Source organism: Peromyscus californicus, unplaced genomic scaffold (assembly GCF_007827085.1).
Source record: "Peromyscus californicus insignis strain IS unplaced genomic scaffold, ASM782708v3 Scaffold_4__1_contigs__length_199733344, whole genome shotgun sequence".
Classification (NCBI taxonomy): domain Eukaryota; kingdom Metazoa; phylum Chordata; class Mammalia; order Rodentia; family Cricetidae; genus Peromyscus; species Peromyscus californicus.
In genome coordinates this window covers 1863291-2102790 of record NW_026294562.1, presented here as the reverse complement: position 1 = coordinate 2102790, position 239500 = coordinate 1863291, and the positions used below count along the sequence as shown (strand labels likewise).

The window sequence follows — 239500 nt, the reverse complement described above, 5'->3', positions numbered from 1 at the left end:
ACATGCTGTGGAATGTAATGATTTCCCTTTATGAAAAATGGTATTAAATTACAATGTATAGTCGAAGAAACTCTATACTGGGTCAGAAAGGGGGGATTAATTTGTTTAACAAACATTCATTGTATTTCCACCAGCTCCTCATCCCTGGGCCACATGCTGGAGGCTGTTGTAGTGGGTAATCTGTCATTTAATGCGGTGGCTCTCAAATGTTAGTGTGTGTGAGTAAGAACCTCTTTGGAAACTTGTTTAAAATGCACAACCTGGGGCTGGGGAGATGTCTCAGTGGCAAAGTGCTTGCCATACAAACATAAGGACCTCAGTTTGAATCCCCAGTACCCATATAAAAAGCCTAGTGTGGCAACAAGCACCTGTAATCCTAGCACTTCTGGGACAGAGACAAGAGGATCTCTGGAGCACCCTGGCCTTCTAATCTTGTTGAATTCATAAGTTCCAGGTTCAGTGAGAGGTCCTGTTTTAAGAAGTAGGTGGAAAGTGAGAGAGAAAGACACTCAACATTTTTCTCTGCCCTCCATATGCAACACACACACACACACACACACACACACACACACACACACACACACACACACACCAAACTTCTGATTCCCTAGATAGGGGGAGAGTTAAGGAATTTTCACTGTAAGAGGCGACGTAGGTGACATTGAAGTTGGATCTTGGAAAACTTCAACCTAGTCAAGGGTTTAAGTTCTGATCAGCTGTGTAATCAAGCCCCTCAGATGCAGGATGTCAGGAAGCTAGATTTTCAAGTACAGGCCTTGAAAATCCTTCAGGGAATCTTAGAAAGACTTCTTAGAGTGGGCAGACAACATAGCAATAAGATATAAGGGCTCTTTCCAATCAGGAAAAAACACAGTGTCTGCAAATATCTAAGCAGGAAGAGAGGCAAAGCAAAGGGGTTTCATTGGAACAAGTCAGGAGCGTGTGTGTGTGTGTGTGTGTGTGTGTGTGTGTGTGTGTGTGTGTGTGTTGCTTACAATTCATCCAACTTATATACTCAAGCCTCATGTGGTTTACAGGTGTTTATCATGTGGATTTCGTACTGTAATTTTAAAACATTTTAAAGGGAGATGTAAGACCAATGCTGTTGAAGGCCTTCCATACAGAAATAGAGGAACGAATTGGTTTACTGACATAAACAGAAGGAAGGAAGAAATTCAAATGCTTCATTAAGAGTGCCTCAGCTGCAAAATAGAACTGGAAATGGGAGGACACAGATACCTACAAAATCCAGGTGACAGGAGAGCGGAAGAAGGGATGTGAGTGAGGGAAGGCTAAAACAGGAGGGCCAGGCCCAGGAGGAGCCATTGGTCTGGGGGTTCTGAGCAAGCCATTTGCTCCAACCCTGTATGTGGATCTTTAAAATGGGGCTGAACCTCCAAAAACTAAACTACCCTTAGGAATAAAATAATAGTATGTGTGTGGGTGTGGGTGTGTGGGTATGGGTGTGTGGGTGTGTGGGTGTGTGTGGGTATGGGTGTGTGGGTGTGGGGGTGTGTGGGTATGGGTGTGTGGGTGTGTGGGTGTGTGTGGGTATGGGTGTGTGGGTGTGGGGGTGTGTGGATGTGAGGGTGTGTGGGTGGGGGTGTGGGGGTGTGGGGGTGTGTGGGTATGGGTGTGTGGGCGTGTATATGGGCACATGCATCCCTAACTGCTGCTCAAGAGGAGCAACAGCCCACTGCAAGACTACTGAGTCTGAGTCCCCTGCAACTAACTTCCTAAGTGACTTACCAGACCTGAGCAGCCAAGCCACAGGGGCTGGAGGAAGGCTTTCTTTCCTTTCCTTTCTGCTCAACAACTGTGGATGATGCTTTGTGTAGGCCTGAGAATGACAGTCCTCTTAGCAGCCCCCACCCCAGCTGTTCCTGTACTCCCAGGAGCCCTCCCACCTTCTCCCAAGTGGAGCCAGCTGTTGTCACCAAAGCCACCTGCCTCTTCCCTGGCCTGTGAGTCTCCAGTTCCAGAGGCCTCTAGAAAGTAAGGCTTGAGGCCCTTGCAGAAGAAGGGAAAACAAGACAGGCACTAAAATTAAATGGATTGTCTACAAACGTTTTTTAATTAAAATTGTGATTCATTTTCATGGGAGAAGAGGCCCTTTAAGAATAATTGTGCTCCCTAAGTGGCAGGAGCCCAGCTTAGCAGCTCTGCCCAGAGCCAGAGGGAACTGAGGTGACAGGGAGAGGCATGGTTGGGGGTGCTCCCCTCTAGGGAGAAGAAAGCCACGTGCGAAGTGGGGGGAGCTGGAAAGAGGGAGCCGGGAGGAAACCTCTGCTGCAGAGGGGCCAAGCTTGTTGGGGACCCAAAGCTGGGATTTTGTGCTTTCTTTTGTTCCATAAGATCATGCCACCTTCTCCCTCCCTTTTTTAATCCTAGGAGGGACCCAGCCACCAACTTTGACAGAGAAGACAGAGCCACCCACATCCTTGGCTTTGGGGCAGCCAGCATAGAGAAGAAATGGAACTTGGGAAAGACAGGGAGGGAGGAGGGAGGGAGGGAGGGAGGGAGGGAGGGAGGGAGGGAGGGAGAGAGAGAGAGAGAGAGAGAGAGAGAGAGAGAGAGAGAGAGAACTGAGGATGTGAGAACGACTCTGAAAAGTAAAAAAGTGAACTGTGTGTGGGCTACTTCTCTGACCTGAGCAGAGCGCAGAGCCGGAGACAGCCCCCTACCCCCAACCCCACCCCCGACTCTCCTCGGCACTTCAAGGATCTGCTGTCCACCCTGACACCCGCCCCCCCGCCCCCCTCCCCGTCTTTGGACCTCCCTGCCTTTGGATTCTTCCACTGGGGAGTGTAGGCATAGCATATGAATTGGGGTTCTGGGGCTAGCTTGCACAGCCAGGAAACTGTGGTCCTGCACTTGCAACACCCACTTGTGGGGATGCCACCCTCTGGACCCTCTGCTATGTCCACTGCTTAAGCTTTTGAGGAGGTCATGTCCACTGTTAGCATCTTCCAGGACCACTCTCATTTTCCTCCAACACCAGGATGCAAGGCCTCCATCCTGGGCCACAGCCTATGTCCCGAGGGCAGGATGGAGGAGAGCCCCCGCCCACACACCCCCGTCAGGGATTAATATCTAGTTCGTTTTCTTTCGCCTTCAAAGTTTCTGTTTAACGGCCAAGAGATTTCAAAGTCAAAAGAAATTAATTAAAATCGTGCTTCTCCGGGACCGCGGATTTGCACAAAATCCCAGTGTTGAAGCAGCTGGAAACTCTAGAAACACGGAGAGCGTTAGGAGACAGAAACTTGTGCAGGACAGAAAGGACGGCACTGAGAAACCTGTACTTCGGACAAAGAAGCAGAGACCAAAAAGAACCCAGGACCAGATGCAGGTCTCCTCGGTGACAAAACGGCGCCCCACCCCCACCTCCGCGCTGCAAAGTTCACTTGCCAGAGTGTCAGTTGTGTGTGGGCCCTTCTCCCTGCACTTCCGGGACCAACACCCTAACCCTGAGACTCATCATTTGCTGGATCTTCTCCTTTTGCTCTCTCTCGCGCTCTCTCTCTCTGTCTCTCTGTCTGTCTCTGTCTCTCTGTGTGTTGTGTGTGTGTGTGTGTGTGTGTGTGTGTGTATGTGTGTGTGTTTGCGCGTGTGTGATTTTTTTAATTTTTCAAATATAGACAAAAATACACTTTATCATCATAGATATATATTTTTCACTCTCACCACATAAATACAAAAACATCCAAAGAGCCAAGACATCCATAACACAGTTAGTAGCCAGGATTCAGTGACACCTACCCGCGTTTGAATCGTTCGTTATTTTCTTCACTATTTACCTAAGAGAGAGAGAGAGGAGCAAAAAGAAAAAATGAAACAAGAAAAGAAACGGAAAACAGAAAAGGAAAAAAAACTTCGTATGTAAATAATTTACAATAAAGTTACTATTCTTTTTTTTTTTAATGTTTTGCGCTTGTTTCAGATGGGTGAGTACATTCTAGACACCGAGGCACCTCGTGCTCTGGGCCTGTGGTTTTGGTTACAATGCAGTGGGGTGGCTCTGGGGTTTGCGGTTGCTGCGAGGGCTGAGGCTGCACCCAGGTGGTGGTAAAGGTTCCAACTCCGGATGGCTGACACCCTGCGGTTGAGGTGGAAGAGGTGAAAGTCCTATCTGCCACCCAAAGAACCACTGGCACCGATGAGCTAGGAGCGTTGAAGGCCATACCGATGGGCACCCAGCCTGTCTTCCGAAAGCAAGTGCTCGGAAATTCGGGCGCTTCCTTCGTCCTGAAAAGCCTTTGTAGACACAGAGTTCAGAAGACGAAGCAGCGGGTGTTGATTTTCTTCCAACCCCAGCCATTCGGTGGTAGCTTCGTGTTTGGGAGACTGCCACCAACCACTGCGCTCTCATGGGAGGAGAAGGAAGCTGTGGGCCACGGCCCTGAACAGCCCCTAGAAAAGAAGATTCTGAATCTTCTCTCCTTGGCATCATTGGCTTTTCCTCTTTAAGTTCCTATCTAAAGTCACAGCACTCAGGATTTTAATTTTGCACGGCCCCGTGGTGCATTCTCTAGCCCGAATTTCTTATACTTTGAAAACTCAATTATTTATGACTGTTTAAAACCAGGTAACACTTCATCTGGTTTTGTGTAACAATTACTCTTGCTTTATTGCTGTTAGATCAAATTTATCACCACCTTTGCCTAACAAGACGTTTGATTTATCGTTTCTCGGGGTCGAGGAGCCTGCAATTAGTTTCCCTAAAGGGAATAAAACTCATCAGCTCTTCGGACAGGAGCTGAGTGTGCACCAATTATCCTGAGAGGTCTAAAAATCGGGGCCAGGAACTCCCAAAGCTCTGGTTTCTCTGACAAGAGGGGGTAGGCCCTTTTTGGGGGGTCTAAAGAAACCAAAAAGCCTTTTCAGTCCCTGGAGGCCTGTGAACGTATTTCCTCTTCCAAAAATCCACAGGAGCAGCGCACAGTGCCCCTATCCAGAGCAGGTGTCCGGGGCCTGGACTTGGGCTCAGTCTGTTCCCTGGCTGTCAGGGATTGGGGAACCAGGTTGGCTAATTCGGGTATTCCTCCCCAATTCTTTGGATCATTCCTGGATTCAGAAGGAAGCTGGGGTTGGAGGGAGGGAGGAAAAGCAGAGAGAAGAACAAAAAACAGCTCAAGTGAGATAAAATCAGTAGCCCGCGGGGGAGGGGGGCGGGAAGAGCAGTCAGAGGCCTAGTGGGGGCCAGCAAGGCCAGCGCAGGAGCACTGGGCGCCTAAAGCGCGCGAGTCCATAAATACCACCACAATAGATGTTATAAATATAAATACAGGATAACACTTAAAATCAGTCCAGCGCTTTTTTCTCGCCCCCTTCTTTATTGTTGGTCCGGGAGTAAGGCTCGAAGGCGGAGGAGCTCAGGTACCGGGCTGAAAGTTCTTGCAAATTCCCGGCTAGCGAACCAGCCATCGTCAACGGGGCGGAGGACAGGCGGCTGGCAACAGAGCCCAGGAGCGACGGCACCGGCAGACTGAAGAGACCGTGGCTGGCAGCTGGTGCTCCCGCGTGCAGTCCCCCGGGCCCTGCAGGCCCTGGGCCGGGAGTGCCGCCCACAGCCGGCGGGTGCTGAGACGCAGCGCCGGCGGGACCCGGGGCAGTGGCGGCGGCGGCGGCCGCTGCGGCCGAGCCCGCGGCAGCGCCAGCACTCAGGGCCGGGAGGCTGGGCCCGCGCAACGCCGAGCCAAGAGCGCCGGTGGCACAGGGCGGCAGCAGGGCAGGCAGACCGGGCGGCGACAGCAGGCGGCCCTGCTCCAACAGCCTCAGCACGCTGCACGTGGCGGCGGTCTCCGACACCACCGAGCGCAGCTCGGAGTCCTTGCCCTGGTCCTTCTTCTGCTTGGTTCGCCGATTCTGGAACCAGACCTTCACCTGAGCGCAGATATGCGGGAGGAAAAGTGGGAGAGAGCAGCAGGAAAGAGCAGGGTCAAAGGCAGCAGGGCTTTTTGGGGGGCTGGGGGGCTGGGTTACTGGGACCCTCCCCTAACCCTAGACCTAGCCTCAGCCCCACCCCGCAGCAGAGGATGGATGCTCCGAAGCTGCTAGCGGAGCAAGAGCCACCACGAGGGGGACACCATTCCACTGGGCTGCGCTTCCGGGCCATGCCAGCAGGCCTAGGCCAGAGCGGGTTACAAAAGCAAAGTAATAAAATGTCCACGACGCTGACGAGGAAGGAAGACGGCTATTTTGCTGTGCTGCTGCAATACCCACAGAGGTGTTTTGTGTTCACAAACTGGCCAATGAGCACAGCCTGAGAGCCTAAGGCCTGGGGAAGGTTGTGCTGAAGCTGAGGTGACCGGGGAACAGCGTTTCTCAGCCTTTCTAGATCCAGGTCGCTAGCCCAATGAGTTCAAATTTGGCCCCAGAAAATCTATCGGTGCCTCTTAGAGACTCCAAGGGGTTGTTCTCTGCTCGTTAGACCTAAGACTGACCACGAACCAGCAGCAGACAGAGAAGGTGGGGTGGAAGCAAGGTGGGCTTCCTAGGCCAGCCTTTCTCCACTTTTCAGCACCGGCTGGTTTGAAGGCTTGGAATTACACTCTTAATTTACCACTCCCTCTGCACTCCATCGGGGGCTTTGGCTGATGTAGACTAAGAACATCCCAATGCTCCCTTCCCCGTCTGCCTCTTCTGGCCTAGAATAGAGGGTAGTGGCTACATCGGGGAAAATAAAAACACCCTGTTTAGATTTTGAAAGCTAAAGGGGGGTTACTATGCCAACGCAAACTCAGATTTTTCCCATCTGTTCTGTCCTCAGTTCTCAGTGTTCAGCCCAGATTTTAGGTCTAAAATGCTCTCCACCTGTTTCAGCGCTGGGCCTAGGAAAAGAGACTGGAAAGGGGCCTGTCAGATTGTTAGCACACCTTGGCTAACCCCAAACAGCTCCCAGCCTTGTAGTGTAAATAGTATAAAGCTCATGGCTGTCATGGTCAGCTCCAGAGCAACATGGCACTTTATGGTAAGGAGAGGACCTAAAACCAAAAGACACAGTGTTCGGTGCTGGCACCCAAGTCACCAGATCTACTGCCCATCGGACACTGTCATTGGCACAGAGGACAGTGTCTCTTAGGACCCCAGCGTGGTGCTCAGGGCTGGCTTTTTAAGAGGTGGGAGCTGCCGTATTTGCACAGGTCCATCTCTGAGAGTTGGCACCACTTTCTAACCCTACTCCTTGCAGAATGGATCTTGGTGTTGGGTAAACTTAAAAGTCCCAAAGTGGGTGTTACTGAGAATATGGCCAAGATGATATGTATACAAATGGGGGGGGGCAGCTTTTTATAAATCAGAAGCCACGCAAAAATTCTAAAGTCTGAGAACTAACAGGAATTCCAAAAGGACAGAATAGGAGTCCCCTGGGTCAAATCAAGGTATGCAGCAATTAGAGCTTGGAGGACTTGAGAATGAGTAGAAGAAATGACAGTTTAAGAAAGAGGAGAAAGCCTCAGGCTTTCACCCCCGTCCATCATTCCAACTCCTCCACGTCTCTGGAAGGTTCGGTCCAAAGCAAGGTAGACAGGAAAGGCAGGCTGGAGTGCTGGGAAGAGGAAGCCTGGTGCTGTGAGCATCCTGGCAGCTGGGTACCTGGGTCTCAGAAAGATTGAGCTGCCGAGCCAGCTCGGTTCTCTCCCGGCCCACCACATATTGGCAACGCTGGAACTCCATCTCCAGTCTGTAGAGCTGCTCCGCCGTGAAGGACGTGCGTGTCCTCTTGGGCCGGTCCAGGTCCAAGCCCTTGGGCAGGATGATTTCTCGGATAGACCCCTTGGCATCTAGGGAAGGGTAGATGTCAGCCACCAGAACCCTCCGGTTTTCTCCTCCTCCTTGCCCTGAGCTAGCTAGGGACAAGTCTCCGGCAGGATGCGGCGGGTGTAGGGGTGGCTGCAGTCGTAAAGCCGAGCCCCTGTGGGTGTATGGAGACCAAAAGGGCTAACTTCATAGCATTAATTGGAAGAGTAACCAGACTTTGTGTTGGTAAAGTCCCCCAGACATCAGAGGAGGAAAAAATTGAGTTCCAAATAGGTGGATGTTCCTTCTGGCCTAGGGGGCCTCTGCTGCGTGGTCGAGTCCCCAGTATCCCAGAGGGGCCATTACTGAACACCCCAACCCCAGCATGGCCCCAGACTACAGAGCAACCTGCACTTCTGCGGTCCCCACCCCCCAACCCGGGTCTCTGGCCCGCTCCTACCCAAGCGGCAGAAGGAGGAGGGACCGAAAACCCGCTTGCGGGGCCTGGCTATCTGCTGGCGGGGGCGGCGCCGGCTGAAGCCGGCCTCTGCGCCGCTAATGCCCCGGAGGAGCGCACGCCGCTCCCTGAGCGAGGCCGAGTCAGGCAAGGAGGCGGCATCCGCAGCCCCGCGACCCAGTTCGGCGGTTTCTCTAGGCGGCAGCGGCCAGGCCCGGAGCTCAGCGCTAGGGCCCTCAGCCTAGCGATGCAACTGGCCGGGCGCTGTCCTGCCGCCGAGGGCTGTTCTTCCACGCCCAGTGTTCTTTTGGGTGCGCTCTGCTCTCCAGGGCTCAGAAGCCCGCAGGCCGCCTACCAGCAGGTCCTTATCCCGATGGTCGCGCGCGCATTGCCCCCTGAGGACCCGGGTCCGAAGCCCCAGCTTGGTGACCTGCCCACTCCTCGCAGCGCCTGGGTTCTTTCCGTAGCCGGGCTGGAGGGGCCCCTCAGGGCTGCTAGAGCCGAGGCCCCAGGAGAGCGCGTTCAGAGGAGCCCCAGGCTCGGATCCCCTAGGGCCGGCCAGACCCGACAAAAAGAGAACCAGCAACAACTTTCTCCCAAGTCCTCGCCAGCCCTGGGAGGCGGCGCGCAGCTGCGGCCAGGGAATTACCCCCAAAGAACGCACCCCCAAAGCCCTGCCCATCCCTACCTCGGACTAGGATCCGGCGACAGTAATCCGGGTCTGCAGAGGAATTGGATTTACTTTTGTTACAATCTTCCGAAGCGCCAGACGCCGAAAAGGCGCCCTGCGGCTCCTTGAGGAAGGCGGCCGGAAGGCTCCCCTCGGCGCCCTTGATCTCCCTGCTCTCCTTGTGCGCGTTCTTCGAGACCCTGGCGGCCTCGGTGTCCGAGTGGCACCGGACGTCCATTTTGTCTGGTTTCCCGAACATAGGCAAAACAACACAGAAAAGAAGAAAAGGGGGAGGGGGTAGGAAAAAAGAGGCAGACGGGGACAAAACCCCTACAACGCAGCCCCTAAGCTCCTTCGCCCGAGAGAATGAATGTCCCCGCGGGGTGGCTTCGGCAGCCGCGGAGGGTCAGCGGCGACCGGAGAGTGGCGCGCTAGAAGAGAGGCGGCGGGTCTGGTCCAGGATCCCGGTGGAGCAGTGGCGAGGCCGCCTCGTCAGCGCCCGCGTCCTCAGAGCACGTCCAGTGTCCCCAGCCTGGCGATCAGGTAGCGAACAGCGCGCAACTCCGTCCGAAACGCTGCGGCTCCGCCTGTTACTGAGGCGGCCGAGTTGTGGTTGTCCGACACCCGGGGGGGACGCACACTCGCTGTTGCAATTGATTACGGGTAATTTCGCAGCCCCCACGTTTCAGTTACCTCATGAATACACTAAATTGTTTGGATAATATATCAGATCGTAATGGATGGTTTCTGTCCTTGTCCCCAATCAAGTAGGGGTTTAGCCAGTGAATAAACGGAAATGATTGGTCTTGCTTTCGGGAAACACAATCAAAGACCCACACTTCCAGAAAAACTTTTGACAAGATTCATCCTGAATTGTTAGCACCATTAGCAGGCATTATTAACTTTCTCTTTGCCTTTGACCTTCCTGCTCACATACTGGCTAAAAGGGGTTTCCTCCAGATAGAGCTGAATGGGGGGGGGGGTACCCCCTCAGTCCATGTAGCTGAAGAAAGCAGTTGCCTCTGGGTGGGGAGAGAAGGGAGGAGGAGAAAAGTTTCTCCCTAAAGTCTCCCCCCCACACACTCCAAAAAAGCCAAGCTTCTCCCCAAGCGACTCTTTAACACACCTCGACGCTGACAGCAGCCATCTTAAACTGCCGACCCTCTTCCTGTAGCCTCCGTTGGATTTTTTTTCATGCCTGCACCTCCAGCAGCCCTGAGGCAGCCCATTCAAAGGGCAGCTTTGTACTCAGAGTCCAGCAGGAGGGGGGGAGTGGAGGGAGAGAGAGAGAGAGAGAGAGAGAGAGAGAGAGAGAGAGAGAGAGAGAGAGAGAGAGAGAGTAAAAATCTCAACTGTGAGATCTGCTTCAAAAAAAAAGTTTCCCCCTAGCTATTTCATTGTCTTGCTACAATGTCTTTGAGAAAAGCAACAGCCAGTAATCCAATAACAGCATTGATTAGGCCACAATGATTCAATTCAAGCGCATGGCCTTGTGCAAGGAGCTTGCTCCAGCCCTTCTCGTCACCTTGCCGGGGCAGAAGCCCTCTCCACGCCGCTCTCCCCATTCATTCCTTTATGGGAAATGCGGAGCAAAAGGAGTGAAAGATGGCAATTATCTAATTGGACTATTAACAAACAGTCCTCTGAGTGCGGCGGTCTGGCGTGGCTCCTGGGCGGGGGAAGGGCCGTGTTCCCGGCCCTCATTCACAAAGAGTGCAGGGGCCGCGGAGGAAAGGGGGTTTTTAAAAGGGAGTGGGGGGGGGGGGGGAGAGGAGAGGAGAGGTGGGAGGTTTGGCTGAGAATTTTTCCACACAATTCCAAGAATGGGGAGGAGGCGGGCGGGGGAGGGGCGGGGGTCTTGGCGAGAAGGTGGGAGGCAGGGAGTAAGTGGGGAGGGCAGCGAGTGTGTGTGGCGGCCTCCGAGGGGCTCTGCGCCCGCCCCACCGTCCGGCTGTCACCTCCAGGCCACCGCTGCGGTCCCTCGGCACTGTTGAACGTGGAGGGGGCCGGCCGAGCCGGGTAACCGCACTCCTCTCCACGCCACCTCCGGCCCCTTAAGGGCAACCACGTTTGGTCCGTTCCAAGGCTATCTGTCACACCACAGGCAGACCTGGGGCTTTGACTATATGACTGGGGGTACTTAGGGTGATTGTGTTGAGTGATGTCCACTGGGCGGGGAGTATCCGGGAAAGCAGATTGAGAGCCCAAAGATATCACTGTGGACGCAGCCCTCAGGCCCGGACACCTCCAGGGCGACCCGGTGGCAACCGCCGGTGATGTCCGCTGTCGCTGCCCGCCGGGAGGAACACAAAGCAGAGAGAAGAAAAGGGTCCCTCCTCCGCGAGCCATCCCGCTGTACAGAGATGCACCGCCCGCCTTCTAGGTCCCAATGACAACGTCTGTGAAGAAGGGCTCCTGCGGCCTCGGATGCTCCCAATTGGGTGCCCTATTTGCTTGCTGAGATCGGTCGGGAGCAGTGCTCCGGATAAGGGTCCTGAATTTCAGCCCAAAGACACACACCCACTCACCAAGCAGTGGGTGGCTCCGAATAACCGGCGTGGGGCGCCCAGACTCGTGCTTTGGAGTGAGTGGGAGTCCCCACTCTGGCTTAACCGCCCCCCACCCCGCGAACATCATTGGGATCCCAGCAACAGCCCAGACAGAACTGGGCAGCCTTAGATAGATCCAGGCTCCTAGGCCTTAGGATTCTGCAGCCTCTTAGTTACCAGGACATCAGCAGGCGGACACACCTGCTACCCACGAAGTTAAGGACTGGAGGAAAGTCTTTAAAAAAAAAAAAAATGGTCAGTTCACGACTTTTCTGAGGAGCCGGCCCTACACCTCCACTTTCTTAGAGACAAAGTTTGCATATTTTGTTACAAGTAGGAACGCGAGAGCTTTTGTTTGTTTGTTTGTTTGTTTTGAGCGCTCCCATATTGGGTGTCTAAACACATTTAATATGCTTAAGCCCTTTCTCAGAAAGGTAGCGAGGTTCCAGGTTAGGGCTAACTGAATGGAGTCTCAGAGAAATTCAATAACTTGTCCAAGCCACAGGTCAGTGAATACAAAATTTGAACTCTGTCTGTGACCTCAGAAGTATTCAGGTCTTCACCAATTTCTTGGGGCTCTGGGCTTTGAGTTTCCAGAATCCCCAAGGAATGGAGGTTGCTCAAAGAGACAGAGGGCTATGCCCTTAGTGTTAATGCTAAAACATTCTGAGCGTTCGACGTTCGTTCGTTTTCATTTGTTTTGTCCAAATAACATAAGATGGCAGCCGAAACACGAAGTTTTGCTTTGGTCATGCTATCTATTACTAGCCAGGAGCATTTTGGAGGAGCCTACCATCCTGTACCAACCTGATATGAGGTGAACAAAATCCAGTTCCCCGTGTCTCAAAGTTGTGTGACGACTGTCTGGGATCCAAGTTCAGGAATTCACTTTTCTATCGGCTAGGGGAGGGGGAGAATCTTTCCACAACTTAGTTGGAGAACTGGACCTTTTAAAGTTGGAGGACTCCAAGTTCTGAGGGCAGACCACCATCACTGCTTATTGGATCTGCAAGTGCCACTTGGGAAAGCAAGACAGTGGGACTGTGTGGGATGAAGTAGAGATTTATCCAGTGTCTGGAAATGTCAGAACCAAGGTAGCACTCAGGAGGTCTCCAGCACTCATGCTAGGTTGTCTTCTGCATCATCTAGACAAACCAATTAACTGTGTGAACTCACAAGCTTTCTTCAGAGCTCCGTATTTGCAGTACAAATAATGTGGTTATTAGATGCCCATCTAGGCTTCAAGTACTTGAAATAACCAAATTAAATAAAAAAGTCGATCCATAACTACTAACTACATTTTGTCACCCATAGCGTTCTATGCCCCCACTCCCCTCCTGTCTTTCTCCCCTCTCTTCCCTCTCTCCTCCTCCTCCTTCCCCCCTCCTCTCTCTCTCTCTCTCTCTCTCTCTCTCTCTCTCTCTCTCTCTCTCTCTCTCTCTCTCTCTCTCTCTCTCTCCTGGATTACAATTCTATGGGCATCCATCCAGAAAAAACATGACAGGTTTCCCAGAGGACACAGCAGAGGATGGAAATTTCAGGAAAGCAGCTGCTGTTCCCAGCCAAACGCAAAGCTGTGTGTCCATTGGCAAAAGAAAGGAGGGAATTCACTCAATTATTTGGATAATCTGAGATACTCTTGTGCTGTGCCGCACACATAAGGACATAGGGCTGCTCCAGGTGAAAGTGTTTTATTTCCCCAGCTACATTCCTCCCCCTCCCAGTGCCCCTTTCTGCCCCCACATGTCTATCTGCAGGTGCAGAGAGACCCAGAATAGAACTGTAGAGCTGGAAGGATTTTTAGAGATCATCTATTCCAGAACCTTCATTTGACTTGACAGATGAGGAAAATGAGCCGGGAAAGACAAAGCAACTTATTAAGGATTAGACAACTAGTTAGTGGGGGGTCTCTGGGCTGCGGTCCTGGTCTCCTGACTCAAAGTTGCATTCTGGTCTCTACCCAGGCTTTCTAGACTTGGCTGGAGAAAGCACTCTTTGGGACGGGGTGATGTTGGAGAAACGAAGCTAAAGGTCTCTTTGAGCCCTGGGGATGTTGTTTGTAGTCTGTGCCCCTGAGCCCTGGGGGTGCTGTTTGTAGTCTGTGCCCCTGAGCCCTGGGGGTGCTGTTTGTAGTCTGTGCCCCTGAGCTCTGGGGGTGCCGCTCATAGTCTGCACCTCTGTCCACTTCTCTCATCCAGGACATTATAAATCAGTTTCAAGATGGTACCAAGAACAGTCCTCTGCCATCCTTCCTTTGTCTTTTCAGAAGAAGTAGGAGGTGAAACTTGCTGGGAGAAAGATCCAAGATCCTCTTAGATTATGAGGAAGACAACATAGCTTACTATGATACATCATTTCAAAAATAATTGCACCAGAGAAGATGAGGCAAGCAGAAAGGAAGTCTTTCTGAGAGTGGATCGGGGCACTCAATAATAATTAATTAAAACCCAGGATAACTGGCATTTACAGACTTTCACCTGCAATGTTGCCCACGTTGGGGAGCTCAGTCTTGTCTAGTTGCTAATGCCCCAGTCATGCAGGATAGGGGTTGGGGCAATGGAAAAATAAATGAACCACAGCTTCTGTTGAACATCTAACATGGAGACTGGGGCCATGCATCCAGGCATTTCTGTCTTGCTTCCACTCAAGGACAAGACAATGTGCAGAGAGCCAAACTCTGGATTAGTCTATTTACATGAAAACAATTGATTCTATTTCTTAGCCTGCATGTTGTATCAGGAAAATGATTTTTGTCAGTGAATTATATATTTTGAATATGAAACATTCAATTTTAAAGGAGTCTTAGAATGGCATAGTACAGTTGTTCTATAGGTTCATTCATTTTTTTTAATGGAACAAAACCAAACAAATAAAGAAATATGGCTTCTGGAGTCAACCAGGTCACATAACTCATATGTGCAACTCCTAGATCCATTCCTTACTAGACAATCATCTTTGGATGGGCTACATTCTTTCTCTGTGCCTCAGCATTTTGTCTGCAAGGTAAGTTTAGCTCTAGCACCTATAAGTATTGGATAACCAAAATAATATGCTTAAAATGGTACCTGGCAGATTGTGAGCACTGCCAATAAATATTTGCCATTAGTGTCCTTAATGTTGCATCTCTGTGGGGGTCAGTCTCATGTTGATAGAACATGAGATACCAAGAAAAAACCAGGAGCAGCCAGGATAGCTGATTAGCTCTGGGAATAGGTAGCAAGGGTGTTTGGCTTGAACACCACACAACAATAAGTACCCAGAATTTAAGGACTGCCATGATCTAATTAAACTCCCCTAGCCATAAATTCATTGCCATTCTTCCCATCAAGAGCCATAATCAATTTCTCCTTTGCTAAATTTGGGTAGCTTTGTCATATGCCTTGTTAAACAAAATTATATGGAAGTGTCCTTGTCCTCCTTCAAGGGTCTGAAAGGGATGTGGTCAGCTTCTGTCCTTTGCTTAGATCCCAGCTTTCCTGCTGAGAGGAAGGCAGCCTAGGAGAAAGGAGGCTACAAGAGAAAAGTAGTGCTTGGGGTATGACATAAACATCAGTGCATAGGAAAGTGAGGGAGTGAGGCCATCTGACATCCATGGTAACTTTAGGAGAGATCTTGGTGTGAACCATTGGCTGAGTCCTGTCCAAAGAACAATCTTGAGGAAATATGTGGTGGCTGTTGCTTTAAACTGCTGAACTTTGGGTGTGTTTTTTATGCTTCAGTCAGTAACTGAAAAACCCATATTATAGAGGAGGAACTGAATCTCAGCCATTTGTCCATAGCCACTAAGCCACGAATCACCACAGACCAGGGCCAACTAGAACCGCCCAGCACCAAAATCTGTGGTGGTAATCAACAGACCCTAGCGACCCCCCAGAATTATTCAATTATAATGGATTTCTTTTTGATCTTTTCATATTTCAGAGTTACCTGCTATAAGTTGGGCTAATAAAGGACCTAATTTGTTAGCCTTAAGATGAAAAAGAACAATTGTTTTAGACAGTGGTATCTGACATGACGTCTCTCTTGAAAAGTGAAGGGAGCATCTCCTTGGGACCTGGATTTCTTTAAAACTTTTCTTTTTAACAAAAACTTTTATGTGTATGGGTGTTTTTCTGGCAATACCTGTACGTGTGCCATGTGCCTGCAGAGGCCAGAAGAGGGCATCAGATCCCCTGGGACTGAAATTACAGGTGGTTGTGAGCCACTGTGTAGGTGCTGGGAATGGAGCCTGGGTCCTCTGGAAGAACAGCTGGAGCTCTTGACCACTGAGCCATCGGTCCTGCTCCTTCCTTTCTCTTTTAATAAATAAAGGTGCGAATGAACAGGTTGGGCTCCCACCGTTAAGGAATTAGAGATACGTTAATGCCTGGAAAGTGACAGCAGGCGGCTGTTCTCCTTGAAATTTTCCAGGTGAAGCATTCTGGGAGAAGGAAAAGGAAGCTGGTTTTGTTAAACATTTTCTAGTTCACAAAGAACTAGAAAGTTTTCCAGGAAGCCTGGTTATAAATGTGAATCTTTCTAACAAGGCATGTTTATGTCTCCAAGCATCTTTAAGCCCATAATTTTCTAAAATACCTTACTGCCTGAAAAGCAGCTGGAGCCGTTCATTCAACAAGTAGATAGTAAGGCCTGCTCCATGCAAGGCTCTGAGAGATTCCTGTATCAAAAGTGTGAAGTGTTTTCACATCAAGGGGCTGCTCCTCACCTAGAATCTCTTCTTCTATACAGCTTACCTCACTGAGCTGTAACTGAAAAGGAAGAAGACACCACATGGGTCATGTGCCCAGACAGTACCATCCCAGGCCCCCACTCAATGCCTGCCATGCTTATTGTTCTTGTTTTATTGTTATTTATTTACTTATTTTGAAACAGGGATTCATCTATCTTAGACTAACCTTGAACTCACTATGAAATGGAAGATGCCCTTAAACTTCTAATGTTTGAGTCTCTACCTCGCCTGTGCTGGAATTACAGGTGGGTATCACCACACCTAGGCAAGAACTCTACCAAGCAAGCACCTACTTAACTTTTTAACTTTTGGGGTTTTTGTTGTTGTTTTGTTTTGTTTTGTTTTTGTTTTTGTTTTTTTAAAGAGAGGGTCTGGACATTTAATCTGGATGGGCCTCCAACTCAAGATCCTCCTGCCTCTGTCTTCTGAGTATTGAGATTATGCACATAACCAACCCACCCCTTCCAGAAACCTAATTCCAAGGAGTTTAATCTTCCCATTTCTGAGTCACCGGATGCTTGGAGGCAGTAGAGAGAAATGAGAGTATAGGTTCAGGCAGGAGCATTGATGATGGAGAGTGCCCACTAACAAGAAGCCTTGGAGAAGGAAAGTAAACCTGTGAGCACTGAAACTACAAGTCACTATAACCTCACATGCTTGTGAGGGCTGAAGGCAGTAGGAAGCGGTGTAACAGTCCGAAGTGTGGTGCCGATATCCAGGCAGACAGCCTTTTGGGATTAAGTTGCATTATGTTTGGGAAAACAAAGAAGCCCACACAATATTTGAAATAAACACAGAAAACTGTTCCTATGCCATAGCTCATTCCTCTAAAATAAGGGAGAAGCCATTGTAGTCATAAACGCACAAACTGTACCAGTGTAGAAACAGATCATGTGACTAATGGACTTTTCCTTCCTTTGACACCTAAAGATGACCTGGAGATACAGAATTGAGTGTGAGTAGGGTTTTTGTTTGTTTGTTTGTTTGTTTTCGAGACAAGTTTTCTCTGTGTGGTTTTGGTGCCTGTCCTGGATCTCACGCTGTAGACCAGGATGGCCTCCAACTCACAGAGATCGCCTGCCTCTGCCTCCTGAGTGCTGGGATTGAAGGCGTGCGCCACCGTCGCCCAGTTGTGAGTAAGTTTTTATCCCAGGCAATTTTCTGTGAGCTTTTCTGCAAGACAGACCAAAAGAATGAAGGAAAGCAGAGGGACGAAAGGCACAGCCGAGGCCACTCATCAGCACTCCTGAAGTAAGCAAGGAAAGGAAGCCACAAGGAAGAGCCAGCCTAGTGCATTATGGGTACTCATATTTGCATAGGGAAGAAAAGGACGTGGGATAACTCATAACTATCTGTGAGAGGTGACTGTTTTGAGTTTGCCAAGATGCTCTTCTGTAAGAGAAATAGAGACCTGTGGTCCTAGAACCACCAAGGGCTGTAAGTGACCCTGTGACCCCATGTGACCAAAAGGAGGTAGAACCAGTCTCCACGGAATGAAGGCCCAGTGGATAGAAGGGACAGGACAGGCTGGTGATGTTTTGGTACAATGTGAATCCTAACCCTGCTATTTATCTCTCTCCATCTTCAAAAAAACATGTGCTTTGCAAACATCGACCAATTAAACCAGCGTGACTTCTCAAAGGAACACTGAGTCCCTTTAATCAGTTTGACTTTTGTGAAAAAGCTAATAAAATTAAGGTATAATGTTCCTGAAGAGGAGCACATAGGACCATAAACAGCTTTTGGAAAGGATTAAGTATTCAAATATGGCTGTAGCATTTGAGGTCCTCAGAAACTGAAGAGAGATATTTGCCCACCTCCACAGTATGGATCACTGAAGACCAAGGATGAGCTGCAAATACTTTGGAGATTCTCTCTGCAAGTATCCTGATCTGGTTCCCTGTCCATGGGGCTTGTCTGAACCCTGGAATCAGGAAAGAGGAGTGTGCTGGTTTGAAAGAAAATGGGCCCTGTAGACCCATAGGCAGTGGCACTATTAGAACACGTGGCCTTGTTGAAGTAGATGTGGCTTTGTTGGAGGAGGGGTGTCACTAGGGCATGGGCTTTGAGGTCTCTGAAGCTCAAACCAGTTCACTTCCTGCATGTGGATCAAGATGTAGAACTCTCAGCTCCTTCTCCAGCGCCACGTCTGCCAACACACTGCCATGCTTTCCATCAGGATGACAATGGGCTAAACCTCTGAACTGTAAGCCAGCCCCAATTAAATGTTTTCCTTTATAAGAGTTGCCATGGTCATGCTGTCTCTTCACAGCAATAGAACCCTAAATAAGACACGGAGGAAGGCCACCTCACGAGCCAATCAGATTCTCCCAGCATCTTGACTGTAGAGAGTCACACGGATTAGATGCTTTTCCTAGGGCCATGCACCACCAGATACCAATCACCTGAAACAGAGCAGGACATCCAGTCCCATCTGAAGATTTGCTTGCTGTTGCCTGATATGCAGTGTTTAAAAATTACCCACAGTTCCATTCTGAGCCTCTGCTCTACATCCCTTCAACTTTTTTCGCAGCTGTAGTTCTAGGGCTTGATCCTAGGGCCTCAAGCCTGCTAAGTAAGATGTACATCCCACCCTCTTTTTACTAGTTTACTTTGAGACACCAATTTTCCTTGGCAGGCTTTCAACTTCTAATCCTCCTGCCTCAGTCTCCTGAATAGCTGTGATTTATAGGCTTGTGCCTCCCAGGCTCAGCTTCTGACTACATATTCTTTTTGTGTTTTTGAAAATGTTAATTCATTTTAAAATTTACATTTATTTATTAGGGAGAGGCAGGCAAACCATATGTTCATGTGGAGGTCAGAGGACAAGTTCCCTCTTTCCACTGCGGTTTCAAATGATAAAGCTTGGGTTGTCGGGCTTGGTGCCATGGCCTCTGCCATTGGAGCCATCTCACCAGGCCTATATCTGTGTGTCTGTCTGTCTGTCTGTCTAGAGACATGGTCTCTTGTATCCTAGGCTGGTCTTGAACTTAGCCAAGGATGACTTCCAAATCCAGGTCTTCCTGACTCCACCATTCACACTTGGCATAGTGCTGGAGGTGGCATTCAGGTCCTTGTACACTCAAAGTAAGCTCTATATCAACTGGGCTACACTCCTAGCTCCCTAGTCCCCAATACATCCCCTTTTAGATTATTTATTTTGTTTTATGTGTATGTTTTGTCTGTGTGTATATATGTGCCTGTAGAGGTTAGAAGAAATGGAATGCTGTTTCTCAAAGAAATGTGTTTGGGGTGGAAATAAAGACAATTATTTTATAATTGTAGGTGGACACTCTGGGGGAAGAGGACGAAAATAGAACCAGCCATTGGGAAGTGGTGCTGAGGAACAGCCATAATGGGACATCTGTATTATAACCCTTCTCCAAGGCTCAGGGACCATCTTGGAAGGGAGTGTGGAAAGGGTCGGAGTTCAGGGAGAACTGTGTTTTCTGGCCATGACAGGACCACTGCACTCATGAACCCACAGCAGCTGTGGCTGTGTGCAGAACCGGTCAAAACTGCAGACCCCTAGCTAAGGAGCCGTTCACCATTGATGACTATTGGAGGGCAGAGAGTCAGTGTTCTTTAAGGGTGGGGCCCCTACTAGGTCGACCACCCTCCAGTGAATGGTCATACCCTCATGGGTATACTCCAAGTACCAGCTGGACTCAATAAAAAAATTGAATTAATTAATCTAACCCAATTAAAAAGCAAAACAAAACAGTGAAAGAACATATGAAATTCAGAGGGAATGAAAAGGTAGATGGTGGGTCTGGATGAAGTTAAAGAAGAAATAGGAGGTGGTGAATGGTGAATACAGTCAAAATACCTTGCATATATGTATGGAATTCTCAAAGAATTAATTAAAATATTATACGTATATATTTGCAAAGCTGAGCAAGGGGCTAAAGAGATGCTCAGTGGATAAGAATGCTTGTCGCACAAGCATGAAAACCTGAGTTCAATTCCCCAGCACCCATGTGGAAAGCAGTGCAGCCATGCAAGCACCTGTAACCCCAGAACTGCGATGGCCAGGGACAAGAGGATTGCTGGGGCTTACTAGCTATCAATCTGCCTCCAGACTCAGTCAGAGACTCTGCCTCAAGAGAATAAAGGTAAAAAGTGACAGTAGAAGACACCCCAACATCGATCTCTGGCTTCTACACATATACACACACGTGTAAGCACACACATACACTCTCTGTGAAGCAGCCTTGGCCCATCCAATATGGCCTTCTCTCTTTATTGCTAGAGGATGCCAAGTGATCCTGGGGGTCCTCTATGCTCTCCCAGCCTTACATCCTGTGGCTGAGCCCGGGGGACAAGCTCCTTAGGTGGAGACTACTTCTTTTACATGGAGTCATCAGGTTGTCCTTTCATTCAGACAAATCTGACCAGAAGTGAGGTGATCGATGTTTCCTGCACCGTGTTCGATAGCATCTTCCCTTCTGCCCTCCAGAATGTTTTCTGTGAGCACCGTGCCGAGACCACTAGGCTCCAATAGAGATTCAAGTCAGTTCCGAATAGCGGCAACATCAAGCATCTACCACACTATGTGATGACACATAGCCTTTAAAGCAGAGGCTGGAAACCTGAACCTAAGCAACTCTGTGGCTTTGGATTTTCCTGAGTCCACATTGAATTATTTTCTGCTTAACTACCAATGTCTATTTTGTGTGTATGTGTGTGAGGGAGAGAGTGTGTAGTATATACCACAGGTATATGCTCATGTGTGCAAGCAAAGGGCCAAAGGAGAATTCTGGGTGTCCTGTTTTTTCAGTCTGCCTTACACCCTTCAGACAGGGTCTCTCACTGAACCTTGAGCTAGGTTGGCAGCCAGTGAGGCCCAGAGACCTTCCTGCCTCCTTCCTCACAGTGCTGGGAGATTCCAACTCAGGTTTCAGTGCTTGCCCAGCAAGTGGTCTTACCCACTGAGCCATCTTCCCAGCTACTTACTTTCCAATATTTTAATAATAGATTTTACCTTAAAACCGTGAACTCCAGCTGGGCCGTGGTGGTGCACACAGAGGCTAGTGGATCTCTGTGAGTTCGAGGCCAGCCTGGTTCTTCAGAGCAAGTTCCAGAACAGCCAGTACTGTTACACAGAGAAGCCCTGTCTCAACACACACACACACACACACACACACACACACACACACACACACACACACACACACACACGCGCGCACACACACACACACACACACACACACACACACACACACACACACACGCACAAATCAGAACTTGAACTCCTAGATAACCTGGTTGCCCTGGGCTCATTTTTTCACATCAGCAGGAGGCAAGAACTGACAGATGCCCCTGAAGGGGCTGGTCCTAGAACCTGGCTGTGGTTTGGAGATGGCCCATCCCCCAGAGGTTTTGTACAGGAAACATCCTATGTGTGAATATTAAGAGGCAGTGGGACTTTTAACAAGTGGGGGGTTTCCAGGTGGTGATGGCACACTCCTTGAGTCCCAGCACTCAGGAGACAGAGACAAGCCTGGTCTACAGAGTTTCAGGACAGCTAGGGCTACAAAGAGAAGCCCTGTCTTGAAAAAATAAAATAAAATAAAAATTAAAAAAAGAGGTGGGTGTCTGGCCACTGATAACCAGGTCACTGGAGTGTCTGGCCACTGATAACCAGGTTGCTGGAGTGTCTGGCCACTGATAACCAGGTTGCTGGAGTGGAGTGGTGTTGGCTATTCTGAGGACTTTGGTCCCTCCCTGCTCCGGCTTCCTGTCTCACCTTCATCCCTTTCATTACTGGCTCACCATTCTGACACCATTTGTCACAAACCCTCACCAGAGCAGAGTCTTTATTGGTGTCCTGTTCTTGAGCCTTAGAGTGGTGAGCTAAATAAACCACTTCTCTTTGTAAGGTACCTGGACTCGGGTATTTTATTATAGCAACAGAAAATAGGTGAGTACAGGCCTAGAAAGTATCTGAATATAAGAGAATACTGTGAAGGGCAATCACTCTACATATGCCTGTCAAGTTGGGCAGCGCAGAGAGCTGAAAGTGAAAAGTGCCTTTTCCCTAAGAAGCTAACAAATTGAGGGAGCGTCAACAACAGCCTGGGGTTCTCAGGGCTTGCAACGTGTTCCAGATGAGATATTCTCAGGATTATCCAACTGGGTTTCTACCATCCATGAAGTACTTAAACCCCAAGGTATATCAAGAAAACACTGGACTGGGGAGAAACTTGGAACCAACTAAGACCCAAAGCCTTTCTCTTTGGATCACCATGGGGTCAGGGAGAGGATAGTTGTTATATTGTGGATGTAAGATGTCCCCACAGGCTCACGCATTTGAACACCAGGCTGGTGGTCCTCTTCTGAGAAGGTGTAGAACCTTTAGGAGGTAGAGCCTTGCTGGAGGAAGTGGGTCTCTCGGGGGATGGGCTCTGAGGTTTGTAGTTCAGATCCCCTGGTCTCTGACTCCCAGTCTGTCTAGATGGAACCCCTTGTTCTCTTCAGGTACAGCTGATGGCTGTACCTACCACCACAAAGGACTGTGTCCCTCACACTGTAAGCTAAAATGAACCCTCTTTTTAGTTGCTTTTTATCAGGTGTGTGATCACAAAAACAAGAAAAGTAACTAATAAAACAGATGAAAGACGGTTTGCGGCAATAATGTCAACATCTACTGTCATCTAGGTCAATAAGACCTTTCATGTCAATCTCTCCACTCCCTGGGCCATTTTATGGACAAGGAGATTGGGCCTTCAGGGTCCAGAATGGCTTGGTGACAGCCTATGTCTTGTACCTTAGGATCTGTGTTTCTTTGCCTGCATCCAGGGAGCTTGAGGCAGGCACTATGGACTGGTATTTGCTCTCTCTGGCTGGGGAACAGTCAAAGAATGCAAGAATGTGTCCAGGGAGGTGCATGGACATTCATGTGTGTGCCTGGTACCCACAGAGACCAGAAGAGGGTGTCAGATCCTCTGAAAATGGAGTTAAAAATGGTTGTGAGCCTCCATGTGAGTGATGGGAATCAAACCAGGATCTTCTGGAAGAGCAGTCCATGCTCTTAACCACCTCAGTCCCTAATACTAGTTTTGTTGTTGTTTGTTTGTTTTGTTTTGTTTGGTTTTTGGTGCAGGGGTAAAAATGAGAACCTCTCTTCTCCAAACTCCTTACCCAATCCAGAAGACTGTTTGTAAGCACACTGCATACCCTGCTCCTCCTGTGTGCCTGCCTCTCCAGAATATCCATCCCTTCTCCCTCGTTGCCCCTGAGGTCAGCCTTTCTCCATGCCACTTCCTTCCAGGCGCAGCTTTCTTCTCAGACTTCCTACTCAGGAGTTCTAATCTTCTGCATTGCTCTGACGTTCACTACGTGTGCCTGGGCCTGCTCCATGTATGCTGATGTGAGTAGCTAATATTAGGACGGTATCACAGGGCCTTGTGCATGCTAACTCAGTCTTTGGCTATATTCTATGCGCATGGACTTTTATTAGCTTCAGGCGAAGGAAAGCAGCAGCTCAGTGACCGTTCAAGGCCAGCCAACTGGGCGGTGACGGCACATGCCCCAGTCTTCAGGGCTGTGAAATACCACAGACTTAGAAGTCCGAGATCAAGGTGCCCTCAGGTTGGGAGCTCTCTTCTTAACCTTAAATGGCTGCCTCTGGCTATGTCCTCACCTGACCTTCCTCTTCCTCTGAGCTCACAAAGAAAGCGAGTGACTTTCTCTCTTTCTGTATTTTATTTTAGCCTTTCTATTTTTTTAAATTTTTATTTATTTATTTATTTTGTGGACAGTCTCAAGTAGGCTAGACTGGCCTTGAATGCTCTATATAGCCAAAGGTGATCTTGAACTGCTGATCTTTCAGCCTTAACCACCCAAGTGCTAGATTACAGATGTGTACCACACCTGGTTTTTGCAGTGCTAAGAATGGAGCCCAGAGCTTTGTGGATTCTAGACAAACACTGTACTAACTGAGCCACAGCTCCAGTCCCTACTTTCTCTCCGTATATAAAGATAATAGACAGTCCAACAGGACTAGAGTCCCAACCCTTCAACCCCATTTAACTGTCCTTAACTCCTGACCTTACATTGAGGTTAGGATGTCAACATATGAACGGGGAACACCATTCAAGCCATCTTGGGATGATGCCTTTTTCTATTTATTCACTTATGAACATCTTTTTATTGCCAGCACTATTAGTGGCAAGAGAACATCTCCTAGTAGTGAAATGGCATAATCAGTGGGAGAGAGTGTAAGCAGACAAGGAACACATATGACAATCACATAGATGGCAATGCCCTCTTTGGGCAACAGCTCATAGAGAGATTTGTGGGCTGTGGGAGGAAGTCTGCATTTATTCTAAATGCAATGGGTGGTCAACTGAGGGTTTGAAACCTGTTTATAGCTTTAAAAGTCTTCCTTTAGGGCCAGTGAGATGACTCAGTGTGGGCTTGACCTGAGTTTGATCTTGTGGACCCACTTGGGAGAAGCGAAGTAACTCCCACAAGGTATCCTTTGGCCTCCATACCTGTATCAGGCTTTTTGTTTTGGGCCACCAACCAGCTCCCAAACCATGACACAGAGACTTAGACCTAGAGCTTTGTGGTGTAGGTTGCTGGTGGGGACGGACTTCAGAATAAAGGACAGGCTGACTGGAGTGAGAGCTGGCATATGAAGTGTGGCTTCTTTGAAGACATGGGACTCAATCTGGAAACTCCAGAACCAGACAATGGGGAGCATAGGTGACATTTACCCTTCATCCTGGGGGGATGGAGCACATCCTCTGCCCAGCAGTCCAAGAAGAAAAGTCTGTCTCAGCTTCCATTGTCAAGGGGTTTCCACCCAGCCAGGGGGATCAGGCAGGTGTGTGTGAACCATCACACCACAGAGAATGAGCCTTTCTAGAAGAGATTCACAGCCAACACTGGAGGACCTGAAAGAGGGCATGTATCTGCTATATATAACAATAGCTGTAGGAAGGAATGTGTTCACACATCTCCTGAGCATGCATGCGTGCATGTGTGAAGAACACTTCATACCCTAGAGTACCTTCCTGTAAGTGCCCTGGAAATATCCACGACAGAGGTAAAGCTTTCTTTTGCTTATCTCATAAATAAATATTCCCCCAGGGAAGACCCAACCAGGAAACCTAGCCCATCACTTTGTACAAATCTACACTCATCCTTCTATCCAAGGCCAGGAGCTGCTGAGGAAATGCAGGGCTGCATCAGCCACAGCACAGGGAGAAATGGGCAGACTTGAGACACACTTAGAAGGTATTGCTGTCAGAATCTGCTGTTGAAGAGAGGAGGGTGAAAGGAGAGGAATTGAGGATGGTCAGAGACCTAGAAAACAGAGATTAGGAGGAGTTGGCGCAGTTACTGTTCTGTTTCTATGAGAAGACATCATGACGAAGGTGACTTATAGGATGAAGAGTTTATCTGGAGCTTATGGTTTCAGAGGGTTAGAGTCCATGACCATCATGGTAGGGAGCATGGCAACAGGCAGACAGGCATGGTGCTGGAGCACAGCTGAGAGCTGACATCTTGAGATACAACCAAGAGGGAGAGAGAGGAAAACATCAGGAATGGCATCTGTCTTTTGAAACCTCAAAGCCCACCCTCAGTGACACACCTCCTCTAACAAGGCCACACCTCCTGATCCTTCCCACACAGTTCCACCAACTGGTGACCAAACATTCAAATATGAGCTTATGAGGGCCATTCTCATTCAAATCACCACAGGGATGGGAAGGACATAACAAGGAGAGAACATGAGATTAGTTACTAAGAGGTCATTTGATTCTAAGCATTCCTTTTTTTCTATTGACCTCAGTTTTATTTGTAAAACAATTTAAATAAGCCTCCAAGCTAAAGTCATATGTGTGTTTCATAACATTTAATGAATAATAAACCCATGCTCCTCAAGTGAGACATGAGCAAATATACAGTCACCACAGAGCATCAGGTGTGGAACACACCAGTGTCACAGAAAGACAGGCCCACTGTGTACCTTCTCTTGTGCACCTACCTACCTCTTAACCAAACCACCATGCTGCAGAACCTATCATGGCTGGGGAGTTCTTTCTTTACTTCTTTAGGCCTTTAAAAAAGTTATTTTAAAGCATGTGCAGGTGCCTGCAGAGGCCAGAGGAGTCAGATCTCTCTAGAGCTGGAGTTACAGGCAGTTGTGGGATGCCTGATGTAGGTTCTGGGAATCAAACTCTAGTCCTCTTGAAGAGCAGTATGTGCTCTTAACAACTAAATCATCTCCCTGCCCCTAGCCAGTATATTCCTAAGTTAAATCATCATTCTGCTATTTTTTTGGGCATTTTATGATTTAACAAGGCCTCCTACTTGTGTGTGTGTGTGTGTGTGTGTGTGTGTGTGTGTGTGTGTGTGTGTGTGCGCGCGCGTGCACGAACATGTGGAGGTCAGAAGTTGATGCTGAGTGTTTTCCTTTATGGCTTTCCACCTTATTTTTTAGGACAGTGTCTTGCTGAACCTGGAGCTCATTGATTTGGCAAGACTAGCTGGCCATTGAAACTCAGGGACCCTTCTGTCTCCACTCCCCACCAGCACTAGGACTATAAGACTGCCACAGTGCCTAGCTTTTTTTGTGGGTGGTGAGGATCCACTCGGGTCATCATGTAAGCATTTTCCTGACCAAGCCACTTCCCTAACTTACTATTATTCTTATAATTTTTGGTAGGGTTTGTTTGAGTTGGAGTTGGAAAAGAAATTCCACAAGCTATCTCATTTGATTGTCACAAAGTCCTGAGGCTGGGGACTGACTTTGATGATGAGCCTCAGCTTTGCAGGTGAGCCACATGAGGTCAGGTGGACTATGCCAGAGCTCTTACCCTTCCTATCACCTGACATGCCTGCTTTCTGTCACTGTGCAAGCCATCATGCATGTGTTTTTGCCCCCCTAGCTAGAGCAGCAGTTTTTGAGAATCTACGTTTCATTCTGAAGGCATGATCAGTGTGGTGAGGTCATAGGGCTTGGGCACCAACCCAAGAAATAGATGGGGATAGCAGCCATGTGATGGAGACGCTTCTACAGTCACAGACACCCAGCAAAGGACAGAGGTATGCATCTAAAGAGTGTCTAGAACATGTGATACCTAGTAGAGTAGCCGTGATGTTCCATGGATCAAAACCCCTAACGAAACATGATGAGCACAACTGAATTTTAAAAGCCAGGCTTCTGATGTCTGAAAAGACAGAACTAGGAAGGTTTTTAGAGGAGTTTTAAGCTACCATGAGGGTTGGCATAATCTTGGACTTATCTTCAAGGATAATAAGGATCTAGTGATGTGAAGTGAGATTGTATCACATCTTACCAATGCAGTGTCATTGAAATATGGCTCTTTAAATACTGCCTCCCACTTCAGAGTCAGTAGATATAGAAAGGGGAGTTTTATCGAAAGAAGATTAATTAACCACAACAAAACCAAAAACAAACAAAAAACCAAAACAACAAACCAGAGAACAAACCAGAGGGGCCTCTTCTTAGTACCAGCCCAGTGGTAGCTAGTGAGTCACCAATTACCTCATACTGTGGATTTCCCCAGACCCATGTTTAACAGCTTAAAAAAAAAAAAAAAAAAAAAAAAAAAAAAAAAAAAAAAAAAAAAAAAACCTGCTTTCTTTTAAAGTTGTATTTATTATTTTTTCATTGTTTGGAATTTCATACATGGTGTATATGCGTATTCCCCCATTCTTCCTTCTTCAAACCCTCTCCTATTCCCACCCCCAACTTTTCTCTTCCCACTTCCTGTCCTGGTTTGGTTTGGTTTGGTTTCCCCCACTGAGTTCCTTTAGTGCGGCCCATGTATGCATGGGTGAGCCTCTCAGGGTTTGAATCCATGAAAATGACTGGCTCTCTCCCTCCCCCAGCATCCACCAATTGTCAAAAGATCCTCGGACAAGGGTGGGACCTCTTAAACTCATCCCCCATCTACACAGGGATTTTGGCTGACTTGACCTTTAAGAAAAAATAAAACACGGTGGCCTCCTTGATCTCATCATCTTAGACTTGCTTGGAGCACTTGAACACTTCAAAGCATTTCTCCTAAAAGCCTTGAGCAGATACCTGGGCTTTCTGCAAAACATCTTCGTGGCTGGAGTCACATTATCACTGCAGCATGTATCAACTAAACGAACTTCCCTTGTGCAGAACAATGGTTTTCCCAAGATCTAAGAGTGAATCTGTAACCCACAGCCACAGGGTGGACTTTGCAGTGAGAGGCCAAGGACTGGGGATCTTCCTCAAGAGTTCTGTTCCTGTGTGTACAGATTGTACCCCAAATCAGAGCACTGAGTGGAGGGTGATGTCCATGTACCTAACATTCAGACTTTCTGAAGAAAAAAAAAGCATCATTACTTTTCTTTCCTATATTCTTAGAATGAGGAAATAGAAGCTCAGAGGTGCTGGTCAGTTGCTCAGCTTCACATTGAGGCAGGCTTCAATCTCAGGTCTGTCCACTTCCCCAGATCTTCAGCTTTTTGCTTTCTCATCTCCACCACTGACTCTCTGACTTCCCAGTGGGACCTCAGCTAGGAACTGTTCTCTGCTAGCCAAATAGGGGGCAGGATTGAGCCAGGGCCAATCAGCATAGACCTTGGTCTAATTAGCATAGGGCTTAATCATCTCAGGTAGCCAATTACACTTTTATTATATGCAGCTGTTAGATTTGGACTTCTCAAGATACTCATAGCTAAACAAGTAACAAAGTGGTGGCAGCAACTGGAACGAGGTGGCCAATTTGTTTGCCTCAAATTCAAGGGCAAAACAAAACTGGCCTACTGACTTTTTAACTGTAGGACAAAATCAGCTTTCCGTTGCTAGCTCAGTTTAAATGAGGGAACATTTTCTAGGGGACAGCTCTTAGTGCTGGAGTCTCACGGGAGAGGAATGCTGAGGGGGACCCCCTGAGTCTCCTGCTACTTTTTATTTTATTCTTTTGTTTTTGTTTTTGTTTTTTCGAGACAGGGTTTCTCTGTGTAGCTTTGAGCCTTTCCTGGAACTCGCTTTGGAGACCAGGCTAGCCTCGAACTCACAGAGATCCGCCTGGCTCTGCCTCCCATGCGCTGGGATTAAAGGCGTGCGCCACCACCGCCCGGCGCTACTTTTTATTTTAAACCTTGTGTTTACCAGTACCTGCCAAAATGTTAATAATTTTAACAGGCTATTCTCTATCTGTCTGTCTATCTATCTATCTATCTATCTATCTATCTATCTATCTATCATCTATCTATCATCTATCTATCTATCTATCTATCTATCTATCTATCATCTATCTAACCTATTTACAATCTCTTAATCTAATACAGCTATCTAGTCTATCATCTACTTACCTATCACGTATCTATTAATCTAACCTATCTCCCTCTACCTATCTAGATATCCATTCACCTAATCTATCATATAGCTATCTATTAATCTAGTCTATTATTTATCTAATCTACCACCTATTAATCTAATCCGTCTACTGTAGCAGGAATCTTAGAGAGTCTTGTTAATAAAACAAAACTAGAGCCAAGTATTGGGGTGAAGCTGGAAGATCAGAGAGACAGAACAAGCCACAGCTACCTCACCTCGCCAACTTCCTCAGTTGGTCCTGTTTCCTCAGACTGGAAGCCTCTGAGTCCTCATTCAGAATGGGTCTCAGCTGAACTGCTGCTAGAAGCCTGAAAGCTTAACCAGCCAAATGCCTGCTAGTTTCTGGTTCTCATGCCTTATATACCTTTCTGCCTTCTACCGCCACTCCCTGGGATTAAAGGCTCGCTTTCTGGGATTAAAGGCATGTGTCATCATGCCTGGCCGTTTCCAATGTGGCCTTGAACTCACAGAGATCCAGAGGGATTTCTGTCTCTGGAATGCTAGGATTAAAGGTGTGACTGCCACCATTTTCTGGCCTCTATGTCTATCTAGTGGCTGTTCTGTCTCTGACCCCAGATAAGTTTATTAGGGTGCACAATATTTTGGGGAACACAATACCACCACAGTCTACTTTATTATCTACTTATCATCTATCTAATCTATCACCTATTAATCTATTCTAGTTATCTACTCTATCATCTTACCTATCTAATGTATCTATTAATTTAATTAGCTACTCTATTATCTATCATCTATAATTTATCATTTAATATCTAGCTACCTATTGATTTAATATCAGTATCTAGCTAATCTATTATCTATTAATGTAATCTAATCTATTTATATACTCTAAAATGTCTTCTGGCTTCTCCCATAATCTATCATCTATCAATCTAACCTATCATTTACTTATCTATGTACCTATCTAATTCACATATGTATTTTCAAAGACATATCTATCTGTCATCTATCTATCTATCTATCTATCTATCTATCTATCTATCCATCCATCCATCTATCTATCTGCCTATCTATCTGGGATTAAAGGCATGTGTCATTGACATATATGTTTAAAAAGACAGATGATCTAATGGAACATTCTGAGACCTTAATGTTTCTAACCTCTTTAGAGTCTGTTATTCAGCAACAAAACATTACAGAAACTTTTAGGTTTGTGATTCAATAACACCAAACAAAATAAAAAATACAACTATAAATAAATCCTATCTTGTTGATTTAAAGGGCCCATGCTGTCTGAGTAGACCCTCTCCCCAGCCATGATGAGATTCCTCTTGACTGAGAATTGAGTTTCTGGGCGATTTCTCAGAGAATGAAATAACAAAACAAAGACAGTAGATTTTAAAAAATTGTCACCAGGTATCCCTGTTGGATGTCCAAGTGACAGGGGTCAGAAACTCAGCCAGTAACTCTGCTTAAGCAGCAGCACAACAAATCCCCCTGCCTGGGAGGCCAAACAGAGCATTGTTTTAGTTCTGTGGGAGATAATGACAAAGGAATAGAACGTCGTCCCGGGTAATGGTCTCCTGCTGGTAGGGAAATTCTGAGGGAAAAACAAACAAGGGCTTGAGCACTTCTTTTTCCAAGCAAAAGCTGTTGATCTGGGGGCCTTGCCCCTTCTAGCAGCTTCCATTTCATTACAGGTGTCTTGCCTTAGGAGGTGCTCTGAGCTGGGGTGTCCTGGGACTGGAAGGGTGTAGGGTACAGGCTGCAAGCACAGTGAGCTGCTTTTGAACTGCTGGTTTCAGAGTCAAGCTTAGGGGACCATTTTGGATTTCATCAGCTTTCCACAAAAACACCATCGCAGCCCCTGGCTTTGCTCTTAGCCAGAACTCCCTCTGCCACAACCCACCCATTTTATACCATCAATCAGACTCATCTGCTCCTTCTTTTTTTTTTTTCAGCAAAGTCCCACATTTGTACAACAGAAAGATCTGTATTTTATAGATTCCCGGAGAATGAAACCAGCAAGTCCTTCAAATCAACAAGTTGGAGCCTTTCTATCCTCTCCCCTTTCCCCTGGTATACACCTCAGAACAAAATTTAGATCAGATCAAAAGTAAGAACTGATTTTAAGTCCAAATCTGTGGGGAAATCATAGTACTCTTTTGTTTTAAAAAGCAAAATGAAATAGAACTTCGGGGCCGAAGTCACCGTTCAGTCATCTGCAGCTTTTGGAGATGATCCAGTGTGAGCTACCACACAGACCGAAAACAGGGGCTGGCAGTCTTCTTTAACAGCCCGGTGAAAGGACCAGAACATCCTAAAGTTCAGGTCTAATTCAGCTTTGTAGTTAATGAGACATCCTGCAAGGTTTTTTTCTCCTCTTGGGAAAAAATTCTGAATCGCATAAAACCAATAGGGAGAGGTTTTAATCACCAGCAACATTTCTACTTGGGCTGCTCACTAACTTGCTTAGCATTCTCTGGGTGAGCATTTAGTTTTCTAGTAGTTGCCATTTCCCCTTGCATTCTGGATTCTGTTTCCTTGGGGGCTGCAACGGGACATGGGAACACTAATTTGTGCTCTGTGGAGCTCCCTTCACTACATACTCACCGTGACATTGCTTTTAAGGTCAGTTTGTCTGCAAAGAATGATGCAGGGAGGCTGACACTGAGGCTACCCTTGGATGGTTTATAAGCTTCACGAGCCCCCAGTGGAGCAGCAAGCCTGTCCTGAACCCTTGCTGAGACAATTTATATTTTGATAACAATAATTACTTTGGTATTTTTAATGTAAAAAACATTCACTTGAAAAACAAACAAATGCCCAATTGTCAGACAAAATTATTTTTTTGCTTTTAATACCCTTATGTCATTATTTTCCCCTTTTCTGGATTGAGTTAGTGGTTCTTTTGGCTAAAAGCTGCTCCAGTAGGTGAACGCTTTGGAGATCTGATCAGTAATGGACATTGCTGCCATGGAAATCTTAAGTGGTTGACAGAATACGTGGGGAGGAAAAAAAAAAAAACTAAACGAAGAGCAAGTTGGTGGATAAAGTTAAGGCGGAAAAAGCAATAATTACTTAGGGAGAGAAACCTTAATTGGAAAAGCTAGCTGCTAAATAACGGGATGAAAGTGAAATAAATTGGATTACAGCACTGGTTCAAACTGTTACTAAAAACCTGGGAAGAACTCAAAGCAAGTAAGTAATGCCTTACACAGAATTCCAAATACCGAGGCAGCTGTCGGTAAGACCACAGGTACCCAGAGCCGGCCCATGGAAGAGACCCCGTAGCAACAAATGTGAAGGGGGAGAGACTTCCGGACAATTCTGATCCTAATGCCCATTTTCCTCAGTCTAAGATGATGGACAGCTTTGGATTTTGTCTTCCGTCTTCATGATCCTGGGCAGGAGTTTTTACACGCTTGTCAGTATGCCCAGAGTGTGGGCTGGGGTTTCAGCACTCCAAATCCCAGCCACCCCGTAAAGTAAGAGAAGCCTGAGCCTGTGTTAAGTCAGAATGTGTCATAAAGCAGAGTTCTTCAGGAATGCACGCCCCCCCCCCCCCCCATCTGCCTGCACTAGTGTGAGATCTGGGCACACAGAGAGAAACACGTTCCAAGAACCCGGCGGGGAAATTGAAGTCTGTGGTTCCAACTTCTCCTCTTTTTACTTTCAAAGGGGTCTTAGAAAGAATTACATTTAATGTGAAATTTCTCCAAGAAAAAGTTCAGGGGAGCCACGTCCAAGTTGCAGCAAAGTCTATTTGGAAAGGTTAGGAAGTACACAACTTCAGAGACTTTTTTTTCTTAAAAAAAAAAAAGGGAACAAATTTTCAATCACTTTAATACACACTTTAAAGGAGATTTATGATAACTGTAGCCTGCGGTGACTAAGGCTATACTGAACATTCAGAGCTGAAACATTCAGTCTGTTGTATTCAGGGAAAGTCCTCTCTACAATTTTGAAAAAAAAATATTAAAAAACGCGGAAGCAATTGCCAAATCTCTTTCATCTGTGCAATATCTTTTTTATATATATAAATGTGTCCAATTACATAGCTAGGGTTACAAATGTCCACAAACAGTTTCATTTTTGATGGTTCGGTGGCGGTAATTCCAGGCTGCTATTTCACTGTATTGAAAGGCACGGGGTTATCTTTGCCCCTTTCTTCTTCCTGATGCTTAAACTAGCCAAGAAACACATCAAGAAACCAAATAAGCAGGGAAAACAAGAGGCGGAGATTGTGTTCTAAAGGCAGAAATCCCCCACAAAAGTGAAGAGGAGCTCCTGACGGTTGCGGGGTTACCTCCCAAATTCAGGACTTGCATCTGTGAAATGGGCTCAGAGCTGGGGCCTCCTCTGCAGGACGGTGTCCCCAGGTGTTACCAGCCCGTTGTCTCCCGACTTTCGAGTGTTTGAAAGCTCTCGGGCCTCTCCCAGGAAGCGGGTCCAAATCATTCCCCTTCTAGAAGCCTCAGGAGACGCGCACACACGGTCTGAGGGGTGCTGCCATTTTGGTTTATTGCCTTTATAAGGGTTGTTTGGAGGTCTTCTTAGACTTAACTAAAGGAGGGGGGCAAGGCAGGGGAGTCCGAAAGTGAGACGGGAGCGAGAGGGGAGAGGGGCAGGGTGTACACCAAGGGAGGGAAAGAAAATGACCCAGATAAGAATCAAGCCGCTCGAGAAACCAGGAGCGGAAGAGAGCGAAGGGACTGCGCCTGGAGGGACCCGAGCCGCGGGGCCTGTAGAGGGGCTGAGCCCCTTGGCTGGGCCTGAAATTCGGCTACCTCCTCCGCTCCCGGGTGTCCCAGGTCTGGGGAGGTAGGAGCCGCAGGCACTCAGCCAGGGATCTACCCCGAGGGGACCGAACAGCGGAGGTCGCAGCCCGAGGCTCATCCAGGGTGGGCAGGGTGGGCAAGTTCCTCCTGCCGCAGCGTTTGCAGGAGAGGGAGGGAGACAGCGCCACCCGGAGCCTCTCGGAGACCCCAGGGCCTGGCTGGGGGCTGCGGGTGCGGGTACCGCTCTGCGCTCTGAAGCGGGCAGCGGCAGAGCCAGACGCACACCGATGAGGGTCCCCAGGACCTTCCTTGGAGCTCAGGCTACGTCCTCCTGGAAACAGGCGGAGAGCTGGTGGCTCGTGCATCGACAAGATTCCTGTGTCAGAACCTGGGTTCTGCTAGCCCAGGGACCTTACCTCCGCGACTGCCCCAGCCTCAAGTCTAGACGCGCCTTCAAGCCTTTCTCTCCCTGTACAGGGACCAGAAACTCCCCGAACCCCCGAGGTGGAGCAAAAAGACACCACCCACGCGTTCCTGCCTGTGGCGCCAGAGGAGGGTCCCTGGGGCTCTCCAGTCCAGGCTCTGGGGGGCGGGGGGTTGCCTCCCCAGCACCTTGCGAGGGTGGGTACCAGTCTGGGCCCCTTAACACTGTCTCTGCTACTTGTAATTTCTTCGCTTCGCTTTGCCCCTCCCTTAGGAGAAAGAGGCCGAGTTTCACCCTGGGTGAGCCATGGCGGCTGAGTTAGAGGCTGGTCTGCCTCAGGGGAATTCGGCTGCGCTAAAGAGAATATGGTCTGGGCCTACCTCTATTTAAAAAATAAAATAAAATATTAAAAAAAACCCACAAACTGATTATTTTGAGACTTGGCTCTTCCTTTTTCCTTCCTCCCTCCCCCCCTCTTTTTTTTTTTTTTTTTTTAATATTGATGATTCTTCAGTGGCATCCAGGAGGGAAGGTTTTTCTGGGTTGATGTCTAGTTTGCCTGATCTTTTCCTCAGCTGTCCAGGAGCAGCCAAATAAAATGTGGTTTCTGCAGAACTCTTGCTATAAAACTCAATGCTTCTCTAATAAAAGTCACAGCTTCTACCTGGGCTGTTTGTCCAAGGAGGCAGCAGCTGCGGCCGAGGACTAAAGAGGGACATTCCCTACACACGGCACTGTCCACCACTGCCCACAGGCACCTTGGTGTTTAGCTGTCGTCAGCTACTCTAAGCTTTTTCCTGAGATTATGGAAACAATAGCGTGACAACAAGAACCAGGAACAAACAGCTCTTCACTAGTCATTTGTACCAACCTGTTCTTGGAGGTGAGAAATGCACATACACAACCCTTTCGGCCCCACTTTTTATTTTTGTCAGAGGAGGTTAGAATTGGCCGATTTTTTTAAAAAAAAAAAAATGATCTATTTACAGAGTTACGAATGTCCCCGCAGAAACTCTGTTTATCAGCCCAATAGTTGTGACAGGGTTAGGAAACCAGTTTAAACTGTTAATCGGCCACAAAAAGGGCCCCAGATTGACGCCTTTCACTTACCTTTGAAAGGCTGTAAAAGCTACTCTGTACATCGGGATGAAATTAGACGGCGACAAAATCATTACCTTGACTCCCCACAATAAAGAGAACCTTAAGAGGGGCTATTGATGGTTTCAGATTACATCACGGTGGTTTGTAGACTCTTCCTCTGCGCTCACGGAAAGCAATTTTAAAATGTGGATTCTTCAAAGAGTAGTCGCCAGCATTCACGCACGGACAGGCAGCTACCCTTTGATTTTATTTATTGCAAAGTTGAGGTGGAGAAAGGAAAACAAAGACAAACATCCCAGAATAAGAAGTTTAAAAGAATCATGTCCGGTTTATATTTCCCAGGCTTTCTGTGCACTTTCTTGGAGGGAGAGTCAGGATGGAAGGCCTGGGAATGGAGGTCACAGCCCCTTGGGCGGGAAACCCCTGCGCGTCACCGGGTCAGCGTCTGCCCACTGTTTCTGAAGATTTCATTCTGCACTCAGACTCTTGGGGGAAAAAGAAAGACATTTTCTCAAACACTCATTCCAGGGCAAGGGTCATCCCCCAACTCCATCTGTCCTTTTGGGGGCCAATGGTGGGCCTGAGCCTTCCACAAGTAGATTCCTCCGATGGAGCTCGTAGGTTGGTAAAAGCCATGAAAGCACGTAGCCCACCTCACTCTTCCTCTTTCACTGAAAGGCGGCCTCTGCATTTTCAAGGAGGCTCAAAAAGAGAAAATCCCTCTCAGCTGCCATCCGTGAAGTCACTGTACCCATTCTACACAAAAAAAGACCTACACAAAAACCCGAGACGCAGGTACCCTGTCACCCCGGTTTGCTTTCTCTAAGGGGGTCAAGTTAGTGGTGGAAATCCATACGGTGGCTGCTGCTCTTATCCACCAAAGGCAGCCAGGACATGCTCTCTGAAAGTCAGGAGCAGAGGGAGGGCACCATGGCCCCTTTCGCACGCGTGTGCTGGGGCGAAGGGGCTCTTGGGGTCAGGAGCGCCCTGGGAAGACCTCTGCAGCTTCTTTGGGAGAGTGGCTTGGTGATGGTGAGGGCCCAAGTGGCCACATTTGCTGCACAGCACTGCCCCCTGGCATCCAGCGCCAAAACTGCCCCTCTCGGCCTCAGGGCCTCTTTCCAGCCAACTAGGTGAACCCCTTTTCTCTTTCCAGATCACATCTCTGCCAGCTAAGCCATTTCAAATGCCTGGAGAAGGTCTCCAACTCTTCTTGCTCAAAGCTTCAATCCGTACTCCCCAAAGAGGATTCAGGACTTGGGCTGCTAGCCGCAGAGGCCCATGTGGTGATTGGCACTTATTTAGCAAGTGGACTGGAGATGTGGGGCTTCAGGGAGACCATAACCACAGGCTTGAAGAAGCAAGGGACTCCTTCGGAGCCTTCGTTCTTCAATGAACACCAGCTCCCTGGCATCTTTCATAGGCCATTGAACTTTCTAGAGAAGAAAGCTAGCAAGCGGGGGTGGGGTGGGTGGTGGGTGGGTGGGGTGTCTGCTCTCTCTAGCATCCAGGAGTGGATAGGAGCACAGGTCTCTGGTGACCCTGTCTGAAGGTGCCTGAGGGGTGGGGACAAACTTGGCTGGAGCTCAGATGTTTACTGGGGAACTGCCAAAGAGGCTCTGTTCCCTCCCGGGTCACAACTTACCACATAGTATGCTCACTACTAGCTTTCTGGAGGTACCAGCTAGAAGGGTTTTGTTTTTCTAGCCTCAGGACAAGTTCAGCCCTCCTTGGTAGTTTGTTTGTTCTAAGCTTTGGGCCTGGGCCAGACAGGGAAGAAGGTGCTGAGAACAGGAGAAGCAGGTTGGCTCTGGGTTCACCTCCCTGTGGGCAGGTTTCCTTCTGTGGTTTTCTATGGTCGTGATGAAGATTAATTGATGTAATTCCTTCAGGGTGCAAGTCACCCTGGTGCCTTTCTTCTTTGGTTGAACATCTCTCAGGAGTCATCCTGTAGGGTAGATGTGTGGAGGACTGTCTAGCTAAGGGAGTGCCCTGCCCAACAGCTGTCACTTGTCGAAGGGTTAACCATGCATATAGCCAAGGATTGCCACTGACAATCTCACTTCATCTAATGATGTCCACATAGAAGTGGGGTTGTAGCATTTATTTATTCATATTTATTTTACTTTATATGTATGAGTGTTTTGTCTGCATGTATGTCTGTGTACTACATGCATGCCTGGTGCCTGAGGAAGTGGAGAGCCTCCATGTGGGTGCTGGGAATTGAACCTGGGTCCTTTGCAAAAACAAGTGCTCTTAACCACTGAGCCATCTCTCTAGGCCCCAAGGTTTTTGCTTCTCTCTCTCTCTCTCTCTCTCTCTCTCTCTCTCTCTCTCTCTCTCTCTCTCTCTCTCTCTAAAAAGATCTGTTTTAAAATCGTGTGTGTGTTTGCATGTGTGTGCACACTCAGTGAGTACATGTGCCCAGGAAGCCAAGAAGAGGGCATCAGATCCCCTGAAGCTGGAGTTACATATATAGGCAGTTATATATAGTATATATAATTATATATGCAGTTGTGAGTCCCCTGATGCAGGTCCTGGGAACCAAACGTGGATCCTCTTCAAGAACAGTACATGCTCTCAACCTCTGCACCATCTTTCCAGACTAGAGCTTTTAAAGTTTCATGTTATAAAACAAGCAACAAGCTAGTACATGAGTGGAGTATGGCCTTAAACCAACCCTTTCTCAGAGTCCCAAAGCTCTGAGACACCAAGTTGTGTAGCATTTTAAAGCAGCCAGCACTGTCCACTTTCCACTCCCTCTACTTGGTCAAAACTGCAGTTTATGGTGAAACATACCCTGGAAGTCGCCAGCGGCAGAACTCCAAGAACTCAGTGGTGTTGTGAGGCCCTCGTGTTGAGACTCTCCTCTGCAGAGGCTGCTCCAGGAGCCAGTGGAGGGGGAAGTCCATTGAATCCCTGGAAGACCACAGAAGTGGAGAGGGGACCTGAGGAAGGACACCTCCCGACCCTACCTGGACCCTTACAACACAAGGTCCTATCATCTCCTACTCTAAACCGAGGCCTAGGTCACTGTACTAAGATGCTATCAGCAAGTGGGCTTGGATTTGGGGTTCCCCCGCAGCTGGATCTCTGCAGTAATCCCTGGGTTCCTCAGCAGGGATTTGAGAACCCAGGAGTCAGGCCCTGCACCCATAGCCCTCTCTCCAGACACTATCCATACTCCAGGTAGACTCAGAATCTTGGAACTGTGCTCTTGGCCCCAACTGATCCAAGGCATTTCCTTGCATGGACTCAGAGCTGTCTAGGTTGAGTCGGAAGCACCCGCAAGGGACTCGGCGCCCCCTGGTGGCAGGACGCAGAACTCACATCTGGTATTCTGGTTTTTTTTTTTTTTTTTTTCGTTTTTCGAGACAGGGTTTCTCTGTGTAGCTTTGCGCCTTTCCTGGGACTCGCTTGGTAGCCCAGGCTGGCCTCGAACTCACAGAGATCCACCTGGCTCTGCCTCCCGAGTGCTGGGATTAAAGGCGTGCGCCACCACCGCCCGGCCTGGTATTCTGGTTTTAATCGCCCTTGTCAGGCGCCTGGGTCTCTCAGATTGGAGACCTCACATAACTTCTGTGTTTGTGTGGGAATTCTATCCCAGAGACAAACACCAGTCTGAGAAAAGGAGCATGCGCGCGCACGTGTACAAATACACATGCATGCACGCATGCCACAAGTCAGAAAGGAAGAAGAAATGTTTACATCTATCTGGATTGTTTAAGAGACTGCGCCACCCCACCCGCTGGTCCATCTGCACTCCACAGACCTGATGTCTGAAATGGGGAGGCAACTGTGCTGTGAGCCTCTCTGTCACAGCGTTTTTGGATGCCTCGGGTTACATGCATACCAGCATTTGTGCTTTGAAAACCTCTTTGAGGAGAGAGATAAACCAAAACCACGAGGAAATCCTACTGAGAGTGTCTGCGAATGGGAAACGGTGAGACACCTGCCTTCCTGCTTGGTCTTGCTCAGCCTTGTTCACCTAGCAGGGCTATCTTTCCCTGCACCTCCACTAGGTTGTCACCTCGCCCTTCTCCTTTTTCATTTTACAGGGAGGACAGAGGCGTGGTCACTGTTCCAGCTACAGAGCTGGTACGTCAGGGGCTGGGGTCCACCCCGGTCTTGAGGGGGAAATGACTGATAGGGCTGTTCTGAGAAAACATGGCCTTGGGATTTGATGCAGTGGCCCACCTGGGAAGAACTTACTCAGTGCCTGCTAATCTGGTTACATTTCTCACTTTTCATAATCTCAAAGCAGATTCCCAAATCATCCACTTCTCTGAGAGGTGGAGATGAAGAAATAGATCCTTGGGCCTAGCTCAGTGCTTGTTTCAGAAAGCATAGATAGTTTCAAATGTAAGTAAAAGACAAAGCAAGATTACAATGAGCTCCTGGGAGTCAAATAGCATAATCACAGCCAATCTGTTCCCGAATGACAACGTCATCACCAAAACCTTGGTCCCACCTATTGTATAGCAGTTTCCTGACTAGATCCATACACACTGAAGGGAAACTCATCAAGACGTGGGATGTTCTAAAGGGAGGCTCCTTAATGCTCAGGAAACAAACAACTCAGAAGTCTTAGGAAGCCCCTGAAACTGACCGGCTGCACTCACCCCTCCCTTCCAAGCTTATATATGCAGGGAAGACTGCTGAGAGATATTTCAGACAAGAGAAGTTGCCTGCATGAGACTCAGACCATCTAAGCTGCCTAGAGAAGGCAGAGACTAGTCCAGCTGCCAGGAAGAGACTCTCTAACCTGTTAAGCTGCCTGCATGCTGTGCAGTGTGCTCCAGGTTTCCAGCTCCCATGAGCTGTCACACATGCTGGGGTGGGCTTAGGTGGTAACAGCTGTCTTTGAGTCATTTCTGCTACTACAAGCAACCCCTCACCCATAGTTCTGTTAATAAGCCTGTCTCAGTCAGGGTTTCTGTTGCTGCGAGAAAACGCCATGACCAAAGAGCAAGTCGGGGAGGAAAGGGTTTATTCGGCTTACACTTCAGCATTGCTGTTCATCACTGAAGGAAGTCAGAACAGGAACTCAAAGCAGGGCAGGATCTGAGCTGATGCAGAGGTCATGGAGGGGAGCTGCTTACCGGCTTGCTTCTCCTGGCTTGTTCAGCTCACCTTCTTATAGAGCCCAGGACCAGCAGCCCAGGGATGGCACTACCCACCATGGGCTGGGTCCTCCCCCATTGATCACTAATTGAGAAAATGCCTGGATCTCATGAAGGCATTTCCTAAGCTGAGGCTTCTTCCTCTGATGATTCTAACTTGTGTCAAGTTGACACACAAAACCAGCCAGTAAAAATCCCAATAAAATTCATAGGTTCACCAAGTCTGACCTTGGTGGGATCCTTACTTTAGTCTGTCTTCGGTTCCCTATCTGGGGTGTATAGCTACTTGTTCATGTCCTCCCCAGGGGTAGTTTAAACACCAACAATGCAACCTCAGCACCACGACTGGCATGCCTAAGCATCATGGACATCTACCCAGTCCACTAAAGCTTTATCTACACCTGGTGAAGTGTATCTTGGTTTTTATAGGACTTAAGCTGAAAACCTGAATTCTCCCATTTAGCTGAGTGACCTGGGCATGGTATTCATCTGCCTCTCCGAGTATCAATGTAACTTCATGTGGTTGCTCTAAAGATAAGAAATAATTCCTGCAGAGTTTATTATAGCCAGTGAAGAGGTATCTTGACTGTTCTTCCAGGGCTGGAATTCAGTGAGGTGTTAAATAGTGAAGTCTTGAATACCGAGTCTGAGTTGGGCAGAGCACCAGAGCTTTTAAATTAGTTTCAGGAGCCAAGGAAAGTTTTTGCCCACCTTTCCAGTGCTGGGGGCCAAACCTAGGGCCTCATGTCTCCTTGGCCACCATCTGCCACTGAGATATAGTCCTAGCCCTATGTGCTTAGCTTTTTATATAGACATGACGATGCTTTAGGGTATGGTGGAAGTTTAAGCTAGCCAGAATGAAACAAAGGCACTGTGTTAGGACCCCAGGTTTCTCCAAGGACCTTTCTGGCTCTGTTTTCCTAGCTTGTTGTGGGTCAGGTCTGTATCCCTGCATCCACTGTGGAATCACAAGAATCAGTACTAATGGTGGTTGACATCATCATATCACATGGTCTTTGCATAGTTCAAACCCTCTGTCTGCAACACCTATGACTTTTCACTTAGTTTATCTCCTACCTGTAGCAGGAATCTTAACAGGTCTTATTAATAAAATCAAACCTGAGGCCAGTTATTGGGGTGAATGCTGGAAGATCAGAGAAGCAGAACAAGCCACAGCTACCTCACCTCACCAATTCCTCAGCTGATTCTGTTTCCTCAGACTGGAAGCCTCTGAGCCCTCATCCAGAATGAATCTCAGCTGAACTGCTGCTCGAAAGCCTGAAGCTTAACCAGCCAAATGCTTCTAGTTTCTGGTCTTCACGCCTTATATATCTTTCTGTTTTTGCCATCACTCCCTGGGATTAAAGGCTCGCTTTCTGGGGTTAAAGGCGTGTGTCACCATGCCTGGCTGTTTCCAATGTGGCCTTGAACTCACAGAGATACAGAGGGATTTCTACCTCTGGAATGCTAGGATTAAAGGTGTGAGTGCCACTATTTTCTAGCCTTTGTATCTAGTGGCTGTTCTGTCTCTGACCCCAGATAAGTTTATTAGGGTGCACAATATTTTGGGGAACACAATACCACCACACCTACCCTCTTTGAATAGCTCACATTCCCGAGTCACACACTCTCAGAGACCCCTAGGCCTTCTTCACAGGACTTGCCATTGTTCAAATTTTACATTTTCTGGGGTGTTTTCCCCCACTGCCTTTCTGCCACTGTAAGCTTTGTGAGTGCAAAGGTCATGGCTGCTTTCTCATCCGTGTATCCTTAGCCCGTAATACAACGGGTTATTGTTGAATGACTTATTTTCATTGGAAGCTGGATTTAGAAACTAGTTTAACCCGAACTCCACCCTAACCAGTAGCTCTTGCAGAGAATTCACAATGCATCATTTCAATGTGTTGTATGTGAAATTAACCTCTGAATGCTCCACCAGGCAAGCGGTTCTGGATACAATGGAATAGAAAGGCTAAGATCAACATCACTAGATGCTCGAACTGCACAGTGTACTGAATAAATTTAAACACAATAAGATATAGGAGGAAAGAGATGGTCCCTAAGTTTCAGGTTATACAATATGCCGTTCTCTCTCTCTTCCCCTCTCTCTCCTTCCCTCCCCCTACCTCTCTTACTCTCCCTCCCCCCTTTTGCTCGCCCTCCTGCCCCCATCTCCATCTTGGTCTGTAGCATTGTGATGTGTAGTCTTATCACCTTGATGGATTTAGAGTTGTGGAGGAAACAAGTCTATAGGCATGCCTGTAAGGGATTATCTGTATTAGGTTAACTGAGGTGAGCAGGTTCACCTTAAACGAGGATGGTATCTTTCCTTGGACTGGGGTTACAGACTGAATAAAAGGAGAAAGCAAGGTGAGCACTAGCACTTGCTGCTTCCTGACTGGGTGCAGTGTGACCAGCTGCCTGGAGCTCCTGCCACCATGCCTTCCCACCATGTGGACTGGACCCTCAAACTAGGGGCCGAAATAAACCCTTTTGTAAGCTATGCTTGTCAGAATATTTTTATCACAGCAACAGGACAGGTCTCTATTCTATCTCTCTCCACATCAACTTCGATGTGGTTACTGCAAGGACCATAGCCAAGGGAGAAGGAAGGGACTTGGTAGACAGGCTCCTGAGGCAATGGCACCCACTTCGCTTTAGAATTCTTTCCCCTGCTTTGGTGCAAGCACATGCATCAGGACTGGACATTTGTAGGCTTCCTCTTGCTTTTGGTGTGAAATGTACTTGGGACCACAGTGGGCATGACCAAGCGGGTGCTGATTTAGGGGGTAACACTGCTGTCAGCCTGGGACAGATGTTTGCACCTGACGACATTGTCTCTTTCTCTTCCTGTACATCGGGCTCTGGTTTGTTCTCATATATTCTGTTTATTTTATCATCCTTCCCAGTGAGGTCCACTGTGTTTCCTGAACTCACTCGACACACCCTACACACTTTCCTATGTCTTGTTACCGGCTGTCCTGCTTTCTGTCTGTGCCTGACAATTCTTATGAACCAGGCCTTCTGTTCTTAACTTTGTTGATAATTGACTAGTATCAAATACCACACATATGACACAACACACTAAGTAAGTGCCTACTGTTGTGATAGGCACTGATTGATCGGACATGACTCCTCTGCAGATGTTGTTGGAAGACAATAATCTCTACAGTTCCATACCGTGACTAACTGGGACAATCACAAGGAATGCTATGGGATGCTGCTGTGGCTCCAGCTCTTGAGTGGACAGTCAGAGGGAGCATCCCTGAGAAGGTATCAACTGGTCTGAGATCTGGAAGAGGCTTCCAGAAATCTCTCCTAAATAAACACTAAAATGAGGTAGACTTTTTCTTTGCCCTCTCTCAGTTCTGCATCATGTTTCACCTATTTCCCAACCAACAGGTTAGAGAACACTCACCTGCTCTGCTCCTCCAAATGCGCAAACATTATGTTTTATAAAACAACAACAGCGGAAACACACCTATTGGCAAAGACTCTGCAGAACGGCATTTAGGCTTATAAATGCCTCTAACAGGGACCAACAGCCTATAATTAGAATTTAACAATCCAAGAGAGGAGTAATATGCACCCTGCCAGACAGATTGGAGTCTTTTTCTTTAGTTCTGCAGGTTTGGTGGGTAGATTGGCCCCCAACTCACCTCCTACAATAACCATCCTACTGAGGTAAACATGTCACAAACAAGAACAATGAGATCACCAACAATATAACACTAATACTATAAACAAAAGAAATGCCACCTTTGGCTCCAGTGGAATGAGAGACACAATGCAGACCCCACTCATGGAGCTATTTAAAAAACAAACTGCTCAGGGCCAATGCTCAGAGCTTTCTGCGGGCAATTGTCCAGGAACCTGGATAAGGGGAGAAGTCTTTCCCTGAAATGCACTTGGTTTTGCACTTTTGGATGAAGCTTACACATGTGGGGCCTTGGGAAACAGAGGCAATGAAGGTCAAGGGTAAATTCAGAGTCCTTAGACACAGCCTCATCAAAGATGCTTTCCCATCAAAGATGCTTTCCCAAAACATCAACCTTTTTTTTTTTTTTTTTTGGTTTTTCGAGACAGGGTTTCTCTGTGTAGCTTTGCACATTTCCTGGAACTCACTTGGTAGCCCAGGCTGGCCTCGAACTCACAGAGATCCACCTGGCTCTGCCTCCCGAGTGAGTGCTGGGATTAAAGGCGTGCGCCACCACCGCCCGGCAAAAACATCAACATTTTTTAACTGCTAAGGCTCGGGACCATAGGCCACACCTCCCCCATAACGCCATTTTTCCCCCCTGTATTTTGTTGAAGATGAATGGGTAAGTGGCTGAGAAAATGTTAGGATGTAGATGTTTGGAGATGACATGTTCCAGGCCCTTGGTCTTACAGATGAAGAATGAATGCCCAGACTTAGTTTTACAGATGAGGAGGAATAAGTGCCCAGAAGAATCACCTCAAAGGCACTCGAAAATGCATACATATGTAAACACACAGAGATAGACCTGGGCATCAGCAAGAGACCTGGCTGCTTTCTGATGGGCTTTGTGGTTCTTCACTATCAATTTGGTAAGACATGACTTGGGAGTCACCCAAGAGACATAACAGCTCAGGGTGTGTCTGTGAGGATGCTTCTGAAGAGGTTTAACCAAGACGGGAAGACCTACTCTAAATGTGGGCAACACCACCCCATGGAATGGGATCCTGGACTAAATTAAAGTGAGACAGGGAACTGAGCGCCAGCTTTAGTACCTCGATGTATCCTGACTGGATACAATGTGACCAGCTTCCTCACACGCCTGTCATCAGGCCTTCCGCACCAGGATGAATGGTGCTGTCAGACTGTGGGCAAAAAGAAACCTTGTTTTCTTTTAGCTGTCTTCTGTCAGATACTTTGTTGTAGCAATGAGAAAAGTAACAAATACAGCATTTGTAACTTGTGCAGGGATCAACTTGTCTGGATGAGAGAAAAGACCGAGTCTGGGACCAGAGAGGCAAAAATAAAAAGCAAGCCCTGTAGAAATGGACGAGGGGCTTTATAACAGGATAGCTGGTGTTGACGGAGAAGGGATGCTGCCGTGCTTAGGATCTCTGAGCCACCTAAGAATAGCTCAAGAGAAAAGAAAGCCTCTGTTGGATCATACACTGACTTCAAGCATGGCTGTGTCCAGACACAGATGGTGTCGTCATCCATCTATTCTCTGTCTTTTAACTCTCCCGTGGTGACAATACTGCTGCTCTAGGCTTGTGCTGAAATACAGCACTTGTTTCTGAACATTTCCGGCAGGAGTCTCATGCTTCTGACTGGGTCGTGTAGTTATGTCTTGTGATCATTAATCTTGGTTGTCAACTCCAAAGGACCTAGAAGACAAAACTCTGACTGTTTCTGTGTTTCTAGATTAGGCTGTGAGGAAGACTCACCCTGAATGCAAGTGACACCATTCCATGGGCTTCAGTCCTGGACTGAACGAAAGTGAGAAAAGCCCAACTGTGGGTGGATGCAATGTGGCCAGCTGGTCATGCTCCTCTACCATGACTTCTGTTCCATGATGCCCTGCACCCTGGAACTGTGAACCCAAAGAAGTGCCTCCTTCTTTTAAGTACTTCCATCAGGTATTTTTGTCTCAGCAACAGTAAAGTAACTAATACATGCTTCAACCACTCACCGTGCCCAAGGACAAGACTCAGAATAGCTGCCTCTGAGTGAGTCACCAGGAATAAAGTACAACTGAGCACAAAGGAGAGATTCATCTCAGGAGAGTGAGGGGGTCAGGAAAAGAGGATTGTGTGCTGAATGGAAAATACAATGTTCTCTACTCAGAGTGACCCAGACATTGCTAAGAGCTTCCCCTATCAGAGGCAGCTCCTTGCCATATAGTTCTGGAATGTAGATGCTTCACCAAAGATCCCCAGAGCCAGAGTTCAGTCAGGAGTGCCAGCCCTGCATCATCTTGTGGTGGTGATGTTGGCTCAGGCAGTCACTGGTTTGGTCTCAGGACTGTCAGTACTGTGGATTTGGAATCTGGTTCCCACTTCAGAAGACTCTGAGATGCAGGCAAGACTCTTCCGCATCTGTGTAATGGAGATGATACCTAATCCAAAGTGCTGCACTACACTGCCTGGGACAGAAAGGCTGAGGCTTAAGCCTTGTGTGAGGAGAGAAGAAAGAGGAGCATGCTCTGTGGAGCTGTGAACTGGCTCTCTGGCTGGAACCCAGGGCTCCCCCAGGATCCACTGCCAGACAATGTTTTACTATTGCTTGTACCCTGCAGCCAGTCTGCACACAGAAAAGATACCACAGGCCATAGTCACAAGCTCACCCTCCCTGTGGCCTGTTGGCTGCCTTCAAGTCCAGGGACCCATAGCAGGTGGTCTTTGCTGAACCCCCAAACCTGAAGTCAAGCCCAATTTCCTTTGCCTATCTCAATAGGTCAAGCCTGGAGTTCTGCATGACCAAAGGGCAATGCACTTACGGAAACATCTGGATTTTACAGCTATCCAACAAAAAAGGGGTATTTGGTCTGGGGAGATAGAAAAATGCTTACCATCCAAGAATGAGGATTTGAATTAGATTCCCTGAATCCATCTCTCTCTCTCTCTCTCTCTCTCTCTCTCTCTCTCTCTCTCTCTCTCTCTCTCTCTCACACACACACACACACACACACACACACACACACACACACACACACACCAAACCAACCAACCAAACACCAAATAAAATAAAAATCAGGCACAGCACCGCATGAACCAAAAATCACAGCAGCTCACGTTTGTGATTCCAATGAAAGAACATAAAGACAAAAGGGTCCTTGTGGTTTGCTGGCCAGCCAGTCTCACCAAATGAGCGAGCTTTAGGTTTAGTGTGAGACCCTGTCTCAAACTATAAGATGAAGCTGGGCTTGTTGGTGCATGTCCTTAATCTCAGCACTCAGGAGGCAGAGGCAAGGGGAACTCTGTAAGTTCAGTCTGGCCCACAAAGAGAGTTGCTGGCCAGTTAGGGCTACACACTGAGACCCTGTCTCGGAGAGAGATGGAGGCCCGGGGTAGGGGATGGTAATGCAATTGAGGACAGCACTTGACAGGGACCTCTGGTCTCCATATATGTGCATGCACACACATGAGCAGCTATACACATTTATACAAAAACTTTTTTTAGAGAAGCAAAACAACCCCCCAAATAAAGAAAGATGGTTTCAGCTTCCTTTATGGTAATGAGCATGAAGAACTGCTGAGTCTCAGCTATCCTAATGAGTCGTCCAGGATGGGATTTGTCATGATTTTGCACAGAGCTGATGTGTCACCTTGCAAGACCACACTGTTCCTGGAAGCAGGTCATTTTGATACCCACCCTATCCATGCTAGTTTCATTTCTGTTGCTGTGACAAGAAGAAACACAGGGGAGAAAGGAGGTTTATTCGGCTCACAGTTCCAGGTTACAGTCCATTGCTGAGGGGAAGTTAAGGCAGGAACTTGAGCCAGGTCACATCACAGCCACAGTCAAGAGCAGAGAGAAACAAATGGACCTATCTTTTGCTCAGCTGCTTGCTCACTCTCAGCTAACTTTCTCTTCTCTTGTACTACCCAGGACCCCTTGCCTATGAAATAAATGATGTTGCCCACAATGGGCTGGGTCTTCTTGCATCAATTAGCAATCAAGACAACTCCCACAGACATGCCACCCAGGCCAAACTGGTCTAGGTTCTTCATTAAGACTCTCATCCCAAGTGACTCTAGGTTGTTGTTGGTTTTTTTTTTTTTTTGGTTTTTTGAGACAGGGTTTCTCTGTGTAGCTTTGCGCCTTTCCTGGAACTCGCTTTGGAGACCAGGCTGGCCTCGAACTCACAGAGATCCGCCTGGCTCTGCCTCCCGAGTGCTGGGATTAAAGGCGTGCGCCACCACCGCCCGGCCGTGACTCTAGCTTGTATCAAGCTGATAATTAAAGCCCAGGGTCACACCATTCCACACCCAGATGAGGGTCTTCAGTCAAGGAGGGCGGTGGAACCGAGCAGCTAGAGGTGACTTCTACTTAATTCCACAGCCTGTCTGAGACCACCTTTCCAAATCTGTCACTTGGGGGAAGCTAGAGGGTGGGAGTTGAGGGGGTGGATCCTTTCATTTTTGTGAGTGGAGGCTGGCTTTAGTTCTGGTTGGAAAAGCAGTTCTCAGCCTCTGAGGGAGGTAGAATGATGTAACCCTGGAAATGAGGTGACCCTGGAAAGAACACCCAAGACAGAATATTAATAAAAAAGAAAAACATAGGAAGGCAACTATCCAGTAATTCTGAAGACCCAACATCGTTTCACCACAAACTTCTCACAAACCTGCAGTGACCGTAAAATGCTGGGCATTTTCAATTGAGTTTTGGTTTGCTGGCAGCAGGGAGCAACATGGTTTACCTAGAGGGAGCAAGGCCCAGATCTGTTCTTGGAGCTCCCTCTGGTGGCAAAGTTGGAAATGATCCAGTTCTGGATTTGGGGGAAGCTCATCTTGCTAGGGGCCCTCTGAAGACTCGGAGGGCTAAGAGGAGGAAAGACCCTCTTGACTTTGGAGGGTTTGGTATGAGGCCAGCTCTCCTCTCTGTAAAGCAGCTGCCTGCTCAGGTTCTGAAGAACTTCTAAAGAACTGCAGTCCGCCAATACCCAGCTGCTGATATACGCGCGCGTGTGTGTGTGTGTGTGTGTGTGTGTGTGTGTGTGTGTGTGTGTGTGTGTGTTTCATTCGTGCAGCTGACTTGAGTGTGTCTCTTTAGCTATCTGTCCTGTTTCACCCTTTCTAGATTAGCCTCCACCCTGTAAGCACATCGCCATGACCTGGCACAATGGGATCGTCCTTGGCTATCTTAGGAGGATACTCCTTTTCCTTCGTATGATCGTCCAGCATCTGACCAAGTTTGACAACTCCACACTGATGGCAGGTCACAGGGTGAAGCACAGGTCACCTCTGAGACTGATACCAGGTGACCAGGTGCATTAGCCACTTCTCCTGACCAGCCCTGTGTGTTCTCATAGTCTGATCGCCTGTCAGCCCTGTGTGGGTGCACACTTAACATACTGCTCTCAGGGGTCATCTGTGATTTGAAGCAAACAAGAGGAGTGAACATTCTTGGCTTGGGAGATGGGGGCTGGCAGCAGGGGGGAGGCAGAGAGGGATGGAGCTGCAGGAGCAGCAGCCAGCTGTTCTGCTCAGGTCAGTACCTTCCCTCCAAGGAAGCGAAAGGCTATGCAGGGACAACAGCTGGACAAGCACCAAGCCTAGGTCCCCAGTTGGGCTCTGTGGCTCTGGGCTTGTATAAATCTCTCTAATCCAGTTTCTGTATGTCTACTAGACTGACTGGAAAGATGATTTTCCAAAAATCCTTTTCCACTTTTATTGTCTTTAATACACACACACACACATGCACGCACATGTAGATACATATACCTAAACACATACACAACATAAACATATACACATATAAACATATACACACAAGCACACACATACACAGTAGACACACATACACACAGATGCATATGAATACACATTTATACATACATACAAGCACACATACATACATACACACAGACACACAAGCATTGACACATATTTCAAGTAGCTGATGGTTCCTCTTCATCATCGGCTTGACTAGATTTGGACTCACCATGGAAACACACCTCGGGGTGTGTCTGTGAAAGCATTTCTAAGGAGTCTAACTGAGCATCCCGCCTTTGGGAAACACCTGGTAGAAAAACCCAGGTTCCTTCACTTCTGCCTTCTGAGAAATGTGAATCAGTGCATGGCATCAGTCACTCATCCCAAAGCTCAGGCTCTGCGGTGGGCTGGAGAAATGGCAGCAGCCTGTTCAGCCTGTGCAGGGCTCCTCAATGGCTGGATCTCTCTCACTAATATGAAAACATTAAATATTTAGGTTCCCCCAGGGAACCAGTTTAACTTGTGCAGACACTTCAGCTCAATCCTGTGTTTTCTTTTTTTGACAGGATTAATTGCACAGGGGCCAGAGGAACGATTCCATGCCCACGCCTTCTCGCTCAGCAGGCAGCTGCCTGAGTGGTCCCAGCACTGAGAGAGGAGTCACCCAGCTCTGTCCCGATGCTCAGCCACAGCCCGCACCTGAGACAGGCAGGCAGCAGTAAGCCAGTCAGCCCCAGGTTCACTCCCAGGGACCGTTATTCTTGGTGACCTGTGTGTGTACCCACTTGCTCATGAGTGTACATGGGTGACTGTACATATGCAGTGGAAGCCAGAGGTCAACTTCTGGTGGTGATTCTCAGGAGTTATCTACCTTGTGTGTGTGTGTGTGTGTGTGTGTGTGTGTGTGTGAGAGAGAGAGAGAGAGAGAGAGAGAGAGAGAGAGAGAGAGAGAGAGAGAGAAAGTACATAGAGGCTAGAAGTGATAGAACCCCTGGATCTGGAGTAACAGGCACACACACCACTGTAGCTGGAGTTTTCCTGCCTGGCCCACAGTCAGGATAAATCTCTCTCACCTGCCAGTCCCACAGCCGCTCAAACCCAACCAAGTAAACACAGAGACTTATATTGGTTACAAACTGTGTGGCCATGGCAGGCTTCTTGCTAACTGTTCTTACAGCTTAAATTAATCCATTTCCATTAATCTATACCTTGCCACATGGCTAGTGGCTTACCGGCATCTTCACATGCTGTTTCTCATCGTGGCGGCTGGCAGTGTCTCTGACTCAGCCTTCCACTTCCCAGCTTTATTCTCCTCCTTGTCCCACCTACACTTCCTGCCTAGCCAATGGCCAATCAGTGTTTTATTTATTGACAAACCAGCAACACATTTGCCATACAGAACATCCCACAGCACACCACAGTGCTTGTGTAGGGTTCAAAGGACAACTTGTAGGAATTGGTTCTTTCCTCCCAACACGTGGGTCCCAGAGAACAGATGTAGGCGGTCAGGCATGGCAGCAGGCGACTTTATCCTCTCAGCATCTCACTGGTCCTTGACTTCATTTTAAGATGTATTTTTGGCTCACAGCAGAGCTAAGCAGAAAGCAGGCTGCTGAGTTACACTCCATCACCAACTGTGGGCACACCTGTGACAATCACCAAGCCTGCGCTGACACACCTCTGCCAGGTAGAATCCATGGTGAGGTTCACTTCTCTTCTGCAGAGTCTGTGAGTTTAGAGAAGCAAATCATGGTATGTATCCATCGTACCGTACCACACAAAACAGTCACCATAAAACAGACTTCTGTGCTCCAGGCTAGAGATGGCTCAGTGGTTAAGAGAACATACTGCTCTTCTCAGAGTCCCCTGTAACTAAAGCTCGAGGGAATCCGACACCTTCTCTGGTCCCTCCTCATGGACCATGCACACATGTACATGTCCACACACAGATTCACAGTTAAAAACAGATTTTTAAAACCTCTGTGTGTGGTCATATGTACCCTAATAAACTTGCCTGAGAATCAGAGGACAGAGCCAGCCACTAGATTAGACACAGAGCCAGGCAGTGGTGGCACACACCTTTAATCCCAGCACTTGAGATCTCATGCTTTTGCTTGGGAAGCACACATGCCTTTAATCCCAAGAAGTAATATGGCAGTGCAGAGAAAGGTATATAAGGCGTGAGGAGACAGGAACTCACTCTCTTTAGGCTGAGGATTTCATAGAGGTAAGAACTAGTGGCTGGCTGCTCTGCTTCTCTAATCTTGCAGCTTTCACCCTGATATCTGGCTCTGGGTTTTTTATTAAAAGACCATCTAAGATTTGAACAACATTGGGCAGTGGTTGCCTTTAATACCAGCACTTGGGAGGAAGAGGAAGGCAGATCTCTGTGAGTTCGAGGCCAGTCTGGTCTACAGAGCGAGTTCCAGGACAGGCTCCAAAGCTACACAGAGAAACCCTGTCTTGAAAAAAAAATTGAACAACATCTGTGCTTTAGTTATCTATTCCTGTTTCCCTTTTTCCTCCTAGAAACCAGTTATTTCTTCTCATTTCCACAATGCTGCCTTTTCTAGAGTGGCACCCAGTTGGTATTATACAGTACATAGCCTATCAGATTGGCTTATTTTACCTGATAACATGTCATCGTGTGGCTTGTTAGCATTTTTGGTGTTAAATAATATTCTACTGACCTGGATGTACTAAGATTTATTTATTTATTCCCCCATTGAAGGACTTCCTGGTAACTTTCAAATTTTAGCAATTACGTAATGTTGTCCTTAGCATCTATTTATTTTTTAAAGTATTTGTTTGTTTATGTGTATATGTGTGCACATGTTTAAGTGTGCCTGTGTAAGATGAATTGCTAAATGATCTTATTAATAAAAAAAACCTGGAGCCAGATATTGGGGTGAAAACTGAGAGATCAGAGGAGCAGAAAGAAGCCAGCCACGTTCTTACCACTAGGAAATCCTCAGCCAAAGAGAGCTACTTCCTGTATACTCACACCTATATCCTTTCTGTGCCCTGTCATCTCACTTCCTCTCTCTGCCCAGCTACATCATTTCCTCTTTCTGCCCAGCTCTATCACTACCTGTCTGTCTGTATAGACCTCCAGACCTCTATGGTTAATTAAAGCTGTGTGCCACTGCGTCTGGCTGTGTTCCCAGTGTGGCTTTGAACTCAAAGAGATCAAATGGATCAAATCAGATGGATCTCTGCCTCCAGAATGCTAGGATTAAAGGCGTGTGCTACCACTGCCTGACCTCTATGTTTAATATAGTTGCTAGCTTTTCCCCCTGATCCTCAGATAAGCTTTATTGGGGTCACAAATAAAATATCACCACATGCCTGTGTGCCATAGCATGTGTGGGGTATCAGACTTTTGGGAGTCAGTTCACTCCTTCAATCACGTGGTGGTCCTGGGTATTGAACCCAAGTGGTCAGGCTTGGTGGCATTCTTTTACTGCTGAGCTGTCTTTCAGGCTCCAAAGTAATCTGTTTATGAGATTCTGTGTAGATATGTTTTCAATTTATTTGGATAAATATCAATAGAATATGGTTGCTGAATTGCATGTTTAATTTTTAAAGAAATGGAGTTTCTCTGTTTGTCATTTGTATATAGGAGGGCTACTGATATTTTTAGTTATTCTTATATCCAGCCACTTTGCCAAAAGTGTTTATTAGCTGTAGGAGTTCCCTGGTGGTATTTTTAGGGTTACTTATGTATACTACCATATCATCTGCAAATAACGATACTTGGGGGAGATGGGGTGGAGTGTGGGGAGACAAGACTAGAACTGGAGGACATTTGGAGAGTGATGTGGAAATCTAGTGCAATGGAAACTTCTTAAAATCTATGGAGATGATCCTAATGAGGACGACCTAATGAGGGGATACAGAGTCTCAACTGGCCATCTCTTGTTGCCAGCCAAGGCTTCCAGTGGTGGGACTGGATTGCATTCAATTGAACTGTGGGTCAAGGGATCCCGTAGAAATCTTTAAGCAATCCAGGCTGTTGCTAAGCCAAAAGGTTGCTCTCTGCAAATTGACAGTGGAGTTCCTTTGCCTAGGACAACACCCATACAACTCATTGAACATGGAGTGGTTGAGCTGGTGCCTACATGGAGTCCTCACCCCTACATTTTTCTAGTTTCTTAGGTGCAGGAAGGTACTCTGCAGGCCACCAAAAGAGAAGTGTGGACACCAACCCAGCCACAAAATCTTTGACCTACCATAAGAGTAGGAGAGCTGTCCCTGATCCCCACCAGCTGCAACACTCAGGAGAGCAGACCCTGCACCTCACCAGGGCAGCACAATAGAGCCAACACTGTTAGTGCAGCCTCAAAATTGTGACCATAGGAGAGCTGTCCCCATTTCCCATCTGGTGGACCAACCCTGCAGCTGCCCAGGCCCAGACCCCGGGGTTATGACTTGGCTTGCCCCAGCATCCACTTCATCTATGATCTGCTGGAGCACATGAAGGGACCTGACCCACAGACCCAAAGCTGCAGGCTCTCTACAACACAGGACAGCACCAGGATGTCCAGGAAGAGTTCTAGTACCACTCGCTCCCCAAATTGACTATGTAGTGGAGATCAGGGGCCTCCAATGACTCTTTGCAATTAACACTTGCAAGTAAAGATGTATGGACAAAGAGGTATATGGCATGACTTGTTGGGTCACACTGCAGCTTCCAAGATGAGATTTCCCCCCTTTTTTATTTTTTTCATTTTATTTTCTTCTTTTTTCTCTTGAATTTCATTTTGTTTGAGGGGGTGGGGAGTGGAGAGGTGGGAAGTACAGGGGTGGGGCAGGGTGGGGAGTGCAGGACAGAGGGCAGATGTGAAAGGACAGGGAGTGAATGGAATCAAGATACTTGAGTGAAAGACACAAGGAGTAAATAAAACAAAACACCAAACAACAACAACAAAACTTTTGACCTACCTTCAAAATATGCTGGGGCAATGGTGGCACAGAACTTGTGAGAGTAGCTAATCAATGTCTGATCTGACTTAAGGCCCAGTCCATGAGATGGAAACCATATCTGACACTCTTGAGTGACCAAGAACCCAGGCCCAGATAGTTCAGAGACCTAGGGTAAAACCAAACACTACTGGTCTATTAAAAAATCAGTAAAATGACTACTAATGATATTCTGCTACACTCTACACTCATAGATAGTGCCTTATCCAGTCATCACCAGAGAGAGTTCATCCTGCAGCAGATAGGAACAGATGCAGAAATTCATAGCCAGACATGCAGAGAGAAAGAGGTCTCCATCAAATTCCTCCCCTCAGAGCTCAGGGAATTCCATGGAGGAGGTGGAAAGAGTGTAAGTCCTATCTTTTCCAATGAGAGACAGAAAGGAAGTGGATCCAGAGGGGGAGAGGAGGTGGTGAGGGATTTGGAGGAGTAGGGGGAAGGGAAACTATAATCAGGATATGAGAAAAGAATCTATTTTCTATCTTTTTTTTTTCTTTCTGGAGATAGGGTTTCTCTGTGTAGTCCTGGCTGTCCCGGACCTAACTCTATAGACCAGTGTAGCTAGAGTTTTTCTGCCTGGCACGATATCCACAGTAGACCAGGCTGGCCTCAAACTCAGGGATCTGCCTGCCTCTGCCTCCTGAGTGCTGGGATTAAAGGCGTGCACCACCACTACCTGGCTAGAATTTATTTTCAACAAAGAAAAGACGGTGATGTGCATCTTAGGCAGGCCCCAGGGACTATCACTTCACCTCCCTGGCTTCCTGGTTGCCCCTCTAGACTGCACTGCTTCTCTTGGGAAGGAGGATGCAAACAGCACATCTAGAATGGGCAAATAAAGTCCACACCTTTCTGGGAAAAAAAAGGAGTGAACTCTGGGGAATCAAATCCTAGTCTTTCTGCTCACAAGGCAAGCACTTTATTGACCGGGCTGTCCAAGCCCAGTGATGGTTAATTTTATATGTTAACCTCCCTGGACCATGGGATGCCCAGGGAACTGGTACAATATCATTCCTATGGTGATTGGAGGTCTATCTAGAAGGGATTTATATTTTCATTTTCAGACTGAATAAAACAGATCCACCCTCACCAAAATGGCTGAATATCCTCCAATCCATCCATCGAGGCTCCAAATAGGATAAATGTAGAGGAAGGGAGAATTCGCTCTTTGTTTGTGCTGGGACATCCATGCTCTTTTGCATCAGAACTCTGGGATACCAGAGCTCCAGCCAGCTTTGGAGCCTTCCCTTGTAAGTGACATTCTCTGCTCCCAACCATGTTTCTCTGGGCTTCGGTCTCTGCCACAACGAACATTTCCTGGTTGATCTGTGTGTGCCTGTTAGTTTTTTGTTTTTCTGTTGCTGTGATGGCATACCTTGATGAAAACAACACAGGGGGAAAGGTTTTGTTCTGGCTCACAGTGGCGTCTCTCACCCACCACAGCAGAGAAGGTACAGCAGCAGGAGTAGGAAGCTGGCCGATCACAATGCATCCACACTTAGGAAGCAGAAACTGAATAGGAAGTAAAGTGAGGCTATAAAACCCCAAAGCCTGCCTCAAGTAAGATTCTTCTTTCTGCAGGGAGGCTCCAGCCTTAGGAGGTTGCACCTCTAAAGGTCCCACAACTTTTCCAAATCATACCACAAGCCAGTGACCAAGTGCTCAAACATATAAGCCTATGAGGAACAGCTCATATTCAAACCTCAGCCATGTCCTGCATGGTTATCTAAGTACCACACTGGCGTGTGCATTTTCGGTCTACTTTTCCCATCTAGTGTACTGGTCTAGATGAAGAACTGGTATTCGTGTGCAAAGACTGTCAGTAGCGGCCTTCATCATCCTCTCTGGAAGGTAGCATGTCTGCCCTTTAAGTTTTATTTATTCACCTGTTAATTGAGACAGGGTCACTTGCAGTCTAGGTTGGCCTCAAACTCACTAGGTAACTAGGAGTGATCCCGAACACCTATTCCTTCCTCCACCTCACAAGTGCTGGGATATGAGCATGCGCCAGGCACCAGATTTCTGCAAGGCTGGGAACAGGACCCAGAGCTTGATTAGTGCTAGGCAAGCTCTCGGCCAGCTGAGTTACATCTCCAGCCTTGCATGTGTGTCTTTTATGGAAGAACTGTTCTTATCTTGTTAATCCTGTGGAAGGCCACATGACCTCTCCCCAGGGCAGAGTCAAAGGGCCACAAGCAGAAATTTAAGCAAGAAGTGGTCCTCTGGAGGCTGCACACGTGGGCAGGTAGGGTCAAATAAGCAAGCCTTGGAGGTCTGGCTTTCACGTCCACCCTCGTCCTACCAAGTCTTTTATATTAAGACTTTTCTTCCTTCAGTTCCCACACTCTCCCCTGCAGTGACTAAACCTGTAGGATACAAATATAAAGTTGGCTGTACAACTTGATTGTAACACAGCAATTTGATCTTTAGGAATCAATGCCATGTCTAATGTAGGCGTGTAATTGGTTTCTCATTATTTTTAAAAGAATTGGTGGGTTATTTGTTCTTGAGCAGCTTGGCCCCTGAATGTCTATATGAGGAGGGGGAAAGGAGGAGGAGGAGAGGGGAAGGGAGGGGACAGGAGGAGAGATTGGAGAAGACTATGGTGGCCAGGGTCTTCAGTAGGACTGTACTATTTATCCTGTCTTGGTCCATTTATGTTACTATATCAAAAGCCACACACTGGGTGCTTTATGAAGAACAGAAATTAATTTCTCACAATTCTGGAGCTAGAGGTCTAAGGTGAAGAGGTCAGTGTCTGGTGAGGGCCTATCCCACTGACAGTACCCTCTCACAACAGCATCCATGTGTGGTGGAAGGAAGAGGTTCTTCCCAGCCAAACATGAAGGTGCTAAATCACTTTACTGAGAATTAATAAGCTCTGAAGAATGCTTTCTTTTTACATTTTAAAAAATTATTTTGTGTATGTGGGTGTTTTTCCTGCATGTGAGTCTGTACGTGGTGTACATATAGTTTCTGGGGAGGCCAGAAGACTCACTGGATGCCTTGAAGTCAGGCAGCTTTGTGTTACCATGTGCTTAACTGCTGAGCCGCCATCTCTCTCCAGCCCCAGGATTCTATTTCTTTAAAAGTTTTTAGATGTATTCGTTATTATGTGGGGTGTGTGTGTGTGTGTGTGTGTGTGTGTGTGTGTGTGTGTGTGTGCACCTACCACAGCACACATGTGGAAGTCAGAGGGCAACCTGTAGAAATCAGTTCTCTCATTTCACTGTGATGGTTTAGTGGATTAAACTCAGGTTATCAAGCTTGGTGGTAAGTACCCTTATGTGCTGAGCCATGAGGGAGTCTCTTTCTAGTTACCCCAGATAGACAGGGTAGTGACTCATTATAGAAACAATTCTACCCAAGTCCAGTTTGGTGAATATGAGTCTCTTGTTACTTACAGGTGCATGGGCGGCTCACGGGCAGTTACATCACCCAAGAAGAGTCCCGGTCCCCAGCAACTGACATATTCTCAGAAACGGGAGGGACCTTGTAGAGGTCTCATGTGGATAATCACAGATGTTCTGACTTCCATCCAGCGATGGCCCTGCTGGGCCCAAAAGACAGAATTCCCTAACAGAGAATTTGAGAGGACGATTATATTCAACCAGTAACACCTCTAACCCTGGAGCAGAAAGATTCATTTTGGACTGTGGTAGTGCTGCGGTCTTTCTCCGCATTCTGTCCACACTATGTCTGCCCCGACTGAGGCACTGCACTGGCCTCAGCAGCCCAGGAACTTAGTTTTGTTTTACTGGCACTTTCGTCAACAAAACCCCTCTAGAGGAGGAAAAACCTCAATAAACAGGAAGTTGAGCCTAGGTAGGTGACTCAGTCGGTAAAGAGCTAGCCTTGCAAACATGAGGATCTGAATTCAACCCCCAGATTTATCATTTAAAAAAAAAAAAAAAAAGGCCAGGCGTGCCAGCGCCTGCGTAGAATCCCAGTACTGGAGAGGCAGAGACAGGCGAATCTCTGGGGTTTCCAGACCAGCCAGCCTGGCCTGTTTGGCAAATTCCAGGCTAGTGAGAGAGCCTACAGGTTCCAGCACTTTGGAAACAGTGGGGCTATGTCTGTATTCAATCTTATTTCTGTTGTCCAATATTCCGGGTATGCCAGGGCAAGAGGTGTCCGGACAGCGCTCAGAAAGGACAGGCATTTGACTAAGAACTGAATATCAGATTTGGTACCTGGAAGCCAAAGCTGCAGTTCCAGAACGGGAAAGGCAGAACAAAACACAAAACAATCACCACGAGGTCCTCCAAAGCCCCCACCAGCAGCTCTGGCGCTGGTCAGGTGGATCAATAGCAATTTGGGGCGCTAGCAGGGGCGCCATCCCAGTTATTTGGATGAGCTGAACATGATGGGTTCCGGCTGCTTCCTGGGTCCTCTGGGAAACTCACGCACCATCCACTTAGGGCTGGAGCCTGGCCATTCTCCGGCCACTCCCACCTTTTTCCTCCAGGCCCAGGCTGGATGCCTCCGCCTCTTCCACACAGACCTCCTGTCCTTCCCTGAGCTGTTCCAAGAGGATGGAGGCTGAGGAGCCACTTGAGGCCAGGGCATGCTGCCCCGACGTCCTGGGGAAAGCCAGGAGATGCTGCCCTGAGGCCCTGGGCAAGCTTCTGCCTGGCTTCTGTTTCCTCTGCTGCCTGGTAACCTATGCACTGGTGGGTGCTGCTCTATTCTCTGCAGTAGAGGGCCGCCCTGATCCAGAGGCTGAGGAGAATCCTGAGTTGAAGAAGTTCCTGGACAAGCTGTGTAGCATCCTGAAATGTAATAGAACAGGTAGGTGCCTGAGAGGTTACTGTCTTGCAGCTGTCCTGGCAGGGGGTTGAGAGGAGTTCACCTGTAACCTCCTCCTTCCTGGTTCCTATTTCAAAGTCTATCAGTAGTGGGCTTGTGGGGAGTGGGGTCACTTTTCTTCTCTGGGCAATGGGGAGATGAACAGGCACCCTCCCAGGCGTGTAATGAGAAAAGTAAGCTCTAAGCAGGCGCTCTTAAGGTCCAGCTTTTCCTTCCCGGTGCCTCAGGCTCCCACCAGCCCCACCCATCCCCTCAGGGCTTAGGGGAGGGTAGGTCACTGGAGATTTTGTGGGATGGGCAGGATAAGTGGTGTGACTTCAGTTTTTTGGATTCCCGGGATGAACAAGCTGATTCCTATTTCAAAGTCTGTTTGTAGTGGGCTGGTGAGGGGTGGGGTCCGGGGCTGGGGCAGACAGAGGCCAGGTTGTTGTTTTAGCTTAGCTTATGTGATCCACAGCAGCAGCAGGGCCCTTGTTAGTCTCCTGAAGAGAAGGGGACCTACCATCTGAAATCTGCCAATAGTGAGGACTCCTTGGAAGGCAGAGATGAGAGGTATGAGGCAGAAGATGCTCAACAGGTGTCCTACGGCCTTTTGTTTGTGTTTCATCCTTTGATTTGGTCAGGGTGAGTCTAGATGCCAGGGCCTCAGTTTCTAATTTATAAAAATGGAAACAAGGTCAGGGGCCCTGGGGAGGACTAAGTAAGAAAGTGCATCCTGGGGTTAGACTAACCCTTATCAGCCCTTGACTCCCCAGTTCTCAGAGTCTGCACACTCCGTTCTGTGTCCAGGATCCCTTTACAAATTAGATTTCCAGGCAAGCCTTGGAGCTCCTGACTGTGTGGATCTGAGAGAAAGCTTGGAGATGTGTACTTTAGACAGATTCCCTGGGTGAATCTGAGGTGTGGGCTGGTTCAGGAGGCCCTGAACTTGCTGGAGATGGGGGTCTTATGACAGCCCCAAGTATACCTCAGCATCTCTCTGGCCACTAAGTAGAAATGTCTCTATGACAAAGATGCAAGAAGAGATACCTTCCACAGAGCAGGACTCTGACTTCCCGGGCCACCTCCCAGTCAGTCACAGCTGACAAGACCTGCTCCCAAACCGTGTCCCCACCTGGGGAGCAGCAACATGCAGGGTGCAGGCTCCCAAGCCCTCTTCTTCTCCCTGGTTGTTAGAGACTGCTTTTTTATTTATCTTTTATTTTCTATTTTTCTGTTAACAATATCTTTAAGCTCCTATCTTCTTTTGCCCTGGAAAGTTACATAACTTTCAAAGTTCACATACAAGGAAAGCAAGACAGGAATTCCATTCAGGGCACCGACGACGAATCTGAGCTTCTTACCACCAGGCTGCACTACTTTGCTGATGGAGAAACTGAGGCTCAGAAAGTAGCCTTTTGTTTAGAGCTATAAGAAGTAGTCAGGAAGAGTCTAGATGCCGGATTCTGGATTCCCAGGCTAGTGCCATTCAATTAAAGTGGGTGATGACTTCCCCTGTGGCCAGACTGTGCCATCCTCTTAGCTTAGGACCAAGGCTTCCCATCCCTAGAGACAGCCTCAGCCTGAAGCCCGGAGCTCAGGGTGCTCACCAAGCCTGTGGGCTCAGTGCCTTGCTTCTCACCACAGTCTGGCTTGCTGAAAGCCTTTTGCTTCGAGTTTAGAATTCCACAAGAGAGACGGCAGAGGCTTTTATTCCTCTTTAAAATGAATAAAGAAGGCTGGGCATGGTGGTGCATGACTATAATCTGAACACCCAGCAGGCAAAGATGGGAGAATTGGTATAATCTAGGCCAACCAAGGATTCATAACAAGACCCTGTCTCAAAAAATAACAACAGTATCAAAACCCCAAAGACTCAAACAACAACAAAACAAACAAAATGAAATATGAAAGAAATAGTTCAAACATTAAGAAATCCTTCAAAGGGCTAAGATGTATTTGGCTAGTATGCATAAAACCCTGGCTTCGATCACCAACACCACATAAACCAGCCATGATGGCCCATGCCTGTAATCCCAACATTTGGGTGTTGGAGTAAGGATGATCAGAAATTCAAGGTTATCTTTGGTTATTATAGCATTGGAGTTCAGCCTGGGCCATCTCTCAAAGGAAAAAAAAATCAGTTTAGGACTGTGGGAGAAGTAAGGAATCCTCCAAGGCTGCTGAGCTCAGGTCACACCCAGGCCCCCATGGGACTCTCCAACCTCTTAGACACCGTAGGCACCAGCAGCTGGATCTAAGCTGTGGAAGCATTTCCAAGGAGGGTTTTGATGGACAGGCTGCAGTGTTGCTGGGACAAATGGGCTGGGGCTGGGGGTGCTGCTGGCCCTGGTCCTCTCCCTGGGCAGGACTGTCTGGACAGGCAGAGCCCGTTTTATTACTCTGGTCTCTCCCCAGTGGTGGAAGGCAACAGGAAGGACCTGTGTGAGCATCTGCAGCAGATGAAGCCCCAGTGGTTCAAGGCACCTGAGGACTGGTCCTTCCTGAGTGCTCTCTTTTTCTGCTGTACAGTGTTCAGCACAGTGGGTAAGTGCAAGGGTTTGTGCTGCTGCAAATAACAGCTTGCTGGGGAGAGGCGTGGGGGCACCCGCTGGCAGGTGTGCTGAGACATTCCCTTTATCTAATACAAGGGACAGTGGCGGGGTGCCTACCTTGGGAGCTGGGAGCTGTTTCTAATAAAGGGGTACAGTGGCAAGGAAAGCCGCTACTGGTCCATAGGCCCCAGGGATGAGGGGCAAATCAGAAGACAACATTCTTCCTTCTTCAGGTGGTTGCAGCCCCATGCCTGGGCAAGGGCCCAGGTGAGCAAGGTAGAGGCCATACTGTGATCCTTCTTGCACACTTGACTGAATTTTCATGCATGAAGCTGTTGGCCCACCATGCATGCCTATACCAGTTGGGAACAGGGTAGACACGGCTCTAGCTTAGAGGCTCCTGGGCAACTTAGACATGCTCACAGGTGATCAGATGGGATCTGTGCATGGCAATGATGTACTCAGGGGATCCTGAAAGTAGAGAATGAAGAGCAGCTGTATCAGTCTTGGGTGGGGGCATTGAAGAGTGAGAATGTTTTAAAGGCCTCTCAGGGGTAGCATTCTTCTGAGCCTGCTGGAGTCCTGGGTAGGAAGGCAGAGAGGTGGGGTAGGTGGGAGTGATGAGGTCATTCCAGACCCCACATAGTAAATCAAAGGCCAGAGAACAAAATTTATGCCTGGGGCTGTAAGGAGGTTGCATCAGGAGTGAAGAAGAGAGAGAGTGAGGCCAGATCATGGGGCGGAAAAGGCTTCCTATCCTAAGGACAGGGGCCGTGTCTAAAAGACTGCCAGCAGGAAAGAAATTGGTGGCACCACCCAGAGACCCCTATAGCTTCAGCACAGCTGTACCAAGGAGGAAATGGCCACAGGAAGCTTCTTTAGAAGCCTAGGTGGGCAATAATGACAGCCCAAGTTAGGACAATGGCTGGAGGAAGATCTGAGACATGGGGTGTGAACTCCAGACTGGCACTGGGGTTTCTGGCTTCCATGGATAGGATGGGCAAGCTAAGGAGAGGGAGGATAGGGCTGGAGAGAGAGGATGGGGCTGGAGAGGGAGGATGGGGCTGGAGAGGGAGGATGAGGCTGGAGAGGGAGAGCTGGATTCTTGGCCAATGGTCATGACTTCTGAACAGTGCCTCCAAATGGAGACACCTAGGTCTGCTGAAAACATGGGCTTGGAGCTGGGGTGAGGGCTGGGACTGGAGGAGAGTGGGGTTTAGACTCATGGCATCTAGGTGGCAGGTGACTCACTGGGAATGACCCGAGCTACAGAGGAAGGTGTGGTGTGGTATAGAGATGGAGGGAAGCAAAGTGCCCGGGTACCAGGATCTGAACACTGCAGTGTGCTTTCCATGGCTACAAAAGTTATTACACAATCCATCCATGCCCAGCTGCTGTCCCATGCTCACAGAGGCCCAGGGAGTAGGGTATTCTGAGCCCAGAGAGGTGAGGTCAGAAGCCAAGGGTCACACAGTGAGTAGAATTGGTGCCCACAAATGGACTTCAAGACTTAGTCTAGTTTTGTTCCTTCAAAGGTGGAACCCTGACTTTGTGGGTCTGTGAGGTGCTGCAGACCCTTGTCTTTTGCTCAGGAAGCTGTGCTTGGGAAGCAAGATTGCTCTGATTCCTGAGCCTGCCTATGGGAGCCTGGAGTACATGCGGCCCTGGGAAGGGCAGAATTCCCAGAGAAGATGGAGCTGGCCATATCTTGTTTTTGCACTTGACTTATACATGTCCCAGTCCCCAGGCTAAGGAAAGATTCCTCGTGTAACAGTCATCCAGAGGAGGCTCCCTCTAGAATCCAGGGAAGGGTGAGGGCCTAGGGAGAGACTGCCTCTCCAGCACAAACAGCCACTTATCTGAAGATGGGTTCTGAGAACCCTCCAGGCCATCCACTCTCTTCTCAGAGGCCACACAAAAGCCAGGATCCTGGATGATGGAGGACATGGGAATGGGATGTGGACCTGGGCTTTCCTCTCTTGTGCCTGTTTCTTCCCACTGTCCCACAAATGCAAAGTTGCAATTAAGACACATCCTAGTTTCTGTAGTGTGTGTGTGTGTGTGTGTGTGTGTGTGTGTGTGGTTGGTTGGTCAAGCCCACAACTTACTCAGATGAGGCAAGTACTCTACCACTGAACTCTATCTCCAGCTCTAACTTCATATACATAGTTCTTCTAATACCCAAAGCAGAGAGGTACAGTTGTCATCCCCATACTCCAGATGGAGAAACTGAGACTCAGTCACATAGCTCTGCACACTTGAGCCCACTCTTCTGCCTCTCTGTATACTACTTGTGTCTCTAGCATGTAGGAACAGGTTGGGCGCTCCTCCTCAGGGAAACCTGCGGTCTGAGGGACAAGGAGGGGAGAGAGGGTCCAATAAACAAAAAGCACATAAGCACCCACACTGAAAACATGCAGGAGGAACAGCTGAGAAGGGGGCAGGTGAGACAGATGGGATGGGCCTGGCTTGTCTTGGGAGGAGTGAGGGCGTCCTTGTGGATGTGACCTGTGAGTTGGGGTCTGACAGATCAAAGGGAGGAGGCTTCCAGGCAGGAGAAATGATCCCTGTAAAACCCCAACCTTAGTGTCCCCTTTAGGACTTTAAGACTCTAGGAGAAGAGTCTTGGGAGTCCTTCTAGCCTCCAGGGGGTATGGGGAGACCTGGACTCTATGTCCTAGGCTAGATCAGAGAGGACTTTAGTAATGAGGGCAGGTTTAGGTTACCCTGGTTTCCATCTGGCAGTGCATTAGTAGGCCTGTTGGGAGGGCCAAGCCAGGAGCTCTTGGGTCAGAATTCTCAACAAGAGCATGGCCTCTTGTTTAATCCCTGCCCTTACTGGCCAGCCAGAGGCCTGGGGTCCCTGTCCTTCAAAAGAGCAGGCTCTCATCCTAGGAGGACTGGGCCTAAGACAGCCACAGAGATGCCATTGAGTTCTGTCCCTCACATCCCAGGGTGGTAGATCTTGGTGGCCAGCTGTGTATTTTGGAGGCTGGTCATCAAGACTCAGAGCTGGGTAACTTCTAGAGGGATGTGGCCCTCTGAACCTGACACCTGGACCCATAGCTCCCCCTACCTCTGCCAGTCTTACCTCTAGGGCACTTGGAGACTGGGCTGAGGCCGTATGTGTCAGTGGCAGCCACAGCTCTGACCACCTGACTCAATCCATGGCCAATTGCTGCAAGAAGACTGTGTGGTTCCCCTGCCCGCACACACCAGGAAGAAGCCGGTGGGGGTGCAGGTCAGGGCAGATGTGCAGACCCTGGAGCACCGAATATCAGGTTCCCATCATCCTTTTGCTCAGTGGGTCACAAGAGTCCCGCAAGGTCCACGTAACTTCTAGACATAACCACATGTAATGTCAAAAGCACCGACTGTCCCCTTTCTTCCCTGGGTTCTCTATAGACAGCAGAGATCTTGTTCTAGAAGCTTCCCATTTATCTCCTTCCCTCTTTCAAATGGCCTTAACAAGAGATGGACTCACTGGGTGACCAAGATCCAATGATCTACTCCTAAGTGGGGGGACAGTTTAAGAACCAGGGAGAGGGGCTGGGACACCAGCATCTGTCTCCACATATTCTACACACACCTCACAAGCTCCAAGAGAGCTCTTGCAACCATGGGTATTTCAGAACCAGTCTTAGCTGTTTGACTGGAGACAGGCAGGGTAGGTAATGGGTAGATAATAGGTAGAAAGCATAGGAACCACAGCCACATACTCAAGGACTAAGTGATTTATAACCTCCATTAATTCTCACAAGTCTCATGAGTGAGATGCTGTGACTGTTCCCATCCACAGGCGAGGGATGGCCAGGGCAAGCAGAGCAGGGATCAACCTTTGTATTAATTACTTCTTTTGTGGCTGTAGCAAAATACCAAACAAAACCAACTTAAGGAAGGAAGAGTTGGTTTTGGCTCACAGGTAGAGGGTGCAGTCTATCCTGGTGGGGACACTGTGGCTGCAGAATCATGAAGCAGCAGGTGACATTGCACCCGAGAGCCATGGATGCTGGTGCTCAGCTTGCTCCCTTTTCTCTGTTCAGAAAGGGACCCCACTTCATAGAATGGCACCATCCACACTCAGGGTGGGACTTTCCTCTTCAATTAACCCAGTCTAAGCAATCACTCAGAGGTTCGTTTCCATGGCAACCTTGTCCCATTGACAATTGGGATTAACCATCATCACAAGCCCCAAGCTAAGTCCAGGGACCAGTGAGAAAGAAGTGTGGTTCAGGGGAGAAGCAACCTTGAGTAAGATGCTGGGGAGAAGCTGGGGCCTGAGAGAACAGGCTTAGGTTGTCTTTTCACTGCCCCCCGAAAACTTAGATATAACTTACAGGGTCTCACAGTGGCCCCTTGGCCACCGTAACTGACTAATTCTCTGTCATAGGAACCCAATGCATTCATAGTAGGAAGCTATGTAGCATTTATGTCCTTCACCTACTAGACACAGGAGCATGACTCACACTGTCCCCACCCACGATGGTCACCAAAACTGTCTCCAAACATTTCCAGATACAGTCTGCTGAGAACCATCGACCTAGTACAGCAGATCAAAGTGTGTTGGATCTGTGGAGTCCACACAGCTGAGGAGTCTGTGAGGAATGCAGGTTAATGTTCGGCTCCATCAAGTATGGCCTCTGCAATTTGTCTTAACCCAGTGGTTCTCAATCTTCTTGATGCTGTGACCCTTTAATACAGTCCCTCGTATTGTGGTGACCTCGACCATAAAATTATTTTTGTTACTACTTCATAACTGTAATTTTGCTACTGTTGTGAATCATATAAATATCTGTGTTTTCTGATGACTCTGACGACCCCTGTGAAAGGATCATTCAACACCCAAAGGGGTCAAGACCCACAAGTTGAGAATCACTGCTCTTAACCAGTCCTTCTAGAACTACCTTTGGAAAACCTTTAACTTCCAGTCTTCTTGCCTTCATCTCCCAAGTGCTGTGTCTACAGGCATGTGCCATCATCCCATGTATGAGGACTGATCCAGAGCCTTTGTATGTGCTAGACAAATACTTTAACCAACTAAACCACTTCCCTGCCTCCTCTGATATATGCTGACATTGGAGACATTATCCACACAAGCAGCTGCACTTTATAATCTCCTCCCTATCTTACATAGGGCCCTGTGGGCCCTGCCCCAGGCCTACCAGAATCCAAGCCCAGGTTTCCGTATGAGCCCTTTAGGTGACTCTTATGGGAGTCTAGGCCTCAAATCACTGATGTAGTTGAAATGCATTAGCTTGGTGTAAATCTCAGGAAAGTCCAAACCACTCCCCTTTGTGTGAGGCAAGTAGGGAAGCCTGTGTCCAAAAGTGCCCTGGAGGAGGATGGTGGGGTGTGTCAGTGCTGCCTGTGATCACTGCTGGGTGTGACAGTCCCTCTACAATGCTGCTTCAGCCCTGCCTCTCCAGCTCCCCTGAAAGACACCTGGCCCTGATGCTAAGAAAGTGACACCTGTGTATGAGGCTGGTCAGTTCTCACCTGGCTCAGCTCCTAGAATCAGGAAGGGAAATTCTTGGGCTATTAAATACTTGGCAGGCTAAGTGCTGTGGAGTGATTGTATCGGAATAAGGAATGCATTATAGGAAGTGATAGTTTTCCATTCTGCATTTCAGCATTCGGTAATTGGGGCAATCCATTCCCTCAGTGGGGCTATGTGCCTCTGAGACCTGCTTCCTAGGGTTCTTTTCTGGAATGTAGCATACCTTCTGGACTATAAACATATCTCTCAGAGGGTCTCTGGAAGCCCATCTTGGGTTGGACATATTCCTGGGCAAGGTCTTCGAGTGAGAGGTGCTGGCTCTTGTGGGATACATCTATGTCGCTCTCAACAGGTCACGGCCTTATCTGTTTATTGTCCATTAAATGCAGGCAGTAATGGAGATTGCCATAAGTTCTGCTGTGCAGGGGATTTTGATTCTAAAAAGCACTTTACAGATTGTACAAGCAATATTTGATTTGATTCTTTAAATTGAAATAAATGTAACTCTAGGCCCTGACCCTGGAGGCTGGGTTGGGGAGGCAGTTACTTCTGAGGAGCCTGTGGTGAGCTTCCTGAAGCCCATGAGGATGTGGAGTTTGCAGCATATCTGGAACATGAGGTGTTTTATGTGTGGGGGACTTGCTTATGGCCTGTGACATCCCTAAGGGCTACGGCTCGGTGGGGCCCATGTAAAGCTTGGGCATGGTACTCTACTGATGCTCCAGGCTCAGAGTCAGCTTTGAACTTTCTATCCTCCTGCCTCAGCCTCCCAAGTAGTTGAGATTTCAGGCATGATTTCCAGGCCCTACTCCAGTATCTTGGGAATTCAGTGCCTCCCTTTGCTTATGCACCCAAGGAAACTGAGGCAGCTGTCGATAAAGCCCCTTAACCCAGCTCAGGTCACAGAGCTCATGAATCAGAGTGAGGTGGCCAATTCCCTCCACAGCACTTCCTCTCTTCTGTGTTCCTGAATTCTGCCAAACTCCTCTGAGTGGGAACTCACCCCAAAATCAACCTACACAGTCGGGTTTCATATGACCCAGCTCTGTCTTCCCCAGCACTTTTCTTACACCCCAAGATACTCCTTCCTTCTTTAAGTCCTTAGATCTCTTATTTCCCCGGCCTCACCTCACTGCCCTCCCCTGATCCATGTCCACTGGCCACACTGGTTATCTTAGTTCCTGTTCTGTTGTTGCAGAGACACTAAGGCTAATTTAATTGAGGGTTTGCTTACAATTCAGAGGTTCAGTCCATTATCGTCATGGCAAGGAGCACGGTGGCATGCAGGCAGACACGGTGCTGGAGAAGTAGCTGAGAGTTCTACATCCTGATCCTCAGGCAGCAGGGAGAGAGAATCTGGGCTTGGCATGGGCGTTTGAAACCTCAAAGCCCACCCCTAGTGACACACTTCCTCCAACAAGGCCACACCTCTTAATCCTTCTAATCCTATGGAAGAGTTCCATTCCCTGGTGACTAAGCATTTAAATACATAAGCCCATTGGGGGAGGTATTCTTATTCAACTGCCACACGGGCCTTCCTTTGATTCCTCATATATAGTGGCAGCTTTACTCTGGAGACACTTTGGTTAAAATTTGGAATCCTCTCTAGGGAGACATAGATAGATGAGTCCTGAGCCCACAGCTTGGCGAGTGCACGGCAGGCTGGATTTTAGCTCCCTGTCACGCCCTGGATATACGTGCAGTGCACAAACTACTTAGCTGTGTGCAGCAGCCACGGGAGCTTTGCACATGCTGGTGCTTCCTCACCTGGCCAGTCTCTGGTCCCCGGGTTGGCTAATCTTGGCTGCCAACTTGGCACACCTGGGGAAAGGGTGCCTAATTAAGGCATTGCCTCCATTAGAATTGACTGAGGGCACGTCTGTGGCGCGTTTTCTTGATTGCAAATTGATGTAGGAGGTCCACTGTGGGCAGCGCATCCTCAGGGAGCTGGCTTGGCCTGTGCTGCAGTTAAAGAGGGGAAGAAGCCACTAAGTAGGGCTCCCCCATAATCTCAGCTTCAGTTTCTGCCTCTAGGTCCCCACTTTGAGTTCCTGTTCTGGCTTCCCTCAGCAATGTATCCTGTAAGCCACACAAACCCTTTCCTCCCCAAATAGGTTTTGGTCAGTGTTTTTATCACAGCAACAAAAGTAAATGAGAACAACCCCTGTCTCATCTCTGTTCAAGCCACCTAACCAAGAAATCTGAGCCTAGATCCTGAATGGAAGCCTTTGTTTTAACCACATTTATAACAATCACGTTTATAATATTTTGTTCTCTTCCTTCTTGTGATTAAGCTGCATCTCAAATAATGGTAGTCATATTGGTGGGTATTTGATTGACATCCGCTTCCCCTGAACCAGAAACTCACAGAGGTTGGACATTGTAAATGTGTCTCGAGTGTGTCCTTTGTAAATCACTAAACACTCATAACCACTCACTGAATGAATGAATGAATGAATGAATGAATGCGTGGAGTTAACTAACCCTGCTACCACATGGTCAGCCCTGCCTCAGCCTGCGGGATGTGCAGTGCTCTGAGACAGATGAAAGGGGTCTGATGAGAACTTTGGAGGGTCACAATCCTTCCTGGGCTTCGAGGATGCCTTCTACTTCTGCTTTCTCCCTGGGATTCTGGTGAGGTGGCCATCCCACAGTCTGTCTGCTCTGGGAGGCCAAGTTTCCAACAGGGAGGCACAAGTGGAGAAGACTAGTGCTCAGCTTGCTAAGAATCACCTTCAACTTAATTTACACAATTGATGCATTTTTCTATATTAATCAAAGATTAAACACAAACACACACAGCAAACCTTTTTCCTCTGCTTGTCAACAGCTCTAAAAGTTCCAGTTGCCTATGCTGAGGGCTGCTGGCTCAGCTCCTGGCTCCTGTCTTCTGCAAAGGGAGGTGGCATGGGAGTGGCCGAAAAACAGCCCCCGGTGGGCACTGACCAGCCAGTTCTCACTAGATGAGATTCCTGTCCCGAGACTACAAGCAGTGGTGAGGCCTGAGGAACCCTGTGACCTAGACTCCCAACATCCACTATTTATTATACATATGTGCTGGGCCAAGCTACTTCGTTGCCCCTTGCCTCAGTTTCTCCATTTGTAAGTTATGAGAATATCTCTCCAGGAAGGCTGGCCACTCACCACCCACAGCAGGTGTTCAATACGTGGATATTAGCTCTCAGGGCATCACATTTACTAGCCTATGGAGTCTCAGGTCCCAGCCTGGCAGGATCTTCCCAACTAGTCACTTAAGGGCAGCACCCTCCCCCTCCCCAACCTGAAGTGCAAAGATGTGAGCAGTCAAGTAGAGGTCTGTTCTGTTCAGAGCTGGGCTGTGAACTGAGGCGGCTGTCTGGGAGTGCTCCGTGCTGGTACCCTCCCTGCCACTCAAGAACACACTCTCTCACCTGGAACTTCACAGCTCTGAGGACACAGCTGTACCTGCATCTTCTTTCTATTGCTCCCTAATAAAATACATCCTGCTGTCCACAGCACTGCATGAAATAAATGCTTGTTGTATAAAAACAAATACAACAAGAGGTTCAGGAACCTCAGAAAGGACAAAGGTGGCTTCGCTTCTTAGAAGCAGGCATCTTTGGCAAGAGGAAGAAGGCAGTGGAAATGACTGCCTCACACCTGTGCTTTTACAGGACGGTGGAGCTCAGCCTCGAGGGTGGGGGTGGGCCACAACAAAATGAAGGGCAGTCGCTTCATCCCCAGCATGTCCCTGCCAAAGACATTTTCAGTCTGAATATGAACTGCCTTTCTTCTTTCCCTGTCCCTCTGTCAAGATACATGCCAGACACACATGCAGATGCTTTGAGATGGATATTTACTTATTCATTCATGTGTACATTTATTTTCAGCATGGGGTTTGAACTTGCAGCCTTATGCATTCTAAGCACAAGCTTTACCCCTGAGTTATGCACCTAGTCCAGGATGAATATTTTTACTGTGTAAAGTTGCATGTTCAGGAGAAGAAACAGCAGCTCTCTTTTGAGCCTCTGAGGGATGCGAGAGACTGATACCAACACCAGGCTCTGTCTTGTTTCTCAGGTTATGGCCACATGTACCCTGTCACCAGGCTTGGCAAGTTCCTGTGCATGCTCTATGCTCTCTTTGGAATCCCTTTGATGTTCCTGGTCCTCACAGACATAGGGGACATTCTAGCCACCATCTTATCCAGGGCTTACAATCGGTTCCAGGCTCTCCTTTGCCTCCCCCATGCTCCCTCCAAGTGGTGCTCCAGCTTGCTCTGCAGGAGGCAGCCTGATAGCAAACCTGTGGCTGAAACCATCCCTCAGATTGTCATCAGTGCTGGGGTGGATGAGTTCCTAGACCCCCAGCCATACCGGGAGCCTGCGTCTCCAAGCTGCAATGTGGAGCTGTTTGAGAGATTAGTTGCACAAGAGAAACAGGACAAGCTACAACCACCCATGATGCGTCCTGTAGAGAGAAGCAGCTCATGTCCCGAGCTGGTGCTGGGACGGCTGTCCTGTTCTATCCTTAGCAATCTGGATGAAGTGGGCCAGCAGGTGGAGAGGCTGGACATCCCTCTCCCTGTCATTGCCCTGGTCATCTTCGCCTACATCTCCTGTGCAGCTGCTGTCCTCCCGTTCTGGGAGACGGAGCTGGGCTTCGAGGATGCCTTCTACTTCTGCTTCGTCACACTGACCACCATTGGGTTCGGGGACATCACCCTAGATCACCCCCACTTCTTCCTCTTCTTCTCCATTTATATCATTGTCGGCATGGAGATCGTGTTCATCGCCTTCAAACTGATGCAGAACAGGTTTCTGCATACCTACAAAACCCTCATGCTGTTTTTTTGCAAAAGGGAAGTTTCACTACCTTGCTAAAAAGTGCGGACTCTGGCAGCTTGGGGGTGACAGACACAGGTCCTGCAGGTCCCCTCACCTTGTTTTTGGTACACGAGGATTAGAACCATGATAACTCGCCATCTGAGCTCCCGAGGCTTGGAAAACAGTCTGTGTGAGGACTGAGTTCAGCGTTGAGATCCTTCAGAAGCTGAGCCACACTGGTACATAGGACAAGAGTGAAGGTCATCTCCAATGTTTCCAGTGCAATCAGTGTCCCTGTCTGCACTTTAGAAAGGTGCCATTTTAAGAATATGAAAAAACCTGATGATGTCACTGCTTTCTTGTGACAGGAGGGAAAAAATTAGACCTTTGTTCTTGGCGTTTGTACTTTGAGGGAAGTTAAAATCTTCCCAATTGGCCTCAGCCTCCCCTGAACAGCCAAAGTGTATCCGAGTAACCTGCTTCGCTGAATGACTGCATGGATGCTGGACACCTGCCCAGCATGGTGGAGTTATCATCTGGGAGAAGTCTTCCTGGCCAGATTCTAGTAAAACACCTGTCTCACACTCAGCTCATGGATGATGCCACTTGAGTGAACTAGCTGGTGATGATGTTGTCACCTGCAGGGATGGATTAGTTCCCAGTGGGTGGAGAAACTCTAGAGCTGCCCCCGAGTGGTTGACATGGAGTAGGTGCCCCACCCACATGTCCCTTTGGAATCTGTCTTTGGCCAGCAAGGTGTGAGCATGTGCTAGGTCAGCTAGAGATGCCAAAGAGGGAGCAGCCTTAATCCATGGACGAAGGGGTGGACAGCTGGCACCAGGCTGCCTTGCCCTTCCCATGTGAGAGCTCTGGGCTGTGCTGGACAGCCACTTTTCCCAGGGGGCCTCGGGTGATCATGAGCACACTCTGAAATGGCCCCCTGGTCTCCTTTTCTCGTCATCCACCTCTCCATCAGGCTCTGTGGGGTCTCCCTCCTGTAGAACATACCCCGACTCACATCTGTCTCCAGCCTCTGAGGACCAAGAAGAGGACAATGACAGGTGACCCAGGGACTGGCTGGTAAGGTTAGGGGAGGCACAAGTCCCAGTTTCTCTATTTGAAGGTTATTGGAAATGCCTTCTGACTGCATCTGCAAGTCCTGCGATTAGCCCCCGGGTAAGTGGTGGCTGGTGGTACAGGGCGGAACCCAGGACCTGGGCTTGAAGGGCTCACGGTCGTGTCTGAGATTCCAGCCACTTCTCAGGAGCGTTGGGGTCTCTGGAGCTTTCCCCACTTCCCCCACAAAGTTAAATCCTTAACTCCTCCAGTCCTTGAAGATCTACCTCAGGCCACAGAATCGACAAGTGTAAGCAGGAACCAGTGAGAACACAGGAAACACCAGGGTGAACGATCAGGCCAGTGCTCGGGTTTTGTGGTCTGACATGCCCCAAGCTTTGTTAGTACAGGCGAGGTGTGGCAAAGCCCCTCAAATCCAAGTTCACTGAAGACTGCCCCCTCCAAGGGGCAGGTGATGGGAATGGAGGGTGCCTAGAAGTTCTACAGATATCCCCGGAACATTGGCTATTTACCGGGAGAAGGACATGTGAGCATGAACCAAGTGACTCCTCAGAACAGAGGTAACTTCATGACAGGTGGCATGAACTCCTCAGTGACCCACAGCTCTCTTTTTCTTTTTCTTTTTTAAAAAAATCTATCATCTATGTCTGTCTGTCTGTCTAGTCCTTGTGTGTGCATGTGCACATGTGCCAAGGTGTGTGCAGAGGCAGGTAGCAGAGAACAGTCTGTAGAGTTGGTTCTCTCCTTCTACCATGTGTGTTTTGGGGATCGAGCTCAGATCGTCAAGCTTGGTGGTCATCACTTTGACCCACTGAGCCGTCTCATCAACCCTCCTTTACTTTTGAGATAGGGTCTCATCAAATCCATGCTGGCTTTGGATTTGGCACACAGTCAAGGATGACCTTGAACTTCTGGTCTTTCTGCCTCTACCTGGGATTACGGGACTCAGTCTGCCACTATACCTAGTTTATTCAGTGCTGAGGACTAAACCCAGGGCTTAGTGCATGGGATGTAGCCCTTCACCTACTGAGCTACACCCCACCCTGCCACTTCCTACACCCCACCCTGCCACTTCCTACACCCCACCCTGCCACTTCCTACACCCCACCCTGCCACTTCCTATACCTCCCCCTGCCACTTCCTACACCCCACCCTGCCACTTCCTACACCCCACCCTGACACTTCCTATACCTCCCCCTGCCACTTCCTACACCCCACCCTACCACTTCCTACATCCCAGCTCTGCCACTTCCTATACCCCAGCCCTACCACTTCCTTCCTGAGGCAAAGACAGACATGGAGGCTGTTAGGAAATCACGTTATGCAAACTAAATAGATGAAATACCTTGCTCATTTGTTTACCCCATTTACTAGCAATGGAATTTTCCATGGTTCTGATGACATGGATCCGTGTGTCTTCCTGCCCCTCATTTTTTACCCTGTGTCATGCAGCCCATAGGCAACAGTGCATTTCCACATGTGTATTCCAGAAAACAGACTTCCATGCCCAGGTTCAAGAATATGAATTCATGCCACCAAGCCTTTCCTGATGGCTCCAGACCTTGCCTTAAAGCACTTTCTGTTGCCCCCTGACCTCTACTATCTACTATCAGCTTGGACTATGTATTTATATTTTACATTGCCGTGTTAAATACCTAAGAAAACTTACAGGTGGAAAGACTGTCTTGGGCACATGGCTTCAGAGGGTTTAGTTAGTGGTCTCTTGGCTGTGTATTTTGGGGACTGTGATGAGGCAGAATAATGTGACAGAAAGGAAGGGGGGACAGGGTAGAGGGAGAGAGAGGAGGAAAAGGAGGAGGAAGAAGAGGAGGAGGAAGAGCCGGGGACAGGATATAACCTTCAAAGTCATGCCTCCCAGTGACCCACTTCCTCCCACCAAGCCTTATCTCCTACTAGCACACTTACCTATGAACTCATCAATGAGTTAACTCATTTAGGAACCTTTAGGAACCAATAGCCTCTGCATAGTGTTACCAGCTGGGGATCCAACCTTCAACACATGAACCTTTAGGGAGACAGTTCATCTGCATACCGCAACACCTTCCTATACTACATCACAATTGAATGAGCTAATCACACATTTATTTTTCGTGGGTCTGGAGGCTTGATAGTGTTCTCAGGTTCTGTGTATACAACCTGGTTGATGTATGATGTATGTGTGGCTTTCTCTTTTCGTAAGGGCATTGATCCCATCCTGAGTGTTCTACCCTTGTGACCTCACCTAGCCCTAACAGCTTCATCCACTGGAAGTTAGTTTCAAAACATGGCTCTGAGTGATGCATTCAGCCCATAGCACTCAAGCTCAGGGGCCACTGATTTGGGCAAGGGAGTTTTCAAATATCTCTGATGGGTGCAATTTGCATGCAGCCAGGGTTGAGGATCAGAGTATTTATTAGCTGCTCTCAGCACTTCAAGTGCCCTTTTCCCTGTGGGATGGGTTAAGAGCTGCCCTCTAAGCCCAGTTCCCTGTAGCTTCCTCGGTGTGCCCAGATCACCAGAAGTGGATCGATCCCGTCTCCAGACTATAATGAGGTTATAGTTCTTTGTCTCCTGTCTAAACCTGGAACCTCCTGAGTAAACCAGTGTCCTTTGCACAGTCTGCCACACATTGAACTCAGTGCACCCCTATCAGACTGCTTTGTGGGAGTTGGGGGGTGGGTCTCAACTTACCCATAAACTCCTGGGCCCTGGAGTGGAGGAGCACTTGATGTGTTCCTCACCCAGGGGTACAAAAAAGCCCCATTACCCTGTTACAGTTCATCTCTGACCTGTACCAGGACCAAAGGCCTGAGTGCCATATTAGTGCAGGGGCTGTGACGTCATCCTGCCCAGTTGTCCTGCAGTCTGACACTGGCCATGTTTAAGCAAAGGATTAAAGTTTGGGTGAGTTCAGAGGTGGGTTCAAATGCCACAGCCAATGATGTAGGGTGGGGAAATAGATGGCGATGACTCGGAAGATCCAGTCCTGGGAGTCCCCGGAGACTGCAGAGCTGGCTTGATCACGGCGACTTCCCGGTTGGGTTGCTGAGGTGGGAGTTTTGGGGGAATCTTCTGCCCGACCAGATGCAGAATGCGAGACCTCAAATGGCCACCAGGTGGCGAGCCAGACTGCTCCGACCTCGCGCTCCAGAGCCAGCAGGTGGCGTGTTCGCCTTTTGCTGCCTTTGGCCGCTCCACGAACCTGCAAAGGAAAGGGTTCAGGTGGGAGCTCACTTGAAGAAGAGCAGCCTGCCAGCCTTGGTTTCCGCGGTGGCTTCGTTTTCAACCCTTGTCCCACGCAGCACATCTGCGGTACACTTCCATTTCATGTGGTGCTGATTTTAAGTCCTCAGTTGTCCTAGCACTAGTAATAACTGTTCAAAAAGAATGCCTCTCTTCGCTCCTGGGGAGCCTGGGTGGGGTGGCTGGTCCTGGCAGCACTCCTTCACTGTCTTGCTGGGGAAGAAAAGGAGATGCAAGGTGTGAGTCTGAATTTAGTAGTGGCTCCATGGCTCCCAGGATTCTCCCAGGCCTCGACCTCCACAAGCTGGAGATCTAAATCTCAGCTTTAGCCGCTAGTGCCCCAACACGCTTGTAGCTCCCCACTTACTTGGCTCTCTGACATCAGCTTTGTTGCTCTGGCACACTTCCCTCTGCGTTACACTGGACACTTCAGGTTACCCTGGAACCTCTGCTCCCCAGTGAACCTTCATGACGTGGGAAGGGCTCCATCCTCAGCACCCCCAACAATGCCTCCCGACCCTGCATTCCTCTCATCTCCCATCTGAGTGCAACTCCAGCCTGCCAGCGGCCTCTGCGCCCTGGCTTCAGTTTCTGTCCCCAAAGTCCCAAGCAGCTGGTTCTAAGTACAACTGGCATCTGTCCATTTCAAAAGCTCTGGGTTAGTCTGGTGACATTCACTCACTCAGGACTCAGGGCTCATAGCTCATCTGTGCAATGTGCCAGGCCCTGGAACGCAGTCCTAAAGGAGCGAGCTTGGGGAGTTCGGCACACAGGACCTGTTCTTATGCTTAACTCCTCTTTCCCTAAGGAAACAGAACCCTTGAGATATGCGCCTCGACTTTGGAATGATGCTGGGCCCACTGAGACCCCTATGTCTCCAACCAGCTCTCTGGGATCTGGCATCCAATCAGGCAGGCAGCAGACATACCGAGGGTGGGGTAGCCTGAGTAACACGGTTGTTGCCATGGTGATGGATGCTCACCTCTAGTCAATGAGAACCTGGGAGCTGATTTGAGCGCAGAACAACAAAGAACATCTGTCCTGGATGCAAATTGTGGCTTCTTCTTATCATCCTTCAACTGCCTCGCTGTGAGCCTTGCAATTTAGGCCACAGAATAAAACCCTTTTAAGTGCTATAAATTCAAACGATAGGCCATTAAGGAGTCTCTCTGAGGTTTAAGCCTAGGTTCGTTTCTTCAAAAAGTATTTGTAGAAAAACATAGAGAACAGAGTGAAATAAACAGCGCCCTTGGTACATCACTGAGCCAATGCAGATTTATTAAACAGTTATTACATACTAGGACAACCGAGGACTTACCGTCAGGACTGAACCTCAACTGAGAGAATGCCCACATAATATCAGGCTGCAGGCAAGCCTGTAGGGTATTTTCTCAGTTAGTGATCAATGTGGAGGACCCAGCCCATTGTGGGTGGTGCCATCCCTGGGCTGGTAGCCCTGGGTTCTATAAGATAGCAGCCAGTAAGCAGCACTCCTCCATGGCCTCTGCATTAACTCCTGCCTCCAGGTTCCTGCCCTGACTTTCCTCAGTGACAAACTGTTACCTGAAAGTGTAAACTGAATAAAACCTTTCCTCACCAACTTGCTTTTGGTCATGGTGTTTCATCACAGCAGTACTAACCCTGACTAGGTCACCCAGTATCAGGCTGTTGCAGTGGCCCATGGGATTTTCATGTGTGAAGGGCTTCCTTTCCCATCCCTGTTTTGCTTTGCTCTGTTTTGTATGATCAGCTTCCCTGTAACATCTTAGTTTGTAAAATGGAACACCCACACACAGTGTGCATGCATGCTCGTGTGTGTGCGCATGTGTGTGTGTGTGCATGCCTCTGTGTGCATGCATGTGTGCGCATGTGTGTGTGCGTGTGTGTGCATGCATGCCTCTGTGTGCATGTGTGTGTGCGCATGTGTGTGTGCATGTGTGTGTGTGCGTGTGTGTGTGCATGTGTGTGTGTGCATGCATGCCTGTGTGTGTGTGCGCGCACGTGCACGCGCACGTGTGTGTGTGTGTGTGTGTGTGTGTGTGTGTGTGTGTGTGTGCCTGTGATTACAGGAAAGCAGGGGGCCATCCCCCCTCCCAGCCTCTGTACAACCAGGACCCTCTGGGTTCAAGCTGTCACTTTCCCCTTCCAGCTTAATCTAATCTTCTCATGTTTGTTTATTTGAGGTAAACATCCTTCTTTCCCTGAACACTCAGCTCACAGTCTAACTGAAAACAGCCTGTATCCAAGGTTCTGAACATGGCTGTAAGATATTTTTCTCCTGGCTTTCTGGGTGGTGGTGGCTCCAGGAAACGGAGGCCCTACCTGCTCACCTTTGTGCATGGCAGTCAGTACTCAGACACCCCAGTCTCAGAGGCAAGCAGTCACCACAGGATCCCCACTTGCGGTGATGACAGAGCTGGAAAGACAGGTCAGGCAGGTGTCAGTGACCCTGGCTTATGGTGGCCCTCTGTCTGAGAGCACCAGTCAGTCCTACGGCACTCAAAACTCAAGATCTCTATTCCTCCCTACCTGTCGTCGCATAAGGGGCAGTGGGTATCAGTGTCTCAAACCCTACTCTCTGTTGCTAAGTACCACATAATTCTGTAGACTTGAATGTCGGACTTCCCCAGCCCCAATTCTAATTGTACCTTGTTCAGTGGCCAGGTCTGATGCCTGTCCCCTCCATAGGGTAGTGTGACTGATCCACTCACTGCTGTGTCCTCCAAAGCTGGCACAACTCCTAGCACGTATTATGCACTTGGTAAATTCTAATTAGTCGATATTAGATGGCCTCAGTTAGGAGCCTGATCATGGGACACAGAAATGTCTCCAAGAACTAGATGCACCTTTGTGACTGGGCTGAAAGCTGAGCCAGGGTTGGGGTAGGAAGGACCTGCTCTGTGTCTGAAAGCTGAGTCAGGATTGGGGTTGGAAGGACCCGTTCTATGCCTGGGGAGAGACCTTGGTGAGGACACCTTTGAGGGGAGACCATTCAGAACAGACTTGTTTGGGGACAGACTTTCTCCTAAGTCCCAGAGTTCCTCTAGAGCAGTGGTTTTCAACCTTCCTAATGCTGCGACCCTTTAATACAGTTCCTCATGTTATGGTGACCCCCAACCATAAAGCTATTTTCATTGCTACTTCATAACTGTAATTTTGCCACTGTTATGAATCATAATGCAAATATCTGTATTTTTCCAATGGTCTTAGACGGCCCCTGTGAAAGGGTCATTCGACCCCCACAGGCTGAGAACCACTGCTCTAGAACCATCAAGGCTGAGTTGAGCAGGACTCTGAAACCATGGATAGCTGACCAGGCATAGCCAGAGTGGGGACTGCTTTCCAGCCAGAGGCCCCAGGACCTTCCTCTACATTGGGCAACTGTGACAGGGTCACAGCTACATTTTCTTTTGTTGTTTTGAGACAGATTCTAATGTAGTCCTGGTGGCCCTGGAACTGGTTGAGGCTGAGGATGACACTGAAGAATCCTGATCCTCCAGCTTCCACCTCTAAAGTGGCTGAGGTTACAGACCTATAGAGGGTGCTGTGTATTGAACTAGGGCCTCTGGTACGCTCAGCCTACTCCTTAACCACTGAGCTACATCCCCAGCACCATCACCTTCTTTTTAGAGGACAAAACCCTGAAGCTTAAGGGATGAAGAGAGGTGACTATGTACTGGTCTTGTAGCTAATAGTCAGTGACTCTGGTTACTGGTCAGCCCCTCCCCAAGCCTCGCCAACCATGGTGCTGGGATTCAGAGAAGCTGGCCTTTGGAGTGGGCTCTATCCACTACGGCAGCCTTCTGCTCTTTGATGCAACCATACAACTCCTATTTGTTCACTAATGCTTGATTCTTGGAGAGCATAGATACGGTCACAGGGCCACAGGGCATGGTCACAGGGCTTGCTTCTGTGGCATTGTCTTTGAGGGCCAAACAGTGGCAATGTCTGTCAAGAGAACAAAGTAAATTAATGAGACTAATACATTGCTTCAAATCCCTGAAAGCAAAATTAAATTGTTAATATTGCACGATGTGTATGTGTGCACATGTGCGTGTAGGAGCCACGCAGGTGGAGGCTGGAGAATAACTTTAGGAGCGAGTTCTTTTCTCCTCCTGAGTTCCAGGGACCAAAGTCAGGTGTGCAGCCCTGCAGAGCAGCGTTTTTACCTACGAGCCATTTTGCTGGCCCAAACAATTTCAATTGATTAATTTTGTGGTTCTTAGGATAGAAGCCAGGTCCTCATCAATCTAAAGCAAGTGTTTTATCACAGAGGCACACCCCCTGCCCAGTCCCATGAGAGTGAAACACTTACAATCAACATATACCTTTTTTTTGTAGTGGAAAAAGCACACAAAAAATGTAATTTTAATTGTTGTTATGGTTTGCCACAAAAGGATGGCATTACCAAAATTCAACATCTTGAGTATAAGACATAAGTCACTGTGATGGGGGGAATGCCCTCAGGGCCCTAGGAGGCTTCTGCTGGAAGTTGTGCCTTGAATTGGGTAGGGGTCACCCTGGCACTCACGGCACAGTTATTCTTCACATGGTAAAGATGTATTTGCTGTCTTCACTATGTGCAATCTATCTCACAGTAAAAATGTGAAAAATTCCATATGAATCTGTTGCAGTTAAACCTTTAAGATGACTATTGGGAAGTAGGAGTCTTTATCTTCCCATGGTCTCCCATGAATTCCCTGCTCAGTCCCCCGGATGAGTAGCTGTTGACACCCTACGAGCTGGCGGTGGTCCCTCCACACTCACCCATCTGTGTTTTGTAGTGGCCTGTGAGTCTTTTGAATGAAGTGGTTGTGTTCAATGGAAGTGGGCCATTTGTGGTGTGCTGTCCTGTGAGCTCTGGGCTCGCTCTAGTTCCCAGTCCCTCGTGTCCTGAGTGCAGGTGGCCACCCTGGGCTGGTAAGGTCCTCCCACACAGGTGGCTGGGAAGCTCTCAGGCTGCCCCACTGCAATTTGGAAGTCTCACGTCTGACGTACTGACGTCTTCTGGGATTACCAAGTGATTTCTCATGCCTGACTGCCTTCTCTCATCTGGGGGTTTTGCTGAGACCCTGGAGTCAGAGGAGATGGTGGGTCTCCTGCTCACCTTTAGAGATGCACTTTTGTGAGGATCTGGAGCTGTGGAATCTAGTTCAAGATGAAACCAGGGATAGCGCATATCTGTAATCCTAGTGTGGAGAGGCGGAAGCAAGTAGATTGTCAGGAGTTCAAGGCCTGTGAGGGCTACAAGTGCCAGGCCAGGCTAGGCTATACAAGGAGTACAGTCCACTTAGGGCTATGTAGCGAGATTCTGTCTTGAAACAAAAAAGTACAAGATGAAGACCAGGAAGCCAACCTGCTTATTACAGAATCTCAGTTCACATATGTGAGGAGGGTGACCTGGTACTGTCCCCCAAATGTCCCAGCAAACGAAAGTGTGTTCATGTCTGTGTGCACGTATGCCTGCATGGCCCTGCTGTGTCCGAACAACAGACAGCAGTCAATATAAATCCAATTGGACATAATGACCAGCTTTCTCTCCCCTCTAGAGATGGTGACAGTGATTTCTCAGATGCCTTTTAGTTACAGACAAGTTTCTGAACAACATAATTGGGTTTGGGTCCTGCAGCCTGCCCTGCCGGACTATTGATTGTCTGTGACCATCTCCTGCCCTGCAGATGTCTGGGTGTGCAGTCGGCATCACAAGTGGGTGCAGACAGCTCTGAGAAGGGGATTCTGCACAGGAGTGACCTGAGGCGGAGGTCCCCTCCCTCAGAGTCTTCTGCAGCTGAGGACCACCAGTTGGCACCCACCTGCTGGGCCTTCCTGTAGGTACCACTAGTGTCAGACTTTAGCCACTGTCAAGCCACCAGGGTCCAAGAGGCAGAGCACTGGCTCACACTGGCTCACACTGCCCCATATTAAGCAGGACACAGTACTCTTCCTTTCTGGGTCTGCATTTTTGGGGTCAAAAATAGTCATGAGATCTTATAACTTTGTAACAGAAGTATAATGTGAATTACAAACACAAGCCATGTAGAACTTTCTAGAAACCACATTTAAAAAAAATTAAAAAAGAGCAGAGCATGCAGTTCAGCTGTAGAGCATTTACCTAACACGGGCAAGATGCTGAGTTCATGTCTGATCACCGTGGGGAAAGCAGCAAAAGGGAACTGGTGAGATTAGTTTTAATAATATTTTGCTTAACTCAACTCTGTTATTTAAGAGTGGGTGATATAGCCGGGCGGTGGTGGCGCACGCCTTCAATCCCAGCACTTGGGAGGCAGAGCCAGGCGGATCTCTGAGTTCGAGGCCAGCCTGGGCTACAGAGTGAGTTCCAGGAAAAGGCACAGAGCTACACAGAGAAACCCTGCCTTGAAAAACCAAAAAGAAAAAGAAAAAAAAAGAATGAGTGATATAAAAATGAATTATTTTACAGTTTTTTACTAAGTCATTGAAGTCTAACATGTTATTTTTATTTCCGGTGCAACTCAAGCTGCCCTCTTGTTATATCAAGGCTTTCTTGGCCACAGGGGCAAGTTGCTCTGTTCTGGCCTATGCAGGTGTGCCACATCTGTGGGCAGGCTTGCACTGTCCCAGGGCTTCCCAGCCTGTCCCACGCTGAGTCTGTCTGTGGATGTATGTGTCTGCTCTGTGGGCAGCACAGCCTGAAGTCTCAGGAGAGAGAGACTCAGCAGGTAGGCACCATTTCCTCTGCCTTCAGGGAACAAGGCTGGTCTGTTGGGGGTTGGGAAAGATAGGCAAAAGTGTGTCCAGATGGCACTGGTGAGCTGTGCCGGCTGCCAGATGCTTTAGTGCAACCCGTCCAGGCAGAGCTGTGTTATCTGGTTTGACTTTTGAGGCTGAGTTGGGCTCTAGAGTCAGGAAAGGATTTGTAAAGGGGGAGGGGAGAGGAAAATGGCAGGAATGATGATGGTTTCTGGACATCAGAAGGCCGGTCTGGTAGAGCCGAGGTTAGGTATTAGGAGTGGGTACACCACAGGTAACACTGAAAGCCAGCTGGAAGAACTTACATGAGGTATTAGGGAGTCATATTAGGCTCTAACTGGAGTTCACTGCAGGAAAGCAGGGTTCCTGCAGAGGGACTGTATCTCTGTTGGGTTAGAGACGGCAGCTGGGTAGGAGGCCAGTGGTACGGGAGGAGGTGACCAGATGGAGGGAAAGGAGGGGCCATTCAACATGGCAGACACCAGAGTGGCAGCTGTGACCCTTTGCTTTGACAAGGAAACTATGAGCAGGAGATGGCACCCAGAGGGCAGGAAGACGTTCTTGGAAGGCAGTCAGCTCATCCCTGACCCAGAGTCAGGAAGGACAGGGTAAGCAGAGCAAGGATGCCGGGATCTGCAGGAAGGAGGCATGCTGGCTATTCCGCTGTGCAAGGCTTTAGCAAACACAGTTGGCAACTCGCGGGGCCTCTGTCACTGAGGGCACTTCTGGTCTCTAGCAGCAGGTAGGTGAAGTTTTCTAAGGCCAGACAAAGCAGGAGGGGTGAGGGCTGAAAGCAGAAGGAAGGAGATGGGTACTCTCGGTTGGGGGAGTCCTGGACACATGGAGAGGGAGCTGGAGTGGATATGGCAAGGACCCATGAGGCCAGTGGTCCAGTGAGTCACCTTCAAATGGCAAATGCCTTGCCTAAGTGACCAGGGAACTTGAGTCATTAGTGACATTTAGAACTCTTATTCTGTTCATGGTAGCCTAAGGCTCTGGGAACAAAGCTGTGAACAGAACACAGGAGGCCATGCCCTCACCGAGGTGGAAGAAGGGGTGCAGGAGTCAAACATTAGCAGTCACTTTAGTAGTCTAGGGGACGGTCAACACAGCCCAGGTCACATGCATAAAGGTCAAGAAAGACTTTATACGTGTCCATTGTTTTATTTCAACGCATTTGTGTTTTAATCTAAGACAAAAATGATAAGGGTGGATCGTTTTGGTAAGGAGGAAATGAGACAGACACCGCAGAAAGTCCCAGTGGTGTGGAACATGGTTCTGGGGTGGCCAGAGGAGCGGATGCAGGGGTGGAGAGAAGCCTGGGAGTGAGAACACAGCAGGCAGAGGAGAACAAGAGCCTGCAAGGCAAAGGCAGAGTGGGGAGGCACAGAGGCGACGACGGGGAGGCTGGTAAGCCCGAGCTCCTCCTGCTGGCGTGTTGGGGTTTGTAGAGACCCCAGAAGTCACGTGAGAGCCCGAAGAGCCGATCTTAGAGCTGAGACAGTGACAGGTGGTAGATTAGGATGGACGGCAGTGAGGCCTGGAATTCTGACCTTGTCCCAAGTGAAGCCACTGAAAGAGTAGACAGTGGCATGGCTACCAGAGGTCATGATGCCCTTTTGACTGGGTGAGGAGATACACTCGGGAAGCCTGGGTGGCTGTTGTGGCAGACACGGGGGTGACTGTGACAGCTTCTGGGAGGGTGGAGGAGGGAGCAAACAGCCCAAGGGATGTTCTGTGGCTCCTTGCAGACCTCAATTCCAGCAAATAGCCTCAGACAGGTTAGTGATGCTGTTAAAGTCACCAACCTAGAGACCCGAGTTTGCAGATAATGCTGCACCAAACGGGTGGATTCGGTGATTGGATTATTATGTTACAGCACCTGTGACTTAATTTCATTGGCCATCAGTGAGGCATCCTTCAACAAATTGACATTTGCTTTGTTTGTCCCTCTTCAAGTCAGAACAATTGATTTGGTTACATTTTATACACAAGATTTCTTTCCTGGTGTAAAGGCCTCAGAAAAGTGGAAGGATAAGAAACACACTCTTTAAAGTTGTAGTGTCTTTGTTTACACTAAACAACTGTTAGTGTTGGTATCATAAAACAAAATAGAACAAAACGCCCTCTAGTTAAATGGGACTGAGAATGGCTGAGACCTTCTGGTACCTTGGAAGGAAAGTGAAGTTGGCTACTGTTTGGAGTAAATAAACTCCTCCAAGCCAAGGAAGCTGATGCCATTTCCATCTACACCTGTAGATCTTTTGCTCAGCTATTGTCTTTGTTGAGAACCAACTCCGGAAAGCTGTTCTCTGATCTCCACACATGCTTTGTGGCACACTGACCACCCCCTGAAATAAATAGAATATAAAGCAATTATAAAAAAATGTCTCCTAGAGATGGCATAGTGTTGAAATCATTTAAAAACATTTTTGTTGTTGTACTATTGTTTCATTACACTAGTGAGTTGTTACATAAGTTATGAGGACGCAATGTCCTTTGAGCACATGCTCCCATAGTGCACTACCCTCTCCTTTCCCATACGTTTCTTCTCTCTTTAGTGTCCTTTGTTCTCCAAGACAGTTTGGCTTCTACCTGGGCCCAGGTAGTTTCTGTACTCTGTGTGAGATGGTCTCTCATGAACTATGAATGCATGGAGAAGTTCTGAGGCCGGAGACTACAATCCCTAGAGCAACTAGCATAGCCAGATTGTACAAGGGAGCCTGATGTGTGTTCAGGGAAGCACTTCCCGGGCGTGAGTGCCTGAATTGGGATCTTCAGAACCTGCATAACAAGCCGGGCACAATGGCTCACACCTGTAATCTCAGCACGTGAGATGGGAGGCAAGAGACAGCTGGATCCCGGAAGCTTGTGGACCAGCAAAGGCTGGTGAGACACTCTGTTCCAAATGAAGGTAGAAGGTCCCTGAAGACTGGCTGAAACTTTAGGTTGTTTTCCTGTCTTCTCAAATGCACCACACATGTACCCATACCCACACATGTACCCATACCCACACATGTACCCATACCTACATGTGTACCTATACCCACACATGTACCCATACCCACACATGTACCCATACCTACATGTGTACCCATACCCACACATGCACATATACCCACATGTGTACCCATACCTACATGTGTACCCATACCCACACATGCACGTATACCCACACATGTAAACATACCCACAATGCACCTATATATGCACCCATACTTGCATGTGCACCCGCACATGTACCCACACTTACATGCACCCATACTCAACACATAAACCTACACCCACACATACACATGCAAGAGAAACATGACCACCTGCCAGTCCATAGCATTCTTAAGTTGTAGTTCATCTGTTCAGTTACATAGTGTAGAACTTTCCAGATAATTACAGAATCTCAATTTTAGATAGGTAAACGTTTATAACAGAAACAAAGAACAAACTCTACCCAAGAGTCTTTTGCCTTTGGCCAGATACTGGCCTTCTTCTCTGAGGGTCTGTTTTGTTCACTATCGTTCCCATTAGCCTGACTTGACCCAGCAAGGCCTGCCCACCCCCTGGAGATTTTTCCCGTGTGGCCTGTGCTCAGCACTGCCCACTCTGCACATAATGCCCTTGCTGGGTATCCAGGGTCAACAGCCCTTTTGGTGGAAGCATCGTGGGACTGTCTTCACAGACAACAGCTGAGTGGACCAACCGCCTTGGCTTCAAGCCCACTGTGACCAAGGTTTGCCTCTTGTGTCTGCTCCCTTCCACTTTCAAACCTCCCTCCATGTGCCCATCTTGCCGCCCTTCCTCCACAAAGGTAGGGTCCCCTGTACTTGACCCAACTGTTCAGCGATGTCTAGTGTGCCTTACAGATACCTGCCTGGAGACTTTGGGGAGGCACCCACTGGACCCCTGTCTTTCATATGTTAGAACATGCTCCTTCCTCTTCCCTCCATACTCAAGATTTTCTAAACTGCCAGCAAAGATGTGTGACTCTAGCACATCATTTCTCCTGGTCCCCTGGTGCTTCTTAGTGAGTACCCCATTTCATCCCCAAGAGTTCCCTCTTACTGCAGAGGTTACATCCCCAAATCCATGCCTTCCCCTCAAGCTGTGAACCAAAATAATTCTTCCTCCCTAAACTGTCAGTACAGTGATAAGAAAAGAAACTAATAGAAAAATAATATGCTCTATTTACTGTCTTTTCCTGTCCATGTGTGCCTCTGATAAAGTTCAATTTTATAAATTAAGCATAGTAAGATATTAACAATATTAACTCATGACAAAATAGAAACATCAAGACAAATAATCATCATACATCATCTAAAAATATCTTATTGCAGGTGCACATCCTTCTTATGATAAAAGGAGATGCTGTCACTGGGAAGGGCCCGGTGGCGTCTCTGTGTCGTATTGAAATCCATGGCACCTCTGCTCTTGGACCCTGGGGCCATCCAACACACACACTACAAGGCTGCCTCTGACCATCTGACGACAGAGCTGTCTATTAGGTGACTGACCATCAGGTGGACAGTGTGCGCACATAAACATGCTGGATAAAGGGATGACTCATGCCCCTGTCTAGATGGAGTAACTTAGCATAAGACTTCATCAAACTGCTCAAAATGGTGGACAATTGAAAACTTACGAGTTGCTTATTTATGGAACTTTCCATTGAACCTTTTCAGACCAAAGTTGGCCACTGACAACTAAAATCCTGCAAGGGAAGACTTGCATTTGGAGGGACCCCTGTATGTATTGTCATGGAAACTAAAATTAGCTCAGCTCTCCATTTCCACAGAAAATGTCCCCTGTGGAAATGTGGCTTGAACATGAAAGGCTCCCCTGCCCCTAGGCTCCTGTGTGTGAACCCTTGGTCTCTAGGTGGTGGCTCTGCTTTTGGAGGTTGTGGAACTTTTAGGAGATATAGCTCTTCTGGTATACGCTGGGTCCCTGGGGAGTGGCCGAGGTTTTGTAGCTTGGCTTCACTTCCTGTCTGAACTCTACTTTCTGAGTTGTGCACACATAAGCAAGCAGCTAGACAAGCTCCCACCACCACAGAGCTGGCACTGCCACGATGGACTGTATTCCTTCAAACTGTGAGCTGGCATAAGCATCTCATCCTCCAAGTTGCTTCTTTTCATTTATTAGTCACAATGTGAGGAAAGTGACTAGGACACTCCCACGGGAGCTTGCAAGGATTTTCTGGGACATAGGTGGGAGATCACTCATGCTTAGGTCTCCATGTCAGTTCTGAGCAGGAACAGATGAGAAACTGAGGCACATAAGATTGGTAGCACATGCAAGTTCACTCATATATATTGAAAAAATACCCTAGCCAGGCTGCTCTCTGCAGCTTTAACTCAGGTCAGTAGATCTCAAATGACGTCTGATTTAAAAACCACTCTGACCCAGTTGGCAATGTGCTTTACCATCCCTCAGTCTTGAAATGTAATGGAAAAGCCAACCCTGGCAAGACTTTTGTGTCCTCTTAGTCTCTAATACCTGACAAGATGAGAGAGTAGAGAGAGGGTGGGTGGAAGTGGGGTGCTGAGCCAGCCTCTTTGTGGGTGCTTAGTAAGCAAGGACTGTGCTCATCAGTGGTGAAAAGGCAAACAGTGTCCCCTGGCATGACACCTGAGGAGACAGAGGTAGTTAATCATGACAAGTAACTATGGGCAGAAGTGCTTGAGAGGAAGTGGCAGTACGGTAAGGGTTTCCCTCAAAGGGACCTTTCTGGAGTAGTGTCTGGAAAACAGCTTCCCAAAGAGGTAACATTAGGGCTGGTAGCAGAGAACTAGATGATGACTAGGAAAAGACCTCAGAAAAGGGAAGGAATGTACAAAGGTCCTGAGGCAGAGAAGCACAGAGAAGAACCAGTGTGGGTGGGAGGGTATGTTAGTCACATTTCCCATTGTTTGACAAAATGTCTGACAAAAGGAATTTAAGGATGAAAATGTTTATTTTGGCTCTCTGTCCAGAAGAATGAACTCCATCATGATAGGCAAGGCAAGGTGGCAAGAACATGAAGTATCCATCGCTTCCACAGACAGGAAGAAGAGCGAGACGAATGCTGACACTTCACTTCCCTTCTACTTATTCAGGCTAGGATGCCATTCCATATGACAATGCCATCCACATTCAGGGTAGGTCGTCTGGTAGTGAAATGCTCTAGACATGCCCTCACAGACTCACACAGGGTGTGCTTCCCCGGGGGACAGCAAAGATCTGCCATCATAACTCTACTTCTTGTCAATGAAGGGAACTAAGATGTCTAGAGCCTTATGGCCATAAGAAAAAAATAAAAGTCAATGCATTATTCATATATTTCAGTTCACATAGTAGATGAGGTGATGAGCAAAGGAATTAAATTTCAGAAACATCAAAGGAGGATACAATTTTGTTGGAAAGGAAGCAAGAACACATTGAAGCTGTGAAGCATATGCTCTCTTAGTCCCCTTTGTCACTGTGATAAGCCACCCTGACAAAGGCACCTTAAGGGTCTATAGTTTTTTTTTTTTTAATACTTTGGGGCCCTACCACCTGGCTCCCAAGTAAATACACATGGAAGCTTATTCTTTCTTATAAATGCTTGGCATTAGCTTGGCTTGTTTCTAGCTAGCTTTTCTTAGTTTAAATTATCCAATCTACCTTTTGCCTCTGGGTTTTAACCTTTCTCTATTTCTGTATATCTTTTCTTTCCTTCTTATTCCATGTCTGACTGTGTAGCTGGGTGACTGACCCCTCCTTTTCTTGCTCCTTGATCTTGCTCCTCCCAGATTTTTTCCTCCTATTTATTCTCTCTGCCTGCCAGCCCCGCCTATCCTTTCTCCTGCCTTGCTATTGGCCATTCAGCTCTTTATTAGACCAATCAGGTGTTTTAAACAGGCAAAGTAACACAGCTTCACATAGTTAAACAAATGCAACATAAAGGAATGAAACACATCTTTGCATCATTAAACAAAAACTCCACAGCATAAACAAATGTAACACATCTTCAACTAATATTCTACATCAAGTATCTGTTTGGCTCACCATTGCAAGATATAGTCCACACTGTGGGGAAGTCAAGGCAGCAGGAACGTGAATCAGCTGTCACATGACATCTTCAGTTAAGAGTAAAGAGCTATGAATCTAGGATCCCCTGCATACGGCATGGTGACACCCACATTGGGTGAGTCTTCCCACCTCAGGTAACAACATAACCAAGATAATCCTCATATACATGCCCACAATGCCAATCTAATTAAGATAATTTTTTATTGAGATTCCCTTCTGGAGTGACTTTACATTGTCTCAAGCTTACAAAAGTAACCAGCACAGGACACAACGTAAATTTTTTAACTATTAAAGAGAAATATGTTTGCCTTTTTAAGCCAGTGGGGTGGTTTTACATTTTCATAATATTTATATTCCAATGGATACATTTAAAAAAGCAGTACTGTAGCTGGAAGTTTTCCTATGTCCCACCTGGTCCTGCAGCTGCAGGAACACAATTAAACGCACAGAGGCTTATATTACTTACCAACTGTATGGTCTATGGCAGGCCTCTTGCTAGCTAGCTCTTATATCTTAAATTAACCCATTTCTATAAATCTATACTTTGCCACATGGCTTGTGGCTTACCAAAGCTTTACATCTTGCTTCTTCTGGTGGTGGCTCGCAGTGTCTTGCCTTGCCTCTCCTTTCTCTTCCTGTCTATCTGTTTGGATTTCCCGCCTGCCTCTAAGCTGCCTTGCCATAGACCAAATGGCTTTATTTATCAACCAATCAGAGCAACACATTCACAGCATACAGAGCAACATCACCCATCACAGTATGATAGCTTTATATATAATGGTAATATTTATAATATATCCCAAAATATTTTAATTTGTGATTAAAGAGATCATTTTAGATACCAATTTAAAAATGGGTAAAGCAACTTTATTTTTTTAAAGGATTTTCTTGGGGCACTTTGGATAGAGCTCAGCAGTTAAGAGCACATGGTTTGGTTCCCAGGACCCACATGATGGATCACTAACTATAATTCCAAGGAGATCTGATGTTCTCTTCTAGCCACCTATGGTACCACAGGTGTGTGTGTGTGTGTGTGTGTGTGTGTGTGTGTGTGTGTGTGTGTTGTAAAATCTTACATGTAGGCAAAATACTTATACATGGGAAAAACATTTTTAAATCTTAAAAAAGGGATTTTGAGGGGTATCAAAAAGTTTGAAACCCTATGTAGGTTGAGTCCTGTGGGTCTGGCATACTCCCTGGAACCACATTTCTCCAGCTTTTTGGGCTGGAGTTTTGTATTGTTTCCTGCATGCCCCCCCCCCCAAATAAAGTTACTTCATAAATACCTGAATGGGAAGACTTGGTCTCCTCTGCTCACTAATGTCTCTCCAGAATCCACCATAGTGCTGTTCTTGGCAGCTCTCAACTGGCTGAATGGATGGCTGGGTTCTCTGTGCCTCGCACTGCGCTGGGGGCTATTATTCAGACATCCATGGCACTAATTGTCACTACCACCAAGCAGGGGGTTCAGAGGATATCCTCATTTCAGAGCTGGGAGAAACAAGGCGGGGCAAATCTATATAACCTGCCACAGTTTAATAATCCAGGAAATACCAGATTGGGGTCCCAGCATCTGGTGAGAGTGCTTACATGCCACTCATCACTGACCCTGTGGCCCAGGTCAGAGCCCCTGGGTTCTGAATTTCCAGAGCCAACACACTGGGGTGCTCCATAAATTCCATGACTCCACAGTTTAGTTTTCTGCCATCTGCTTTCTCCTCCTGAGTGTGTCTGCATCTCCCTCCCTGTTTAATATTTAAGTTTCACACATTCTGAGATTTTTCAGAGACCCGTGTCACTGACCTACTTTTCCCATCCACACATCTTTTATCATGGGGGGAGGGTAACTGTGGGAAGCGCAGGGGGTCTCTCTCCAAAGGAACGAGAAGTGGAGAGAGTGAGGAGGACCACACATCACAAGGTTGCTCCAAGCAGGCTCCTGCTGACAACAGACGAACATTAATAAAACAAGGCCAGACTCCTCTTCTGAGAGCCCGCGACAGTAGCAGGGATGCTAAGTGGCTAAAAACACATCTCTCACCCTCTGACCTCACAAAGGGCCTCAGAAGCCACCCTGACCCGTGTGTGTGTGTGTGTGTGTGTGTGTGTGTGTGTGTGTGTGTGTGTGTAACAAAGGGCCTCAGAAGCCACCCTGACCCGTGTGTGTGTGTGTGTGTGTGTGTGTGTGTGTGTGTGTGTGTGTGTGTGTGTAGGCGTTTCCTTACTGTCTACCACAGGTACATTCCTAACCAAAGATACCTCGCAGAGCAGGTCAGTCGTTCAGGGGCTCTGCCACTCTTAACCGTGGAAACCACGCCCCAGGCACAGCATAGAAGGCAGAAAGCTCCCTTGTCAAGGTGTCATGTACATTTTGCCACACTCTAGCCTAGTTCCAGGCGCTCCTGCCCACTCACAGGTGCTTTTGGTGGCCTCGGAGTCCCAAACCGGCTGTCCCACTCACTCTGGGGGTCTTCGCTTGCCTCCATCCCTTCTTTGTCTTCCTTTCTTTTGTTTCCAGCTCACCTGGAAGGTGAGCCCCGAGCTCTAGCCTCCCAGCTGCACTCTGACCCTGGGGCACACCCCACAGCCTTCATTCATGTCATCTGGTCCACTTTATGGACATTGTGGCTCAAAGATCCACACAATTCCTCCTGGCCTCTCCTGGGGATAAAAGAAAGCCCGAGTACCTGCACACCCTTGGCCCTGACTCCCTGTTCTAGGCTCCTGACGCTGTCCTCTGGAGCCCCTGCAACTGCCGTCTTGACTCCCCTCCCCACTCCTTTCCTGCACAGGCCCCCAGGGTCCGCCAGGGTGGGCGCGTGACAGAAGTCCAGACCGGGGACAAGAGGCGGCTCTGGGTGGGCGGAGGCCAGCGTCTCAGCCCCCCGCCCCCGCTCCGCGCTGTCCGTGACGTCAGAGCTGGACTGGGTAAACTGAGCAGGGCTCTGGGGCGCTGGGGCGGAGAAGGCGACCTGGAGCCGGGGGTACGCACGGACGGAGGCCAGGGCAGTGTGGCGCAAGAACCCAGCAGGCATTCGCAGGCGACCGGGAGGTACGCGGGGCCGGGGAGGACAGAGACCCCTCGGGGATCCTCCAAGGCAGTGGGCGGGGTCCGGGAATCCCGGACTCGGGCTGAGCGGGGACCTTGGGTGCAGCTGGGAGGGGCAGCGTCCCCGGGCCCCAGGTCTGGTCCCCGACGGCTGGGGAGGCGCTCCTAAGGACGTTATCCGGACGCGTGAGCGAAACCGAGCGCTCCCTGTCGTCCCGGGCCACCGCTGGTGGACGCGACTCCTCGTGCTTCGTGTGGCGCGGGACTCCTGGCTGCCCCAGCCGCTGACCGCACCCGCACCTGCAGCACAGCAGAGCCATGGCCCTGAGCGAGCTGGCTCTGCTCCGATGGCTGCGGGACAGCCGCCACTCGCGCAAGCTGATCCTGTTCATCGTGTTCCTCGCGCTGCTGCTGGACAACATGCTGCTCACCGTCGTGGGTACGTATGGACCTTGCGTCCCCGCCATCCGATCCCCGGCATCCATCCGATCCCCAGCATCCCCGTCCGTGACACTGGGTCACGAGCACCTCGTCCTCGGTACCTAGCACCAGTCCTCAGCAACCCTGTCCCTGGCACTGGGTCCCCAACACCTTGTCCTCATCATCTAGCCCCCGGGCCCAGGCACCTCATCCCCCGGCAGCCTGTCCTCCGCACCCCACACACCCCAGTTTATCTGAGTAGCTCTGCGGGCCCAAAAAAGTTGAAGAAAGCGCTGTGGGAAAAAAAAAAAAATCCTTGAATACCAGCCAGCCTCGCCCCTGCTTCTGGGATCTGCACTTGTGGCTTCGCTTTCCTGGAGGTCAGGTCGAAACCCGTGACCATCCGATAAGCACCAGAAGTTGTGTTTCCTCGTGATAATTGCCTACTTCCCTTTGCCCACTTCACTGCGATGAAAAAGATTTCTGTCAAAGTGGAGCAATGCGCTGCCGCCCTCTAGGACAGTTACTAGGCTACTGAAAGGTGGGTTAATAGTTGGTGGACGACTGAATGAGCAAGTCGCCATCTAGCTCTGAAGTAAAGCAAGTGACATTTAAGTGCGTTTAATCTCAGGGTTCCTTGTAATGGAAGCAGGACTCAGTGAGAGAGCAACTGTGACCGTGCTGGTCTGATACTTTCTCCTAACATGACAAGTTCAGACCAAATGACTCAAAACCAAGCCGCTTAGTCCCTCAAATAGACTAAGGCCAGCCTGGGCTACATGTGACCCTATCTTAACAGAACAAAACAAAAAAGCAAAAACAAACACACAACAAACCAAGAAAAGAAAGCAGAAAGACAAGGTGCTTTACTTTAGGGTTAACATGGTGAAAGACCTAATGCTCTTTTTGAAAACCAGTTTTCAATGAAACAGAAAAATTTGGTTTTCATTCAGACTCTCAGGTGGTGAGTCATTTCCTCCCTCTCCACTTGCAGAGTATGAGAGGATCTCCATGATATTTTCAGCTCAAGAGAGTCAGCTGTGGGATTCACAGGGAGCCAGGGGCTCCGCTGGCCAGGGGCTCCGCTGGCCTTTGTCTTCAATGCCCCGTGTTCATGGAGTGCACAGAGCTTCTATAACACTGAGCAGCTTTGTTTTTCCATGATAGAAGTCTAAGGGATCTGCAAATCTCACGTGGGACAGGTGGTCTGCTGAGAATGTCCAGTTTATCACTGCCTGCAGGGGCTGGTTCCCCAACCCCACCCCCAAAGTACAAATGGAATTTAGATGTCCGTTTGCTTGCTTTGTCCATTTCAAAGTCTGTTGAACCTCTCTGATGCCGGGTCAGCACTGACTTACTTCAGACAGTGTTTTGCCTTTCCAGCATATTCCTCTGAAGGAATGCTGTAATGAGAAACCCTATAAATGACAGACATCTCTGTGGCCAGTCATGTGGGCACAGCTGCTGCCCAGTGGGCATGGTGGGACCCTCAGCGTTTCTATCTATCTATCTATCTATCTATCTATCTATCTATCTATCTATCTATCTATCTCAGCAATATGAAACTGTTCCAGCATGTCCTCTGTGGTTTCCTATTCTGGGGTACATGGCCCAGTTTTCTGGGTTTCATTTGGCTTTTCACACAACCTTAATTTTGATGGCTTTTGTCTCAGAAAAGGTTCTGATGTGATCATTAATTCTCTCTCCAACATTGTCTCCAGTTCCTATCATTCCCAGTTACCTGTACAGCATTAAGCATGAGAAAAATACTACAGAAATCCAGACCACTAAGCCAGCACTCACAGCCTCCACCTCCGGAAGCTTCCAGGGCATATTCTCATACTATGACAACTCTACTATTCCCATCACTGGGAATGTCACCGGGAATGCTACCGGGGGCCTCCCAGGGGAGCAGCCATACAAGGCTACCACCACACAGCACATGGTGACCAACACATCCATTGTCCCTTCTGACTGTCCAAGAGAAGACAAAGACCTCCTGAATGAAAATGTGCAAGTTGGGTTGCTGTTTGCCTCCAAAGCCACTGTCCAGCTCCTTACCAACCCATTCATAGGACTGCTGACCAACAGGTAAGCTGTGTGCCTCAGATGAAGAGTGTGAGATCATGCTGTTCCCAGTTCACTTCCCTGCGTCTGCTGCTTGTTCATCTGTAGTAATGTAGAGAATTGGTGGATGGTGGGCCAGGGAAACCAAATACCTGAGCCTGGTGTCTTGATCCTCAGTAACCAGAATTCCATATTCACTCCACCTAGCCTTCCCTCTGCTGCCTTAAAGGTACTAATATAGGAAGCCTGACAGTAGAAGGAAGAAAACATGGGTTCTTCTAAATGCACTTTACATCTGTCATGGCTGCTCTTGAGGAGCTTTTCAGTGGTCATAGCCATCGTGGTCAGGTGGCTTCCCACCTCTGTGATTGATTAAAGAAAATTAGGGTTAGGGCTGGGGCTGTAGCTCAGCAAGCAGAGTGCCAGCTTAGTGTATATAAAGCCCTGGGTTCAATCTCCAGTACTGCATAAATAGGCATGGTAACCCATGACTGTAATCCCAGCATTCAAGAGAGGGAGGCAGGAGGATAACAAGCCCCAGGTCATCCTTAGCTACATAGCAAGTTTAAGGCCAGCCTGGGCTACATGTGACCCTATCTCAAAACAAAAAACAAAAACAAACAAACAAAAAACAAAAAACCAAACACACAACAAACAAGAAAAGAAAACTGAAAGCCAAGGTGTTTTACTTTAGGGTTAACACGGTGAGAGACCTAATAGCTGTCCAGAGAGGTGGGAGAGGTCAATGGTCCTGCTCCACACAGTAAACCTGAGCTGATGTGGAGATCCCAGGCTAGGTTCTTTCCCTGCTGTTGGTCACTCCATTTTGTCCTCACACCCCAAGGGAAGAAAATGGAGACTATTGTCTGAGAATCCAAGCTGTTGAAGTTGGTTTTGAGTTAACCTAGAAGTTATAAATTCTTTGGCATCTTCATTTCCATTGTTGGCAGCCATCCCGCAAATGTCCTTCTACAGCCAAGGTGGCCTGGGTCTATCTTGTACTTGGAGACTCAAAGCCCAGGATAGCTGTGAGGATCGAGAGCTAGTGGAATTAGGTTGTAATTATATCATTTAGGAGATTGATCCAGGAGGACTGCCTTGAGATAGAGGCCAGTTGAGATTACATAGTAAGTAGTAGTCTAGCCTGAGCTATATAAACAAGATTCTGTCTCTTTTTTACAATGGCAGAGAAGGGAGTGACCATCATTTCAAGCCCATGGCTGTAAAGCAGACTAGAAAAGACAAGGACAAGAGCTTGGAGGATGGGGTAATGCTTAGAGGGAGGGGCTGGGGAGTGGTTAGGGAGGGGTCCCTAGGCAAAGTTACAAGGCCCCAAGTGCTAGACTAGAGACATGGGGTTTTATTATGGGGGCAGTGAGTTATTTCAGATCCCAGAGCCACACAATGAAGAATCTGTGAGCCCAGGAGTAGGGAGCAAGAGTGGCCAGATAGTTTGTGGGGCACAGTGCAAAGTGAAAATGGGGGTCCCATGCTCAAATGTTACAAAGCATTGAAGATATCAACTATAGCAGAGAACTAAACAAAGGCCCAATAAGAGTAGAACCCTGTGCTTCTCTGGGGTTCAAGGTCTGTGAGCTAAGAAGGCCTGGGGTGACCTCAGAGGGACCAGAGGGAGTGTGCCAGGTCTTGCTGTCCTCCGGCACTAGCTGTGCTTAGACACGTAGGCTGCTACTGATGTGCTCACAGAGAGCTCGCTTCCTGTTGCAGTGTGATCTCGTGGACTGGATACTGCCACTGAGCCCGTGTTAACCACCCAGGCTCCAGCCAGCCCTCCCATCTTCTGGGCAGGACTGTGAGGCTTCCATACAAAGCATGCTAAGCAAATGAACCCAGGCATGGCTGAGTGTGCACCCACTGAGAAGCCCCATTATGGAAGTGACATTCTGCCCCTCCTCTGTTCTCCAGGACAAAACCAAACAGAGACTGGGAGTCACAAGCTTGTTTCTTTTCTTTTTCAAGACTAAGAGCACTTCTTTAAATGCATCTGGTATAATTACAGAAAAACAGCTCAGGGTTTTGTGTTCTGACAGAGCAAACAGCTCGAATACTATATGGGAAAATTGAGGACATTATCGTAATAATGCCCTGCCAATCACTTAGGCAGGAACATGACGAGGCACTGGGTAATACTTAGCCAACTTGCTGAAATGAGGTGAATATTCCAATCTTCCAAATGGGAGTCACAAACAAACAGCTTTCAAAATCCCAATCTTGTTTTTGATGTTTTACTTATGTATTTGAGAAGCAGCTTGTTTAAAGTCAGTGAGACTTTCCCCTCTTAAACATCCCCTAAAGCTGAGGTTCTTATCCTGTGAGTCGTGACCCCAAGGTCAAACAACCCTTTCACAGGGGTCGACTAAGAACATCTGAAAACCCAGATATTTAGATTACAATTCATAACAGTAGCAAAATTATAGCTATGAAGTAGCAACAAAATAATTTTATGGTTGAGGTCACCCAACCATATTGTGGCATTAGGATGATTGAGAACCACTGCCCTAAAGCTTTAAGGTTGAAGCTACAAGCTTCTTAGGTTTGTGTCTCAGACGGTCTTCCAAGAAAATCCCAACTTTGCTTTCGGTTTGTGAGCTGCAGTCTAATCTCATGGTGAGCAATTCAGCTTGGAAATGAGATGGAGCAAACCCCTAACTGTTTGCCCTGGCAATGCATTAAATTTAAAATATGATTTTTATTTTATTTATTTATTTAGTTAGTTAGTTAGTTTCTCGTGCTGCCTGGGAACATGGAAATACAAACATTTTAATATTGACTGATGCAGAGCAATCAGGTGAACTCTGTCATCCTTTCAAAATTATTGTAGTTTGTAAATTTTTTTGGAATACTTTCCCAGCCCAGGAGATGCAGATTTAGAGACTTGGCTCCTCTAGTCACTCACAGTCTGCTCCCTGCTATTGTTCTGATGGCGATTAACAAAGAAGGGCTAGTTCATTGGGTAGCTCTCCCAGTCTCCCTGGGAGGCACTGCAAACAGTCTTGATGTAATTTGTTCCAATCCCATTTTAGTTACCAACAAGAGGTATGACTCACATTTTCAGAGTTGTAAACAAATGTGTTTAAAACAGCGTTTTAACATTGACAGACATGTTTCTGGTTGAAGAACTAAAAATGTTGTGTATAACTCACATTTTGTGTTGTAAACATACATACCGAATGGTGGTGCCCAGATTCCTGGTTACAAAGCCATAAAAACACCTTGTCAGCTTTACCAGAAGCCGCTACTCCAGTCCTAGAATTTTAGAGGTAAAGGAGTTTATGGCACAGGAGAAAAAACTACTCACACACAACCATGGTGTTTCTAAGCCATCTTAGCTTAGCATCCACTTTAAATAGTAGTTGCATCTTTAGAATCGAGTGCTGTTTCTAAGCCCTCCAGTTCTTTCCCGCTCCCATATGATACAGTTTGTAGTTTTAGCTACTAAAAAGAAAAAAACACTGGTCTAAAATTGTTACTCTTAACATCTCCTTGGGCCCTTTCTGGGCCAAGCTGAATGGGTAAAGGAATACTTTTAAATCATTGTATGGGGAACTTAAATACTAAGAAAGCCCGGGTCTTTCTCACCTGGACCTCCCCAGCTCTGGAAAAGTAGTCTCTTTTCAGCTCCCAAAGTGAGCTGTCTCAGACATCCCTAAAGATGTGTGGCGGAATCTGTCTAGAGGCTCTTCTCTAATACTTACCTTGGGTTAGCTTAAGGCGACCCCCCTGTGAGCCCAGATACCCCACATCACACAGTCTCCACTTCCACTTTGGCATTCATGACCAAGGCGGCATCTGCACGGTGGCTTTCATGGGGTGACTCACAATAACAGGCTGCTTGTCTGTTGTTTGAAATTTTGGGATACTGTCTCACACAGAATAGGAACACAAAGTGACCATTTTGGGCTAGCCTTGGCTACATATTTTCTTGTTTTATTTATCCTTGGGCTACTGTATATTCACAGCCCCTGTGTGGCAGGACAGAAAGAGGGACACTTGACTTTTGGAACATGTACTTACTTTCACTACCCAGTAACATTTCCTAATGTCTCGGGGTTTGATCCATTTCCCTAATGGAGGCTCACGGGATTGTTTTATAGTTCTAGTTGAACTGTTCATTCCATAATGGTAACTGTGTATCAAAGGAGACAGCAGTATTCTACTGGTGACCCCGTCATCGTTTGTACATAAAAGGCATATATGTGCATAAAAGGAATGCTCTAGAGAGACAAACGATATGAAAACGTCATTACCTTTCTCTCTCATAAATCAGGTAAAAGTATGTTCTGTCTGCCCCTCTCTCCTTCCCTCTTGTCTACTCGCCTCTCCTCTCCTTTTTTAGTGAAAAGGTTAAAGTTCAGATGCTAAGCATGAGCGACCTTTTGGCTACATCTCCAGTCCAGGACGTAGTTGCTCTGTCTTCTTCATGTGTTCAGCATCCACTTTAAATAGTAGTTGCATCTTTCGACCTGAGTGCTGTTTCAAGCTAGCAGATGGCCTGGGAACAGTCACTCCATCACTGGGAGCCAGCTCCCTTCACTTCCTTCTTAGCCTGTCATTGTCTGGGTGGTCTGCTTTTTATCAAGCTAGTGTCAGTGGCTTAATTTATTTCCATAGTTACCTAGTATATTTGAAAGCAGTTATTTTTCCTTGCAGACCTTAGCTAACATCTGAATGACAAGCAGGAAGCCACAGGGCATGAAAGCTTTCTGAAATCTTCTGGGGTTATTTTTTTTTTCCTCCAGCTTCAGCCGCTCAGTCTGAAGTAGGCTTTGTAGAAAGAAGCAGTGACCTTTTCAGATCATCTGCAGACAGGGAAACCAGCTGTTTGGGAAAGGGATCTCCCATCCTAAACATCACTGGGATGGCGAGGGAGGAGACGATGGGCTCACAATGGGCTTTTCACACTGAAGCCAGAAGGAACCAGGAATAGAATTAGAGCATTCTCCTGCAAGCACAGGGACCCAGGCAGGTCTGTGGGCCACACAGGTCTCTGCACACATCTAGCCCAAACTCCAGAAGACCCAAGGGCTGGGCTTAAGAATTTCATTTCCTAAACGCTGAACTAACTTCCTGTTATAGCTGAGTGAATTTAAGATATTCCTGTTTCTTGACATTCATTTCCTGTTGTACCTTTTAGGAGTGTGCAGAGAATATTGAAAGGGAGATCATACTTCCGCTGGTGACAGGTCACACTCTATGGGGTTCTTATTTATATCCTTCTCCTCCGTCATTTACAGTGATTGACGGGACTATACTGTGGTCTCAGTGATCTGAGAAGAAGTCTGTGTTAGTTTTTCTGGTAAAAAGGAACAATTAGCATTACAGAAGTATCAGTTGTCAGAGGGCATGCTGAGTAGTTTTTGTCAATTTGACACAAACTTGGGTTGCCTTGGAAAAGGGAACCTCTGTTAAATTGTATCCATCAGACTGGCCTGTAGACAAGTCATTGGGGGCATTTCCTTGGTAAATTATTGATGTGGGAGCACCTGGGGTCATGCCGCCTCTGGTCCTGGGTTGTATGAGAAAGCAGGCTGAGCACACCATGGACAGCAAGTCAGTAAGCATCATTCCTTTGTGGTCCCTGCCTCTGCTCCTGCTTGAGTTCTTGTCCTGACTTCCCTTATTGATTGAGACTTGTGAGACAAATGAACCCTTTCCTCCCCAAGTTGCTTTTGATTATGGTGTTCATCACAGGGCTAGAAAGCAAACCAGGGCATTGGGCTTCTCCACGCATTGGTTTTTGCAACCAGTATACCATCTATTGTTCTAGATGTTTTCTGAGGGAGTCAATATATGATTTTTAGTCATATTCAGATTGGACCAGTTGTTCCCTGGTATTGTGTAGAGAATGACTGTGGTCCAGCATGACTCACAAGGGGTTGATAACAGGCCATTTGGATATAGGCTTGCTGAATCAGATCTAGCTTTGCTAGCAATACTTTGAGATGGCATTGAGTTGAGACACATTGAGCGAAAACTCAGCCAGTGATGACTAATGTCACTTGAGTCCCTGTCCATTTCAGAGACGTTGTGGAGAAGGAGAAAGGTTGTGTCCCCTTCAGTGCTCAGTGCCCCGAGCACAGGACAGCTCTTCTTCGAGGGGGATGTACAGAGAACTAAGAGAGTCTGAGGGTGGAGTCCCACGAGGTGCTCCTTCAATCTTCTTTAACTTGGGGCCGAGCACCAGGAAAGGGTGTTGCCACAGTAACCACTTGGCCATTCTACCAGCAGCTTGGCCAGTGTAGAGTGTGGAGCACATGTATGTTGGGCAAAGAATAGAGAACGCCCTGGGCCCAGGTGTGTGCACAGCTTTTGAAGTGGACAACTGGCTTTTGTGGTTCCCTCCAGCTTGGCTATTCTGCCATCCATTACTTATTTTGCTAGAATCCCCAAGAAATTTTTAGAGACAGTAGATGCCGTGTTGCTAAAAACAAACAAACAAACGAAAAAAACCAACACAAAAGCTCCAAGCTTGGTGAGAAGACCCAGGTCTAGGCACACAACCCTAGGTTTGCAATGAGACCCTGTACCCTCCATCCCAGCAGGCATTGAGGCTCACAGGAGTGGGGCTGTCCACAGCGGATGTGTGCTGGAGGCACCTCTCCATGTTGCTGCCTCAACATCCTGAGGAGTCCTTTTCCGGAATTTACTCAGGTGGAGTTGGGGTTCTTACTTTGATGCAAAAAGGAATTTCAGGATGAGCTGGTATGAAGTGGAATTAGAATTTACTAAGAAGAATTTGTAACGTAGATTTAAGCTTAATAGAGAGGTGGTCAAGAAAAAGATGAGATACACCTACGTGGGGGTGAGTGAGGAGTCCTCGAGAGACAGTTGCACTCAGCTGTCTTTACAATAGCCTTATGTACAATTTTGATAGGTTCTTAAATCATCAGGAGGTTGCTTAGGAGCTTGTGTGATAGCATAGTTTCCTCAGGAACCCTGGCTAGGGTAACGGCTGACAGGGCAGAACCCTAGCTCAGTGGTGTTGCACAGGAAGGTAAGGTGTTTTCCTGGAAACAAGTTTGTGGGTTTTTTTGTTTTTTGTTTTTTGTTTTTTTTTGTATGTGAGGTCCCAGACAATGTCAGGCTCATGTCTGGAAAAAGAGAGTAAGACCACTGCTACTTTTACATTCTTGTTTGGGATTCCTGTATATAAAAAGAACATTTTCTCTATGATAGCAACCTTCAGGGCAAATGTTAATTGTGCTGGAATTGACTCTCAGCCGGTGAGAGACCTCAACTGGACTCTGCAATTAAGGACCCTTTCCCCTTCTCATGTCTCATGTCTTCCTACCCTGCCTCAGTAAACCCACCACCTCAATGTAGTCCTGTTTCCTATCTCAGCTTTCCGGAGCTCTAAGGTTGGTCACCTGAAGAGCAGGTATATAAATCAGTTACCTCGAGGAATGAAGTGAGAACCTCAGGTCATCGGATTGCTGGTCCCTGGCTGCAGTCACCAGAAGAAGGGTCCCATCCCTCTGCAGATGTTCCCTAAAAGGTGACCTGGGCAACTGGCTAGTCTGTAGACTAGGTGTGGTATCACTAGTGGTCTAAGGACCACATGCAAGGGCTGTTGTGTTTTCTCAAGCTTTGTCCTGAAACTACCAAGAGCTTCTACCTGTAGTTGGCAGAGGGGTCACAGACATCTTAAGTGGCTGCAGGGATGCTTTTGGGGCCCAGGGGCTCCGTGAAAGAGACAAGTATCTCCTAGGAGCTCACTGGCAGGCCACCTTAGCAGAGACTGTGAGCATTAAGTTTTGTGAGAGACTCTGTCTCAAGGGACTACAGCAGAAAATGATATAACAGGACATCTGGCACCTTCCTCTGGGTCTTCTGTAGGCATGCATGCATGCGCGTACACACACACACACACACACACACACACACACATGCACGCACGCACGCACGCACGCACGCGCACGCACGCGCGCACACACACAATCTATGACAAAAGAACTCAAAACCACATCTATGAACTCTGCCTGTTTAATGAGGTTGTCAAATTTACAACCTGGTCTGGTGGCACAGCCCAAGAGCAGCTAGCCCAAATGGCATCTGACAAGTCACTTTTTCATGTCTTGGTTTCCCCATCTGTGAAATGAGGAGGTTGTTGGCCACTCGTAGCAATGAGCTAGCTGTGTGACTGCTCATGGGGCTGGGTATAAAACCTTCAAAGGCAGGTGCAGATAGGGCACTTTGCCCGATGGTCTGGACTAGAAGAGCCCTTCTCCACAGGCCCGGATGTGGCATGCTTGGCTTTCTTCTTTCTGAGGTTCATTTGGTCCCTCTCCAGGTCCCCAGTCAGTGAAGCTCTTGCCTCGCAATTGTGCAGACTTGAGTTTGGCCCCCAGAACCTACATAGAAATGCTTGGCCTGGTGACGTACAGCTGTAATTCCAGTGCTGGGAAGCAGGTCCAGGAGGGTCCCTGGGGCTTGCTGGTCAGCAAGTCTAGCCTACGTGGGGAGCTCCTGAGCAACAGGAGATATTTCAAAGGAGGTAGATGGCATTCTCATGGATGACACTAGAGGTTGACTTCTGACCGACACCACACACACATACACACACACACACACACACACACACACACACACACACACACAAATGAAGTTTCTGAACAATCTTTTCTGTTTCAGGTACTCTGGTAGACAGTTGCATATGGACACCTTTCTTTATTTGGGTTCAAGGTGATAGATAGCCTTTTTCTCTCTGTGGAGACCAAAGGAGACTTGCTTTGAAGGGGAGAATGGGTATCTAACGAGACATATGCCTTCCTGATACAACGTGGCCTGGTGCCAGGATCCTCAGTGGACATCAGTCCTACCAAGCAACTTGGTAGACTTTTGCATGAGACACACGGCTTTTCTAGGCTCGCTTCAGTGTGCTTAGCAGGAAGGCAGATCTTAACATCTTGATTTCTAGTGCCTCTTAGACATGGTGCTGCTGTTTCTCTTGCCAGGTGACTCACCTGATGGGCTTTTAACCAAGTGGAGTGGCCTTACCTCCAGGCAGAGGTGCCTGGAAGCTGCTTTGACTGACCACAGTTGTCCCTTTGGGGAAGTTCTTTGAAAAACTATACTCATGATAATAATAAGAATAATGACAGAAACAGGCTCTTTGTCTTTTAGATGTATTTGGGGTTACTCGCCAATATTGTGTTAACATTTATTCCAAAGAAATTTCCATTCGGAGTGGCAGCCCATAAGTGTATTCATATTCTCAGACAGTCAAACACAAAAAGGTCACGTAGGAAACACTGAGTATATGAATTTTCAGACAAGTTGACAGACCACTTATCCAGCTGATCCCAAACGGATAATGGCTGGAAAAATCAATATAAAGCCTTACAAAAACAGCCAGCCATCATCAGACTCATCACGTCTGTGTCTTTCAGAATCGGCTATCCAATTCCCATGTTTGCTGGATTCTGCATTATGTTTATCTCAACAGTTAGTAAGTATCTGCTGTTTGCCTTCTGCATTCGGGTCTTGGAAGGAGCTCTGTCTCCTGTGAGCTGGGAATTGGACTAGACCTGGGGGAGGAGGGGCTGTTGTACTGGCAACAGTACAGAAAGGGGGGGCTTCATGGAGCAGCCCACAGCCTCAAGTATGGATATTCTCATAGCTTGAGGGTGGGTTCCAGAATCACACAATGTTGTCACATCCCTGTCTTGTGGGCAGGGGCATGACCTTGACATAAGGGCCTGGGCTCTTCTCTTGGCAGTGTTTGCCTTCTCCAGCAGCTATGCCTTCCTGCTAATCGCCAGGTCCCTGCAGGGAATCGGCTCCTCTTGCTCATCCGTGGCTGGTGGGTATGAAAATGCCAGTGGGTGGGGAGCCTGGCTGGGCACTTGAGAGGACTAATGTTGGAACTGGAGGTAGAGAGGGATGGAGGAAGATTCTTGGGGAAGGTGCCCACCTTCCTGTTGGATTCTGCCCAGCCTTATATATCAGTTAGTCTCGTTGGTTCAGGAAGATGGTGAACCTGCGGGGAGGAAGGATGTCATGGAGGATGTTTTTGGTGCTCCCCAGAGCATGGACACTGCTAACTGGATCTTCTTCTGTTTAGGAATGGGCATGCTGGCCAGCGTGTATACAGATGATGAAGAGAGGGGTAACGCCATGGGAATTGCTTTGGGGGGCCTGGCCATTGGGGTCTTAGGTATGTAATAGTCACTTGCAGGTGGGACCTGCTTGGCATTGGGTTACAGTTGTGCTTGCCCATTAGTCCTGGCCATACTGAGCTCACATCCACATTCCTGTGAACAAACACCCAGCCCTCCTATTTCTGTTTTTTACCTCCATAGAGCCTTTGGGGAGTGGTGGGCAGAGTCTCTTGCAGGAAGAATCTGGGCTTCCCTGGCCTCTCTCTCCAAACCTCGTCAGCTCCAGTATATAACACAGGATTGAGTAGGATGGTCTGTCAGATCCATTCTTCTAAAAAATTTTGAGTTTTAATCTGAGAGAAACTTTCAGTCTTCTGTATCTGCCATTACACCTGCCCTGGCTGACATCCTAGGCCAGGGGACAGACGCTTTCTCTGAAGGAGAGTTGGATTTTTTTCCGTCTTTGGCATTACCCTTCTTGTTGGAGCCAGTGGTCCCCTTGTCTGCTGGTAGCAATGAAGTGAATCTGTAGACCCTTCTGTGCTACAGAACCAACACAGCTCTTGACTTGCCTCTTTTGCTTCAGGCCCTTGGTCTTTGAGGATGCTTTTGTGTGCTCGTCCCATTTCTTAGGTGAAAATGTACCCTGGGAGAAGTTCAACATTATACTAAGTTGAATGTAGAGTGTGCACCCCAGATCTTTTATGGAACAAAACGTAATAATCAAATGGGTGTTTATCCTATGGAGAGAGGTACCCACTTACCATTGCTGTCTTGTGGATCTCTCTCTTTCTGTAGTGGGACCTCCTTTTGGGAGTGTGCTCTATGAGTTTGTGGGGAAGACAGTTCCTTTCCTGGTTCTCGCTGCCCTGGTGCTCTTAGATGGAGGTGAGTGGCTTTGGCCTCTGTAATGGCATGTGCTTGGGCCGTATCTGCTTTCCAAGAGGATCATCTGTGGTTTTCCTTTGTAGCTATTCAACTCTTTGTGCTCCAGCCATCCCGAGTGCAGCCAGAGGTAAGCAGCTGGGAGTAAAGGCCAAAGGGTAGTTCAGGTACCCCTTTCTAACCCTGTTTTTGCCTTACAGAGTCAGAAGGGGACACCCCTAACCACCCTGCTGAAGGATCCATACATCCTCATCGCTGCAGGTGGGGCTCTTGAGTTCTTAAAGTTAAGGATAGTTCTAAGAGGGTGGGTGAGCAGTAGGGGATGATTTCCACTTGCCTGCTGGAAATATGTTCAGGGATGTGGGATATCCTGCATTATCCTCGCTTGTTTCTTGTCTTTGTGTTAAAGGCTCACTACTTGCCCTTGAACTTTCTGGAAGGGCTTGCTTGCCTCACCTCAGGTGTCTCAGGTGGGTCTTTGGCCTGAGAACTGAGCCCTAGAGGGCACCTCTCTGCTGCAGAGTGAGAAGTCATACTTTTGGATGTGAGGCCTAGATGGACTAACCACCCCCCCCCCCAAAAAAAAACAAAAACAAACAACAACAACAGAAAAAAAAAACCACAAAAAAACAGTACTCTGGGGTTCTGTGGCTCTGTCCCAGGGGAGACAGTTCACTTTTCTGTTGGGCCTGGGCCTCCCTTCCCAGTGCCCAGATACAAGGCTGAGACCAGCAAGTAGCCCTCTGGCAACCGTGTGGCTCAACCGGAGAGGGGACGATTTGTCTAAGCAGGGCTCCCACATTACAGAAAAACTGAAAATGTTTGAGACAACCGGGTCTTGCCTTCTATAGGAGAATTATAGTTAGCCTTTTAAGTTGGGGGCTGCTGATGTAGCTCAGTTGATAGAGCTTGCCTATCATGCACAAAACCTGGGTTCATTCCCCAGCACTGCATAAACCTGGCTTGGTAATGCCTACCTGTAATCTAATACAAGGTCCTCCTCAACTGTGCAGGCAAGACCAGCCTAGGAGAGAGAGAGAAAGAGAGAGAGAGAGAGAGAGAGAGAGAGAGAGAGAGAGAGAATCAATCAAGCTTTTTTTTTTTTTTTTATTTGAGACAGGGTTTCTCTGTGTAGTTTTGATGCCTGTCCTGGATCTAGCTCTGTAAACCAGGCTGGCCTCAAACTCACAGAGATCCGCCTGCCTCTGCCTCCCGAGTGCTGGGGTTAAAGGTGTGCACCACCACCGCCCAGGTCTGCACTGTTTTTTTTATTGAACTCTTCTGCTGTGGGATTTAACCAAGGCAGCACATAGGCTAAGGACTGGGAAGCCAGTGCCCCAAGCTCTTCATGCCTTGGACTCTACAGGGTGCAGGAGACACTCTAGAGCCAAGAAGAGGTGGAAAAGGGTTTGGGAGGGTAGAGTCCTAGAGATGTAAACTCCCTGAATTGAGCACTTATGGGCCACGCAGTGCAGTCTAGGCCCTCATTGCTTCTTGGAACCTCAGTGATGAAAGGAAAATCAAAGATGTACCTAACACTATTAAACTAGTCACAGTTGTTGTGTTACATGTGGTTGTGGTGGTGGTGGTGGAGGGAATTAGGGGTGAGGTCAATGGAGAGAGAGTACAATTGTTCCTATGTTCTGCTGTTAAATGTCACCAGGAATGAAATGCACACACTGTCATCATGATTGCACAACTTTCTTTGAATTTGTTCTAGCAAATTACAGGTTCCACAGAGCACAACACAGGAAGCTTCTAGAATGATGGAGGGCCATTCTGTGCATCTTTTTCCAGATGGCTCTATATTTACAAAGAGCTTGGTTAACAGATGAATGAAGAATATGTGTATGGATATGCTCTGTTATATGGCTAGAAAAACACTTGTCCCTAGCACACTTGTACCCAGTGCACCATGGGATCATAGACTGACCTAGGCCCTCTGCATATGGGTGACAGTTGTGTAGTTTGGTCTGTCTGTGGGCCCTAGGAGTAGGACCAGGATCTGTCCCTGGCCCATGAGGTGGCTTTTTGGAAACTTTTCCCTATGGTGGGATGCCTCGCTCAGCCTTGCTGCAGAGAGGAGGAGCTTGGTCCTGCCTCAACTTGATATGCCATGCTTTGCTGACTCCCATGGGAGGCCTGTCCCTTTCTGAGGAGTGCATGAGGGGGTAGTAAGGAAGTGGGCAGAGGGAACGGGATGAGAAACGGGAGGGGAAACTGGTTGGTGTGTAAAATAAATTTAAAAAATTTAATAATAAAAAATCCAAACTTAAAAAAAAAATAAAAGAAAAAAATCCAAGCCCATTGCACAGCAAAACCCAGTCACAAGAGCCTCAGGATGCCCATGTTGCCGGTGGTCTGCCGGCTGCCGCACGCAGCTCTCTTCCTTAATGAATTGGAACACTTTTCCTTCATTTGTAAGATGGATGGGATAAGCCAAAAGAGCTTGATGGTTCCCTCCAGTTACAGACTTTATAACTCTGGGATTGGACTTGCTCAAAATTAAAGTTAATACTCCTTGTTAACCCTCGGCTCGCGGTTTAGCTTTTGTCTTACGGAAGTAGGGTGTCTGAGCGGAGGCACACGGGGTCTGCGTTTGGAGTGATCACAGACACTCATGTGAAGGCAGAAGCTCACGAACACTCTTCCTCCTACGCAGGCTCCATCTGCTTTGCCAACATGGGGATAGCCATGCTGGAGCCCGCCCTGCCCATCTGGATGATGGAGACCATGTGCTCCCGAAAGTGGCAGCTGGGTAAGGACTGGGGTGGACCCTGTCTGTATGCCTGCCCTTCAGAACCACCCACCGCAAGGTGATAGAGTGATCACTGCTGCTTGCCCCAAATGGACTTTGGGGTCAGTTTCAGCTCTGGTGGCTTTTTTTTTTTAATCATTCCTGACAGATGCTTCAAGTGAAAAGGGGAATGAGATACAGAGGAGGTAGAGGAAACATCTACACTGATCTCATTATAGGACATTGTTAGAATTGTTATATTTCATCGTCATTGTTAATCTCTTAGTGTCTGTTTTATAAACTACATTGTATTGTAGGTAGATATGCATAGATTTTGGTACTCTCTCCAGCCTCGGGTATCTACTGAGGTCTTGGAATGTATCATCCACAGATACTGGTAGACTCTTTATAATTGCATCACATTTCTTTGTTAGAGTGGAATTTATTATTGACATTTTTGTGACTGTGAATATTGTCCCCAAGCTGAACTCAGTATTGAACCATGATTGATTATCTCTTTTCCAATTCATTTTTTCTTGAGTTAGTCGTTACCTTGTCTTTCTCTTTTCTCAGTTTTCTGTGTAGCATTTATGAATGTATTCCTTGAACTCTCTGGCAGAGATGAGCAAGCCTCTCAGCTGAGTTTGGAGTGATTTTGCTCATTATGGATATCACTCCTAGCTCTCCAGTCTAAACATGCTACAGTCTAGGCCACATGGGGACTTTCCTCCCCACCATCTGGGCATCCCCTGTGACTCCCTTTCTTGCCCTTCTTCCCTGTGCAGATACTTGTACACATGTGCATGTATGTGAAGGCAAGAGGTCAATGCCATTGGAGACAGAGCTCACTGAACCTGCAGCTCATCGGTCAGCTAAGCTGGCAGAACAGGGAGCCCCAGGCGCTTCTGTTTCCGCCACCCCGTGTTGGGATTACAGGTGTATCCCACCATGCCCAGCTTTTTATGTGGATCCTAGGGGCTGAATTCAGGTCCTCTTGCCTGTGTGCCCTATGGTTTGATCCATGACCCCATCTCAGCGATATGGATTTTCAAGAAGTCCCTAATTGAAGGGTGTCATAGTTCATTTTTGTCACTGGTCCATACTGCAGAATACTCATGCCTTTTCCTCTTCCCCTCATGTTAGGACAGATATCTGCAGGGTACCTTCCCCAAGTCAAACTGATATAGTAGGTACTGAAATCCAATAGGTAAGAATGTAGCCTCTTTTCACAGATTTAATTTTTAGTAAATAGGTATGTATGTACACGAGGGAGAGAGAGAGGGGGGAGGGAGGGAGGAAAGGAGGGAGAGAGGGAGAGGGAGAGGGAGAGGGAGAGGGAGAGGGAGAGAGAGAGAGAGAGAGAGAGAGAGAGAGAGAGAGAGAGAGAGAGAGAGAGAGAGATCTCATTATGTAACTCAAGCTGGCCTCAAATTCTTGATCTTCCTGCCTCAGCCTCCTGAGTACCAGGATCACAAGTGTGTACCACACTTGGTTAGTGTGGGATTCTTGCTGATAATCTCTATCAGTTTTTGTATTGAGCTGTTTGTTCTTTTCTTACTGATAAAATACTTTTCGTATCAGGTATTAATCTTTTATGAGAAAATTTGCAAATATTGCCCTCACTTTGTTGTGTGCTCTCACTTTATAAGTGATGTGTTTCATGTCCCAGAACATTTAAAATGCTGTGTCAGATTTGACAGGCTTCTGTTTTTATGTCATTGTCTAGCTCAAAAAGGCCTTTCCCTTGCTAAGATCATTTAAAAATTAAATAGCCCCTGTTTTCCTTTAATGCATTTATGTGTTTTTGCCTTATAATATTAGGTTTGCATGGAATTAATTTTGCTCTAATTTTGGCATGGGGATGTGATGTTTTTTTCCATGTGCCCAGCTATCATCCCTGGGCCATGTCTCTGGGAGCATCTGATCCCCCATCTCCATTTCTCTTTGAGTGGCCATGTGTTCTTGGGCCCATTTCTGGATTCTCTCTTTTCTCTCACAGATCTGCCATTGTCCCTGTGTTATGACCTCCTCTTGAATCATTGTAACTTTAAATGTTCTGGAAAGCTAGTCCCCCCACACATAACTTTATTTAAATATGTATTATCTGTCTTAGAGATGTATTTTATTTTCTTAGTTCCTTCAACTTACATGGATATCTTCATATGGAGATGCTTAGTTCTGACATCATTATATTCGACATTCTCTCTCTCTCTCTCTCTCTCTCTCTCTCTCTCTCTCTCTCCCTCTCTCTCTCTCTGTGTGTGTGTGTGTGTGTGTGTGTGTGTGTGTGTGTGTGTGTGTGTGTGTGTGGTGTGCATGCCATAGTATACTTGAGAAGATCAGAGGACACCTTGCCTCCTTCCACCATGTAGGTCTATGGGCCCTAGCTTGGACTTACCCTTGCTCTGCTTGCCTCAAGACATGTGTCTCAACAAAGTTCCAGCCCCTTCAGATTCTGTAATTCTTGCTTTGTCTGTCCATCAAACAGTCCCTAAAAGGCATCAAACAAACCAGGGTAGGGCATGGGTAAGGGACTTGTAGCAGGTGGGAAGTTTCTTTTGAGGAAGGTGGCAACCTCATGGATTCTGTTCCTGGTAATGGTTGCTCAGCCTTGGGAATATACTGAAAACCACCCAACTGGAAACACTGAAATGGTAGATTTTATAGAATGTGAATTCTGTGGTGAAATCAAACAAGAGCCACATGTGCTGTTCAGTAGAGGATGGGTTCTCAGCTTAGACACTATAGTTCAGACCTTCCCCATCAGGGCAGAAGTGGATGCCCAAAGGAGTTTCCAGGCTCCTGGAGAAAGCCACTGCTAGGCACACTTTCTCTCGATCTTAGTGTGAACAGGCTGTCACGTGTGGAGACCACAGCTGATCCTTTTGGGAGGTTCCAATGTCTCCTTCCCTCTGGTCCTTGGCACCTTGCAGCTAAACTGTTCTCAGGAGGCACCATTTGTCCACTTGGGGACTGCATGGCTTGGTCAAACACAGTGCATTTACTTCACGTCTCAACTGGGAAGCTTTCTGATGCTGCCAGTGTCTCCACTTATCTGCCTTATGACCCTAATTGAATGTGTCCTGGCCATGTGCAGGGCACTTAGGCTGCTCTGCTCTTGTCTTCTCCAGACAGAGCCTGAGGCTTTCTTTTTAAAGTCTTTAAGGTCAGCGAGGAGCCCCAGGGCCACAGGAGCTAGAACTCAGGCTTCCTGATGTCAATAGAAGGTCATCTGATGCAGCTTGTCATTGCCTAGTATTTAGCTGACCCACCCTTAGGCTATGCCTGCCGTTCACCTCAGAGGTAGTTTTGTCTCTTGGAGAGAATCTGATATTAACTCTTGCCTCATCTTCAGTGTGAGAGGAAAGATCCTCTTAGTGGTGTCTACAGCTTGGGACTAGTGGTTCCTGCAACCATCTGGCCCTGAACAAAGGGTACTGTGGGGTGAGTAATGTGGAGTAGCCTGGAGCCAGTGGCCTTTGCCCTGGAACTGCCCCTCAGAAATCTGGCCTCTGACTGACTCTGTTTCCCTGTCATCTTTGGAGAGATTGGAAGTCAGAGCCAAGCAGACCTTTTAGCTATGTGAGAGACATGTGATTGCTTTCATGAATTGGTTTTGGCTGTAGTTTTCGGGAATGAAGAGATGGCAGATGCCTATGCCAGAAGGCTTCAGTTTGACCTGTTCCCAGTACCTCCTCATCCCATGTTGAGCAGGTCCTGAGCTGCAGCTGTTGAGAATGGACTCTTTTGTTGTTCTCTTTTCAACTCTAGTCCAAAGCCAAATGACTTCTCCCAGACAGCTTGATGCACAGGGGCTGAGTTCAGGGTGAGGCCCTGTATAACGGCCCTAGACAAGGTTGGAGCCAAACTCACTTGCTGGTTATTCTGGCACGTTTGTTTTGAATGTAATGTGGTGATACAGTCATGGGGGTGAGGATGGGTCTGCCAGGCAGGGAGCCCATTCTGTCCTAACCAGTTGTGACTTCATAGGGCATCCTGTGCTAGCCTGGCGAGTAGATAAAGAACAAATGAGTTGCTAACCATGTGTAGTTTGGGGATGCCAGGACTTGAGCCTGCAGGCCTCTCTTACTTAGGTCAGGGCAACAAAGGCTTCCCTCCTGTCACACTCTCGTTCCAGTATCAGCCATTAGGAACAATTGGTTGGATCGTCTGGGGCTCAGAAGAGTCTCAAGGACTCACTGCTGTCACCTCTCAGGTCACACGTGCAGCTCCCCTGATGCTTCACGACAGCACAAGCTGTTTGCTGCTCAGGACTGAGGTGGGCTGGTCCCTGCGGTGGGTTTTCTGGTGTGACTGAAGACGAGGGAGGAGCCTGTGGGAACTCCTGCCAGAGCAATATGTGTATGACATTGGATGCTGTGTATAGGCCAGGTGCATCTACACTTCTCACTCAGGTGGGAGAGTTCTGAGGGAAGTTTATGAGGTATAGAGCCAGTTTCTGCCTGTGACTTTTCTGTGGAAACCCTGTTTTTGAGGGACAGTGGTCTCTCCAGTTCCGTGAAGTGGGTACCCTCAAACAGAACCTTTCCTCCCTCCACACCCTGCTTTTTTTTTTTTTTTTTTTTTTTTGAGACAGGGCCTTTCCATGTAGTCCCAGCTGTCCTAGAGCTCCCTTTGTAGAGCAGACTGGCCTTTCACTTACAGAGATGCTCCTGCCTCTGCCTCCTGAGTGCTGGGATTAAAGGCATTTGCTAGCACACCCAGATAGGACTTTTTCTTTGGGTGGCCAGCCATGCTCTGGGGCACATCCTGCCTGCCACAGTGGAGCTAGGCTATGGGGAAAATGAGGTGGTTCCTGCTTGCTAGGGACTTATTATAGTGTGGGGAGGCCAGCAGGCCAGGGTGGAGAACAGGAAAATGGGATTTGCATGGAGCCATGTTACTAAAGTCACTCTGGAAAAGCTGTCTGGAAAAAAGTCTGTTCACAGCCACATGACACAGTGTGTCACTTGAGCCTCCACATTCTGAGTATACAGGATGGGAACAGTGGCTTCTCACAGGGCTTTAAGGGGTTTGAACCTTGCAAAGTTAAGCTAGCAAGCTGCAAGTTCAAGCCAACACCTTGTTTTGTGCTTTCTAATCCAGTGCAATTTTGCTTGAGAATCATGATGGAGTTTGCCAATGGCCTTGCTGCCCTTGTGTTTCTTAGTCCTGTGTGAGACTGGCACCCCCTTTCAGGTTGAGTAGGTCGGGCTGCTCGCTAGCACTGAGGAGAGGAGTCTGTCGGTGTCCCTGCTTGGAGTTCTAACTGGATTCAGGTACATTAGGAGTCCTTGGATCCTAGTTGGGCCCTCAGAGCTGTCTTCTTTGACTAGAAACAAAAGGGTATCTGTGGGTCAACATCAAGTAGAGTGTTTGGTTGATGGGTACAGTCAGCAGTGATGGACATGAGAGTCTTCTGGTTTTGTTCTCTAACATTTAACATTTCATCTTAATAAAATTTTATGCAAAAATCAATTTCCTTCTTATCTATAGGATATCTCCCCTAACGATGGACTGCAGCCCTCCAGGGCAGTGACGAGTCAGAGAGTGGCAGCTACCTTGTCAAATGGGATCTGGTCCTCAGAGTTCCCATAGAACAGTCCCTTCAGTTTCATTTTGTTTCTGTGATCCTGAGGTCATATGCCAGTGGCTGTTGGTCCTGCTGTTATTTTTCTCACAGTTTGCATTTATACACCCATGGCCCTTGGTTCCAACTGATACTGAGGCAAAGTCAACATGATTTCTATTACCTAGCCCAACCTGGTCTGCAGAGTGTGGGAGGTCTACCACAGACTTTCTGGGGTCAGGTTTTAATCCTGCCTGCTTTGGAGAGTGTGACCAGCTGCAGGTTCAGGGTTCTCAGAACTGTATCTTATGATGTTCTTAGCAAGCCATGTCACAGATCAAACACCATCTGATCCTTTCCCTTGAAGACACTTCCATGGCGACAGGACTCATATTTTCATTGCTTTTGCTGTAAGCTGGTGGTGTACCGAGCAGATGGCTGTCAGTAAATGTTTGCCCAGTCAGATTATACTGAGTGATGTTTGGCCTCTGCATATTACTAGGTGTGATGGAAATGATTTCCAGGAACATATGATTGCTCTCTACTGTCATTTCCCAGAATCCTAGTTCTGGCATGATTCTGTTTTGCGTTTTTTGTTTTTGTTTTTGTTTTTTTTTTTTTTTTTGGTTTTTCGAGACAGGGTTTCTCTGTGTAGCTTTGCGCCTTTCCTGGAACTCACTTGGTAGCCCAGGCTGGCCTCGAACTCACAGAGATCCGCCGGCCTCTGCCTCCCGAGTGCTGGGATTAAAGGCGTGCGCCACCACCGCCCGGCTCTGTTTAGGGTTTTGATCATAGACCCCATTAATCTGAAATTCCTGTTGTGTTAGAGGCTCAGACTTCAGCAGCTTCTCTTAGGGTCTAATGGCTCAGTGTTTTATCCTTAAAGGGACAGAACCATGCCTGTCTAGACCAGCACTTGTGGACCACTTACCATGCATAGCTAGCATACACAAAGATGGTGCAGAACAAAGCAGCTCTTACTGTTTGAAGGCAAGGCTTGGCATCAAGGCTAGCATATCAGGGAAAAAATACTGAAATTAAGACATTGAAAAGTGGTCTCTTGTGTAGAGATCGTCCTAGTAACGAGCAGAAGAGCTGAAGTGGACAGATCTCTTGTGTACTCATATGGCTTATCTTGATGGGCCTTTTGTTCAGTGCTGGCCATGTTCAAGACAACTTTGCCTTTGCCTCCTGGAAATTGCTTCTGGTTCATTGTCTCCCCTTGGAAAGCCATTAAGTCTTGGGCATGAAGAATCTGTCAGTCACAGTTTTACCATGAAAAATGACCAAGTAGTTTTTTTGTTTTTAAGATAGGAAGATGTTCACAGTTAATTGAGAAAAACAGGGCATGGAGCAGTAGATGTTCCATGTCCTCTTTGTGTGACAAAGCCTTTTGTGCACACACACATGTGTGTAAAGTTACAAGGGAAAGTAACTGTGGGCTTGGGCTAGTGTCCACTGCTTCCTTTTTACTTGTTCCTAGTTGCCCCGAATTCTTCAATGGCTATGCCTTTGTAAGAATTTCAGAGGTGAGAACACATATGCAAATGTCCAGACCACATGGGTGGCCATTACTGGACTCCCACAGCTGGGGATTGTCTCTGTCGGTCCACAAGTAATGCTGTCACCAGACTCAGATGGAAGTGAGATGTAGCCACTGATAGAGAAATGGTTTCCATTTCTGAAGTGTCTCGGCAGCTTTCTGGAATGGATAAGCCATGTGGGGTCCAGACTGAAACCGGATATTAGCTGCATGGGTGCAGGTCCCAGACTTCATCTCATCTTCTCGAACCATCGCTTCAGTGTCTGTGATTATTAGTTTTTCTGACATGTGACTTGTAGAAGTGCTGATAAGGTATCCTTTTCATAAATCCACAGGCATTGTTTTCTTGCCAGCAAGTATCTCTTATCTCATTGGAACCAATATTTTTGGGATACTGGCACACAAAATGGGAAGGTAAGATTAAATGAAAGCATTCATTCTATTGTTTTGATAATAATGTGGTTCTTTGAAGAAATTCAGTGTTTCTGTCTTAGCTATTACAAGTAACTGCTATGATTTTCACTGAAGATGTGTCTTAGGAAAAACACCCTAAGTGTTCATTTATTGACATGCTTTTTCTTTTGATAGGTGGCTTTGTGCTCTTCTTGGAATGATAATTGTTGGAATCAGCATTTTATGTGTGAGTGAAAGATTGAATTTGACAGGCAGTCAGGGGAGTGGGAGCATATGGGACTGAAACTCTTGTTTTGGGTGAGATTCACCAAGCAACATTTTATAACAGTTTGAGTTTGCTAATATTAGTTTTATTATGTTCTTCATTTTTTTTTCAGTTTTTAAAAGTCATTTCAAACATTTCTGGAAAGACTCCAGTGGGCATATCATTTAACTTTAGATCAGATGTTATTTAAGCAAATTTATTATGTAGTTTACCAAGTTATTTTTCTATTTTTTTTAATTTTATAATTTTTTTGTAGTTTTCTTAAGGTCTCATTATGTAACCCAGGCCGGCCTACAACTGACAACAATCCTCTTGGCCTCGCTCTTGCAAATGCTAGGTTACAGACATGAACCACTGAACATGACAAGTGTCTTAAATACTTTATGGCAGCTACTCTGAACAATAGCAAGATGTTACTCTAGAACCAACATATTTTAGTGGCCAATATCTCCCCAAATATGGCCATCTTCTCTTTGTCAAGAGAGTGGATGAAGCCATCTTTCCAAGGAGCCATGTAATTAAGTTTTCACAGTAGTCAGAATTTACATTTCAGGCTTTGACATACATCTATTGATTGGCTGCACTGGAGATTGAACCCAGGGTGTCATGCATGGTAGGCAAATACTTTACCACTAAACTACACCCTCAATCTGGGCTTTGGGTTTTAAAGATTAGGATGGCAACCCCCTTCCTTTCTCTGCTCTCATTTCTTTCCAAAGGGAACAGGTCCATTAGGCTCAGATAAAAGATATTTTTAGGCTTTCTTTTCAAGATGATTTATTAGAGTCAATATCTTTTATTTTAGCATATTAACTTCCTCTTACAGGTTCCCTTTGCAAAAAATATCTATGGACTCATCGCTCCCAACTTTGGAGTTGGTTTTGCAATTGGTAAGTCACACGGGCCGTGTGCCTCAATTTGGAGCTGCACTCTTTCTAGCGAAGATTCTCTTCTTGAGGAGTGTACAGCCTATAGATAGGTACCAAAGCTCAGATTTCCAGAAGCTGAAGTGGGGGCCGCAATGAGATTAGCTCAGGAACAACCCATAGTCTAGATTCACGAAGATGCTTGTTGAAAGTCAGGTAGTGTTGGCAGAAGCAGACTGATGCTTCACTGCCGTACTCCAGCAAACTCACGCCTCCTCATCTGTAGCACATTCAAGTTAGTTCACATATAAGAGCAGACCTTCCCAAATGTGGCTAGGGACAGACTTCCCATGGGCTTTTCTTATGAGGCTTGGTAAAGAAAATATAGACTGGTGAGGTACCATGCTGTGCACTGCAGGGATTTTCAGAGGCAAAGGAAAATAAAACATTAGGGAAAGTCTGGACTAATGGTATGCTTTTGTTTCTCACTTATAAAATACTGATTAACATGATAAAAGTAAAGGCCAAATCTGTTACACAGTAGTGTCAGGAATTTGGTCTTAGAGTGGTATAGCAGAAAGAATGAACGGGCTATCTTCTAACCCTCTAGAGGAGGTTGGGCAGCCCTGGCATCTTATGCCTCCTCAGGGACCTCTATACCAGTCCCGCTGTAATTCATTCTTCAACTCTGTGCTTAACATCCACCTCTCAGGATTTGCTCCACTCTTTCTCTGCAGCAGGCCGCACACATCAGATGATCACAAATACTAAACAAATGAGAGTCATTTCTCTCATCCACCTGCTGCTGTGCACCAGCCCCTCAGCATGTGTTCACAGGCATCCCCTCTCCCTTCTCCCCTCTCCCCTCTGAGTTCACTACACTCAGTCACCAAAACCACTTTCAAAGCACCCCATTTAGACAGGGGGAAGCAGTGTTCTGAGGCTAGGCACGACCATGCTCAAAGCTAGGATTTGCACCTGGAACTCTGAACACATGTGATCTCTCTGAGCTTTGTCCTTTGCTAGTCAAGAAGCCACGGCTTGTCACGCTGGTCTCAGCTGTTGTTGGTTTTAGCCAACTAAGGAGCCAAGCTCTTCAGGTTTTAGTTTTCTGAGCAGGAAGAGATGCTCTCTCACCCTCCATTGAGTTCTAGTACTTGAGTACTTTGCAGCTTGGTAACTCTTATGGTCTAAGGCCTGGTGTTGGAGGTGGGTGGAAAGTGGGAAAGAGGTTGATTGATTATGTTATGTGTGCTAACTGGCAAGGGAAAAGTGATTGGAAAAATAGTGGATCAGGAAGGCACCAGCTAGTAGGCCAGGTTCCAGTGGCCTGTAATATACTACACTTGGAGAACAGTAATAGGTGAGTTGCCAGAGGACTGGGTACCTTCCCCTTACCCAAAAGATGGCCCATTACAAGAGATTATAAGGTGAGGTCAGACAGCCTACAAATGGCTACCTAATAAGGACTCAGAAACCTGAATTCCACTCCTCTCTGAACCCTTCTGCTTACTATCCACAATGAAAGGTCTGTTGTCAGGGGTCTGTCACAGATGAGCAAGTGGCAATGGCAGAGGGGAAGAGATGGCAATGGACTGAGTTTAGGGCACAGTCCCCTACATTCAACCCGCTTCTGTTTCATACCACTTTTCCATACACTGTCCTTGACTATCTACAGGGATGGTGGATTCCTCCATGATGCCTATCATGGGTTACCTGGTCGACCTACGGCACGTGTCTGTTTATGGGAGTGTATATGCCATTGCGGATGTGGCCTTTTGTATGGGGTATGCTATTGGTAAGACAACCTTTACCTCAATGCAGGAGAGATAAAACCTCCTACAAATACAGAAATCTTTACATTTTTCTCACAATAAGACACTTGGAGAAAGTGCTGATTTTCTGTTTCCCCAAAGGTCCCTCTGCTGGTGGTGCCATCACAAAGGCAATCGGCTTTCCTTGGCTCATGACAATTATTGGGATAATTGATATTGTTTTTGCTCCCCTCTGCTTTTTTCTTCGAAGTCCACCTGCTAAGGAAGAAAAAATGGTAAGAAATCTGTTTTTGATCATTTTGGTATGGCCATCTGGATAGTTTCTGCATAGCTCAATTCTACTACATTCAATATTTCTGCTCCTTTCCAACAAAAGCCTCCAAACAGAAGTAGTGAGAGTTCCTTTTTAGTAACTAACACAGTAACTTCTTTTATTCATGTTATTTTCACAGTTGTTTCTTTTAAGCTTCGTGTTCATGATTCGGAGGATAAAATTATTTTCATATTTAGATTAACATTGTATAATTCTTGCCAATCAAATATAACCCTGGGAAAATTCAATCTAGTTGGCTATGGCTCTTGAAAATCCTCCTGCTTCCCAGGATATGGTGCCAGTTGCTTTTCTTCTATCCTTATAGCACTCAGTGATAGTTGGTGTCTTGGTCCTCACCAGGCATAAGAATCTGGAGATGTTTTTAGGAGTCTGTGAAAGATGATCATATTTACACCCTGGGGCACAGATGTGAGCACAAAGAAATATTTAGTTCTTATCTTCATGACTAGAATCATGGCCATGGGCAAGCTATAGAGAATAAAGTTCTTCTTTTTAGAACAAGTTCAAATTATTGGCTCTATATCTGAAGTGGGAGATGTATAAGTCTTGTGCCCTTTCTAAGGTGTTGACCTTACCCAACAAGAAGAGCTCACTGCTGCTGCTCATCGTCTGTCCTGGCAGTGGTGCCCCTGACTAACGTAAAGTATCAGATGCTGGCATTGTTTAGCTGAAAGGAGACTGTCTGGACTAGGGATGAAGGAAAAGCCCACAGGAAGTGGTAGTGTTGTGTTCAGGGACAGATCTAAGGCTTCTTTGTCGTGTTCTTTTGGAGTAGATCAGACAAGATTTCTGTAGGTTTCCTCTCTCTGATATTGTCGATTGAATCTAGGGCTTTGTGTGTGTGTCAGGCAAAGCATTCTACTATTGATTTCTAGCCCTCTTTTTACCTTTAAAAATGTTTTATCTTGAGACAGGGTCTCATTAAGTTGCCCAGGTTGGCCTTGAACTTACTCTGTGGGAGACCAGAAAGGTTAGGATCTTCCCTCTTCAGTTCCAGGAGTAGCTGGCATTACAGGCCTGTGCCACTAAGTCCAGCACAGAAGTGCTTTCTGACATGTACTACTCATGATGGTTTCCTCCAAAAGCAAATTTAAAAACAGACAGAACCAAAATTTAGGTTGTGTAACCTGTTTGTCTGAGGCATTTTACATTCACCTATCCATTTACATTGGTCTCTAGCCACTGACATGTGCCCTGAACTATACAGGATTTAACTAGAGACTTCATTTCTCATGTCTGGGCTCCTAGGAAAGGAGGGGTGCTGTGGAGATCCTTGGGTGGAAGCACCACCCCTTCTCTGACTTCCTGCTTCCAGCCTGGTTGTGTCCATCTCTGCGGCACCTCTGTTTGGCTGACCCTTCAGAGTGGATAGAAGACTCTCCACACAGCAGTGGAAAGCTGTCCTTCTGTGGCCACATTATCAATAATTTGATTAAGGTTGAATGAAGGTTACTCCCAAACCTTTTTGACCAAAGAAATTGAATTATCAGTAAATGTTTCTGTCACCCAGGAGAGAGTTAAGACTCTTAGGGACGGTGAAGGGCTAGCACAGGCCTGAGGGCAGCTGTGCTGGCTCCCCACAGGAATCTGCAATTCTCCGTTTTCTCTACTGCACTGGGAAATGATAGCTAGCACTTCACAGGAGTGTTGTGAGAGTTAGATGAGAGTCTCAGCGGTAACTGTCTCCAACGTCACCCACGAACCCTTCCTGCGGTATTGAAAGCACTGTTCTACTCTGCTCACCTGCGGTGATATATTGTGTACCCTAATAAAACTTGCCTTAAGGATCAAAGGACAGAGCCAGCCACTAGATTAGACATAGAGGGCAGACAATGGTGGCATACATCCTTAATCCTACCACTTGAGTTCAAGGCCACACTGGAAACAGAGCCAGGCAGTGGTGGCACATGCTTTTAACCCCAATACTGGGAAGCACACACACCTTTAATCCCAGGAAGTGATGGCAGGGCAGAGAAGGGTATATAAGGCATGAGGAAACAGGAACTAAAGCAATTCAGCTGAGATCCTTTCAGGTGAGGACTCAGAGGATTTCAGTCTGAGGAAACAGGATTGACTGAGGAGTTGGCGAGGTGAGGTTGGCTGTGGCTTGCTCTGCTTCTCCGATCTTTCAGCTTTTAGATATCTGGCTCTGTGTTTTTTATTATAAGACCATCTAAGATTCAAACAACACTCACCCAGTTGCACCCAAACATCTTTGCTCTTCAAGGCAAGAGCTTTCTTTTGCTACTCAGACTCTGATGGGTGGATATCCAGCACCAAGACGGTAGACGTTAGTGGCTGTTGTGTTATCTATCTGTGGCTTCCAACATGAGCTAGTAGAGGAAATGAAAGAGGTTAGAAGACTAGCTGAGGAGATGCTGGAGGTGGGAAGTATTTGTCTAGCCAATCACCACAGTGTTTTGAAAAATGATGGTAGAAAGAGAGCCAGTTTTTCTTCATTTAAACCAGCGCTTTAGTTCATTAAAAAAAAAAAAAATACTGGAGGTGGAGGAGACAATCCTGAAAGGCAAAGCAGTAAGAATTACAGGTTTCCAGAGTCACTTCACTGTAAAATGTCAAAATCCTTAACAAGTGCCCATTGAGAGAAATCATTAAATCTTAAGATGTGCATGTCTGTCTATAATTAATGTCCATAATTGGAGGAATGCCATTTGACAGGAACAGTGCTAGCATCTGATGCTTGTTGATTGTGCAAGCAGATCTGAAAAGTGGGTGGAAGCCGATAGCCTCTAACGATAAGGGGGCCTGTGGCAGGTCGTGTGCCATAAGGGAGAATAGATCACCACCCACTTGAGAAACCCCAGCACACACAAGTGCTGATCACTCAATGCAAGATCATGAGCCACCAAGTGTCAGAGACATGGGGGCCAGAAGGCATTCCACCCCAAGCAAAGAATTCTTTCATTAAGTACTTCCTGCAGGCACTCAACCTGCAGCTCTGTGTGAGAGAGTAATGGCCTATGCAATGGTGTTTTATAGGATTATAAGTCACAGCAGGCTGTGAATAGGTTGTGAGCACTACAGCTTTTCTTCCGTTCTTATTTCTGCTTTAAAAAATAATGTTACTGATAAAGGCAAAGGGGAAAATCCTCTATTGCTCAGTCTCTGTAAACGTGTAAGGCACATCAACACTGACATTTGAGGAAAACTGCCCCCATAATGACAATGACACAGGACCCTGACTTCTCAAAACACCTGAGTGAGGATAGCTGAGTTCTGAGATGGGTCTTGGTTTTCAAATTTAAAGAATTATTTTTTAAAGGTAGGATGTGTCAAGTTTCTGTTGCCATGGCAGGAAAGGAAGTGGACTGTGGACAGCAGACACCTTTAAGTGTATGGCTGTATAAAGTCCTTCTTAGACCCCAGTTCAGTGCTGAGGAGATAGTTCAGTAGATAAAAGTACTTGCCACAGAGGATCCAAATTCAGATCCCCAGCACCCATGGAAATGTCAGGCAGATGTGGTGGCCCACCTATAACTTCAGCAAGGAAGGCAGAGCAGAGGATCACTGGAACAAGCTGGCTGGCTATACTAGTCAAATTGGCAAGCTCTGGGTTCAAGTGAGAGACACTTCCTCAATATATAAAGTGAAGCATTAAGATATTCAATTTCAACCTCTGGCCTTTACAAGTGCATACACACACACATGCACCCATACACATGTGCAAGTTTACTCACATATGCATGCACACCACCCCATCACACATAAAGCACACTTAAAAAGGATTCTTGTCCATGGGCTAAGAAAAGATGGGGCATCTAGTGGCAGATGAGAATATACATGAGGTGTACATTATAATCTACTTGTAGACCCCTGTCCCTTTTCTGGGTACTTACATAGTATACACAGGGAACAAAACTTTTCTACTAGAATGCATGTCTTCTCAAGCCTGAGATTGGAGCACCTACCTTCTAAGTGCATTTGCTGATTCATCAGCCGAGCACCGAATTTTTATTACTTTTCTGCTTCATTTGGTCTTTTTTTTTAACCACCTTGGAGACCCCAGCTTTGCTCTGGGTGCAGTGATGGGAGCTAGGTATTTAGCAGGGGCTTGGATGTATCTGGGCTTTGCTGTGCCTTTGGTGGCAACTCCTCTTCTCTCCAGTTCTGTTCCACAGTGGTGTTTGGAGTGCTAGCCTAAATTCTCTGCCTGCTTCATGAGCCACTGGGCACTTGTCTCTCATGGACTTACCTGCTCTGCTGTGTGCTTCTCTTTTCACAGCACACTATCTGGCATATTTAACCATGTATATAATTTTTTTTAAAAAAAGTAAAACTACTGCCCAGTAAAGCTTTTGGGAGAGGACATGAAGCTAGGTTGTAGAAGCCATGAAACAATAGTCATGAAAGAAAGCTACCTGAAACACATAGGCTATCAGTTGAATTGAAAAATTCTGATCACTTATATCTTCATGATAGAAATAATCAGTCGTAATGAACCCTGCAGTACATGGCTGTATGTGTGGGCACACATGAAGTGTGCATGTTCAAGTGCCCATGCATGTAGAGGCCCAAGGAAACTTTGGGTGTTGTTCCTCAGGGGCTATCTACCTTGGTTTTTGAGTCTCTTGCTGGCTTAGAGCTCATTAAGTAGGTGAATCTGGTTGGCTGTTTCATCTCTCTAATGCAGGGGTAACAAGTGTGCATCATCACACCTGAGTTTTTAAAATGTGGGTTTTAGAGATTGAACTCAGGTCCTCATGCCTGCCAGGCAAGCACTTTCTTTACCCATTAAGCTATCTCCCTAATCCCAGTGCAGCTTTTTAAGACAGGGTCTCACTATGTAGCCCTGACTCGTCTAGGACTCTGTAAAGCAGGCTGGCATCAAACTATAGAGCTCCATCTGCCGTGCCTCCTGAGTGCTGAGATGGAAGGTATGTGCCACAACACCCAGCAACCACCAGAACATTTTTTTATTGAGTATACACTCTATGTTCCAGTCCTGGAGTTCTAAAGATTACCTATAGAAGTGAATGGTGAGTGGAGAAATGAAGGTGGTTATGAATAAGGCAATGCTGGTTACTCCTTTTGACGTGGCCTTGCTGCCTGTGGGCTAAGTAAAGGCCAAGGCTCATGCCTGGTGCTCCTGGCTTTGGTGGAGCTTTCCAAATAGTGTCTCCATTGCCTCCTAAGACCTCTGGTGGCCATGTTGATTTAGTGTGCTTTACCTACTACCCTCCATAATCTATGATTTGCTCATTTAAACCTGTCTTCTGCAAATCCTCCCATTTTCCAGGATTCACCTAAGCTCCCATCTCCTCTGCAGAACTTTTGCTAACCCTTAACCTCAAGTGAGTCCTCCACCTGTGACCCTGGGGGACCTGTCCATACCTTTGGAGTTACGTGTTTGGTATAGGACCTTCAGGGTAAGGTCACATACATAGTAGGTGCCCTAGAAATCCATGTCAGCTGATGACTGCTATAGTCTTACATAGTGTATTGTAACCAAGGCAGTGTGCTGGAGGCTGTTAATAGCACCGTCACTGTGAAGATAGGAACCTGGGATCTCATTTTTAAGCTGCTCCACTCTACCCCCAAACCATCTCCAAAGTGATCTTTGGGTACATAATCTGGGGAGATTACCTTTAGCTATCCCTTTGTGTAACACAGGGAGAATGGTTCAAATATACAGTGTCTGTTGCTTCAACTATTTTAGTAATCAAACCCTTTAAGTACAATTATCAGTTCATTCGGCAAGTAGCATAATTGGAAATGGAGCTGAGTTTGAAGCTGGCAGTTTGAGATGACAGCCTGACTAGGGTCACATAAGTCCTTATCTTTGTGTCATACAGCAGATCATTTGAAAATCTCTTGGGGAATGATAAAAGGGTTAAGCACTGAGTGGAGCCTTATCATATCTGCAGGACAAGAGCTGGGGATAACTAACAGACACCAAGGTAGACTGCCACAGGCAGGATCAGAACATTTTAATCCACTCAAATTTGCAGACTGCGTGTACGTGCACACTCGCGCACGTGCACACACACACATCTTAGGGGAATGGTTCCTATAAAGGAGGGAGACTAAGACATACCTGATTCATGTGGCTTGCACACTGCATTTCTCCATCTGCCATGGGATGCTTAAAAAAAAGTAGAATTTGTCTTGGGGCTGCCTGGGCTTCTTCCTCTGCACCATTATGGCTACACTGTTGCTCTCTACCACCAGTTCTGATCTGTAGACTCAACAAATTTGAATCCAAAATGTCTAAAAACAATTATCTGTACTAATTTGTACATTTTTAATCATCCTCTAGTTACACTACTCATTTACACTGTATTGTGTTGGGTACTGTAAAGCTGAATTGAAATATACATGGAGATATGGTCTATGCAAATACACTATTCTACATAAAAGACTTGATCATCTGTAGATTTTGGTGGTTGGGGGTGTATACACTTTGGTCAAGTTCTTTAAGCCTGGGTGCCCATTTTCTCAATTTCCCATCTAGGCTTATTGTGAGGCTAAGGCTTTCATCTACTTGTAGCCATGTTCCTGACAGGATGCCAGCTGTATTATCTATCAGATTACTGCTTGGTTCAGCACACTGTCAGCAGGAATAAGGACTACAAGTACTTCTCATTGAGAGTGCTTTGGAAAAAAAAGAGCATCATTTTTGTTTTCCTTTTGCAGTTATACTTATTTTTGGTTTAATTTTCAGAAACAAAAAAGGGCAGAGGACTTTTATGTGTATATTTGTGCTAAAAGAGGACAGCTAGGATCTGGAGAGAGATGGTCTGAACATAACATTTGTGAACAAAGCCCTGGAATGTTTAACCTGGGAAACTATCTAAAAGGCCAAGGCAAAATGTGGCCTGAACATATTGTAAAACAATCTGTGTAGATGGTTACCATCAGAACAAGATCCACAATTGGAAATAAGAGTGGATTTCAGTTCAGACTTTCTTCTATTCCAACAAGAATTCCATTTAAACATCTTCATGAAGTACCCTGTTGTGGCAGTCCTTAAAATGGAAGTTGGATGCAATGGGGTCCACAGCTCCCACCCTTCACAAGACTCTCAGTTTAACTTTTCTTAAATTTAATCCACCCATCCTTTTTTTCACAAGACTCAACTTCTACCTCCAACAGGCACAAAGAAAACATTATACCTAGAGACCACTTCACTTCTTGACTATTACCTAAAACTTTTCACTAAGTGGAGAATTTGAGATCTTCAAGGCCAAGACATGGCAATTGCTTTCAAAATAGTAACCCTTAGCAGCAGTGGGTTAAAACCATCTTATCTTTACAAAACAGAAGTTAATGTACTTGCATTTTGCTTTCAGGCTATCCTCATGGACCACAACTGCCCCATTAAAACAAAAATGTACACTCAGAATAACGTTCAGTCATATCCCATCGGTGACGATGGAGAATCTGAAAGTGACTGAGACACTCTAAAGCTGCCAAGTGCTTAACCGTGTAGCAGTGTTTCCAGTGAAGTGACCCGCGCAGAGCTGTCTCAGCCACATCATCCATTCCTGGCAAAGAGTAAAACAACCAAAGGTGATACTTTCTTTTCCATGGTTATGATCGACTGCCAACAGCCTTATAAAGAAAAAGCAGCTTTTCTAGGGGTTTGTATAAATAGTGTTGAAAACTTTATTTTATGTATTTGATTTTATTAAATATTATACAATATATTTTGACGAAATAGGTATATTGTAAATGTATAAATATTTGAATCCAAATCAAATATAATTTTTTAACTTACATTCATGAACACTTGGACAAAAAAGAATCTTATATCTTTTTTCTGAATACTGGTAATGAGTGTTTAAAGCACACATTATCTGAGACTCTCCAACAAGAAACTAGAAGTCTGAGAAACAGAATCATGTAAGACAGCGCCGTTATGTAGCAACACTGACTGTGTTGTTATTTAACTTGTAATTAGTATCAATGTATTTGAGTTAAAAGCTAGTCATTTCAAGCGCAGAGAACAAGAAAATATGTCAGCCATCTTTCAGACTTATTCATAAACCTTTGCTGGCATTAGTTTTCTATTATAACCACCCACCTGGAAAGGGATGGTTGTAAATTCTCTTTTCTGTGTCATATCATTGGCAGCAATCATTAAAGCCAACAAGGAGTAAAAAGTAAATGTTCTCAAAGCAGAGAAAAGAACCCAATTGTTGCTTTCTTTGAAAGATACATACTTGATGGTCTTATTGGGTGAAAATAAAGTATGTACTTTATACATTGTCAAGGTTAAGCATGGTATGATTTATCAAACCTAGTTCATGTTTTGGAAAAGGAAACAAGGCTATCAAGCTGCTATGTCAAAAATCAGACTATTACATCTTTCACCTGCTTGCAGGTCATCCAAGTGTTTTTCTAGAGATTTGTTAATTTTGAGTTGCTGTTATTTTTTAGACTCCTGAAAGTTGTTCATATCAATGTAGAAAAGAATTTCAAACAAAGATGAAGAAATGAAACTGTTCATGTCTAACATGATTATGTTAAAGATAGGGTGGTCAGGACACTTTCCCTTTCTGAAGCAGAAAAAAAATCTACAAATGTGTATGTGTTACTGTATCATCTTGTGTGCTGGGTAGAATAATTTTTCTAAGCATGACAACACTGATGTATCTTTTCAGTGTGCCACTTAATATTAGTGAACATTATCTATAATTGCTCTGTATGAGATTACAACCTTCTGGAATACAAACACAGTATAGAATATGTCTCTAATAGTATGTGTTAATTCTGCAGCTGTGAAATCATAAAAAAATACCTGTCAGTTTTGTTAAGCTGAATTGTGTTTGTGTGACCTTGGACATTAAGAGAACTTTAGAACAACAACCCCTCAACTTTACTGGCTATTACATATTCTTTAGGAAAGTGGCCAATACTTCTTTTGCTTTATGAAGCTTTTGGTGGGACCTTGGTGATTTGAAGTCTGGTGTGTTTGAGAGAAACAGGCTTTCTACTCATTAAACTACTGGACAGTCACACAGGTCTGCAATTCTGAAAGATGGCCTTAGAGGAACTCTCACATGACTAAAATCAGAAGGCGGGACTTAGACTTCACCAGGACAGCTTTAGAAGTAATGTGGTTAGAGAGGGCTTGTGGTTTTCCTTGCCCAAAATACCATATACAGTAATTGATGCTGATGTTATTTCAGTAAGAATGACCAGCAAAGGCACGCCAGTTACTCAACTCCAAGGGAAAGGTACAATAAAAAATTTAGGACTGTTTGGAGAGCAAAAGATAACTTGTTTCTAAGGGGAAAGTAAAGACATTTATATGACTAATATCTTGAGTACACAAGCCTGAAAACAGAGTGTTTAAAACATACTGTGCATGTACCAGAAAAGGAACGTTTTTAAAGGGTAGAGGTGGCTCTTGTTTGTACTTAGTAACTCAAGACTCAAAAGTCTTAGTGAGGTAGCAATGGGTACTCAACTTTCTTTTGACTGCTAAGTGTATCTGTACTGGTTGCACTTTAGCTACATTACTTAATAAACCTTCTTGAACACTGTGCTGTGCCTACCTTTATTCTTTCATAAACCATTTCATCAATATTATTGTTGGAATAAAATACATAGACGCTGTTTTGGCTATAGATATTTAATTAAAAAGCATTCTCTGTGTTTGCAGGCATCAGGCAAAAGTTACTCCAGGCTAGGGTGAACCATCCTCTTTGGTGTTCCACTGTTTGCTTTAAATGAAACATATGACTTGTTATATCCTATCAGTGTGGGAAAACAGTGAGTTGCCCTGGACTTTAACTCAAAAATTGCTCTAATTGCTATGAACAGATAATTATCTGATGAAGAGAGCTGTAATACCTAGCCATCTGACAGAACAATGACAAATTGCTCTGGAAGATCTAGAAATTAGGATTATTTTGAATGGCGTACACATGGTAGTTTCCAGGATTAGGGTGGCTTGCTGTTTTATTTAGAACTTAAGGAATATCAAGGGATCAAAAAGGATGAAGGTAATCCCCCCTTTTTTAGGGGGGGGGGAATGAAAACCATCACCTCAATTTAGAACTTAAGATAATACAGCTTTTAAAAATTGAAGTGATTTCAACTATACTTTAGAGAACTTAAAATTTTGAACTCTCTTGTCTTAGATACCAAATATGTTCAAATGTCTTTAAATTTTTTTAGATAGACTTTACTCTCAAAGTTTTAGGCTGTTTGTTTTTCTTAGAATGAGAAAGTATCTACAAAATAAGTTCTAGTATTATTGAATGAAGTTTGCTACTAAGAAATATAGCACAGCTGGATGTGGTGGAGCATGCTTTTAATCCCAGTACTCCAGAGTCAGAGACAGGCAGGTATCTGTTGAGTTCCAGGACAGCCAGACCTATGGAGAGAGACTATCTCAAAAAACCAACACAATAAATAAAAAAGAACTATAGCATATTGTGATTGCAAAATAATACTAAAATGTTGTTCATTTTGTCTAACCCAGTCATTCATCTAAATACCAATGAAGAGAATACACTTTAAATAGTCTAATTTTTTCTTTCCTGAGACAGGTCTTACTAAGAATAATCTACTTATTACCATACAGCATTAGAAAAAATCCATATATCTATTTCAAAAGGTAAGGAAGCAACAGTAAAAACTTGAATGCTTTTGCAATTTTGTTTAGTAAAAGTGAATTGTTAGTTTGTCTGCATGGCCAAATTATACCAGGCAATAATGCCACAGAGATGAACCAATCACTTTGTTTTTAGATGTCATCAAATGAAGATATTCTTACTTTCCGTGGTAGTCTTTATTATTATTTTAGCTATTGATAACATAGCATGGCAGCAAGATTACATGAGTAATGTAATATAATACAATCTTTTAAACTGAAGCCTTATCCCTTACTATTGGGTATTTGGAGTTTCCCCTCCTTCCCTGCTCTAAAGTACAATTGTGATGCCTCTACTGTCTCTCCCAATAGAAAAATATTGCACTACATTAAAGGTATATTTTACAAACATAATTAGCAGCACTGTTGAGCTTTCCATGATTGTGGTTCTACAGAGATAAATACTTTAAAGCATGAGTAGATTCTTAGAACTAAAGCTTTGCATTATTTCTACAGCTCTTTCAAATGAATCAGTGCAGGAGCATGCTTGGGCATCACTAAAACTTCCATGGTTTGATCCATAAACACACCAGCCACTTATGGACACATCACCCTCAGGGTAGCAATGGCAAGTTATTGTTTACAAGATGAAACATGGCTATACATCAGGCAGATTGTTTCAAGCATAAGATGTGAAACAGCATTTTAGCTTCTGGGATTTGTGGAAAGTCTTCTATTGTGGTGTTCTTTTAAATTGTGAGCATGCTTAAATAAACAGTAAAAAGGCAGGGGTGGGGTGGGGGTTACACAGTCTTTTCTATAAATCTGGCAAAGAAAGGTTTGTGTCCTAGTGTCCTAATATTTCACTTAATAACAGGAATGAGAGTTAGCTACTGAGTTTAAAACTGGAATAACTTTCTACACTCAACAATGCTTTTCTCATGTAAGTAATACCTTTTACTTTTACAGCTTTTTACTGTTCAAAGCACTTTTGCAATTATGCTCCTGTTTTTCTCACAACAGCCCCATGAGGTAGAGTAAGTACCTTTGGAGATGGAGAAGTTGTGTGACCTTTGTTACCTGCCTATGGCTGCAGAGCTCACTAAAGAGCTTGACCTTAAACTCCTGGTGCAATTATACTATGAATTTTCCTGCAGCCAAAGAGCTGTTCCATAGTTTTAAATTCAGTTGGTTTATGTGTTATCATAGTAGTTATTGTAAAAGGGAAAAACACTTTCCTATTCTATAGGTTAAAGATAGATCAATAGGGGTCAAGCTCATATAGTTCTCTCAGTTGTGTGTTACCAGCATCCATTAGATGAACCCAGTACCACAGTAGGCCTTCATTTTTAGAGAACTAGTCCCAAGTCCTATGTATACCGTCTATTTTTATTTTTCTTTACAATGAATGAAGATGGTCTGAACTACTAAAGTATTCAGAATGACTGACATTCCTTTAAGGCCATAAGATGCCAAATGATGTAGTAAACATATTCTGTATAATTGCCCTCCATATCATATTCCTACATTAGATTTTTTCAAACAAAGCCAGTTATCAATGCAGCCATTTTCAGAACAAGTTCTGTGAAATTTTAAATAACCTATGGGAGAACCAAAGATGAAAAATCATCATGAGTGTTCATAACTTCCATTTAAAAGGAAAGCATCAATATTTGGAAGATATTTCAAAATCCTACTGGTTACTGTTCTTCAGTAATAAAATCTCGTTATCCTCTCTACAAAATTCTTGACCAACTAGATTCTCCATTTATCCTCTATTCAATGCAACCTCTTCTAGCTAATTACTATAATTTTACCATACTTCAACTGTGTAAGAGCTTTAAAAAAATTACAGAAACATAAGAAACAAGCAATATATATATATATATATATATATATATATATATATATATATATATATATATATAAACTAAATCAGCATAACATTTTAAAGCTGTAGGGTCCGCTTTCATTTATATTTGGCAACAACAACAACATAAAACAAAAATCCCCCAAACCCCATATAACAAAAACCTCAAGCAAGTACAGCTGACAAACCTCAAAACAGAAGAAAGAAGATTCAAACCTGTTCCTTCAATGATTACTGTTGTCAATTTAGGCATGCAACAAATTTGCTGTTATAACCGTGATGAAAATGAGAATGAAAATATTTCAGGAATCTGGACAGGATCTTACTTAACACTAATTCAAAAAACAGGAGGAAAATGAAAAGAAAAATGACAGTGAGACATCACCCACACATAAGCACAAAGTTAGCTTACATAATTAGAAAAGGTTAAAAATAAATTAATAAAACCCAATTCCAAGTATAAACCCCCAAACCATTAACTATAAACACAACCTAAAACAACCAATTAGGTGAGCTTGTCATGTTTCTGCTGGGAAACCAACTTTTCATTCTTATACAAGTAACTGTAGAAGCAGGCCAAAGTGCACCATGAGAGAACTGAAACATGGCTGTACCCGTGGCACTCCAGACGCATTTTATCCCCAACCACTTGAAAGTTTAAATAGTTTGTTACACAGACTCAGATGGGCCAAACAAGTCATCCGAGATGCTGCTGAATGGCTGAGAGTCTATCAGTTGGCTTATTTCACTATCAAGGTCTTCTTCTGTATCATCTGTGTACTTGTTTATTTTTTTCGAGTGCTGGTCTAAAGACAGGCTTTCTAAGGTTTCAATATCTTCAATGCCTGCTCTATAGTGGATCATCAGAAGTGTCAGAGCTTGTAGTCTTTCACCTGATTTAGTCAAAGCAGCAGAAAGAAGTGATTTTTTCCTTGTATCAGTTGTTTCTTTTTCTTCTCTAACAAGGGAATTATTGTGTTCCAACTCCTGATCAATTTCATTCTGCAGTTTATCCAGCATGAACTCTAGCTTTTGGATCCTTTCTTCTGTGGGCAAGCCTCTATACAGATCACGGCCGATTTCTTTAACTGCAATGAAAACACTGTCATCCAGCCCACCTTCCTTTCTCACTAACTTTATTCCTGCACTGTGTCCTCGTTTGGAAGGACTGTTTGGACCACACACCTCTGTGTCACTGCCTTCATTGTCTGATGTGTTGGGTGTGTGCTTTGGTGATGGTTCCACAAGATCTGTTCCTGGTTCAGAAAGGCGAGTTTTAGAGACTTGACGCAAATTTAGTAAACGTGAGCTAGTATTAATAATGTGCCTTGTCAAACCTGTTGTTTTATGGACTGACTTGTTGGCTTCCATCTCAACACGAGGAGGAAGGCCCACAAGTGGTTCCTGTCCTTCCAGCCTGAGGTTTTTCAGGGTCCGGTCTAGTCTCCTCTCAGTTGCTCCACAAAGAGGCGTCTCAGCTAGACACTTTTCTTGACATTTTTTATGACAAACATAAGCACAGAACATACACTGGGAAGCAGCTTTTGTCCAGACTTTTTTCTTACAGTAATCACACCAAGTTGGGTTTTGGAACTGAGTATCTTGGAAACTATGTTTATTTTCTGACAAACTCATCTGTCCCACAAAATGCTCCTCTTTAGGGAGTGTAGAAACTTCCTCAACCAAATGGAGTTCTTTTTCTTTCTCTACATTAGGAACTATGTGGTGGTCTGGTTCTCCTTCCTTCAAATATTTGAAATGAATAGTAATGTCACCAAAACAAAATTTGTCATTGAAGCCCTTTTGCATACTCAGATTGCGTAGTGCAGTTCTAGTGACCATGGCCTTAGGATCAGGGGCTTCCAGTCTGAACTTTGAAAGGTATTCCATGTTTGATGTAGCTAGGCATCCTAAGGCCACCTCTTCAAGTTTTAAACTAACATGCCCCAAACAGATGAGGCCTCCTAACTTGAAAGGATCCCTGCACCACAGTGCAATGTTCAGGTACCTGTGGCAGGCTTCTATGTCAAACAAACAGGATGCTCTGGTTCTTGACCATTTTCCTACCTTATTACGATAAAGAACCTCTGATGATTCCCACATCTGATGGTCATCTGAAGTATCCTTAGGAGGACCAGAACTTTCGGAAGTAAGATCTTTCACTACTTCTTGCTTTGCTGAAGACTGCTTACCTGCTGCCACATCTTCTCCGTGATCCACATTCTTCACTTGCTTTTCAGCAGGCTTCTCTGCAGGAGGAGGAGGGAGCAGCACCTTCTCTGGTTTTTCAACAGTGTCCGGGTCTGCCTGAGTTGGGGTGTCAGTGGAAGGCAAAGGAATTTTCACTTGTGGCCGTGGTGGCACAGGGGGTTTGAAAGCGGGTCCTTGGGGTTTGGACACTGGTGCTGCTTCTGTGGCCTCTGAAGTTTTTAGAGCCGATGGTTTATTTCCTTCTTTAGATGGAAGTTTTTGTGGTGGTGGATGGATTCCTGAAACTAATTTACGATTTAAAACTGGGGATATAGCGCCAAGGGGTTTAATAGAAAGTGTTGTTGGAGTGCGCTTGGGACTGTGACTTAATGGTTGTGCCTCCTCTTTGAGCTCTGTTTGTACTCTGACGTCACTTGCCAAGTCTTCAAATTCAGAATCAAGGTCTCTATTTTCAGTATCCACTGGCAACCCAGCAGCTTCCTCTTCATAACCTGGCTGGCAGGAGCTTGACAAAAAGTTTTCTTCCAACTGGCCCAAACTGTCTTGCGGTAGTACCGCCCCTTGGTTACTCTGCCCAACAGGTCTTTGGTAGTACACCAGGACTCGGTCACCAGCCTGCTTGATGAGCTTTAGCACTTGCAGTGTTGATGTGATTTTCACACCTGGTTTAAGATTCAAAAGGGAAAGCATGTAAATTACTGCAATAAAACCTGCCTGCACTGTCATTACCTCAGGATTATTTAATAATTGGAAGAGCAATAAGAAAACCTCAAAAAAGTTTTACTTAAATTTTGAATTGATCAGTGCATGGTGCCCTAGAAATACTCTGTTACCTAGATGATACAAAAACCCTGAGCAGCTGCTAATTCCTAATGGCTTCCCATTCTCTCTTGGCTTAAACAATAGTGTATCTCAGTTGAATGGTTGAAGTGAGCAGAAACCCACTGAAAGAGGTTTAATAAAGGATAAACCACACTTTGAATGATGGAAAGCTGTCATTTTATTGAAGGAAATTCTCAAATAACTCCAGGGTTTGCAAGCAAATGATACAAATTTAGAAACCAAATCTGAAGTAAATGTAACAAAACACTATACTATAAATAACAGACCCTTCCACAGATCCTGTTGATTAGCCATATACATGATTATCAACCTTTTTAAGAATGAAAGAATAAGAGGTAAGCTGCTTTATAGTTAAACAAGTTGATTACAATGCACGTTGTCTTGTCCTGACTACAAATCAACTTGCTACCGCCCTCTTAACCCATTCCTGGAGACAGCAGACTCCCATGTCCCCTCATCTGTCAATCCCAACTCAGAGCTTTGGTCCTTTGGCCTTTGGTGTTCTGATTTTCCCCCTCCTGACCATTGGCCCCAACTACAGTCATAAGCAGCTTTTAACTGCAATGTCTCAACAGACCTGTTCTGCTTTGGTGCCATGCTGTCAGGTTTTCCAGTGGAATTCTGAGCTTCCTCACGGGGCTCTTCCTGACCAAGTTAGCTTAGCTCTACTACTTCTATCCAAGAATACTATGTCCCAGAAGCACGGTAGCTTGACATATGCGCAAGTGAAGCATCATCTAATGAGCTCTAGTAAGCATACAAAAGTGTCACCCCAATCCCACCTCTTTATTTGTGCTTTGGGAAACTTGCCTTCATCTCAGCTCAGGTACTTTGTGGAGGTGGTCACTATACCAGGGTTTGCCCACCTCAGTCTAGAATCTGGATTTTTCTTTCAGGGTATTTCAAATATCTTTCAGGATATTTCAAACATGCTCAGAAATTTAGAAAGCAGCAAAAATAATTCTATTATTGAACCTAAACATAACATTTTGCCAATCTTATTTCCACTTTTACTAATCTCCTATTACTAAAACTATTGTAAATCCAAATGAATTACAATTAATTTATTTAAGAAATACCTATTAACATAGGGCAAAAGTTTATGACATATTAAAAGAAATAAAGAGTTACTAAAAATACACTGTAGGAACTTAATTTGTGTGCCAGAGTTTAGACAAGGAGTATATATTTATTTATATAGGGAGGGGCACTAAAAAACAGTTTCTGTGGTGCTGGGGAGATGGCTTTAGTAGTTAGGAGCGCTTCTCTTTCAGAGAATGATGTTTGATTCCTAACACCCAAATGGTGGCTCACATTGGTGAATGGATATACATGCAGATAAAACATGCATACATGTTAAATAAAAAATAAAGGTTTTTTTCTATTATGTTTGAAACATTAGCAATAAATATGTACTATATATGATCTTTTAACCAATAAAATGTTTGTACTTTTATGAATGTTGGGTATCTTGAAAAGGTAATTTTTGCTTTTTTCTCTGTAAATATTTGTATGGCTTGGACTTATTTATTTTGGATAATAGGTATTTGCTACCTGTGTAATTGAAAACAGAACTTAAAAGGCACATTTAAAAGTTAAAGAGATAATTAAAAATAACCTGTAGGTAAGACCAAAACAGAATATGTATTAATGAAAAATCATTTATATTGAACCATGGTTTTAGCTGTGGGAAACAAACTTTTTATATTTATATAGAGAGCTATGTAATGGATGATGTCTACTTTATGTCCTCCTAGGTGTCCATGAACTAGGAGGACTAGAATGACCTGGGAAGTTTGTTTATATGCAGATTCATGCCAGGTAGTGGTGGCGCATGCCTTTAACCCCGGCATTTGGGAGGCAGATCTCTGAGTTCAAAGTCAGCCTGGTGTACAGAGTGAGTTCCAGGACAGCCAGGGCTACATAGAGGAACCCTGTCGGGGGTGGGGGGTGGTGGACACAAAACACACACCAACCAAACAAAAAAGTAGAGAGAAATGCAGATTCTTAAACTCTACTTCAGGTTTTCTGAATCAGAATGACTTCTGAATACTACTGCCTGGTGACTGTGGTGTGAAAGGCATTGTGCATGTCACAATCAGAGGGATTCCCAAATGAAAATGCTAACTTTACTGGCCTCCAGGTGCATAACTAAATCGTTTTCATTATCTTACTGTCAAGATGGTTTTGAAGCAAAGGCAGAGTTTCTCTAATATAACCAAGGATAACTACTTTTTTATTGGGACCTGCTCTACTTTATTGTCTTAGCCATGAAAGAACGCACTGTATTCTTCTTAAAAGAGTAATAATTATATCTGTGTTTTATATAATTTATGTGTTCAAAGCCTACAACAGCTGGGCCAGGTACTATGCAGTCTGAAAAGGCTTGGATTACTTCTGTGCTGCTGTGCACAGTTGAGTTCTACTGCTAGGTATATACACTTAAGCAAATAACTTGCCTTGGTTTTTATTTTTATTATTCACAACAATCCAGCTGACAGGAAGGTATGCAATATACAGGTTACATATTTACCCCAGATTTGGGGTGGATTCTGAATAACAGCATACTGACAAACCACTGGCCTTTTATATAATATGGAGCTTCAGAATAGTATTAGGTGTACCCTTCCCCTTAGGCAAAGAATATTAGTCTCTCTCCTATTAATTTTATAGTCCTACAACAAGATGTGAGTGGTGCTAATATCAGCATATTTAGGATCATAGTGGTGATGGATGTACAAGAAGGGATGACTTGTTCTTGATTTTACATTCAATAATAAGCACAGAGGAGAAGGTAAGAAGGGGAAAAAATTAGAGACGTTCTAGTTAAAGTAGTCTAAAGATGAAATATGTTAAAGATTTAGAGATTAGGACTAACCTGGCAAACATTTTACAAGCATGTTAAGGTATCTTTTACAATTCTGTTTATAACGATGTTCTTCTGTTATAAAACTAGCAGATGCTTGTTTCAGATATAGGGAGAAGGAAGAAAGAAAAACCCTCCAACCTATTTTGTAGTTCTTCTGTACACATAAGCTATACTTTACAGTTATAATTACCTCCAATAGCAATGAGCCGATCTCCTCGCTGAAGATCTGCAATTGCAGCAGGTGAGTTTGGGGCCACGGTTTCAATTATGACATGCCCAGCATACCCATCAGTTGACTGAACAAGACGAAGTGTAAGTCCAACACTTTGTAAATTCCCTTTTATTAATTCAACCTTTGATAAAGGGTTAAAAAAAAGGAAAGAAAACATTGAGATAACAGCAATACATTTGAGAACATCCCAGTCAGCAATGACTTTTGAAGCATGATGACTATGACTACAGTAAGTGAGAGATGAAGCCATTACTGTAACAATATAAATTAACATACTTCCAGATTATGATGACTCAAATGTAGTCATAAATGTAGGTTGTTTATGCTCCAGAGTATGGCTGCATACCGTTGTGCACGAAAGCAACAGCAACTGGACCAAGTAGATTATTCTTTAAAAGGAGGAACAGGAGATGATAATGAAGTGTAGTCGGATGATTTCCTGTGTCCCGGCCTGCTGGTGGTCAGGACTAATCTCTCCCACTTGCGTCCCCCAAGTAAACACACAGAGGTTTATATTAATTATAAATGCATGGCCATGGCTCAAGCCTTTTGTTAGCTAGCTCTTATATCTTAAATTAGGCTATTAATCTATGAATCATCACGTTCCATGGCTTTACCTTCGTTCCATTACATGTTGCTCCTTGGGCAGCTTGCTGGCGTCTCTCGCCTTAAATTTCCTGCCTGCCTCTAAGTTGCCTTGCCATAGGGCAAACGGCTTTATTTATCAACCAATCAGAGCAACACATATTCGCAGCATACAGAAAGACATTCCCCCATCACTTCCCCTTTTTCTGTCTAAACAAAATGAAGGTTTTAACTTTAACCTATTAAAATTACATATAACCAAACAGTTATCAAGCAAGAATTACAGTTACAATATCTAGTCTATTTGTATTTTGTAAAATTAAAGAAAATATTCTATGTATCCTATATTTGTGAGTCTAAAGTTTCATATCTACCTTATCTCTTATCATAACCAAGGAAAACCATAATTATATCTAGTCTTCAACTATATCAAAGACCTCAGAAGGATATAATATTACCTAAGTAAACAGGAAGAGCATTGTAAGCAACTTCCAAAAATCTAAAATGACAGAGACAGCTGCCTGCCGGGACAGTTATCCAAAGTTCCTCTGTAACGTTGGGGCATCCATTTTCAGCCCATAGGCCCAGTCTCTCAGTCACTTCTCTCTGTGTCCTGTAGAATGTCTGGCAGTTTCTTCTGCGAAGCAGGAACCTAAGGGGCCATTTTATCTTACAACTGTTCTATTATATGTAATTTTACTATGTTGAAGTTAAAACTTTCCTTTTAAATAGAAAGAAAAGGGGAAATGATGGGTAATGGTTCTCTGTATGCTGTGAATGTGTTGCTCTGATTGGTTGATAAATAAAATGCTGATTGGCCAATAGCCAGGCAGGAAGTATAGGTGGGATAAGCAGACAAGGAGAATTCTGGGAAGAGGAAGGCTGAGTCAGGAGATGCCAGCCTGCCATCTAGGGAGCATCATGTAATGGCACACAGGTAAAGCCACTGAACACGTAGTGACATAGATTAACAGAAATGGGCTGAGTTTAAGTGTAAGAGCTAGTCAGTGGTAGGCCTGAGCTAATGGCTGAGCAGTTTTAATTAAATAAGCCTCTATGTGTTTACTTGTGTCTGAGCAGCTGTGAACTGGGTGGGACACAGGAAAACATTCAGCTACAATGAAGTAAGGATAGGAACATGTTGTGGGACAGTCTGGGTGAGGAGCCATTGGCTGCTGGGGAGAGAGAGTTATTTTTCTTCGGGTGTGTGGCCATCATGGCAGTTTACCCGGGCTCCAGTGGATAGCCAACACCCATGTACTTAGGATAAGCACTACCTGGACTCAGTGAGTTATTAAAAGTTAAGAGGACATGAAGTTGGGAGAGAGAATGTGTTGGGGAGGGTCTGGGGAATTGGAGGAGGGAGTGGGGAGAGAATGTGATCAAAATATCTGGTATACATGTATGAAATTCTCAAAGAATAAAAATATATTAAAAAAGAGAAGACTTGAAGGTGGGAGAAGGAAGGAAGTATGGGAGGCAGTGGTCCTGGGAGAAGTGGGAGAGAGGATTGGGGCTGAATATGATCAAAATATATACATCAAATATCAAAATATATACATTCATGAAATTGCCAAACAATAAATAACACGATGTATTTAATATGTCTTTTTAAAGTAACCACACCTATAGTAAAACATTTGTAAGAAACAAAATAAAAAGAAAACCACTCCTAATCATACAATCTAGAACTACTGTTAGAATTTGCATTTGCTTATACTTTAATACAAAATTGTGAATTGTGTCAAAACTGAGGCATGGTGAATACAATTATATACTGTGAATATAATTCTGAATATTGCTTTTCTCAAATTCAGTGGGAGTAATCCATGTCATTAGATGGGCTTTGGAACTCTACTTTTTATGGTATAGAATTAGATTTCTACTTTCAAGCAACAATGCATCAAAAATATTAAGGGGCTGGAGAGCTGGCTCAGCAGTTAAGAGCACTGGCTGCTCTTCCAGAGATCAGGGTTTGATTCCTAGCATCCACATGGTGGCTCACAACTGTCTGTAACTCCAGTTCTAAGAGACATGCTTCCTTCTGGCTTCTGCAGACAATGCACAGACACAGATCTAGGTGAAGGCAAAACACCCATATACATCAAATAAAAACTTTAAAGAAATTTAAAGCTGGGCATGATGGCACATACCTTTCTTTAATCTCAGCACATGGGAGGCAGAAGCAGGCAGATCTCTGTGAGTTTGAGGTCAGCCTGGTCTACATAGTGAACTCCAAGAAAGCCAAGGCTGCTGTGGGATGTTCTATATGTCAAATGTGTTGCTCTGATTGGTTATTAAGAAAACACTGACTGGCCAGTAACCAGGCAGGAAGTATAGGTGGGACAAGCAGAGAAGAGAATTCTGGGAAGTGAAAGGCTGAGTCAGAGAGACGCTGCCAGCTGTTGCCATGACAAGGAAGATGTAAGGTACCGGTAAGCCACGAGCCACGTGGCAACTTATAGACTAATAGAAATGGGTTAATTTAAGATAGAAGAACTAGATAACAAGAAGCCTGCCACGGCCATACAGTTTGTGTTTACTTGGTTGGGTCTGAGCAGCTGCGGGACTTGGCAGGACCCAGAGAGAAGGGTGAGAGAGATTTGTCCTGACCGTGGCCCAGGCAGGAAAACTCCAGCTACACAAGGCTACACAGAGAAACCCTGGAAGGAAAAAAAGAAAAAAAAAGAAAGAAAGAAAGGAAAGAGGGAGGGTGGGAGGGAGGGATAGTAAGAAAAATACTACATATGTACTGGCGGTGTACAGTGTACAAACTTTCTTCCTTATCATTATTCCTTAAGTAACACACTATGATGATTACTTCAAATAACCCAGAGAAGAAGGTAAAGCATATAGAGGGATATGTATAGGTTAAATGCAGGAATAATGCCATTTTATATTAAGGAGGTGTGAGGAGTTAGGGGCAAGAACTAATCTGCTGCAGAGAGATGACTGTATGGCTAAATTTTCTGTAAGGATGTAAAGGAAGGGAGTTTACAAATATATTTTAGTAAGACTTATCTGGTGAATGAGATGCTATTTGTCTCATTTAGAGCATTTCCTTAACTAAATCTGTCACCTGTCATTCAATTTATCAGAAATGTATATAACAGAATATCACCTGTGAATTGAAATAAGAGTAATATTCAATTTGTTCTCATTCAACTTGCTGATTTAAAAAAGGAAAAGAACAGAAAACACTACATCCCTCCGGATGACAATAATTCAACTATTGCTCAATTAAAAATCAGGATAGCTGCATTATTCTTTAGTCAACATTTCTCAGTCTTGTTTTTTAAGGATATGTTTCTAAAATTCCTGCTAATATCCCAATATATATACACCTCTGTTTTTAGAGCTTTAATATATAATTCCTGCTTAGTTAGAAGTTCACTTTCCTAACTGGTGATTGGCAGTTGGTAAAAATAGACTTTATTAGAAACTGTTCTTTAGTTTTTGTGTTGATAGGTTTTGTAAACTTTTAGAGATGTTTATTTTTTGAAACAGGGTCTCTTGTAACACAAGCTGGGTTCAAACCACGTAGAGGCAGCAGGCCATGAACTCCTGACCACAAGTGTGCACATACTTAGCTATTGGTAGTTCTTCATGAAGAAATAAAAACATGCTTATCTAAACAGATGTTAATGTTACACTGACCCCAAACACAGATAAGGACAAATCAAGAAAACAAAACTATAAATCACTATCTGTAATATTCAAATATGGATGAAAAATAAATCTATTTCAGTAATATAACAAAGTATAATAATTGTAAATGGAATTTACTGTCGTAATTAGAGGTTAGCGACCATTCAGGAATCAGTTAGTTTACTACAGTAACAAAATAATGGATAAAGCCATAAATATTTTAACAAATACAAAAGAAAGTCCATTTAGTCCAACATCCATTCATAAGAACCCTTAGTCAGCTAGAAATACAAGAGAACTTCCTAAACTTGATTGTGAGGAACTACAAAAAAATCTATAACCAACACAATACTCAAAGATGAGAGAATTAATGTCTCTACTACCATTTCAACACTATACTGGAGGGACTACACATAACAAAGAAAAAGGGGGAAGTACGGAGCTTGGAAAGGGAGGAGAAAACCTGTCATGTGCCAGTAACAAGATCTTATTTATGGATAAGCCCCAAATATGCCAATTTTGTCTTAAGATACCTTACTCACAGAGCACTATTTCAGATGAACCCTAGGTATTTAATTTATACTAGATTAAACCAGATATAGCTAGAAAAAAGAACACTGTATCAAAAGCAAAAAGTCCACAAAAACACATTCTAAGTTTTTATTTTACTGCTATGAAAATAATTAGAATCCAAATTTCTAAGGATTTATATTTATTTATGTGTGTATATGTCTATAAGACATCTACATGTGGTTAACATGCATGTTTAGTTATATATTATACTATAATAATATGTATATATATTTAAACAATCATACTGCTAACTTTGTAAAGATGATGACTTGAGTTCAATCCCCAGAACACACAAAGAGGAGGAGGAGGAGGAGGAGGAGGAGAAGGAGGAGGAAGAGGAGGAGGAGGAGGAGGAGAAGAAGAACGCCTTACATGATGGTGTGGCATTTGGCTATGTCTTAAAAGCAGGAGAAATTGGAATGGATGAGGCCATCATTTAGTGTGGTGATATTTTATCTGTGTACCCCAATAAAGTTTATCTGAGGAGCAGAGGAAAAAGCCAGCCACTATAATAAACATAGAAATCAGGCAATGGTAGCACATGCCTTTAATCCTATCACTTGGGAGGCAGGGATCCATCTGTATCTCTGTGAGTTCAAGACACAATGGGAACAGAGCCAGGCGTGGTGGTACATACCTTTCATTCCAACACTAGTTAACCATAAAGGTCTGAAGGTCTGTACAGGCAGAGAAGAAGTGACAGAGCTTGGAGGAAGAGGAAGTGATATAGCTGGGCAGAGAGAGGAAATGAGAAGGCAGAACAGAAAAACATATAGGCATGGGTATATAGGAAGTAGGTCTCTTTGGCTGAAGATTTCCAAGTGGTGAGAACATGGCTGGCTTCTTTCTGCTTTTCTGATCTCTCGGTTTTAATCCCAATATCTGGCTCCAGGTTTTTTATTAATAAGACCATTTAGCAATTTGTCTACAATTTAGGGTTACAGTTTTGGCACTATTGGGAAATTAAAAATGTCTAGATGATATCAGTTGACTCGAGACTGCAATCCTGATTGTAACAGAGTTGGCTTTACTAGAGAAAAGCACTTCAATGGACCTATCAAATCCTATAATTCTGTTTAATCTAATAAAAGATCCTATAGTACATTATCTTTCAATAAATATAAGGAATATACAAAGTCTACCTATTTACTATATTTCTGAAATTTCAGTGTTTTTTTTTTTAAAGAAAAAGAAGGAATAAAATCAACATTATTGAATGCTCATTATATGCCTATTGTAGATACTAACATTTCCAATACTTCCTGCTTAGGGAATCATTTCGGCCATCCTCCAGTCTTACATATGGTTGTGTAGTAGGCACAGCCATGCATATCACATAACAGTTCTACTGCTTTGCCTTGATGGATGGTCTAGGGATACTAACTCATCCAAGCTGGACCAGCACTCCCACCAATATTTGCTTAGAAGTAGATTAGACCAACACCAGAATGATCTTTGGAGATTCATTATTTTGGTTTTTTTTAAAGATAGAATCTATGTTAATCTATATTAATCTATAGAATAAATGTTGCTTTTTATTAATTCAGAATTATAACTCATTAAAAACTAAGTAACAGTACTAATACATCTAACTCAGTCACTTTCTAACTGAGTCATGTTTCTTGTTTATCTTACACCTGTATACTGGAATTCCTCAGAATTATAACCCATTAAAAATTAAGTAACAGTACTAATACATCTAACACAGTCACTTCTGAGTCATGTTTCTTGTTTATGTTATACCTGTATACTGGGGGGGTATAGAAAATGAACATGGACAAGAATATGCTTCTCTTTATGATTTGTACTAATGGAGATAGTAGGTTTACCAATTATGGTTGTGACTTCTCAAGGCAGTGGATGAAAAAACAAAACAAAACAAAATCTATCCATATAGATCTTTCAGCAGGCATGCTGTTTTCTATTTGGATAGACAGCAATTAGTTCCTAGCCTGGTTGCAATCTGTGCTCTGTAATCATGAGCAAACTGAACTGACAACTGGTATTCAGTCAAACAGTTACATTTCTAACATATTTGTTTGCCAAGTATATAAATGTTTACCTTGCAAATAGTTAAATTTATGCAATATAAAAGTAGTTCTAGTTTCAGAAATCTTAAAAACATTCTTATTGCATTTATTCATTGTGCGTGTGTGGAGGTGGTACACATGTGGAGTCAGAGAAAAACTCCAGGAGGGTCAGTTCTCTGCACCATGGAGCAGGTCCAGGGATCACACTTAGGTTGTCAGGTTTTAGTCACAGAGCCATCTTGTCAGCCCTAGTTTTAGAAATCATGACCTCTCAATTATAATTCAGAGCTTAGAAATAAATGGTTAATAATAATGATAACTGTCTAAGTCCTTGAAATCCAGAATTAAATTGCCCATAGTTTCATAGCATTACAGTTTAACCTATTCATAATTTTATATGAAGTAAAATTGCAGGAGAAAACTTTTATGTCCTTGTCTCAATCTCTGCACCCCCGCCCCCAACACAACCTTACATGCCATGGGGGTGCTTAAATAGATAGATCTGTATAGGATAAGAATGAATTCTAAATTAAATTCTCTCACATAAACTTGAAACATTTTCCTTACCAGAATGATGCTTACCTTTTTTAGCAGTTAATGTTCAAAATAGCTGAAAACTCATCAAAATTAGCTTAGTCCTCCAAGCTCCCATGGTTATGGTATATTGAAAACCTGGCTGTCCTGGAACCCACTATGTAGACCAACATGGTCTCAAACTCACAGAGATCTACCTACCTGCTTCTGCCTCCAGTGTTGGGGCTAAAATGCATGTGCCGTCACATTTGGCTTGTGGGATTTATTTATAAAGAGAATATATTAGTTCATATTTGTTGAAACAAAAAAAATTCCTGATGCAGAATATTTGTGAAGAAAAGAGGTTTACTTAGCTGTTCTGGAGGTTCATTGATATGGCATTAGTCAGGTCTTATGAGGGTTGCATACTACAATGGGAACATGTCTAAGAGCACAGTAGAGCAGGAAGCCAGAGTGATTCTGCTGGGCTCCCTTGTAACATGTTCTTTAGAGAGCTTCAGGGGTCCTATGAGAGCTATTTTAAGTTTATTGAGATTAACTGTGATCCAAGGACTTCCCCTAAGGGTTTACTTCCTTAAAGGTTCTATCATCTTCTATATTGCCAAACTGGGGTTAAGCTTCTAACACATTAACTTTTAGGAGAAACAAACCATAACTAAGTCACAGTGAAGGGGCCACTATCTTGGCATACTGGGTTGTTGTCGTAATTAAAAAAAACTAGGCATAAATGTCAAACACAAACCAGAAACCTCCAGTCTTTCCTCAGAAAGACTTTCTTTTGGATGAGAAACAAGTAAGACCTCTCCAAACAGAATGGAAGCTTGTCCATCAGGTAACTTAGTTTCTAAGGTAACTGAATGGTAAATGAGGACTGTATCCTTCAGTCACAAAGAGACAACAGAGACATAGAAATGCACTGAGAACAGAAACTTCATTATATAAATACAAATGACCTAAGAGATCTAAGGAATAAAAATGGCCTTATGCTTAGGTTCAAAGGCTGTTAAAATAATTCCATCTGAATAATCAATACACTTAAGGTTTCCTCTTTTTAAATTTGATTAAAGCCTTTATTAATGCTTTGATTTGAAACAAATTTAAATTTTATACAACCATTCTAGTGAAATAAAATGCTAAGAAAAGTAGGCAAAGGCTGAGGTTGTTATGGAAACAATAGCATGGAATACTCATGTCCTTTGAAACTCTTGTCAGAGAAATAGCTCTTAATCTGAGTCACCAAATCAACCTTCACCTTTACATATTAACAGAATACTTCTGCAAAGTGATTCAGGTATTACAAAGTCTGTGGGGAGACTTAAGGAAAGATTTTTTAACTATGATTTTCTAAAAAATAACTTTTTATATTGAAATAATTTCAGGAATAACAGAAAGGTTACAAAATTTTTTTGCTATTTATCCTGAGCCATATTTCCTGACCAGTGTTTCACTACATTTGTTTTTCTCTTGCATATTTTTTTCCTGAACCATTTGACAATAAGGCACAGACATGATTCCCATTTTCACTAACTACTTAAATATTCCCTAACAAGGACATTCTCTCAAATAGGCCATCCTCCTTGTTAGAGTAAACCTGCTTATGTTAGAGTCACCACTTGGCTTTCTTATCTTTAAAAATAGTTTTTTTTTAAATTTTTTTAATTTATTTTAATTTATTTTGCAATACAATTCAGTTCTACATATCAGCCACGGATTCCCTTGTTCTCCCCCCTCCCGTCCCCCTCACCTTTCCCCCAAACCCCCCCTCCATTCCCATCTCCTCCAGGGCAAAGCCTTCCCCACAGACTGAGGTCAACCTGGTAGACTCAGTCCAGGTAGGTCTAGTCCCCTCCTCCCAGGCCGAGCCAAACAATCCTGCATAGGCCCCAGGTTTCAAACAGCCAACTCATGCAATGAGCACAAGATCTGGTCCCACTGCCTGGATGCCTCCCAAACAGATCAAGCCAATCAACTGTCTCACCCATTCAGAGGGCCTGATCCAGTGGGGACCCCTCAGTCATTGGTTCATAGTTCATGTGTTTCCATTCATTTGGCTATTTGTCCCTGTGCTTTATCCAACCTTGGTCTCAACAATTCTCGCTCATATAAACCCTCCTCATTCTCGCTAATTGGACTCCCAGAGATCCACCCAAGGCCTAGTCATGGATCTCTGCATCCAGATCCCTCAGTAGTTGGATGAGGTTTCTAGCACAACAATTAGGGTGTTTGGCCATCCCATCACCAGAGTAGGTCAGTTCGGGCTGTCTCTCGACCATTGCCGGCAGTCTGTTGTGTGGGTATCTTTGTGGATTTCTGTGGGCCTCTCTAGCACTTTGCTTCTTCCTATTCTCATGTGGTCTTCATTTACCATGGTCTCCTATTCCTTGTTCTCCCTCTCTGTTGTTGATCCAGCTGGGATCTCCCGCTCCCCCAAGCTCTCTTTCCCTCGACCCTCGCCTTTCATTACTCCCACTCATGTCCAGGCTGTTCATGTAGATCTCATTCCATTTCTCTGTCATTGGGCGATCCCTGTGTCTTTCTTGGGGTCCTGTTTTCCAGGTAGCCTCCCTGGTGATGTGAGTAGCAGACAAGTCATCCTTGTTTCATGTCTAGTATCCTGCTATGAGTGAGTACATACCATGTTTGTCTTTCTGAGTCTGGGTTACCTCACTCAGGATGATTTTTTCTAGATCCATCCATTTGTCTGCAAACCTCATGATGTCATTGTTTTTCTCTGCTGAGTAGTATTCCATTGTGTATATGTACCACATTTTGTTTATCCATTCTTCAGTTGAAGGGCATCTAGGTTGTTTCCATGTTCTGGCTATTACAAACAATGCTGATATGAACATAGCTGAACAAGTGCTCTTATGGTGTGGTTGAGCATTCCTTGGGTATATGCCCAAGAGTGGTATAGCTGGATCTTGGGGGAGATGGGTTCCCAATTTTCTAAGAAAGCGCCATATTGATTTCCAAAGTGGTTGTACAAGCTTGCATTCCCACCAGCAGTGGAGGAGAGTTCCCCTAGCTCCACATCCTCTCCAGCATAAGGTGTCTTCAGTGTTTTTGATCTTAGCCATTCTGACAGGCGTAAGGTGGTATCTCAGAGTTGTTTTGATTTGCATTTCCCTGATGATTAGGGATGTTGAGCAATTCCTTAAATGTCTTTCGGCCATTTGAGTTTCCTCTGTTGAGAATTCTCTGTTTAGTTCTATAGCCCATTTCTTAATTGGACTGTTGGGCATTTTGATGTCTAATTTCTTGAGTTCCTTATATATTCTGGATATCAGTCCTCTGTCAGATGTGGGGTTGGTGAAGATCTTTTCCCATTCTGTAGGCGGTCGCTTTGCCTTGTTGACCGTATCCTTTGCTCTACAAAAGCTTCTCAGTTTCAAGAGGTCCCATTGATTGATTGTTTCTCTCAGAGTCTGTGCTACTGGTGTTCTATTTAGGAAGTGGTCTCCTATGCCAATGCGTTCAAGACGACTTCCTACTTTCTCTTCTAGCAGGTTCAGAGTAGCTGGATTTATGTTGAGGTCCTTGATCCACTTGGACTTAAGTTTTGTGCACGGTGATAGATATGGATCTATTTGCAGCCTTCTACATGTTGATATCCAGTTTTGCCAGCACCATTTGTTGAAGATGCTTTCTTTTTTCCATTGTGCACTTTTGGTTTCTTTGTCAAAAATTTTATGTTCATAGGTGTGCGGATTAATGTCAGGGTCTTCAATTCGATTCCATTGGTCCATAAAAATAGTTTTTTAATTTAAACCATTTTTAGATTTTATTTTATGAATACTTTACCTGAGTGTATGTATGTGTACCATGTATATGCCTGTTGTCTTTAGAGATCAGAAAAGGGTTCTGATACATAAGTGGTATCTGGAACTGGAGTTATGGACAGCTCTAAGCCACTATATAGCCACCAGGTGCTGTGAACTGAACCCAGGTTCTCTCCAAGAACAGCAAGTGCTTTTAACCACTGAGTCATCTTTCCAGCCCTGGCTCTCTTATCTTAAAAACAAAGAAAAAGCACCACTTTCTCTCATGGCCCAAGGAAGTACTTCTCTTGCCTTCCTTACCTTGTTACAGGAAGAATTTGAAGGCATGGGGCAAAAGACTTGGGCAGAAGTAACTGCTCTTCTCTAGAGGTGATGAAATAAATGTTCACCATCATAGAACTAAAACAGAAGAATGGGGATTTGAACCCAGGCATACTGGATGCCATTTGTGGAGATGATACAGTAGTGTGAAATGATATTCTCTGAAGAAGCTTTATCTACATTACATACCTATAGATTGCTTGCTTGACCTTGACTAATTAGAACATAATTATGGAAAGATGCAATGTTGCAGATTCATAACCAAAATCTATGAATGTTACAAGCCACTTTTAGCCGACTGTCTTAATTTCTGTATCTGGCCTAACACTCCTGATTATTATATCAATTTAAAACTTCTCAGGATGTGTCAGTAAGATTAGTAGAGCCTCTACCAATCCTAATGCCAAGTATACTATAACATCTGAAATCTAAAGAAGAAATTCCCCCCCAACTTGTAATCCAGTTGCCTGATGTTTCCAACCAATGTAAATACATGTATGTACACTAATTTATGACTTTCCTTTTTTGTTCTGTGACTGTAAAAGTTTTGTATAACTGCTTCCATGATGTAATATATCATCCAGAGTAGCCTGAATCCATGTTTCCAGTTCACGGTCATTCATATTTGGCCAGAATAACCTATTTTCTTACTTCAGTTGAAGCCAAATTGTTACAGCAACAGTAAAACAGAATGTGGGTCACTCAGTCTGGGTTTGCAGAATGCCTCTGATGCTTGCTAACCGGGCACATGTGGGCAGTAAGGTGGATCCCACTTAACTGCATGAACCTTGGCAGTACCTTTAACACATTCCTGAACCATCTATGACCCAGTTCTGCATCCAGCATCTGTGTATAACTCAGGAAATGAGCTATCTGGTGAAAAAATATTCATGAGAAGGTGCTACTGTGCTTTGAAAAGCACATTAGTTCCCGAGTATGGATTGAGCTGGTCAGTTCTTGGCTCACAGTGAAGTAAACCGTCTTAAAAAATAGACTCTAAAAGTAAGGCTTTCGTTTTGTGACTATTAGTTTTCTCTCAACAGCTCTTTTTTGCATGCTTGTGTGTGCATGTTTGTGTATGTGCAGGGCAGAGGTCAATGTCAGGTGTCTTCTGCTGTTCATCCTCACCTTCCTTTCTGAGACAGGATCTCTCACTGAAAAAAATCCATTCTGGACTGCCTTTTCTTGGTCACTATCACTTTAAACCTAAGTTTTCCAGAATATCTGCTTTTTCCTTTTCTGTCTACCTCCTCATGACTGTTCTTTCTGGCTACCTCTCTCTAAAACTGTTTCCATTCCCAGAGATATCCAAAGCCATTCTGATTCCATTTTTTATCTCCATAATCACCAACCTAGTTTAGATGTTCATTCTCCTCTATTATTTCGTCTTTCCCTTGCCTGATCACATCTGTGACTCTACTCAGATCCAACACACATATTGCTGATGACCTACTTCATGCCAGACGATGTGCCAGATATTTACAGATGAAGAAGTAACTGCCTCTCATGAGATTGTGAGAAGCATTATCAGTCTTATTTACAGAATAATAAAGTACTTGTAGATGAGATGAATTTAGACTTTGACATGGCCATGCTGTCAAAAAGAGGCCTGGCTAGGACTCAAATCCCATTCTTAGTCTCCCTTAAACAGAGATTCGGATTAAAACACTTTTATTCTAAAAGCCTCATAGTCTCTACTGTCTTGGAAGTAACAGCTACACTTCTCAGATGCTATTTAAAGCTTTTATTCTTGATGTTTCTTTCATCTGTCACTTCTTTAACATATTTACTAGTTTTCCCCAAAGAATGCTACTTTCCTTCACTAGAAGCTCTCAGTAATTTTGCACTGAAACTGACTTACTCTGAGCTGACAATAGCAATGTATGATACACGCAGGAATGCTGATCTATTTCTCTTGACAGGGATCATAAAATGAATTATACTTCATATTGTTTCTTACTCCTCATTCTTAGTGTCTTAGACTAATTTGATTTGAATTAAATAATATTTTAACATAATTTCTTACCCCTTCCCAGAATTTCACAATCATACCAGTGTGTAGAAAGCTGAGACAGGAACTTCATCCTTTATTTTTAACTAAGATGAACTTTTAAGAATGGAAATGTTATGGAGGATTTACTATTAGAGCTGAAAGGCACTTGACTTTAAGAAGCCAATTATAAAATGTTACATATGGTTAAAATTTCACTGAGTCCCTACTGAATTCTCAAATGTTATCAAGCTGAACTAAACCAAAGTTTTCATAAAAGACTGACATTTTCAAAAAAATTTTATTTGCTTTAATCTTTTTCTTCCTTTTGATAAGATTAAGACTGCAAATGGCAAATGGTTAAATAGGCACACCAAAATTCGACCTGCCAGGCATGCAGCCTTAAGTAAACACACCAAAATGCCAAGTCCTAGGCATCTGGCCTAATGTATTCAGAAGTCTGTCTGTCTCAGTTCAAATGTTCTCACTTAAAATTACAGTTTTTCAGAGTCCTTTTAAACCCTTTGTAGGCACTGTCAATAGTATGTAGACAGATTTGGAAATGTAGATTTTTATTCATTATTACCCAACAAGGCTTCTGAAAGTCTCCAAAATTAAAAAGGAAGTGAAGACAATTCAAATTTAAATCATACCAAGTCATTTATTTCAGCAATACACTCATGAGGCATTCTTTTGATGTTTTTAGTACTGCCAGAAAGAAAACAGATATCACTAGATACTACATTTGTAAACTAATAGTCTCACACTTTAAAAAAAGCAATATTGAGCAGTAAATCTCATTTGGTAGAGTTCCTCATCATAAAGATTTTTATTTGCTTAAAAAGAGATGGGAAATATTCCAGGAAAGGCGCAAAGCTACACAGAGAAACCCTGTCTCGAAAAACCAAAAAAAAAAAAAACAAAAAACAAAAAGAGATGGGAAATATTCAGGGAAGGAGAAAGAAGAACAAAGTATGACTAAAAGTCATGCTGAAACCCTAAAGATCTGGAAGGAAACTGGTAAGGGTACTTGGAGGTTGATGTCCAGATAGCTATGTTTAGTCTTCCCACAATATTTACTGAATATGCAGAACAAAACCAATCAAGGGACTTACGGTAATAGAAGATACTGCTGGAGATAACCCGATCAAATTATCGTATAAATAGAACTGTAATACTCCTCCAGCTTTGACAAGTATTTACAAACAGGTTTGTGCTAGTTAGGAAAAGTTTTCCAGAAGAAGTGATGGCAGTGGGATACAGATGACACTGGTACAGAAAGGGAAGATTCTTACATATCTGAAAGCAAGTGCAATCTACAAATGGGAATAAAAATTGGTGACAGGACTGAATTCCAAACAGGGTAACAGGATAAAACTCAGATACCAGCCAAAGAGGTCATTATCAACCTTAGACTGAAGGATAGAGGTAAGAAGTGGTATTGGGGCTGAGCATCAAGTAGAAACTGGAACGGTGGCTTGTCCTATGAGAAGCAGGGGCCAAAGACAAAGCAGTTGCCAAATAGGTTTAAGGTTAGAGGAAGAATACCTTGGCTTCTCCAGTCCATTCTCACTTCCCATGAGTGTTTCACATCCATCAACTATAGCTGAAAGCTACTGACATTGAAGACTTAAAAGAACAGTTGTCTGAGGTCAGCCCTCTCCAGGAATGAAACAGGACAAAAGTCCAGGAATATATCTGAACAAGGGCAAGCAGGCTAAGGCCTAGCTGGCACAAGCAGAATTCTGAAGAATATAAATATATACGGAGAAACAAGCCTATGTTACACTTTAGGAAGGGTGCACAATTATCACAGATGTACAGTACAGAATAAGGCTGGTCAGAAGGGCTGAAAGTGAGCATGACTAACCCTGAGAGTGGAGGGAAGAAGAAAGGACAAGAAAAAAGTCAGGGACCAGGTTAGGCAGGTCCCTTCTTGGCCACATCAAGGAGTCTGTCCCCAGACAGACTTTAGAGTAATAAGTAATCACACAGGGATTTAATCAGGCAATGGGACACAATTTCTGTCAATCAGATCTTAAAGATCATTAATCAGCCTCCTCTTTCCTTCTAGAACATTCAAAACAGACAGCATAAGAAGCATATCAATATCTGTGTATCAGCATGTGTGTAGCTTGCAGCAACACCAAAGACTTCTTCAGCTGTCTATTAGCATTAATCATCAGTGGCATTAGATTTCTCTTCATAGCTCCACAGATTGAGTTCCTTACTCAGTAATACCTAAATTTATCACTCACCTCACTATCTTTTCAGTTGGCAACACTAATTTTCCCCCATCTGTTTATCTTTACCCAGGCATTTTATGGGGTTAGTTGTGGTAAGAATAGTAACAGGAGAAAACACCATAAGATTATCATACAAAAGAAGCCAGTTGGCAGAGGATAGGAAACATTTCCCCATGAGGCTATATGCAAGAAAGAATACCATGAAAACAACCTAAGACTTCAAATGCTGGAGAAGACAGCTGCTAGTGAAAAACCTACAATGGGCCCTAAGACTGCTAGCACAGTGCTTTGGGGTATATGCCTTTTTCCAGTTCATATCTGGAATGCCTCCCCCAACCATTCTATTTCTACTAACATAAAAAAAGTCATCAAACAGTCAAACAGGTTTGTTTTCTTGTGGACTAGCTACCTAAAAACCATTCACAATTGTATTCTTCAGTTGGTAAAAGTGCTTACCATGAAAGCATGAGGTTCTGAATCTGACCCTCGGTATGAACATTAAAAGAACAAAAGGCAAACAAACATACAAACAAACAAGAAGACTATTGGCACATACTTGTAATCCCAGTGCTGGGGAGGCAGAGACAGGTAGATAGATTTCTGGAGCTCACTGCTCATTGACCAACCAGTTTAGCTACTCAGTAAGTTCCAGGCCAGTGAAAGATCTCACCTGAAAAAACAAAGGTGGATAGCCCCAGAAGAAGAGGTTGGCCTATAGCCTCTACACAAATATATACCAACACATACACACACGCGTGTGCACGCGCGCGCGCGCCCACAGACACACACACAAACGCATGCATGCACACACATGTGCACAGGTTTCCCATACTATATGACTCAGTTCTGCCAATGAGCTGTTAGGTGAAAATCCCTGGAAATAGTCTAGAAAAGCACTGAAGGAGGAGATGCAGGTAAAGCACTTGCTGCAAAAGCAGGAGGACTTGAGTTTGCCCCAGACCCACATAAAGGCAGGTGCAGCAGCAAACTCCTGTAATCCCAAGAGATGAGAGAGAGGGACAGAATCCTAGAAACTCACATGCAGTTAATCTAGCACATGCAGCAGAGGTGAGAGAGGGGGCAGGGGTAGTACGTGTCCCCAAGTTGTCCTGTGCCCTGTGGCACACATATGCCTGGACTAGCTCTTGTGATCACTTGAGTGTGCACTCTCTCTCCCCTCCTGATACACCCCAAAACAAAACAAAGAAACCCAACCACAACACCACCTTGGCTGATGCCTATCAATGGTCTGCCTTGGACTCCATCACTTTTCTTACAAAATGGATACTTACGAGTACATTAGACATCGTACAATCATGAAAACAAAAACTAAGGATGAAGAGACAGCCAGGATCCTTGGTTACAGAACTGTAAAGCTTTAAAAAACTCAAAAGCACATTAAACTGTGGAAGAAGAGACACACAAGTGGAGTAGACTTGTAATCCCAGCTTTTCAGAAAGCTAAGGCAGAAGGACACCGAGTTTTAAGTCCAGCCTTAGAGACAGCATATCACAAAATAAAAAGTTAAAGGGTAGAAGATAAACCCAATGGTGGAATACTTGTCTAGTATGTGTGACACCTCGGGTTGAATCCCAAGTGCTAGAGGAACTTCCTTTTATTCTTCATATTCACTGCAATTAATGACCAAATTCACTGAATAAATTTCAACATTAAAAAATAGACTTAAACTGGAAAATTGTATTATACATGTCCTAAGTCATCAAATGATTTAGCATATCTGTTTTTAAGGATGTGAGATTTAATACTTAAATTTACTTAAATACTTAAATCCCAAAGTATCAAATTCTACTCCAAGTATTTTATATTGCCTTGAAAATAGCAATTTGCCTTCTTAAAATTATTAAATACACATAACTTCAGTTTATTGGTTGCAGATACTATTGTTGACATTTAACACCTGGTATAATTAGTAACCTAAAATTATTTCTTGAAAACTACCTGTGACATATGCTAAGATTTAAAATGATGATTCAAAATTAAACATCTTACTAACCTTTGCTACAAAATATTAAAGCTGTCTAATCCCATATCTTTGAAAATAAAATATAGAAAATTGAAAATGCCAGTAGCAATGGCAAATTATGAGCAACTCAAAGTCAAAATTTAACCAGACACAATAATAATGCTTTCTTATATAGTTATGTATTTCAGCACAAACTCTAAAACTGGTTATTTCATTCCTTGGAGAAGCTACTTCAAATTGATTGAAAATGAAAACTTAAAGTTGGGGCAAGAATAATGACCAGAGAGGGAGGGAGGAAGGAGGGGACACAGACAGACAAATGCGTGTACGCACACATGGGCACACGGGGGTGGGGTGGGGGGGTGGGGGAGGTGGGTCTGTATCTGCCTACCTACCTTGGCTGGAGAGATGGGTAATCACAAAGACTTGAATTTGGGTTCCCAGCAACCACATAAATGCTGTGCATAGCCAGCTGGGAGTGGTGGTGCACCCCTTTAATCCCAGCATTCAGGGGGCAGAAGCAGGCAGATCTCTATGAGTTCAAGCCAGCCTGATCTATATAGTGAGTTCAAGATGACATAGTGAGACTGTCTAAAAAACTAAAAGCAACTTATGGTGGGCATGGCAGTACTAATTTTTAACCCCAGTGTTGGGGATGGGAGGTGGGGAAGGAGGATGCGACAGAGTCAGATCCCTTAGTTCCCTAGCCTGTTAGTATAGCCAAAACATGAACTCCAGGTTCAGTGAGATTCCCTGTTTCAAAACAGGGTAAGGTAGAGGGTGACAGAGAAAAGACACCTTATACTGAGCTCTGTCTTACATGCCTACATCTCTACACACACACACACACACACACACACACACACACACACACACACACACAAAACTTTTAATCCTCTATTTTACCATATTCACAATCTTCAACAACTCTTGCAACTTTCTCACAATCAAGCTCTGTGAAGCACCCCATCCTCCTTTGCCAACTTAATTTCATTTCTATTTCTCACCCAGGTAAAAATTATTTTATTTCTTCCAAGAAATTTTATCCCGTCCACTTTTAAATTGAAGGATGTTCCCTATAGTAAGATCTAAAGAACATCATTTTCATAATCCTATTTTCTTTGGAGTAGTTGTCAAGCTCTGGAGATAGCTACCTTCACTCTTCCAGTTTACTGACAGCTCCTTCTCCTATATCCCAGTCTTCTACTATCTCACACTTCAGCTGACATTAGTCCTACAGGAACTTTTTGTCTTGAACTGTTTTTCCAGCATCAGAAACAGTACCTAGCACAAAGTAACTGTTCATAAAATGAAGAGTAAATAAATGCTGTGAACTCACAAGCCTTCTGAGACATTCAGTGAAGTTAATTCCTGCTAGGGGCTGGGATGACAGTCAGTAAAGTGTTTGCCTTGTCAGCATGAGAACTCTAAGTTAGCCTTCCCAGAACCCAGGTTTGTTTGGGTTTTGTTTTGAGTCAGGCATGGTAGCACTAGAGAGGAAAAGATAGGTGGGTTTCTGAGCTCACTGGCCAGCCAACCTGACCTACTTGGTGCACTGTAGGCCAGTGAGAGACCTGTCTGAAAAGAAGGTAGATGGCATCTAAGAAATCGCATGGAGCCCTGGCCTTTACATATGGGCTCACACATGTGCACCTACACACACACAAATTATGACCTCTGATTCCTTACCTGAAACAGTGTTAACATTTTTAAAAGAAAGCTGAACAGACTGCTTCTTGTTCAATCTGCCCAATACTAGTTACAGGTGATCTATTTTATTAGTGAGTACTGGTTACTGTTAGCCAGACAAATAATAACAACTATTTGCTTATGACCAACAATAAATCTAGGAATACAGAAATACTAATAAAGGCATGCTTATAGAATAAATCTTACATAAATGTAAAACTACCCATATTACCGTCTTAATAGAACTCCTTTGTTTTTCTTCCCAAACACCACTGCTCAACTCAAGTGTGCAATGAACATTTGCTTCTCTGTCATAGGATCCAAAAATGAGTAACCTGCAGAAAAAGACAGAACAGGCAGGGTACTATACCAGTTACGTGCAATAAATATTTCCTTTCTGATAATCATAAGGAGAAGTAACATATTACTCCATTACTATTTTAATAACAATAACAAAAAAGAAACATTTGTTACACCCTCTAGTGGAGAAGCCAAGTAAGGCTCAAGTTAGAGGTTTCCTAGGCAGCTGATTTTCAGTGACTTAAACAAACAGAATCATGTATTCATGAGGTAAAACAACTGGCCAAATATCTCTATGTTGTAGTAAGCAAGACAGAGATTTTCAAGATAGACTGTTGGATTTTAAACCAAAACAAGTTACAGAGTAATGCATATAGGTATATCATTCCTGTAAAATTTAATATGCAGAAGGATACTGCAATTGAATATCAGCACACATATTGACTTCACCAACTAATGTGACCCTAGTTAAATTATTTGCTTTCCTAATTTCTTTCCCTCTCCAGAAACTATAGAGCAAAAATAGTATTACTTACTTTTCAGGAAGAATTATTTTTAAAATTAAAAGACAATATATACAAAGTACTTAGCATAGTGCTAAGCAAACAATAAGTGCTCAATGTTTGTTATTTCTTTCCTTTGAAAAATGTGTATGAATGTTTTGTCTGCATGTCTTTCTTGTGCATGCCTGAAGCCAAGAGGGTGTCAGATCCTCCAGAAGTAGAGTTACAGACAGTTGTGGGTGCTGAGGATCAAACCAGGGCCCTCTGGAAGATAATTCAGTGCTCTTAATCACTGAGCCATCTCTTCAGACTGTCTTTCCCTATTTTGAAAATAACAGCCACAGAAGTAAGGAAACACCAAATCCATGCTTAATTCAGTTATAAAGGCACCAGCTCTAATTCTGAGATGACATAAAATTTTTTTATTATTGGATTATAAAAGGGAATTATCCATATGTTCAACTTCTATATTATGTGCCCTCATAATCAGACTGTAACCTGCCAGTTTGTCTCTGGAATAAGCGAATGAATAGCTTTAGCATTTACCAGCTAAATGCTAGTTTAGTTTAGTTGTTACTCTTTATCACTACATAAAGAGTGCAGGTAGGAGTGAAATAATGAGAAATAAAGAAAAGTGGAAAAATACACCATGGACATTTGAGAAAATTATGTCCTATGTAGCCGAAAGGTTTCTCCAGCCCCAGCTGGTCCCGCCCGGTCCCATGTTCCCTCAGCCACTTATAAAATAATCATTCAGAGTCTTAATATTGATTACCAATTGTATGGCCTATGGCAGGCTTCTTGCTAGCTAGCTCTTAAAACTTAACCCATTTCTATTAATCTATAAGTTGCCACATGGCCATGGCATTACTGGTCTGCTGGCATCTTGCTACTCCAAGATGTGAAAGTATCAATAAGCCACGAAGCCACATGGCAAGACAGAGATGAATAGAAATGTGTTGAGTTAAGTTATAAGAGCTAGCTAGGAGGAAGCTTAAGCCACAGGCCATACAGTTTGTAATTAATATAAGCCTCTGAGTAATATTTTATAAGCGGCTGTGGGACCACAAGTGGGAGAGATTCGTCCAAACCTCAGGGCCAGGCAGGACGGGAGAAACATCCAGCTACAGTCCTAAGTTTGGAGACACTGAGCAAGATCACCAGATCATATCCACATCTCATGAACTGGCTTTATAAACTGAGAATCGTGAATAATTTATGAAGGTGGGGGAGAAAGTCCTTAAATTTAAATATTAAAGAATCTTTTAAAAGACTTTAAACTTATGCCTAATAATCTATTACCAAAAAGAAGTCAGGTCAAACACATTAAGAAAATTCATAACTTTAAAAATGTTGAGTTTTTAGATAACAAGAATTTTCATTCACTAAAGCTCTACTGCCATCATCTGTTCAGAGAGTGAACTGCCTCAGGCTTCATCAGTAAGCAGAGAACTGTGTAACATCTGGAGTGCCAGGCTCCCGACAGGTGTGCTAATGATCAGGAGTCAAGAACCAGAAATCAGAGCTCTCAGGAATTCTTTCTGAGATCATAAGTTATCCTACATTTTTCATAGTGATTTCAAAATGTTTTTAAAATAACATATAGCAAAAAATTAAGTCAAAACAGTCACATTACTAAATGTGAAATATAAAAATACTACAGAACTCAGAAGAAAAAAATATTGTCCTAGACTAAGCTATGCTTTATAATGATGCAAAGTGTAAGTACCAAAATAAAAAATAAAAAAAAGACATAAAATTAGATCCACAAAAGGATGGCCTCTAGCTCAATGGCAAAGCACTTGCCTAACAGGTACAAGGTCCTGAGCTAGGTCCCGGCACAGAGATAAAACAAACAAAACCCAAAGTGAATTATTTTTATATTTCAAAGGGTACCATCAATAAGTGAGACAATTCCCAGAATGGGAGCAAATATTTTCAAATGTATTTGATAAAGGTCAAGTATTTAGGAGGAAAAAGGTACTGACATAAGAATTAAAAGTAAAATAACACAATTTAAGAACAGGCAAGGGGGGCAGGCTAGAGAAATGGATCATTAAGACCATTTGCTGCTCTTGTAAGAAGACCTGGGTTTGGTTCCCAATACTTATATATGGAGGTTTACAACTATTTGTAACTCCAATTTCAAAAGACCAAGCCCTCTCTGGCTTCCAATGGTCACTGCATACACATGGTGTAATTGTTATTAACCATGAGAATAATACAAACCCAAACCATTTCAAGCCCACTAGAATGGCTATAATCTATAAAAAGAACTCTTTTTAAAGCCAGTCACAAATGAACACGTAACTCCGTTCACACTAAATTTTTAGAATAAAAAACTTTACAGACAAAAACCAGAATCATTATAGGAGGCCAATGTTTTGGACTGAGTTCCTGTACTAGGCCACAAAAGAAAAGACTTCTAAACCAAAATGGAGTTACTCCTGTTAAATGTCACATCACCCAAGTTAGAGAGATGACTCCATGAGTAAGTTGCTTGCTACACAAGCATAAGAATGTGAGTTTGGACTCCCATCACTCACATAAAAAGTCAGAGATGGTGGCATGTGCCTACATTACTAGTGCTGGAGTGGGAAGGGGAGACAGATGGAACTTGGGAGCTCACTGGCTCTAAGTGAAATGATGAGCTCCAGGTTGAATGAGAGAGTGTCTCGAAAAATAAGTCCACCCTACCATACCCACCCCCACACACTATACACAATGTCACATAATCAAATTGAAACTTTAAGGAAGTAAATGGGTCCCAAACAGACCAATTTGTCCTGAAAACAGATTTCAGACAACCCCTTCTGCTTTACTCTTAAAACAATAACAACAAAACAAAAGCCTGAAACTAGAGAAATGGTTCAGGGGTTCTGAGCACTTACTGCTCTTCCAGGGGGCCCAAGTTCATTTTCCAGCACCCACATCAGGTAACTCCAGCTCCAGAGCATCTGACACTCTCTTTGGGCCTCCATGGAGCACCCATACTCACTCTGACACACACATAAAAAAAGGAAAAAAAAACTTTAAAAAAAGTAACCTGATGTTAATTGATCAGCTTTTTTCACTATTGTTGTTTTATTCTAATTTTACAAAACCCACTGTTCAGCTAGTGTCCAGTACACATGCTCACACATTTTACAGAATGGGGTTAATGAATTGCAAAACAGGGTCTGTAACTATATTGAGCATACTTTTATCTTCTGACAAGTGGTTACTTAAGAGTTAGGAAGGGGTAAAACAAGAAGAGAATGAAGCATAAGGGCATGAGGTTATGAAAGTGTACAAAGTGAAGTTATACGGATGGATGTAAACTACACTAAGGCGTTGAACTGTGACACTCTAAATGATAAGTTGCATGCTATCAGGATTATACATCAACTAAGTAGGGCTCATAGGGCCTTACAGAGACCAAAGCAACAATCATGGACCCTGTACAGGTTTGAGCTAAGTCCTCAGCATATATATATATATATATATATATATATATATACCTTATGGTTGTGTAGCTTGGTGTTCTTGTGGGACTCCTAACAGTGGGAGTGAAGGTGTCTCTGACTCTTTTCCCTGCACTTGGGACCCTTTTCTTCTACTGAGTTGCCTTGTCCAGCCCTGATATGAGGGTTTGTACCCAGTCTTACTGTATCATGTTAGGCCATGTTTGGTGGATATCCCTGGGAGGCCTTTTCTTTCTTTCTTTCTTTCTTTCTTTCTTTCTTTCTTTCTTTCTTTCTTTCTTTCTTTCTTTCTCTTTCTTTTTTGAAGGGAAAGGGAAAAGGAGTGGATCTGGAGAAGAGGGGAGGTGGAGGGAGGAACTGGGGGGAGTGGACAGAGAGGAAACTGTGGTTAGGATGTAATATATGAGAGAAGAACAAAAGTGTTTAAAAGAAAAGGCTGTTTTAAAGAAAAAAAGAATGGGTAATTATAACAATAAATAATCACTTTTCTGAGACAGAATCATAAGATATGTCAAGTACTGAAAAGATATATCAAATATGTGACTTACTATTATGTTCCATTATAATATTGAGACAAGATAAATTTCAATAAAGTATAAAATGATTATTTACTTGATATAGACATAAAAGACTATATTAAAAGTATAGAACAAAATAAATGCCAAGTGAAAATCATTAAAATATTAAAAGATAGTATCATTAAGTATTTAGCATCATTCTTAAAAATGAGAATTTATCCATAAAAGGTGCTATTTTTCCTACTCAATAGTCTTGGAGGATTCACAAATGCAAAATAGAATTTTTTAACACCTAAACCAGCTCCTCTTGTAAATGAATTTTGAAATTTTGTATAAGCAGGCTTCCATGAGGAACTGAACATTTTACCATAAATATGCACATAATGCTATCCAAAGAATAAACTGTTTCTCTTTTTTACATTTTTAAGATAAAATGGGCTTATATTTATGTGCTCATTTATTTATTTTATAAACTTTATTATAAAATTTGCAAATATATGGAAAAAAACACACACCCTTTCTATTAAACTTTTATCTGGAAACTGCTTCCCCTAATATGTGAAACAAAAACCAAGTAATATAATTTTATAAGACTTTATTCACATAATTAAACACTTTATTTTGCCTTATGAAAAACAAAATAAGGCAACTACTTGTTCTAGGAAGATGTCAGAGTGGTGGCATGGCTTGACTCTCTCAGTCTCTCCCATAAAAGCCCAAAATGCAACCAGAAAACAAAAGCAAGCACATCAATATCTACAACAAAGCCAATAAGCACTTTATGTGAGCGCAGTGAAACTCACAACACTGCAATAAGAACTGGGTAAAGAGTGTGGAAACCATGCTTACAGACAATGAAAACCACCAAGCACAGAAGCCTGCTTTGACATAAATAATCTTAAAAAACTGGCAGTTTGTGGGTTGTTTTTTTTTTTCCCCCTAGCCTACCAACACCATCCAACTTGACCCTAGTTCAGGACTATTGCTGCAGAAAAATAGTGGTAGGGGCAAGCAGAAGGAATCTGAAGTTTTAAGGCTTGTTAAGTAAAAGGATACACTGCAAAGCCAGCAGAGAGAACTGATAAACACAGCACTTACTACATACCCTCAAGCCTGGATGGTGCCAGAACTGCAAATGACTCTGGACTCCTTGTTTTTATATTTGTACGACAAAGCAAGTCTGTGACTACTTGAGATCTGTTACTAGACTAAACAAATGAATCAAAGTGCTGATGCTGTTCAGAGTCATAACACATAAAATGGGGGAAGAGCCTAGAAAAGCAACAATTTCATGAGGATAGACTAGAACTGGACCTATCAGGGAACTCATGATTTGCAAATTCTTCATATTTATGTGTGTGACATTTATATATAGATGCTATATCATGAGGCACTATACACTCAAAATGTGATTCAAGTTGCTTTTATCAAGTATTCTATCAGAGTAACAAGAAAAGTAACTAATACAGAAAACTGGTACCAAGAAATGGGGTATTGCTGTGATAAACCTGACTATGTGGTTTGCAGGCCTTTAGACCTGGCTTAAAGGAGGAATGTGGAAGAATTTGGAACACGGGGTTAGAAAAGCCTTAGAATGCGATAAGCAATTAAATGGGCCATTCTGCTAGGAATCTGGAAGACCAGAATACTGAGGAAAATGTAGATAGTAAGAGGCCCAGATGATGATGTTTCAGACTCGGAACAAGAACTGTATCAGGGACTGGGCTAGACGCCATGTATGTTACATTCTGGTAAAGAGTGTGGCTGCCTTCTACCAATATCCTGCAAACTTGAGCAAGGCTGAATTACAAAACAATGGACTATTTGTTTGGCATAGGAGATGTTAAGACAGGAGAACATTCAGGCTGTGCCATGGTTATTGCTTTCTACTCTCATCCAAGTCTGCAGTGAAAAAGAGCAAAAAGTGGAGCAGGAAGTTATAAAAATGTGCAGTTTAATAAAGAAAATTGTGAGTGAATTTAAAGTTATAGATAAGGCGGGTTCAAAACTAGCTATAACTAGAGATTACTAGCACCACAGAGAAACATTGCTCTGTACTGGGACAAGAGGAAAGGTGTTCACTCATCAAAGGCTCTGTCTTGTAAAAATATGCTAATTTGAAAAGAGTTTAAGGGGATATGCAGCTAAAGGGGTTCTTTGCCTAAGGAACTATTTCACTAGGTCAGACACAAAGGTAGTTCAACTGTGGTCCAAGGGGACCAGGCTTCATCCCAGGTGAATGTAAAACCTGGCAGTGTGATCCATGTGGCACTGGTTTTTCAGGAATGAAAGCTGCAACATTAAGGGAGTTATAGAAGTTGCACCATGGTTCCAGAGAGCTGCTGAGGCCAGGCAATATATGGCAGAGCTAAAGTGTCTGCAAAGAGGATCCTGCCTGAAGCTGTGAAGGCAAAACCTAAGTTGTAATGAATACTCAGAATGCTGCAGACCCAGAACTAGAGGTCATCTGCTGAGAAAAAAGGTGAAGGCAAGGAGCAGAGATGGCCTAATAGAGAAATTGTATGCTACAGGTAGCAGAACTCAGGGATGGAGTTACCCAAGCACTTTGGAGCCCAGACATAGTAAGGAATGATCAGACCAAAGCAAGACATACCCAGCATATGTTTAGCATCTGGGACTTGGAGAATTTGTCTGGGCTTTTCATTTTTTCCCTTTTTTGTGTATGTGCTATACACATGCAGATGCTTACACTCTGGAGCATGCACATGAAGGCCGGAGGATATGTTGGGTATCATCCTCTATTGCTTTCCATCTTATTTTTTTAAACAGAATCTCTCATTAAACATGAAGTTCTTTTTCAGCTGAGCTGAGTAGGCAGCAAGATCCCAGGATCTGCTTGTCTCCACACTGCAATGAGGGGGTTAGAGGTTCATGCATCTATGCCCAGGTTTTAAGTGGGTGTTGAGGATTAAAACTTACTTTTTTTGCTTACATAACTATCACTCAACTTTGAACATCTAGACAGTGTTGGATTAAAGTTAGAGACTAGGGGGAACTTCTGAAGTTGGACTGAATACACTTTGCCTTGTGAGATGGAGATCAGAGAGGTGGAAGATTATAGCTTAAAAGTATTGTGCTTGAACATCAAATTGACAAGAAGTAGATTTGAGATTATTAATCATGATTGTTAGATTTGACAGGTTTTTTAGAATCATCATGGAAAGAAACTATGGCCATGACTATGGGGAGTTCCTAGGTTAGGTTAATTGATATGGGAAAACCCACCCTAAATATGGGCAGCACCAATCAATAGGCCAAGGGTCCTGGCCAAAGAAGAAAGAGAGCTGAGCACTATCATTCATCTCTCTGCTTTCCACCTGCTGATTCAATGTGATTAGTAACTTCACACTCCTGCCACATGCATGCCTTCCTCACCATGATGGACTGGACCCTCAAACTGAGAACCCAAACAGTCTCTTCCTTAAGTTGCTTTGGTCAGACATTCTATCACAGCAACAAGAAAAGTAACTAATACAGATAGTAAGGAATTATAACTGTTGAGAAAAACTGTAAGTCTTGAGATTACAATAACAAGAAATAAATGGGGGTAAGGGAGGTGACTTGGAAAGAGAGAAAGTCAATGCCTATGGATTTCTGTATGTGTATTATACTTAACATCGAAAACAATAAACTTTTAAAGATGTATTTTTAGAACCCACTAAACAAAACAACATCCTAAAAGCTGCTAAGAGAACACAGGCCTTAGAAAAGAACAAATGTGACTCAGTGAAGATTTGACCTGAATTAGCACCATCCACCTAAAACGAGAACAGACTACTCTAAATGGACTACTTCGGAGTACAGGACCCTCACAACAAAAACTTTACTGATCATGTTCTTAATTTGCTTTTCAAAATGTAACTGGTTGATAAAATCAGCCCCTCACTGTATCTATTACATCACCCAGTATCTTTCACATAACAATATGAAAAATCCCTCTTAGAATTTAGGGCCAGAATCATTTTCTCTTCAACATGTGTAATTTATCAGAAAATATGTGAACCTTAGGAATTTGACTACCTTGATTTAGTAGCTCTATAATATATGCATATTTTAAAGTATGTTACATAAGATAAACACACTTTGTCAGTTAAAAATTTAAAAAAATGTAAACTAAGAAATTCATTAAGTTTCATTTGTAGTGGGGAAATTGATCTCTACATAGCTGTTTTTGAGGTAATTTACCTTCTTTTTTTCTCCCCCCTAAAGATTTATTTATTTATCTCATATACAGTGTTCTGTCTGCATGTATGCCTGCTCACCAGAAGAGGGCACCAGATCTCATTACAGGTGGTTGTGAGCCACCATGTGGTTGCTGGGAAATGAACTCAGGACCTCTGGAAGACCAGCAGTGCTCTTAACCCTCTCTGGCCTCAGTAACTTACCTTCTTAACTACACTTGAGTGTTACAACCATCACTAACTCCAGTCCCAAGGGGATCAGATGTCCTCTTCTGACTTTAGCAGCTACCAGACATGCACATGGTGCACATACATACTACAAGCAAACCACTCATACACATAAAAAAATAAATATATCCTTAAAAATTCGTTTATTTCATTGAGAAAATACATTCTCAAAATCTTTTAACATATTAGTTTGATAAAAAAACTTCATGCATGCTTTTAAGTCTAAAATTACTTCAAAATAAATAGCTAAAAATGTTTAAGAACTATTTACACACAACTTTTTCACTATTTCAAAATGAACAGTTTAAAAAATAAAGTCCTCACAATAATCATGGCTGACCATAGATGATGAGTATCATATTCCATTTCATAGATTAGGAGAAAATTTACTGGAACTTTTTTTTAATATTTATTTTTCTTATTTATTGGGGTGTGTGTGTGTGTTTAAGTACTAAAATCCCAGAAAACTTCAGCTCATCACAGCAAGCCAATTCAGAACTTTACCTACTTATGTTCAAATGGCTACAGAAACACTTTTAATTGTCTTGCATTTAAAAACTTTTTGAGGCCGGGCGGTGGTGGCGCACGCCTTTAATCCCAGCACTCGTGAGGCAGAGCCAGGCAGATCTCTGTGAGTTTGAGGCCAGCCTGGGCTACCAAGTGAGTTCCAGGAGAGGTGCAAAGCTACACAGAGAAACCCTGTCTCGAAAAACCAAAAAAAAAAAAAAAATTTTTTTGAATATTCTATTCATTACAAACTTTTTCATATCACTAAGTCATTATGGTGAAAATTATCTCAAAAGGTGTTAGGCCTTTACGTCATCTCTAAAACATAAAATTATATGCTGTGGATATTGTTCTGTATAAATAAAACACTGATTGGTCAGTGGCCAGGCAGGAAGTATAGGCGGGACAAGGAGAGAGGAGAATTCTGGGAAGTGGAAGGCTGAGTGGGAGAGACACACTGCCAGCCACCTCCATGACAAGCAGCATGTGAAGACGCCAGTAAGCCACGAGCCACGTGGCAAGGTATAGATTTATAGAAATGGATTAATTTAAGAGATAAGAACAGTTAGCAAGAAGCCTGCCACGGCCATACAGTTTGTAAGCAATATAAGTCTCTGTGTTTACTTGGTTGGGTCTGAGTGGCTGTGGGACTGGTGGGTGAGAGAGATTTGTCCTGACTGTGGGCCAGGCAGGAAAACTCTAGCTACAATTATAAGTATTTTCTGGGCTTTTTACAAAAGATGCCCTTTTATTGTTCTTTCCTTTTGTCCCTTCTGCTGTCATTTTCTGTTTCAGAGATGATAATAAACTATGATTTTTATATTCAAAACAAGGTAACTGAAATACTACGAGAAATTCTTTAGTATGAATCACATAAAACCTATCTGAATGGGAAATTCTATTTTTATATTAAGTAAAAAGAATTCTATCCTAAGGAACAATATAAGCTTTAATAAGAATGGGAGGTGCGCAGAGGGATGGCTCCGTGGTTAAGAGAAACTGCAGTTCCCAGCACCCACTCGACAGTTTACTGTCCATAACTACAGTTCCAGGAGATCCAGAACCCTCTTGTGCCTTCTGCCAGCACTAGACACACACAGTTCACTTACATACATGCAGCCAAAATCCTCACATACATAAAATAAATAAATAAATCTTTAAAAAATAATAGAACACATGTGATAATCTTAGCTGCCAACTTAACTGAATGTGGGATCAACTAAGATGCACCCTTCTGTGTGGGTCTATAAAGTTATCTCCTGGGGGACTAACTGAGTGGGGAAGAGCCTCCTTCAGGGTAGGGAACACCTTCCCATAGCAGCCCATGTGTAAAGAGATCCAGGTAAAAAGTAACACTGTGGTTTCCTGCCTGCCTTTACTCCCTACTGGTGAGAATGTCTACCCTATTGCTATCATCCTTTGCTGACATCAGAAGCAAGCTTCTTTAGTCTTCCAACATAGACTAAATACCAGTGGCTCTCCAGGTCTTCAGGTCTTCAGTGCCGGCCAGTCTCATAAACTGAGAAGCTACCCGAGTCAGAATCTCTAGTGTACAGGCAGCCATTGTTGAACTAACTAGTCCTTATCATGTGTGCCAATCTTTTAACAAACTCCCTTTCTAATATATATTTATACTATCTGTTCTCCTCTTCTAGAGACTCCTAAGTGATACCATACAGAAAGAATACTTAGGCTTCAATATAAAGCCAAAAATGCTAGGGTGAGTTGAGAATAACAGCTTATTTTCTGCTTTATATAAAAAACACATTTAATTAATCCTTAATTAAAATGAACAATGACATTTTATCATAAAGCTAACTTTTATGTTTGTATTTATAAAAACAATGCATAGAAAGTTATTTTGATGGTATACTCATTCCAAATATGAAGCTGACACCTATTTAAAAGTACTGGCTACTATCCCAAGCATAAAATGGATAAACAGAAGAACACTGATAAAGTATTTTCCCTACTTTCCCTTTTAACTCAATTCTGTACTCTAAAAATTTCAATCTAATTTGTGACAAGTGACAGTCACAAAAAATGGACTATAAAAACATTTATAGTGAAAAGTTTGGGGCACATTGGCCCCTGTCCATCATTATAAACCCAGTTCCCTCACTCTTCCTTGAATAAGTCTACTGGTTTCTTCTACATTCTTTCAGAGATTCAGCAAGCAGTTCCTTAATAAAATACAGAGGGTTGCAAATATTCCACAAATTCTAAGTGCTTTTCTTTGTATCATTTATTTCAACTCAATATGGCCTGTATTAATGCCTACCTATTCTTTCTCAGTGCCTAATACAGCCTTTGATTCTTTAGCAAGGCTTTTAAGTGAGGAGCAGCTTAGGCACAGCAGGACTGTGAATAAAGGCAGAGTCAAATGGTTACAACAGACACATAATCAACCCTTAAGCCTGCTGTGGGATGTTCTCTATGGCAAATGTTTTGCTCTGATTGGTTAGTAAATAAAACACTGATTGGCAAGAGTAAGTATAGGTGGGACAAGGAGGAGAAGAATTCTGGGAAGTGGAAGGCTGAGTCAGGGAGACACTGCTGGCCGCCGCCATGACAAGCAGCATGTGAAGATGCCGGTAAGCCACGAGCCATGTGGCAAGGTATAGACTTATAGAAATGGATTAATTTAAGAGATAAGAACAGTTAGCAAGAAGCCTGCCACGGCCACACAGTTTGTAAGCAATATAAGTCTCTGTGTTTACTTGGTTGGGTCTGAGCGGCTGTGGGACTGGCGGGTGAGAGAGATTTGTCCTGACTGTGGGCCAGGCAGGAAAACTCTAGCTACATAAGCCCTTCCAGGAACGTTCTGGTAGAAGAACTAATTTCTTTCTAAATACCTAGCCTTGTACCTATGGTATTTGCTTTATTGTACACTATGGTTCCTTTTATGATATACACAGCATATCTGGCCTCCTTTTTTCAGTTAAAGACTCTTGTTAAGACTTTCTGACAGAATGAAGCATAAACCTCAGTTACCACAGGACTTAAGAAAATGAGTTACTATATAATCATTATCTATATCATAATAATTAATCTATTTGCAAAGACTCAAGTGTATTAGGTACAAAATATAACCCTAGTACTCAAGTACTTATTTGTATTATGAGTTAGAAATAAAATTTAAAAGTGATAAGTAGTCAGTGGTATAATCAAGTATCACAGGAATGTAGCCTAAGGACAGTGTACTATATTTAGAATCATGAGCAGACATTAAGAAGGATGCTTTTCAGTGTACCAAAACAGGCTGGTTTCAAAAAGCATGCAGCAATATGGTCCAAGAAGGCAGATTACATGCAGTAATGAGCTGTCCTTTAAGACATCTAGGCTGAAAGTGGCAGGCTGTGGTCCAAATCCAGGCAACTGTCTTTTTCATTTGGGCTTTCAATAGATATTACATTTTTAAGTGGTTAAAAAATAAACACAGTACTTCAATACATGTCAGGCCATCCATTTATACATTGCCTGTGACTGACACACAGCAGAGTTGGGGAGATACGGCAGGCACCGGGGAAATCACAGTGCCCATAACATTTACTACCTGGCTTTTTATAAGAAACCTTGTCAAACCCTCTCTTAAGAAGGCCTGTACAGTTGACACACTGAGTGAGGGGCACTCGTAGATCAGGGGAAGACCTGGATGTCATCCTAGAAGTGAGAAGGAAGCTACTGAGCTTTAAGTAGAAGAGTGACAATTAGATTTGCATTTTAGAGGTCATTCTGCTGTCATATTGGGAACTAAAAGTGTTAGGAGTGATAAAGCTAGTGTAGTAAATAACTTCAACGAGAAATAAATACAGCTTGGACTCTGGTGGTAAAACAATGAGGCTAGGAAAGACTACTTCCAAATGCACATGGTTCAAAGTCTGGTTTAATCACTTCAGTGAGCATTTTTAACTGTGGTGATATATTGTGTACCCCAAAAAAGCTTACCTGGGGATCAGAGGACAGAACCAGCCACTAAATTAGACACAGAGGTCAAGCAGTGGTGGCACACACCTTTAATCCTATCACTTGGAGGCAGAGATCTATCTAGATCTCTGTGAGTTCAAGGCCACACTGGGCAGTGGTGACACATGCCTTTAATCCCAGAAAGTAATATGGCAGGACACAGAAAGGCATATAAGGCGTGAGGAAACAGGAACTCGCTCTCTTGAGGCTGAAGATTTTGTAGAGGTAAGCTAGTGGCTGGCTGTTCTGCTTCTCTGATCTTTCAGTTTTTTTTTTTTTTTTTTTTTTTTTTTTTTTTTTTTTTTTTTGGTTTATCGAGACAGGGTTTCTCTGTGTAGCTTTGCGCCTGTCCTGGAACTCACTTGGTAGCCCAGGCTGGCCTCAAACTCACAGAGATCCGCCTGGCTCTGCCTCCCGAGTGGGATTAAAGGCATGCGCCACCACTGCCCGGCTGATCTTTCAGTTTTCACCCCAGTATCTGGTTCTGGGTTTTTTATTATAAGACCTTTCAAGATTCATGTTACATTTAATAATCATAATCTCAAAACTACTATGCCAGGAATGCTCTCCAAAAGGAAAGGCTAAGATAAAAATGTCAGCATAGTGCTGTACATCTGAAAACTTGGGAATTATTGCAAAATAAATACTTCCAAGTGTCTTTCTAAATGTGATTTATATTTTTGCAAACTGGAAAAGACTATTTTCATTAAATTTATGTTTAAACTATTTAAAGGTAAAAATAATAAAATATAAACTAACATAAAAGCAGAATAAACATAAACAGTCTTTACGTACATTTCTATCATACTTTCTTGCCCACATGTAGTAAAGAGAAAACAAAGAACATACCTGCTACATTCTAACAATGTAACTTTAAGCCGGCCTTCAGTAAGTGCCCACTGTTGGATATGGATAAGTTCTTCATCTTCTTCAAATCCTTGCAAGGCTTGGTATGGAAAAAACGGCTTAAACCTGACAAAAGTAAAGATAAGTCTAAATTTCTGAATAATAATCATTGTTTAGAGCACAATGAATACCTACCTGTTTAACAAAAGACTCAAAACATTTAATAGTGCATTAGCTCTACAAAACCAAAGTATAACACAATTGGAAGCCAATGGTGCCTTCTCTGTATCATCCAGGAGTTGTGGTTTTGTGGATACCCTTACTAACAAGCCCAGGACACTTAGAATACAGAAAGGGGGGGCTGGAGAGATGGCTCAGAGGTTAAGAACACTGACTGTTCTTCCAGAGGTCCCGAGTTCAATTCCCAGCAACCACATGGTGGCTCACAACCATCTGTAATGAGATCTAGTGCCCTCTTCTGGCCTGCAGTCATACATGCTATAATAAATAAATAATTAAAAAAAAAAAAAAAAAAGAATACAGAAAGGGGAAACTCAGAGGCATCCAAAAGGCCCTAAAGTTTGAATGAAGACAGATTCTTTGGATTAGATGAGAAGTTCCTACAATACATGATCAAAATTCAGAACGCATGGTCAATGGACACAAAATGATAGTGGTTAGTACTTAATAATGAGATAATAATAACATAAACAGCAGCAAAGGCAACTACTGAACCTGCTATTTGCTGGCAATTAGTATTGCTTTGTACGAGTTATCTTTAATGTCCACGCTCCATATTGGGTGTTACTGAGCACTCCCCTCTCCAGATAGTGAAGCTTAGAAAGGTTACTGAAGATTTGACTCAACCAGAATTCAAGCTAAACTGACTTTATCAAAGCCTAAACTATGAAACATCTCAGCTACCTATGACTTATTGGAGCACTGTGTGGTTATTGTTAATAGCCTTTTTTCTTATGGAAATGCCTGTGCTGAGTTACAAATTGTAGGAGTTTAAAAAGAGCAAAACTTTAACTTCAACCACAACTCATAACCCTCCATTAAAGCAAAAGACAAAGAATATGAGAAAAACCTGGGCTTGAAGTTCTGTGATGTTCAATCTACATTAGCCATGACATTTACCTATTCAGAAAATTTTAAGGTTTAAAAGAACAAAACAAATGTACTATGGTTTATCTTGAAGGACGCTGATAGAGGAGGGAAAGTCCTGTTTTCCAGTAAATGTGAATAAAGGGAAAATCTACTGAAGGAAGAAGTAGGAACACAGACAATGCTTGTTGCTTTCTACTGGTTTTAAATTAGAACAGAAAGCAGAAAGCCCCTCAGTTTCTCCAAAATATTACACTAATTTGCTTTTGAAGCCATTTGACTCAGACATGTTCCAAATTCTTTGAGACTAAAAAAAGATCACAGGAGCATGAGTTAAACAGTATATGATATATAGTCTAATTGTATTTATTAATGCCTATAGTGTTTTGCTAAAAATGTTTATGCAAAAAATACAGTAAAATAAGTAAATGTGTGCATTCTATTTAAGATATGGATAAAAATACAATGAACAGGATAAAGCTGTCATTCAGCAAGCCAGTCAAAAGAATCAACCCTGAGTTTTGTTGATACACTAATGAGAGACCTGCCCTTTCCTAAACAGAAACCAAAGGAGTGTGGATTGGGGAGTGGGGACAGAGAGGGGGAAGGGAGAGACTGGGAGGAGAGGAGGGAAGGGAAACTGCAGCCAGGATGTAAAATTAATTAATTAATTTATTTATTAAAGGAATTAAAATAGTAAAAAAAAATAAACAGGTTAAATCTTGGGGGGGAAAAGAGCATATGGCTTTCAAAACTGTTTAAGACAAAGCTTTTCCCTACCTGTAAGGAAGGCCAACAACTAAGTAGGCTGCTTCTACTCTGCCTTTGCCTTTCCATTTTACCACCTCCTGCCAAGCTATCAATTAAAAAAGGTTTGTTTTCCCACTCAGGCTTGCAGAAAATTAGCCTTCTTTAGCAAGCTACCCGCACTTCCTCCTACTGTAGAAAACTTAAATACTAATCTTATGAAGACTAGAATTAAAGGAGACAGTATGAGATCATCTAACCTGCTCCCCAGTAAAATCTTGTGAAAAATTTTTAAAGAAAATTAAAACCAAAACAAAGTCTCTGAAATGGTCCTCAGGGCAAATAGTAAATGAAGAAACATCTATTCAAAAATTTTATAAAAACTTAGTAAGAAAGACAAGTCTGATACTTGAACCAAGATGCTCCCTTTCTCTCAATAAGCTCAGAGAGGCAGATTGTGCTCCAGATTGATACAGCTCCAAGTGAAGGGCTTTGTCTCTAGGAGAGAAGACTGATCAGTGTTCTCACCAAGCCCTCAGCTGCCTGTTACAAGGCTAAGTTCTCGACACTGCAGTAAAGAGGCATGATGATTCTGTTCTTTGATTTGTGGAATGAGGCAACTTGGGTAGGGCACCCTGAGGAGACAACACTGAGGGCCTGACTGACTGTTTCCCAGCCCACAGAGTTCCACAACCCAGTGCTCAGTTCCTAAAGTTGGGGTTACACCCAGAGACAAGCCTACTAATGTTTCCTTTCAACCACTACTTTCAGAGTCTTGGCACAGATACTGTGCTGAGAGGAGGACAGAACAGGTCAAAACTCTTTTGAAATCCTTTTCTAACAAAGCTAATTTGGTGCACAATAGACTACGGAGACTCACTGAAGATTCAAGGGTTCAAGGAATATACACCCTATAGACTCCTGAGCTTCCACAGGAGAACCAAAATATTTTAGAAGAGCTGGGAGCATCTTTCCTAGGATCAAACAAATATCATGCGCCGACCAAAGAAACTACCGTGGAAAGAGTCACACTTTAATTTGATTAGTCTAAAAAACAACAATTTATACTCCACAGCACTGTCAGAAGCAACAGACTCATGAGCAGACGATGCTTAATACTGAAAGGAGACACATTGTCCAAGAAAAATCTAGACAGTACCTAGAAAACAAGCAAACTAAACATGCTGGTACACGCCTATAAACCAAACCTAGTACAAATCTTAAGTTGAAGGTTAACCTGGGCTACTTGATAAGATCCTGTTTCAAAGATCACATGTGGTAACGAAGTAGAAGGGTGAGTTTATTGAAGTGGTACAGGACTGGGAGTACGTGTGAAAATGTCATTAAAACTCCTGTCTCAAAAACAAACAAAGCAGGTACAAGCACTGGACTAAGAGAGACCAGTGCCCATGAACTCCTAAAAAGTATTACCTGAAACTTCTAGTTTCTAGCAAAAAAATTACAAAACATTCAAACAAACAGGAAAATGTGATCCACCCAGCATGGAAATGAAAATAATAGAAAAAAACGAACTGCTTGTGAGAGTTAACAGACTATAGAGATCATCAGTTTAAAACAGTGATATTTATACTGGAAAAAGGCAGAGAAATGGTAAGAAAGGGTATAAATTAAATCACCTATTTTACGAGGTTAAACAGTAGAGAACATTACAGTTGAATCAAAAATAGCTGTGATATTGCTGAAGCTGTGACATTACTACACCACTTAGCAGCTGTTAAAAAGAGAAATAGTTACAAATGGTCACTCCTGGACAAATGGGGTTTAGAGCAGTAACCTGGCAATTTTTATAAAATCTCTTCTGTTTAGGCTGTGGCTCAATGGTAGAGTAGGTCCTGTGTTAAATTCTCAACACCTAAATAAATCCTTCTTTTCTATTCGATTTTTAACTTATATGCATAAACTAAAATGAAGAGAGACAGGACCGAATAGTAGGGGATGTGAAACTGCTGGATTAGACAATTAGAAAATTGTCATTCTCTATTAAATCTGAAAAGACATACAAGCCTATGACTCAGCAATCCTAGCCCAAGTAGTATCTAAAGGAAATGTACACAATGTTCATGAAAAGACGTCTGCAAAACTGTTCATAACAACACTAAGCAATTGTCCATCATCATTCCACTGAGGCATAATTACAGTCTACAGAAAATAAAATGAACAAACTACAGTTATATGCACAAAGATTTAATCAAAGAAGCTGGGGGGGGGTACACATAATAAAATTCCATTTATAAAGTTAAAAACCAGGACAAAAAGTCTTAAAAATCAGAAGTCAGGAGAGTGGTTTCTTTAGGCCATGCTTCTTCATTTGTTTAATGTTTCTCTCTCTCCTCTCTCTCTCCTCTCTCTCCTCTCTCTCCTCTCTCTCTCTCTCTCTCTCTCTCTCTCTCTCTCTCTCTCTCTCTCTCTCGGTGGGGGTGGGGGTGTGTGTTCTTCTGTGCAGGTACACATGTGTGGACATCAGGGGACATCCTTGAGTGTCATCCTCAGTAAGGCTATCCATCTCCTTTGAGAGAGTATCTCGAATCGCCTTGAAGCTTACCAATTATGCTTCACTGGCTGGTCAGCAAACCCCAAGGATCCTCCTGCCCCACCTTCCCCAGCACTGAGATTACAAGCATACCACCATGCCCAGCATTTTTATCTAGGTTTAGGGAACTGAACTCAGGTCCTCATGCTGTTTTTATGGCTGTTCATCCTATCAAAATTCTGAGCTAAACTGTCACAATTTTAAACTTTTCAGGCAGTGAGTTAAATCTTCAATTAATGTTTAAGGACAAGAAACAAGTTTGACTTTTTTTTTTTTTTTTTTTGGTTTTTCGAGACAGTGTTTCTCTGTGTAGCTTTGCGCCTTTCCTGGAACTCACTTGGTAGTCCAGGCTGGCCTCGAACTCACAGAGATCTGCCTGGCTCTGCCTCCCGAGTGCTGGGATTAAAGGCGTGTGCCACAACCGCCCGGAAGTTTGACTTTTAAATGTGTTACTTTAGTATATTAAATATATATTAAAATATGTAATTTAAATTTTATACCTACAGAAGAAGCTAAGCCTTCTTCTCATATATGGATGACAGATTCTTTTGTAACATCTAAATTATGTTTTTACTCTAAGATGTCTTTTCAGGATTGTTCTGTAAAACACCCTGAATGCCAGCTGGTGACATCTCTATCACATGGCAGCAGTAAAACTGTTTGCAAACACTGTGATCTTTAGAGAGGGTTTACTACAAACCCAGTATAAAAATATGCTGAGGTCTAGAGCTACTCGACTTTAGTCAGCTTGTGTGTTCTTTCCTGGTAATAAATTGACTAGAGTTTTCAGACCAGTAAAAGGCAAACCTCTAACAATTAGAGCTAGTTTAAAAAAGGTCACAGCCCCTCAATGCAGAGCAAGAATTCTACCTCTAGAAATAACCAGGCAAAGGTAAGATGAAGACTTGTCAAGGAGGCAAAGTATTGTGAAAAGAACACAAAATTTAAAACAATACAAATAGACATGGTATGCATAACTAACTCCATTACGTAACAAAGCGTATTATTTCAGTAAGGTTTTTTTTTTTTTTTTTTTTTTTTTTTTTTTTTGGTTTTTTTCGAGACAGGGTTTCTCTGTGTAGCTTTGCGCCTTTCCTGGAACTCGCTTTGGAGACCAGGCTGGCCTCGAACTCACAGAGATCCGCCTGGCTCTGCCTCCCGAGTGCTGGGATTAAAGGCGTGCGCCACCACCGCCCGGCTCAGTAAGGTTTTTTATCTCCTAGTTCTTGTTCAAAATTGGGGGAAGGTTGTACTCTATCTGTGAGAAGATGAGGTTTTTCTTTATTCTAACATTTTCAAAACTGCAAGGTATCATATGAATGTTATATGTTAAACATAGAATTCATCAAGCATCTATGTCACCTCTGAAGTACCTGTCAACACTCTTTAAAAGTCTGCTCCGTGTTTATAAAGAACACATTTTGTCTTCTACACCCATATACCAGATTTCAGTGCATGACTGTAAGAAAGCACATTTTCCTTAAGAGCAAGTTTTTTTTTTCTACTACATGATAATCAAAACTAGTATGAACACTGTCAGTCAACAAACAGGAGAGATGTTTAAACCTTAAACATTATCTGGGGCAACCTCCTCATTTTCTCCAAGGAAGCAAAGGCACTGAAAAGTAAAGTGACGGACCTACACAACTAGCTTACTAGAACTACTGTCACAGCAACTAAGCCTGTCCTACTTCTCATCCAGCTAGAATTTATGTGGGAGGCATTGCTCTAGGAGCTTTGTCTATATTATTAACTTACTTAACTCTTCTGAGGTTTATTTTAAAGATTATTTATTAATAGTGTATACAGTGTTCTGTCCACATGTCTGCCTGCACACCAGAAGAGAGCATCAGATGTCATTATAGATGGCTATGAGCTCCATGTGGTTGCTGGGAGTTGAACTCAGGACCTCTAGAAGAGCAGTCAATGCTCTTAAGCACTGAGCCATCTCTCCAGCAAAGATATATATATATATATTTGGTTTTTCCGAGACAGGGTTTCTCTGTGTAGCTTCCTGGAACTCACTTGGTAGTCCAGGCTGGCCTCGAACTCACAGAGATCCGCCTGGCTCTGCCTCCCGAGTGCTGGGATTAAAGGCGTGCGCCACCACCGCCTGGCCAACTTACTTAACTCTTAAACACACATGTAACAGCATTTCTTCTTTTTAATTTTTAACTGTTATGTTTTTAGCCATTCAATTAGAGGAGTATCATGAAAATGAAAACATTTCCAAATACTTATTCTACACAACACTATATGTGAAAGATGGATTTACAAATATCCTATAATGTAAAGGAGAAAATTAGAACCTAAAGGGAACAGATATACAACCAAGTCTGAAAGCAGCGGTGCACCCACACCCAAGGCCAGTGCTCCTTTCAGAATAAAGCTGTATTTGAACCTAGCAACTGATGATCTTGCCCACTGTAGGTGGATGATACATTATTCTTACTCTTAATGTGTCAGACTAGTGTGCTAACAAAATAACATGTACTATATTATTACTCTACTCTTAGGGCAGGTATCTGGGAAGAAGGGGGTAAGAATCAAGAAGGAACAAAAGGAACAAAAGAAAGGGGGAAAACTTACATACAACTCAGTTATCTTTCATTGGGAATTCATGTCAGCTTCATGCTAGCCCTCACTCCACAGCTATATTCCATATCCGTTTTAACACTCATAATCCCTATCTTTGTCTTTTCTCTGAATTCTTTCTTAGATTTTCCATGATTCCCATGGCCTTTCTGTTTGTTTGTTTGTTTGTTTGAACAAGGCAATAGTGCTGTTTACTTGTGCTTAGACTCTGGCTCTAATACTTACTAGGTTTGAGACCTTTTAGGCAAGTTCAGCTTTTGAGAGCCCCAAGTTCTTCATTTGTTTTTTTTTTTTTTTTTTTGGTTTTTCAAGACAGGGTTTCTCTGTGTAGCTTTGCGCCTTTCCTGGAACTCACTTGGTAGCCCAGGCTGGCCTCGAACTCACAGAGATCCACCTGCCTCTGCCTCCCGAGTGCTGGGATTAAAGGCGGCGCCACCAACGCCCGGCAAGTTCTTCATTTGTAAAAGACAGTAATAGTGTTCATCTTGAACAATTATTTTAAGAATTAGATTATAAGTTTCTCATAAAGCATGCGTCACAGTGATATGCTCTAGAAATACTTCATCAAACTTTCTATGTACCTATATTAAAGCTGGTCTTCTACAGACATGTCAGAGAACAAACTCATCTTCCTCCTCCACAATGAAGCATTTCAGAACTTCACCATGTACTCAAGATTTTACAATCATGGCTAGTGGTCTTCCTTCAACTTTAGACAGCCCTGATTTCACTACCCATAATTAATTGTTTTAAAACAGTACCTTGCATGGTAAGTATCAACTAACAATTGCAAGAGAACAAATCAACATAAGTCAGTACGCCTCCCCACTTTTGCATTCCTAGCTGCTAAATTTTTGTTGTTATTGTTGTTGTTGTTGTTGTTTTCGAGACAGGGTTTCTCTGTGTAGTTTTGGTGCATGTCCTGGATCTCGCTCTGTAGTCCAGGCTGACCTCGAACTCAGAGATCTGCCTGCCTCTGCCTCCCGAGAGATGGGATTAAAGGCGTGGGCCACCGCGGCCTGGCCTCCTAGCCGTTAAATTTTATAACTACATTTATATTTTAAAAATGACTTAAGGAAACCCACAGAGGATTGTTTTATTCATGGACCTTCCTGGTGTGCACTACTGATGGTCAAGTCTATACTTCAAGAAATTTTTCTCCATAGATGTACAGAAATTAAATAATTTCTTGAAGTATAGACTTGACCATCAGTAGTACATCTATGGAGAAAAAAAGCACTCCTAAATAGTTATGATACTAAGAACAAGAGTGACAAATACTGTCATAAGTCCTTCCCTCACTAATCATCCCTATGTTCTCTACCTAGGAGTAGTTTTATCTTCAAACTCTTAATTCTACATAAATATATACATAAATATAATCAAGATTATGTCTAGTCTTAGGAATATAGCTCAGTGGTAACTGCTTACCTAGCATGGGCAAGGCTCTGGGTTCCATTCCCAGGCACTAAAACAAAAAGCAATAAATCAATCAATCTAGAGCTGGTAAGATGGCTTACCAGATAAAGGCACTTGCTGTTAAGCTTGACAAGTTCAAACTCTGGGACCCACACAGCAGAATTCCCACAGGTAGTCCTCTGACTTCCATAGAGGGAGCACTGTACATATGTGTCCCTTATAAAATATATGGTCTAAAATTTTCAGCTTTCACAAAGCAAAAAAGTTGGCAAATCTACACTCCTATTCCTCCAGACCATGTCCCTCCAGCACATATCTTTGAATAATACAAAAGTATCAGTTGATACATTCCTAGCACTTCTGTAAATCACACTGTATTTTCACATGTATCCTTGATTCTCACAACTCATAACAATATATGGAACTTAATAAGCCTTATTTTCTGTAAGTGGAGACTAAAAAGATGAGACACTTAAATATCTTGTTTGTCATTACCCAACAAATGGCATAGTCAAAACTGCAGCAGACCCACCCATTCCTATATGTCTTGCACCATCAACAAGGACTATCAGTACTAAATAGTAATTGAAAATAATGTCCAAATCCAACATTCATCAAAGGTGACTAAGAAAGGAGCAAACAGGAACAGTAGTTCCTTTATATATAGTGAAAATAAACATTAGGTTAAACTAGTGGTTTGCAAACACTTTGTTCTTAGGATTCTCAGATGTGTTTTTCTATGGTGATATTTTATTTGTACTGAAATGTGATTTTATTTGTATGTTAATAAATAAAGTTGCCTGGGGATCAGAGCTAATAGCAAGCCGTAGCAGAAGTCTGGCAGTGGTAGCACATGCCCTTAATCCCGATCACATTACAGGCAGATCTCTGTGTGTTCAAGGATACCACCAGCATGGAGACACACGCCTTTAATCTCAATACCAATCATAGAAGATCTGGAGGTCTGTATAGATGGGCAGTGACGAGGAGGTCATGTGGTTGGGTTTACAACCAATGAGAAGGCAGAACAGAAAGTCTACAAGCAGACAGACACACAGGAAGTAGTTCTCTGGCTGAGGAGGACAGCAGCAGCAGTGAAGGGTAAGGTTTTTAGCTCTTAGCTATTGGCTCTGACCTCTTGGGCTTTTTAACTCTGCAATCGGCTCTGTGTTTCTTATTTAAAAAGATGGTTACATCTACATTACCGAGGACCCCAAAGAGCTGTTGTTTATGGAGATGATATCCATTAATATTCCCATGAGAAATTAAGCTTGCATTCCATTAGCTGTCAGGGTAATGATGTCATATCATCTGACTTCTGGAAAACTCCATTGTAACGGACTAAATGGGGAAAGCAAATTACATTATGAGTACAGCTTTGACTTGGTAGGGCCTCCTCATAAAGGTCTAGGAGAGCCAAAAGAGCACCTCAACTACATTTTGAAAAGAGTTAACTCTTGTGTGTGTGTTACCATTTGTGTATAGGTATACATGATTGTGGAAGCCAGAGGTCAACGTTAGTTGTCTTCCTCTATCACATTCCACCTTATCTTTTTTAAAAATTTTTTCATTTTATTTTATGTGTATGGTTATTTTGTCTGCATGTATGTCTATGCATCATGTGCATGTCTCGTGCCTGCAGAGGCTAGAAGAGGGCATCAGATCCCCTAGAACTAGAGTTACAGTTGGTTGCAAGCTGCTATGTGGGTGCTGAGAACCAAACTCAGGTCCTCTGAAAGAACAGCAAGTGGTCTTAACTGCTAAGCCATCTATCCAGCCTCTCCACCTTATCTTTTGAAACGCAATTTCTCATTGAATCTGGAACTCAATGATTCAGCAGGGGTGGCTACCCAGTGAGCTCTAAGGATCCACCTTTTCTTGGTCCTGTCCACACAGTCTATGACCAAGAGCTGGGATTACAGGTACTTGATACCACACTAAGCTTTTACATGGGTGCTGGGGATCCCAGCTGAAGTCCTCATTCTTGCACTATACCGGCACTTTACCAGTTACAACGTTTCTCACTACTAGATTTTAAAAAAAAATTCAAAAAAGGTACTGTTTTGATTTATTCCCTTTAACACAAATTATTTCTGGACTGCACAGTATCCTTGGTAAGGCAGTATTTAAATTTTATTGAATAAACTAAACTCTTGTGGAATGGAGAGAGAAAACAATCTAAGGTAAGATTATCACCTCCCAACTGTAGAAAAGACAGGGACAATAAAGTATGAGTATGAAAGTTTAGTCTAGGCACATCAGACAGAAAACAAGCCACACTCCAGATAAGAAGGCAGAGAGATATGAGCAGAGCAGTGAGGAGAAAATTATACTCTAAGGGTATAACTGTTCAGTTTTTTTTTTTTAAAAATAGAAAAAGTTTCTCTGTGTATCCCTGGCTGTCCTGGAACTCACTCTATAGAGCAGACCGACCTTGAACTCAGAGAGATCTATCTGCCTGTCTCTACCTCCAAAGTTCTGGGACTAAAGGCATTACACTACCACTGTCCAGCCAAGTGTCCAGCCTTTTAACTGTTCTCTCTCAAGTAAAAGCAAAATATTTTCTGAAGTGTAACTGTTTTTAATATTGCATGTATCTCCATGTCTGTTTATAATAATCACCTCACTCAAGCTAATTAAACAATACTTGTAAGATTAACAACCTTCCTGTCTGCACTTTGAGAAATCTACCTGAAGTCTATTCTAAGAGAAGATACAAACTACAAAACAGAGAAGCAACTGCTAAGTCATATATTCATGTAGTTCATTCTCTCAACTTTAAAAACTAGATTTTCATTTTATTTGGTCTCAAAAACAATAAGCAGAATGATTTTTCCTAGGATAAACTAAACCAAGAAATCAATACTAATTATAGAAATAGAACACAAATTCCTTATCTGCTAATCCTACTATTTCAGGGCCAGAGGCTGACTTACTTTTAAGAGAAACCTTAAGAGCACAGATATTTCCTAAGCTCCAACAATTATTATCACAGAGTCTGGTTCAATAAATTATCACTGACTTCCAAGACTCTCAGAATTGAGTTCAAATCCTAACTCTGAAGTTATTAAAAATTTCAAGTTTTGAGTAATTTACTCAGCTGTTTTGTTTATTCAGATATTTAAAGCAGTGTTCAGATATTTTAAGTAATTTACTTTTTAAAAAGACTATAACTTAGATGTACTGTTCTTAGAGTTTATTACAAATTAAGATCATCAAAATTTTTCTCTATCAATATCAGTAAACAAAAGGAAACCACTTTACTACAAATATTTAGCTTAATTCATCCCATGTCAAAAGTTTGCTACTATGGTCTGCTTAAAATACAAAAAGTTAGCCGGGCGGTGGTGGCGCACGCCTTTAATCCCAGCACTCGGGAGGCAGAGGCAGGCGGATCTCTGTGAGTTCGAGGCCAGCCTGGGCTACCAAGTGAGTTCCAGGAAAGGCGCAAAGCTACTCAGAGAAACCCTGTCTCGAAAAACCAAAAAAAAAAAAAAAAAAAAAAAAAAAAAAAAAGTTGGACATTAAGAATTAATAATTTTGGCCAGTCGGTGGTAGTGCATGCCTTAAATCAAAGCACTTGTGAAGCAGAGGCAGGCGGATCTCTGTGAGTTCCAGGACAGCCAGACACACCGAGAAACCTTGTCTTGAAAAACCAAAAAAGAATTAATAATCTTAAACCAGTTATGGTACACACTTTTAATCCCAGCACTTGGGAGGCAGAAGCAGGTGGATCTCTGAGTTCAAGGTCAGCTGCCTGATCTACCAAGTTCCAGGACAGCCAAAGCTACACACAGAAACCATGCCTCGAAAAATCAACAAACAATAATCTTTCAAGATACTGGAGTGCTAACTTTTACAGAAAAAGTATATATTCAATAATGGTGAGAACAAAATTTTCATATAACCATATGAGAATACCTTACTCTAGCATATTACAGAGAATAGAAAGACCTGAATGAGTTACTTACATTACCAAATGACTAAAGTAGTAAGACTGTATGTAGTCAGCAACTCTAACCATCCTTCATACTGAGTGTTATTGTACCTAATGGGTATGAAAAACTATTGTGGGGAATGGGAGAGGGAAATGGCTTGTTGCAGGAGAATTGTCCATACAGCCAATCCACGGTGCCAATAAAGCAACTTCAATCTAGGACAGTGTCAGGAATTGGCTAACTGGGATTAGCCATAAAGTTCTTGGAGGACTTTGCAGGGTGGCTAGAGAGGACAGGAGGAGTTGGGAAAATTTCTGGGGTTGGAGGTTCCAGAGAACATGGAGAGAGGGTAAACCAGAGTGGGTCAGCCAATCTCTGCTTTCCTTGGATTTTTTTAGTTCTTTAGCTCAATTTCTGACTCCCGAGATTTTATTATACTAGAACAAATTAGGTAATCATTTCATCATGCAGCTATAATGGCTCAATGGTTAAAACACTTGCCAGGCAAGGCTAAGGACCTAAGTTTAGAACCCTAGCACTTACATGAAGCTGGATGCAGTGGCATCTGTCTATAATCCCAGTGTTCCTATGGCGAGATGGGAGATGCAGACAAGAGAATCACTGGGAGCTTGCAGGCCAGCTGACTTGGCAAACAAGAGCGTATCTCAAAACAAAGTGGAAGGTGACGATAGTATGGATGTTGTCCTCTGACCTCCATGTACCCACCATGGCACACAAGCATGCACGCACGCGCGCGCACACACACATACACACACATGCGCGCACGCACGGGGGGGGGGGGGGCACACAGTGTCACACAGAGAGACAGACAGACTTTAAGAAACACATTTGTGAATCAAACAAAACACTGCATACAACACAAACACCACACGCATGATTTGCTAAATACTTATGTCTGCCTGCAACACTTGTCTAAGAACAAGAATACAAGTTCATTTTCAAGATGTAGACTCCTGGTCCTTAATACTACAATCCCCCACCCCTGCCTCTCTCTCTCTCTCTCTTTCATTTTCAGCTACCAAACAGAAATGATTAGCTCATTACTGCTACCTAAGACCTTGGTTTGCCTGTTCTTTGAGACAGGGTCTCATGTAGCCTAGGCTTACTGTGTAGTCAAGGATGATTTCCTCCTCCATTTCCCAAGTGCTAGGAATACAGATGTGTGCCATGGAGTTACTACTGCTACAAAAGACTTTCCAGCAAAAATTTGTAGTCGCACATTGTAGGTTGTAGAGGTAGCTATAGAGTTGACTCTAGGAGCAACATCATTCCTAAGTCACAATTGCCTGTTTAACTAGTACTTATCTTAGCAATGACCCAAGTAAATACATTAAGTACTTGTGGTGCTTTGAATGAGAATGGCCTCCATGGGCTCATATTTTGAATACTTTGGTTTCCAGTTGGTAGAACTGTTTGGGAAAGATTAGGAGGTGTGACCTTGTTGGAGTATGTGCTCTGAGTCTTGTGATTGTGTCACAAGATGTGAGGTCTCAGCTACTGCTTCAGAGCTATTCATGCCATGCTCCCTACCATGATGGTCACAGATTCTAATAAGCCTTTGGATATGGTGTCCTTATCGTAGCAATAGAAAAGTAACTAAGACAGTACTTAATGCAAAACAATAAAGCTTCCTCAATTATTTTTTACTACAGTGACCACAGCATTTTTAAGTATACAACAACAAGAACTAATTATGCTGGGGAGAGAGAAGTTTCTAGTTCTTTTACTAAGGAAATCAGAGTCCAGCTATTTCTGTATCCCACTCACCATAAAATTAGCTTCAGTCTTGCTACAATACATGAAGAATTCATGATGCCCAATGTGCTGACTACAGAATAAAGAGAAATGTGTTCTAAAACATTCTGCTGATTTCACAAAAGTTGGCAATTACACACTAGACTAATGAAAATAAATTTTATTGTTATTCTGTATCAGCTCAGGGAAAAATAATCTACAATTAATCAATATTGACTTTTCTAAGAATGTAAAATGAAGAGCCAAGGCTTTTTAAATGTTAGAGAAGGTTGCAAAAACACTTGTGCTTGGTTTTTCATTGTGTGTGGAAAGGAGGGGCCTGTACCTAATATGTGGCTAAGATAGACTTCAAAGTCCTTGTTCTGGATTGATATCTGCACAACAGTGTGCATGTATATCGCAAGAGGGGGCACACATCTCTGTAGAGACTATACGAAGGTATTTGTTTATAAACCATCAGTCAACAATAATCTTTAACAATTCAGGGAAAAAAAGCAAGTTTAGGATTAGAGAGATTGTTCAGTCAGTAAAGTGCTCTTACAAGCATGGGAAAATGAGTTCAGTTTCCTAAAACCCAAACATTAAAGAGCGGCTAGGCTAGATTATAAGGCTAAGAGGCAGAGACAGGATGACCTCTGTGGCTAGCTGGCCAGACAGTCTAGCCAAATCTGTAAGCTCCAAGTTCAGTAAGAGAGCATGTCTCAGAAAATAAGGTATGACTGAGTCAGAATCAAACACCAAACTCTGGACTGGACTGTACATGCACAGGTATATGAATGCACATGTACACGCATGTGTACACACACACACACACACACATGCATGGGGGGGGGGGAGTTTAAATATACTCCATATATTCTAGTTAAGAAATCCAAAGAAAGAAAGAGAACGTTCAAGACTGAAGATTAAGCTCTCTTCCTTTTTGTGGCCATCACTGGATCCACAGCCACCAAAATGAAGTTTAATTCCTTTGTGACTTCTGACCAAAGCAAGAATCACAAATGTCACCTTCTTACATTCAGGGGAAGATCATGTCTTCCCCTCTTTCCAAAGAGCTAAGACAGAGTATAATGTTTGATCTATGTCCATTGGAAAGGATGATGAAGTTCAGGTTGTCCAAGGATACTACAAAGGCCAGCAGATTGGCAAAGTGGTCCAGCTTGGCATACAGGAAGAAATGTCAATATATGTCATCTATATTGAACAAGTACAGCAAGAAAAGGCATTTAATGGTACAACTGTCCATGTGGGCATCCACCCCAGCAAGGTGGTTATCACCAGGCTAAAGCTGAACAAAGACTGCAAAAAGATCCTGGAAAGGAAAGCCAAGTCTCAATAAGTACAAGAAGAAACAATTGAGAAGATGCAGGAGTAGAGGAATCTCATGCACAAGTTTCATTAAAGATTGCCTAACTTGGGGTTGGGGATTTAGCTCAGTGGTAGAGCGCTTGCCTAGCAAGCGCAAGGCCCTGGGTTCGGTCCTCAGCTCTGGGAAAAAAAAAAAAAGACAAAGATTGCCTAACTTAAAAAAATAAATTGACTATGTGGCCTGGGCTGACCTGGAACTTGAGGCCTTGTGGCTCTGTCCCCCAAGTGCTGATATTATAAATGAGCAGGCACACCTAGCAGGAGATTTTATGGTTATTGCTGTCCTGGGTGTTTTCCATTATCTGTGTCTTATTTTGATCTTAATAAACTTATCTATTTTGATCTTTAAAATAAATAAATAAATAAATAAATAAATAAATAAATAAGTGAAGAGTAAATGAGTTGAATCCATACATACTGTTGGGAAGGATATCCATGTTACATATAAATGCATCTGCAGGGTCACATTAATACTGCTCTTTATTATTAAAGAGAAGAATGGAAGGAGCAGAAAAGAAAGAGGAAGAATTGAGATGCATCTACTCTGTACAAAATGACTGTGTGTCTGTGTGTTTGATCATTTAAGTATACTCCAAAATAATATTGGGGATAGCAGGAATAGGTTTTTAATTACAAGTATTTTTAATTACTCAACATTATTTGAGTATCTGTAAAGGACTGTCAAAAAATTCAGCATTTACCTATTGAGATGGATGGAAGGAAGTTAATGGTGTCATTATTTGTGTTGAAGGATAGAAACTTGGATTTGATGCCTCAGCAAGCTATAGGGAAATTTCACCAAGAGGGAAAAGAGAAAGAGAGATGGAAAGGAAGGGAGGAAGAAAGAGGGGGAGGGAGAGAGAGAAAACTGAGTTATATAGAAGTTTGCTTAAAAAAGTCTGAGCCACACAATTGCTGTGGATATCACTCTGTATGCTGTGAATGTGTTGCTCTGATTTGGTTGATAAATAAAATGCTGTTGGCCAGTAGCCAGGTAGGAAGTATAGTATAGGTGGGACAAGCAGAGAGGAGAATTCTGGGAATGGGAAGGCTGAGTCAGGAGACGCTGCCAGCTGCCACCATGAGAAGTGAGATGTAAAAGTAAGGGTAAGTCACGAGCCACGTGACAACTTACAGATTAATAGAAATGGGTTAATTTAAGATATAAGAATTAGATAGCAAGAAGCCTGCCACGGCCATACAGTTTATAAGTAATATAAGTCTCTGTGTGTTTACTTGGATCTGAGCGGGTGTGGGCCCAGTGGGACTGGAGAAAACTCCAACTACACACAATCTTGTGTACATTCTAAGAAGTTAAACTAGACTATGAAGTGTCTTCTATGTGCTAACTTATTAGTTTAACTTATGGCAACAAAATTGTCTCCTGTCAGTGTTTACTTTCAGTCCAAAGTCTAAGAACCCTACATATGCTTCAGTGGAACAAACTAATTTTATGAAATTAAGAGAAAATTTATTTTTGTATTTTTCTGCAGAAATTATCCACAGTCCTCATTAGCTTTCCTTAAAACAAAACCCCAAAGACCCTTAAAAAGGCTAAGAAGCATTTTTTGAGAAAAAATATGTTAGTTTAGTCTTTGTTTTTTGAGGGTAAAGATCGGGGACTGGTAAAGCTCCCCTGAAGAAGGCCAGGCAGTGACTAGTTCAGGATTTTCAGGTACAGATAGTTTCTTCATCTTCTTTTAAAATTTAAACACACACACACACACACACACACACACACACACACACACACACACATACACACACAATTGGAACTTACAGGCCTAAAAGAATCTAGCAGGCACAGCCTTCTGAACTTAAGAGTAATGATTGTTTTATTGCCACAGAAATATAGCGTGGGACTTTGGGATTCCTGGTTTTTTACTATTTATTCATTTATTTAGGATTCTGAGAAAGTTACTGATGGCTTCTAAGCCTGAGTTTCTGCATCTGTAAAAAGAAGATGCCTATCTCTCTCACTTGGGAGAGAAACAGCAAGTGTGTGGACTGCCCACGGTGCCTAGCAGACACATATAAGGAACATATTTTACTGCCCAGCACATCTAATGAACTGTTAGTAATATTTATATATCAATATTAAATGTTTGATAAGGCCACTCCTCCAACATGATATGCTTTATTTCAGGAATAAACTGTGGCTCTCTGGGATACAATACACACACACACATTACTGATTAAAGCCTAACTTCCTCCTCATACACTTTTATCCTCAGATTTCTAAAGCAGATTTATCAACACATTTCCATAAGAACAGTACCTTCAAGAAATCCAATGTGCCAGAAATAAAACTATCATTAAATCAGAGAACTTTACTCTTTGTAGCTTACATAATAGAATTCTCTGATCCATGGAGGCAACATCCTACAACTCCAGTGGATATATGAAACTGAATAGTACTGAACCCTATAGATAAAGTTTTCCCCTAGACATATTATATTATATAGAAAATAACTAATCATCTGATTGCTTAAGCAGAGATATTGATCTCTCCTCTTCCTGTTCCTCACAAACTGAAGGTCTTCAATATATCCAAATGCCACTATTATGAACCTTGATTATTTGTTTGTCCTAGAAAAACAAACAGCATGAGAACACGAATACCTTATAAATATTTTTATCATCTCAACATCCAACAAAGAACTAGGTATATGCAGTATATGTTTTGCACTTACTGAAAAATAAATACTTTTTAAAATGACTTCATGATTCATCTCTGAGAAAATGATCTTGAAATTCCATTTACAAAAGACATGAAAACATATTTCCTCTGAGTCATAATACAAGAAAAAAAGTACAGCAGATGAAAATTGGCTATTATATTACATCATTACTTCAGGATAAGCTACAGTAACACACTAATGCCATTGTTTCTAGTATCATAAAGTATCAAAGCTTAGTTACATTTCCGAGTAATATTAGTAAGTAAAGCTAACTACTGAGGAATTTTAGTAGCCACCTTAAAGGGAACATAACCTTTTAAAGTTATCTTTATACATAGAGAAAAGTATTAAAAGAGTAAGTACAATACACCTCCCAAACAGTTCTTTCAGTTTCCTGTGAATTTACTTTGAAAGTTTTGAAGAGAGCATGGATTACTTAAAGTCATCTTTATTTCAGATAATTAGGGGAAAAAATTCAATGTAATTTACATTAAGAATAAATGCTTTTCTTCTTCATCTCATTAGTCCAAAAGATAAATTATGTATAAACTACATCATAATGTAGGAGGTTTTACAGACCAAGCCTAATTTAGTTCTTAGAAATCAATGGTGTCTACATTAAAATAATGATTTTATAGCCCTGTCCCTCAACCTTAGCAGGGATAATATAGTGGTCTTCATTTCCTTTCCAGTCATTGAGGATATGTGAAAATTTTCTACAAATATATTTCAGGATGTTTATAGGAATAAGGAAATAGGACAAAATAATCTGTTACAACAAAAACAGTCATGTTCAAAAGACATTCTATACCTATAAATGATTCCTCATGTGTTCCATATTCAATAAACTCAAATGTAATGCCAATTAAGTATCTGTTTCCTCTTTTGTAGCTGAGAATTGTTGAATTACTGACCAAATCCACTCAAGCAAAACATTTTCCAAATTCAAATAAAAGGCAGACACTACTATTTACTATTACTACTCAACAAATCAAGTGGAAATATTTCAAGGATTTTAATTGTGGCAGAATGACTTTTTAAAATTCAACATTATAGAGACCCTTTAATAAAAGTAAAATTGCTCAATGGCAGTTCTTTCAAAAACGTAGTTTAAAAAAGGGCAAAACAATCAGCCTCCATTAAGTCTCATTAGCAACCATTGCAGAAAAGGTCTCAAATGCACATGACTCCAAACCAGCTCAGTTTGGGCAGGCAAGTAGGGGCTATGAAGTATAGGACAATGCTTACATACAAGTTTCACCCCAAAGCTACTACTACAGTTCCTTTTGCTTCTGTTGTTATGAGGAATGCACATAAGGAAATCGTGAAAATCAGAAGCCAGAAATTGACTTCATGAAAAATCTCCCATCTTTTAGCATTAGGAAATCAGTACAGGTGCCTATAAACTGAATTTGCCCTTCCTGTGAGCAACTGGTGCTGGCTACAGGCTAAGAACACGCTAAGACAGTGGTTCTCAACCTGTGGGTCAAGACCCCTTTGAGGAAATCAAACAACCTTTTCACAGGGTTTGCCTAAAACCATTGGAAAACATAGGTACTTACATTACCATTTACAACCGTACCAAAATTATAGTTATGAAGTAGCAATGAAAATAGTTTTATTGGTTGGGGGTCACCACAACATGAAGAACTGTATTAAAAAGGGTTGAAGCATTAGGAAGACTGAGAACCACTACTCTAAAAGCAGATGCATTTTTTTTTTTTTTTTGGTTTTTCGAGACAGGGTTTCTCTGTGTAGCTTTGCGCCTTTCCTGGAACTCACTTGGTAGTCCAGGCTGGCCTCGAACTCACAGAGATCCGCCTGGCTCTGCCTCCCAAGTGCTGGGATTAAAGGCGTGCGCCACCACCGCCCGGCGCAGATGCATTATTAAGAATCTCAAATATGTGACTCCCAAACCCTAGACATCCCTGCCCTGCCACCCTAGGACTATAACTCAGATTATAAGATAGACTCTCTATGTACCAGAGAACATCAGTGATAAGATGAATTTGGAAGTTAAAAGTTTCAAAAATATTTCTACTTTATGCACTATTTTAAAGTACACATTTTAAGAAAAAAAGATTAAAACAATGAGGAGGCTGAATTAAGAAATGACTCCTGACTTTAATACAATAGAGAATATATTTTTAGCATATTACAATTCATTTTTAAAAACCTAGTGTTTTATAAACTGACTGCATTAGTTGGGCAAAATCTAAGCATCCATCATCTGAGTTCTTAGGAAGCTTGACTATTTCTACACCAAACACTGGGACCTGGCAGTTGTAAAAGGCTACTTCATTTCAGCAACATGAAAAAGGAAAACAAAAGTTTAGAAAAACAACAGTGTTTACGAACAAGATGCTTGTTATATAATGATTAAAGCAGCAAAGAACCCATACTCAAAATACTTCTCTTCACTATTTTAGCTCTTACTAAGAAGATTAGATGTTCAAACGGATAAACACAATCTTGGGGGATTAAAAAAGAAATGCTGTGCAGAGCAACACCCAAAGATTTAGCCTTACAATATAAATTTTAAAGATCCTCTCAAATTTCCAGTTTAAGTCAGGTAGGAAATTTCATAGCTACATTTTACTCAGAGTTCTAGGTTAATTTGGAAAAATATCTAACCTACTGTTATGATATCATACTTTGGAAAAAAATCATTTAAGAACAAGAAAAAGGGGGGTAGGGTGGAGAATAATGTGGAACTACTGAGGTTGAAACCCAGTATCAGAATGCTTTCCTAGCATGCTAAAGGGTCCAGGTTCCGTCCCTAGCACCATGAGTGGTGATGTCAACAGTTATCAAAATCAAAACTTGGGTGTGCCCAAAGAAGACAACCTTTCCCATTTGCTAATCTGTTCTGCTTTGAGAGCCATTATATTTTTTTACATTACTAATGATCAAGATAATTAAATGGAGTCATTCTGATGCACTTATGGGACTTAGTTCTGGATTTGGGTTAAAGATTTGGGCTAAGTAAGATGTTATTTTTAATTCTAAACTTTTCGTGTATTTTACTTCATTTAATCAGAATGATTTATAAATTTTTGCAAGCAGGAAGCAAAAATTTAAACCAATAAGCATTTATTGGTGGATAATTCCCAGTCCAAGAAATATAAAGAGTAAATGAAGTTGAGATAAATTCCTTTACATTACAAAAAATTAAAAAGCAAGCCTCACTTTATCTAAGCTGAGTTTCACCACCTGACAGCTTGTGTGACTTAAGCAAGTTATTTAACTATTATGTGCTTCATTCCTTCAACAATAAAACAGGATAAATACTAGCTACGATCTCTTTATAAGAATGATGATACGTCTTAGATGTGTTACAATTCATTCTCTTATATGAAATCAGTCCCACAAAGTCACCAGTGTAGCACACTTCTGGAGAAGTAGTGGCTACACAAGACATGTCAGCACTTCTTCAGGCAGTATTTTTCATTCTCACATTTCTATTTTCCTTTTACTAGTCTAAAAGCAGCTTTCTAGTAATTTCCACACTTTTTCAAATCTACACTAGTCTAAATGTTATTAGGTGGATAATTCAATTATCCCTAAACTCCAAGCTTTATGAAGGTGGTGGCAGTCTTTATTTCTCATCAGTACTGAATCTCAAGCACTGAAAAGAATAAGGAGGATATAATAAATGCCCCCAAATTATCTATATATTGAGTGACGCACTCTGCAGTAGTTTCTGATCCACCAAGGAACTGTAATGAATTATCAAAATTTGTTACAACTTTTGCTTATGACTTTCTTAGCAACACACTGTTATAAACACATCACTGCTTAAAAACTACAACTCAGAATGTAATCATTTAAAGTAGGTTTCATAAACTGTATATCCTTTACAGAACCAGAAATCCTGCACTGTGAATAATGACCAGTTCACCGTCCCCTGCAAATCCGTGGGAATATGGGCCTCATACAACAGTTCTTTTGTCACCCAACGGCTTAAACGTCACTCAGTCTATTAGTTTAACAAAACCTAACTAGTAAAGTCCAAGCTTCACAAATCAAAACTTCATTCCAAATCTGCACTATTTCCGGATTATGTGGCTTGAGACTGTGGTAGGAAACTAATGTCCAGGGACATTCAGTTCCCACTAAAGGGCTGTAGTAATGTAAGGCTATACTAGATTGATAATTTCACAGTGAAGAACAAAATCTAAAATGCTCAATTTAGTGAACACAAAATTAAGGAGGATAGAAAGAGAAGTTTAAAAATTGTTTGTTTTAAAAGAAACATGAGCCTTTCTACTCAAACAAGCCTTCCAAGACCCACATAGGAAGAAGCCTCTAATCCTCCAAATTTTCATTTCCCCTTCGACTTCCATGTCATTAAAAGAAAAGTCATACATTAATTTATCAAAACAATGTATCCCCATAAAACTAGGTCACCAGACAGAGAGGGACTTTAAAAAACTCAAAACCACTGCCTTTAAAATACTATCCTCAAGATGACTTGGGTGAGGAACAGCCACAGGGAACAGACACCTGAGAAGTGGAGTCCGGGTCTGTCTGTGGTGCAGAAACTACTTCCCAAGGGCAGACGGCAGTTACTCCAAATTCACAGAGAAGGCCACCAGGCACAGGACTCTAAGTCACACCCTTTTGCAACAACCCCTGCCTTTGCCCAACCGAGAGCTGCCAAGGCACTAAAGCCTGTGCCACACAGAGCAGACCTGGGCTGTGAGCACGCCCTTCAGGCCTGCAACGAGTCCAGGAACAACTTCACGTGGTCCAGGTGCAGCAACCGCATACAAGTGTGTCTCAACAGCCCCAGGAGGCTCCTGAGGACCGGAGGCGCTGAGCGGCCAGGCAGGGGCACGGGGAGGGAGGCCTTCCAGCTCCCTCTGCTGTCTTCGGCAGCACAGGAAACGTCTTCTACGCGCTTTTCTTTACCTAGCGGCCCCTGTGCGGGGTGGGAGCGCACTGCAGCCCAGGGCCCCCGGGCAGCCTCGGCTCCCCTGACCGCGCCCCCCACCCCCACCCCTCCTCACCTGATCTTGTAACTGGGCAGGGTGTGCTTGCGCTTGATGATCTTCTTGAGCTGGTTGACGATGATGGAGGTGAGCTGGGGCAAGGGCCGCCCCTCGAACTGGGAGCGCACCTCGAAGTCGATCAGCGGGTCCTCCACGAAGGAGAAGAACCAGTGGGTGAAGGGCACGCGGGTGAGGACGAAGCGGAGCCTCCCCACCACGCGCGACAGCTTGACGAACAGGTAGGCAGACTTGCCGAACACCAGGTCCACGTCGATGGCCAGGTGGAAGCCGCCGTTGTACTCCACCTCCGCCTCGAAGGCCAGCTCCTCGGGGCAGGTGGCGGGCGGCGCGTCCCCGTCGGCGCCGTCGGGCTCGCCGGTGCCCGGGGCCGCCACGGGCCGCACCAGTCGGATGGTCTTGATGAAGGGGACCGTGTCGCCCAGGAACACGTCGCGCAGGCTCAGCCCCTCCAGCAGGCGGCCGGCCGTCTTGGTCTGCAGCAGCTCCTCGAACTCCACCTTGATCTTCTTGGTGACCCAGCGGCGGGCGAGCGCCGTGTCCCGCAGCTCCCGGAACAGGAACAGGATGGTGGCGTTGAGGAAGTAGCAGGTCTCCCGCGTCGGCGGGGCCGGGCTGTCGGGGGTCGGGGCCGCCTCGGAGGACGCGGCCGCGGGCTCCTCGCCGCCGCCGCCGCCGCCATAGAGGTACTCCCGGAGGGACAGGCCCAGCACCGGCTTGAGGTAGCGGAAGCCGTCGCCCGCGCGGGCCGCCTCGTCCGCCCGCGGCTCGGGCTGTCTGCGGTAGAGCAGCAGGAACTGTGCGAGCAGCGTGAGGAAGGAGCCCAGCACGGCCGACGCCAGGATCAGGAGCAGCAGCCCCATCCCGCCGGCCCCGCCGCCCGCCGGCCCGCTCCCGCGCTCTCCGCGCCGCCCTCCTCACGCCGTCGCCCCCGCCGCCTCCATCTTGAGGACATCGGTCGGGGAGGAGCGGCTCCCCGCGCCCGTCCCGCGCGTCCGCAGCCCGGCGCTGCTGGTGCGGCGCCTCCGCCGGCCGCGGCCCCGCGCCTCCTCAGACGCTCCCCCGGGGGCGGCCCGAGCGGCGGCCACCGGCGGCGGCGGCGGCGGCGGCGGCGGCGGGCGAGGGCGGGAACGGCGCCTCCCCGCAGAGACGGCGCTGATTGGGCGGGCGCCGCGTGACGTCAGAGCGGGCGCGCTCCCGGCCGCCAGCGTCCGGGCGCTCGCGCACGCGGGTCCTCGCCGGCCTCCGGGCGCGCTGCCGGCGCCGCGCCCCCCCACCCCCGCCCGCGTTCCGCCGCCGCAGAGTCCGCGCGTCGGTCATCTCGGGAGCGCGGGAGAAAACGGAGGGTGACCCGGAGAAGGAGTCGGGCGCGGCCGGGGCCGGGCGCGGGGAGCCGTCCGTTATCCCGCGCCCATCCCCCGCGCTGGCCTTGGGCCCTGCCCGGTTACCTCTGCAGCGGCCGCCCTTCATCCCGCAGCCTGCTGCTACTACCTCCCCTGCAGGGCAGCGCCGCAGACACTGCCCGAGCCGGCCAGAAGACTGACTGCATCAGAGACCGCCATGGCTGGTCCGCAGAGGGTGGGCCCGGAGAAGGGACTGAGAAGAGCCGCGGGAAGAAAGGAACTAACTTTCTCACCCTAGGGGATAGTCGACTTAGACTGAGAAGGACGTTCATGAGAGGTCGGAGAGGAGTAGGTGGGCTGAAATAATTTCCCTGCAGATTGGAAGATGCCTTAGTGACTCCCTTCCAACTGTTGTTCACGCCCTCCCCCTTCCTCGCCGAGGGCGTTATCACTGAGTCCATCCCTGGGGCAGTTGCTTTTAGCACCCACCCACTTCACAGATGACTACATTGACACGGCCTAAAAAAGTTGTTGGGGTCACATCGCAGAGCCCTGAGTCCTTGTTTCTACTCAGTACAATAACATGGCGAGTGCTGGAGTTGTTGGGGGGAAGAAACTGATCAGGTCCCCGATGCCCCAAAAAGGAGAATTGGAGATGCAGAGACAGGGGAAAGAGGGAGACTTTGAACAGGGTAGCACCAGGACCGAACCAATAGAGCTGGAAGCCTTTGTGTTCCCTGGTACACAACAATGTTTCCTCTGGTGCTTTCTGACTACTCAGTTGTTATATCATAGCTATTCCATGTGGACACAACCTTTTAGTCCTCGGGAGGTCAGGTACTCCAGTACTAAAGTCTCAAGGATTCAGGATGGCTCTGAGACATCAGTGCAGGTATCCTTTCTAGCCCTTGAACATATTTAGGCCAAGAATTGTCTTGACTGGGTGATTCTAGAATTAAACCAGAGTTCTGGCCCAGCTGGGCTAGGCATAGAGCTTTGGAATCAATTTGATCTCATCTTCCTTATTCGTGGCCAGGTCTGAGACCAGAATGGCTTTTGAAATGGGAAGACATCCATTAGACAGATGTTTGCTGTCAACAACTTCTTTAGACTGTGTCGAACATCTATCAGCAACGTAGCTGACATTTCTAGAAGTTTCACACAACTTCTGTGTTCATAGTCACCCTCTGCTTCTGCTTCTGGACTACCTTCCCAGTTATATATTAGTTCAACCCAAGTGAGAACTATAAGCCCTTTCTCAATTTTCACCAGAAATCTTATACCATTGTGCCAAACATTACACTAAGGGGTGGGGAGTTCTTCACTTCAGTGAGATATTACAGTTTCCAACAGGGAGGCTGGAGAGATGGCTCTATCGCTAGAGTGCTTGTCATTCAAAACGTGAGCCTGAGTTTGGATCCCCAGCATCCACTTAAAAAGCTGGGTACAGCAGCACAGTCCTGTAATCGCAGCACTTGGGAAGCAGACAGGAGGTTCCTGGGACTTGCTGAGTCCTGAGCTCCAGGTTCAGTAAGAGACACTGATTTAAGACTAAAGTGGAGTGTGAGGAAGATACCTGATGTCAGTGTCTGGCCTCTACATACACATGCACACATGTGCATGAACACACACATGCACAGAATCAAAGCCAAAAAACTCTGTGTTGATCCACTGTGGCTCTCCCCTTCCTAGCAAGGTTGGTGAGCCCCGTGGGAATGAGTCTTCAATCTCACTCCATCTCCACATCTTCCTTACTCCCCAGGATACCTCTCGGAATCCAGTATCTTCTCAGTCTATTAGTCATTCAATTCACCAGTAACTCTTGTCCTCAAAGGGCACACTCCAGTCTGTTAAGGAGCTCAGCAAACCTTGAGGAAATAGGAGGAAGAAAAATTCAGGGGAAAAAATGGCTGAACACTAGAAACAACGATACAAATGTGATGGGTTGACTCTAAAATGACCGCTACAGGATCATGTTTTGAACATTGGATCCCCAGGTCTGTGGACTATTATCTTGAAGGCTGGAGTTTTTAGGAGATTGGTTTGACTTGTGGAAGTAGGTCACAGGGGTAGGACCCTGATTTCTGTCTAGTCTCTGTGCTTCCTACCAGCCGCCATAACAAGCCACGGTTGCTCACTCCTGCTCTCAGGAACTGAGCCACTTTGCATTCTCAGCCATGCCCTCTCCACCATGATGGATGGTGACCCTCTGAAACAGTGACCAAAATAAATCTTTCCTTCCTTGTCAGGTGTTTTGCCATAGTGGCCATAAAAGTAACTGATGCAACAAAGCATTGATGTGTCAGGCAGGATGTTAAATATGTATTTTTAAGATAAGTCAAATGGATTTGATATCTAGTTGGTAGTACAATAATCTGGGTGTGGTATGCCTTTTATGAAACACTGTGGCATTTATAGACACTTGGTGCTTTTTAATGCTATTATTAGAAGAATATGAATCCAGCAACCCTCATCTTAATAATAATGCCAGTTTATAAATGTTCAGAAGTCTGAGGACCACTGTCCTTGACTCTGAAAATCTGAGATTCTGAGTACATACAGAGATGCACTAATGACCCACTGGTGTGCTTCAGATGACATCATTGAAATTAAGCTGCCCCATGGTGGCACAGAACTTGTGGGAGTAGCCAACCAATGTCTGATTTGACTTGAGGTCCCCTCCATGAGAAGGAACCCATACCCAACATTGTTTGAGTAACTAAGAACCAGAGAATAGATAGCCCAGAGACCTAGGGTAAAACCAAACACTACTAGTCTTTAAAAAAAAAAAAAAAAAAGGTGGCCAGGCAGTGGTGGTGCACGCCTTTAATCCCAACACTTGGGAGGCAGAGACAGGAAGATCTCTGTGAGTTTGAGTCCAGCCTGTTATACAAAGCTAGTTCCAGGACAGCTAGGGCTGTTACACAGAGAAACCTTGTCTTGAAAAACAAAACAAAACAAAAGTATTGATTAAAATGACTCCTAATGATATTCTGCTATACTCATAGATCAATTTCTTATTCAATCATCATCAGAGAAGCCTTCTCTGGCAGCAGATGAGAGCAGATTGAGAAACCCACAGCCAGACATTACATGGAGAGAGAATCTAAGTGGGATGTCTCCATCAAGTCCCCTCAGAGCTCAGGGAATCCCACTGAAGAGGAAGTGGAAAGAGTGTAAGAGCCAGAGGGGATGGAGGACACCAGGAGAACACGGCCTCTGAATCAACTGAACAAGGCTCATGTGAACTCAGAGACTAAAGCAGCAAGCACAGTACCTACACTGGTCAGCACCAGGTCCTCTGCATATGTAATATAGTTTTCAGGTTAGTGTTTTTATGAGACTCCTTAATGTGAGAATGAGTGGGTCTCTGACCTTTATGCTTGCTCTCGAGGTTCTTTCCCACCTGTTGGGTTGCTGTGTCCAACCTTAATATGATGGTTTTTGCTTTATCTTACATTTTATTTTGTCATGTTTGGTTACCTCTTAGAAGCCCATTCTTTTCTAATGAGAGACAGAAAGGGAGTGGATCCAGAGGGGAGGGGAGGTAGGGAGGAACTGGGAGGAGTAGAGGGAGGGGAAACTATAATCAAGATACAGTGTTTGAGAAAAGAATCTTTTCAATAAAGGAAAAAATGAAGGAAGCTGTTTCAGTAGCTTTCCTGGGAAGTAACCATCTCAGAGATAAAGGCAATTAGAAGACAGATTTCCTATTAATACCCACAACCTCACCAACAGATAGAGGCAAGGCCTTTTAATATCACTGTACTCTGAATCCTTTATTGAACTCTAAATAGGAGAAGCTCAAAGCCTATGAAATTTGGCAGTGGTGGTGGTTGGGGGACGAAATGGGACCACATGAAAGCCAATTTAATGAAAATTATGTAAAATAATTCAAATCTTGTCAATTAGATTGATTAAGAAACACCTAGAGAATGCCTCTATGAGTGTCTATGAGGACATTTGCAGGAATGATTTAGGTCCTGAGGACTCTGGTGTCATCCCTTTATGGGTCCATAATATCATGATGGCATTTTTGGAAGGTGGTGAAAAGCAGGAGGTAGGACCTGGTTGGAGGAAGTAGGTCAGTAGGGGAGTGTCCTTGGGGATAGGTCCTGGCCTCTTTCTAAATTATTCTTCTGGCCAGTCGGTGGTGGTGCACGCCTTTAATCCCAGCACTGGGAGGCAGAGGCAGGTGGATCTCTGGGCTCAAGGCCAACTTGGTCTACAGAGTTACAGGACAGCTGGAGCTGCACAGAGAAACCCTGTATTGAACCCCTCCCCGCAAGTACTCTTGGAATTCCTGTTTGTTGGGATATGAGCTTGCCTCTGATGTGCCATGCCCTCCCTGACCTGATGGACTGATACCTCCGAAACCATAAGCTAAAGTTAATCCTTTTAAATTGCTCATATTTGATATTTGTCACAAATTTAGAAAAGTAATACAGCAGCAAAACTTAGGGCAAAGCAGAGAGTTTAGAATATCTGCTAAGAAATGATACATTGAAGCATTTTGTGAACTGTGAAGATAAAAACCTAACAGCTCTTGTTTGAGTATTCAACATATACCTGTAATGAACGAGCAGAACAGTTCCTGCCTTCAGGGATGCCAAGCCCAGACAGACACAGACACACATAACTAATGATAAGAGAGCCTCTGCTCTAGCAGAGGCATACTAGAGATACTGTGGGAGCAGAGCCTTCTAGTTCAGGGGCAGAGAACAGAAACTACCCGGGGCTAACTTCACTGCTGTGTAATTCATGGTAATGGTACTGGAATATCTCCAGGAACTCAGCTGCAAGATGTTCCTTTGAGTCTTGCACTGAACCCTCACTCCAGAGGATTGTTTCTCTCTCTTTTCCTTTACCCTTACCTTGTTATCTTGTCAAGATGTCTGCACTTGGTTCCTGTCTTCTGCCCCCATGGACCCATATCTAGAGAGTCTTACACCTAGTGCCCAGCGCCACCCTATAGCTCAGTCTTAAATGTTGGGAGGGAATCCTTAGTTGGCCACACTAAATCAATCCTTGTGCCTCTGGGCTTGCCAATGGAGAGTGAGGCAACTTCTCCCAAGAGGGATTAAGAAAATGATGGTTTGTCCAGTATGGTATCTTTAATCCTAGCACTCAGGAGGAAGAGGCAGATGGATCTCTATGAGTTAGAGGCCAGCCTCTTCTACAAATCCAGTTCCAGGATAGCTAGGCTCTGTTACACAGAGAAAACCTGTCTCAAAAATCCAAATCAAAAGGAAAAGAAAAAGAAAAGAGAAAAAAAATGATGGGCCATTCTAGTTTGATAGGAAACAGGACAAGAAATGGATTCTTTCTGGGGAATATGGGAGGCTTTGGGGGCAAATCGAATTCCCTTTGGTGCTTGGAGGAGTTTTCTCATCATAAAGAGTCAAAAACTCCCATGTTGAAAATCCAATGTAGTTTAAGGAAATTGGCACAGGATGCCTGGGGAAAGGTGAAATGAAGAAGGCTTGGGGCTGGCCAGTGTAAAGGAAGACAACAGCCAGGTAGGGGAGGGATGTGAGCTGAGCTCAGGAGGGGTGAAATGCAGGCAGAGGTCCAGTTCTACTTTGCTGACTTTGTAGTGTTGAAAGTTTATTTTTTTTTTTTAAGCAAGAGCATAACAATACATTTCCTTCCATCCCCACTGGCAAAATGTCAATGCCAGAGCAATCCAAACATCGTTCCAACCACCACTCTCTGCTTCTGTACACTAACGGTCCTTCCACACGTTAGAGCCCTCGTCACATCATCCCCCTCCCATACTTTTCTCCATTATCCTAGTCAGCATGTCTTCCCATTTCCCACAAAGTGCCCTCAAATCTTGACCAGTCTCTTGCCTCTCACCCTCTCTTGTTCCCCACCATGCTCAAGGGAGAACAAAGCCTTCCATTTCAGGGAAGAAAAAGATGCCCATCGTTTAGCCTGGCCCATGTTCTTTTCTTCCCGGCAACAACTCCCTGACAGAATCCTCTCTTCTGTGGCAACAATAATCACAAAAATACAGGATAGAGATGCTCAGTAAATAGAGTGCTTCCCTTGTAAGCATGAGGACTTGAATTCAAGCCCCAGAACTCAGGCCAAAACAATTTTTTTTGGACATAGTGGTGCATGCCTGTAATTCCGGCACTGAGGAGATAGACATGGATTCGTGGGGCTCGCTGGGCAGTTAGCCTAGTCTACTTGGCCTGCTTCAGGACAGTAAAAGATCTTATCTCAGAAAACAAAGTAGAGGGCCAGTGAGATGGCTCAGCAGGTGGACCTGAACTCACATGGTGGAAGGAGAGAATCAACTCTTACAAGTTGTTCTCTAACTTCTACAGTCCCGCTGTGTCACCTGTGTGTCTGCCCCCACCCAGCACAAAAGTGGAGGGCTCCTGAGGAATGATACCTCAGGTGTCCTCTGGCCTTTACATGTGTGTGCACATACCTGTACTTGCATATACAAGAACATGCCCATATACCCCACACACCCACTTCAGAATACAGCAGACAAAACAAACAAAATAAAGTGAAACTATGCTCGTGTGGCGGAGCCTGCTCCTGCAGGTCCATCTCCTCTCCTTCCATACATACACCATTTCCTCCGTGCTTACCAAACCCCCATGAACATCCTACCTTCAGCCCCCAACTTCCTTCTTAGCCTCTTTTACCTAGAGTCGAGCCTTTTAAAAAGACCAGTTCACTCTTTCCTTCGTTCCTTCATCCACAGTGCCATGCGCTGCCAGTTTTAATTATCAAATTGACACAACCCACAATCACCAGGCTGAAGAGTGTCTCAGTGAGCGATTATCTAGATCAGATTGGCCCATGGGTATGTTGTGCAGGATGGGGATGGAGAGGAGGTGTTCTTGATTGTTGGTGTAAGAAGCCCCAGCTCACTGTTTGAAGTCCATGCCCTGGTTCGGGACTCTGGGCTGGATGACAGTATAGATTGGGCTAGCTGAGCAGCAACAAGCAAGGGTCTGTTTATTCTCTTAGCTTTTGACTGTGTGTGTGACAGGACTAGTTCCTGGTCGGGCTTGATTTCCTCAAAATGATGGATGGTGACTTGGAATTTTTAGCTAACTCCTCCCTTCCTCCCCTGAATAGTTCTCATCAGGGTGGTAACAGAGATGAAACCAGGACACCCCACCTCCAGGAACCCATTCTCGGCGATTCCTTTGTAGCTATTTCCATCAGCGCTCTGAGGACCCTCTGACAATGTGGATCATTTCCCTTTTCTTGAACCCTGTCCTTCCCTTGACAAGACTGCAGAACACCAAGTAACGTCAGACTTCAAACTCGTTCCTCGATTTGGTTATCAACAAGAGAAACTACCACTTTAAAGTTGCTGAACATTTCTGTGGCTAGAGATAGCAACAGAAAACAGTCTTCCCTGAGGAGAGTCCTGGGTGGGAGGTGCCCAACTTTCCAAGTGTGCACTGGGCTTAGACGATTTCTGGGAGTAAAACCTTCAGTAGTAAAACCAAAAAGTTCTGAGCAAACTGGGACATGTTTGTCACCTTCAACTGGGGATTACTTTTATGGATGGAGAGAAAAGGTGATTTGGTTCCCCCTCACTGAGAACCACAGGACGCTTCAAGGAACATTGGGGAACAGGATGGATTGTTTCCTCTTTCTTAGTGGAAATGAAAAACTGCTTCTAATAATACACCTTGAAGAGTCTAACAATAGAACTAAATTCTGTTTGCTTTGCACTTTAATTACTGTACTAGCTCAGTCCCAAACTTCTTATCTTTCATTTGAGGCTGTGGACTCTTTCATTACTCCTCAGAAATGGAAATTATCCTTGAGTTGCAAGACTTCTAGAGTCTACTTGATTGCTCCCTTTCTCAGACATCTCTACTCAAATCCTCTTTAAATAGACAAGGACTTAACTAGCTTTTGTATATTTCTTCAACTGTTCTCCAAGCAGGTTCACTTCTGTCCATGAAGTTAGGCCAGTTTGGGCCATTACATCTTGCCCCTAAATTCTTACTGACTTTCCTAATTGTCTAATCACGTCCAACTTTACTCTCATCCTTTCCTAGTCTGTTGCCAAGCGAAAGTGTGCTTTATCCTGCTTGAAATGTTGCTCCCAACCGAATCTGACTTACATGGTACATCAGACAGAAGCTGACTGAGGCCACTTTCACCCACAAGAACACACTTAGTGGCCATTCCTAGCAGGGTTAGTGGCAGGGTTTCTTTGCAGTTTTTGAGGGATCTTACCTGGGATATCCTTCCAATAAAAGTGCATACCTGACTCTTGAATGTTTCTTGGTAAATTGGGGCACATTATTCCCTATCCTCTTCTGTCTTCAAGTACTCCTGTAGACCCCACTGTCATTAGGATAAGGCCGCATACCTGAAGTCCTTGACAGGCTTTCAACATCTGGCTTCTACTGCTTGGTCAGGGGTCTCCCAGGTTTTTTTCTGAAAGGGAAGCAGAAACTTTGGGCTTTGTGGGCCATCACATTTCCATGGCAACTATTCAATCTGGCTATTAAAGCAGGAAGCAGCAGTTTATTGGTGAAATTATTAAGGCCACTCCACGTAGTTAAAAGGGAGGTTTATTTTGTGGGGTAACTCACAAATGAAGGGATAGGCTACAGGGTCTGGGGAAGACGTAGCACAGTCCAGCGGTGTTCTCTGGAGAACTCTGTTCGGTCTACTTCCAGCATCTAGATGCCGGGAACCAAGAGAGGGTGGCGCATCTGGATCTCGGGTATTCAGGGCCCTCTCTTGGCCCCGCCTTGTAGGCGTGATAGTTACCGAAGCCTCAATGGGGGTTGGAACTTCCAGACCAAAGCTGGAATGGCTACCCACTACAGCAGTTCTTGGTAGTATGTAAAAAAATTGGGTATGGCTATGTTATAAGAAAACTTTATTTACTAATACAGGCTGTGTGTTGGATGTGGCTAGTGAAAGGCCTGGACTCATATGCCCATACACACGTCCAGCTTTACTAGCCTTCTCTCAGAATCTTCAAGCTCCAAACTGCAGCTTCAGTCTCCAAGCTCAACCTGACATGATCCCCCAACTTGTGTACATTTAACTGTAATTGATCACCCAGAACACCGTTCCTGTGCCATGTTCTCACCCAATCTTCCTTGACTTCTGCAACCCAGGCAAATTCCCCTAGAAAGCACATCCCAAGCAGTCTCTTTCTCTCCTTCACTGCACTCACCAGTTGTAGTTTTTGGTAACTTTGTATTGTTTGCTGTCTCCGTACTAAATAGCAAGCTCCCTGGGTGCAGTACTAACTCAGCTTGCTTTTGCAGGAAGGAAGAGAAGAAAGGAAAGCAGGGGGAGGGGGAGGAGAGGAGGCAAGGAAGACAGGGTGGCATCAGTCCCTTTGCCTATTAAAAAGACAGATGACTAAGTGTTCAAGAGCAGCAACACAGTGTGATTTTTTTTCCCTGCCTGCCCATTTCAGAGGTGAGGAGGAAATGAAGAATTACACAAGCTATCCCTTAGTCTTCCTTTTGAGTCACTTCAGTTTAGTACCTGGGCAGTGTTCTTGGGATGTGAAAGCAGATCTCTGGTCAAACTGTGGGGTAAGGACAAGGTGTAGGCATCACCTTACAACATTTTTTCCCAAACACCATGACCTCACATGTCTCCTTTCATGGGTTGTGAATGGGTCCCCACTGAGGTGACCACGGAGGTCATCTTTCCCCAAGGCCCTTGCTCAAAGACAGTCAATTTCCTTGGGGTCAGATTCCAGATCTAAGACTTGATGGCTGCACAACCTGGGACAAGTTACACAAATGCTCAAGGCTCAGGGTAGTGACATAGGGCTCTTGGGAGGATTTGGTAACACAAAGACTGCTTCATATGGCCTGGCACGTGTCAACTGTCGACAGGATGGTTACTGTCAGCTAATGTTCCCTAGGAACACAGCAATCAGATTGAGTAAAGCATTTGGCCTCAGAGTTAGAGTGTTTTCCTCAGCCTGGTATATTTTATATTCCTGAAAGTTTTAGAATTTATAAATGAAATCATTAAGCTTTGTATAGGTATGTGTTTGTGTGCCTGTGTGTGTGGATTATGTATGTGTACATGTGTGTGGAGGCCAGAGGACAACTTCAGGCTTCATGCTTTTTTTTTTTTTTTGACAGAATTTTTCATTAGCCTGGAACTTAGGTCAAACTAGAGCTGGCCAGTGAGACCCAGTGATCCAGTGATCTACCTGTCTCAACCTTCCTGGTGCTGGGATTACAAACACGGGTCACATGCCTAGCTTTGTGTTGTTGTGGGTTCTGGGGATTGAACTCAGGTCTTTGAGCTTGAAAGGCAAGTGCTCTACAATGGTGTCACCTCCCCATCCCAACTATTAAATGTAAGAGGTACCTTCTCCCTTAACACCAATACAATATGACTTTGTAAAGGCAAATATTTTTAAATTAGAAGCTATAGTGTTTAAATGACTAAAAGTCCATAAATTCAGTATCAAAGACAATTGAATTTAAGTTTTACTGTACATATGCATAGATGCCCAGGAATATTCGGGGTACATGAAAAATATTTCATGAGTTATCCATTCCATAATATTTGTCATAGTAAAAAAATTACTAATTATGATCAAGTATATAAATAATTTATGTGTTTCTGACAGTAACAGCTTATAAGATTTAAAATAATGTAATTATAATTCATAAGTATCAAATTTGAATATATTTCCATCAAAAATGTGAAAGAAGAAAAAGTTTTAAATATGAAATTCTTATTATTAAAAATCAAAGTAGAAATTCTAATTAGTAAATGTAAAATATGTTATTTGAATAAAGCTGTGGTTTTTAGTTCAACTTAAAATTTCTAGTTTTTGTTTTTTACATTTTTATGCATTATTATTGTGTGTGTATGTGCATGCTCTGTGCACATATCCATGATGTGTGTGTGGGCATGCTCTCCATGACACACTGTGGTGACCAGAGGACAACTTTGTGAAGTTCTTTTTTTCCTCTTTAACATGGGCTCTGAGGATCAAACTCAGGTCACCAGGCTCGTGTGCCGAAAGCCATTACCTGCTGAGCCATTTTGGAGCGCATTAATTAAGCTTCTGACAGTGAAATCAAAACTTAAATACTTTTATAAAAAGCAGCTGGGCATGATGGCACATGCCTATAATCCTAGCACTCAGGAGGCTGAATGCTGGAGGCTTTCAAGTTTGCAGCTGATCTGGACTATGTGATGAGACTCAGTCTCCAGAAAAAAAAAAATCATCACTATTTCTAGTGCGCATTTTCTCCATTTAATTGCCAATTTAAATAACCAGTATTTCGCTTCCCCTGTACTATCCTTAGACTTATATATATTTAAATAAAATGGAATTTTAAGACAGTATTGTATATTTCTCATCTGCTCATAGGCAACTTACTTATGTGGATATGCTAATTCCTAAGCACTTTAGGAACCCTCAAAGGAACACAGATAAAGAGGAAAAATTCTCAGTGTTACAGCGACGAATACTGGACTTTACCAAAATCCACCTGGTTGGTCTCTGGGAGGAATCAACAGACTGTGTGGTTTGCCTCTCTTCTCACAAAGGGTGCCCAATCCTCCAGCCCTGTGTCCCCTCACGGTGTCCAGCTCACAGCAGCAGGACTAACCCACAGACCTGTCCTCTAGCCTGTGTCCTCTCGTGGTGTCCAGCTGATGGCAGCAGGGCTAAGCCACAGACCTGTCCTCCAGCCGTGTCCTCTCACGGTGTCCAGTTGATGGCAGCAGGGCTAACCCACAGACTTTCTGAAATTTGGGTCTGGCAGGGCACAATGGACAAGACGTGGCTGTGTTCCCGGAGCCTGAGAAGTGGTGCACCAGTAATGGATGCCAGTGTTAGCAGGTGCTGAGAGATAAGTGCACCTTCGCGATGGCTAAGGCATGTAAATGTGTGTGTGCGTGAGTAAGAGAGAGGGAGACAGAGACAAAAAAGACAGACTGTGGAGTCCCAGAGCACGAGTGAGGTGGGAAACATACAAAGCAATTCCCTGGATGATGGAGGGTGGTCACTGAGGGATCTATTGCATTGTAAGCAAACATTGCTGAGCCTCCAAAGACTCTCTGAAATGAACAGGACAAATTTGGAGTTGAGGAGATGGCTAACACCTCTTGCTTTCCCTGGCTTCTGCCACTGGCCATGACACACACCCAGACGAGAAGGTCTACCAGCTGGGCAGCTCTTGCTGATTCTGCACTCGATACACTCTTGCTAAGCAGTCCAGCCTCACTTGATAAGAAATGAAGTGCTTGAGTCTTTGACTTCCTGACCTATTGATAACAGTTTCAGATGAGTGCTTCAACAAGCCACTTAATAAATACATCAAAATGAAACCAAACTAATAGAAAAAATCTGTTCTCCAGAAAATGCCAATTCTCTGTGTACTCATATGTGTGTAGATGTTAGAAGACACTCGCTGCTGTCCCTCCTACGGCACAGTCCACTTTATTTTCCTTAAAATCTCTCCCGTGTGTGTGTGTGTGTGTGTGTGTGTGTGTGTGTGTGTGTGTGTGTGTATGAACACACTCCTCCCAAAGGACATACATGTGATCAGAGGACCTTTGTGTTGGTCCTGGCCTTCCACCTTGAGGCAGAGTCACTTGTTCACTTCGGCACACACCAGGGCAGCTGGTCTACAAGTTTCCAGGGATTCTCCTGTCTCTACCTCCGGGCTCCCTGTAGGAGTTCTGGAATTACAGACATGCACTAAAGGATCCAGGTTCTTTATGTGGGTTCCGGGGATTTGAACTGAGTTTGTCACACTTGTATGGTGAGCACTTTGCCCACTGTGCTATCTCCCCTGCCCACCCATTATGTTTCCTTGAGACAGAGTCTTTCTCCTGGAGCTCACCTACAGGCGAACTATCTCCTAACCCAAACTTTTTCTTAAAGTCAAGAGAAAAATCATCAAAGATAGACAACTCATAACTACCTATGAAGAGCCTTTTAAAAATAAAGATACATTTATAGGCACATGACAACAGGGTAAGTTCTCATTTTAAAAAGTATATAATTCTCATTTTACAGAGAAGGAAATGGATATACAGAGAGGCTTTGTGGCTTGCCCAGAGTCACACAGCTACGTGGTGAGAGCCGTGTTCCAAGCCTGCTGCCCTGTTCACCTGTGTAGACACCGGCCTTGTCATCAGTGTGACACATTAGCTTCTTTTTATCTGACTTTCAAAAGATACAGATAATCAGCATTACCAAAACCTCACTGGGACCACTGGCCAGTCATCTTTCCCCTGCCCATTCTTCAAGTTCATCCCAAGAGACAATGAGTCTTACTAACACCATGTGAATGGTTAATAAGCATGCATGACAGAGCCACGCCAGAAGACATCATAAAGCAATGTTTGCTGACCTACTTCTCCAGTTGAGTAAAAAACTGACTGCTGAACTTCAGAGAACCTCTAATTACAAAGTGCTGGCTTGTTTCATCTCTTGAAGACCAATATGCCTTGCAGGTTACTTCAAGTTGAAAAGGTACCTAAGGGTCTTGTGTCATAATATGAGAAAATGTGTCATGGTGTTGCAAAAATATTAGCAGTAGCTCTGTTTTGTCAATATCTATCTCGATGATATTTCTAAACAGTTTTGTTAAAACATTTTTTATGTACCATAAAACTCACCCATTTAACGTGTATAGTTCATTAGTAATTAAAATATTCAGAGTTGTGTTGCCACAGTCAAAATTTAGAAACACATTTAACACCCTAAAAAGCAACCCATATACATCAAGTCACTTCCCAGTTTCTCTCAACCCAGAAAGCACCTCATTACTTTCTGTCTGTGTGGATTTTCTGAATCTGGACGCACCAGCTATGTGGTTATTTGTGACTGGCTTCTTGGGTTTAGCTTAGTGTCTTCAAGGTTCACTATGTTGCACGTGTACCAGATTCCTTTAATGGTCCAATAATACTCCACCATATGTGAATATACAATTTGTTTATGCATTCATAGAAGGAGAATTAGGTGCATAAGATCAATCTGCCATCTTTACAGGAATCTCATGACCATCTATTTTTAATAGATGAATAAATACAGTGGAGGTCTTTCTTTTTCATTGTCCTTTCCCCCCCCACTGATTATGTTTTTTGTGTGTGTGTGTGTGTGTGAGAGAGAGAGAGAGAGACACAGAGAGAGAGAGAGACAGAGACAGAGAGACAGAGACAGAGACAGAGAGAGCACATATGTACACGAGGTCGACCTTGGCTTCCACATCTTTGACCTCTAACATTCTTGATCTTATTTTATGAGACAAGGTCTCTCACTGAACCTGGGTTCACCTCACTGATTCAGCTAGATTGGCTGTTCAGTGTATTTCAGGGATTACAGACACTTGCTGCCAAGTCGAACTTTTTATGTGGGTGCTGGGCATCAGAACTCTGGTCCTTATTTATGGGCAGCAAGCACTTTACTGACCAAACCGTCTCCTCATTCCCTGTTTGTGAAGAGGCTCGGCCCCCTTATTCAGGCATTCTGACCACCTCTCCTGTGGTCCTCATCATTCTGTGTGTATACTTCTATTCTTACCGCTGTCACCCCACAGGACCCTCCAGTTTGTGAATATGCTTTAACTGGATTGGGCTCCTCAGAGCAGGGACTATAATCTTATCTGCTCTAGGCCCTGTAAATTCAGCCTGGGATACAGGAGACTCTATCTCAAAACAAATAAACAAGCAGACAAGAAAAGAAATAGTGTTGAGTGTTTAGTCTGGGTACTTTGGTATGTGTGAACTGTAGAAATAAGATACTCTCAGAATTTATATACATTAATCACACAAGGCACTTTGGCAGGTAAATTTTCTTTTACAAACTGAAGAGAAGAGTTGATGACCACTGGCAGGCATTAGTTTATTAAGAACTGCCACATGGAACTTAGTACATGCCTGTTTAAAAGAAATCTATCTCATGCCCTGACTTTCTGGAGTGTTTGGATTCACTGAGCAGATAAACCATGTAGGTTGAAACTCTTTTCTGTAGCTCTATAGGAATTGATCTGGACTTTTGTGCATCCCTCCAGACAGTTCTGGTATCCTTTGCATAAAGCCATTCTCCTCAAGCCACACTTGGCTCTTTATGTCCTTTGCTACCTCTGGGTCATTCGTTGAAGATACTTCAGGTTTCTCACTTTCTGGCTTAGACCAAAATATCTATGGGCTAAAAAGAGACCTGGCACTGTCCTGAGAATATCGATCCTGCTGGTTTTAGATCCGGTGCCTTTTTATAGGCATCCCCACTGTCAGCATTGGAGTAATTAAGCGTGTCCCAAGGCTGGTGGGTATTGGGGCCTGACCACAAAAGTGCTTAGTAAGCAGACTTTTCTTCCTCTGTGTTTTTCAATTGACCTCAACGTCCATGGCAATGACACAGAGGGAGTCCTTTCTTGTCTATCTTTTTGACAAGAGCAATTACACAGTTGCTACTGTACTTTATACACGATTGGTTCATTCTCATGAACACACTTCCAGTGGCATGTGAAGGTTAGGAATCTCTACTTTGTGAAGGAGGGCTACATGTTACTTTTTACCAAAAAGCCGGCATAAATGGCTTTGTCTCAGAGTTCAGAGATCATACACTAAGCTTTTATGAATAGTGTTTAGTCTAGGAAAACAAGAATTCCTTTCTCTCTACTTTAGCCATATACTTTTCTTTTCGTTTCTTAGGACAGGGTATCCTAGGCTGGCCTCAAGCTTGCTATATATCCAAGGATGATCATGAACTCCTGAACTTCTGCTCTACCTCCAGAGTGCTGTGATAGGGGTAGGAAGTCTTCCCCCAGGGACCATCTGAGCCAGTGGCAAATATTAGCATGATGCAGCCACAAGCCAAGGAACCCTGAGAACCAACTACCATTGAAGGAAGCAGGGAAGGATTTTCCCCTAGATGCTTGGGAGGGGTCCTGACTGTGGACACCTTGACCTCAGACTTTTGGCCTGCAGAATAGTGACACCAAAGTTCCTGTTGTCCTGAGCAGTGTGGTCTGTAGTACATTGCTACAACCTGACCAAAAGCAACTTAGGGGAGCAAAGGATTTGTTTGACTTATACTTTCAGGTCACGGCATACCATTGAGGGAAGCAGGGCAGGAACTGGAAAACAGGCTCGTTTGTTGTCCCACGGCATCACCTCTAACCAGGGAACTTACTCAAAGCCAGTGAAGTGTAGCAGAAACCATGGAGGGATGTGTTCAATGGCTCAGTCATAAACTCATGCTTGGTTAGCTTCCTTATAGGGCCCAGGAACACATGTGGGCTTCTGCAAAATAACAAACAAGCTATGTGCTTTTTATTCCAAAAGGGAATACCATCCCAGGCTGCTTTTGTCTGCAGATAGCCCAGTTTCTTCTTGAATGCTAAAGATAGTTTTGAAGGGCTGTCAGCTGGCCGCTAAGCTTCCTCTGTTCTCCAGCTTGACAGGTAAGAGTCTAACCTTCTTGAATCTTCTCTCATGAATAAGCTGAAGTCCTTGGCTTTCTAACCTTCTATCCCTTAAGTCCTTCTCTCTGGCGTAACAATATCATATCGCCAATGGGTAAAGAGCAACAGAAAGAAATCCAGATTCTCTTCCTGCTTGAAACATGAAGTCAACTGGCCGGAAGACAGACAATATTGATTCTTACCTCTTCCTGTCTTCTTCCTGAAACAACTCATGTGTGGCACTATTGATGTAGTATTGGCCTTGTTTTTAAGACTTAGACTTTAATACAATTTCTGGTTCATTATTTTTTCATACTTGTTTTCCCTCAGTTCCTTGCGGGCCAGTGGTACCTGAGCTATTGGAAATTTAAAGGCCTTTACCTTTGACTATACTGCTTTTGATTGGCAAAGCTTCAAAGCAAGTAGAAATCCAGGCCATTTGGGGGTGTGGCACAATAGGAGGCCAGGAAGGGGTCCTATATTCCTCTGTGTTCCTTCACCAGCCAATGAGAATTTGCTGAGTGCCTACCAAGTGCTAGGCAGGGAGCTAGCAAGTGAGAGTCATAGCAATGAATCAGCTGTGCATTGTATTTCCCACATGACACTTATGACCTTGGAAGCAGCAAGGAGAGATGAAAGGAAATGACACAAATGAATGCATAATTGCAAGCTATAAAAGGTCTTGGCAGACAGGTGTCTGGACATGGTGGGAGCAAAAACCACAGGAAACCATCCCACGGCCAGGAACGCTTCTCAAAGAAGGCACACTTGCCTGAGATCTGAAGGGTGAGTGGGTGTTTCATTGGGTAAAAGAAGGAAGTGGGGTTGGGAAGGAGATTTTCCAGTCAAGGGAACACTGCGTGCAGATGTTCATTCAGGCAGATAGCCATAACATGTAAATATATGCCTCTGTAGACCATGGAGTTGTGAAGGGTGGGACAGCAGACAGGTTCTACAGATAGATGAGATTGCTTGAGGCTCTCCACAAGCCTCTAATCATGTGTAGATCTTTTTAGGTTTGGAAAAGTCCTGGAATCCTGGGACCAGTAGTGTCCCAAGAGCTCTCTCTGGTTAGCCTTATCCATAATGCATGAAGAGACTATCTAAAGAGTCCAATAACCGGAAAGTAGTAGGTTTTGTCAGAAAGAAAAATATTTTTCATTTTGTCTTGTCATTGAAGGAAATAGATGGGATTCTTTGGGCATAGAGAGATGTGCAACTAAAACTTTCTCCTCTGACTTCTGTCCACCTGAAACCCACTCAGCTAAGGCCTGCCAGTCATACAAGAAAGCCATCTGAAGGACACAAATTGTCACCCGGGCACAGGGAATCAATGTGGAAAAAGAGACCCTGACTATTCCCTAGGACACCATCTTGGCCATTCCTGATGGACCACGCCTTTCCCTGTGTTCAGGGAGCCTAGGGTGCATGTCCCAATCTGATGTGTGACTTTTCTTAAGGGAATGGGAACAGATGTCTACTTATCTCAATTAGGACACTGACAAAGGAGCAAACAAATGACTCCACCCAAGTCTAGATCAGAGAACCAATGAGTTTCACTGAGTTATAGGAGCATGGATGATGCAAAGGCAGTTCTATCACCTTAAGGCCCACTACAACATGAGTGATGACTCCCAAAATTATATCTTTGGAGTTCATTGTTCAACTTGCAGACAGCTCCACTGAAGATAGTATCCTCCTGCTTGTCCATTTGCCCCCATTTCTTTTTATAGTTTATATAGTCTTGGGGAGGGGCCTCTTGAGTTTATAATCTGAACATCCTGATCCTTGTGTCTCTTTAGCTTCCAAAGCCTTATGAGCCTCATTCCTCCCTCCGGGAGGAGATGTTTGGAGGAAATATCCATCAACATCATCACAACCTACTTGTCTAAATAAACACTAGCTACCTGTCTGCCTCCCAAACAGGTGCAGGGTTCTTCAAGGGACCTGTGTTTTTCAGTTTATATTTTGTGCCTAGTATCTGGCATGTACTTGTTAAGTATACAATAAATATTTGTTGATATAACAAGTACACATTTTTATTGTATGTGTGGTATATGCATATGTATATACAGTAGATAGCTGTTCTGTCTGTGACCTTGAAGCACCTCTCCTAGAGATGCAGCAGGAAACTGCTCTACCTGCCTATGACCTTGAAGTACATGCCCCTGGGACATGGTCTCTTGGTGACCCTTAAGACCTGAGATGCATGTATGTACAAGCTCTCTTCTCTGCCTCATGGATTTGGATACGGAACTGACTCAGGTGGTCGGAACAGCATTCCAGAACCTGTGACTAGTATATTGTGTACAATGAGTTTTCCCCCTAATAAATTCCTTCACCCTTTAAACAGACTCTGTGGATTTCTTGCTATATGTACATGTTCCTATGTGTGATGATATGCTTGCATCTATGTGCAAACACGTGTGGAGGCCAGAGGTTGCCATCAGGTGTCTTCATCTGTTGCTGTCCACCTTAGTTTTTGAGACAGAGTCTGTCATTGAACCCAGAGTTCACTGATTTGACTAGACTGGTTGGCCAGTGAGTTCTGGAGACCTCCTGTCTCCACTCCTCACCTCCCCAACCCCCACATTCCCTGTCCCTGTTCAACAAGCACTAGAATTACAGACAAATGCCACCATGCTTGTCTTTTACATTATTTACGTTCGAGACAGGCTTTCACTATGTTGCCCTGGCTGGCCTGGAATTCGCCATGTAGACCAGGCTGGCTTCAAATTCAGAGATCTTCCTCCCTTTTCCTCCCAGGGCTGGGATCAAAGGCCCATACCTGGCATAAGGATGCAAGGGATCTGAACTCACGGCCTCATGCTTGTATAATGAACACTTTACCCTCTCAGCCATCTGCCCTGCCCCAGAGACCTTATTAATTTGCATTCTATTTTAATCTCCAAACCTTTTGAGGCTGAACCAAGATTACCTAGAAATAGGTATATGGAATTATTAGATTACAGGTATTTTCTCACTACTTTGTGCATAGTAGGGTCCATGAGTGACTTACTGAATAGGCAGTTGTCAGATTCAAAGGAAACTCCACTTCCCCTAAGTCTATGTTAGACAAAAAGCAGCATTCCTCAAGAACTTGAGAAGCCAGTTCCTCTCTACCAAAAGGAGACATTTCTTTTATCACTGGCAGAAGGGACAAATATGTGTGGTGGCTATTAGCATACCAAAGTGCGTGCTGGCCTCCAGGATCCCTCAGCATCACAAGTACCTAGCCCTTTTCACCCCCTCCCCAACCCTAAACTTCTGCAGCTCATGGGCTTCCCTCCCAACGGTTACTCATCCTTGTAGCCTTGCTGTCTCCCCCATGCCCTCTCTTTTCCCCACTCTCTTCATCTCCCACTCCCCCCAACCCCGCCCCTGCTGCTGCTCCTCTCATGGCTAGGTCCAGTCTGCTGGCCATGTTCAGTCTACTTCTTCCTCTCTATGCTCTGGACTGTCCCAGATGCCTCTGGCGGTTCTCTCTCTCATATCTACAATAAAACCTTCCCCTTAACCATACAGTTTATACAGCAGTTGTAAATGTCCCCATGCTAATATTCTAGAACTTATGTGTGGCACTATTTCACTCTTAATGGAATTCCTTTTGGAAGAACACAGCACTGAGGGGTAGCATCCAGACCTTCCTAAGATAGTTATTTCAGTGAAAAAGATAGTCTCCAGTTATCATCCTCTCTGTACATAAGAGCAAAGAGAATGCCCTTTCATTAAAGGTGTGTAGCAGGAATCTTAAAAGTTTTTATTAATAAAATCAAACCTGAGCCAGGTATTGGGTTGAATACTGGAAGATCAGAGAGACAGAACAAGCCACAGCTAACCTCACCTGGCCAACTTCTCAGCTGGTCTTGTTTCCTCAGACTGGAAGCTTCTGTGCCTCATCCCAATGACTCTCAGCTGAACCGCTCCTTGAAAGCCTGAACACTTAACCAGCCAAATGCTTAACCAGGCCAAAATGCTTCTAGTTTCTGGTCCTCACACCTTATATATCTTTCTGCTTTCTGCCTCACTCCCTGGGATTAAAGGCTCGCTTTCTGGGATTAAAGGCGTGAGTCACCATGCTTGGCTGTATCTTTGAACACATGGATTTCTGCCTCTGGAATGCTAGGATTAAAGGCGTGTGCTACCACTGCCTATCCTCTGTTTAATATTGTGGCTGTCCTGTTCTCTGACCCCAGATAAGTTTATTAGGGTACACAATATTTTGGGGAACATAATACCACCACAAAGGTGGACACAGCTTCTACCGTTGGAACCAATCCTTGTATATTAAGATGCTGGTTCCCTCCTCCTCCTCATTATTATTACTATTGCTATTGTTAATATCTAGGAAACAAAGCTTGCAAACTTTCAGCAAAGGCAGTTGAGGTCCCCATATCTCCTTCTTACATAATGAGTCCTGTCATTAAGACAGCACCAGGGTGGGAGAGGGTGGCAGCTAGCCAGGATGGCCTGTAACATTTTGATAAACAAACATCATATTTATCAGAGTGGCTCCCCTGTGCTTTCTTGTGTATAAGGGCAGGGAGTCCTCCCTAGGCCTGGATATAGTTTTCTCTGTATGAGCTAAATCTTTAGGGCCACTAAAGGAAAAAAATATGTTTGTACTCTGCTCCCTGGTTACCTAGGCTAATTTACTACACTAAGAGGTCTTAGAGCTGTTAATAATATACAAATACAGATCAAAGAAGAAATTGTCTCTGTTAATTGACTTTTGTGATGCTAATCTAAGACTCACTGGCTCTCCACATCGCAGAGCAACTATTTATTCCACACTGGAACAAGTGACTTCAGAGAAAGCAAAAAGGCACCAGAGTTGGGGCTTGAAATCACTGCTGGGGTTTTTAAAGACACAGCCCATCTTCCCTTGGCTCTCGTTATGAATTTGGAGACAAAGGACACAAAGAAAAGAGACAGGGAGAGACTCAACCATGGCAGAATAGTCCAAATGTGCTCTCAGGGAAGGCCCTGCTTGGGGATGCCAGGTTCCTTGCCCCAGAACTGATGGCTATGACAAGATTGGTTAGAAACATACTGTTAGATTCTGTACTGGGTCCAGTTACAAGCTACACTCATTCATTTTAAGAAAGAAAACGTGTATTCTGGCAAGGTGGGACGAAACTTTAATCTCTGTACTCTGGAGGCAGAGGCAGGCAGATCTCCATGAGTTCCAGGCCAGCCTCTCCTATATAAAACAAGTTCCAGGTCATCCAGGGCTACGTAGAGAGATCCTTTCTCAACAAGCAAACAAGCAAACAGAAAAGGCAAATACATCCAGTAAACACTGGTCATTGACATCCCTGGTTCAACTCTTGTTGTCTGTGACCTCTGCCCACAGAGAAGGCACTGGTCTTCCATCAATTTAACAACAATGAACGGTAGAGTTCAGTGATAGGGTTTCTCAGGCCAGCCTTGACCATCAAAAGGATTTGGCTTTGACCCTTATCCATTCCCTCTCACTGGCAGCCATTAGTCACCTGTAGCAACAAGTTTGGGACCTGAAGATACAAGTTCATGACTGATCTGAACATCTGCAACCTCTCAGGTTTGGGCTCAACCTTTGCTTTCTCCGACTGTCCTTAGTCCACATGAATAACCTTTGACTCTTCCTTGAAGATGCCAATCACAATCCTCACAGGAACCGTGCAGAGAGACAAAGAGTTGAGGGGTCTCCTGCGTTGCCTATTCCAAAGCTGCTAGTATGAATAGTTAGTTCTCAAGAAATTCCTTTTCCCAAAGTCCGGCATGTAGACAAAAGTCAGCATTCCCTCAGAGACTTAAGAAGATAGTTCCTACTTGCTAAGAGGAGCCGTTCTCCTCATTGCTGGCAAAACAGACATATGGCTCTTCCATTAGTCTATGCCTATGGTGCCTATTAGCATATCAAGGTCTATGCTAGCCTCTAGGCGCCCTCACTTCCTACTCGCAAGTACTTGTTATAAGTCATCCTGGCTGGCACATCCCATCTCCTACTCTAAACCTCTCTATCTCCTGAGCTTCACTTTCCTGACCCTAGCTACTCTGATTCCTATTTAACTCAGCCATTTTGGCTCTGAGCCTTCTTGGGTCTCTTGGTTTCCATGTGTTCTCTTTGTTCCCTCTCTCTTTCCTTCCTCTCTTGCTCCCCCCACCCCACCCCCTCCTCTCATGGCCTGGATCAGTCTGCTGGCCCAGTTCAGGCTGGACTCTTCTAGATGCCTCTGGCTATGCTCTCCCTCACGTCTACAGTAAAAACCTTCTCCTTGGAGCGGTCATGTCCTCACTGTCACTCATCACTATCATCCCATTGTTTGAATTTTTGGTTCTTCACAAAATGTTTCTTTCCCTTCCCCTGCCTCCTTTCACACCTTCCCTCTCTTGTATCTTCAGTGATTGGAGATCAAACTCAGGGCCTCAGGCACACCAGGCAAGTGTTCTACCTTTGAGCTACAGCTCCAGCCCTCAAGATTCTCCTTGACTGAGTTTCCTCTGGGACTTGGCGCTTTGGAGTTTCCTTCCTTCCTTCCTTCCTTCCTTCCTTCCTTCCTTCCTTCCTTCCTTCCTTCCTTCCTTCTTGCTTTTCTGTATGAGAAGAATAAGAGAAGTCGGGCCTGTGGTGTATGCCTGGAATTCTAGCACTTCAAGGATCTTGAGGTCTTGGCCATCCTCGGCTACAAGGCCAGCTATGTGAAATCCTGTATAAAATAAGTAGATAAATAGAGTAAGAGAAGGAAAACTTGGACTTAGAAGGTGAAGTTCAAGATTTATTTACCTATTCTGTGAAGTGGAGGTGATGATTCCTACCTTAGAAGGTGAGAGGAGATTAGATGGGAAGTCAGTAAACATGAATTCTAAAGCAATGTTCCTCTACAATCTGTGAACTCAGCTTACTGGCTTGTTGCCATTAGTATTCAAATGAAGTAAAATGAAACAGAATATAAAAGCTCGACATACAGCCGGGCGGTGGTGGCGCACGCCTTTAATCCCAGCACTCGGGAGGCAGAGCCAGGCGGATCTCTGTGAGTTCGAGGCCAGCCTGGGCTACCAAGTGAGTCCCAGGAAAGGCGCAAAGCTACACAGAGAAACCCTGTCTCGAAAAACCAAAAAAAAAAAAAAAAAAAAAAAAAAAGCTCGACATACATTGTGCATAGTAGGAGCACTTACCTGCAAATCTCTTCTTTGTGTCTTACACACATATGTGGATAAATGTAATTACTGGCATTGGCAGTCTAAAAGGATCTTCTACAGTGGGTCATAGAAAATGTTACAAAAGTCTTTCTCTAAGAGTTGATAGGTTAAAGTATTTATCGTTAACAATTCTTTTCAGTTTTGAGGTTGAGATCTCTGAGAGACTTAGTAAGCCCCCCAAACTCTAATCTAAAAAGATCAGGGACCTCAGGTGGGTGGGTGGGGGCAGTGACACCACACTGAAGACAGCCTGGGAACTAATATTTTTGTTTGACTCATATAACACTTCAAAAAAAATTAAAATAAAGTCTGTCATTTGTAAATGACAAATTTGTATGTGGGGAAATCTAAATTTTCAACTTCTTTCCAGGATTTGGAGATTGAACACACAAGGCAGCTGCTGACAGCCTCTAGTTGATCTGTATCCTTACTCCTAGGCTGCCTTGGTTCTGGAAGCCACTGAAACTCAGTTGCCACCCACTCCTTGACCTAGAGTCCTTCCCCTTCACTCTATTTTGTTTCAAGGAACTACAAAGATGGACTGTCCTCATGAGTGACGAAAGAGGAGCCAAGGTCTCTGTGCCTGTGGATTAGGACCCCTGTTCCAACACCAGCCCTAGGAGAAATAAAGTCTGCGTTAAGAAATGTATTCACTTTGCTTGGAAGGTCATTACCAGCCCCAACTTTTCCACTCTGGTCTCAGGTCAGATGTTTTCTTGGCCAAAGTAAAATTCCATCCTGAATGGTTCCCAGTTGTCTTGAAAAGTATTTGATTGTATCTCTTCTCTTCTCTGTGATTTCTCCTATGGAGTTGCCTGTCCAGAGTAATCTCTATGGGAAGAAGACACTGGGCCAATGGGCCTCACTGAAGTGGGTGTTTAGAAAAGACCATTGACACTGGGTGGCAGTGGTGCAGGTCTAGCGACAGAGGCAGGTAGATCTCTGTGAGTTTGAGGACAGCCTGGTCTACAGAGCCATTCCAGGACAGTTAGAAATGTTATACAGAGAGACCTTGTCTTGAAAAACAAACAAATGAACAAACACCTCTTATATTTGTTTCTACAATAGTTGGAGGTTAGAGAAAAAAATCACTTGGGATACATTTGGGGTCTAGAATGGTCACAGGCAATGCCAGCATCCATAGAATGGCACGTATGTCACATCTCGACTGTTCCAGACAAAAGGTGTAGGTAGCTCTGGTGAGGCTTTCTCCAAAGTGTTAGGGAGCCAGCTGGGAGCCAGCTGGGAGTCAGCTGGGAGCCAGGGGCTATGCTGTCTCTTTTTTTTATTGTTTTAATTATAAAACAAAAAAAAAAAAAACAAACCTTTGTCTAGGGCTGGAGATACAGCTCGGTTGGATAAGTGCTTACCCAGCATGCATCCTGAATGAAACAGATGTGGTGGCCATACTTGTAATCTTAGCACTCAGGAGACAGAGGCAGGAAGGTCAGAAGTTCAGGGTCATCCTTGACTACATAATGAGTTCAAGGGTCAGAGCGGGTGTCTTAGTAACTTTTCTATTCCTGTGCTAAGATACCATGACCAAGGGAACTTATAGAAGGAACATTTATTGGGAGCTTACAGCTTCAGAGCATGAGTCCACCACCATCACGGCAAGGAGCAGGCTAGCATGCCACTGGAACAGCAGCTGAGATAATACATCCTGATCCACAAGCACAAAGCAAGAGAGCTAACTGGGAATGTCAGTGCCATGGGCTTAAGCCTGCCCCCAGTAACAAATTTCCTCCAGCAAGATCACACCTCCTAATCCTTCCCAAACAGTTCTACCGACTGACGACCAAGCTTTCAAATTTATGAGCCTACAGGGGCGTTCTGTTCAAACCACCACAGTGGGCTACTAAGATCCTATCTCAAAAACAAACAAAAATACTTATGCATAATAAAAATGTTCAAACAAGATAGAAAAGATAGCATAAGGAACCTTCACGAATCTATTACTCACATCTGACAGTCATCAAGGCTTTATTGTGATACATCTTTCCCTCCCTTGTGTATAATTTATATACAGCAAAATGCATCAAGCTGAGGGGACAAGATTGATGACTTTTAAAAATACTTATGCCAAAATAATTTCAAATTTAGAGCAAGCTAAAAAAATAACACAAAGAATTCTCATATCATGTTTAGACTAAAATTCCTCAGAATGTTAACATTTTAAACTACACTTGTTTTCTCATATTTTATAAACGCATAATTGTTAACATTTTTTCTAAACACACAGAGCTATTATTATTCTGGACCCTTCGTAGGTCAATGACTTCTGAGAAAGGTTTATGAGCATGTTATCATTCAAATTGACTTGAGTTGTAGAACACTTTCCATATTCTAGAAAGTTCTCTGGTGCTGTTTGCCAAAGGCAATCGTGTTCTTACTTATTTTTATCACTATCGATTACTCTTGCCTATTCTTGAACTTGATGTAAATGGAGTCATCCCCTACTTTATTTTTACTGAATTATTTTAAAGTAAATCCCAGATCTTGGGTTCTTTCGTCTCTGTGTACCCTGCATATCTAAAAGTTACGGACATTTTCTTACATAATCATGATTCTGTTGTGATTATGTAAAAAGTTTTCCTAACAAGCTACTTCCCTCTTACAGAGGAACATGCCAGCTTAAGCAAGAGGAACGACTTGCCTAAGGTCACCCAGGAAGTATCTTGAGAGAACAGACAGTTTCCCCCCTAACCCTGCAGGGCCTCTTTGGTCTGTTTATTGTCTGTGGGGGTTCCCTATTCAGGCTCCTAGCAGGGCTCTGGCTGCTGAGGAATAGGAAAGGCCCCGTTTGGTCTGACCCATTGTCTCTTGGGGGTGCTCTCTACTGCACCCCATGGAGCATCCTGTACTGCTCAGCCAAAACAGTTTTTTGGATGGATGCTGCCTGATGCTTCCGGATTGCCTTTCTACAGACAGAAGAAAGGCCACCCTCAACCCCCAGTGGCCAAACAGATGGAAACTTGCAGACCAGGTTTTTTGAAGGCTGCTGGGTACTTCACTTTCAGCATGAGCTAGACTTCAGAAGCCTGCTGAGACAATGCATTTGAATGCAGAGTTGACAGACGCTGTTAATATTTCAGATCATATTTGCAGATGAGGTCTAATAATACACAAGCTCACATTTGAACAAAAAAGAGGAAAGTAAAACCCCCAATCAAGCTGCTCCAGTGGGAGATGGGAAGAAACAAACTTGAAAGAGTGGATTGCTCCTTGGAAGCCCAGCATCAGACTCTCTAGGAACAGACAACTTTCAAGGCTCTGATCAACTCCTACTATTATGCTTCTATTGTCTCATGAATTTCAAGGGCCATGTAGCCACTGAATAAGTAAAAAAATGTATTCACAAATCAAACCTTATACCTGTCCCAGAGGACAGTGAGGATGTCTTGGTGGCTTGTTCCTAAAATAGCTTTGGATGGGGATATTTGTATGGAAATGGATTTTCAGAAAAATATGTACATCCTAATTACTTAGAAATAACTTTTCTTTTCTGTGTATGATGGGTTGGCTACTACAAGGTTTTCAAGTTGTTATTCTTTCTAGACAAAGAGATGATATAGAAGTAACTGTCTTATTAAATAAGAAACACAGAGCCAATGTGAAGATAAAAGCCCAAGAGGTCAGAGCTAAGAGCCTTAACCTTCCTGTTTCAGCCAAGAGAGAGAGACCTACTTCCTGTGTGTTTGTCTTTATATAGACTTTCTGTTCTGCCTTCTCATTGGTTGTAAACCCAACCACATGACTGCCTCGTCACTGCCTGTCTGTACAGACCTCCAGGTCTTCTATGGTTGGTATTGAGATTAAAGGCGTGTGTCTCCAATGCTGGCTGTATCCTTGACCACACAGAGATCTACCTAGCTCTGCCCACCAAGTACTGGGATTAAAGGCATGCACCACAAATGCCCAGCTCTGCTAAGGCTTGCTATTAGCTCTGACCCCCAGGCAACTTTATTTTTTAGCATACAAATAAAATCACATTTCAGTACAAATAAAATATCACCATAAGATGAAGGGAGGACCTCAGGCTGGGGAGATGGCTCAGCTGGTAAAGTGTTTGCGTTGCAAGCCCAAGGACCTGAGTTTGGTCCCTAGAATTCATGTTCAACCTAAAAGAGGGGAATGTAGTGAGGTGCACTTGCAATCCTAGTACCTGGGGGGCAGAGACAGGCAGACGCCCTGGGGCTCACTAGTCAGCTAGCCTAGCCTAGTGAGCAAGATTCTGGCCAATTGCAGGTCCTGTCTCAAGGAAAAACAACTGAACAGTACCTGAAGAAGGGCACTGAAGGTTGTTCTCTGGTTTCCACATACATGCACCTGTACCCATGTGCATGCATGTCCTCCACCTTCTCTCTCTGCATACACAAAGAGGACTGTGAGAACTAGCTAGGGTGGGATTGAGGAGACTGAAGGGGAACAGTTGAGGCTCCAGCCCTAAGATTACAAGATTTCATTTCATCCTATTCTCCGTCATTAGGGAGAAGCTTGTTCCCCCACTTTGCAAATGAAAATCATGAAGCTCTGTGGGAGCCCACAAAGATTCCAACTTGTGGTTTGACTCAAGGTCAGGGTCAGAGTTTATGTTGCTCTCCAAGGCTGCATAATAGGGTGCAAAGGTATGCATGGTTATTAGGTGTCTTATACTTCATGGCCTAATCACAAGATGCTTTGTCGTGGGGCATGGTTACCAGGTGTTTTGAAGGGTCTACTCTTGGTTGTATGCTGTGCTTTGATCTTGAAAGGGGGAGGTCTTTTGCCTCTCCCCTTGCTAGTGTATAAAAGGCCCATTAGACATAAACTCGAAGCTGCTGGGTCTTGACCCAGGGTCCTCCCGAAGCTATCCTGGGTTTTTGTCTTTTCTCTCTGTCTATGTCTATATTTCTTCCTATTACTTCTCAATTCCCCACTCTCTGCTTCAAGGGACCCTTTGCTAGATTGGTGCTGAACCCCAACACTGGACTCTGACAAAACTCATGGAAAGTCTGAATAATTTCTCAAGGTCACCAGATGGAGACAGAACTGTGTCTCGAACCCTTCTCTCTACCTGGGTTCTGTTGACCTGTATCCCAGTTTCTTGGCTGTGACTCAGCTGCACGATGTCTCTACTTTGGCCTGTCACAAACCTCTTTCTCCTAGCCACTAGAATTCTTTCTTCACTAAAGGCAAGAAGGACTTTAACTTGCCTGTTCCTGGTAGAGGAGTCAGCAACGCATCCTCCTAGTCCCGCCCAACACCAAAGAGACAAAGGAACCCCTGGTACCCCAGAAAGGACTTCGATCCTCCCATAGAATGATGGCATTCAGAGACACAGGGGCCCAGAGGACTGGAGAGAGGCTTTGTACTGTATTTCATTTCGCAAACACAGTGAAAACAAATCCTGCTAATAGGATTGCAGACACTGCAGGCCTAGGCAAGTAATTCTAAGGAAATAGGAAGCATCTTGACACACCTGGGGATTGATTGTAAGTCTGAGACAAGGACAGACACCCAGAAATTAATCAGGAGAGCTGCCTGCCACTAAAGAGAGGGGTGGAGGCAGGGTATGAGGCTTCTTGTTTGGGGACTAATTCTCTTGCTGTCCCATGGCTCCCAAGAATGAAGAAATTTCTAGGCTGCTCTCCATAATTTTTCAACCACACCAGACCTTCCCCAAGGATAGGGAATTCAGCTGATAGCAAAGGAGGGGCTTCCCCTGGTCCACATGTGACACATCTGTGGCCCTATGGCTTTCCCTGTGTGACTCCCTGAGGAGGCACTGTGCCTTCCGGACCCGAAGAGCTCATTCTTCCAATCTTGGCCTGGTCTGTCACCTGTAGCTCTAATAGGGCCAGCTTTGGTGTTTCTCTCTGGATGCTCTGGCGGATTTGTCACCATGGACTTCTTATCTTTCACTTTTACCACAGCCTACTGTGGTAGGGAAGCTGGGAATGAGCAAGCCGGGACCCATGGAGCTTGATAGATGCGCTGAGGAAATTGGGGGTGGGGGGTGTAGGCCGCCTGTGCCAAAGCACTTGTGTAGCTCACAAGCTCTGGATCTTTCAAGTCCCCACATTTCTATGTAAAGAGGTCTATTACAAGAAGCCCCACCAAGGATGACCACTGAGGCACAGTTTATACCCAATTGGAAGTCTTTATTTCTACCCAGCCGGGACTATACTCAGGTATTTGGGACCAAGTGTTTGTGTTTAGCATAAGGGGTTTTAAAAGACAAAAACCTCATCCTGGTATCTTGCTTGGCAGTTACAGGGGGAGGTCTTACGCAAGCAAGCTGTTTAACAGAAGCTAAGTTAGCTGTGGCATCTTGACCTTGGGTTCCTAGAATTAGAGGTTGGGTAATTTTTCATGGCATTCTCCATCAAGGAGATTGAATTCTAGTTAAACCTAAACTGGCCTCAGCAAGAATATAAGATGGAAGAATCTCTTCCATCTTTCCCTGTCGAAGATCCATGAATATAAAATCCTCAGGAGACATCCAGATCATCATGAGCTTACCTTTGACTTTCTAGCCTATGTTAAGATTAAGTTTTCCAGAATATTCCATGCTCATACAAAATTTTCCCTTTCCTGTCCTTTCTTTGGGTAATGGCTACAAGTCTTAGCTCTCTCATTCTCTCCCTTGCCCTAGCTCTGGGGAGACCTTCTCTGCCTTGTCTGCCCTATGCAATCCAGATAAATGTCACTCATCTGTTGGCATCTACTTTAAAACTATTTTATTTATGTGTATGGATGTTTTGTTTGCATGCATGTTCATACACCACTTGAGTGCCTAGTTGTCTAAAGAGCCCAGAAGAGGGTGTTGGATCTCCTGGAACTGGAGTTACAGATAGTTGTTAGCTGCCATGTGGGTGCTGGGATCTAGAAGAACAGCTAGTATTCTCAGCCCCTGAGCCGTCTCTCCAGCCCCGGACATTTACTTTAGCCCATCTCAGTGGCTATGAACTAAAAAAAAGCAAGGCCCTATGTGAGGTGCTTGGGATGTAGGCAGTTCCTAGGAGTGGTGAGTGCTGGGTCCATTTCTGAGGTCAGCAAGGTCTCCCTGAGTCACAATACAGTCAAAGAGAATGATTAGTTTCATTCGTTTTCAGTTTAAGACCCAACAGTGACTTCTATGTGCTGCCCCCTATTGGTGGGAAGCAAACTACTGCTTCCTTAGTATCATCCATGTCTCTGTTCCCCAGAGCCAAAGGCAGAAATAAAGATGGAGCTCAAACCTTTCACCAAGGTCCATCCCAAGCCAATGAAAATGCTGTGTGTGGAGGAGAATTGGGTTCCTCCAGGAGAGGTGGAGAGTAGTGCACATGCAAAAGTCTCCTTCTCGTGCAGAGAGGCCCCAGGCTCTGGACTCACAAGGGGGACAGTCTGGTGGCATGGAGTTGAGAGGCTTGAGCTTTGCTCAGGGTGTGTCTGTAGTCCCGATGTTCCTCCTGCAGACCATTATGCAACCCACCTGCTAAATTTGTTCTCTGGGCCAACTGGGTGCAAGGAGAGCAGAGATAAGCTCATCTCTAAGTCAACACTGGAACTGCAGAGAGGCAATCACCTGGATACAGGAGATAAATAGGAGGTTAGCAGGAACTTGAGAGGTTGGTTGGTCCTTTTCTGCTTTACCACATAATGCTGACAGCTCAGAGTTCTTCATTTGTTTTCATTTATGAAGAGGACCTCTTAGCATTATGAAAGTAATTGAAGAGGCAACATGGCAATCAAGACAAGCAGGCACTGAACTGCAGGGATTCTGATGGCTGAAGGTCTGGATTACAACACCTGCCCTTTTCTCTGGGGGGACTCAGACACCCAGGAGCAGCACTCAGGCTGTGTATGTGACCCCATATATTCATGACACACTCATGCTGCTGACTGGGTCACAGGCGGGCACCTGACCAGAGTGGAACCCGCCAGAGTTCTTCCCTATTGAGTTTTCATGTTGGAACCATCTGGAGGTAAGAGGGTCAGAGATGTGAGTTAGAAGCTGCGGCCTGGCATGTTCTCAACCGTGTAGGGGAAACTGGGCCGCAGGTGAAGTCTTCGGGAAGAGGCAGTGGAGTCCTTAGTCTCATTCGCTTCTATGGCCCAGCTGCCATTCATCTCTTCGTGTTTGGGTGAGACACCTTTTGTCTGAATTGAACTCCTGCTACTTCAGACCAAAGTATGTTATGTTAGTCATCTTCCCACCACTGTGACAAAATACCTCAGAAAGTCAACCTAAAGGAGAAAAATGCCTATTTTGGCTCAGAGTTGTAGAGGTTTTAGTCTATGGTTCCTTGACCCCATTGTTTTGGGCCTGGATGAGGCAGAATCAGAGTGAAGAGTGCATGGTAGAGCAAATCTGTTCATCTTGTTGTGGCTGGGAAGAAGGGGAAGAGAGAGAGAGAGAGAGGGGAGAGAGAGAGAGAGAGAGAGAGAGAGAGAGAGAGAGAGAGAGAGAGAGAAGAAGAAGAAGAAGAAGAAGAAGAAGAAGAAGAGGAGGAGGAGGAGGAGGAGGAGGAGGAGGACTAGGTTCCCAGTCTCCTGGGGCATACCCCAGTGATTCATCCTACCCCACCTCCAGTTCCCACCACGTCCAGTAGCACCACCAGATGGGAACCAAGCTTTCAATACATGAACTTTTGGGATGGGGATTTAAGATCCAACCACAGGAGCTGGAGACATGACTCAGTGTTTAAGAGCCATTGACTGCTCTTCCAGAGGACCCAGGTTATATTCCTGCACCCACATGGTGGCCCACAACCATCTGTGACTCCAGTTCCAGGGGATCCAATGTCCTCTTCTTGCCTTTTCCACAGGCACCAGACATGCATGCAGGCGAAACACCCATGCACATTATACAGCAACAACCAAAACCATACAGTGCTGACTCACAGGAAAAAACCTTCCTAAGCACTTGAGAGACAAGGAGCTGTTGTCCTTCAACCCCACTACCTCAACCTGCACCTTAGAGGACCTTTGCTCCTGGAGGAAATTGCTGCAGCCACTGTGAAGTGTACATATTTAGATTCCACGGAGCTCACAGGAAGCAAATGAACCAAGTACAACTTGGGGGGTATTTCTGGTGTTCTGAAAACCTTCTTGTTGCAGACTTTGCTCTGCTGTCCCTCCATCCGACTTGGACAGGCCTATTCTGTCTTGAGGAGCACTAGGCTGGGGTAGAGGAGTACTAGGCTTAATTGGGGAGCACAGGCTGGGATGGGGAACACCGAGTTGAGATTGAGGAGCACTGGGCTGAGATGTCCCTTTCTGGTCACATGATGTTGGGTAAACCTCTGAGCCTCTCTGAGGGTTTATTTTCTCATGTATAAAGTGGGGAGAATGCTAATACATGACTCATGAATTTATTGGGAACAAAGTTCTAAATTTAAATGCTATGACTTCTGCAGAGTGGAAGCGGGCCACGTGGTTTGACAGCTTTTCAATCACTGGGTCTGTTCAATACCATTTAATGAGTATTGCTGAGTGGTCACCCCATGCCAGTTCTGTTTGGGGATCATGCAATGAGCAGGACAGAGAACAGTTGTCCTAAGCAATCAGTGTCTCTACAGGGACAGCAGAGCACCAACAAGTCCATCAAGAAGTAAACAATTTAGAAAACCTTGTATGGAGAGAGTCACAACAACAACAACAACAAAAGGCTGAGACGGTGAGTGGTGTGTGTGCTTGAAAAGGGGACATTCTTACAGAATGTGAGGCTCTTGGTGTCCATAAATATAAGCATAGAAACTGAATGTGTTATTTGTCTTCTTGCTAAGCCCCAAGAGTCACAATACTTCTGAGCACCTCTTTCTCAGTTCCATTTTGTCCTGGTCTACCAATCAGCACTCTTATCCCAGCAGCCCTGCTGTGCAGCACTTTACAGTTTACAATACACTTTTTTGTGCATTCTCATTTGGCATTCCCACAGCCCTGAGACCGGTGGGGCAGGCGTCCTGTCTCAGAAGGAAGAGTGAAGTGACTGGATTGGTGTAGCTCTTGCCCCAGATCCTGAATCAAGGTTTCTAACTCAAAGTTGAGTGTGTCTCCTACAAAGCCACATGTGTTTTGTTCTTTATGAGCTTGTTAGCACAGACCCGTGTGTCCCTATGAATCTAAGGTCAGCATTCATAACCATCAGTATCTTGCAAACTGTCAGGACATAAGCCTGAGCTCGCTGGCCTTGGGCCACAGGCATGCAAGTTCTCCAAAGAGAACAGCACTAATGGCTCTCACCCACCACTCTTTCCTTATCTGAACACCCACATATCCTGGAAGAGAGATTCAATCTGTGACCACTGGATGTCAGCACTGATCTGTGCTGGCTAACAACTACTGGATGGGATGGGCAGAGCCTGCTTCACCAGGGTTTCAAGTGGATCCAGACAAGCCTTGACCAGAGGCAAAGTGCATGTTAACTACATATTCTAAATAAACAGCTGGGGTTTCTCTGGCCCCATCTCTGCAGGCTGCTGTCCTTTTCTCTAGCTCTCTGGACCTGATCTTTAAGAGAATATGTTATGTGCCACCCACAGGCTTGTGTGTTGAATGCTTGGTCCTTAGATTGTGGTACTGTTTTAGGAGTTTGTGGAAACTTCAGGAGGTTGAACCTGACTGTCAGAAGTAGGTCACTGGGATTTTGAAAGTTATTCCAGACTTGGCTATTTCCTCTTTCTCTATCTGCTGTCTTCTAGAAGATTCTTCTAGAAGACTCTCCTCTGCCGCATATGTCCATCAACATGGTGTTCTTCCCAAGCACATGGAACTAAGCAACCAGAACCAAACTCTCTGGAACTGTGATTCAAGATGATTTCCCGGGACCCCTCCTCCCTTTCATCATGTAGTCTGAGATTCCACACTTACTCAGATTTCCCCAGACTGGCACTTGAGCCTTGCCTGCCCTTGCCTCATCTCCTGGGAGATGTTTTGACTTAGGGCAGACTTCCAGGCCAGCAATGTGGTGTGCACATCACCAGGGGCTCTATCCTCATCGGCTGACTGAGACTAAGCAGTATGGTGTACACACCAGCCGTGGGCTGTTGCTCACTTGAATTCTGGTTTAGCCATTCCAGGACCTGGAAAGGTCTCCAGAGTGGATCTGGACGGCTTCATCAAACTGCTAGTGGGCCACATGGTGGGACTCCCAGGTAGGAGACGACCCTCTGTTCTAGCTAGTAACAGGCAGAAAGCCCCCATTTTCTCTTCTGTCAAATGTTAAGATGGATCCTGGGGGCTTCATGACCACCTTTCTTCAATGCACTTTGTTTCTCTGGTAAGCTGGGCTCAGGGTGTGACCCGAGCAGCCCTATTATCTGCTTTGCTCATGATGAGAGAGGTGGCAGAGCCTTGGCTTCCCTGGAGAGTGAGTCAGAGAGGTTAGGTCTTAGGGTATAGACACAGACAGATTGATAGAGAGGTCGGGCAATCTTCTGAATTCACAGCCATCTGCAGGTAAATCCTTGGGTCCTGGCAGAAGGATTTCATAGGAACAGAAATATGGTGACAATTATGTGGATGACTGGTAGATCAGAGGGAGACATAGGAATGAGGCCAACAAGTTGAGAAAGACAAGGAACACCATAATTCCTCTCTCTCTCTCTCTCTCTCTCTCTCTCCCTCCCTCCCTACCCCCCTCCGTGTGTGTGTGTGTGTGGTGTGTGTGTGTGTGTGTGTGTGTGTGTGAGAGAGAGAGAGAGAGAGAGAGAGAGAGAGAGAGAGAGAGAGAGAGAGGAGAGAGAGAGAGAGAGAGAGAGAGAGAGGAGAGAGAGAGAAAGAGAGAGAGAGAGAGAGAGAGAGAGAGAGAGAGAGAGAGAGGAGAGAGAGAGAATTACATGGTTACTGCTGTGATAAGAACATCATCCTAGCCTTCTGGCTTCTTTCTGTTCCCTAACTGTCCTTGCCATCCTGTGGTGGTATTGTGTTCCCCAAAATATTGTGCACCCTAATAAACTTATCTGGGGGTCAGAGACAGAATAGCCACTAGATACAGAGGCTAGAAAATGGTGGCACTCACGCCTTTAATCCCAGCACTCCAGAGGTAGAAATTCATCTGGATCTCTGTGAGTTCAAGGCCACATTGGAAACAGCCAGGCATGGTGACACACGCCTTTAATCCCAAGAAGTGAGCCTTTAATCCCAGGGAGTGATAGCAAAAACAGAAAAGTATATAAGGTGTGGAGACCAGGAACTAGAAGCATTTGGCTGGTTAAGCTTTTAGGCTTTGGAGCAGCAGTTCAGCTGAGATTCATTCTGGATGAGGACTCAGAAGCTTCCAGTCTGAGGAAACAAACAGGACCAGCTGAGGAACTGGTGAGGTGAGGAAGCTGTGACTTGTTCTGCTTCTCTGATCTTTCAGTATTCACCCCAATACCTGGCTCCAGGTTTGATTTTAGTAATAAGACCTTTAAGATTCCTGCTACACCATCCTTTCCACTCAGACCTGTCAGCTTAAAGCCCCATCTTCGTCTCTTCCACAGCTTGAGTCAGTCTCCCTTACCAGCTGCAGCCTTCTGCCCCCAGCCCTCTTATTGCTTTGTTTCTCACACAGACTCACACTTATTTAGAACTCACACTGACACATTTTTACCCACCTGCAATTCTGCTCATATCCTCTCCTATCCCAGAAGTCTTATTTGCTACAACTTTAACAAAATGGCTTTGTTGAGATAGAGGTCACATATGGTACAATGTATCTCTTCAAAGTGTAGTATTTGATAGGTTTTAGTGTAGCCACAGGGTTAACCTTTCCTATAGTCTATTTAATTTATTTTTAAGACAAGATTTTTTTACGTAGTCTGTGCTGGCCTCTAATCTGTGATCCTCCTGCCACAGCTTCCCAAATGCTGGAATTACAGGTGTGTGCCACCACGCCCTGATAAGAGGAATGGAAGCAATATAAACTAGGGGACAGATGAACCTGATGTCAACGTTGGGATGTTAATATTAGAAAATTATTTTCTAAATTAGTACTTCCAGTCATACAGAAAGGCCTAAACAGACTCCTACCATCCACGCTGACCTAAAAGTACAGGGATCTTTGAAACCTTTTGGGAATGTCCCCATATCTGTTATTTTTCTTATCACTGTGACTTTTTTTGTCACTGGTTCAGCATTTGAGAAGGTACAGTCCATAGAGGTTGGGAAGGCAGACGCCACATCTCCAGGGACCAGGAAGCAGAAAGTAGACAGGAAACAGAGCCCAGTGAACCCTAAGACCTGCCTACCCCCTTCCTCAAGGCTCCACCTCCTCAAGTTCCACATCATTTTAAACAGCACCATGAGCAGGGGACCAAGTGTACAAGCACAGGAGCCCGCAGGGGACAGTTCACGTTCAAGGCACAGCATATTCACCTACTTGCAAGGGGAATCATGACGGTGTTGCTCCTCCTTTCCAGGGAGGTCTTGGTGCTGTCTCTATCTAGACAAGTAAGAGCCTCTTGGTAATACCATCTGTGTGTAAAAGTTCATGTAATGAGTTGACATGATGGCTGAGTCTGTAATCCCAGCACAGGGGAGGTGGGGACATGAGGGTTGCCTCAAGTCTGAGGCCAATTTAGGCTATATAGTGATGAGTTCTAGGCCAGTTTGGGCTACAGAGTGAGACAATCTTAAAAAGCAAAAGGAAAGGAAGGAAGGAACATTCCATAGTGACATCATAATGGATCTTTTTTTTTTTTTTCATTCAACACAGTGATGTTAGATTTGAGCTTCACAGCTATGCTTCATTATTTCAGTGCAGCATAAGGCTGCAAACCATGCTTGCAAAGTTTAAGAAGCACAGGGAGAGAGATCCCTTTTTAGCTGTCTGCATTTTTAGAGGTGTAGGATAGCCTGGTAGTCGAGGCAATGGGAGCCAGGTTCTGTGGCTTTGGGTCTTGGGTTTGCTACTATTAGCCGAGAAGCTTTAGATCTCTTACTTCATCTCATACCTGTGTTTCCTTGTAGGCAACACAAAACGGTATGGCCTCATGTTTCCTTTGTAGAACTGTTGCAAAACCCTGAGTGTGGGGACTGAAGAGGTGGCTCAGTGTTTAAGAGTGCTTGTGGCACAGTGGTGAAGATCCTAGCACTCAGGTAACAAGCAGGGCATCCTACAGATACATGTGGGAAATGCATCCCTAGCTCCTAGGAATCTCATTCCCTTTTTTGGCGTCTATGTACCCCTCCAACACACATGTGCATATACTCACACAGACATGGACAGACTGACTGGCATAGATACATACACAAATAAATAAAATCTTTAAAAAAAAAAACTCTGAGTGTAATGGGTTTCAGTGCAGTCTTACTGAGGTTTGCCAAGCCAATGGCACGGACTCCAGTTACGGCCACCAGGGCCTGGGCACTGCCATACAGAGAAGACAGCTGCTGTATAACTCACTCACACTGAAGCAAGCTGGAAGGCTGACATTTGGAAAGCTAATTGTCCTTTTGTTCTGTGTCACATTCTGCTGCTATCTCATGGCATAGCAGTGACAAGGGATCCCCCAGTTTCTCAGGCATCACTGCATTTGACCTGATTATTTCCTCAATATCACCCTTGCTATTGCTTCCACAACATACACAAACACGCTCAGAGATGTGCAGTGACCTCAGAGAGACCACAGGTAGCACCCCTAAGATGGCTGTACCCTGCACATTGCAAATCCCGAGGCTCTTAGCCATCTCTAGCCTCCTCAACTCCTTCTAGTCTTTTCCAGTCTAATTTTTTTTCTTGCTTGAAGGCAGGGATGGAGTTCAGGGCCTGGAAAGGACTAGAAGCAGTACCTGGGATCACTCACCTGTTCAGCATGGTTGGTGCTGGCCCAGAGTCAGATGCAGAAAGTCACAGTGTGGTGGTATTTTACTTGTACTGAAATGTGATTTTAATTGTATGTTAATAAATAAAGTTGCCTGGGGGTCAGAGCTATTAGAGCCATAGCAAGAGCGTGGCGGCAGTGGTGCACGCCTTTAAGGACCTGGAGGGTGGTACATTCAGGCAGTGACGAGGCAGTCACATGTTTGGGTTTACAACCAATGAGAAGGCAGAACAGCTAGAGTATATAAAGACATACACACAGGAAGTAGGCCCCCTTTCGGAGAGCTCTCTTGGCTGAAGAGGATCCCTGAATCAGGAAGGGTGAGGCTCTTAGCTCTGACCTCTTGGCTTTCTTCTCTGAATCGGCTCTGTGTTTCTTATTTAATAAGACCGTTGGTTACATCTACATCACAGAGTGTGTTTTTATCTTCCCTCCTTCCCTGTCTTTCTTCTTCTTCTTCTTCTTCTTCTTCTTCTTCTTCTTCTTCTTCTTCTTCTTCTTCTCCTCCTCCTCCTTCTTCCTTCTCCTTCTCCTTCTTCTTCCTTCTTCTTCTTCTTCTTCTTCTTCTTCTTCTTCTTCTTCTTCTTCTTCTTCTTCTTCTCCTCCTCCTCCTCCTCCTCCTCCTCCTTCTTCTTCTTCTTCTTCTTCTCTTCCTCTTCCTCTTCTTCTTCTTTTTCTTCTTCTTCTCTTCCTCTTCCTCTTCTTCTTCTGTTGAGCTGTTAAGCTGTATTTACCAGGGGTGAGGAGATGGCTTAGTGAGTAAAGTCCCTTCTGTTTGAGCATGAAGATCTGAGTCCGAATCCCTCAGCACTAATGTAAAAGCTGGGTGTGGTTTGTAACTCTAGTGCTAAGGAACCAGATAAGCCTCATTCAGTGGCCATCTAGTGTATCCAGTCTGTGAGCTCTGGGCTCAGTGAGAGACTCTTCCTCCAAAAAGAATAAGATGAAGAACAGTAGCAGGAAACATCAGTATCAACCTCTGCCTACCTTTGCATGTGCACACACGTGAATGGTATCCGTATACATACATGCACTATAACACACAGACATACATAGTCACACAGTTACACACACACACACACACACACACACACACACACACACACACACATACAAACATGCATGCACGCATGCATGCTCGCGTACATGCACAGATCCATTCCCCAGATTCTCTTCACAGTTGGATGGCAAACAAACTGGGTGGTAGGGAGGCGTGGGAACGGGTGACAGGCATCATGGCAGGTGACGGCTGCCCACTCGCAGCTGCACAAGTTTCATCTCGTCTCACCATGAAATTGGGGTTTTCATGAGGAAACCACGTCAAGGTAGGCAGTCTCTCTTTTGTGAGACATTGCACGACTGCTCTTGCATGCAGCTGCTTTCTTTTCAGACAATCTGCAACAGCAGAACTCCCCAACACAGTCAGTTTCTGTTTACGTTATAAATCTGATTTTGGAGGACAGTGTCTGACACTTCTTTTTTAGAGCTTCAACTTTATTTTCCCTAATAGATAAGAAAGAAAGAAAGAAAGAAAGAAAGAAAGAAAGAAAGAAAGAAAGAAAGAGAAAGGAAAAACAAGCAGCCTGTATACATGTTAAAGAAACCATAAACCCGGGTTGGGGAGGATGATTTAACAGTAGGAATTTAGGCAAATATTAGATACTTTCCTCACAGCTGTGATGAAATGCCTGACAGAACAAAGTAAAGAGAGGAAGGGTTTGTTTTAGCTCACAGTTTCAGAACTTCTGGCCAGGGAAGGCATGGCAAACGTTACGACATTGGGAGCATGTGGCTGGGCCTCTGCATGTCTTGGTGGCTGGCAAGGAGCAGAGAACGTAGACCAGGACCAGAAAGTGGTGTAACCCTCAATGCTCTGCCAACTAGTGAGCTACTTCTGCCAGCGCGGGCCCACGTCCCAAAGGTTCTACAACCTCCCCCAACAGCGATACCATCTGAGGATGGAGTGTTCAAACAGAGCCTGTGCAGCACATCTCAAACACCCAGTGGGGGTCCCAAGTCTCTTGCCAGCTTTGATCAGTTAGTAATAGAAGACTAGACTGTTGTGTTGAGAAGGGTCCTGAGAGCAAGTACAGCATCAGAGGGAAAGGACTGCGATTGATTAGTGATGTCTATCAGAGCCCTCGGTGTGGAAGAGTAGAGTGGCAAAGGAACCATTCTTGTATGAATCAGAGTAAGTTTCCTCCTAACAGAGACCCCATTTCTTCACAGTATCTGCTAATTGTGAAAGCTATTTTAATGAGACTGTTTTTCATTTAACTATTCTGCCAACTGGGTAAAAACAGTAGGGCTAATCCATTTTTCTATTAATGAATTTGTCTGTTTTATGTTTACTGAACAGTTACTATACCAGGCTGTGTGAGACTCCCTAAGGATATGACTACCAGTTTCTTTCTTTTCTGTTTTACATGCTGCCCCTCATGTGAGAAGTGTGATCTAGTTCCTATTTCCTTCCATATGGTCATTCTTAGCAACTTGCTTGGCCCAAAGGATGCAGCTGATGTGATTCCCAGTGACTTCCAGAAAGTCTTAAGCAGGCTCTCACTTTCTGCCTGTCCCCTTGAAGCCTTTGCATTCTGAGATCTGCTCTGCCACTTAGGAATCAGCTGCTCTGGAGAGACCATTTGGAGAAGACTTGAGGCTGGAGGAAGGGTAAAGCTGATGCCAGTCCTGTAGTTATTCCACTGAGGGGCCAGCTATGTGAGACACCACCCTGGACCCTCCAGCTCAGCTTCTTCGCCAGTTGAATACCACCAAGCCACTGACACAAGACGGTGTAAGACACTCTGACTCCTCATACAGTCATCAAGGGAAAGGCCTGATGTTGGAAATGACTAAGTTTTGGGGGTGTTTGTCATGTAGAAATATTCTGTTGTGTAACCAGAACATTGACCTGGGTTTTTGTAGGGTTAAGTAAGACCCACTTTTGATCCACATAGGGTATAGTCTTTTGGGAGAGATAGACATCTGAACCAATAAGCAAAAATGTGGTGAAAC

The 239500-nt window shown here is 44.5% G+C and overlaps 4 protein-coding genes and 1 pseudogene across 5 annotated transcripts; 3 read left to right on the top strand and 2 right to left on the bottom strand.

Annotated features, from left to right (window-relative positions):
- Positions 1-3650: 3650 nt before the first annotated feature.
- Positions 3651-10584, bottom strand: Vax1 (ventral anterior homeobox 1). The gene is made up of 3 exons (XM_052713274.1): positions 8883-10584; positions 7594-7781; positions 3651-5883 (listed from the first exon to the last, which is right to left on the bottom strand). The coding sequence occupies exons 1-3, from the start codon at positions 9121-9123 to the stop codon at positions 5302-5304; spliced, it is 1011 nt and encodes a 336-aa protein (XP_052569234.1). The 5' UTR covers positions 9124-10584; the 3' UTR covers positions 3651-5301.
- Positions 10585-59818: 49234 nt separating this feature from the next.
- Positions 59819-75013, top strand: Kcnk18 (potassium two pore domain channel subfamily K member 18). Its single transcript, XM_052763378.1, has 3 exons — positions 59819-60074; positions 62490-62618; positions 72183-75013. The coding sequence occupies exons 1-3, from the start codon at positions 59819-59821 to the stop codon at positions 72983-72985; spliced, it is 1188 nt and encodes a 395-aa protein (XP_052619338.1). The 3' UTR covers positions 72986-75013.
- Positions 75014-93958: 18945 nt separating this feature from the next.
- Positions 93959-130578, top strand: Slc18a2 (solute carrier family 18 member A2). 2 transcript variants are annotated; one of them, XM_052714352.1, is made up of 16 exons: positions 93959-94076; positions 94380-94512; positions 96215-96584; positions 105971-106029; positions 106300-106383; positions 106645-106737; positions 107480-107569; positions 107653-107696; positions 107767-107827; positions 110229-110324; positions 117751-117829; positions 118004-118055; positions 118921-118984; positions 120639-120758; positions 120877-121010; positions 128380-130578. In XM_052714352.1, the coding sequence occupies exons 2-16, from the start codon at positions 94392-94394 to the stop codon at positions 128482-128484; spliced, it is 1572 nt and encodes a 523-aa protein (XP_052570312.1). In that variant the 5' UTR covers positions 93959-94076; positions 94380-94391; the 3' UTR covers positions 128485-130578. The 2 variants fall into 2 exon arrangements, with proteins under 2 accessions (XP_052570312.1, XP_052570313.1); XM_052714353.1 differs by having other exon boundaries at positions 93967-94076; positions 94385-94512.
- On the bottom strand, positions 128672-197722 carry Pdzd8 (PDZ domain containing 8). Its single transcript, XM_052714351.1, has 5 exons — positions 196766-197722; positions 173575-173697; positions 159270-159372; positions 139617-139779; positions 128672-136376 (listed from the first exon to the last, which is right to left on the bottom strand). Exons 1-5 carry the CDS (start codon positions 197626-197628, stop codon positions 134173-134175), a joined length of 3456 nt encoding a protein of 1151 aa, XP_052570311.1. The 5' UTR covers positions 197629-197722; the 3' UTR covers positions 128672-134172.
- Positions 188544-189401, top strand: LOC128095427 (60S ribosomal protein L26-like; annotated as a pseudogene).
- Positions 197723-239500: the final 41778 nt, after the last annotated feature.

Bases quoted from the DNA above. Each gene is read 5' to 3' on its own strand.
- Kcnk18 (XM_052763378.1), top strand. From the start codon at position 59,819: ATGGAGGCTGAGGAGCCACTTGAGGCCAGGGCATGCTGCCCCGACGTC. The intron at 60,075-62,489 runs GTAGGTGCCTGA...GTCTCTCCCCAG, and splicing joins CCTGAAATGTAATAGAACAG to TGGTGGAAGGCAACAGGAAG. The intron at 62,619-72,182 runs GTAAGTGCAAGG...CTTGTTTCTCAG, and splicing joins TACAGTGTTCAGCACAGTGG to GTTATGGCCACATGTACCCT.
- Pdzd8 (XM_052714351.1), bottom strand. From the start codon at position 197,628: ATGGGGCTGCTGCTCCTGATCCTGGCGTCGGCCGTGCTGGGCTCCTTC. The intron at 173,698-196,765 runs GTGAGGAGGGGT...TACTTTTGTCAG, and splicing joins CTGCCCAGTTACAAGATCAG to GTTTAAGCCGTTTTTTCCAT. The intron at 136,377-139,616 runs GTAATTATAACT...ATCTTAAACCAG, and splicing joins TCGGCTCATTGCTATTGGAG to GTGTGAAAATCACATCAACA.
- Slc18a2 (XM_052714352.1), top strand. From the start codon at position 94,392: ATGGCCCTGAGCGAGCTGGCTCTGCTCCGATGGCTGCGGGACAGCCGC. The intron at 106,384-106,644 runs GTGGGTATGAAA...TCTTCTGTTTAG, and splicing joins CTCTTGCTCATCCGTGGCTG to GAATGGGCATGCTGGCCAGC. The intron at 107,828-110,228 runs GTGGGGCTCTTG...CCTCCTACGCAG, and splicing joins ATACATCCTCATCGCTGCAG to GCTCCATCTGCTTTGCCAAC.
- Vax1 (XM_052713274.1), bottom strand. From the start codon at position 9,123: ATGTTCGGGAAACCAGACAAAATGGACGTCCGGTGCCACTCGGACACC. The intron at 7,782-8,882 runs GTAGGGATGGGC...ACCCTTCCCTAG, and splicing joins TCGCCGGATCCTAGTCCGAG to ATGCCAAGGGGTCTATCCGA. The intron at 5,884-7,593 runs GTACCCAGCTGC...ATCTGCGCTCAG, and splicing joins TCAATCTTTCTGAGACCCAG to GTGAAGGTCTGGTTCCAGAA.